The sequence below is a fragment of the Poecile atricapillus genome, chromosome 10 (genome assembly GCF_030490865.1).
Source record: "Poecile atricapillus isolate bPoeAtr1 chromosome 10, bPoeAtr1.hap1, whole genome shotgun sequence".
In the NCBI taxonomy this organism is placed as follows: domain Eukaryota; kingdom Metazoa; phylum Chordata; class Aves; order Passeriformes; family Paridae; genus Poecile; species Poecile atricapillus.
Window position 1 is genome coordinate 5,989,879 of NC_081258.1, and position 288,358 is coordinate 6,278,236.

The following is a 288,358-nucleotide window of genomic DNA, read 5'->3' on the forward strand; positions in this document are numbered from 1 at the left end:
GATGTCCCTGGAAAATCTCACTTCAGTAGTTACCAAATCTGCTCTATAATCTCAAAGCTCATAGGAGCAGTGCTGAGTGTGAAGAATAAATTTCTGCCCTCTGTTTTTAAGCTTTAATAAGCAAGTAATGATCAGTGCATCTGTAATCACGGGGTCAGGATGAGGCTGAAAGCAAACAGCCATAGCCTTTTGCAAATTCTCTGTGATTACCACTAAAGCTCTGCCTCTACCACCTTTCCCACTGGGCCATCTGCAGTGCCCTGTCACACACTCCACCACAGAGCAAGATGTGGCAGGTTGCCTTTGTGTAGCATCTACATGAAATGCAAAAATCCACCTTGGATCCTCAGTACCCCTGGTTCTCGCCTCATCCTCCATTTGGTGCTTCCCCTCTCATTTTCTGGGAGCTGATTGGGTTTGTCAGGAAAGATTCTGCTAGTTTGGGCACAATTACCAGCACAGCCCCCTGCTCTGGGAGAACTGTGCAGGAGCTTCTCCCCCTGGCAGCACTGGGGTCCCTTGATGTGAGCCAGTGCTTTGTTCCACTGCAGAAAGAGCCAGGACAATCCTCACACTCTAACTGCTCTGTGCATCAGAGCACCTTTCTCCCAGGAATTTGTGACAGCCAGGCAAACATGCCAGCATTCTCCTGCAAGAGCACAGGTCAGAGCAGGAGTGCTCAGCCCTGCCCTGCTGGCTGACCCTAGCCAGCATTGCTCCTGTGTTTGCCTGGCCTGGCTCTGTCAGCTCCCCATCAGCACTCTGCAGAAGCTGGAAGACTTTGGAAGAACACTGCAGGTGAGGAAGAGCTAGAGGATGAATGTAGGGGGGAAATGAATTGTGTATCTCTGCCCAAAAGCAACAAGAGAGGAGGATTTGAAGCATTTGAAGCATGTTTTCTGTTGATTCATGTGTGGGCTTGTAGAAGGTCCCAACCTTTCTCTGAAGGGGTTCCACAGTCCCTGCAATACTCAATCATCATGGCTGTTCTCTGGTTACACTTCAGGAAAATTATTTTTTTGCCTTCTGAAGAGGATGGGTCACATCCACTTTCATCCCCTGCAGAGAGTGAAAGAGAAACTCAAGGTGGACTTCACACACGTGGATTAACCCTTCACATATGGAAACTTTTCTTCTCAGTTACGGGAACTGCAGGCATTCTGGGCAAGATGACGAAGAAAAGGGAAGGAGCAAGCATTGACAGCCCTCATAGTGATTGTCCTGTCTCTTAAAAAAAACACCTACACCTGCCATCACGTTAAGATCAGCTTTCATTTAGGGAAGAACAGCCTGCACAGTTGGTAAAAGCTTTCAAACTGTCTCAAATGAAGCATAATCTAAAAAATCAAAGGAAGACTCTTTCAGCTTCTGAAGCCTCATGATGTTTAATGCTTGATACAGATATCACCCTTCAAATTGGGCAGCCAGGGATTAAATGGGATTCAATTAAGGGATGCCACTGGCACTTGTTAGTTTGGGACCAGCAGCTCCCAGATACTGAAAAGGGGATGAGGTCTCTGACTGAGGGAGGGCTGCAGGGGTAGGGACTTGTTTCTTTTCCTTCAAAGATTAGCAAGGCTTTGATCTGTCTGAAGAGTTGTTTTTTTTCCTTGCACAGTGACCAGGCTGAGATGTTAAAATTAGCCAAAAAGAAGTGGGAAAAGTACTGAAGGAAAACCTGTTTTACTGTGAATGCTGAGGGGTTGGGGAGTAGGAGGTGAGCATTTCTATGGGGCAGGTTTGCTCTTAGACCCACAGGGGTGAAGCACCTGGGCCTCTCATGCCCACAGCTCCTGCAATCTGCCCCTCCTGCCCAGCCCAGGTGCTCTGCCGGTACTGCTCCATCAGCCTCCAGCTCCCTGCTGGAAGCACCTCTGCCTTTGCCTCTGCCAGAGCTGGAAATGTGCTACGTTCTGCCAGACATTGGCTGTGTCTCTGCCAAACATCATCTCCCTGACAAGCTGCAGGTTGCAGTACAAATCCTGTTGTGCCTGCCTGCTGGGTAATCTGTGTAAATGTGTTTCCTCCATGGAGAGCTGGGGCTCACCGTGCCGTGCAACAGGACGTGATGCAGCATCTTCCTGCCCTGGAAGAACACAGTGAGATGGCAGAGATGCTGGATGCATTATCTGTGATAAGGATTTCTCTCCTTGGGCCAGCCAGGTGATAAGCTAATAACCAAACACTTGTAAAGGCTGCTGTGCCAGGTTTGCTGGGCAGTCACTGGTGTGGCTTCTGTTGTGACAGGCATTCTGTGGCCTGGAGCCCTGTTAGATCAGTGATGTTTTCCAGAGGCTTCTAGGAGAAAACATTTCTTTTGTTGCTAACACAGAAGAGAGATGATGATGATAAGTGTTTTTCTAAGTCAATTTGATTTGGCAGATTATTTTTCTCTTTGCTTGGCTGCTGCTTTTTTTCCTCCTAGTGTCTGCATTTTACATTAGAAATATTTTCCCACTGAAAAAAAAAACCAAAAAACAACAAAACAAGTCTCCTGTAACTTGTCATGTTTCTCTTTGCTCTGAATTTCTGAACTGTTTCTGCTGTAGAAAGGAAAATTTTAATTATTTGTCCAATGCCATAATACTGCCTAATAGTGCCATTTGATTAAAGGACTTATGGATCTTTGGAATTTAATTCTCCGTTTACCAAAGGAATCCTAATTAACAGCAGCTGAGCTGAAAGCTTTGCCTGCATGGTTCGCAAGCTGTGTCTCATACCTGCTCCAAAGCAATGGAGATGCACAGAATCATGTTCTGAATGCCCTCTGCAAGGGGCCAGTCAGGAAAGCTCCATAAAAGTATAGGGGTTTGAGAGACAGTAATCTAAATTTCCCTTGCTTTCCCATCAGATAACTCAGAGCACAAACCAACACTGAATGTGGCCATTGAAAGAATTTCCTGCTATTTTCTTGATCGTTCTTTCCATGCTCATCTGAATAATCGCCTCTGGTGGGGTCACCCCAGGGAAAGGGTGACCCCCAAACCCAGCAAGAGCCTGGATTCAGAGGCTGCAGATCCAGCCCTTCTGGCTCACCCTCCCCTCGTGAGAAGAGCCGAGTTTGTTCCATGTGAGGATCAGCTGGGAGATTGTATTGCAGAGAGGGCTGTAAAAGCAAGTGCCATCGTGCAGTCTGATTGCCAAGGGATGCTGAGCCCACAGAGCAGGGGTGGGGTTGTGCAGGGTGGCACTGGAGAGGGCAGTGCCCAGGCTCAGCACAGGCACAGGGCAGGAGATTCACACAGGGAATTGTCTTTAAGGTCTCACTTGGATGATTGATCTGGAACCCCTCAGCCAAACATGCTGATGCCACTGCTTGTCCTGCACCACACTTGCTCTTGCCAGTTCTCACCTCCACACATCAAATATCTCAATTGCAAAACGTTTTTTCTTGCAGCACATTCCCTGAGGTTGTGGTTTAACTTAATAGAGCATACATAATATGATTCATATGAGATCTTTGATCTGTGTTTTGTTCAACATGTCAGTGGTGGATAAAGTCATTACAGCGTTCTGTTCACTAATCAACCAGCAAAACAGGAAAATAAAAGGGTAATTGTTGCAAGCTTTCTTCCTTATTTTCATTAGGTTGGCAAGCTCATCTCAAACTGGAATCTCACAGGTCTCGTCCCACTGGCTTTGACACGGACAGCATCAAGCTGATTAATCCTCTAAATCAATCCTGTCATAGCTACAGCATTAAAAATTCAGCAAGTAATATTTATGTCCCTGTTGTAGCTTATTTAGTGGGGAAAACCCTACAGGATTCTTTTCTAAATCCTTGCTCAAGTCTCCATGTTAAAATACACATTGCTAAACACCATTATCTTTCTTGAGAATGCAGTATTGGTTTATACTGGGGTTTTTTGAGCCACTGGTGCAAGTAAATGATCTAAAATGGAAAATCCTTGCCATCAGAGGACCTGAGCTGTGGGTTCGTGCTGTGGGATGGATCAACTGAGGATGTAACTTGTCCCTTTGGTATATATTTATTCCATACAGGGCCCATAATCCTATTTTAGGAAACACTATTGACAAAAACAGGACAAACTTGCCCAAATTCCTCAGTAAATTGCTACAACATTGAAACCCCAGCTGTACAGACATGATTGACCTGATGGGTGTCTGTCTGCAGCTGCTCTTCCAAGAGTAGAGGCATCTAAACAATGTATAATCAGCCTGATGCTTTATTGAGTAACACTGGCATGAGGCTGTACAGCAAAGGGGATCTACCCTGAGCATTGAACAGGCAGAGAAGAGCCTGCTCTTTTCTCTTTTAGCTTGTTGGACAAGCAATATAAAATCAAAGCTGTTCGGATCATTCCTAGGGCACTGAAGACATCTGCTGGAAATGGGAATAAACTGCAGTAAGAATGTGCATGACTGAGTAAGAACATATCTTGAGTTTATATTTACACAGCGCCTAAATTGCTCAGCAAATGCTGCAATATTTTCCATTTGAACATATTTGAATAAATAGCCTATTCATTCCTGCTGTTCTTGTTGCCACTGAGGAAGAACATTCCAGTTTCTAAAACCTGCAATGCTGAATGCAGTCTCTGAATTCCCTTCATCCCTGATGTGTGAGGTCATGCCACAGACATACATGGACAATATGTGGCATCATGTGCTGGCACTGAGGTCCAGGTCAGGTTTCCAGCTTTAAATGGATGTAAATTGTTTGTAGCTGGGTACACAAATCTCTTTTCATTTTTACATACAAATCTTGATTACAAACTAATTTTGTACAAATCCTGTTGTATCCTCTTGAAAGAGCTTCCCAGAAAACTGTACAGTCTATCAGGGAGTGTGGCCCTGCCTCTTGCACATCCCCAGCTGGTCCATCCCACAGCATCAAGCCACAGCTCAGGGCCCCTGCCCCTGGCTGGAGGGGCTGTGGCACAGGGAGGGGACACTGGGAACACCTGGGAGCTGGACAGGGATTCTGGAGTGGGAGGTGAGGGTCACACACAGCCCAAGCACACACAGAGTGTACGTGTCTTTGGCATCCCCCAGCTCTACCAGAGGAGCCTCATTTTTCAGGAAGAAGGCAAGAAGTAGGGACTTGTATCTCGCTTTTCATGACCAACAGGCACTTTCAGGTAACGTTACAGCATGAATTTCTTCAGTTCTGAAGGATGCTATGTCCAGACCCATAATCCCTGCTTATGAAATCTCCCTAGAATGCAGATGTGTGCACTCTCCCAGGTATAACTGCAGCCACCTTCTTGCTGGTTCCTTCAGCTTTTCATTTAAACCCTCCAGGGTTCCCCCAAACGTGTAGGGCAGTGTTTAGAACATCCTGGAATTTCTGGAATGGACTAATCCTACTCATTCAATACTGCCAGGACCTCAGCCAGGGTCTGCCTGCACCTTAGACTGTACAGTGACTGCATTTTATACAGACATTAACAAGCTGGCTTTGTGCTGAATAGCTTGAGCGCTATCAGCAAACAAGCTACAGAACACAGCACAAAAGACACATAAATACCTGTTTTGCTCATTTGCTCATCTGCACTGGTGGCCTCACTCTTCTGGCTTCAGCACCCACCTCTGCTGGGTTCCAGGTCCCTAAGGACAGCAGATCACAGGGCAGGAGGCTGCTGTGCTGACTTGTCATGCTTCTTCCTGCCCACACTAGATTTCTGCAGGAAAAGGCAACTGAGACTTTAAAAAGTCCTTACAGGTTTCTGTGTTGTGTTCAGTAAAATGTTAGGAGCAGCTTTTGAAAAGGTATCCAAGAGTCACAGCATATCTGTGTGTGCTGGAGAGCTGGATGGGAGGGGAAGTTACACCCGGGACCTTTCCCAGGGGTCATCCCTGCCAGAGACAATGCTATTTCTGCCTGGACACACTGGGCCATTAGGGAAAACACCTATACATGCCAGTTTTTCTTTTCCACTCTCAGCATCCTTGTGTGAGCATCATCCAGTTGTGTGGTTTTCACTTCCATCCCAGCACATGGGCAGGGACAAGCACAGAGAAGGAAGGTAGGGCTTGGTGCAGGCATTGTCCTCCTTCCCCAGCCTCCAGCAAGCCAGGGCTAATTCTCACTGCTTCAGTTTGCCTGTAGAGACAAGCAGACATCTCCCAAGCAGTTACATTTAGGTATTCTTTTTCTTTCCTGACTAGGCAGTTAAAAACTCTGTTTACATTTTAAAGAATGGTGGTTTATTTGGGCCACATCCCAAGTTTTCCAAGCCTGAGGCCTGGCACAGGAGCTGATTATGCCTGTGCATGGGGACAGTGCTGCTCCTAAAACTCGGTGAAGCAGGGTCAGCTGCTTGCAGATCCTGTGACTCAACTTTTGGTTTGGCAAGGCAGAAAGCCTCAGCCCTCCAAGTCCTTGGTGAAGTGCAACCACCAACAGCAGACATGAGCACACTCCTGACAAGTCTGAATTTCCATCCTGATGAGGAAAATCCGACAAACATCTACACACCCCAAAATATAATCCCTGCTCTGCTCAGCCCTCCTGGCAGTGCAGAGCTCCACTGTTGGAAACCTGCTGTGAACCTGTGGATGTGCAGCTCAGGCTGTCTGGAGAGATTCACAGTGCCTAAACCAAGGCTTTGTCCAAATCAGTTTGTCTGGCACACATAAGGATGAGCAGAACCTGCTGAGGTCATGTTAATGTGAGGCTGGAAAACCTCACATTAGGATGGCTATGACGATCAAACCCGAAATATTTAAAGGGACAAATTAAGTGTTCAGGATGTCTTCAGGTCATTTCCAGGAAGGTAAAAAGGCAGCACACATTAAAGGAGAAAAAATAGCACAACAGGTAATTTGTGTTTACAAAAGAGAAAGAGATATATTCTCACACACACATCCCAAGGGCTGAAAGAGCTGAGCTGCTGCCAAGAATTTCCAACGTGGAAACTTTGCCAAGTCCACAGGAGTAGCATTTAAAAGACCCCATTCAACTCCTCTATTTGCACCTGGAAGGCAAAGAAACTGATTTAAATTTTCCCCTAGACTCCCTTATCTTTAGAGATGCCAGAATCAGCTGATGTGTAAAAGGTCCCTTTCTTGAGAGGGATTGTGGTTTGCTCTCTGTGCACATTTCACATAACCAGCAAAACATTTATCTATAAATAAGCACCTATTTCTTTGGGGTCCCTCCTGATAAAAAAAAAAAAAAAAAAAAAAAAAAAGAGGCAATGACAGGCAGGAAAACACTGTGCACCTTCTTATCTTTGCAGCTAAAGGCCTGAAGTAAAAACGATTTGGCACCTCTGTCATTCCTTTGAGATACCAGGACACCATAAGAAAGGAGCTGTGTCAGTGCAGAGTGCATAGGACAGGAAACCAAAAGAGCTCAGTGGCTGTTCTTAACTTGCTTTGTGTCGATTTGGTGAATCTCTTCTGTATTCTGTATTCTCCCTGGCTTGGATCAGCTGTGTTTTCTCTGCTTTACAACCTATAATCCATATTCAGTGCCATTGCAAGAGAATGACAGGAATAAGGGGGAGATTATTTGGTCACACAGACAAGATGAAGCTATTTGTTTTAAACATGTGTGATAGATGTAAGACAAGCTTTCTGTTGCATTTTTCAAATCATTTCCCCTCCTCTCTGCTTGCTGAGACCCAGCTGTGAGATGCTTTGTGACAAAGACCCCAAAATAAGAGATACAAAAAGCACTTGAAGCTTGAAATACTGCCCTGATTCATCTTTTCAGTTTACACAATTATATCTCAGGGTTTTTTTTTAAGCTGATATTTACAACATGGGAATTGAAAAGCAATGGATCTGTAGATAATAACAGCTCTGTTTGGACCTGGAAAATACCACATTGAAGCAGATTTATTGATCAATCAGTAACAGTCCACAGTGCCAAGGTGAGGTGTGTGCTTGGGAGAGAGGAATCACATCTCTAAAGAAGACATGAATGTCCTCATTTCAAAACCCACTGACACTCAGTGCAGATCACTGGTGGGCAGGCTGGTTCTGCAATAAACCTGCAACCACCTTTAATTTCATCAGACAGAGCAGATCACTTGTACCCAGCAAATTTCCTTTCAAAACTCCAAATTAGCATGACAGGAAAAAACTTCAACCGATGGCAAAACCCCAAAGTATCATTAATAAGTTTCACAAAACCTCACATACCATAAGGCTAGCCCTTCTCTTTTCTAAACACAGTTTGTTTGTACTAATTTCCCCAAAATAACTTTGGTCTTGGGATGTCAGCCATGATCCTGCCTCATGCCTCTAGGACTGAGATCAAATCCTTAAGAAAGACTTTACAAGACTTTTCAAGGCCAAAGAAACCAGGCATACAGTAATTTTCCAAGCACAACATAATCCTTGACTAGGAGAGTTTGCAAAATTTACTGCATAAATAAAATAAAATACATTGAAACAAATAAAAATCAACCAGTGGGTCCCATTTACTCAAGACAGTCATAAAAACTGATGTATAGAAGGTGATAACTCTTTTACTAACCTTTCTGTTAAACCTTTTACTAACCTTTCTGTTATCTCCTTTTATTGATCATCCTGGCTCTTCAGATTGCCTCACTTGCATTTCCTTAGCCTGGCAACAGCTCTGATCAGTTTTCATTTTCTCTTTATCTTCTCAGTAGGAATTACTCACCTACTTCACTCAAATGAATGGCTTCATTTTCCTAAAGCTGAGCTGAATTTTCTAGAACTGAAATGCTGCAAGAAGAATAGAGTTTGCTCTGATTCCAGGAGCAGATACTGCTCATCCATTTCCCATTTGGTAAAACATCCCACAGCACAGTTAGCTCTGAAGCACAAGGGGACTGTAGGTCTCAGTAAAACACAGACAATCTACTGGCAATTCACTTCCCAACAGACTGAAGCACTGAATCTTTTTAAAGCTTTTTTTTACAAGTGCTGTTGTACATCTGCAGCCAGACCCATTTCAGGAGCTCAGCATCCAGTCCTCAGCTCACACTGGCTTCTCACACTCTGTGCCCCATTGCATGTTCTTTCCATAAACCCAGGGATGGCTGAGAATGGAGAGGAAAAAACAGCTGTATGAAGACTTCTCCTGAGCCAGTCTACAGGAGCACATAAAGGTAGAACTGTCTCTGAAGGAAACAGAGTTTTTACCTTGAAGAGTCTCTGTGGAGAAACTGAAAAAAGCCTTTTACCAGAGGATGTTTATGCTCTGAATGGTGTGGTTGTCTGAAAGCAAATGGAATGAGGTGGGGAGATGGGAGCCAAAACCCCAGGTGCCACTGCAGCACAGCAACTCTGGCTTTTGCAAGATGTTTCATATCAGACAGAGCACTTCAAGAGTGCCTTGAAGCGAGCTAAGCACTTCAAGAGAAACCACAATTCTGTCTGAATGCAGAAGTTCTACTGTAGTAGTGTAAATAAATAAAAAACACAATCCCATCCTATTCTGGATGCAGCTCTAAAGCAATGAGAATATTTATATTTATACAGTATACTCTGATAAGGAAAGTGGAATCATTTGTTTCAGGACAAAATTACTTCTATCAGTGTATAATTGTGTTCACTCCCTGGGATATACTATATTACTGTAACTATGCCAGTAAAAAAAAAAATCCACTTCTAAATGACATTTTAACACTTGTTTCAAGCCTATACACAGCCCAGGTACTCACTTCAGGGAGCCTCCTGTGTGGCTCCATTTCCTCACAGTAGCACTGCAAGGTTACATCTTCCCAGCAACATATTTTGACTGTTCTCTGGCTCTCCTGCCCACACACCATACCCAAGAAGCTAAACCTGCTTCCTCAGTTGCTATAAGTTAGTCATAAACGTGGAAACTGTTCTTGAGTACTCCAGAGGAATTCTAGCCCACATATCCTTGTGGTCCATCCCAGCAGCTGCAAGGCCAGCTTTGTGATTCACTTTTTAGGAGTGAAGTCCAGCTGAGTTACTTGCAGACTGGCAAAATTGTCAGAGAAACTACTGAATGAGGGGGATTAAGGTTTCAAAACAGAATTTCAGCTCTGTTCTTGAAAGGATAGTACACGGCATACTTCAAAAAGCAGTTTTTCACTCAGGCTCTTGGCCAAGAACTGTCAAAATACCAAATCCATGTTTTCTTTATCCCTCTGTTTCTAGTGACTTGTGTGCTGCCCCAGCAGAGTATAGATCTTTCTCTGTCATACTCATTTCACAGGAAGAAAAGGAACCTGTGTTAGCAAGCTCACGCTCCTAGGGGCAGGAACAAATCCATTCTGGTACCTTGAACACGCACATTAAAAGGCCTGCTGACCCAGCTACTGCTCCAGCCTCTCCCAAAGCCTGTGGGACAGTTAAGCTCCACATGAAACAGATCCAGGAGTGTGCAGCTGCCTTATCAAGGCAACCTGAAATTAGCAGTTTAATTTGTCAGGTTGAAAGCTGCAATGGTTCAGGATCAGGTTCATGTGCAGTTCCACAATATCTGAGAAGGCACCACGTGAAAAACTAACTGGAGGCAGTTATTGATTCAGCCATCTGCCCTTAATTAACTTATACTGATGCCCCAATACTATTGGAATCAAGTATGTATCAAGCCTGAATTTAGAGCTTGTCCTAAAGGACAGATTAAATCTTGAACTAGACCCTTGCAAAGCTCCTCATTTTCCTCTCTGCCAGCTCACATTTCAGTTGTGGTGTGCTAGCTGGGATGCCAGCCCTTTCCACATTTACCATGGACTGAAATTTGCAGCTGTGTGAGATTTTTTGGGCAGTCCTGGCTGGGTGGGATGCACAACAGCCATCCCTGGTGTGCTGTGCTCCAAAACAGCTCTGAGGACTGAGCAATGTTGACCCAGAAGTTTTCCTACACAATGTATGTTAATACTTCAATATTTTGGACAAGGATCACTGGGACTAAGTTTGATCGTATCAGGATACATTTATGGAAAGTTTATTTAGCTAATGGTTAAGAGATGTTTGCTAGTTACAGAATATGAGAATACAGGGAGTTGTTTAAAGGTGTCCAGGACAGACAGGGCAGGTGTGGTTTGCACTGAAAGTACTGAAGTGCCTTAGTGGGGGTTGGGAAAAGCCAGTAAGTATTCATGCAGTACACCAGCATGTTCCTAAATCCCAGCTTTCTTTTAATAAAACAGTCCTGAAAAAAAACCCAAAAAACGTCAGCAATGTGAGCAGAATGTAATCAAGGCAGAGATGGCAAAGCAATGTCAGGAAGAACCGCTCTGAAGGACATGAACTGCACCAACCAGCACCCAGCAATGGCTTTGGAGTCCACATTTTAATCAAACCCTCTTTTAATGGGGGAAAAAGAAAAGGAAAAAAGAAAAAGTGTGATGGATGGGAATATTTCTGTGACAATTTCATTGGGTCACCAAAATCAGGGAGAGGTTCTACATATAGCAATCCCAATTAAAGGTAGCCCCACAGAAATCCATAAAGCCCAAAGGCAAATGAAAGAGATTCAAATTCAGAAAGTTCTCCAGACTCCAAGGAGACACTGTCCTGCTTCAAGCACCTTGAGTTTTACTTTTCTTCTGACCCTACAGTCAGGATGTGGGAACCTTTGGGAGAGTGTTGCTACCTTTTGCTCCTTTGACTAGACCCTGCTGATTGCTGCTCTCAACCAGAAATGCAGATATATCTATCAGGCATTTATTAACTCTTCATAAACCAGTAAATGCACTCTGTAGTTGCAATGTTTGCATTTGGAGCAGCATCCTGGTTTTGCTTCAGTGGAAGGTGCTGGCCACTGCCATGACTTACCCAGCCTGGGGCAGAGCCATACTGGGCAAGCCTCTGACACTTTGTGGAAATCTTCTGGCTGCCCCTCCTGGAGGCTGGCAGAGCACAAACATCCGTCTGGTTTTCCATAGGTTTTGGCTGCAGTGTTAATACAGGAGATGTGGCGCTTACGGGTGAGGCAACCAGTGCAGCGTTCAGGGCTGGTACAGCTGAGCTCAGAATGGAAACAGCAGCTTCAGATGGGATGTGAGAACAAGGGGGTGTCTTATGCTACAGCCAGCTAAAGCATTAGACACATTTCGTAGGCAAGGAGTCCAGCCAAGCCTGCCACCACACCTTATAAAGCTGACCTCAGGCAGTCCCTGCTGAGATGGGTCTGGGTGACCTCTCTCAGAGCTGCTACAGGGAATCTCTTCAAGCTCCTTCTTAGGGTCTTACAAAAAGACATGGCACAAACTGGACTTATGATTTTTCTACTCATAAGCTTACTACTGCTGGATCAGACTGTCAGCCAGGCTTCCAAATTCAAAGCCAAGAAGCACAGCAAACGCAGAGTGAAAGGTACTGGGTCTGAACTGGGAGGAGGGATAGAAGCTTATAGACTATGCAAATTTACTGTGTACTTTAAATAGCATTGCATGAACCAGAAACTAACATTACACAAATGTTTATTTATAAAGCACACTCGAGTCTATATTATAGCTGCCTTTTAAGTATTTTTATGTGAGTTAGCAGAGCCACAAATAAGGTGCCAGAATGAATTATGGAAATAGAGCTGTATAACGGCTCCAAATACATCGCTCTGTTCTGGCTGTTCACCTCTGTGAACATTATTTAGAATTCACAGGTACAGCTGAGAGAGGACTCTGGCTGATCATTCTTAGTTATGTAGCTATATTGACTAAGATGAGAAAAATGGAAATTCATGTGTATGGAGGAAACAAGCAGAAGTATTCAGGCTCCAAGGATTATTGTTCAGATTTTTGTACCATTTCCAAATTTTACCAGAATGTCTGTCTACTCTTTGTGGAATATTATTCCACTCATATGAAAATTACTGTGAAATGGCAAGTCAAACTAATTAGCAGGTCAACATTAAAGAGTTAGCAGGAGAAGATAAAGCACCAGTTCCCACAGCAAAGCTTACAGAGTGAATACAAAACCACAGAATGTTTAGAAATGTCTGGATATTTAATTTAAAGACTTATTTCTAATAAAAGCAGGTATGATGGTGGCTCACTAATAGCAAATATTTGAACCCCTGTTAATTAAAAAGCTGTGGCTTTGATAAAACCATTGTACAAGAAGACTGAGCTGCTCTGAAGCCACACAGCTGTAGACACATCCTTTGGGATCTCTAGGGTTTTAAGCTTAGGGCTCCTAAACACAGGCTGCTTACACATTTTGTGTGCCAGCATCGAGTAGCACTGACTGGAGAAAAGAGAATTCTGCCTTGGGAAAGCAGGGAGCCCTGAAAGACATTATAATGTTGTTTTGTTTTGTTTTGTTTTTAAAAAAAAAGACACAAAAATGGAGTTATGTGCAAATTACCTTCTTTTCTTGTCCCATCATATTCTTGGTGCTTTTTTAAGCGCTACAAATGCTGATTCAGAGTGATTTGGTGTGACTCGAGTACCCAGGCCCTCTCTGTACTGAGGGACAGAGGAAGGCTGATCCTGGGAAGTAGAGACTGCAGTTCAGCAAGCACATCTGTGACATTCGGATGTCAGGTTGTTGCTCCTCCCTGTGCTAAAAAAAAAGTTCTGTGAAACTTTCATGCTCACAGAAATAATATTTCTTTAAAGAAAAAAAACTTGGGTCTTCCTATTTTTTGTATGTCATGTCCATACACCAGAGTGTACAGGTTCAAAAGAAAAAAAGACATTTTCTGTAAAATAGATACCAGATCACTAAATAATGATCAGCTGCAACAACCCATGATTTTCAAGCAGTTTTTAAAGCAACATCCATGATAAAATATGAGAAGGAAAGGTAAAGATGTGTTCCTTGTGTTTTTATAGGAATTCTAGAGGAATGTTTTCATTAAGGACAAATCTTTGAAAATAATCAAAATGCATCTAAGCAATGCAGCAACCCATGATATTTTGAAACAGCTTTTAACATGTGATTTTTAATTGTTCTACTGTGTGCATATCTGTTAATTTCTGTATATTCTTTTTGTGTAAGAAAAAGATGACCTGAAGACCCAGATTGACAAACTGTGGCGAGAAGTAAATGCTCTGAAGGAAATACAAGCACTCCAGACAGGTAAAGCAGCTTGTGCTGGTCAGTGGTTTCCAAAAGTTCTCACTGCCTCTCTTCTCCACTCCCATCCCTCTCTTTAATGGGATTTTATGACTGAGGATCACAGCTCCATAAAACCATGGTGTTCCACAGCTTCTTGAGACAAACAAGTGTTGAAGGAAGCATTCAAGTAAAATCAGATCTCAGCTAACGGGGAATGAGAGATTCTTCACTGAGAGCAACTACTTTTGTCTTTGCTCTGCACAATTTCAAGTTCTGAGCTTTGTATCATCAAAGGCAGCACAATAAGAGTTCTTGGGTCTGAGAGTTTAGGTGGCCAGAGATTTAAGTGCCCAGCTTTGATATGAACATATATTCAAATGTGTACGTTGCCATAAAACTTCAAAGTTATATCCACTGTGAGTTCAGAAATATTCTGGACCAATGTGCAGAGTCCTGTAAGTACTGAAATAACCAGATGGAAATTTCCAAACAAAATAACAGGGGTAAATACACATGTCCCTACTAGACAGTTGTGCTTTTTCACAGCTGTTGACACAAAACCTGGCATTTAAACATGTACGAGAGCACATTACAGAGGAAATGACATCATTCTCATGAAACAGAACATATTTTCCTTAGGAATGGTAATATCTGGTTATTCAGTTTTGTGTCTTAGGTTACATACAGCTTTTTGGGCTTTACTAAGTATTTTTATTTCAAATGTCTTATAAGAAGGCTTTAGAAGTTTCTTAAAAGAGGGAGCCTGTGCTAGACAAGTAACTCTTGTTTAAAAGTAATTCTTGTGTTGCTTCCAGAAGGAGCTTGAGAGGAAGCATGCAGTGGCTTAGAAATTAAACCAGAACTGGGAGACTTTCTCTCCTCAAAACTTATTTTGAGCTTTATTCTAAATTTATAAACCACACTGTGTAACTGGAATCCATATTTGGCAAAAAGACACCTATCACCCCCTAGCTCTGACTTGTCTTTGTTAATGTCCTGTAACAACTGAAAAAAGGAGCTCCATTTTTAGCTTATGGACATTTCCAGGACACACCTTAAAAATCTGATTTCTTCTTCTGCTTGAACTTCCTGAGCCTCCTTTCTACATAGAGTGAAATGTAAAATGCTGCCACACACCATTTTGCAGCACATACTTTCTCCCTAAAGACATCTGGTCCTTATCATTGCTGCAGCATTGCTGAAGTAAAGTCTCTCTGATCTTTATCATAAATATAAGTTTGTTAAAGTGTTCCACAATTAATAAATAGGTTCATTACTTTGGCCATTGGAAGGGTTAAAATTTGAAGATTAATAGGAAATCATGACTCTGAAAATGTAGCTAAGGAATGCAGTGAATACTACAACTGCAAATACTAAAAACTTGAGACATAGGATGTGGTCCAAAGTGACTTCCATATCCTGTTAACCAGAGAGATAATTATTTTTTTACAAGAACAGATGACAGGAATTAAAACCAGATTATAGAAAATATCAGGACAGAAGATGTACAGAAGTACAAGATGAACTTAACCAATAAATGAAATAATATGCAAGTAATAATATGCAGGATTCTAGAAATAATTGTCACAGGAGTCTATTCCAGGCCTTTGGTACCTTCCTCAGCTCAGAGGAAACACTCCACCAAGAAGGGTTCATCTTGCCATCATTATTTTTCTTGGAAGAATCAGTTTTTCACAAATCTGCATTAGGAGAGCTGGAAGGCAAAGTTTAAGGATTCCCTCCTGTATTCCTGCCCCCACAGACCTCGGGCTGGAACAAACCCAGCAGCAGCTCTACAAGGCAATTCCAGTGACAGAGAAGCTGCCAAGTTAACCCTCTGGTCCATTTGGACTCTACATCAAGACTTCCCTAGCAGAAGTAAAAGTAAACATATTTAAAAATTCAAATGTTTAGAAGATTGGGTCCAGTCCTGTAAGCTCAGTAATAAATGTACACCTTTTTAAAGAATTTATAGATTGAAGTCACTTTACCTCATCTGGATTTAGAGTTTGAAAGAGGAGACTTTGCTGGAAAGAAAACAAATTAATGCTAAGGGAGGTGAATATGTGATCTTCTGCGAGTAGAATTACACTTATATTAATCACTCAGACATCTGTATTACGAATTCCAAATCAATATTTTCCTGGTCAGTAGGACCCATTTAATACAGCATGTTTCTGTCCTGCCTTTGCTTGCTGGAAACTGAGCTTAGGTAAGATGTAAAAATTTACTTTACTTAAATATCACCAATATTAAAAGACATTTAGATCTGTGTCCACTATAAAGCCAAATACAGATTTCCTGATAACCAACTTATACCTGGCAATAAAACAAACATCCACACCTCATCCATTCCATCAGTTTCAAGACTGTTGAAATAAGGTAGAAAAGCATGAAAGCAGGACTATTTGCTAAAAGGGGCACTGAGAACAGGCCTGGGTTATATTTTAGCAGTCTGTTCCCAAAGGCACGCTGATGTGCCGGCTGCACACAGGGTCTGACATGAACTGGAGCACCAGCAGGTAAGTCTGACCTTACTCCAAATTTCAGACCCAGTCTGTGGAGTCAAGAGCCTTTCACTTGCTGAAGGATTTGTCTACTCAAGTTTCAACGTGCTTTTGGAAAATTATCGTTTGGACAACCATTACTGAAAGCTGAGGCCCACACTTGTACTGAACGTGCAAACTCCTGTCTGTTCACAGTGTGTCTTCGTGGGACCAAGGCCCACAAGAAGTGCTATCTCATGTCAGAAGGCACCAAACATTTCCATGAAGCCAATGAAGACTGCATAGCCAAGGGGGGGACATTGGCTATCCCGAGGAATAACGAGGAGACAAACATCCTTCGGGATTATGGCAAGAAAAGTGTGCCCGGAGTGTCTGAGTTCTGGCTGGGTGTCACTGACATGGTCAATGAAGGCAGGTTTGTTGATGTCAATGGCATGGCTCTGCAGTACTTCAACTGGGACCGTGCCCAGCCCAACGGGGGGAAACGTGAAAACTGTGTCTTTTTGTCTCAGTCATCCCAGGGCAAGTGGGTGGATGAAGTCTGCCGCACTGCCAAGAGATACGTTTGTGAATTCCTGATCCCATAATGACATACACAAAAGATCATGGCCAGGTTTCGCGTTATCAACACACACTTTTGCTTAAAAACCCCTCCCACTTAGAGAGTGGGGAGTTAAAACTATCCCTCTCCTGCCTTGAACTCACTCTTTCCTGAAACACAAGTTTTCTCTTTTAATTTATTTTCTATTCATATGCTAAAAATGTTTAGTGAGTGCTCTCATTATGTACAGGGATACATATTATGTTTTGGCCTACATTGTATCATATTTTGGCATATTACTTCAGCCTACCCTTTGGGTTGCTGGATTCCACCTCCTATTTCTGTACTTTAATTAGAAAATTAATGCATGGTAACCTTTTCCAATATGAGCAGTAAGGATCCTCTCAGTTCTAAAGCTTAAGAGAGACTTTGGGATTATGTGAGCACCTGTGAAAAACAACCATCATCCTTTACAGAGTCTAATTGGATTAATCTGTGACCAAGAGTTTTACCTATGGGTTAAGAATGCTGAATGAAAGAGAAAAATCTGATGGTAATTATTTAACTACATGCAGTTCACAGTGACACACTGCTAGCAAAAAGGGGGAGTAGCTGTTTCAAAACATCAGTTAGTCTAGACATGTTTGCCTGTAAATGTCTCAATTACGGTTAAATATTAGATGTCATTTGGAACATTCCCATGGAAGAAGCCAGTCTGGGACTGGATCACACTGCTGGGTGAAGCTGTGCTAAACCATGTCTCCTGCAGGCTCAGACAGCTCTGCCATTCACAGAGAGCTCCTGAAAGCTCCAGGAGGGAGACAGGAGCTCCTTCCCGGCACAGCATTCCCACTCACCCACATCTCCCATGGGAAGGGCAGCACACCCCAGGGGCACTCTCCTGAGTGGGACCAGACCACATGCAAATGTTCCAATTTAACACCTGACATTTGAAAGTGAAGTAAAATGTGCTGGCTGATTTTGGCTGTTCTGAACTTCACAATAGAGATTTGTCTTCGTGTCATAAACAGCAGTTTCTCTCACTTTGTTTAAATATTTAAATATATTGCAGCTTGGAGGATAATTCCTATTCCTTATCTATTAAATGTGCAAGGTTTTCTTAAATTATGCAATAAATTTGCAATTACCAGTATTTAATTGTTGTAGTATTTTTGACAGCTTATGTATGTGAAGGCCATTCCTTCCTAGGAGTTTTCTTGAGGATTCAAAAGGGTACTTTTTTCCTACTATTGTACTTACAGGCCACAGGGTAATATCTGGATCCCTGCTGAATAATACAGCCCAAAAGCTGTATAAAATCTAACTACTCAAGGCATCTGCAATGTGTTTTATTTCAATTAATTTTCCAACGCTTAATGTATTTGTAAAATAGCCTGATTCTGAATTCTTTTTTACTCCTGAGTTGAAATAGAACAGCAAAAAGGGCCCGGATATATAAAATTTTCTTTCAAAATCTACCAGCATTTGCTAAGGTTGGGGTAAAAGTTTTTGTTACCTATTTTTGTACATGATTTAAAGTCTGTACAGCTTCTTAACCCCTGAAATAAGCCAGTATATCGCAGCATATCCCTACGGCTACAGTCAAACTGAAAATTCACCTTGTTTAACTGGCACAGGACTACATTGTCATTGGCTGTTTTTCTGGGGTACCCATTGTAAAGAACATGAGCCACTTCATGGAGTTTCCCTACGAGGTGTAAAATTATCACATAAAAATCTCATTTTTAAATAATACTTTCTGGGTGATCCCGTAAGAAAACATTTATCATCTTGAGACTGCTTATAAAAACTCTGTGACAGTGGATGGTTCTTGTGGAGAATCCAGCTGAGTTCTTGGGAACAGCCCAGATTACACTGCAGAATCCTGGAATACCCATGGAGCTCTTGAGATCAGAGATAGGTAACAAAGAAAACATCTTCAGCTTTCGTTTCTATCCTCTGCTGTAGAAGCACTGTGATAAACGAAAGACAATGGGCTCATAGAAATTTTATAAGCATATAAACCTTCCCAGAATTTTGCCTGCACAGTACTATAATTTTATTAAAAAAATATTAAATGTATTTGCCAATATATGGTAATTAAGTAGCATCGACTGGATCTTGCTAACATACCAGGGGCGTTAGGAGACTTGATGTAGTCCTTGCCCACCAGGGACAAGCTTTGCTGCCTTTTTTCAGAATTTTAAATCCAGATTTTTCAGTCTTCATTAGATGCCCTATGAAACTTAAAATTCTACTACTGTTAAAATAAAATCAGATGGTTTCTTCATAAATACAAACTGTACCTGCTCACATGTGTGTATATGCAGCTATTCCGCAATGTTAATAACTACAACCTAAGTGCATGAGGGCACTTCTAGGAAGAGTTAATGAAGAAGTTGCTAATAACACCTACCTGAGTAGTGCATACCATAAACCACTATACCTTGACCTGAACTCTGATGATTTGCCAGACACCACCAACTAGGCTGCAAAATGGTCTGTCCCCTTTCAAAAAATCAATCCTATGCACATGACCAAACAATCAAGGCAAAATAAAAAGAGATATGATACGTGTGAATAATAAAAATATATTAAACTCATATGAAACACATTATGGCAATGAGGTACAAAATAGTCCATTTCCACAAGACTAGGCAATCAGCATTTTGCTCAGGATAGTAGGTGGCCCTTGGTTTTCAGAAAGGTTGAGAAGTATCCTAAGCCCAAGAGAAAAGCTTTTTCTAGCTATAAACAATTTACTGGTTGGCTGGTCCATGTAAGAACTGTCTGGTAAGGAATACATTAAGCACTCTGTAACCTTTAACAAATTATTTATAAGTGTTAATTAATGAAAACCATCCTTTTGTTAGCATGCTGTCAGCATGATTAATCTGTTCTTAGTGTCATGAAAGACAAATGCCCCCAATAGTCTCATTTGGCTTTCTTGGCAAGTGGGAATAAGTAGGAGTGAATAAACAAGGTTACATAGGAAACACTGATTAGAAGGAAATGATTACCATATGAATTGGGTAATTCTGCTGAAATATTGAGGGAAGGTGATCAGAATAGAATGTTCTGGAGACTCCGCCAGTTTTCTTTCCCAGGCACTGAGTTTGTAGTGTTGCATTGAAAGAAGAGAAAAAGGCCTTTGGTGAATAGGCAGGGAAATGACAACCTTTACTCGAGGTACAGATGTTCTCCATTATGCAGGGTACAAAACCGCAGAGAAAGAAGCTCATTAGTAGAGCTGGGTGAAGAATGGGTTATCTGGTTTTGTGGTCAAACCAAAAAGAAAAAAGGAAAGAAAACTGATCACAAGTCTCCCTTAGCTTTCACGTCAACCAGGTAGTATTAAAAGGTGATTTTAATACCTTCTTTTTGTCATGATACAGTAAATTTTACTGCAATTAAGAACCTCTGCTTCTCTTAGCTGTGCTTCTTGCCACTCACCTGCTTGGCAGAGTATTTACACCCCACAGGCATCTCTGCTTCCTTCTTGTGTGAAGAAACAAAGCTGGGTCCTCATTCTTCTGTAAGATCAAGACACAGCTGACTTTTACTGAGGAAAAATTAAATAGTACCTTACCAAGCTCTTCTCCCAAAAGGATGACACTTGATGTTAGGAGCTAATGAATCATGTGAAAAACATTCAGGAATATGATCTTTAGCTGAGAGGGCTGAGATCTGCTTTTTAACACTCTTACATGCTACATTTGTGTATTCCAGCTACTCGCTGAATATTTGTAGCAGAGGATCCCCATTAGAGGATTCTAGCTTAGGGCCACGAAAGTGTGTGTTTGGAGATATTTATTAACATTCTTTGGGAGTTTCTTGTTACCATCAAAGACAGAATAATTGTGAAGACTTTTATGAGTTTGATCAAAGAGTTAAAATGCTGGATTCTTCCCAACTGTGGAACAGGGGGTCCAGCATAGAAATGTTGGTGCCAAGAAAAGCAATTTAAAAATGAGTAATGAGAGCACATTGTTAGCCATTACTCTTAAACGATCTATTTTTCATTTTTAAAGGCTGCACAAGCACAGAGTATTTTTGGAAGTAACTCTCCCTTTGGTCCCTCTTCAAACCCACAGAATATATATATATTCTCATTCAGTAAAGAAAGGTCAACACCTTAAATCAAACACTGTGTGCAGTCAAAGCAAGACCTTCAAGGCAACTCATGACCAAGTTTTAAGGAGTATATTCAGACCCAAGACCCAAGGTTCAACAGTGCTCAACACTCAGTAACTGAGCCCTTTTGAAAGTCCAGCTCCTTGGTGCCAGCATGATATTCTAGCCACTGGAAATTTTTTTGTCTGACACCAAGGCACTGTGTTTTCCAGGTCATTATGTGCCAGCTGAAATGAAATCCATTGCAGCCTTTAATTTGCACTTCGATAAATGCTTTTTTTTTTAATTAGATCATCTTAAAATTAACTTAATAGATTAGGCAACTGTGACTGTTTTTTTGTTACTGAATTACAGTATCAGCAGATACCAGGAATGTAAATGAATGTAATGGTAGTCTCTTACTGAATTCAAACTGATTTTGAGGCAGAACAAGAATTAGCTAGAGGTCCATAAAATAGTCCACTGAATTGTATGAAACATGCATAGGGGAAGAATTCCCACAGTCTTACCAAGGAAACAAAGCTATGGCTGCAAAACAGATGTGATGTGCTTCACTGGCACGACAGATTCAGAGAGAGACGGAAAAAAAGCAAGATCAACAGATAAACAGTGCACAGCAATTGAAAGGGAAATAAGAGGGGCTGTAGAATGACCTATGGTACTTCTTTATGCAAATGCATTACTTAAATTATTTGAAAATACAAGGTGGATTCAAATCTCTCACAAGTAAAATGTCACTATGTTAATTGTTAATAGCAAAATCAGAACCAGGTCAAGATTTTTCAGAGTAATTAAAAATAAGTTTACTGCAGTCCATACTGCACTAACTTCTCTGACTTTAATAAGTCTTGTTTTCCTTGACATAATTCAGCAGCCAGCCTGAGGAAAAATAAAAACTCCAATAAAGTATTTTTGTAGAATTTATCAGAAATATTGTTTTCCTTTGTAGTAGTACAGAAAATTCACCAGGATTCTACCAATTCACCAGGATATGGAGCTGTCACACACATCCCATGCTATGTTACCTGATTTTGTCTCAACACTGCTCCAGCCTGAGATTTGATAGGGTTTTGTGTTGTCAGTGGGTAGTAAAGCCAAACCCTGGACACACAGCTGAGGCTGCTGTGACACCACTGCCCAACTGCCAGCTGCAGTCTTGAAAGCAGATGGCAAGCAGAAAATCATCTCAGATAAACCCTGACAGCTCTTCTAAATGGTACACGAAAACCTGTAGTAGTCTTAAGGCTGGTTGTGTTAATTGGTAACCATAAGTGCATTAGGGTTTTTGAGAGGAGGGGAAAAATTCTGATAACATGAAACAAATATTATGCCATTTCTCTGTTGTAATTTCTTTATCATTTGGTGAATTTGTAAAAGAAGTTGTATGCTTTTTTCCAGAGTATTTTCATATGTAGTGTAAATTATTATCTTCAAAGAGAAATGTGTCATAAAGCAAAGCATTCTGCACTGTAGGCTGGGCATCTGCTGAAGAGATTTTGAAAATCAAAATGAATGAAAATGGTTTGTTAAACAATTGAAATACAAAGGGTACAGACAGGCTGCTGTCAGATTGCTTCTAGTCCTCAGGATCCACACTCTCAAACCAATTTTGCCATGTATGAGATACGTCCTCCAGGAGGATTTCCAAAGTATCCAAAGTGCTAAAAAAAGAGTTACAAACAAGTTGCAAGAGTATTCGAGAGCCCAGGAGCCCAGACTGTACCAATTCAGTGCTTGCTGACAGTGAAAGGTGAACTGAGGTGACACTGGGAAATGTCTGAGACCTTGCCTGGCGCTACAGGAATTCCGCTGCAGAAAACCTCCTGAGCTTCAGCTGCACTAGGAAAAGCAAACCAGCAGCAGGACGGCAAGTCAGGGCAGTGGCTCTGAGAGCTCAACACACTCCAATGAGGATCTAAGGGCACTGAACTGTGGTCAGAAACACCCCATTATCTGCCGAGGCAGAGCAGACAGCAAGGAGGGCACTACCCCTAGGTACTCCAGGAGTGAAAGGCACTAATTCACCCCAGAGCAGGCAAGTTCAGAACCCCCGGGGGCAGCAGCCCAGCTCTCCTCAGGGATGGCTGGGAAGGTGAGCTGCTGGAACACCATCCAGAGAGCACAGTGTGCCCAGCACCTCATGGGATGCACTGGCTGGTGCTCCTGCAGGGACAAGCTTTGCCTCTACTGCATCAGAGCCTGCTTTTAACAGCTTCCAGGAGCATCCCCAAACCAGAAATAACCCGTAGACCTTGTCTGAATCACCGAAATCCAGGAACAAACCCCAAAAACAGATGCACCCCACACGACAGCAACACCCAAACCATGCAACATGCATCTGACACACACAGAAACACTCCCAAACCCTGAAGTTTCCCCCCTAATTGGCAGCAACCACCACACCCAGGCATATCCCCAAAACCTGTTGGCAATCTCCAAACCCGTACACACCCCCAAGCCCAGAGACGTATCTTAAACCCATCAACAGTCCTGCAGGTCCAGGAAAAACCACATCACTGAACCAGGCAGCTTGCCCCAGGCCAGGAAGCACCCCAAAAGCTAGCAGCACTGCCCAGCAGGCTGAGGCTGAGCCGTGTCCTCCACCCAGGTTCCCCGGTCCAGCCAGTTCAGAAACAACACTGTCAGTTCCAGAGAAGAAGGGAATCCACTGCTCTCATGCCCTAGAACTGCCCTCGAGAAAGGCAGAGGAGGATGGCTGACAAATGAGAGTGGGATCACCCAGTGCAGATGAGAGGACTTTACTGTGCTGGGTGAGAGGGGCCCAGCCTTGGGGCTGGCACACGGCTGGTCCTGCGGTGGGTTTTTGGACGGCTGTAGGGCTTCTTCTCCCGCCGCTCCTGCCGCAGGAGGTGCCGGGTCCGGATGGGCCCAAAGCGGGAGCGGCTCTCCCTCTCCAAGGCCATGATGCAAGGTGATGCCCTCCAGGCGAGGTCCTGCTGCACCATCGCCAAATGGGCCAGGGCGGTGGCGAGCGCTTGGAGAGCCTCTGCCGAGCCAGAGGGAGCGGCACGACAGTGCGAGGCTCAGAGCCCCTGCAATGCCCTCCTCCCTCAGCAGCCCTGGGCAAGCGCCTTCCTTGGCAGCCCCCCGTCACCACTGCAGGTCACGCTGCCACCCAGCACCCTGTGAACGCTGCCTTGGCTCACCACGTCACAATGGCTGCTGTGACAGCACCGCTGCCCGTCTGTGTGCACACAATGCCCCCAGTTTGGGACTGAGGCCTTGCGTGTGCTGCCAGGGACCGCGGCTATGTCTAGCACGGCTTAGCGGGGAGCGAAGGGCCAGAGACAGCTGTGGGAGATGTGGAGAGCACTTTGAGGGGGGACCGGGATGTACCAAGCACGGAACTGGGGACCTTGAAAAGGCTGGGGCTTGCTGATGTCAGGAAAATCCACAAACCCCAGAGATTTACGTCCAAAAGCTTCTGCCGGGCCAGGAGCTGCCGGACACGCGGGACCGGGCGACATGCCGCTGTCGCCACAGGGCTGGGGTGGCTGAGGACACGGGGCTGGAGCAGGGGAGGCTCAGGGAGCGCCGGCGACATGCGGACACAGCCAGCACCAGTCCCGGCGAGTGACTGAGGACCCCGCTCCGCCCGCGGCCTGCGCAGGTCCCAGAGCCGCATGGGGAGCCTGGAGCCCCGAACCGGGCCGTACAGCCCCGAGCCGGGCCGGCCCGTACAGCCCCGAGCCGGGCCGGCCCGTACAGCCCCGAGCCCGCGGCCCCGAAGCGGTACTGCGCAGCACGGCAGAAGCGGGCAGCACCAGCAGGCGGCAGCCCCAGCTTTGCTAGCTCTGACACAGGCCGCAGGAGCCTCAGAACACCCAGAGCACCGAAAGTGCTTTCAGTGCACACAGAGCGATCTTTTCTTCTTGCAGTGTCAAGCACTGTATTGGTAAATGTGTATGTACTAAAGGTGTATTTGTATTTTCAAACCCAATGGGTGTAAGAAGCGTTGACTATTCTAAACCCACATACATAATAATGGATGAGGCGCTATTTTGAAATAAATTTTTATATAAATTGAGAAACTTTAGTAGGTTTTTTTTACACCTCCTATGCCCTCCTATGAGCTGTCAGGCAGTTTGGGGCTGCAATCTCCTTTTTTCTTTCACCTGCTCCTCCACCCACTCCTTGAGGGACCCACTGGGAAAGCTTCAAAACACAGAAAAATTAATTCCTTAGTGCAGGATAATCAAAAAGCTCACAGAACACGTTTCAAAATGCAACTACACTTAAGCAAGTCCACAGGAAATCTCTTCCTCATGAAAACCCTGATCAAAAACTGCTTGAGGGCAGAAGAATATTCTTGGACGTACTGCTGGTATTTTTACACTGTTCTTTACACTGGTGCTTTCAGCTGCCAAGTATGTATGGCTAAACCCACTTTTTCCTTCTACTTCACAGAAGAGGCCTTGTTTTCTAAACAGAAACTAGAAGTAACTTACAACTCTTAAATAACCCATCAGAGACTAATCTACCAGCAAAACAAAAAACCAAAACCCCAAACACTGTATTTAGGTATTAAACACATCAAAGAAGAACAAAATAAGCAAAGGAAAACATCTGGTCTGCAGCTGATTTCTTCAAGTAGGTGATTTCTGTTGTCATCAGGATGCAGAGCAAGACCAAAATACAGATTATATCAGCTCTTAAGTGTCCTTACACCAGGTACAGCTTTGCCAGCACCTGTTCTCAGGTGAAGGTTATAATTAAGGACAGTTGCAGTCAGGTTCTAAGGGCACTAACATTTTTAAATAACAATTACATGAACAAGCCACAATTACATCAACTATCAACTCAACAATCAACAACTACTAACTGTTTAATTAACAATAAGCAACAATACAAGTCTTATCAGAGGGGAAAGGAATTTCACTTCCCAATTATTCATCACTTTCTGTATCGCTGTCTTCTGAGGACTCAAACCAGTCCTCAGATCCTGCAGGAGGGTAGCTTCCAGGTTGTGCAGAACCTGGAAGTGATTAATAAAGTGTAACGTTTATAAACCAGGAAAAAATGATCTCCAGAACAAATACATGGCCCTATTAAATAGACCCAACCCAGCAAACCCCAATGCTTTTGACTACAAACTAGACCAAAATACTCAGAACCACCTGTATGTGCCCTTAGTCTGTGCTAAGCTGATAGAAAAGTCTAGTCTCTAGTTTGCTTCAGAGGTCCTCTCAGCTCTTTTCAATGTGAGAATGTGAGCAACCTACTGAAATAAATGAGTATTTCAGACAAAGCCAATGCAAAAAGAGGAATGCTAATCATTTTATGTATTATAAATACAAACTCATTCAATCCTTACCAACTGTAAAAGGCCTTCCATCTTCAGACTCTTCCCAATGTTCAAAATCTAAGGACACGTGAACATTCTGTTGACAAAAACATTGTTTGAAATATTACTCCGATGGACATCAAACATGTTCAGAACATTCAGAAACTCTCAAATTAATTTTCACTTTACCTTGTTCTTCAGTAATTTGCACCACATTCCTTTTTTCTCTTTTACCAGTAAAATCACAGCCTCTGTATCCTTAATCACACATGTGGACTTCTCTGCAATTACTGACTCATACAGCTCCAGGTCAGCCACATAAAGTTTGCCTTCTGAATAAGCACTGCAATATACGGTAAGTTTAAAAAAAACTAAATTCAAACAAAGACACTTTGCTGATTATACTTAAGTTTCTTAAACCTACCTGAAAGCCACCTTCTCTCTAGAGAACTCACATTTACTGTCAGCTGCCCTCAGTATTTGTACCTTCAGTGTCACAGTCACATTATCTTGAAACCACTTGATTTGTGGATGATAGCTGAAAGAAAGTTGATTTAACAGGTATTTTCCAAAGCAGAAAACCACTGGTTTATCCAAGCTGTCTCACACAGAGCCAGAATTTGCCCATGAAGTCACAACTCAGCCAAGGGCCATGCAGACCTGACACCAGCAGCAGTGCCAAAGAAGCACGTGATGGCATACCAGTCAAGCTTCCTACAAAAGCACCACATTCCAAGTCCTTGGAGGAGCAGATCTACAAGTTCCATGGGGAGACATGCTCCACTGACTTTGATATCCACAGGAATCACACCTACTGCCTCACTTCAAGATGCCACCATACTCTGCCCTTGAAGTGCCAAAGGAAAATATAACAGCAAAAACCTCTGACAGACAAAGGGAACTTTTCAGCTGACCACAGAGAAAGAACAATCCTCTTTGGCAGCTCACATAAAAGCAAGATGGGAACAGATCACTATTTTCTTACCCTTTCTGCTGATGCACAGTAGAGTCTTCTGCTTCTTTTGTTTGAACAACATTATCTAAAAGGAAGACATCCAGAAATATCTTTTATACTTTGCTATACTACAGAAACCAGGTATTTCCAGAATTCCCCTATACCATCATAAAATAACTTGCTAGCAATCAAATTACAGTCTTTGTCCTTTATACTGTGTACTCCCTATCCTGGATGATTTTCATAGAGTTCATAATTCAACTAAAATTTTTAATTATCAAGAATACTACAGTTATTTGATGTTAGAAGATTTAAAAAAACCTAACCAAACATGCTGTTTTCCAGGCCAGGTGAAAGTTTTATCCAGTTTCAAAACATTATTTATCTGACACCTGAAACATGTAATTTTGGGAATTAGTGGGGAGTTCCAGGGATGAAATGACTAATACTGGTGTCAACACCACAGCTTGAAACATGGCATTAGTGTGACTATTACCAGGGAAAAACAGCCTTCTACAATAAGCACTCTAGCCTTTTTATCTGCTACAATTTCTTCACCTTCCACTGCTCCAAACTCATGTGTCAGCTGCTAGCAGGTAATCCTGTCCCCCTGCTATGCCTAAGCATTTCTAAGCCTCTACTGAGAAAATATTAAGTGTTTCCTTGAGGTTAGATTAAAAAGAAATGGAGGGGGAAACACGATTTTCTGCCACCCTCAATCTTGGGGAAAAAAATACCCTGTCTGAGAACAACATTATCTCAAGAGATTTCAACTCCCTTAAATGCTGTGGCCTAGGACAGCAGAGCTCTTGTCCTCTCTACAGCACAGACTTCTTGCCTACATGTTCCACTCAGAGCCAAAGAGTTCCAAGTGTCTGTAGGACAGATCATTACCCTAACAGCCACACAGTTATAGTAGCAAGAGTCACTCTCACAGCATCTCCTGACTGCTCACTGCAAGGCAGCTCTGGCTGACTGCCAACATCCACATGGTGCTGCTCTGTACACCCAGCGCAGTCTGCAGCTGCCAGGATGACTGTTAGGTTGCTATTAAACACCTAACTTGACTTCAAGTCTGAAAACTTCTGGAAATGATGGAAAGCTTACTGCTTGGAGGAGTCACAGAACTGTTAGTGCTTTCAGCAGGATTTTCCTGTATCGATGTCTCCTGTGGACTAGATGCCTCCTCTAGACCAGCTGTGTCCTCTTTTGTGCTTCTGAACACAGGACAAAGCAGTTTTAAAAGAAAACCCACAATTAACAGTCAGCTTCCCCTTTGCCTCCCCTTACTTTAACCTGTACCTTACTAACAAAGCCTGTACTGAAGTTCCAAATTTTTCAACAGCAGTCTCAGGCTTGGTGCGTCTGTGAAACAAAAAGATCCAGGTAGCTGAACACAGCATCACAATGAAGTTGTCCGGTCCCCAGCATTACATGCTTTGGCAATGACACAGAGGTTCCCAACCCTCCTTTCCCAGGACAAAGGAATAAATGCAAACAGGTTTTGCCTGAGATACCAGATGCTTAATGACTAGTAAGCATCCAAACCAGCTACTGAGAAGCATAAATGGTTACAGAATCTGAACTCAGACTCTGTACTTTTATTACTAACTTGCCTGTCTACATCAAATTCTAGGTTAACATTTTCTAGACTTACAATTTGCTTCTCCTTGTGGTTACAGGGCTAAATAATAGTTAATGGGAAGTAGACACATTACAGACAACTGTTTCTGCATTTAAATTAAAATCACTGTCAGTAGTATTTATCACAGTCTGCTAAATAGGATTTTTCTCTTAATAAAGTACATGATGAAAAAAAAACCTGTGAACACTTACAAATATTCCAAGCTCTCTGCATGATCCAAAACTGGTATCTGTCTGCACAATTTCTGAATTTCTTCTATATGTTCAGGATTGTCGGTTCCCAAACCCGTCGACAAAATCTCAGATCGAATGTTGTACTCATTTATCCACATCTTCATTGTAGGAAGATTGGTAACCCCAACCTTGAATTACACAACATAACAAAGGGAAAATACAGCTCTTCAATGATCCCTCTCCAACTTAAAGCTGCTTTTTTAGTCAAACTTCAAACATAGCCCTACTGACCTATGCCCACAGGCAATTTGGTTTTCCTGATTTTCAGACTGGAACCTCCCCTGTGTTTAATTACTTTCCAAGTATTACCACCATTTGTATTGTGATAATGGCTCAAGTACTGTTTGCCCTAAGAGAACAAGGATGGCAACTAAGTGAACAGTTCCAGCCCTGATGATGTAAGTGACAACAATAATATACCTCATGCAATAAAGAACTGTGAGTCCCCAACAACCTGACAAGAGCTGAGTGGGTGGGGGGCACAATAAAAAACCCCAAGGTCTAGAAAATGGTTAAAGGTTGAGCTACACCATATGGGAACAGAAGTTACTGAAAAGAATGACTTCTAGATCATTTTCTCTTGCCAATACATTTTTCACTTGACTCACTCCACAAAATCAAGAAGTCTGCTGGATGCTAATGGATGTTAAACAGTAGAACAAGAAAAACCCAAGAACAAGGGCACCCATTTTTTCCTGTTCTTGATCAAGTGAATGAAGGAGAAAAGCTTCAATGTTTTTTAATTTCCAGAAAAAATCAGACTAAAACTGACTGCAAATTAGTGTAAGAGCAGACTTAGAATTATGAACAGAATAAATTAAGTCTACTTCAAGAGCTGTTGGACATCACCAAACCATCTTGGAGGATCCAAGTTTCATTCTTCCAGAGGAATGTGACCAACTGTAGAACCAACTTCACAAGACAAATTACTGAACACTGGTACCTCCCAAATACACTTTTACTACTAACTTTGTCAAATAGTCTTGGACCATGTGCAGATATACTGATTTCCTGGTGCTGCCATTCTATACCTACCATTGGGTCAACCCAAACTGTCTTTCCCAAGGTATGCATCACTTTCGCATGATGAAGTTTTCCTTTTATTTTGTGATTAATGTGATCAGTCACCTAGGAAAAACAAATTGTCACTGCACTTGAGATGTATGGGTACCAACACAGCTTTACAGTCACTTTAACTACAATGAAACAACAAGTTCAGAGCTTAACAGTGAAAAGGGTATTCAACAAATAAATACAGTTTTGAGTAAACCAGTGGAACACTAACTTTAAACAGTATTAGCCTTCAAGGAAGAAGCTTCCTTAATGAAAGATCACTCAAACACAGATCAATTTAGAGAGGTTACACTTTCCCCGTTTCTCCCCCAGAATCCAAAGCATAAGAACATATTCTTAAAGAAAGACACTGAAATCAGATTAAGAAAAAAAAAATCCCATGAACTTCACTGGATTATTTAATAGAAAAACCAAGAAAGAAAACTGACATTCTTAGAATCTGCCCCAATACTAGCAAGCAATGCAGTTTGGTACCCAAGTCAACAGTTTGTAACCGTTCTCTTGCAGAAAACAGAGATAGAAGGTAAAGAGTGTAAAGGAAATACCATGCAAAACCTGCTTATTACCTTTGGATTCCATTCAACTTCATTATCTATGGGTTTTACTCTACAAACTACAATTTCCACAGCCTGAGGTGGCAGATTCTGAAACTTTGCAGGTAAGTGAAGCAGCTGATCACTATTCACTTGACTTGTCCTGCCTTCATCTATATATTTAATTGTGACCTTACAGACATTTTCTTCATCTTTTGCTGGAATCTCTACCACCTGAACCCTTCATATATAGTAGGAAAAGAAACATAGAATTATTATTCATGTAACCAGTTGTGCAGAGTATTTTTTTAAACCTGCTCTCATTTTAAAACAGGTATTTTCACAGCCCACTCTGTAACCAAATGCATGTGTGGGGGGGAATTGCCTTGTTTGCCATTCATGAACTCAGTAGGCAAAAGCTTTTAAAAGCATTATTGGCATAGCAGTGATTTCTTGCTGCTTTTGAGGATGGGTTTTTTCTTTATGCAACAGTCAAGTTTTTTTAAAAAAGCTTTGTATAAATACATGCACATAAATAAAGTAAAAAGCCAACAAAATTTTACCTGTGGCAAATGGCTCCCTCACATAACCCATAAAACACTGACTTCTCCACAGAGCTAGCAGAAATCCTATGTCGTGGTAGCTTGAAGTAATCATTTATTTCTTTAGCAAGAACTGTATATTGGTCCTTTTGTTTCTTGACTATTCGACCAAAGTAGTTTGTAGCATGTACAATGAAGAGAGGCAGGATCTTAAAGAATCAAATACATTTTTTTATGTGATTCCAAAGGAGAAGTGAATGATTTCTCAAACCAATGAAACAAGTCTTTATATATAGATCACATACCTCTTCCCAGCCCCAAAAGGTGATAGATGTTGCTGTACACACATATTTCAGAAAACTGAGTTGTTGTTATCCTCAATCCTACCTGCTCATAGTTCAGTGAATGTATGGAGCAAGAACTGTTGGGTGTCAGGTGATGGTATTCCACCCCAGCGAACATCAGTGAGTTCTGCCAGTTATCTGCCAGGCTACTCACCACTCACACATTCTGCACCACTCCAGCTCTACTCTGAACACTCTCCAGCCCTACAGGGAGTTTCACAGGAACTGACTTTTTTGGTGCTTTTCTTGCACCAAAATGACTCAAATAGAAGACTAGAAACACACAGCTGTGCACAATGATGCATAAAATGCTGCTGTGAGTGCACCTCAGATAAAATCCAAGTCTCAAAGGGAGCTGGAGACACAAACACACTGGGATGTGAAGAAGCACCACAGTAAAGTCAGCATTACAGCCATGAAGGTTTCATGGATAGAACTACTAAAAAAGAAGTCTAACTAAAACAGCACTCTGTAGCAAAAGAGTCTTCCAAAGCACTGGTATTTCTGAAGGAAATAAATCTTCTGCTTACAAGGAGCTCCCAATTTCTTGGGCATATTATGAATGAAAACAAAATCAAGGCCAGAAAATGCTAAGTTTTCAGCAAGTTTGCATGAACATGTCAGCTAAGAAAAAATTCCTTCAACTTGTCCTCACTCCCACAGATTACTTTGTGTTTTGTCTACAAGTTTCTATAAACCTCCATCTTTGTTGATTTTGATATATGGTCTCAAATTATAAAGGGAATGAATATACAGAACACAAGTCCTCTTCCCATAAAATGTGGATCTTCAAAGCAGAAAAAAGAACTGAGGTAAACTCAGAATTACCTGCAAAGGAGTTCCAGTTCAAGCTAAAGACACAAGAACATCTTGCACACTGATTTATGCAAGGGAGAGGGGCAAAAAGAATAAGGAATAGCCATGTCAAATGATATCTGTATCGCAAGTAGGATTAATGAAATACAAAAAAAATGAAGTAACATGCTGAGTAACTGTTTAATACCTGTCCTCTTGGCACCCAAGCCCAAGGAAAACTGTAACTTACTGTCACACGTTCAGGTGTTTCTATCATTTCATCTGCAATATTTTGGGCCATGTCTATTGATAAATTAATTTGATGACGATCTGGACACTCTGTTCTGTTCCTACATTAAAAAATGACACAACAGGTTTAGAAAAAAGCTCTTTTGCTTTCAATTGTAAACTACTGTTAAGTGACTTGCAACAGGCAACAGAAAAAAAAAGTCATTAGCAAAACCTGTTTTAGATAAAAGCATCCAACAGGAAAGTTCATCAAGGAATCAGCAGCAATCATCATTCAGGGCACAAAAACCTGACATTTCCTTACCTGCAGATCCCAAATGTTTTAAGAGAGGCACACAGGGGCCTTGAAAATTTCTCATTTTCCTCAGATTCCAGCACCCTGGCAGTCAAGTCATAGAGTTCTTCTGGAATTTCAGCTTCTGCATGCTTTAAATAGCGGAGAATCCCAGGTGCATGACAGGAACTATTCTCTGTCAGCAGAATGACTGACTTGGCTTTCATATGTTCCTGATCTACAGCAGAATCCTAGAAGTAATAACAAGTATTTTGGAAAACATTTCTGTATCCACCAGTAATAATCCAGTGTAGCATTACCCAGTCAAGGTTCACCCAAACCTTTATCCCAGAGCAGAAGTTGTCACTCATGCTTCGCAGGCGCTGCCCAAAAACTCCTGGAGATGGGAAACTGAAATGGATCACACAAGTTGCATCTGTGATTCCCAAGGACTGCAGGCAGCCATCTGTTAAAACTAAGCACATGTTTCACACAGATATCTACCTGTAACAGTTCCAACGTGGGAAGTATCACATCACATGCACCATAGTTTATTTCCTTCTCCCCACCCACTGAGTGGAAGATGAAGATGGATTTTTCCCCAATACATTCCTCTAAGGCTTTTTATTTCTCCAGGCAGTAAATCCCATCAGCATATGGCAGACACAGAATTTCATGCCAATCTCACAGAATTCTCTATTTCCTGCCAGCATCACAGAATACAGAGACTTGAGCACTGCCCAGTAATTCACAGGAGTAAGACAGGAGACAGCTGAAATAGTGCAGGAATTCTCATTGCTTTGTATGAGCCTAAAAAGTAAAGGGAAGTCCACCTACTTGTTTTTGTACAACATGAAAAACAATCTGAGTTTGAAAATGGATGAAGGCCTTTGTTATTGAAAAAAAAAAAAAAAAAATTGAAAAAAGTACCTAATGGAACTTACCAAAATTTATTACAATAAATCTTCAAAGTTTGGAAATTATTTCAGACTTAGTATCTCCTCTGTAGCAGAGGCAATTGTGAAATGATGGAAAATCTTTGAAAATAATGGTAGCTCTTTTAACTAAGCAGGGAAAATAGTAACAGGGGAAAAGAAAAGAGTAACAACCCCAAAGGGCTGTAGCATTAAGAAGTAAACAGAACCAGAATGAGTTCATAGGGATCTGTCCCTGTGGAAGTAGTGAGATAACCCAGTGTAAGTGCTTGGTGTAGATCTTAGCCCTGCATTAAGATACAATCCCAACCAGACACAGAATCCTCACCTAACACAGCCTGAGTGCCAGAACTGTGCATTTTTCTCCACCTCTCCAAGACACACGCAGCATTACACTTGCTGTCTTTATGCTTTTTCAAGGAAACTACTGAGTTGCTCTTCAGTACCTGCAAGGCAGAGTGAAAAGTTACACATCCCTGAAATGCTCCAATCAACTCTAATAAGCAACATCTCCTACTAGGATTTAGCACATCTTACGGCAGAGACACAAAAGCTAATGAAATTTAGGTTGCTTATATGGAAAAAAAAAGTATTAATGGAGACAAGGTTCATTAATTTCCTGTATAAAAAGAAAACTACAAGCTCATGCTCCCATGTATTAATACATTAGATAGACATTTAAGAAAGCAAAAATGTCAAGCTTTTTTCGTCATTAATGTGTCATTTCTAATCTGATTCCATGATCTAACAACACACAGATTCACCTTTCAGTCTCTCAGAACAAGCACTCTTCATTATGTGAACTCTTGAAATATTTTCATAGGCCAGGTAAAATATTTGAAGTTGGTGTACACAATTAATTACTACGAACAGATTCAATCCTACTTCAACATCAACAAGCACTTTTAAAAGTGATTTTGATATTCTTGAACCCTCAAATATTCAAGGGAAAACATGTTAGAAAGCCACAATCCTGAACCAGATTTGCTTCCATTAACAATCATTGAAGAATAAACATTCCAGATACACTAGTACTTAGGTCAGAAAAGAAACCTGTATCACATGATCTGTCAGCTATTTAGTGGTAGACTCTTTGGGGTTATTTTTAGCAGGAATGATTGACTTCCAAATTCACATTGCTCCTACATTCTCAGAAGCCAAGGTATTTTAGTTTGTTATGACTTTAAAATTTTAAAAAAACCCTGCTTATCTATCCAAGTTTAAGCACTTTCTTACCTTATGAATCATCTCTACTTCAGCTACTGAGTCACTGAATACCAGCACTTTTTGAAGATTCCTCTGGGTAAAATCCAGGATTTTGAGTAACTCAGCAGTTCTGTTGCTGTTCATGCAGGGTTGCACCACCTAAAAGCAAACACAAAACAGAGGGCTGGCAATTAATATAACCAGCACATATTTTACTATACTATAATTCCTAATCCATCCATACATTGACACTTTCAGTTCTGCTCAATCATTAAGGCTTCTCACAAAAACTCATGGGCTTTCAGTTTCCTGACATGCTCAGAGTGTCTACATTTGGAGATCTCCCACCATTTAAAATCCACTAACTACTCCACTCTGAGACACAAGAGGAATTCAAATCAAACTTAAACCATTTTGTGTTATTCTTAAGGGCTATACCACACTGACTGGAAACTAAGTGAAAAGATACCTAAGAATTTGTAACAGGCCTTCTAGAAATTTGAGGCCAAAAGTTTGGTATTGTGTGAAAAGAGCGAACCAATTGCTTTATTAGATTTCCCTCGACACTGCTTACCTTACAGCTCTGCCAGTCACAGATAACAACTGCCAAACCACTCTGGTAATATCCTGGACAAAACCTGTACTGTTTGCAAATACATCTCATCAAATTCAGACTCATTTGCACTAACCATGAAATATTCAAGGGCCTGTCTTCATCTCAGTCCTATAGAAGAAAGTAAGAGCACTCCAGTTCGTTCAGTGACTGACTTGCACATGATTTCTAACAGCCACTTCAGGCAGCACTGCAGCACCACCTGCATCCAATAAACCATCAGCAGCCACATATCCAAGCAGTGACATGGTTTCCAAATTTTTACCTGTTGCACATTTCCAAAGATGGCAGCTTCTTCTATAACTGTTATCACAATGTGAGGATCATGCATGAACTCCTTTATCAAGAGTGTGATGTGCTTATTCCACTGAGTTCCCACAGCAATGATCTGATGTGGTAGATTCCCTTGTGCCTGAGCAGTGGCTTTCTTGTAACAATCCAGTATAGTAAACACCTAGGAAGGAAAGAGGTTTTTTTCTCTCCTCTTCTCATATTCCAGCAAGCACATGACAGCCCAGAAAAATACACTGCTTGAGGACACTTCTTTTTCCAGTCACAAAGTCGCTACCACAGCAAACTACAGGTTTCACACCTCAAAAGAACAGCTTGGTATGTACACTTTCATCCTATTCTTTGAATGACAAGAGAAGCAAGAGAAAACAACAGGACATGTAGTGATAGCATATGCATGTGCACATAACTGTAATGTAGGATTCTGTCCAGAGAAGATGGAACTCTCAGGGAAAGGATCTGTTAAAACCTGCAATATAAAAAGCCTACACAAAGCAGATCTGAGAGGGAAGAAGCATTAAGCAAAAACTAGGTGGTAACTAGAAGACAACCCTGCCAACATAGTAATTTGCAAATACAAAAATAAAAAGAAAAAAAGAGGGAGTTCACCATAAACCCACTTCCAGTGTTTTTTTTCTTCAGTGTGGGCCATGCACAACTGGAACAGCATTTTGTCATGTGACTGTGCAAGCCATTTACCTGTTCAGTAGTGTCAGAGACCAGCACCTCAATCTCATCAAGAACAAGATGGCAAAGCCTACACAATAACCCAGTGTTATGTTCCAGCAGTCTCAGGAGGTTGTACGGTGTAGTCACTACTACTTCACCTACAAGTTGGAAGGAAAGACTTACCATTAATTTTCAGCTTGGAAGAGTTTTACTATTTTACTATTTACTATGACAACAAAGGGCATGGTAGCTTTATTAAAAAGGGTTACATTTGTATTTCAGATTCATCATCTCGAAGCTGGGTAGTTTGTATTTTTCTACTCCTACAAGTTTCCCAAGACATGAGTGGGTGAGGCTCTGATACTATGAAATCTAGTGAAATGTCTGAAGGTTAACAAATTTACAAAGCAGAATGTCATCTCATTTTCCAGTAAGGTACTGGAAGCAGAGTTAAGAACTTCAGAACCAAATAGCCAGAAGAGAAGTATTTATAAATATATGCAAGAGGAATTTCAGAAATTCCTGTTTCAACAGTGGAATAAAGCACACATTGTAGCTTAGGAATTTACATACACCTGTGTGTACATGTATCTATCTACATATAGAAATAAAACCACACCAATCTTCCAATTGTCTCCCGAACTGGTGCAAACAGCACAGCTGTTGTTACAGCAACAGCTCTGCTGCTAAAAGGTCTGAATTCATCCACCAGGCTCAAACTTGAATGATGGATGAATGATGCTGAAATGGAGTCTTACAGAATTTTTCATCGTTTTATCCATAGTTCTTAGTCCCTTGGCATAACAAAAGCTACTTTTGAAAATTCAAGTATCAACCAAAGCTTAACAAAGGGATCAAAGCAGAAAACACCTTATGTTTTAAGTACATACATCTAAGGAGGGCAAGTCTCCCAACAGCTTTTTTATTTTTTATTACTTTTATGCTGCTTCTCTGTGGAGCATCCTCTGCATGGTACTGAGTTAGATGCACAAAGTACTGAACATCTATTGCAATAGCGAGTTGTAAACCACCATTTAAAAAACAAAACCCCAAACTTCACTTTATGAACTAAAAATTTGAGAAGGTGAAATTACTCTTCCACAAGCTTCTGCAATGACAGCAGCCCATACTGCCTAACTTCAAGCATAACTGACAGAAAATACTCTTACAGCCTCGGATTTCCACTTGTCTGGCTGCATCCTTGTTCTGCCCAAGGATTATCAGCATTGGATGAAGGCATCTGCAGCCTTTCCCGTATGTTTTCAGCAGGTCAAAAACAAGTTGTGCCTTCTTCCATCCAGGACATAAAATCAATGCTAGTGGCTACACACACAGGTACAAAAATAGACAACACAGTATTATACAGGAGTACAGAACCTTAATCTTGTCTTGGGTTGTATGGGGCCATTTTCAGAGGTCCCTTACAACCTCAGTAATTCTGTTTCTGTGCTCTAGTACAAGCTAGAAAATACATTATAGTATTTAAAACAGCTAATACCCATTTTAGTGTAATGAGTACACACTACTCATGCAGAAACAAAGCTCCATCGTATATGTAAGTGCCAGGGCATTAACCACTTGTTAGGAATTCCTTTAAAAGTAAGTTTGAACTCCCCCCATTCACATATTCCATGCAAGTCCCCCAAGTAGAGGCCTTACAGAAACTGGCAGGCACCATGAACATGCACTGAGATGTCATTAATATATACATTCCAAACATTCAGAGTAGTAACAAGTTCTCTGGTCTAACATATACATACTCCACTCATGTTTGGCAAGGCTTGGTAGTCACTTTCCAACTGCAGAAGTGTAAGAACTGGTGGAATATATAATAAGGGATCATGTCCCTGATGGGAGATGACAACAACATCAAATCCCCAAGCTAATGGTGGCCAACAGTAGGACTCAGTGAAGGTACAGGTTGAAAGCTTGTTTGAAGCAAGTTCCTACAGAAAGAGAAATTAAGAGTTAACCATTAAATCTATGTACTTAAACACCAACAAAACAAGACAAAGTGTAACAACAAAATGATTTAAAGGCTTTTGACCCACATGTAATAAATGTCCGTAACAGGTAATACAAAAAATCATCTTCTGGGCTGAGCTGTTAAATTACTGTATTAAAATTCGAATCCACTTGTATCAGTGACTAATGTACCAGAAAAAAAAAAAAGTGTACAATTCTTACAACATTTCTCAAAGCTTAATTTATTCAACCACATGAACAACCTTGTACACATTCCTCAACCAAACTGACACATTACCATGTAGATTTGAGGTCTGGAACTTGTCTTAAAAGGATAATCAATGTAGTATCATCACCTCTACCTTTTTCAGACCATCAAAAAGTGGTGCTGTTTCCAAAACTGATGATGGCTCAATTTTCTTGCTCAAGAACACAAAGTTTTTTTCTTTCCCAACGTTTTGAAAACTCTGAAACCATGAGACAAATAGATGACAATGATAGATGACAGGGGTTTAGCTAACACAAAACTCAGAAGCACTCACTGTATTTTAAAAAAATGGCATTTTGATATAAATGAATCAAATTCTAAGTTCACTTTACATATGATTCATATATACTGCCAAGTTACATATACCAGGGGTGAGACAAAAACTCGTTACTGACATTCTTGAAGAAAGACTTTCAAAGATGCTCCTAACACAACTGATTTAAACCTCAAGAGATGCAGTGGATGCTCTTTGTACAGCTGGCACTCAGTCTCACAATGAGCAGCATGAGGCAGGGACTGCAGTCACAACGAAGATGCCAATTTCCCTCCATCACTCCTCTCTTCTCTGCTCCAGTGCAGGTCCTCTGCAGACTGCAGCCCCTTCAGAAACATCTGCATGGAGCTCCTTCTGCTCCTCCGACCCTGGCATTGCCTGCTTCTCACTTTTTTTTGTTCCCTTCCCCATGTTTCTGCCCTTTCTTAAATTCACAGAGGCATCCCCAACTTGGCTGGCTGGCTCAGCTTTAGCCTGCAGAGGCCAATGCAGGCGCAGTCAGCCCCTGACCACCTTCCACAAAGACCCAATGCTACCAAAATGTCTGCACAAGAGAAATTAATGAAAGTTAATGCCTGAAATACCTGCTGGTCATCTTCAACTGTGTGTGTCTGGAGGGAATTGGAATTTAAGAACTGTGGAAGCCTGAGAAACAGATATTAAATGCAACATAAATGCAAAAGAAAAACATAATTTACAAATACCACCAGTATTTCCCAAGAGTCATGAAGTAATTCACTCCAAGTATTTCTGACATACCTGTGCCAATGAGAAAAACCCTCAATACAGAAGCAGAAATCAAAACCCAGCCTTTGGACAGCAAAATTTAGTGGAAACAATCCTTCAGAATATCTTTCAAAGTTAATTGGTAAGTTCCCTGACATTAGAAGAAAAATAGACCAGATTGTAGGAAAAAAAAGGTTTCTTAACGTTCCAAAACATACAACTCATCTTTGCACCAGCTAGAAACTGAAGAAATACTCCTGAGGTTTGTTACATATGCATCAACTGACCTGCAGCACAGTGAAAGCATTGCACAAATTGACCCAGTCTTATTTCATTAATTCTGAAAACTTCATAAATCACACTAAGAATAAAATAAAGCAAGTTAACACATTTAGTGTGCAGAAAAATACCTCCCCACCACACCCCTGTTGTCAAACTACTGTTTAGAAAGAACTGGTATTTTTCTAGTCTGGGTAACTACCAGCAGCTTCAAAGTCCCTCCTTCCCCAAAAGCATGTGTATGTACCTGCCCTTTCCCTCTGCCCTAGAGAGGCCTAAGAACAGTAATTGCAAACATACTGCAGTACCCAACTGTCTGATTACAGACTCATTCAGAACACTTAACATGCTGCACCACACCTCTCTGTTTGAACTGCTTTATCTTCTTTGGAAGGTACATCTGGAACCATGCTGACCACCTAGAAAGAAAACACATTTTATATACTAAAATACTGTTCAAAAGCAATATTTAAAACACAAAGTTGAAAGTGGTTTTCTTACTCAACTGTGGGATTCCCCAAATATTTTGCAGCACTCCTTTACAAATTTGAAGTTTCTTTGACTAAGGCAACAATTTTGATCAAAGAGAAAGCTGTCTAAGAAGAACAAGATGGATGACTACAGCACTCCTAATCTGGCCAATGTGTGTTTACTTTCGTTTGTATTTCACTATTTAATACAAAACATCATACTTACAGGGACAGTATTGTCATTTAGAACCGTGTGTGACCTTTGGGATGTCTTTTCAAGAACAGAATTACAACTAGCAAGACCTAGAAAGATAAACAAAATAGAGATACCCATTTCTTATTATCTGAATACATAAAAAGCCAGAGATGCATAACATGTTTCTTAGTCACTGGGATCCAAACAAGACAGGAGGTTCCTGTTCTACACATCCAACTAAACACACAAAGTGCTCCATGTAGGACACTCTCCCACACTTGTGGGTCCCACCTGGCTCAAGATGTGGTGACATCGTGTCCCCAAAGGGCAGTTTCGGCCTGGCAAGAAATGTTGGACCAACAAACTCCACTGGAACACACTCAGCATTTAACGACACTTCATTGTCAGAATCATCCGTAGAACTCTCTGCAGTCCCTTCACCTTCCTTGTAATGAGCAAAGTGCTTTGCAACCAGATCATCATTAATACATATCTATAAAAAACCCAAACAAGACCATTACTGAGCAATGTCAACAAACAATAAGCTACACCAGCACATACTTGTTTGGAGTTCAGGTGAAGCTTTAAACAAAAGCAGTGCTTTTATGAACAATAAAAAACCCTGAACAAAATCCAACCACACAAAACCCCAGACATAAGAAGTACCAGTGAATGCTTTCTGTCAAATATTTATCCTAAAAAATAAAGTCTTATCTTCCTGTACATTCTTTCAACAGGTGTTAATTATTAAGTTTTATGTTTCTGGCAAAAATTCTGTACTAAATTAACTGTTTCTATGAGCCCTACACATGTAAAAGAACATCTCTAATTCAGAATTCAGTCAAGCCTGTTTATTTTTTTTGGATTCAGCATACATCAAAATCTGTCAGGAAAAAAAAAAAAAGTAGTATTAGGCCTAAAACTTGTATCTACCATACAGCTGCTTAAATCTGGCAGCAGCTACAGCAGAGATTTGACACAAATTACACATTTTGGCAAGTGTTACTAGACTGGGTGTTTTTTGCAGCTTTCTTTTTAGTGTTTTTTCCGTCAGCTGTACAGAAGAGTGTGAACTTTTAGTTATTTTTACAGTATTATGCAGCTGCCTAAGTGAAACATCCTCAAATATGATACCACAAGAAGTACACCAAGTAATGCATATAGTTATCAACTTAAATACCAGTTGGACTTCACTTGTTTGTCAATAATGGAAAAAAAAGTTCGTATAGAGAAAAATAGAAGTTCTGCCTCTTGGAATTTCTCCAGAGGATTACAAAGAACAGCAATGTCATAAAAACCTCTAATAAGTTAATGACTTAGCTTCTATTCCATTTGATTGAAACTACAGAACTCGCAAGTTATGCTTTCCAGTCTTAAATAATAGCAAAGTGCATCAATAGGGTTGGAAATACAGAAGGATCTTACCTTTTCATCTCCTATAGTCACAAAAAGAAATACCTCTAACACTTCATCTTCTACCGCCTGTATTGTGGCTTTAACCTCGGTAGCCTCTAAATGTAGTAATAAACACCAGAAACAAGATTAAACCCTTATCAGACTTTGAGACAGACAAAAGCAGAAATCACAATTCAAAACGTGTAACACTTTTTATTTCACCTAAGTGAAACAAGGAATTTAACAATAAAAACTTAAAAAGCTCCAAAAAAGGATTTTGTCCTTAGTATTTGATTATAGATATTAGGATTGAGAGCTGAAACAGATTAACGACCTCTTGAGACAAACCACTCCTAGTTCTACACTGGGAGTCTTGGTTTTCTCTTGAATTCCGACAGTCTGGGGCACCAGCACGTGCTTTCCTAGTGTGACATTTCCTCTTCTTGAAAGAAGTTGTATTTGCACATCTGGCCAGCTTTGTTATACTTTTCATTTGGGCAAACACAGCCAATAAGAGTCTGTTCCCAAATCCTGAAGCAGCTCTGCACATGCCAATGCACGACAGCTGTGATACTGGTTCAGAGTCTTGTGTTGAATACACAGAACACTTCCAATGTTCAAAACAAACGAGACATGAATGCTCCCTCAGTAAGCCTAATCTAGCCTAAACACACTCTTACCTTAACTACCAAAATTTATGCAGCACAGAAACCCAGAGTACTCACAGTACAGCTCCACAAATTTGTGCCTTAGTCAATCCATATTTGGGCAGCTCCTGTCTCCTTGTTTTTAACAAACAGCATTTGTAAATATAATCAAGTATACACAAGTATAATAAACTTGTACACAAGTACTACATTTCTCTAACAACTGTTTTTTTCCCATAACTGAAGTGCTATTTACCATCAAGAAGTTTTCGAAAATGCTGGATAGCAGCAGTATCCCATTTTTTGGCTGGTCTGGGAAAATAAACACAACCAGGTTTTCCATATTATCAAACATGAAATTAGTAATTAAAAAAAAAAAAATTCTACACAAGCACAGAGCTCTAGTTCATGCAAATTCTTACAAAGTGCACAAGTAGACAAATCAGCAGAATCTGATTACTTAGCACATTATTTTAGTCTTGGTAATATTGTTCCAGCTCAGCAATATAATGAACTGATCAAAATTAGAAGGAAGATACTGCTTTGTCAAGGTATCATGGCTTGCACTCAATATAAAATATGAAGAAATAATAGAATAATTTAGGTTGGAAAAAAACCCAAGATCATTGAATTCCCCCACTAATTTAGCACTGTCAAGGCCACCACTCAACCACATCCCTTAGTGCCACATCTATACATCTTTTAAATCCCTCCAGGGATGGTGACTCCATCACTTTCCTAGGGAGCTTTGTTCTCTCAGCTAGGAGAGAGTTATTTTTCCTCTTAGTAGCTGGTACACTTCTGAGTTTACTATGAGAATACTGAAGGTTTCTTCTTGAAATATAATCCTTCCTAAAAAATTCTGCACTAAACCCTCACATTTTAGAAAAGCAGGAATCGAATGTATTTACTAAACTCTTCTTACCCTATTTTGGCAGTGTTTTCACAGTAGTCAATATGCAGTGTCAGTGGCTTTGTGCAGTGCAACCGACACTTCTTTGCTCTATGTGGGATCTTTGCAAGTGCTTCTACTAAAACTCGAACACTGCAAAACAAAGTGGAAGTTACCTCATTTTACAGGGCAGAATTTCTTCTCCAGAAGTCACTGGTCTCACAAACCACCTCCTGTTACCCTGAACTTAATAACACAGCTCTACCAGGAGTTTGGCTCTTGCAGGCTCCCACCTTGAAACCACTGTCTTACTCTTAAAGAGGTGCCATCAGGACCAACTGGTGAACAGAACTGCTTTTCTATTCATTCATTATCAATACACATCCTAGTTACTTGGAATCTTTATAATCCTTTTCCACTGCAGTTTCAAGTCTTCTTGCTATTCATCTTCGAAGTATCTTCATGGTATTTAACACATTGTCAAATTGTTTTCCAACAGAGCAATGGTCAAATTAAAAACATTATTTATTTTAAAATACTTTAAATAAGTGCTAATTTTATGGAATACCACCAAAACCAATTTGGTGAAGTTTCTTATGATCCAAGTTGCCTATTTTATAGAGAAACAAACTTTTAAGAGCTGGACTAGGTTGCTCCAAAACATAAGAATGTATTTTTCAAGATTTTAGAAACTCAAAGTTTTACACTCATTTCCTCAAAAACTCAGAACCTGTGAAAACTCACCTTGTTTTGGCACCAAGATAAACTTTTTGTAAACAAGTTGATCAACTGCAGTGGGAAAACCCACACACATTTCTGTTTAGTCCTCAAAAGCTGTTGCAGCAAGAGAAACCCTGCTTCTAGATGTTTTTTGTGCCTCAACTTCACTGGCCAGAACTTTTAATTCTTCTAGTATATACCAAATTATTAAAGAAGAATATAAAGATAAGTTTTAACTGGCAGTCACACACTTCAATCAGAACAGACTGATTATCTCTATTCTGAATCTTTAAAAAAAACAACACTAACATAGAAAGCATCGTTAAAGCATCATAAAACAAGAACTGGTTTGCACTTAGGCTCTTTCAAGGGTATCATCTGCTTAGCAGCTTCTTGTGGACACAACCTATGCTTCAATTAAACCAAAGCATTGACTAAATAAATATTAATAGCATCTGTACCTATTAACAAATATATCACAGTGACAAAAGCTCTTAACACATACTTCTCTGATGCAACGGAACAGTACTTGGCATAATCCACAAGGAAACATCCGAGCTGGTAACCATCCGCCTGGCACCACACTGACTCAACCAGTGCCCTACACCAGCACTTGAGTTCCTCACTGAAAACCACATAAACCTGAGGAAGAGACGAAGAACAAGACAGCAGGTGCTTTCAAATGGCCCCAATTACACTCAAAGGTTTTTCAAAGGCGAGGACACAGTATTTATTACATAGCCTTCCATGTGCTTTGCAAAATGCAAGCCCCGCAGCTTACACAGTTAAAGGCTTATAGATGAGAAAACACAAACACAATAGCAGAGATGCTATTATCTGTTTTTCTGTGTAAAAATAAAATAAATAAAAAACCCCATATATTTGATACTTCTCCCTAACGCAGTCCATATAATAAATTATTTCTCGGTAAAGCAATGATCTTACCTGGCCTTTTTCTATCTCCACTTGTTTTATTGCATCTGCATCTCTGTAACTGTTATAAAACTGTTTCATTTCAGCATTCAGGTTTTCATACACAGTTTCACTGACTACGCCTGGCACATCGTCTTTCACAGCGATCCAAAAGCAACTTGGATCTTCAACCTTGGGCAAGAAGAACAAATACTACTTACTTTTAACAGTTCTGAACAGGAGATCTAAAAATAGAAGTTGATTTTTATGGGGCACCTTCAACATCATAGTGACTGATAGTGAGATACAGAATGTTAACAAGTGAAACATCTTTCATCTTCACAGCATTAGTTCATGAAATGGCTTTTCAGGTTCCAAGTTTCTTTAGCACTGTAACAAGCACCATGTGGGATCTACAAGGGAGCAGCATTATCTATAAAGTTGGTTAAACCAAACAGTGGGCAAAGTGCAAAGACAAAGCTTTTCACTTCCATATGAAGTCCTCAGGAAGTACATTAAAAACCCCCAAAAACACAATAAACCTCACCAAGGGGCTTTTCTTTGTGCTTGAGAGTGTCTGCATGACAGCCAACTTCTTTAGAACAGGGTGACAGCTTTCTGCTAAGCCTTTGTAAACTGTCACATTCCAGTGTGCCAGCTGACCTGGGCCCCCAGCTGTTGTGGCTTAATCCCAGTAGGAAACTAAACCTCACACAGCTGCTCTGCCACTCACATCCTGCAGCAGGATGACCAGACAATAGGAAGGATAAAAGTCCCAAAACTCACAGGCTAACATTACAACAGCTAACAGCCAAAGCAAGAGCTGCACCTGCAATCAAAGCAACACAAGGAGTGTATCCACTGCTTCCCCTTGGCAATTGCTCAGCCATTTCAGAACACAGAGCTTCATCACACAAAATGCTGCTGACTTGGGCAGGCAAATCTGATGACCGCAGATGTACCTGCAGGTTTTATCGCTCAGCATGACATCATATAGTAGGAAATATCCCCTCAGACAGCTGTCCAGGCTGTATTCTGCATTTTCCACACTCTCCTGTGAAATTCTGTATAATCTAGCACTATAGTATACATTATTTAACATCGTGTTGCACGTTCTCCATTTTAGATTTTAGCTGCATCCCTACTGCTGGGAGAAATGGATTGCAAGTGTAAAAATGGTGAGGGAAGTGGTACAATAGCTGAAGTGACCTTGTAGCTGGGAATGCTGAGGCCTGGAGAGTATCAGAGTGGGAAAACCCATCTATTATGCCTACTGCTGTTGACCCGCTGTTTTGAGAAGTAGAATTTCTGCGTCAAGGTAACACAGGTGTTTGGAGAGGCTTAGAAGTACTCTCATGGACATGCTGAACTCTGTGCTGGGAGAAAGATCAAAGCTCAGAGATCATAAAAAGCACAGGGGAGCTCACATGGGTCTTGATGAATCCTGCTGGGATGGGCTGAGACTGCCACATCTCCCTGGGTGTGCCCCAGATCCTCCAGTTGGCCAGGCAACTAAGTAAAATTACTCCCTGTATTTCAGCTGTGGCTTTGTGGTTGTTCTGGTTGCCTGCCTGCATTAATTCACGCAGGTACTCACCTATTTTAGAACAAAACTAAGAAAATAAAAACTAAAACAAATTACAAAATATAGATAACCCAAATACGACTGCACAAGTGCAAAGAAGTGTTGGTGAATGGAAATACACAGGCAACATCTTGTTTGTAAATGTGACCATCAGAAAGTCACATGGAAATAGACATCAGTCCTTCAGATTTAAAAAAAAGCAGCAGCATACCCTTAATACCACGACTTCCATGTTTATCTCCTGTGTCTCTCCTATCAGTACTGTAAGAGAAAAACATTTGATGAACCATTTTTATCAAAGCCTAATTTAAGAGCATACACATAAAGTATATGATTTTTACCACTCATGTCAGGAGTACCAGTCTGGGCAACTGATTCACCGGTTTCAAAGGGTTCAAACCAGCTTTCTTAATGAGGGACTCTGTTAAAGCCTAATTAGGATTTGCCATCCATGCTGCATCTTCTCCACTCAAAGGCCAGCAAAAATAAACTGATCATAGACAAGGGCTGCTACAACCTACCTACACGACCAAATGGATGGAAACACCAGAGGAGACTATTCACAATTTTTAAAAAAATCCCACAGCCTAATGCAAAAGAGAAATCTCAAACTTAGCAAGCAAGTTCAATGTCACAGATTTTTATTATTATTTTACATACAGCTGTCTGCACCGGTACATACTAGACCTAGGAGCTACAATAGAGTAATGAAACTTCCAGAAATTAACTGGCATTTCATTTTGGCACAAACCAAAATGAAATCACATCCTGGTGTCATCACCGCAGTGTCTAACTTACAACTTAGAAGAATTAACATTGAAACCAGGTGCTTAATGAACTGTTTCAGGAAAGGAAAATGAAGACATTGTCCTTCCGCTTCCAAAGCTACTGCTGAACAAGCCAGACTTGAGGAGCAACACAGCTACCCTGCGGTGACAGACAGCGACAAGGCAAGCACCGATCATTCCCGGTTTAACAGGACAATGGAACAGCTGAAACGGTTGCAGCAGCTTTACCCAGAATCATTTAACACAAGTAAAGCTTCCGAGTTACGCACTCGTTTCTAACACTGCACTGTAACACAGTGTAACGAGACACACGGGGCTGCCTCAAACACTTAAAGCAGACTTTTCTTTCTTCAGTAACACGTCAAGGGCATAGATAACTTCCGCTGAACTCTCAGGTTAACGAACGCAAACCCACTAAATGGCCCATCAATGTGGCAGGGGTGCAGCACACCCACAGAGAAGGCCAGCGTTCCCAATCCGCTCCAAATAACATTCCCGGTTTGTTAAGAACGGAGTAGGAAAAACACCGCTTGCTCAAATGCCCCATCTATAACTACATAGCATTTTAACCTGTAAAAAAGAAGTAAGTCACAAGAACCCTCGCCCCGACGTGCTGCATTAACGCAGACCCAGAGCAGGTAGAAGGAGCCTCGGCAGCCCCGCCGGAGTGTGCCAGCACCCCCAGCGAGCACAGCCCGCTCCCTCTGCCCAGCCGTGCTCCAGCTAAAACCCTGGAGCCGCAGAGCGAGGGGAGAGCACAACGGCAGCAGGGGCTTTATAAACCACCTTCTTCGCTTTACTCTCCATTTCCCCTTGTCCTGCCATAGAACCACGCTGTTCCCCGTAGAAACAACACCTCATTCATCCGGCGCTCCCAGGCTCCACACACGGCACTGCCCGCAGTCCCGCCTGCTACCCACGGAACCTTCCAGAAGGCGCTTCCCGCTCCTTCCAGAAAGCTCCAGCGCTCCCGCCTCCAGAACCACCCCCGGGGCGGGCTCCGGGCCCGGCACGGCCCATCCCCGGCTCCTCAGGGGCGGCTTGTGGCCAATGGCACAGCCGGCTGTTCCCCGGGGTAAGATACAGCTGAAACGCGGCAGGAAATCTGAGGAAACACAGGGAACTCCATCGTCTTGCTTTTTGTATAAAATGGAAACCGAACTCACTGTGAAAGAATAAAACCCTTTGTTACTGCAAACAACTTGAAATCAAGAATATTCTACTAGGACTTGAGGGAAATTGTTACAATAAATCTTTGGGGTTTGGGATTGATTTCAGGCTAAAAGTCGCTGTAGCAGAGGCACTGGTGAAATAGTGCTAGTTCTCTGGGAATACTGGTAGTTCTTAACTAATACAGCGACAAAACAGCAGCTGTAGCACCAAGAAATAAATGGACAAGTGGAATGGGTTCATAGGTATCTGCCCCTGTGGAAGTGGTGAAATAAGTTAGTCTAAGTCCTTAGTGTAGTTCTTAGCTCTGCAGGAAGACATAAGCCCAACCAGACAGAGAGAACCCTCACCTAACACAAGTGCCAGAACTCTGCATTTTCCACACACTTGGCATCACCCCTGCACTCCTCCCCTGCCCACATACCCATATCCACAGTCCTGCTGTGCCCTGGGTGCTAAATATCAAAAATACTTTCTCATAACACACACTTTCTACCATAAAAGTAAACTGTTAGAATAACCATAAAGGGCAGAACAATAAAAAAAAAAAAAATTCTATTAAAAAAAATAGTATTTTAATTCATGATCTTGAGGGATATGGTCCAGATGAATAAAGGTTCTAGGAGAGCACATTATCACTTGTTTAAGGAACTATTGGATGAGAACTCCTGGAAACTGCCCTCAGGGATAAAGGAGCAGGAGAGAAGAGCTGGCAGCTCTTTAAGCATTTTTTCCTTGAAGCACAAAAGCTCTTGATTCTCACAAGAAATCAGACCAGGCAGGCAGGAGACCAGTGAAGCTGAGTAGGACCCTTCTGGTCTGACTCAAGCACAAGAAAGAAATGCACGGGCACTGGAAATGGGAATATGGATCCATAGGGGAGAATATAGGGATGGTGCTTGGGGGTATAGGAATGGGATCAGGAGAACTGAGGCACAGCTGGAGCTGAATGTAGCAAGGAATCTGAAAAAAAAAAATAAGAGCTCCCAGAGGTATATTGATTAGAAAAGGAGAACTTAAACAAATGTACACCCCCAATACTTCAGTGATAATCCACATGGAGAGGGCTGACAGTTTTTTTTGACATTTGACTTGTGGCTCAGTTTTTGCTGCAGTCATGCTTCCCACATTTCCCACGTCCCTAAACTACAAGGTGAGGATATAAAGTACTTTCCTTTGTAAGAGTTCAAGACCATCTGAGAAGCCTGAGCATAGAGAAGTCCTTGGGACTCGATGAGATGCATCTGAGGGAATTGGCAAGTGTGGGTCCTAGGGTGCTCTCCAATGCATTGGAGAAGTCAGGGCAGGCAGGTGAAGTCTCCAGTGGCTGGAGAAAAGGGAATGTCACTCCCAGCCAGAGTATTCCAAAGGTGTTCTGCTTCACATGGTCATTGCTCAGCACAGGCTTACAAACCTCAACAGGGTCTGCAAAACCAGCAACAGCCTGGGTATGTTGTGAGAGAGAAGACACACCTTTTTTCAGTATGTTTTTTTTAATCTAAATAAATGCTACAAATTCAGTGTAATTGTTGCAAAAGGCTTTTATTGAAACACAGAACAAAAGCTGGAACAAAGCTTTCTGAACAACTTTACTGACTAACCTGAAGTCATCATTCATTCTCCTTCCACATAAAGAATTTATAAAACTGCTCTATTGACTCCACTTATTGCATAAAGCACAAATCCAACAAAACAAAAATCCAAACCAAAAATCAAGCAGCAATTTCTCCTCTGAAGTTCTTAAATCTCAGTTATATTAGTAAAATCATGAAGAAGCAAAAAGTGGGATGTTAGAATATGAAAGTGAGTAGCTCAAGGAGGAATATTATTTCCTTAAATTGTTGGTATTTTTTGGAGCTAAAAAATTATACTTTTTAATTTTTTTAAATTGCTTACAACTTGAAGATAAAAAAATATATTGATAAAAAGAATGCATTCAATTTCATAGATGACTTCATTTAAATTAGGTCTACCTTTCAGAATTGTAGTTTTGAATGAACATTACCATTAGTAGAAAGAATTTAAGTATATAAAATATAACTTTATAATATTCTTTTTAAAAGTTCATTTTAGTTAACTTATATCTATCTATATCTATCTATCTATATATATATCTATATACATTGCTTTTCCCCAGAATGAAAGAGAGAATAGAGTGGGAATTGTCAACAAATATGGAATGGGAGATTTCATTCATTTCTAGACACACACTGCAGTTATCTAGTGGGTAACTTTGGGAAACACAGTAAAAGAATTCTTCAGCTCTTCTCTGCTTGTTCTGAGCATAATACATATTTAAATTTTCAATGAGAAGAGGACCTTTGTGACCCAACAGTGGCCTAACTGCTGTTTTTAAAGACTCAAGAGATCAGATACACATAAATGTGACATCACACACACATATATAATGCTTTGGCAGGACAGAGGAACATTTTTGTGACTATTTGGCAACAGTTAAAAAGCACCAAAACCACAGTGAGCATATATGCAATTAAAAATATTCTTGATTTAAACCAAAGACATATTATAATCTGCTATTATAATCTGAATTGTCACACTTCATCATCAGTGGATTTATATGCTTATATTTTGCTTGAATATTAACATAGACAGCAAGATTGTTGATGTTTTTTATTACTATCCTGTGAAATGTGCCACCTTCTTTCATGAGATCTTCAACCTTCTTATCTGTTGACAAAGTAATTTTCTTTTCTCCAGTATAATCTGGATCTTCTGGATATAACTCATCTCCTGGGGATAGAAAAACAGATTTAGTTATAGATTGCAAACTTTATTTTTCAGCCTTTTCATTGAGTGACACTGGAAAATTTTTTAGGATTAATCAGGACATGTAAATCAGTGGAAATGTATTTCACAATGTGAAAGTAAATTGAATCTAAACATCTAAACACCTTCATATTTAAAGATAGAGCCATAAATTTTTTAAGTATGTCAGCGACACTGCAGTGCACTCTGGATGTTCCAGAGATCCTGATAATATGCTATTAATATGCTGTAATGACAGCCTGGGTAGATAGGAGTGTATGAAATAGGCGGAGAACAGGACAAGCACTTCTTCATGTGTATAAAGATAGGATTAAGAACAGAAATTTATTTAATTCTATTTTGTTGAAGGAAATAAATGTTTTGCCATATCAAGGCATTATAGTCTTGTGGCAAAAAAAATAAAAGCATAATGAAAAACAAACTAAGAAAAGAAGAAAATAATAAATAGTATATGCAGCTTTTCTTAACACTGCATGTACATGATTATGAAATGAGACTTAAGCAGGAGAAAGGGCAGAAGGAAGATGACTGAGTGAATGGTTTTAGTCCAGTACCTTATCCCTGCAGCTGGGGGATGTGATACTGCAGCTGTGCTTGATTCCCTTCTCTTTACAAAGGGATAACTGAAGTTAAGAATTCCCACTGAAAAGGACTAAACAGAAGGAGTTCTAATACATCCTTCAGGTTACACAAAGCTGAAATGCCGGAATTTCTTCACAAACACACATATGATGACAATGGTAAGACAATGAGATTATGAGTAACTAAGAAATAACTGTGCTGTCTGATCCCCTGGCTTGTCTCTGACTGCAGCAAGCAAGGTAGAAACAGCATGCAGTAACTTGACTTAGAAAAGTATTTTCCCTACACTTAAGGAGGGTTTATATCATCTGGCTTCAGCACACAGCATTCAGGAGAGGCTGTATATTTAGGAGAGCCCTCCAGTGTGTCCTTACCCGGCAGCAGCTGGATGAATCCATCTGCAGCACTCAGCATCACCGGCATCCAGCGCTCACAGCCCTCGAGAGCACGCGCAGAGCTGAACTTCTGTAGCTCCCCGAGGGAAGAGAAGTTGCAGAGCCTGCAGAATTCATAAAACTGAGGTGGAGGAAACCAGATCTCTTGAGACTTAAAGCGTTCGATGGCTTCTGGAGGTGATGACCACTGGAAAATGAAAACAAGTCCTGAAATAATAGTTTCAGCAGCAGATAGAAAGTCTGAATAAATTGAGGAGTCATTTAGCAAGGAAGTCTGTACAGCAAAGGAGCTTGCAACAGACCTTTTCTTCTGAACACAATAAAAGCCATGTATAAACTATACCAAACTAGTAACATTCTTAGAATTGAAAAACATAAGCAATCTATGAAAGTTACTCATTTTCCCAACAAAAGTAAGTTTTTATTTTATACACAGACATTCCAGGATTAAAAACTGACGTTTGTTTCAGGGGCATGACTAAAAGTTTACTGAAACTAACAGAAAACATTAAACTCACTACTACCAGAGGTTGCCAATTAAATTAAAAGTATCTCTAAACATCTGCTTCTTAGAAGCATTGTTTTTAGAGTGTGAACACCCAGCTATTCATGCTAATTCTGCATGTTTAAAGTATTGGTAATCTTCATTTCATCTCAAATGGTGAATTTAATAATACGTGCATAATCATCTGCAGCAGATTTATGCTGTTATTAACAAGATTACAAAATGTACTCTTGAAAGTAAGGTTTCAGGTACTTTTGAATTTCTGTAGCAAAATTTGTTAAACAAATGCATATAGCAGTATCAGTAATACCAAAATTGTTAGGTAGGCTTTTACAGAACTGTCTGGTTTCTCATCTACTTCTAACTTGTAATCAAACTTTTCAGAATCCTAGAAAAACTTAAAGACCCTAATGTACCTGACTTTGAGCTCTCCTAGAGCTTCATGAAATTTGTTACTTTTACACACTCAATTTAAAACACCAAAAAAAAGTAAAAAAAAAAATAAAAATAAAAATCTAAACTTCAAAATTTTTACCAGACTATTTCAACAAGTTTGCATATTACTTAAAATATTCCAACTCCAAAAGACAAAAATTACTAGCATCTCATACAGTCCTGGAATATACCTGGATATACCTACTGTATGGATCTCTCCCAGCATGCTGAGGAGATATGACAAGCCTGGACTATACTGCAGGAATGAATGTAAAAAAAATGGTATTTGTCAATGGCCTTTGAAAGAGTCACTAATTCACGGTGAAAGGGATCTGATGTGACACGGATCATGTACAATGACCTCACAAAAACCCCCTCCCGACAGCTGCTGCAGCTGCACCTCTGGTGATGGTGGCAGCTCCAGGTGTCCAGGGGAGAGGGGTAAAAACTCCCTTCCCTCTCCTCACGTCTCAAGGAGCTTTATCAGGAGGGTTTTGATTGATCTGGAGAAGAGTCAGTTCTGTGGAGACCTCACAGCACCTTCCAGTATCTGAAGGGACTGCAGGGAAGCTGGAAAGTGACTCTGTCAGGTACTGCAGTGACAGGACAAGGAGTACAATGGGTACAAATCGAAACAGGGGACTTTTAGATTAGGAATTAGAAGGCAGTTTTTTACTGTTAGGGTGGTGGGACCCTGGCACTGGTTGCCCAGAGAAGCTGTGGATGCCCCTGGATCCCTGTGTGCAAGGCCAGGCTGGACGGGGCTTGGAGCAACTTGGTCTGGCGGAAGGTGTCCTGCCCATGGCGGGGGTAGGACACAATGATCTTCAAGGTCCATTCCAACCCCTACCATTCTATGATTCTACGCCTGTTCGAAGTGTAAGGGCACAGTCTCGGCAGAGCTAAGGGCCGTGGGAGAAGGTCTCGGGCAGGAGCGGCCGCCCCTATCCCAACACCCGCCCGGCCGGGCTGTGCTGCATCCCGGGCGCCCCCAGCCCCTCTTACCAGGACGGCTGTCACCTCCTGGTCGTCCTGCGAGACGTGGGGCGGCCGCTCCTCCAGGCAGCACAGGTAGAAAGCCGTGTCATAGCGGCGGCCGCCGCGGCCGGCCCTGCCCACGGGTGTCAGCCAGTTGCTCCACTCGTGCAGCGCCCAGATGTTGGGCGCACAGCCCAGGTGCCGGCACAGCCGCAGGAAGCAGGACGCGTCCTGCTGCACCCGGCGCCGCCACTCCCCGAGCTCGGCGGCGGGCGGCAGGCGCTCGGCGGGCAGCGGCGGGGCCGGCCCGCGCCCCGGCACCAGCAGCAGGATCCCCGCCTCCTCGAAGGTCTCCCTGAGAGCGCAGATGCGGAAGGCGACTTCCCCCGGCAGCTGCGAGCCCAGGCTCTCCCGGTCGGTGGCGAAGATCGGGGCGCGGCTGCCGCCGGGCGGCGGTGGCTTCACGGCGCCCAGCCCGCAGAGCGGCGAGGCGGGCAGCAGCCCCAGCCACTCGGCGGAGAAATCGGCCGGTTCCGCCAGCCCGCCCGGGAACACGTGGGCGCCGGGCATGAAACCGCTGCGGGAGCTCCGGCGCAGCAGCAGCAGCTCGTAGTCGAAGGGGCCGAGCGGCGAGCGCGGCGGCCGGCCCGGCGTGCCCGCCGCCAGCAGCAGCGTGGCCGCCTCCCGCCAGTGCCGCAGCCGCGGGTTCATCTCGGCGGGGCTGAGGGCGCTGGGGCAGCCGCGCTCAGCGGCGAGGCCGGGCGGCACCGCCGCCTGCGTCCCCGGAGGAGCCACTGCAGGAGCGGGGCGGGACGGCGGCGGGGCGGGCCGCAGGAGGCGGGACAGCGCCGCGATGCCTCTGTCCCCCTCAGCCCTAAGCCGGTAAGTAGCGGGTGTCCTCGGGGCGAAAGCTTAAGGAGATACGGAGGGTATAAGGCAGCGATGGCCGGGAGAAATGAGGCGATGGCTTTAAGTGGCTTGCGGTAGCTGGCGCTTGCTGAGGGCGCGCAGCGCGGGGTGTATTTATTTACAGCACCACGAGGTGTACATGTCGAGGAGCATCCTCGGAGCCCAGAACCTGAGCACAGCTGAAGGGACTGTAGTTACAGCCCCGGGAGTCAGCACGGGGTCAGGAGCCAAGAACTCGGATTTGTGTTCGTAATACCGCTGCTGACCCGCCAGCTGGCCTCACAGAAATCTCCTTATCTCAATTCCACCAAGCCATGCAGACAGCAAAAGTCATTCTAGGGCTGTAGTTAAACGTGACAGTTGCCAAGTTGTTTGAATTTGTTCTAGTACATTCCAAATGGGAAGAGGATGCAGAGTTTTAGTTAATTATTACAGAGCTCTTCTGTTTTGAGGTTTATAAGTACCTTGTTACCAGAAAAAAAATATTCGGCAAGGTAACAAAACCTTGAAAGGTTCTTTGAACCTTTAGGAAATGTTTTATTTTGTTAATTGATTTTGATACGTCAATTTTCTTTAATTTGTAAGAAATTTAAGCAGAAAAAAGCTGATGACACCGGTTGAGAAGTTTTGCAAGAATGGTATTTGCATGTGACATAGAAAACCCTTCTCTTATCCATAATCCTTCTCTTGCCAGATTGCATTTGGCAAATACCCACATACCTGTACATGCTTCTGACAAACCTCTCAATCTGATTTTATATTTGAGCTTGCACTTGATGCATGTGAGATGTGTGTCACTGGAACTGAAATGAAGTTTAGAAGCAACTGAAGCAGTGGGATGCTGGATCAAGTCAATTGACAAACCCAAAAATGACCTTGAGGTGTGCCCAGACACAGCTGAGCCATAAGCTCACCCTGGTGCTAGGCTGCAGTGGGCAAAGCAGATCAGCCAAGGCAGCTGATGCTGCTAAAATGAATGGCCAAACAGACAGGACTGCCTCCCTCTCCTTCCCTTATCACCAAATACACAAGCAAAACCAATGATATCTTGTAACCTGAGCACCCCCTTTTCTCACTAATTTAATCTCTTTTGCTCATCAGTAATTACCACCTTAGGCAGTTGAAGCACAAAGCTCATTAATTTGTTATTTAGCCTTTGAATCTCAAATCATGACATTCATCTTGATATTTGTTTGCCTTTTGCACTTCTTTGTGCCGTTAACTATTTCGCTATGTTAAGCTTGTTAGGAATGTGCTTTGTCTAAAAGCTGATTTACTGGTGAAATATTAATAAACTGCTGAGGTTTTTCAAGATTTAACATCCAGTGAGCTTGATGGTTGATCAAAAAGATTTAGGGCCCATTATGTCAGATCGTTTCAGCATAAAGGCATCTTAAGTAGAAAGTACTCATGTACCAATAATGAATGGTGTCACTTTCAAATCAGATATAATACCAACACATACACAAAACTGTCTTACTATGGCAAAAATGTGATGTCTGGTAGCCCTGGAACATAGTTCCAGAACATATCTAAGGAAACCTGATACCAGACAATAGCAAGGATTATAGTGTTATCTTAAGTTTCTAACTGGAATATTTGTTTGGGTCTTTTTTATCTTGGACAGTCTAAAGGCTCACAAGTGCTAGTATGGAAAGCAGGGATACCCTGGCAAACAAAGAATAGGATCATAGAATGGTCTGGGTTGGAAAAGACCTTTAAGATCACTTGGTTTCCCCTTCTGTTGTGGGCAGGGACACCTTCCACTATCCCAGGTTGTGCCAAGCCCCAATGTCCAACCTGGCCTTAGACACTTCCAGGGGCAGCCACAGCTTCTCTGGACAACCTGTTCAGTGCCTCATCACTCTCACAGGGAACAATTTCTTCCCAATATCCTGTTTAAACCTACTCTCTGTCAGTGTGAAGCCATTCCCCCTTGTCACTCCCAGCCCTTGTAAATTGTTTTTCATCTTTCTTGCAGGCTCCCTTCAGGCACTGGAAGGGCACAATTAAGTCACCCTGAAGTTTCTCATCTCCAGGTTGAACAATCCCATTTCTCTCAGCCTTTCCTCATAGCAGACATGCTTTATTCTCCTGATCAACTTGGTGGCCTCCTCTGGTTTCATTGGCATCCGCCTCGTGGGTCTGGTTCTGTAGGCGTTCTTGCAGGGGAGTGGAATTGGGATGTGTGGCTGGCACAGTGCTGTGGCTGACACCCAGAGCGTGCCAGGGCTGGGGTTACAGCTCTGTTCAGGACTGAGCTCAGCATCTGGAGCAGTTCTTTGGGCCAAAGACAGCCAAGTGCAGCTAAGCTGAACTTTCTTCCCTACTCCATTTGCTGCATTTTTCCACACAGTTCTGGAGTATTTAAGTCATCTGTTAAGCAGGTGCCATTCCTTACCTGAAGGTCAGCAGATTCACCCTATTGCTGGCCGTTTGACTTCCTTTCAGAATTGTCTTAGCAAGAGTAGTTCAGTATTCATTCACAAAGCTGAAATCATCTCATGTGAAATTGCAGGACGTGTGAGTCTTTAAGTGACAGTTATCAGGACTGGAGGTTGCAGGAGGATCTGAGAATGAACACTCAGAAACTTTGTGGGCAAAGATAAAGGATGCAAAGGGATGTTTTGTCCCCTTCCAGTTTGCTGCTAAAAAAGGCAAAAGATTGGCTCTTTGAGTGTGTGTATCTGCCCCCTCAAAGCTATAGCTGACCTGCTGGAGGTAGCTCACATGAATATAGAACTATTGTTAAAGGCAAATTAGATGGAAGGTTATCTATAGAGCACGTTTCATCTCCAACCTAGATGATTTTTTCTTCAATATATTCTGCTATAATGCAGATCTTATCTCACTTGTACTTAAATATTCTATATCTTTATGAGTGATTTCAGAAAAAAAGAGAAAATCTGAGAAAATCTATCTCTAATCCTAAACCAAGCACACCAGTTTATTGCATTACTGTGTGGAAGGATTCCAGCACAAGGACATTATGGTTCAAGGGCCAGTTGTAGAATGGGAATACAGAGCACTTTAGTGTGGAGAGAAGTCTCCTCATAGCAAGAATTAGCTAGATACCTGCCTGACACTCAGCCAAATGTAACAGAAGGCTGAAGAGTCAGAGGTCCCCTCCAAATTAAATTATTAAAAACAGAAGAGGTGTTTTTACTAAAAAAATTAAGAATTCTATCTTTTAGATAGAATCTTATCTTTAAAGTTATCTTTCATGCTTTTTGTATGCCAGAACATACAATTGTTTACTTAATGGACCCCAAATACTTCTGTATTTCAGGTTGTTTTCAAAACCAGGTTGTGTTGTATTGAAAAATAAATCCTTCTGAGTGATGCAAAAGTTACATCAAATGAAATACCGTAAGATTATTGCGCTGATAGCAATTCTTTGTGGCATTATTTCAGCAACGTAGAAGTTACTTCAATATTTTTCTCTACAGTTCAATTGCTGCTTACAAGAAAAAGCATAAGTTGTTTAAAAAAAAAATTAGATCACTAGATTCATATAAATGATTGTCAAGTTAATTTTCTGGATTTTTTGTATGTGGTTAGACTACTTAGCAATAGAATGACTTAATTCCTTCTGTTACATCATTGCTTGAATTATTTTGCCCAGACAGGTCAGATCTTACCAGTGTACTAATTCATTTCAGATAAAAAACAAGGTCCACCAATATTTCTTCATTTAGCTTAGTTTACATGCTATCCTGTGAGTTGTGAGTTGGAGATGGTTACACTAAGTCAGTTTTTGGTTTAATTTAGATGCATCTTTGTCCCCATGCAGATGTAGTGTCTACAATAATGAGTTGTGACAACCTCAAGTATCAGAAAATGCAGAGATTTCATTATGTTTGTCTACTGCTTCTTAAACTGGCTTATTTTACAGTATTGTAGAATCACAGAATCATTTAGGTTGTAAAAAAACCCCAAGATCATTGAGTCCAACCACGAACCCAGCACTGCCAAGTCAACAATCATGTCCCCAAGTGCCCCATTTCCATATCTTTTAATTGCCTCAAGCTATTTCAAATGGTATTTCAAATACCTTCATGCCACTTCAAGATGACATGCTAAAGCTTTTAGATTGCTTAGCTCATATAATATCAACAAATAGACAGACTTAATTATTAAGATAAAAAGTAAATAGATTATTCACTGTATAGGTTTTCAAGCATTGTTTCCAATTTGTGAATAAATGTCATATCTAGGTTTATGATTATAACACCATTATATACATTGACTAAAAAGAAAAATAAAAAAACCCAGCTAACTTCATACAAAATGATATTCCAACAAATTAGGCAGATGAGAAAACTAGGTTACAGATAGTATTAACACCTGTAACTGGTCTACTTCCAACAGATGCATAATGTATTACACATCTTATGGAAATGGAAATTATGGTTCTAATTCTGCAGCTTTTAGTTATGTGAATAGTTTTCACACATGTAATTTCTTGCCAGACTGCCTACTGGTGACTTGTTTGAGGAAACATTTGGAGCACAACTTCCAGGACCCAGAATTCAAATATGTATATCTTAAGTTACACCTGCAATTAGCATATTAGATTAAGTTGCTAAGGGAGTATCATGTTTGATGTCCCTGGCAGTCCTCAGTCATTTTATATGGTATAAATAGTTAACTATTTTTTTTTTCTTATTTCTCCTTTCTTGTTGTTTTTTGTTTGTTTGTTTTTTGTTTTGTTTTGTTGGGTTTTTTTTCCCCAAGGTTTATGCTATTTTTGTATAGATTTTTCTGGATCACAGAAAAGAATTGCATTTGAAATGTTTTCCCCAAGACAATTATAGATGATTGTAAGATAGAAGGTTTACTATTCTTTCAAAAGCCCCATGATTTTTAAAGTCAGTTTTTTGGCTGTGTGGTTCCCTAGTGCTGTGGCACATCAGAGAGTTCAACTGTGTGTGTTATTTGAACATTTGTGTGTGACAGAAAGACCAGACTGATCAGAGACTCCAGTGATAATTTCATGCACAGTGGAAATTATCAAAATAACACATCACATTTATACCACAACTGTGACTTCCAATTCTGTGCAGCTGCAAAGCAACCCAGCTTTGAGAGGATTTGTGAGTTTGTTTAATTTGATGGAGATTTAAGTATATGATAAATAATGTCATGCAATGCAGTGTAAATAAAACATATAATTCAAGGAAAGAGAACAAAACAAAAAACCCACCTGACCCTGTGGAGGGTTGAGAAGTCAGTTTCTGTCACTCTGGTAAATCACAGTAGATATTCTCACAAATGACTGGAACGGAGCAATAGACATTTGTGTTTGGTAAGTGGCCTCTGTGGGTGACACTTTCAGAGAGGTTGTGATTGGATTTGTTTGCCTACGTGGCCTGCAGTCACATTGCTTCCAGCATGAAACGCTCGTGCTGGGCTGGCTGAGAGGATCCAGCAGAGCCCTGATGCTGGTTAAACGCCATGTGACTTTCCACCTTTCCACAGGTTCAGCCGTGGCAGCTGCTACAGCTTCATCCCAACTGCAGCCAGTACCTCAGTACAGTGAGCTGTAAGCATGGGTGGTGGAACCCAGCCATGTGGGACTGCCTTCTTCCAGGAGAAAGTCATTTGTAATGTGAAACCGAGGGAGATAAGGATTGGCTTTTGTAAAATGGATAGCAACATGTAGCAAATCAAAATATTTTTACTCTTACTCTGTACGAGCTAATAAGAGATAGTCAGTTCCACTCAGGGATATTTATATCCTCTGTCCCATTGGGCATAAGGTTTTCCTTTTTTATAGGAAAGCTGTAGTTTAACATTGGGATGCTGTTGTATATAACAAAAAGCAAACTTTGATATTTACTACATACATACACCTCCTTTCCTTTTTTTGTTCTTCCCTAAACACATGTGGATAATTTTATATGAAAGACATTCTTTTCTAATCCCACTTTTATTGTACACTTACTGTAGCAAATGCTACTCACGTGTGAACTATTTTGTCCAGATCTCTTCCTGCATTAAAAGACTTACATAATCGTATTGAGAGAAAGCACTTAGAGATCTGTAATCCACTGGTCTTACTGAATGACTTTTTACATAATGAAAATCTGTGAAGGGTAAATATGTTGACTAGGAGTTCCATTAGCACTTAAATAGAAGGTATTTCTGGAAAGCAAATATAAACAACACAAACCTTCCAGAGATGGAAAAGCAAGCCTGTAACCAATCCTCTCTACAAACAATAAGCATGTGTTTAATTTTTAATCTGAAAGCTATTTACATCAGTCATTTAGTCCAGTCTTAAATAATTGCATTACTGTAAAAAATATTTTCATACTTACATGAAGAATTTTGAAACTAATTTTATTTTATATTCATAGTGCTGAACTTTGATGTAACATTGTTTGCAACATCAGGAAAATAACTTTAATTATGGTCCCGTGTTCCTTTTGTTACTAAACTAGAAAACAGCGTAATGGGTTTTTATGGTGATAGTCTGGAAATCCTGGAATGAAATTACAAATTGCTGTGTTTAAGACTCAGTTCTGATGGTTTGATACAACTGTTGATCCTTATTGCTACCAACAGCACAGGACCAAGTTTCACACTCCTTAGGTTATGTTTATCTTTTGCTAAAGTAAATGCCAGCTTTGCTGACTGAGAGACAGAGTTTGGATCCTAACACAAGGAGAATCCAATTGTTAGTCCAGTCTAGTCTGGTTTTCAGGTTGTCCAAGCCAATGGTTCTGTACTTAATGCTGGACAACCAGTGCTGAAGGCAGAATCATCTGTTTGTCTAAATGTTATTGTAGCTGTTTCCTAAGGCAGTGTAAGGTTAAGCTACATCACTATTCAACTTTGGGAGCTGGAGAAGGCTGTTTTTAATGTTAACAAAACTAATGAGAGGGCTTAGCATGTTTTTATTACTGTGCTTGAAACAGGAATTTTGATTTAGAAGAGTCTACTACAGATAAGCTGTATTAATAGTCCAGCTTTTCACAGTGATAGAATGATTTGAATTGGAGGAGACCTTAAAGATCCCCTGGTTTCAACCAGGGGCAGGGACACCTTCCACCAGACCAGTTTGTGCCAAGCCCTGTCCAGCCTGACCTTGAACATTGCCATGGATGGGGCAGCCACAGCTTCTCTAGACAGCCTGTGTCAGGGTCTTTCCACCCTCACAGGGAACAATTCCTTCCCAGTATCTCACCTGAATCTGCTCTGTCAGTGTGAAGCCATTCACAATTCCCCTTGTGACTCCATCCCTTGTAAATAGGCTCTCTCCATCTTTCTTGCAGGCTCCCTTCAGGCACTGGAAGGACACAATTAAGTCACCCCAAAGTTTGTCTTCTCCATGCTGAACAATCCCAATTCTCCCAGCCTTTTCTCACAGCAGAGGTGCTTTATCCCTCCAACTTTGTGGCCTCCTCTGGACTTGCTCTGACAGATTTTGTTTGGTTTGAATTACTGCTGCAAGCAAACCAGTAAGTTATAAGGAAGTACTTTATTTTAAGTTAAATAAATAGTGACAGGAACAGGTTTGCATTATTCAAAGTGTAGAAAATACCAACCATGCACAGGCAAAACCAGTGTAATTCAAGTTGGGAGTAAGATTTTAGTATACAGCAAATTTAATGTGTGTATTCTGTAAATAAAGACAAAAGAACTGAAGCAGATCAACATTGATATTAATTAAGCAACGACCGTCTGCTTTTGTACTATAATTACATTCTCACCAATCAACATGAGAGCATGTGCTTTTTCATCATGCTCTTTCATTATAGAGTATTTTGAAGTATTAATTCCCATTTTTCACTTACAAAGTAGCATTTCCAGTCTCCTTCCAGTTGCATTCCAGTAGGGGGAAAAAATGAAGACTGCAAATCTGTCTCTATTGCTTAATTTAAAGGAAGCCTCTGTACTTTTGGGCAGTGGTGGTTTCATTTAGTTTTGGTTTTGTGCAGTGTCGTGCCAAACTCTGTCACATGGAACAAACACGTGTAGGACACGAATGGCAGCACTTTATCCACACAGACAGTGCCAATCCTCTGTTAGAATTCTACTTACTCTATTAATTTCAGATAGCCTAAATATAAGATGATGCAGATTTTTAGGAACACACTAATGATGAATTAAATTGCAGCCAGCTGTGTCTTAAGATTTGAAAATTCTTTTCCCAAGGCAAATCCTTTAAATAGTAATTCTGTGCATATTCATAATAAAAAAAGACTTATTTAGAGACTATTTATATTAATTTTTTAAGTCCTATCTTGAAAAATCCAAATTAAAAAAAAAAAAACTAAAACAAACTGCAATGGATTGCAAACTTCAAGTTTAACAATCCACTGAAGCTTGCTTTTGAAGATGACCTGTTAAAAATTCTTCTACACAACTAAGCATGGATAAACTGTTTATCTATGGTTAGGTGTGTGGAAGATACCAAGATAAAAGATAATGAATGTTGTCAGTGTTACCATTTACTTATTCACCAGAAAACAGACTTGCATTCACAACTTGAGGTTTGAGAACATGTGGTTAAATGGTCTGATTTCACAGGGTTTATGGAGTTTTCAGGAAGCACAAAATAGAGCCCAAATGCCTTCTCTACCTTCTTGTGAACTAAGAGTGCAAAAAGTGAAAACATCCACAGGTCCTTAATGACAAGTGCTGGCAATCCAAATAGGTACATTCTGCTGCAGCTTTTACTGTGTTTTCCTTCAATATGTTTACTTATTGTGATTGTGAAGGAGGTAAGCCAGTTTAAATGAACACTCAGCAATTACACCTCATCTAGGCAGGCTGGAACTGTAGCACCGATAAATACCGACCTGGCTTTGTTAGAAAGCTGTCAGGGATCTACAGACATAGATTAACTACATATAAAACATACTCTATGGAATGAGTGAAATACAACAGAAAGGAATGTGGAGTTGTAACACTGAATTCCCAAGAGAATGGAGTTAGACTGGACCAATGTTCAGAGCTCATATTATCCTTCAACATAAATATAGCCTATATCTTTGAATTCAGGCCTCTGAATTTTTTTCCTCACCTACAAGTGACCAGATTCTAATACATTTTTTTTCCTCCCCATAAATCCAGTTCTTTTAAATTTTAAAGAATAAACTGTTTGCTGAAGTTTTTTTAAGTATGTTTAGTTCTTAATTCAAAAATATTAAAAATATTAGGTGTTTATGTGTGTTGTCAGTTTTATTTAACAAGCATGAAGACTGTTCATAAAACATGTCTGATTATTACTTTTTGATAATGTGCCTGTAATAATCAATGAAGAAAAATGACTTCTTAAACTCCCAGTATTTTTGGGGTCTTTATATTTGGCTGTGGAGTGCCCCATACACCTATGGCACTGTAGCACATGTACCAAGGATTCCTGAACAGACAGTACGTGTTCAGAGCACTAGAAGGTATCTCCAGAAGTAAAGAATAAATACTGTAACACATAAATCCTTCTAACAAAATATTGTAAAGCTTTTCTGCTAAGTCAGTGTCTTACATGGTTTTACATTTAAATGTTGACAGTTCCACAAGGAAGCACTGGAAAGTTTTATGCTGTTGCATTTCCCTTCCAGAATTGTAGTGTTATCAAATGGGACCAATCCTACAGGATTCCTGTTTGCCAGATGATTAATCAGACATGACTGAGATGTGAAACAGACACATTTTTAGCTTTGTCTGTATTTCTGCAATTTGGGAGCTTGCAGAAATGTCCCTGTATGTATATGAGCATCAGTCCCTGCCTGTCAACAGGAGAGGGGATCCCATTGGGAAGGTCTTAACATCATTTCCATTTGCTAAAATCTATTTTGCCATGTTACTGCATCTGCTGTGGGTAGATTCATTGCTCCTGTTTTCATAGTTAATCGTGGAGTGCAAATTGCTCCTTCAGAAAGAAAAATCAGAACCAGTAGCAAGAATCAGTCTTTCTGCCGGGAAAGATAAAATCGTGGTAAATGTGAATGAAAACAGTGAGGCTTGCTACTATTTTTCTGAATATGCAGAAAATGCATACTCTCCCTTTTTTCTGTCTGGATTTGGAAAGCGATTAGTCATTCACATATGCTGTGCCAATTCATGCAACTGGGTTCCATACGATCGAGTCTAAATCAACAAACAGTACTTGGTATCAAACATCGTTCCGTTTTCTCCCCCCTCCCCAACCATTAACTTATTTAAAATAGAGGTTGGTTACATTCTTTTACTGGGGTTTTCATCCTTACCCCTTTCCTCCACTCAATAAATACTTTCTGTATTTCATGGAAAAAAAGAAGTACTCTATTCACTTGGTCAGACAAAACACCCATCAAATTTATGTTACTCTCTAATACTGTAAACAGTGACCAGCAGCAAACACCAGAGCCTAGTGAAGAACAAAAACCACAGGCTTCTGAGAATAGTGACCTATTAATAGCCAGCAAATCCCTGTTACAGCCAGTAGTGATAATACCCTGATACTTGGCTTAACTGTTACAAGTCCAGTAAACGAACACATTCTATTCTGCAGGCTGATTTGCATCCCTTTCCTTCAAAAAGCGTGAAGAAATCAATAGTGCATTTTAGGATATCCAGAGGCAAAAGTTCTGCTTTGTTCTTTCAAGTGCTCGCTTAAAACTCTCAGCTCATCCAAGTCACACACTTCAGAAGTAAAGGTGAGGCATGAAATACTCCAGAGACAGGCTGGAGAGGGATCGCTCGTGTCAGAGCTTGCACCACCCTAAGACAGTTTTACCACACACACTGCCAGGACAATAGCGATAAGGAGGACAGCAGTGAAAATAATCCCAGCTAGAACCTTGCTGATATCGCAGAAGGATTTATTTTCCTCCACAGAGATCATGCCAATAGAGGAAGCACCCACGCTGATGGTGGATTTCAGTTCAGCCCCTGGGTCTTGCTTAGCCTCTACTGTCCACTGGGGGACATTGACCTTCATCTCCATCTCGTACATCATCTCTCCCACCTGGTTGATCTCGTTCTCGAGGTCTTTCAAATCCACCACGTCTATGTTGTGCTCAGCCTCGTATTTCATGTTCTGGACGCTCATGGCGCGGGCGGCCACGCCGGAGGTTCCCCCGCTCATGCCCGTCTGGATCAGGTGTTTTTTGGGGACGTTCAGAGGGAACTCGTGGCCCAGCTCCAGGGCTCTCCTCATGTCGATCTCCAGGATCTCTAGGCACGTGGAGAAAATCACCCATAGCCTCTCGAACTCGGCTTTATCTTCCTTACTCACGGTTTTGTCCTTCAGGACCGTGGTGAGCTTGTTCCTGTTGGCCACCGCCAGCTCCTGAGCTTTCTGACGGGTTTTCTTGAGCTCCTCCCGCAGGTTCTGGGAGTCCGAGGTGCCGCCGATGGTCAGCACCATGTGCCGGTAGCAGGCGGTGACCTTGTTGAGCGCGTCCAGCAGCGCCTTGCACTCCTCCTTCACCATGGTGGCGGCGGGGGCCGTGCCCGGTGCCGCCCTGCCCGCTGCCGCCCCGACTTACCCGGTGCCGGGCCCCGGGCGCTGCCACAGCCGGGCGCTACCAGCACACATGGCAAGCGCTGCCTCCGGGTCGAGCATCCAGCACCCCCTTCCCCGCTGGTCAGGCGGCGCCGGCGGCTCCGGGAGCCCGGGCGGGCGGCGGGGAGCCCCGGCGGGCAGGCAGCATCGCTCCCCGCGCCACCGCCGCCTGCAGCGCCGCCGGGGCGGCTCGGTCCGCGCCGCGCTCAACGGGGCGCTGCTGTTTGAAAAGTGCCAAACGCCGAGGGTGCAGGAGAAAAAAATATGAAATCAAAAAAGCCAAGGCTAAAGCTCTGGGGAGCGGCAGCCGGGCACCCGGCGGTCCCCGCCGCCGCCACTTAACTCGCCCCAGCTGGGCGCCCGCGCGGTCACATGGCGGGGAGCGCCCGGCCCGGCCCTATAAGCCCTCGCAGGCTCCGCCTCCGCAGGCAGCGATCCGGCGGTACTCCCAGCTCTTCGCCCGCTCCCGCCCGCCTCTGCCCAGCCATTGGCTTCGTGCGGCCGCTCCGGGCCCGCCCTGGACCCTGGTAGGGCTCGGCCGGGGCGCGGAGCGGCGGGGGAGGCGGGCGGCGGCAGCGGCTCTGCGGCCGGGGAGCAGGGAGGCGATGGTGTCGGTGTGAGTAGCGCTCCCGCCCCGGGCAGCCTGCAGCTCCCGCTGGGACCGTCCCGCCGGGGTGGGAGCGGGGAACGCTCCCGGCCCGCCGCGCCGTGTCCCGGGAGCCGCTCGGCCGCGGCCTGGCCGGCGGCGGGGCTGTGCCGGCTCGGCCTTTGCCCGGACCGGAGCGCGGCGGGGTCGGGCCGTGCGGACACGTGGCCCTGGTCAGTGCCCACCGCGGCAGGCTCGGTCCTCGCCGTGTTGAGCCCCGCTGTGCATGGCAGCTCGGTCTTGCCCGGCCCCCCGCGTGTCCCGTGTGTCGCAGACGCGCCGGGACCCGGCTGGGGAAGGAGCTCGCTGCTGTTGTCATCCATAGGAAGGGCCGGCGTGCTATCCGGGGCACCTGCGGTTAGCTCGAGTTGAGCAGTGGCATATCAGGAGGAGCAGGAAACACGCCAGTTCTCACTGCCAAGAGCGATGCTCCACCAGCTGCCCTTGGCAGCGTGCTGGGCGCAGCGCGGTGCCCGCCGGTGGGCATAGGCCGTGCTGTGTGCGCATCCCGCGGGGTGGAGGTGATGTGCAGTGCCACTCGGGCAGCTGAGCGGCCTTGTGCCTGCTGAAGTGGGCTTCTGGAGAGCTCGCCTGTCACAATATATGCTACCACATATGCCTCATCATTTGTGGGGAGCTGAGTGGTTTTGTGATGCTACAGTAGCCTGGAAGAGTTGTGAAGCCATGAGAGTCCCACAAGAAAGGGAGTGTGACCCCTTGCCTTATCTTTTATCACTACCCTTGCAGGGTAAATGTGTGTTATGAGCAAGATAATTTGCTAAGAGGAACAGAGTCCAAGGTGGACTGGCTTTCTGCTGCTGAGCCCAGCCTGAAGAGTCTTGTCTAGGCTATGTTCCTCTTCCTGGATTTTGTAGCTTGGACTCCATTTATGGCAGTTTTTTGTTTATGTTTAATCTTGCTTGAATTTTGGCCCTAATTCCAAAACCTATGTAGCTTCTGCTGCAGGTTACTACCTGTAAGAAGTGGTCTCTTAACTTTGTGTAGATTTTCAAATTACTAGCAATTAAACTGAGTAGCACAGTCAATTGTGTGTTGATTGCCTAGAAGAAGCAAATCAGTCATGCCTGTTTCTTTGCAGGAATAAATAAACACAGGATGATTTTGAGCTGATTGTAAGTGAAGTCTTGTAATTGCCTAATCATTGTCAGGTGGAAAGAGGATTAGCTCTGAGTTTGAATCTGGAGTCCTATGTGACTCCATAAGTGTTATGCTTATTGCTGACTAAATTATGCATATTTGTGTGTCTGTTTCAGCTGTGTTTAAAGTCTGCCACAGAGCACTGAAGTTATGTGAGAATCTGGAAGCCACTTCTATGAATGTGACTGGGAAGGGGAGGGAAGGAGTATTGGTTCAGAAACATGTGACTATTTAAACGTGAAGGTAGCAGCAGTCCTAATCTGTATCAGGTAATGCCTTAAGTACATCTTTAGGTGTGTCATGTGGGAAGATCCTGTTATTTAGATTAGTTCTAATTTAAGTTCAGCTGCATGCAGTTATACAATTTGCTTAGACTGTGGGAACTCTTAAAATTCAGTTGTTTTTCAGTCAGGCATGATGTTTTGAAAATCCAAATGTGGATACTACTTTCAAACAAGATGCTGACTAGCCAAAATACTGTCCTGGGGAAACTATTAGGATGGAGGTAAAAATCTTTAGAACAGACTTAGGAAGCAGGATAATGAGTAGTAGAAAAAAATGTATTTCCTGGTTCTGTGGCAAGGCTTTCTTGCAATGACAATATTCTTCCTGTGCAGTACTCTTAAAACTGTTGGCAAATTATTCTGTGGTGCATCTTGAGCATCACTAATTAAATGTCATAGCCTCATTTTAATACTTTTAAGTAGAATTTTAGGCAAATGCAGGTTTGTTTTGCTTAAATGGTTGATAAGTCTTGTCTGAGAGACTTGCTTTTAGAGTAAGCTCATATACTAAGTTTGGTCTGTAGACTGCTATGGCTTGTGAGAGTTTGAAGCCACTATGAGATGAAGAAGGAAAATAAAGATGAAATACAGTGAAAATGAAATGTGACATCAGCCCCTTCCCTCTCCCTGATCACTGATAGATTGTGTGCTTCTTTGAATTCTGTTTTGCTTTCTGCTAAGCTTTTTGCTTGTAGTGGTAAGAGGATTCAATCAATAGGAAGAATCTTAATTTATATTGTGGGGGAATGTTAGACTTATACTTCTGTATCATGATGTTTACTTTCAGGATGCTCTTAATTAGCTTAGGCTGTTACATGTTGCATTATGTAGTATTTATAACACCAGTAGTGGTTAAAATAATTTATTGTGCTAGTTAGAGCTTATATGCCGAATTCTTTTCCAGCCTTCTTACCCTTGCACTAGTGCCTAAATAAATGAAAATATTTGGCTTAAGTAAGCCTCTGTGTATTTCAACTCCATGAGAATTTATCCTCCCCTTCCCCCCACAAAGAACGGGAGTGAAGTACCAAAGTGCTGGAACCTCTGAGAACCTGTGGAGGAGGTAACCTTAAATACAGCTCACTGGTATTTGAAGAAATCATCCATGTTTGAAGCTGTGGTGGAAACTTTGTATATGCTTTGTTAATGTTCTCCCTCTAAATGTTCCTTGTAACTGTTGGTGGTTCACTGGCTAGCACTTGCACTTTGGTCTAGAGTCCATCTGAGAATGTAAAGCAGCTTCTGTAGTGGCAAGCCAAAAAATGAAACTTCTTTGCAGCCACTCTGGTGGATTTTTAAATCTCTGTTGTGAATAGAGAATGCAGCTTGTTCCTGATACTTGGCTAATGACAAGGAAGATGTTTTTGAATATGTTGAAGTAACTGGATGGAAGTGGGAAGCTTGGCTGTTGAAGCATCCACACATATTGAAATGTGCTTCCTCTGGAAGAAAGCAACAAGTGATGGGGAGACCCAAGCCCTCAAGTCTGGGGCAAGTCAGAATGTGCCCAAGTCAAACAATAGTGCAAATGCACTGTTAAAGTGTAAAGGGTGAACCTTGTCACCACTTCTCAGCAGTGAGCTCTGCTCTGGAGTTTGAGGAGGTGCTCGTGAGAAGCTGCTCGAGGATCTGGTACAGCCGCAGGTGCTGCAGGGTCTGGGGGAGGCCTGGCCAAGGAGCTGGAGCAGTGGTAGCAGGGCCAGAGCTGCCAGGCTTGGAAAAGGCTTGGGGCGTGTTGGGTAGAGGCAAAACCCAAGCCATGAGGTCCTGTGCCAGCTCTTAACCTTCAATGGAAGAAATGTGTGCCTTGAAGGGAGATGCTGAGAGAAATTAGTATCTTGCTGGAATGCTCACGACCCCTCCTTTCCAGACTGTTCCATTGGTGTCAGGCTCATGTTCAGGGGTGATAAAACTTAGTCTTTCACTGGTTGCTAGTAAGCCTTGAGCTGACTGATGTGAATTCACCACTCTATAATCTGATAATTCAAAGGTGCTACTCTTGCATACTTCTGTTTTACAGAAATCAGTACAAGCTGAACCTGAATTTAAAAAGGGTAGGAGTAGATTTATTTATTTATGCCCTTGTGGTGAGCAAGGTGTTCTGGAATGTGTCAGGTGTTTTTCACAGGATGCTCAATGCTCATCCTTTAGAATTTTTAAATGCTCAGAAAAAGAAATGATCTTCTGTTTTTATTTTGAGGTCAATGTTGATCACCTCAAAATAGGGCTCAAGTTCAGATTGTCACTTTTGCCCAAAAGCAGAGTAACTGGGGACTAATAGTACTTGTAAAACAGGAACCGGAGTGGTAACTTGAGTTTTTGGACTGAGTCTATTTAAATTCCACTGTTAGATTCCTGTTTGCTTGTAAAGAGCTCTAAGATATGCCTACCTTTGGCTGTTCCTTCTAAGAAGTGGTGCTCTTGTGGTGTGTGGGGGATGCACTTCTGTTAAAAAAAAGCCTTAACTTAGAACTGGGGAACAATTACTTCCTTTTAATTTATTTTTTTTGTGGAGCTGTGCAGTTTGCTAGAACAATATGTTTCTGATAAAGTTTTTATGTTTATTTATCTGAGATAAAAATCTTTTAGTTGAGTAATGAGTTGCTCCTTGTTTACTCATTATTTTGAGCACTTCAGTGAATATTAAGTTACTGGGTTACGAAGCCGTAGTTGTTCCTGTTGTAAGGTAAGGTGAAGTTGGTGTTGCCACATGAAACTTGACAATATTGGTAAAATAAAACTGAGTGAATTTATGCTTCTTGCTGTGCTAATGGATCTGGTGTTGAAGGTTTTGGAGAAACATGGCATTCTGCTCCCTTGAAGCTGGATGTGTGCGGAGAGGACACTGAGGTACTTGATGTTAGTATCCCAGTGTAACATCTGAACTTCCTGTCCTGGAGACAATTGACTGAACTTGGCTAATAATTTTTACTAACTTTAGTAACTGTTATTAATTTGTTCTGCTGAATTATTATTAAAATACCATGGTGAAAACACAGAATATTATGCTGCTCAGCATTGACTATGTAGTGTTTGTATACATCATCCCTCATGTTGTTATGAAAGACATTTTCTCTGCAGAATGTTTTGTTAAGTTTTTAGTAAGGATGTAGCAGGATGTTCAGAAGATGATGAGCTTAAGGTTTGAGTAAATAGTTGCACAAAAGTTGAATGTGGACAGGAGGTAACTGCTAAGTAACAATGCAAATACAATGGCATCATCCACTTTTATGGCCGTTCGTTTAATTTTCAAAGCACTTCTTAAAAGGAACTGAAACCTGCAAGCTCTGGTAAAGGTTCCTCGCTTGTCCATCTCTGAAGGAAAACACCATCAATGGGAAACTGAACTGTCAGAATTTATTCCTATTCACTGTTTTCAGTACCAAAGGTAATTAGGTTTCATTTCCAGCGTTTTAGAGAAAACAGTGGCATACTTAGATTCCATGTTTTTCACTTGAGCTGTCCTTTGTACCATGGTTATATTGATAGAATTATCACTCTGCTTTTGATCTAGAAAGGATTAGTCTGTTGTAAGATTATGATTATAGTTTTTTTTAAACTGCAACATAATGCTTATTAGATTGTCTGATCCAGCTAGCTTCTGTTCTCCCAGCAATTTGAGCTATTTCTGTGTTTATAGGCATGAAGCCATACACTGAAGTGATTCCATTTAAACCTTTTATATAACATTAGTGCTTGAGTATTGCTTTACTGCTCAGCATGATAGAATTCACTAAACTTCATAGTGAATATAGCTGATGATAGTTTTTAATGAGTGTTCTGTTAAGCATTAATCAGTTCTAGTAATGTATCTAAGGCTTTGTGCATTTTCTGTTTTCACTGTAAAGCTAAAGCTGTGCAAGGTGCAACTAGAAGAGTAAGTCTGTCATCCCCAAGTGAAATTATGTTGAAGCTGGATGTTGTGTTCTGCCAGAAAACTCTTAATGGAGAATTCTAATGTGTTCCTAGAATTACAGCAATGCATTAGCCAGTATTTTCAGATGCATTTAACTTTTGGGGTGGAAAGAAATTGACTTAATCTCAAAAATGCCTGAGCTTTGGGGAAGCTTTAATGTACTCTCTTGAATCTGTAGACTTAATTCCTTTGGTTTGGTTTTTTCTCTTTTTTTTTTTAGGACTTAAATTGTTTCTACATCCACACTTCTGTCTCTCTGGAGAATGCTGTGGAAAGGTGATGAAGGGCCAAGTGAATCAAGTAACTCAACTGTTTTAAGTAATAAGTATTCCACCTGTTGTTTTTCATACCCACATTTTAATCAGGTATGATAGCTAACCCCTAATGAGAGACTGAACAGCTGCAGGGGTTAAGGGAGAGAGAAAAGGGAAGGAAATTGAGAGTTGTGATTCTCAAAACAGTACTAATGTGGCTAGTTGGGGTTGTTTCCTGCTGTGTAGGAGCATGCATGTGGAGCATGCAGTTCCCATCTGCTCTGCTCCAGGAGGGTGACAAACACCTGTGTGTACTGCAAATTTTACCTTCCCTCCTGGGGTGGAACACATCAATGGCACCTTAGGTGCATTACAGTAACTGAAATGCCAGAATTCAATATTTGTATGCAGTTTCTTTTCACTCCTTTCTGGAGCTCTGAGTGTGATTCAACCCTCTCAGTAGTTTTGTAGTAAAAGAATCTGTGGCTGCAACTAAGTGTTTAGAACTAGTTATTTGTGGTGTGTAACTCATGAACTGGGACTTGAAGATTGTAATTTTGAGCTCTTCCTATGATGGTTCATCAGTAATGATTCTTAAAGTACTCTACAGTTGTGCTTTTTTTTTTTTTTCAGGTGCAGGCAGTGTTTTAGGAGGTCAGACAGGCAGCAAGCTTCATGAGGTCAGGCTTTCTGTGGGAGCTTCTACTCCTCGCATGAATTTCTTACAGTGTTTTTGCTTGGGAATTGTTACTTTAAATTTCTTTCTGGACAAAGCTTATCACTTGGGTTGTTTCTTTTTTTTTTTGATGGTGAGGTGGAGGATTAATGGTATATGTTCTCTTCCTCTTCTGTTATGGGAAAAAATCTTTGGACTTAAAGATTTGTTAGGCTGAAAGACCAGCAATGAATCTGAGACATTTGTGCACTGCAGTCTCATGCTTGGTTGCCTCCTTGTGTCAGTATGCTTTTCCCTCTGACACAGTATGTGGTGTATTAACAGCTTCTCCATCGCTGTCTTGGGGAGGATCACAGCAGTCCCATCTTCTGCTGCTTGGACAGATAGATGAATTCACCAAACTAAAGGCAGATGAATCTACCTCAGTGGGATGACTGCATTAATGAAAGCTTGATTCGGAAAGTGTCTCAAAAGACCATGTAATCCACCCTCCCAGCTTTGCTATGTCCACTATCACCTCTAATAGAGGTTTGTCTGACATGTTCCTGGAGATTTACAACATAAGAAACTTGATAGCTTTGCCAAGCAATCTAAACTATGTGCTTATCTTCCCTTTTGGAAGGTTTCTGATCTGTAACCTGAGCCTGTTTTTTTAAGGCCTACTTCTTAGATGTGGGAAAAATGTCCTTCACTGAAAGCTTGATCCACCTGTGGGGAAAAAAATCCTGACCTGCTTCATACAGTTTTAATTATAAACATCACTGCCTTCCATGGATTGGATTCTGCTTACAGGGCTCCTTTGCCTTTCTTACTTCAAGCTTTGCTCCAGTCAGTTTATCTCCTGTGATGAGGATGGGAACGTCCAAAACCATCCAAAAAAAAGCATGTGGGACTCTCAAGTGTTCCTGTGGCAAACTGTTTTGCAGGTTGCACATGTGTGGATGCACAGCCCTGCTTGGTGCTTGACTTGTACTAAATTGTATTTAGTTATATGTATTAATTTGTTACGAGTCACGTTTGGACTGCAGGCTGCAGTCATTAAGACTTGGAATTATGGCCTAGCCAGATGTTCAGCAGGCAGGGTTTTTTTGTAGCTAACTAGTCCTGCCTGTGAAGGTGTGTCTCAGCAATGAGATATCTGTGCTCCTGCAGTGGACCTGCCACACGGTTTGTGCTGCCTTTTCTCCTGCCCTCAGCACTGGCTGAGGAAGAAGCCCACAGCTTGGACTCAGATTGCAGCTACCTGCCAAGAAATCTTTATAGTAATGATGTGTTGGAATTACGTGTGGTGATCATCCTGTTTACACAGACACTGGTAGGACAGATCATGGATTATAGAATTGGTTGGTCTGGATTGGACGGGACCTTAAAGCGCATCTTGTTCAGCTGCTGGCTGTGGGCAAGGACACCTTCTACCTGAGCAGAGCTGTCCAGCTTGGCCTTGGACACTTCCAGGGATGGGGCAGCCACAGCTTCTGTGCTGGGGCCTCAGCACCCTCACAGGGAAGAATTTCTTCTGTATGTTTAATACAAATCCGCTGCCTTTTAGTGGGAAGCTCTTTCCCTTGTCTTGTCACTTCAGGCCCTTGTCCCAGGTCTCTCTCCAGCCTGTTTAGGTACTGGAGGGTGCAATAAGGTCACTTGGAACCTTTCCCTGGCTGAACTCCTCCAGCTGTTCCAGAGCCTGTCTCCAGAGCAGAGGGGTTTCAGCCCTTGGAGCATCTTTGTCCCCTTCCTCTGGACTTGCTGCAGCAGCTCCACGTCCTTGTGCTGGGACCCCAGGCCTGGAGGCAGCTCTGCAGGAGGGGTCTCACCTGGGCTGGGAAGAGGGACAGATTCCCCTCCCCTGAGCTGCTGCCCATGCAGGGGGATGAGCCCAGGACATGGTTGGTTTGGGGGGCTTCAAATGCAGATTGTTGGGGCTCGTTGGGCCAATGTTAAGCTGGACTTTTTCTAGAGACTTTTTCTAAAGACTTTTCAGTCTTTAATTACTCAACTTAATTGGTATTCTGAAGGTGTCAATGAGCAAACATTTTCTTCCCCATGGTGTTAGCAAACTGCATAGCTGTGCTGATACGGGAGCCCTGGATAAGTACTCTTTCCTAGAAGCTTTTGTTGTTATATGCTTTGAAGGTGGATGGACCATTTTGTCTGGAATTGTGTGGGGAAACTGCTTGAGGCACTTACCTGCCACTGCCAGACTTCAGTGGTTCAGGCAGGGGTTGTCCAAGCTGTAAGTAACTGGTGATACCTTTATAGTGGAAATGACTTGTAGATTTAAGTGGTTGTGTCTGTGTTTAGCTCTCCAAGGGAACTCCACTGGTGCCTGACCAGGAGGGAGCAGAGTCCAGCTCAGTTGAGGGGCTGTAGATCAGCTCTGATAGCATGGCTGAAACTCAAAGGCTATCTGGAATCAATGGGAATTGGGTGTATGTTTTTTCCACTCCCTTAAACTGACATACAGTGAGCTCACACTGGGTGAATAACATGTTAGGAATAATTCTGCATTGAGGAAACAGGGGGATACTGGTTGTGTAAGGGTGGTGTGCTCAAATTAAAGTCTCTAGCTGTGCTCACCCTTTTGTACTATATACAGCTGAAATTGCATGAGGAAATCGTGCAACTTCTGTGGATTCCTAAGGGAACCTGCATGAGGGGAAAGATAGAGCAAGCTTGTTATTTAAGCATTTGTATACCTATTAATCTCAATTATTTAAAAAAAAAAATAAAAATCCTGAAGTTATTCCAGGGGGGACCTGTTAGGGTTTTTCCTGCCCTTATGTATGATGTGTTACAGTGAATTGGAAGTGAGGAAGTGAAGAGGTAAAGGTCTGATTCCTTAGGGATCATCTTCTCCAGGGCACTGTGACACCTAGTGACAGCATTTCCAATGTTTACAGGTTAGATTTTTGTTCTCTGGTTGCTCTTTTGCTCTCGGTTTAGCCAAATATTACCCACCAGCCTATCTTCAAATCACTGAGACTCTTTTCATGAGAGTAGAGATGACCACAAATTATGATAAATTTCATGGTGGCTTTTTAATTATGGCATGGATATTCATATCTCCTTGGTGTACCTCTCTAACTTTCCCTGGAAAGTTGAGGATTGTCTTACACGAGGGTTTCTGTTACACTGTCTGGGTGTCTCATTGGTGTGTGTGTGAGTAATCCTTATACAGGTGAGTTTTAAGACTTACATGAGCATAGTTCAAAAGCATCAATGTCCTGTGGTGCAGTAGAATCTGCTGTGAAAAAGCTGTTTATTTGTCTCTTGCTTTAGATCTCACCAGGAGAAGTTAGTTTGTATATCAAAGTGGTCATAATTTTGATCTTATCTTCTCCTCTCTGATACTCAGAGTTGGGCTCCAACACCTGGAAGGCCTAAGGAGACATTGAGGATAATTGTGTGATTGGAAATGTATAATCGAAAAATACTCTGTCTGAATAACTTCTAAGCAACTGCAGTTAGTAGTTAAGCAGTGCCATTGGCTGCTTACATCAAAACCTGAAACTGCTTTTTCCTTTTGGATAAGGATAACCAAACTGCTCCTATGTATTCCCAAATATTATGCTTTAACAGATACCATGTATGACCCATCAACCATTCTCCATATGTATTTTAGAACATCTCCTTGGAATAGCTGAAGTCCATATGGCTATGTATGATGAAGATATCTTGAAAAATCCCTTTTATTTGGCCATTCAGAAGCGACGTCCTGATCTATGCAGCAAAGTTGCAGAACTCCATGGTATTGTAAGTATGGAAAAGTATATTTAAAAGCTGCTTAGTAAATAGTGGCTATTTGAATTTAAATCATGCCTGCTATGAAACATGTGAAGATTAGTTAAAGCCTACAAAACTTGGAAATGAAGCAGAACAATTTTTAGTTTAAGTTGCATGTTATTTACTTAATATGAATCCCTTGATATACTGCAAGGCAGTAAAAAGCTAAGGTTGGTGCTGTTTGTAAACTCTACAGGAAACTTATTTTCTTTTCTATGAAGTGAAGTTACACATTCTCTCACAAGTTTATAACTAAATGGGATTGACCCCTTGAAATGCCTTGTGGACAAGTAGTTACTCATTTGACAGCATTTTACACAGAAAAATAAAGCTATTAAACTGACCTGGAATAAAAACTCCAGTCCTTAATATTTACTAATCTGAGTATTTTGCAATTAATTTTCATTCACAATTAAGTGTGTAGAGACTCCAGTAAACATGGAGGTTATTGTTACCTGATGATTGTCTCTTTCTAATTAAGAATTTGTCCCAAATTTCCAATCTCTTGATCTGAACCCAGGATGCTTATCTTATTTTTTTGATGGATTTTCATTTAAGTTTGAAAATATACTTCACTTTTTTATTAGATGCTTAATTTTAAGTAATTTGTTGTCATTTTAAGTTATTTGTGAATGGTGCTAAGTAAATAAATATTTAATTTACTTTCCTTAGTATTGTTTGCTTCAGTTGCATCTGTCAGCCTTTTTCAGATAAGTTACTAAGTGAAATTTCTGGTTAATTATCAGACTGTGTGTCCAGTGATACCCTTTTCTTTTTAAGTAAAAGTACCTATAGTTCCTATATGTGTACTGTAAATATTTATAAGCCTGATTTAATTCCTTGCCTTTTAAGGACAAAAGGTATCAATATATAGCTGGCAGTACACAGCATCTCTCTCTTAAGCATGATTTAACATTTTTTAGGTGCTAGTTCCATGCAAAGGAAGCCTTTCAAGCAACAGTCTTTCTACCTGCCAGTTTGAATCTTATGTTCTGAAGCCGCTGGAAGAAAATTTTCAAACCTTAAATGGAAAGGTATTTCTGTTTGATATCTGCATGTAGCTTGGGGACACTCCAGTAAGTGATTCACTGCTGCTACTGACTGGTTGTGTGAACTAATGGTTACAGAGGAGGCAAGCAGGGCTGACACTGCACAGCACCCCAGGTTTCTCATTTGTAATTTTGCAGTACAGACTGAGAACTTGGACATACAGCTTGCAGTAGAGATAGTTTGCAGGCTGCCATCTGGATCTTCCTATTCCAAATGTCCTCACTGGAGCTGCTGGGAAAAGATAGCTAAGTGTGAGAAATACAGACAAAGGTGTGTGGTGTTTTTCTGAGGCTGGGCTTAAGTCCTGATGTAAAGGTGTTGGGTTTTTTTATTCCTTTCTACTAAAAGTGCTCTAAAATCTGCAGACAAGACCTTGGTGATTGTTTGAAACCTCTAGCATTAGACTTGTAAAAGAAGTGGCTGTAAGCAAGGTTCAGCCAGCCATTGCACAATGAAGGACCCTTTGTTTCAGTGTCAACACAACATGAAAATGTGAAATTTCTCCAGTTTGGAGCTTTTTCACCTTGCAAGTTTCTCTTCTCCACCTTGGAAATTAAACTATACAAGGCAGAAGCCAAAGAGTAACTTTTCTTCTGGCAGAGTTTCACACTTGATCTACTCTTTTTTTTGCTTCAGGAGATCTTCATACAAGGAAACCTCATCGTTCTAGGAACTGGTTTTAATTATACTCTCTCAGTACCTGTTCTCTTTGAGGAAACCTTTTACAATGAAAAAGAAGAAAGCTTTAGTATATTGTGCATAGCTCATCCATTGGAAAAAACAGAAAGCTCAGGTATGTGTTGGTGTCAGTTTGGTGGCTGCCTTTGCACAGTGAGCAAATTACTGTTTGATTTATAAATGCTTTCATTCTGGAAAGTGTTGGCTTGGTTAAAAGCCCCTGGCATTTATGAGCTTGCTGGGCCAGATGTTGGTGTGCTACTGCAAAGAAATATCAAATTGCTCCCAGCAAAAACTAGTGCTAAGACTGGGGCTTAAATTCTGTTGAATTAAGAATCATCTGTGGAATACTTAATCCAGCATGATTTTTCTTAGCCATGCTCATTTTAGTGCTGACTGCTTAAAAAATGGATTTAATCCTATATGTGACCATATGTGTCTTGTGATGCAAGGTGGATACACAAAAAACTGGAGAGGTAAATTCTTCCATGATCACTTTGTAGGGGGATAGAGGATTTGTGTAGGGGGATAGGGATTTGTGTAGCAGAGTTAGATAGAAGCCTCCTGGTGATGGCCCAATTTGATGTTGAATGTCTCAGTTTTTGTCCTGCACTGAAAGTGCTCCTTAAGGCTGTAAGACAATTTTCAAGACTAGTGTCAATACTGTGAATGTTAACAGCATGATCTTGTGAACTTGTATAATAGTCTGTGTTTACTAATTAAGAAAAACAGAAGTCCCTTAACAAGCTTAGAAACTTCAGCTTTTTCTGAAATGAAAACATCAGTCTTCCTAAATAAATAAGAATATTTGAAACAAGTGAATGCAAAGAGTAGTACTAGGGTAGTGTGAAAGTACTACTGTGAGGAAAGTATGGAAGGCTTTCTGAAAAAAAAACAAAACCAAAACAACCCAGCTGCCATTCATATAGCCTTAAATTCTCTAAGTGTTAATGTATACCTCAAATTATTCTTGTGATATTCTTTATAGCCATTACTTCATACAGTTATATCAGTCTTTCAGAAGTGATGGCATTTCTAATTTCAAAAGTAATTTGAAAATAATGATTTAAGCCTCTTATTAGCTGTCTGCCTTTGACTGTAGATGAAAGATTTGCCTAGAAAAACTTTTTGGAAAAACAGCATGAATTTTAAGTGGGGGATTCAGTTGTCTTATTCAGACAAAAAGTGGATTTGCTTTAATGTTGCTTCATGGAACTTTGCTCTCCTGTTCAGAGAAAGCATGTCTAAATAAAGAATAGCTTATGTAAAAGCCCAAGATGGGATTTTGCAGCTCACCTAAAGTACTCTGGCTTCCTGCATGGGCACTCTGTCAACACTGTAAAGTGCTTTTCTTCTACTTTCGAGCTTGACTTACACAACTCATAAGCCGAGTGTGTCTGGTAATAAATTATCCCAGTGTAAAAACCAAGTGAAACCTATTTTAGCTATTCCAAATAAATATTTGACATAAAAATCAGGGGAGCCTTCTCAAATGAGATACATTAAATTCTTTTAATTAAAGGCAATACCTCTAGTTAGGTAGTTAAGGTGCATTGAGCTGACTTCATGTTTCAGTGCACACAAGCTGGCTGTATATGTAGGGATAAAGTGTATTTTACCATGCATACATATTATAGCTATGTGTTAATTCTTGGCTTTTATTTTAGGTGAATCTACAGCTTCATCAAACTCCTATTCTCTTAAAAACATTGAAGATGCTAGAGAGTTCTTGGGAAGGCACTGTGAGAGATTTGATAAATACATAGGATCTTTCTATAGAACATTTAAAGAGCACGAAAGGAAAAGCCTCCGTCACTACATAGTCAGTACCTTCCTTCCTGATGCCTAATTTGCTAAATATAATTCACTTCACTGCTGCTGTTATCTTTGCCTTATTGAGCTTTTCTGTGTCAGAGTAGCCTAGAGTTGTGAAAGGGGGGAGGAGGGAAAAGTGGTAATTCCCATTTAAGAATTCACATTAAGAATTTCACTATCTGAACATTTAGTAAATGCAGTTATTATTGCTAGAATTCTTACCATACTGTGTGCTTTTGAGACAGGGAAGACTTACTTTACTTATTTAGGCTTTGTTCCTTTGAGTCCCATTAACCTGAATCTGATGGCTTTTATCTTTTCTCTCTCCTAGGATTCTGTCAATGCACTTTACACCAAATGTCTGCAGCATCTTTTGAGAGATTCGCACTTGGTAAAGGCTTACTCCCCTAAATACATAGTACAGTGTTACTTAAGCAATAAATTGTCTGACTTTCTCATACTGTTTATGGCTTTGCTTTTCTAGAAGATGCTTGCAAAGCAAGAAGAGCAGATGAATCTGATCAAACAAGCAGTTGAAGTAAGCATCTGAAATGAAGGAAAATAATTAGCAAGCTGTTTTTAATTCTCCCTTTCATGCCTAAAATACTGGGTTTTTTTCTACAGATGTATATCCATCATGCTATTTATGATCTAGTCTTCAAATATGTGGGGACCATTGAGGCAAGTGAGGTAAGTTTCTTTGATTGCTGCATACTAGAGATATCCATTTAAGACAATTAAAAAAACCTGTTGCCTTTCTATTGATTAGGATGCTGATTTTAATAAAATCACGAGGAGCCTTCAGGACCTGCAGCAAAAAGACATTGGAGTGAAGCCTGAGTTCAGGTGAGAGAGACAACTCTGGATTCTTTGAAGAGTCACTGAGATCCTGTCTTAAATATGATTGTGCCAGCCAAAAACTGTCTTCCTTCAGACACTAGGAAGTGTCCTTCAGACACAAGCAAAGCTTTGATAATACATCTCAAAGTATAAAAAAACTTTTGCAAGTGTCATATGAGGACAATCTTTGTATAGATGGTTGTCTCCTTTTATGTTTTTAAGCCATCTACAGGATACAGAAATGCAGGTGCAATTGGAGTAGAAAGGGAGTGTTTTGGAACCATTCTTCAGTTCAGCTCTGAATAAGTTAAAACTTGGGCTTTGGATATCCTGCAGAGGAGCTAATGCTAATCATTCCTTTCTAATTATTTTGTAGTTTTAATATACCACGTGCAAAGCGAGAACTGGGTCAGTTGAACAAATGCACTTCCCCTCAACAGAAGCTACTTTGTCTACGTAAAGTTGTACAAGTTATTATGCAGTCTCCAAGCCAAAGAGGTCAGTAATTAGTCAATTCATAATTTTAAACTTGACCAGCACACAGAAAGCACTTCAGTACATAAGCAGCTGTTTGGATAGCACTTGGGGATCAAACACAATTGAGCTGGAGTCATTAAAGTCTCTGAACGGAGCAAAAGGGAAGGGAAGTGAGGTAGATGTGTCAGCACTGGTTCCTGTGGGCTGAGCTGGGTTAGCTTGTGTATGTTTCAGCTTGGACATTGTAGGAAGCTCACATCTGCCAGGACACTGAGGGTGACCCATTTTAAACACTGGAGATTGCTGCTAGATCATTCTTGTGTGTTTGTCCATGCTTCCCGTGACATCTTGAAACTGATATTCTTGAGATGCATCTTCTGCAAAATGCACTGTTGGGTGGGGCCAAACAAATGTGCTGCTGTGGATTACAGGAATGGTTCTGTGATACAAAAGCACAATCCTCTTAACCTGGCATTTACTTTATCTAGCTTGAAAAGAGAAGATACCTCTACAAAGCAAATAGAGTAGCACAGTGAACTTATACTTTCCCTACTTCAGCTCTTCTTTTCTCTAGGAAGACTGCTGGGCTATGGAAAAATGTGTCAACCTTCAGCATAGTCTTTGCCCTCAAGAATTTCAGAAATCTTGAGCTAATGCTCTGGCTCTTGCTATGTGGGAAGGGAGGGATGCTAGTCAAATACTGCAATGTGTACTGCAGAAACTGTATCTGTGTTGGCTCCTGGCAGACTATTTCAGTGAGAGACTGAGAATATTTGGAGGCCTGCCCTGGGCTTTCCATGCATTCTCTACTTGTAGAGCTGGCCCTTAGTTTTAAGAGGCAGAACTTTAGAGTTATTGCTCTTGATTTGAACCATGACATGACTAATACAAAATGTGAATTCTTTTTTTTAGTTAACATGGAAACCATGTGTGCAGATGATCTTCTCTCTGTTTTGCTCTACTTGCTTGTAAAAACAGAAATCCCAAACTGGTATGTAACTGTTTTGGCTATATAGAATTCCTTCCTACCATCTTGTGTAGTGCTGCTGTAGGGACAAATGTTTCTGAACATACAATAATAACTTACTGGAAGTGTAAGAGGTCCTTACATGTAACTAAATTAAGGAGCTATCAGGAATGTGCCTTTGTTTTGATTCTTAGCCTAGAAAAAAGTTGTAGTAGGAGGCCACCTCTTGACCAAATCTGTGTGTCAATGCAGCCTTCACAGAGTGGTTCTCTCCCCTCTGTTGGGAGCTGTGACATCTTTATGCATATCAAGATTTGATGCATTTCTTAGAGAAACTAGATGTGAATGTTTAATTACTTCCTGTTAACCTGTGCCATTGGGTCTCCTCATTTTCAATAAAAGTCTATCTAAACCTTCCAGCTGTACCTGAACTGATTCTCAGTGCTGTTATGTCCTGGATCTCTGAGATCAGCATTTGGCCTTTAACTTGTAGCTGTCACTGTGGTGCTTATGGTGCTTGAAACATTGCTTCACTCACTTAAAAGATGTTAATCTCCCACTATTGTCCTTATCTCATCCTTCATATTCCTTCTATCCAGTTCATAAGTTTTCATTGAATATTTAAGAGATAAGTAGAGTTCTGCTCCCTCTACAAGCTCAGACCAGTCATACTGCTGGCCTAACAAGCTTTTTAGAAGCTTTTTCCCAGCTCACACTATTTGTCTGCCTGGATTGCCTAAGATGAGCTGCAATATGCCATGCTAGCATCTTAGTTTTAGTGGTTCATAGCTTTAACTTTATTTTTTTTTCAGGATGGCCAACTTGAGTTACATAAAGAACTTCAGGCTTTGCAGCTCAGTGAAGGATGAGTTGGGATACTGCCTCACCTCGATTGAGGCTGCAATAGAATACATACGACAAGGCAACCTCTCTGACAGATCAACAGTAAGCTTCTCTTAAAATCTGTCAAATGCCTGTTTGATAGCTTGTAGTTCTGTGGGTGTAAATCCAGCCACAGAATACAAATAACTAACATAAGAATTTCCTTTTTTTGTTTAAAAAAATGAGTAGAGGTGACTACCTGAAGCAAATGCTAAATTTACCTAAATTATTATAATGAAGTCCTAAGTACCAATATTTGTTCATTGTATACTTCTTGAGGAAGTAGATAAATGTCAAGTCTGCCACTTCATATGGTTAGAGGAAAAATGACAGCACTGTTTTCTACAGATGAGTCTCCAGTATGTTTATCTACTGTTTGTACTCTACCATGATTATGAAAGCAGTGCAGTACTTGGGAACAAGCACAGCTTAATTTTTTGTGTAATTTAAAAAAGCCTAGCTGTGCTAGCAGAATGGAGATAGCAGTGTAATTTAGAATTATTCAGTAAACCTTCATACTGGAAGAATTTTGTGTATTTGCAGTGCGGGTTAAAATGCTGCACTGAGTTGATGACTTAGGGGGGTGCAAGGCTGGGATAAGGTGCTGTCTGAAGGTCAAATTTGGCTCTTGGGATATTTAACCTGGCAGGTGCAGGAAAATTGTGGATGCATGAGATATTTCCTACTGTGCAACAAGACTTGCTGTGTCAATCTGGTCACATCCCTGCAGGCCAGTCAAGGGTGATGCTGATGTGATTTTAGAAACTTCTGTAATTTAAGAACTTTGTAAATTATTTAGTCAAGGAATCCAGTCTTACCACTCCTGTAAAATTTTCTGCTGTTGTAAAACTAGGTTTTCCTGAGCTGATGTGGAATTCAAAAGGAGTGAACTTGGAACCAGAGTGAATTCAGTGTGTCTCAGCCTGCCCAACTGCAAAGCACTGGAATGTTACTGCAGGGGCCGGAATAATGGTTCATTGTGCAGGGCTTGGGATGGGACAACCTGGGGCACAGTCTTAAGAGCACTTAATGTAACATTTTGGCCTCTTGCTTTTTTTTGGTTTTGTTCTTTTCTGTGATTTTTCCATGAACTTGTTGTGCAAGTTTGTTTTGTACACTCAAACCCCAAACAAAACACCAACACTCTTTAATGTTGTGTAAAGAGAGTGGCATTTCTTGTCTGCAATTGAATTATATTCAAAAAAATAAAAATGTTAGTTTAAAAGAAACAACCTGCTACATGCTTTTGCTTCCTACAGTCACTTGGCTGTCATTCACAATCAATACATGAAGAGCAAAGCTGATGCTCTGAAAGACAACTGAAACTGAAGTAGAATTGTCTTCTACAGCAATGCCAGCAAGCTAAGATAGAATAAGTGCTCTTAAATTTCTGGAATAATGACTGTTTCCTATTAAATGCCTGATCCTATCCCTCTTGGTGTAGCCAAGTGCCACTTCCATTCAGGTACTATATTTCTTTGGGAGGCACCTGTCCTGAAAGATAAACTATGTATTTGAGAAGTCTAAATGAGGACTTCAGTGTTTGCACCACCAGAAGAACAAGCTGTAAGTGTTTCTGCCCATGCTTCAGCTGGATCAGCTCCAGACCTAGAGAACTTCATCACTTTAGAGTGAATGTGCAGCACGAAGTCCTCCTGCCTTTCCTTGGCATCAGCCTGGCTGGAAGGCAGCAGAACCTTGAGGATGAAGTGAGGGACAACTTGCCCTTAACACAGCTGGAAAGGAAAAGAGCCAGACCACCCTTTTCTCCAGGGCAGGAGAAATGTCACAAAATAAGAACAGAGACTATGAGGCAGAAATGGAAAAAGAATAGTGAGGAGGTGGAGGAGCAGTGCTCTCTCCTCATAAAGTTACCAGTTGAGATTTTTCTTTTAATCTCTGGTAAAGGAGATGAACCTTGGAGCAGCAGCAGCTGTCATCTTGCTGCCCTGTGATTTCCTTCTCCAGATTGTGCTGGAAGAGGGTTGGGACTGAAGTGAGCAGGAGCTTTGCTGTGCCCTGGGGCTTCATTACAGCCCCTTATGTGGTTATGCTTAATTTTATAGCTGACTTCAGATGGAGCTGCTGGCAGCTGAGTAATGCTGCTGTCCAATCCCTAATGAAGCTTTCTCCAGAAAGAAACTCAGCAGGGAACTAATGTACCCTGTGGGATAATGGGCACGTTCTCACCCTCGGGTCAGTAAGTGAATTGCACTCAGGACCTTCTCTCCAAATCCCTTCACCAAGGTCATGCAAGTCTTTGTGAGACACATTGGTTGTGGGGAAGAGAGGAGCCTGAAAAGCATGGGAGAGTCAGTTTTATTTTCTGAATTGTCAACATTATTCAATTAGAATTCCTGTTAATAAGTGTTGGATACCAGCTCATTCCTATGCACAGCTCATGTGTAGTAAGATGCTGTAGCTCAGAGAGGGTTTGAGTGAGGTATAAAAAAATAGGGAGTCAAAGCCAGCCATGAATAGGGAATAGGCAGCATTTTGTTTAATGTATGGGAAGAGGTTGAGATGGGGAAATAATCCCTACTTCCCCTCCCCACCAAACACTTTATTCGGCTTAGTTTGTGTTCAGGAGTTCTTCTTCTGGCTTCTGCTCACCTGTATTTCCTCCAAGGCATCAGTTTTAATCTGCAATAATGGCTTAGGCTAGATCATTACACAGGTACACTCTTATAGTACAGATACTTCATTTTTCTGCCTGTTGTAGTATTAGATAAAAAAGGTCATGTATGTATTTTCTAGACAACGTACACTTAAAATACCTGAAAGTCCCCCTTAAAGCAATCTTTTCAGAAGAAATACAAATTCTTGGGCTGTAAGTAAAACTGGTGCAAGTGAGTTCTGACTTCGAAGGCTGAAACTTGCTTAATCCTTCAGTGAACATCTGATTCTCTTGTCATTCTGTATTTCACTATTGAAAATATGTGATTTCACTTGGGCTGTTTTTATTCTGATTTATGTAATAAATATATAATACTGCTACCTTAGGGTTGCTGACTCAGGTGACTCTCATAAAATAATGGTTCCACTTGGGGAACACTTTTCTTGAAAACACACACTGTGGAAGGAACAGTACTAAAACTCCAGAAGTTCTTGCTCATGGTTACTTAGATTCTCCACAGTAACAGTACAAAGCTGTGAGCATCCACACTAGAAATTCTGATTAGACATTAGGAGCTTGTACCAGCACTTCCATTTTTGATCAAATATTTCTTAGGGAAGTTATTCCTGTTCATAGTGAAGAATCTTTCCAGGGAGACTAGTGTTATATGCCTTGTAATTCTGAGAAGATGTGCTTGGGTATCCTTAGCTAAAGTACCGGGATTTGAAAAGATTGGTGAACATTTGTCACTTTCATGTATCTAAATACAAACAGGTTCGTGTGAAGTACAGAGAAAAACTTCCATCTCTAGACCTCACAAACATGTTTTTAATGATGTTATTTGCTGAACTCTTATGGGTTTTTTTTTTGGGCAGCTTTATGAGAAGCATCTGTGATGATTTTGAAACACGAAGAGTCTAATTTCTAGAAAGTCTGATCTTGTTTATTTGCAGTTTATGAGGCTCAAATTTCATGCTGACTTACTAATGTGAAAGTGAAGTCAGACTGGTTTTACACATTTACATCTGATCTTGACAGACTTTAATTGCAAAAGCCATAGCCCAGATCCTAAACCATTGAAGTTTGCCTGATAGATGGGTGTGTGTCTTAAATGCAGTGGTTTTCTCTTTTATGGAGGCTGAAGTCTTTCAATTTCTAGAGAGCCATTATCCTGCAGCAGCACTGCTGCCAGCCATAAGCAGCTGTGGATCAGAACCAACCATGTGCAAACGTTTACATCTGCATTCTTAGAAAGTGTTTTTCTTAGGTTGTTGTTTTATTTCATGGGAAGGTCAGTGCTGCCACCTCAAAATCTTAACTCCACTTAATAATTTTCTCCTGGTTTTGGAGGCATTTGTATTCTTTAGTGCATCCTGAAGTGCTATCTTGAGCTGTCTCAGAGAATAAGTACTGATGCAGGGGTTGCAGCTGTATCTGCTTAGCTCAAACCAAATAGGAAATACTACACAGATGGATCTGCTGCAGAGCAATGATTTGCCTGGTGCAATCTCTTATTTTTCAGCCAGCAGCAGAGAGTTCAGAATTCTTTAAGTCAGACTTGTATCTGGGTTATCTTTTTCAGTAGCCATCAGCAGACATATTTTATGTGAATTAGTCTTAATTTCTTCTCTTGAGAAAGCTGTATTTTACCTCTTACAGTTCATGCTGTCTTTGACACATATTTTTTAGTCTTGCTGTGTCCTTTTTTAGATGCAGAACCATAATTTCAGTAATGTTAATTCACTGTGAATTTCAGTAGAGGAATATTCTGGTGAACACCCACTTATTGTTTCTATGGATGCCCAGTCTTTTATGTCTCGAAATCTTAAAAGTGAAACTGATTCGTATTTCACATCTGTCTGATAACGCATACATAGTAAATAAGAGTTGATATTTTTAAAAGTTAATTCCACTTTTAAAGTTTTGCCCTTTTGCCTGTAAATAACTGTATAGATAATCAATCCATCTATTTTATTTTCAGGAGTCTGAGAGTCTGTGTGACAAGCTGCTTTTAAGACAAAGGATGAACTTGTTGTCCCAGATGTCTGCTGCACCAATAGACTGCTTGTTTAAGGTTAATAACTTTTATGGCAGAATACGTATGTATTTGCATGTTTCATGTTTATATCCCCCCCTTTCTGCAATTTTCTGGAGTGTAATGAAGGGTTAATTACATTAGTACTGGGAAATATGTTTTAGCAGATGCTAAAATTTTCTTTTGAATCAAGTACATTTCTGTGCCAAAGCCTTACTAACATAATCTTACAGATTTCAGCACATGTTGTATGAAATGTAGAAGCAAATGAGGATGAAATGCTACTGCTGTTGGTATTGTGTGGTCCATTTAATGCACAGATGTGATACTGCTTGTGTCTCACAGCTTTTAGTGCTTGAAATTGGAAGAGTTTTCTGAAATAATTTGAATGTAGTCACCTGACAGCTACTTCATATTATCTGTTAATCTCATATTGCCATTCTGAAAGAATTTTGCCTATAGAAGGACACAAAGCAGAGCTTCTAATTATATATGTTCACAGCTTATGATTGAGGACTTAGTAATTTTATAGACATGTTTTTGCACAGAAGGAGCTCAATTTCATGTTTGAGTCTAAAGAGGACAATAGGAATTGTTTTAATTTTTTTTATAGAAAGTGAAGTAAGCCAAGAACAGTTTCTGTTTAATACTGAATTAAGGGGTTTTGTGCTGTGACATTGTTCATTTCTGCTTTCTAATGCTTGAATACGTCTTTCATAATCGGTTCCTTTCATTCTGTGCTCTTGTGTAAATTACTCTTGGCTTTCTTTTCTTAAATGGAGGCCTTTTCAATTGGTTTCTCATTCTCTCTTCTCTTTTATTTTTTTTGTAGCATATTGCTTCAGGTGATCAGGAGGAAGTGGAGCGGCTGCTAAGTCAAGGTGACAGTGATAAGGACACTGTACAGAAAATGTGTCACCCGCTGTGTTACTGTGACAAGTGCGAGAAGCTGGTTTCTGGGTGAGCACTCTACACCCCTTAAATGCATAAAAAGCTGTTTAGAAACCTTTATCTAAGATTTCCTTCAGAATGTATGCTGCTTTTGGTTGTAGAGGAATTCGGTAGCACTTTGGGATGTAGTAGAGAGCGTGTGTGTGTGGCTTGAAAAAACAGAAGAAATACTGGGAGCATACAGAATCCTTTGGAACCCACCTGCTCTGTGATGGAGCCTGTATGTCCTTTGGTGTTTCTTCTCTTGAAACAAACTTACAGAACTGGGACTAATCTACTTAATAAAATGTAAAGTTCTGGGTGGGATGATGGGTCAGTGTAAAAGGATAAAAAGTTCCAAAATCAGTTTTTGTCATCCTTGGCAGTTTTCCCTTTCTCTCCTCCTTCCTACCACCACCTGGGTAATTAAGCTGCTTTCAAACCATTGTGTTTTAAAGGAAACTGAATGACCCTTCCATTGTCACCCCATTTTCCCGAGATGACCGGGGATACACTCCACTTCATATAGCTGCTATTTGTGGTGAGTGAGCTTGCTGTTCTTCACTAGTGTTTCCTGCTCCTTTTGCTTTTGTATCTTTATGTCAGCCTGTTTTCCACCTTTGTATTAAAGTTGGAATTCTGCATGAAGTTTTTTTTTTTTTATTCTTTGCTATTGAATCTTTGCTGTTTCTATCTGACCACAGACTGAAGTTGTTCTATATTCTTTTAAATTCAGTTTCTTATGGCTGAGTTATTTGTTTGCTGACTGTTTACTTTTGCCATAGTGATTACCACAGTGGTGCTTTCTTCAGCTTTGAAAAAAGTAAAAATGTGTCCTCAGAAACCAGTCTTGTTTTAGAGGACTAGCAGATAGAGAAACAACCTTCTGCAGCTGGCTATGCATTGTAGATCTTTAACACCTGTATTGTAATGTTCATTATGTAATTGATCTTTTTATTAGAAGCTGTATTGTTTTCTTAATGGGTAGTTTCTTATTTATCATTTCCTTTTTTGTCATTACATTGAATCAAAATATTTTCTTTTGTTACTCATAGGATACAAATATAGCTTGTTTTTAGCTGGAGGTTCCTTTATGGGGCTTTGACCTTGAATAATCTGCCACAAAAAATATGTTATATATGTAAACATGGTATGCAGAAATGCAGGGTATCTTGGTTTACAGTCACTGTTTGAATTTGAAAAGTAGCAGTGTTCTTGTGCAAAGTTTACCCCTTTCTTTGAATGCTTCTTTTCCAAGGTCAAACTTCATTAGTGGATTTACTGGTAGCCAAAGGAGCCATTGTCAATGCTACAGATTACCACGGCTCAACTCCCCTTCACCTCGCCTGCCAGAAGGGATATCAAAACGTTACAGTAAGCACAACACCTAACCTAAATAATAAATACATGACTCTATCTAAGCTCTTCTACTGTTACTGTCATTTAGGTCTTCTGGGGAGATTTTACCAGAACTGTGTAAACTGTTGGAATGGAGGATCTTTCATCATTGTAGTTTGAAAGATATTTTTTCTTCTACTGCAGGATTTTCAGCCATTGATAATAACCAGCTGGCAGCTCTGCATACCTGATAATTCATCCACTTTATTAACACAAATGTCCAGTGCATAATACAAATGGAGGGCATTTCTGCTCTTGCTTGAGCCAGAACAACCATTGCAGTCATTGGGCTGAGTTCAACACTTCACAGTGTGTTTAGGATAGACTGTGTAACTGCAGTAATTATTGTCTACTTATAGATGTGATATTCTCCAATTAGCATTGTTGAAATTAAGCTGTGTCTTCACTTGCATAGGCTCTTGAGGTGCGAGGTAGATGGTGTAGTGAGTATATTGCAGTGTTTGCTGCAGTAGAGAATTCATTTTTTTCAATTAAAACTCTGAATATATAAGAAGAGACTTTTTGATTCTCGGGGTAGGGCACAGACAGTGCTGCAGTGCCAAGAGGGTGGTGTCTGAAACAGGAGGCAGAGCTAGTGTCTCATGAAGTGCTTCATCATGCCAGAACCCTAAAGGAATCTGCAAAGCAATAATTGTTTGTACATTAATTTTTTAGTTACTTAAATGTCTACTTTTGTTTTTCTTTTAAGCTGCTCTTATTGCACTACAAGGCAAGTACTGATGTTCAGGACAATAATGGAAATACTCCACTTCATTTAGCCTGCACTTACGGTCATGAGGATGTAAGTAATTGTTTTGTAACAAACCAAATGGGCATTCTAATGGAAAGGAATTAAACTGATGCAAATTAGCACTAAACTTACATATTTTAAAAAGTAAATAAAAATATTTCAAGGCTAAATTGTTTAATGCTCTAAATGAGGACTTTATTTGGTAGTTCGTAGCAATTTTTAATGTGAGTTCACATTAAAGATAGCATTGCTTTGCAAATGTAGTTATTAACTCTTTATTTAATGACACTGAACCACTAAAGCCTGCTCTTTAGGTAATGGGGTTACATGAGCAGCAATAAAAACAAAGCTTTTAGGATTGTGCCTGTTGTCTGAACTGAGACACAGCTCTATAATTTATTGATAGCTTTCCTTTCCTTCCCAGTGTGTCAAGGCTTTGGTGTACTATGATGTGCACTCCTGCAGGCTGGATATTGGCAATGAGAAGGGAGACACTCCTCTCCACATCGCTGCTCGCTGGGGCTATCAAGGGATCATAGAAGTGCTCTTGCAAAATGGGGCAAACCCAGAAATTCAGAACAGGATGAAAGAGACTTCCCTACAGTGTGCACTAAATTCCAAGGTATTCCTCTTTATCTTCCAGCCTGATTTCTTTCTGATGCAGCACCACAGAGGTGTAGGTGTTCACTGCTAATAGGGTTTCACTATTAAAGAGAAAATGTGTGTTCCTCTCTGAGGAGAAAAGGTCCCACTTTAACTCCAGCAGCAGGAATACACTCTGTGGGATAGAACATGAATTTGTAAATGGGTACTTTTAATCTGCTCAGTCATAATCTGTTACTAATTATTAGGTTGTCAGCTAATTTGTGTTTCAGTCAGTAGATTCCTCTATAAGTGGAGTTACACTGGTTCTCTTTAATGTGTTCATGCAGATTTTGTCACTGATGGAATTGAGCTACCTAACGTTTGAAAGAGGACAGAGTGCTTCTGAGGTAACAGCCCATTGCTAAACTGTTTCTTGCCTATGCTTAGTCTCCTTAATTTGATATTTAACTTTTTCTGGTTGGTTGTTTATTTAATTGATTTTTATATGTTTTTTTCCAACTGTAAGTCACCGCTTAGGTCGCCTCAGCACTCAGCAGAAACTTTCAGCAGAGGATCATCTGTCTCAAGCCTGTCATCAGCATCAACTGATATAAGGCAAGAAGAAGCAAAAAACAGTTATAAAGAGGTAAGACTGAGGTATAGGTTTTGGCAGTAAGCAAGTGAAGGAAGTTAGAAGAGTAATAATTTGCTACAGTGTTTTAAACTGCTTCTTCAGGAATAGCCTTCTGTCTGGTTTGGAAAATAATAAGTGCTGTCCTCAGGGGCTTGTCATCTCAGTACCTGAGCACTCATTTTTGCGTGGTTTCAGCTGCTCTGTTGGTTATTTCTGGGGAAAAATTGACACCATCTCTGAAGTAGTTGTTCATATTTATTGAGAATTTGTTGAGGTTTACCAAAGTGCAGTGGCAGTCGGTGCCCCAAGGACCTGGCTGTCCCATCCAGGAATTAAGTGCCACTGTTAGTTTACAGAATCTGTCAGGGAAGAGACTAGTACAGGCATACTGCAAACAACAAACTGGAATGTTAAGACATGCTTTCAAAATAGGCATGGGAATCAATTTTGACTGTCATGCCACCACTCATTCTGATGTTTTTTTTAATTTTTCCTAGTCTGCCTGTTCATTTTTTTTTTCCAAATTGACTTCCTAAGTATGTTTGTTTCTCTCAATATCACCACTACATTCAAATTCTTCCTTTGCCTGCTATTAAAAGGTTCTTCTCTTGCCAGAAGTTTCAGTTTTCTAAAAATATTGAAACACAAAGATGTAAATCTTGAATGGACAATATGATTTCACACTTGAGTTGCTCTATGAGAGGCCCAGTGAAGGACTGTACCTCCCTGTTTGTAGAGTCAAGCACTCTAAAGAAGTTCTCCTCATAAATTGAGGGTTTATTTTTTCTTTGAAGGAACAAATTTATCACACCCAAGTGCTAAGACTGTAGTTCAAACCAGGGAAAAAGATTACAAACTGCTTATACCTGAGGTCCTTGGGGTTAATGACCTTCTCTGTAATCCAGCTTTAGTTCATTTCTGTTTGCCAAGTTTCACCTGGGCTTCCTGCTCAAAGAAGCAAGAGCCTGATGCTCTGATATACCACTGGAAGTAATGGGAAACTGATATGCTCAGTTTTTCCAGTTTTCCTTTGCACCTTGGATTAAGGGCATACAGTCAGACCTTTATTAATCAATACTAAATTATACTCTTAAATGAACTAGTCATAATGTTTATCATGACTTAGAAAAGAGAGAGTGAAAGAGCCAGGATTGTAAATTTGGGACTTGCTCTGTTGGAACTAAAATTTCCATGCACAGTTTCTGTTCAGCAGCTGAAGAACTGGCCATGCAGGTGAATTGAAGTAGATTTCTTTCTTCTAGTTTTACATTTAAAGGAAGGTTCTGTTCCATGGAAGAGTGAGAAAACAAACTGGAAAGATGGGGAAATGCATGTAGCAGACATTTTGCCCTAAGTACTCTTAATAAATTATCTATAAGATGCATAACAAATGTTGTACCACTGCTGGGGCCTGAGACAGCTTTTAGTACTTTAAGAAGGTTGTTATTTTTGGAAAGAAATTATCAGAGCTTGTGGGTCACTGCTATTACTGTTAGGCATCTTGTATGGCATAAGATGACTCCGGAAAAATCCTCTGCATTCTCCAGTGACATTATTCTGTATGATTAGGGGAAGTTTAGGGGAGGCACAGACCTCAGTAGTGTGTATATGTGTAATATAATGTATATATACATTTTAGCTATATATGTGGAGAGATTGGGATTCAGCTCACCCAACTTCTGGAAGACAGCTGTCTTCACTTGAGACATCTATTGCCCCTCCTTAGTGCAGGGAAATTAACTCCAGAGAGGAGTTAACCTCAGACATGCTTAGTTTGACCTGAATTGCACTCAGGTGTTATTTGTTGACTGCATTCTCTTCTGTGGTTACCAGAGAGGGAGTTTAAATCTTGGCTGAGATTTAGACAGCTGACTTTTAGACATTCAAAGTTAGGAAAGAAAAATCAAAGAACCATAGATTCTGCCCTGAGTGACCAGTGCATGACTTCAAGACCTTCATCCTGTATTGGGAAGGTATAATAAAACCAAACTTAACAGTGTTCCTAAGCAGAGATAAAAATGGAGAGATTTCATCTGGCCTCTGATCTTTCAGCTGTTTGTGTCCTGTTCTTCATCTAAAACCCTGAAGAAAGAGATCAGAGCAACGAAACACAAACTCCAGTCTTGTTCTTCCTTGTTTGCCATGCCCAACACCACTGTCCCCCTCAGCAAGGTGGTAATTTCCATGTGAAGATGGAAATGGGACTGAAGCTGTCACTCCATGACATCTTCAGCTTGCAAGGTGTTCCTCACTGTTGAAACAAGTACGCTTACACAGCAGCATCGTCGGTGATTCTAGCATAGTGCTGGAATAATTTGCTATAATGCTGAAACAGATTTTCACAAAGCTTATTAAATGATTCTTGACACTCTGCAGAGCCAGGTGAATTGTGAGAGGACTGATGGACTCTCCCTGCCCTTTTGCTGGCACCTTTCCCTTTCCTATCAGGTTGGATCTCTACTCCTTCATGTGAGAGTAGAGAATTAGAGAAGTGAAGAGACAAGTTAATCTCCTTCTCCTGCTTTCACAAGCTACCTGAGGGCTCAGGGGAGTGGCAGCAGTGTTCTGCAGAGCACCTTCCACCTCTTCTTCCCTCACATGTCTCTTTTCCCCTGCAGAGCTCATGAGCAGGCAAGCACCTTCACCCAGCAGCAGAGCCCTGGCTTCACCTTACACTTAAATGGGCTGATGCTGGTGCTTGTTCTAATGCCCTTTATACCCTAATACCCTTTGATATTTATAGCTTTCCAGATTTTAAATAAGAAATTTCATACTTACAGTCAAGTTAGATTTGTGTTTTAGCACAGGATTAAACCAGTTATCTGCAGATGTAAAGGTTACAATTGGAAAGCATCTTTTTAATCTTAAAGTGTTGTTTCTCAAATAGCACAATGAAACCTGCCATCCTTTGTGTTCCTGGTAGCACAGAGTAGCTCAGCAAGAGTCCAAACAGTATTAGTGTATATTAGGGTAGGAATTTGCCTTGAGCAGGGATTTTTAATGTTAGGCTCACACAGAAATGCACAGGGCAGCTGCTGCTGCAGCAGCATAATAATATATATCAGCTTACACGGCTTTGTTTATGGGTAGGCCACATATCCTCAATTTAGATAAGTACTGTTTAACTAAGCAAGGCAGAGATCATCAAATGGCCACAGGCCTTGTACAGATTTTCTGTCTCATAAAGGAAGAAGGTTTTTCCTTTTAAACTTTATCAATAAATATGAAATGGGCCAGCAGTAATCCTACTGCATGAGCTTAGGAGGTTAGCAAGGGACACAGGATTTTCTGTGTTCTGCTTAATGCCAATACTAACAAAATAAATCGAATAAATAATTTTCTTCATACATAGGTGGAAAAACTCTTGAGAGCAGTTGCTGATGGAGATCTGGAAATGGTGAGTGTTAATGTGGCTGTTGAATATTAGTGAATTCCATTCTATCTCATTCAAATTGAGGAAGTTACTTGTAAATAGTATCAAGTGGAGAATGCTTTGGGTAACAATCTCATGAAAAGAGGAAATTTAGGTGACACTAGTCAGCACAAAGATGCTATTTGTGGGGTACACAACAACATGTAGTTTGGATTTCACTTCAAATAGACAGCTGATGACTGTAATAATACCGGTTTCAGAGGTGCTGTTCTGTAATTTGTGGTACCACCTGTCTTGACTATTTTTTTATTTATTACTGCCTTTATTCCTCAAAAATGAGATGCTTCCAATGTCATTCTACTGAAAAACTGAAGATGATGCAGGAATCTTCAGGAGTTTTGCTTTTGGAAATGTGTATAAGGCTGCAGATTTCTTGATTTTCTTGTAGTTCACAGAGCAAAACTACAAAGCTGTGTGAGAATGCAGCTTTGCTCTGTTGGGTGCATGTTTTGAAAAACCTGTTTATACCAGGTTTGGTTTATACCAGGAGTTACAAGTGCCAATGAAACCTCACAGAGTCATCAGAAAATAGAAAACCCATATTACAAAATATGTTCCATGTTAATACTGTTTATCTTATGTTTTATTCCACAAGGATGACAGAAATAATTTATCAGCTGATAGAGCAAAGAACTGTTCAGTTTTTGAGTACATACCATTATCCTAGTTTACAATGTGACTTAATATTAGTAATTATTTCCAAGCCAGCCCTTAAGTCATTTCAAGAGGCACTAACATGTACAATGGGGATATTTGCCATCTTCCTGGCCAGTGGTATATGTGCATGTATTACAGTTAACTTTTCATTCACTTTGTAAAAATCTGAATTTCATAAAGAAAAATAAGTACAATGCCATAACTTGCTGGAAAATTAGTATCTAGCCCTGCTCAATAGATATTAGCAATGAAAAGCATATGGAAATCCAGTCTGTGCATTCAGATGACAGAATCACCTTATCTTTTGTGGCTTCACTTTCCTCAGTACTGAAGTTCATGTGAAGCTGTTCATAAAAGGAGAATCATCTAACTGGATGAGAAAGGTTACAGATTGCATATCTCTTAAAAAAACACGAGTATTTAAAAACTCTGACCTTGTTCTGACGGCCTGAGGTCTGTGTCCATAGGAACAGCCACAGCAACCAGGTCATTAGGGCTCCTGTAGATTTTTGCTGTGGCAGCCAACTGAGCTTTGCAAGAGGCTTTAAAAAAGTGCTCTGAAACTGGAAGATTTAAAAAAAAAATAAACATTATGATGCTATTGGCACTGTCTCAGCATAGCTACTGGATTTGGTACTCTGCTTGTACCCAGCCTGTCCAGTGGAAAGGATATGTGCAAATCTACCACAGCAAAAAAGCAAATCTCTTGTCTGAAATAAGTGTGGAGCAGTTGAAAGGTTGGATTGAGGGTACTCAGACCCGGAGTGCTTGGCTGAGTATTCCAAAGTACCCCAGCAGTGTAAAGAACTTCTCAGGTGACAAATTACCTGGACATGAAGCTGGACAATCTCCTGAGGTGTCTGTCTAGTGTGTGTCTACTTGAAAGTACTGTTAATATTTTGACAAAAACTACCTTTAAACCAAGAAGAATGGCTGCTGCACTGTAATTACAAAGAGATGGGCAGAGGAGTAGTGTGTTCAGGCTTTTGGGAGACACTGGTGTCACTATGTTGGGAGCTGTGCACTGGATAATGAGAGCAGCAGTACTGGGCTGTCACAGGAGGGGGAGGGAATAGATTGTGAGAGTCTTGGTGAGTCTGCAGGGAAAGGGGGAAGTGAAGTGACAGTTCTGCTTATTTTAGGCATGTACAAATGTAGGAAGTAGTAAAGCTTTGCTGAGCTGGCATTCCATAAACAGGCAGGCTGGAGAGAAGAGTTCCTTTACTGCAGGGAGCAACATAGAATTTGCAGGGAAAGCAGTATTCTGTGAAAAACATCCCTTTTCAGGCTCAAATATATTACCATTCAGAATCAGGTATAGGCCCCTTCCTGGCTGTCCTAGGATTTGTTGTAGCTGCATGTGTTTAAGTGGGTAGGACATGGATGTGTTGTTTTCCCAGAGCTCAGTGGTGAGGAGCAGAACCTGTGACAAGTGTGAGATTAAACAGAGTGGGAGGAATGTCTCAGAAATCCCACTGTCCCCATTCCCTTGGACTAGCAGCTGTAGAGCTCTTGGCCTGGTCCATAATAAATAATAAAAAGCAGAGACTTAATACAGTCACTGCTAATTCTAAGATGTCTTTAGTGAAATGTAGATTAATAAGTTTCAAGAGAAAAATGTACTGCTTAAACAGCTTTTTTTTTTCTTTTGTTGAATGCAATGTGATGTAAAATTTACATGCCCTAAGCATCACTGTTTGCAGGTTGCACATGAATGCCCTGAGCCCTAAGACTTCACTGAGGGGCATCTCTCAAATATTGTTAATTGAGGAAAAATTGAAATTGTCCAACTGCTGTGAAGTGACAGACCTAGGGAAAGTCAGTGCTCCTGCAAAGTTTTGGGTACCAGTTAAATGTTGTCATCCTTGTCATTCCTTCTTTGCTTCTTTAAAGCAAAAGATGAAACGAAATTCATATTGATATGAGCTGGCACAAATAATCTGAGCTAAAAGGATTTGGAGTGTTTGAGAGTGGGTGCACACTGAAGTTGTGATTAAGCAGCAGGAAGTAATTTATAATTCACTGCTGTACTTGGAGAACTTCCTAGCTGCTTTGTCAACAATAGCACTTGATTTTTTAATTTGGCCTGTGGGCAGCTGATGTGCTCTCCCTGAGACACTCAGAAGTGTATGTTCGTCAAATTTGACTTGTCTCCGTTTGCAGATCTGTTAGGACATGCAACTTTTGGACTATAAAGAAGGATTTGCTTTTTATGCCAGGTCCGTTATCTCTTGGAATGGATGGAAGAAGATTTGGAAGATGAGGATGACACAGCCAGTATATCAAAACCAGAATTCTGCCATCCCTTATGCCAGTGCTCAAAATGTGGGCCAGCACAAAAGGTTGGAATATTCATTCTGTAAAAAGAATAATTTATATTCTTGTAATGTAAGTTTTAGCTCGAGAGAAATAGCATTCATATTGCCCAGCACCTCTGTCTCTCTGTCTAAAAAGAAATTAACTATATACAGATTTTCACACTTCATCTGATGGAATGAAATTACTCTTTTTTTAATTGAACTGTTGTAAATTTTGGATACAGGAACAGTGTTCATGGACTTGCTCAAAGTCTAATGGATTGAGAAAGCTTCACAGTTTGCTTTTAGCATATGTGGAGTGCTGTCAGGAAGGTTTGGGCAATTTTGAATAAACATTCTTTTCTAAGCCTCTGGTTCTCTTTAGTTTACACTGCTACTGGCACAGTATATCTACTTACCTGTTAGTAATCAGTTCAGCAAGGAACACCTGCTAATCCCAAATCCATGTAATGCTGATAAAGTATTTTTTTTAATTGGATGGCATCTTTTCTACGAGCCATATCTAAAGCCTCTTCAGAGATTAGATATAATTACAAAGACTTCCTTTTCAGCTGCAAAGATTTCCTTCCCCCTAACTTGCCACGCTCTGTAGAATAGAATGAGGCTTTGCAATACACTCTTTTTATGGTTTTTTTTGGTTTGTTGTTTCTTGGTTTGGTTTTTTTCTGTGTATGTGTTTTTGGTTTTGTTTTTTGTTGTTGTTTTAAATAAGGAACAATCCCAGCTTTTTGGAAATATAAATTCCATAACTTGCCTTCCTGGAGGTATCTGAAGGTGTACATGACTGCATAGGTCATTGCAAAATAAACCTAAGTACAAATTTTCAGTTTATTGGCTACTTTGAGGTTAACAGCACTGTGAGATGGCTTAACTTATAAATTCCCCACTGCCACCACACATTTAATTTGTGCAGGCTTAGAGTGTGCTGTTGTCCTTAAATTCACATTCACACCTGCTTTGTTCTCTGGTAAGGGGTGTCTCTGTGCCTCAGGACAGAGATCATGTGCTAAAGATGCCAGAGCTGGAGTCCATAAAGCTCTTTTTATTGCTGATAGGAAAGGGAATGGCATCTGCTGTGGAATTTACTTGTCTGCTGAATGAGAAGAAGGAACTTGTTAATTAATCCAAAACCCTGTGTTAGGCACACGATGAAAGCACAGAATGAAAGGTTGTGCACCACTGTAAATGTCAGGCAGCCACAGTTTGCAAGAGGAGTGAAAGAGGATGTTCTGTTCAGCTGGGTAAACTGTCCTCCAGGTGGTTTCCTTATCTTGACTCCCCAGGGGAGTCTGTTCTCTGGCCCATTCTTGCTTCCAGATGAATTAAATTAATTTCAGGTTGTATCCTTATTACCCCAAGCTTCATGTAGTATTAAGAAGTGTTTATTGTCTGTCTCAAAGAGCACAAATATTTGTATAAATGAAAGTAACTCTTTAATGCTGCCTCATATCCAGTATGAGCATCCTAACAGCTGCCTAAAAACTTTGTTTTGCTTATGTCTCAACCTGTGCTGCTTTAGTCTCTTTTTGATATCATGAATACTTTGCCTTGAGTTGCTCTCCATGAAGTTATCACATTGGAAGAAAAGAGATAGCAATAAAAGTAATTTTCTGTTGAAAAATACTACCAAGCTGCTCTGCTTTACTAACTTTTTCTGAAGGCCTCAAATTAGGCTCTAGCAGAATTTCTTGTAATGCCCATCTGCCCGTTTTATATAAACTTAGCAGGTATTTGGCTATTTCATTAATTAAAACAAAGCACGATTATTTTTACAGTTTTGTTGTGTGTTTTCCTCAACAGAAGTTTTCCAGGATCTGTGCCAACGGGCTGGGGGTGAATGTTTCAAACCAGGATGGTTTCACCCCGCTGCACATGGCTGCTCTGCACGGCCACGGCGAGCTGGCATCGCTGCTGCTGCGCCACGGCGCCAGTGCCAGCGCCAAGAACGCCCAGCTGGCAGCTCCCCTGCACCTGGCCTGCCAGAAGGGACACTCCCAGGTAACCCTGCCTCCCCACAAAGCTCACTGACACCTGGCCACCCCTGGAAAGCTCGGGTGAAAATTTCCTCAGGTTTCCCAGCTAGGGAAGTTGGCAACCAAGCTAAGCCAGGAGCAGAGAAAATGAGTTTGGCGGTTCTGGTTTTTGTTTTCAGTGTCTAAAATCTCCGGATGGAAAGGGAAACTGTGAGCTGAAATCGTTTCAGTGGACACCTTTTCTTTATAAAGGTTTATTAACCATCATATGGTTTAATGCAAGCGATGCAAAAACCTTCTGTTGTACTTCAAACATCCTTTGTGCAGCTGAATCTTACGTGTGCATTCCTCTGGACCTTCTTCTCTAGGTTATGTTTGTGTTTTGGTACCTTCAATAACCACAGTATTAATTAGTTACTGTATTTGCAAATCCTTTAATTAGATCATGAGACAAGTGGAACTTTGAGGCAGCAGATAACTTGTCCTTCACTTCAAGTCAGGGAAGCAAAAGCAGTGAAAGGAGAAGTGTGAGCCCATGGGGGGAGGGTGTCAATACAGGAGGGAGAGTAAATGAGATGAGAAAATAACAACGTGATAAGTGGGGAAAGGTGCAGCAAAGTGGAAAATTATTATTTTAAAAATAAGGAGCTGAAGACTGCAGGAGGGGAAAAAAGAGAAATTTGAAAATGATGGGAAGACAAAGCACTAGGGAAGCCAGAAAAACCAATACAACTCACAGTTGTAGGTTAATTCATGGGATAGTTGTAGATTAGCTCATGGGGTACTTACAGTGTAAAGAACTCCTTCCAAGTGTTGTGATGAGTTTGGAAAATGTGCTGCTGCTGTGGTGGTGGGGTTTGATGTTTTGTTAAGTTACTGGTTATATTTGTTTTTCATGCACCTCAAGTTTTATTTTCTGGCCTTTTTTGTAGTTGCTTAAATTTTTCTTTTTTAAAAGTGGGTGTTAAAATATGAAAATTAGTCTCATACTCAGTAACTCAGTACTCTTACTCAGAGTAAAGTTTTTACTTCTTTCAATAGGTGGTAAAGTGTCTGATGGATTACAATGCTAAACAAAATAAAAAGGATATCTATGGAAATACTCCCTTGATTTATGCATGCTCAAATGGTCATTATGAGACTACTGCCTTGTTGTTGCAGGTAAGATCACTGAAGACAGTGTTCTGCTGGTATTTCTCATTGATACCTGTGCTTACCCAGTGCTCAGAATCAGTATTTTTAGTTATGCATTTCTCTGTCAAAAATACTTGGGGAAAGAAATAACAGTTTTTTTAACTTACTCTTTTCAATCCCATCCTTTCACAAATTTTAATTAGATAAATATTACCTTGCTATTGTACAGGTAGCTGTTTTTATGGAACTTGTATGTGGCAGGTGTTAGGTTTTCTTGCCTGGGATTCTATCACATAGGGTTGGGAGTTTCTCTTAAGCTTGGAATCTGTAATAGATGTGTGCAAAACCGAAATGAGCTGATCCATGAAGCTGTGGCCCGTGTGAGATGGGGCACTAACGTGGCTCTCGTTGCTGTGGCGTGTGCAGCGCTCTGGTCCTTGCTGCCTTTCTAACTCTGCTTTCCCTTTGCTGTGCAGCACGGAGCCTCCGTGAACCTCTCCAATGCCAAGGGCAACACAGCCCTGCACGAGGCCGTGGTGGGCAGGCACGAGGCGCTGGTGGCGTTGCTGCTGCAGCACGGGGCCCTGCGGCACCTGCGCAACGAGCGGAGCTGCACCGCTGCCGACTGCGCCGAGCCCGTGAGTGCTGCACCCGCCTGGGCAGGGCAGGAGGGCAGAGCAGCACTGCTGCTGTCACTGCAGGGCTGCACACACCGAGCTGCATCCAGCACTTACTGGGATGGAAACACTGAGATGCATGTTTGTTCTACACAAATTATTCCAGTGGCCCGTGAAACTGGTCGTGTCTCAGGAATAAGTTATCCTAGACAAAAGGGATGAGGCTAGAAAGAGTGAAAGCACAGATCTAAATAAAATTAACATTAAAATCTATGTAATGGCAGAGAGAGCAGAAGTCATGTTGGATGTAGGCAAATGAACACCTTGCCCTAATCAGCTGCACTGGCAGCAGCATTCCTTGTCCCACCCACCATCTTCTGCCCTTCAAGCCTTTTTTGATTCCTTTTGTCTTGCAATAGATAACTCTGACCTTCCCCTTTATTAACAGCAATAACATTATATGTAATATTAAATGATACAGAATTATTTCACTCTTTTAAGGATTTGAAACGTGGCCCCTATCTTAATGTGTTTAAATGGCCTCTGAGATGTAGCTTGATGACCACAAAATTCTGTACTGAATCAATTTTAGTATGTATGTTATCATTTAAACTGAAACTGGCTTAACCATAAGTAATACAGCTTAAAATAAGGGGTCAGGACTCCAACATCATACAGTGTAACTTGTGGAACACTGATTTTGTCCCTACTCATAATGATACCATTTCAAGTTTGTTTTTATAATGAGTTGCTTTATGTGTTGTATTGATTCATGGAAGCATTAATTAACACACTCTGCACAGACTATACACTAAACTGTACTGTTGTTTTTCTTCTTTAATAATGGTGAAAATGGAAACTCTTAAAATCAAGAATTCAAACATCATGAAGTTGCTGGAAGCAGCACCAAGCTGTGTCCCCACATCAGCAGAGGGAGAGAAGGAGAGTGAGCAGCATGTCACTGTCAAGATAAGGAAAAAAGGTACCTGTGATATTTGCACTGGTATGAATAAAAAGAGATTTAGGAATTCATGGGTGACTATATCAAATATTTTATGTTATTTCTTTACATATAATAATAGAACAGTGAATTATTTTATATATTTATGATAGGTAACACCTAAACACCTAAAATACTGTAACTAAATGCAGACTTTGTATTGTACTCATGACATTGCTTCAAACTTGGCTTCCACCTGCTTTGGGAGATGTGTGAAATTTACCTACAAAAACATTTAAAGGTAAAACACACCACATTTGAGATGATGCAATTAACCATGTAAGAACTGTGCATTTCAGTGCAAAGCAAAACAGATTGAAATGACTTCTGGGTAACTCTTGCCTCCTTCCCTCAGAGACTGTGAATGTCTGGTTAATAGAAAACCACAATTAATCACAGCATGCTGATACCTATAATTGAGAATAGTTCTTTCAAATATTATGAATAGTTCTAAAAGAGCAATAGGAGATATGACTAAGTAATGAGGAGGTGGTTTAGCATCTGTGTGTTAATTCAGGTTGGTAGAAACTGGAATTCAGGGCCTCAAAGTCCAGAGTTAGAGTCTCTTCAGAAGCTTGGCCAGTTGTACTAATCTGTGGAAGAATGTTTACTTCTGCAACTTAAAATTTTTTAAAATTTACAAAAAAGAAATCACCACTCTAATTCAAGTTAGCACTGTTACAGTTTTATGCTAAATTTAAAATCAGAACTGTAGTTTTTTTAATTCCTAAGTGTGACTCAGTTGTAATTTTAGCTGCCTGTTCTTTTAAACCCCCAGTGCATCCTAAGCCCTGTGAGGAAGCTGATGATCCCATAAGCAGACAACTTCAACTGGTCCAGTCAATTAACAGATTTAACAAGTAAGCAGAGAAGCTTGCTCAGAGTGTGTTTGCTGTTTCCCATAAGCAAAGGAGAAGTGCAGCTGCTAATAAAGCCCCAAAGTGGCTCAGGGGTGGTCACACATGACATGGTGGTGTGACAGTGGATGTTAATCCTTCAGGGCTGGCACATTCACATCCCCAGGCAGATGTTCTGGGCATGACAAGCTCACTGGGGTGCTGAGGGAGGGCGTGAAAATGTATCTAAAACTGGGATTGCACTAATACTTGGTGTGCCATCAGTTAAGAATTTCAGAGCCAGACTGCTTGAAAATAATGCAGTGGTTTTCTCTCATTAGTTGGGTTTTGCTCATTATCTTTTTAAGCCCTAATGTATATTCCATAGTCAAATACAGGGAATAGGAGTAGGCTGCAGTTCTGGGAAGGTGTTATCAGGGAGCTGCCTTTCTCTGGTGAGACAGTTCCACCTTGTGGAGCTTCTGAGAGGATTTTATGAAAGGCTTACGGGAAGACATTTAATTTCTTTGATTTCTTTAAAATTTTCTTCAGAGAAAAACACTTACGGAGAACAATAACAAGAGATAAAAGCGTCCCTAATTTTGACTATCACTTACTGCACCAGGTAAGTGGAAATACTTGCTCAGATTATTCTTATGTTGCAGCAAATACAGTTGTTTGCGCTGCTATTACTCTGGGTACATGTAAGAGAAAGTTTACTAGTGGTGCTCGTTGAATCACAAAAGTTCTGACCTGTTTGCCAAACTGCTCGTTTCATCATTGTTCACATTTCAGTGGTGCTTCTATGACACCTCTTAAACACTTCATTCTTACTCTTAAGCCTCTTACTGCAGGTTTCATCTCGGTCTTGTTTTCTGTGTCCTGTCCAGCAAAACCTAGAAGTGAAAAACTGCAGCTTCTTGGAGCTTGCTTTGGCAAGAGACATTTTACAGTAGATTGAAATTAGGGTTTGCAGACTTAAAGTGTGCTTGTAAGAGGATGACAGCAAACCCAAATGCATGTTGCATTGTCAGCTGTGACACAATTGTATGTAACAGATTCACCTCTGCTTGGGGTGCAGTGATGCCCACACCAACTGCTGGATGCTGCCCTCCCCAGAGCTTCTGCTCCTTTTGCCTCCTTTACACTGGCTTTGACTCTCATTGCATCTTCTGCTGAGCCATTTCAGAACTCTGAATCAAGAGAAAAATGACCTGTCCAAAACAAAATGGTTTTTTCCAGGTTAGTTCAGCAGCTGCCCATTATTAGACTGACACAGCCTTGGAACACTGAAATGAGAACACTAAATTAATTCCATAAAGCTGTAATTTCATTAATTCGTTCTAAATTATAATATTCTACTACTTAACTCGGGATTTAGATTTTATAACTGTGGATCACTGAAGGCAGTATATTATTTCAGTACACAGGTGTGAAATAACTAATATGTGACCCTGATACAGAGCATTCCACCCTGTTCTGTGGTTGTGAGTTCATACAGCTGTGGCTGAACAATGAGTCCATACAGCTCTGAATTGTTAGTGGATTTAAATGGGCATAACCTCTGCCTGTGGCATTTTCAAGATTGTTGCCATCATTTCAGTAAAAAAAGTTACTTTCTCCTTTAGTTCTTGTCTTAGAAGATCTGTCCATTAGCATGCTTGGATTCTCTTTATTTCTCCTGGTTATTTTAACATTTGCAGAGTGACCAGTAATCTAGGACAGCCACCCACACTGTACATGAGAAACAGGAGCAGGTTGGAAATGGAAGATATGAATAGTTGGAAGGACCAAAAAGAGGCACTAAGGGGGTGGGGATGGTGGGTGTCTCTTCCCTGACAGGTGACCTCTGGAAGCAGGGAAAACTGCCTTTGCCATCAGCAGTACCTGGGTTACCCTGTCTGGTACTACTTACACTTAAAAGAAATGGCTGTTAATTTCAAGTGCATTGAGCCTTGCATTACAAAAGGTATTTAGAAGCATTGGGATGATGTTGGGATAGTCAGGTGAAAATAAGTTTTGCAGCGTCTGTTACAATTTCAGGTCTGTTACTGATGTGTGTGTAGTCTGGGACAGGTTGGCCTGTTGTTTTCTTGTATGTAACCCGAATATAATTACTGTTACAAAGTATGCTATTTTAAATCTTGGCTGTGTTCTCAGTGTCATGAAAGTCATGTGATAATAATGTTCAAGAAACAATATATTAATATTCCTTCTTAATGAAGAAAGTAGATAATGCATTTAACATGCCATTTCTCTCTCCTCACAGATGGCCATTAAAAGCTTTGATAAAAGCAAATTAAAATCGATTGGAATGCTGGACCAGAGCACAGTTCAGGAGGCTGACACGGGGTGCAGCGGTGAGTTTGTGGAAGACGAGGACACGTCAGCTCCTCACAGGAGTAAATTAATGCAGCGCAGACACACGGTCAATGTGCCACTGCCAGCAGAGGAGGACAGCGACAGTGGCTCACCCAGCCCTGCAGAGCCAGGGCTTCCACAGGCACGGGACTGCGATGGCTCAGTTTCAGATCACTGACAGGGAAGCACGGATCCAAAGCTGAGGAAGTTGGTGGTGTCAATTTCAATGTGAACTTCACTGTGTGCCAGATGTCGGTGACACTCGCACACCCCAGTTCAGAGCAGGCACAGGCGCTGCAGCACAGCTGGAATGTTCTGGGAACTGACTCCTCTGTTCATGATGGAGGTGACCACACAGCCAGATCATTACTGATCTCACTAACAGGGATTTAACCAGATGAAGACAGCAAAATTACTTTCCTATTCTGTTCAGCACTTCTTAAAAAGCTCTATGTAACAGTAAACCAAATGAAACCGTTTTTTTCAGCCACCCACTTTGTTTTAAAAGTCTTTGAATAATTTTTGCATTTTCAGTTTTTATCACTACATTCAGAATTAAATATATTTATATATATAAAAAGATATATTGGATAACAAGGTATTTATTGCCAAAGGTAACGGAAATATCTTTATTTTTATTGTAATGTTACAAACCATTATAGTATATATTTCTGTATATTCTGGTAGCTGGGCAAACAATAGTCCATAATATCTGCATTATTAATGTGAAGGGACATAATCCTTGCTAATCTCTCAGCAATGCTCCCCTGTACTGGAGCTGCAAGATCAAGTTCTTACAGAGGAGCCAAGATACTGGGGAAAAGTGTAGAGAGCCCTTGACAAAGCTGAACTTTGGACTTGCTGTTCACAGCCCAGTAAAAAAGCAGAAGCAAGCACAAGGTGCAAGGGCACAGGAAAATTTGCTTTTCCCCTTTTCTAAAGCAAGTAATGCAAAAATGCACAAGTATTCATGATTCTGAACCTGGGCAACATCCACAGACAAACTGCTTCAGAGCCTGCTCTGGCCTGCTCTTAAAAAGGTAAAATTCACATTATGAAAGGTCCTTCTCACATCAGTGAGCACTGGCTGGAATAGGCCAAATCCTGCCCCATTCCCAGGGGTGATCACTGAAGAATTGAAGGCTCACAAGGAACTACCAAGTGGCTGCTTAGATTCGAGTTCATTTTCTACTGTTTGGTTACGGGAAGAAAAGGTGTAAATAGCACAAGCCAGGTTTTGCAGTGCAGTATTTTTTTATTCTTGGCTCATCACATCCAGCTTGCATTTTATTTCATGAACTATTTGTATAATTCTCTTTCTTTTAACTGTGGTCTTAGTAAACTACCTGGCAAAATACAAAGCTGGAAGATAGAGTGGTGGGTTTTTCAGATAACTTTTTAATCTAAGAGGTAAAATGTCAAATGACACTTGGATTTGAGGGTAATGTGTTTATTTTTCTAATAATTTATGAGTTCATCTGATTTTCTGATGTGCCTTGGATTTGTGCCAAATGATGGAAAGAAAAAACTAGTAAAAGAACTATTGAAAATGCTGTTTTCTTTAAGTGCTTTTGTCCAGGCATTGAATCTATTACACATTTCCTTGCTTGGTTTTCTAGGCATTTGAAGACTTCACCTTGTGTTTTCTCTTGGACTTTTCTTCCTCCTACATTTACAGATAACTTTATTAGGTTGTATGGTTTTATATTTATGCACAGAGGTGTACAAAATAGAACTGTTAGTGAAACTGAGCATTTTCACATAACCTCCTTTTGTAGCTCTACATTCACGTTAAAAAAGAAAGGATGTTCAGCTCCTACAAGTCAAAAGACACAAAAGGGAAGAGGTAAAACAAGTTTTTCCTTCTTGTGACACTGTAAAGATGACCTGGAATAAGTCCTGGTCCTTACCTGTAGCAAGAATAATCCAGATATTTAAGATCAAGTAGACTATCATAGATCTGATTTCCAAACTACAGAGTGAGAATTTTACTTCTGTTTTAATTGTAGCATGCATTTAACTAAGTTATTCTTCAGACTTCCCAACTATATAGATAAGAAAAAACAGTTCACCACCCTTTGGCTTCAAACTCAATAAGGGTGATTAGTCTGAAGAAATTTGGTACACTCAGGGTATCACTAAAGCTAATGCATCCTAATTACAAAAACAGATGAGCAAAATGCACAGTGTAAACCATATGAAACAAAAATAACAACTGTTTCATATTTTTAACCACATTCAGACAAGATGAAAAACACACCCACTAGTGCTCACTTGAAACAAGTTTATTCTGTTCCAAAAAACACTGCAGTTGAAATTGTACACGATCCTGTTAAATTATGTCAGATAAGGGGGTTGTGGTGGGAGAGTTTATCAGCACATTACAGTATTTATCCTACTGATTTCCATAACCATATTCTTGAATAAAGGTACAGCACAAGTTCAGTTTTACTTTATGCATGCAGGAGTTGCAGAGTTTAGGAAAATGGTTTTTCTTTCCAGGTAAGACACACTCCAGCCATTTGATAAAAGTGGAGGTAGTTGTAAGAATACACGATACCAAGTGTCTGAACAGTGCTGTGTATGACACAGTTAACTTGCTTTGTTTGAGAGAGCCCAGGAACTCACAGGGGAACAGTTCAGCTGTTTGCTGTAACATTTCTTTACACAGACTGCCTGATAGGAATCCCCTGATCTAAACACTATTTGGATACCTTCATTTTTAAATTTCCAGTAAGGACTTGACAGGGACCCTTCAGGGGAAGGGTCCTTCTGGGAATCTGTTAGAAAGATGTCCAGAGCCTGGACAGACTTTAAACTCTGAGTGGCTGTTCCCTGTTTCTCACTTTGCTCCTGTGCCTGGTATCTCCCGTAACAGCAAGTTAAGTGTGTGCAGTGGCTGAAAGCAGAGCTTACAGTGAGGAAGGGGCAACAAAACATTCATGCTAATGAAGCCATGGGGAACCCCACACTGCTCAGGCCTCTTACACTACAAAACTTTAAGTTACAAAATCCCCCTTCTCAGATTTATTTTACAAGTTATTTGTTGGCCTTTTATAATAATAAAAAAAAAGTCAAGAAGCGTAAACATTTTCAGATCTTGCATTCTGCCTGCTAACAGCATTTTTCCAGGCTATTTTTGGCAGCCTTACAGTAGTATTAATAATCATCCTCTTCATCAGAATCCAGTACTTTCCTTCTGTTGAACTAAAATGAAATACATAAAGCAGAAATTGAAATGTCATGGTAAATCCAGGCTGGCACAAGCCTTTACCAGTCCATGCACGTGGCAACGAAGGCACTGCCTGGGCAGAACACCCAGCCCAGGTGGGACAGGACAGAGCCAGGCCAGGCTGACCCACACCACACTGGCCCCAGGAGCTGCAAATGTGCAGGGCTGCTCTGATGGAACCCCAGCACCCTCCAGGGCAGGGGAAGAGCAAATTCATTTTGCAAATACAAAGCTCCACCCTGAACTGCTCCCACACATGCAATTCTGCTGCTCTACTTTATACAACATTGCATCTAGGAAAGAAAACTCACCTTCACTGTTGTTTTCTTTTCTGTTTGCTGACTCACTTTTTCAAGTATTTCTATCAAACCTTGTTCGGATACCTAGCAAAGTCAAACAAAATGTGGATAAACACACTGAGAGATGCTTAGTATCAAACAACTGAATCACAATTTCCCTTCTTACAAAAGGTTTTTCATGGAATTATAGAACAGTCTTTAACAGATATTTACACTAAATTTAACTTGCATCTATTATAAACATATTTTTATTTTAGAGTGAATTTGGTTTAAAAACAAATATATGTGAGAAAGAATTAGGAAATATACTCACCTTTCCAGCTAGCTGTCCAAATCTTGCCATCTGTATAAGATAATTCTCTACTGCTTTTGCTTTGTCTGGTTTCACAAGTGCTAAATTGCTTACTGCAACAAAAACAGGCTCTGTTAATTTGGGTTTAAAACATTCTCCAGTACCTTCACTAGTAACAAAAAAGCGAGAAATGCCCCTAGGAAAAAATCTTCTTCAAGCCAGGCTTGTGAAATAAATTGAAAAAAGGCATTTTCATTTATGCCAGGTACAAGACAGTAATATTTCTTACTTGAAAATATTTGCTCCTGGTTAAAAAACTTTGACTCTCAGTATAATTCCCTCTACTAAACTAAATAAAACCCAAAACATTTACATAATTCAGATACCCATTAGCCTCTCCCTTCTAATCACTGACACTGCCAACTGAAGAGCTGCAAGCTTTATCTTCTAAGCAACAACAGTATTTTTCTAGTCTGGCCTCTGTACAACACACACTTTTGACAAGTCAGATGAGTTTTTTTTATTAGAAAGTTACTTGGATACTCACATCTTGCACGAGCTGCTTGATCAAGAACTTGAGCTAAAATAGTATTTCTGATCTCTGCTTCCCTGTAAGGAAAAGTGAACCACACATAAAAAGTGGGATTTCAAACACCTAAAATAACATGCACAGAACAGCAAACAACAGTAAGACTTTTGATTCATGGAAGTGGCTTCTTGAGGTCACTTCTAACCTTCCATTTACATGATCTCTTTTACAGCATTTCCTGTCCTGGGCACTCTATGTACGCTGAAGTTAAACAGCTGGCAACATCTTCCAAGAAATCAAGGTGGAGTTTCATACTTACACTTTCTTACTGCTCATGATTGCATTTTAAGAGACAAAAGCTGTGCTACCCTTTAGATCCTGCATTTATCCATGTGGAATTCACTCCAAGGCAGTGCAGGGTAGAGCAGGCACAAGGAACTGTGCCAATTCCAAAACCAAACCATAGCTCATTTATGTGTTTAGTACTTTTCACTAAGTTTCCATGCAATTACAATATTTGATATAAGTAACTTCAAAACTGGAGCTTTAGTTTATGAAACTTTAGTTAATATGAACTTGGACTGTGCAAAGTCAACTCTTCAAATTCTTGTTTACAATTTTCCCCTTAGTACAAATACTGAATACTGTTCCCACACTGAGCTTCAACAAAAATCTTTTTGCTTCAGATTTTTAACTGGAATAGATACCCCAGAAAAATCAAATTACCTGGGAAAGACTCTTCCCACTGAAATAACGACCAAATCCAACCCAAACTCACCACTGACAAAAATCACCAATTTGGGAGGAGTTCTGCCAGCCTTCAAGACTTGGATCATAAAGTCTTACCAACCCTGAGGAGCCAAGGACTCTGCCTTCCAGAAGCAGGTGACAGTGGGAGGGATGATGCTTCCCCAGAGCACCCAACTGTATCACTACAGCTCATGAGGTTACTCAACTCAGACAAGTGAAAATGAACTGCTGCTGCTTTCTCATCCATTCCTGGCCTCCCACCCCAGCAGGGTTCAGCCAGTATGGTCATGGCATGGGAGCCACACCTGCATCAGATCTTTGATCCATTTCAATTCCTTTGCTGGTGGTTTTCCCAGCAACAAAACAAATGTGGAGCAGCATTCCAAAGATACTAAATACTAAAAAGGCAACAACAACAAAAAAATAAAACAGTTAAAAATTATTAGATGCAAGACCAAAATTCAGTAGTCTCATTTATACCTCTGTTTTGCTTCCTGTTGCGACGGATCAGCGGAAGGATCCTGAAGAAGGTGATCAGAGCAAATATCACAATCCAGAAACATTCCACACAGGCCATAAAGTTAAAATATTCCAGCAGCATCAATGGAAGATAAACCTGCCTGCTAAACCCACCTGCCCATGGATGAGATCCTGGAAATGGGAATCTGCTGCCCTAGCAAATAAATGTGCTACCCTCTGCTTTCCTCACAACACAGTCATGCCAGCAGTGGTGTGAGTGCTGCTCCTGATCTATCCACTGATTCCTGTGGCTTTGGGCAGGAGGAGGCCTCCCCCTTAGGTCTAGGATAACAGGCTTCCCCAAAGCCCAGAAAACTGACAAAAGCATTATAAATCCATTAGAGTAAGTCAAGGGTAAGTAAAATGAAACATAACACATTCTCAGCAGGGAAGCTGAAATCACAGAATCACGGAATATTCTGAGCTGGGAGCTTGGACCCACAAGGATCATCAAGTCTAACTCCTGAAACCAATGAAGAGTTAATGAGGGGGATTCTAGAAGAGTCAGTTCCTGCATTAAACAGTAACACATATGAAAAACAAAAGGGGGAAAACTTCCAAGTCACTATTACTGGTGACTGTCCAGAAGCAAGTAACATAAAAAGGAAAGAAACTTAAACTTTATATGGAATCAATACCTCAGATTTCACAGGTAACATTTAAAAGTGTGAAAGCAGGATGTAAAACCACACAGACAGGAAAGGGGCTGTCTGGAAATAGGGAAGATCCTTCACAGGAACAACAAGATTGACACTTCATATAAATCCACATATGGATTGTGTCAGAGGATTGTGTCCAACTCTTTTCAGTGGTGCCCAGCACAGGACAAGGAGCAATGGCCACAAACTAAAACACAAGTTTCACCTCAACACGAGGAAGAACTTCTTTCCATGAAGGGTGGCAGAGCACAGGAGCAGCTGTCCAGGGAGGGCGTGGAGTCTCCATCTCTGGAAACATTCCAAACCCACCTGGACACGTTCCTGTGTCACCTGCTCGGGGTGACTCTGCCCTGGTGAGAGCTTGGTCTGGATGATTTCCGGAAAAGGAAACTGTTAGGACTTCCAGCCCTAACAATTCTGTGATTCAGCTCTGCAAACTGAGACGGCTGGAAAGGCTAGGAAGGTAATCCACGGAATAGTGAGTTGTTGGGGGCGGGAACGCTCGTACGCCGGACCTCCCAGGGCAGGAGCGGAGCGAGGTGGCGGCGGGGGCCGGGCTGCACTCGGTGCCGTTTCCAGCCATAGCTTGGAGCACGGCCGGGCCTCTTCCCGCTTTCCCCCGGCCTCGGTCACGCACATGCCTGTCCTCTTCCGTTCCAGCCCCGAGAGGCGCAGAAAGCGCTTTGGGCGGACGATCGGGCGCTGCCTCACCCCGCGCCCGGCCCTCATCCTCCCCTTCCCTAACCCCGCTCCCGGCCCTGATGCCCGCCTTCCCTCACCCCTTGCTCGGCCCTGACTCCCCCTTCCCTCACCCCGTGCTCGGCTCTGATTCCCCCGTTTCCTCACCCCGTGCTCGGCCCTGATCTCGCCCAGTCGCCGCTGCCGCAGCGCCTCCAGCTCCTCGTCCGCCATAGCTAAGGCCGCCCGCGCCAGGCGCTGCCAATCCACCGCCGAGCGCTGCCCCCGCCCCGCCGCGCCCGCGCCAGGCGAGGCCAATCCACCGCCGATGCACGACCACCCCTGACACGGGTAGGGTCAGTGGGGCAGGGGACACAGGGACGCATCCGGGTGGCTTTGGGATTGTCCGGAGAGGGGGACTCCACACCTCCCTGGCAGCCCTGCCACCCGCAGTGTATAGGAGTTCTTCCTCATACTGATGTGGAATGTGTGCTTTAGATTACGGCTTTTGCTTCTCGCCCTGTCGCTGGGCACCACTGGACAGTCTGGTACCATCCTCTGGAGATACTGGTGTGGATTTATGAGATCCCTCTCACTCTTCTCCAGACCCACGTCTCACAGTCCCTCCTCATCACAGAGATTCTCCAGACTCCTCGTCATCTTTGTGGTCTCTGCTGGACCCCTTCCAGCAGCTCCTTGACTTTCCTGAGCTGCTCCTGTTTTGGGAGCTGCCGGCGTGAGGAGCGGGAGCGGGATGGAGCCATCCCGGAGCGCGCTGTGTGTGAGGGCACGGAGCTGGGACAGCCCGGAGCGCGCTGTGTGTGAGGGCACGGGGCAGGGACAGTCCGGAGTGCGCTGTGTGTGAGGGCACTGCCCATCCCGGAGTGCGCTGTGTGTGAGGGCACGGAGCTGGGACAGCCCGGAGTGCGCTGTGTGTGAGGGCACTGCCCATCCCGGAGTGCGCTGTGTGTGAGGGCACGGGGCCGGGACAGCCCGGAGTGCGCTGTGTGTGAGGGCACGGAGCTGGGACAGCCCGGAGTGCGCTGTGTGTGAGGGCACGGAGCTGGGACAGCCCGGAGCGCGCTGTGTGTGAGGGCACTGCCCAGCCCGGAGTGCGCTGTGTGTGAGGGCACGGGGCCGGGACAGCCCGGAGTGCGCTATGTGTGAGGGCACGGCCCAGCCCGGAGTGCGCTGTGTGTGAGGGCACGGGGCCGGGACAGCCCGGAGTGCGCTGTGTGTGAGGGCACGGGGCCGGGACAGCCCGGAGTGCGCTGTGTGTGAGGGCACGGGGCCGGGACAGCCCGGAGTGCGCTGTGTGTGAGGGCACTGCCCAGCCCGGAGTGCGCTATGTGTGAGGGCACGGCCCAGCCCGGAGTGCGCTGTGTGTGAGGGCACGGGGCCGGGACAGCCCGGAGTGCGCTGTGTGTGAGGGCACGGCCCAGCCCGGAGTGCGCTGTGTGTGAGGGCACGGGGCCGGGACAGTCCGGAGTGCGCTATGTGTGAGGGCACGGCCCAGCCCGGAGTGCGCTGTGTGTGAGGGCACGGGGCCGGGACAGCCCGGAGTGCGCTGTGTGTGAGGGCACGGAGCTGGGACAGCCCGGAGTGCGCTGTGTGTGAGGGCACGGGGTCGGCACAGAGTGCGTTGTGTGTGAGGGCACGGCCCAGCCCGGAGTGCGCTGTGTGTGAGGGCACGGCGAGCTGATGGAACTCCGAGGCTTTACCGCGTCCCTTTGTGCCAGTGACTGCTACAAATGTCTCCATGGACTGGTGGCCTGGATTTGGTGTCTGCCACGGCCCTCCGATTTCCTCTAAAAAGCAGCCGTGGTGACACGATTCTGTGGATCATCCCACGGGAGCAGCAGGGAGTGGCGCTGCCCCGAGCTCTGCTTGGCTGGGGCTCCCCAAAAGTGCTTCCCTGTGCTGAGCCCCGCTGCTCCCAGAGTCCGCAGTGGGACTAAAAGACATCCTGACCTTCAGCCACGGCCCAGTCTCTGGAATAAAAAAAAAAACAACAAAAAACCCAAACTCCCCCAAAAGGTTGACAAAGGTAGCCTTCATCAGGCTGGATACAGACACTCTGATAGCGTCAAAATAGCAATGCAGGTATTATTGGCATACTCATTTAATAGCTTCCATCACGTTAAAAAAGTAACTTTTCACACCTCAAATTTCAGCTTTTATTGTCAGTCACACTTACTAAAGACTGTAGGTTTTCCACTCGTACTTTAAAATTTGATGTAACCGAAGAGACAACCACAAAAACTGCTCTACCAGGATGAATAAGCCACAATTCCCTTAAAGCAGGCCTAATAAAGATGTATCACAAGTATTTCTGGTCTAGTTTTAAAAAGTAACAGAATGTGTCATATGCTTGTTCCTTTAACAACTCCGGCAGCAAATGCAGACAAAATTAGCCGAGTGGAGTTAATTTTCTTTGGATCTTTGCCATCTGTCCTGCCTGAAAACCTCGCATCCGTTCTGAGAAGCACGTTCAGACCGATTGAAAATCAGGGTTATTTCGGGATCACGTTTTTAGAGGCTCAGAAGGCAGGATTTGGTTTTTGGTTTGTCCTTCCCCATGGGCAGCAGAGGGAGCCCTCGTTCTACACAAGAGTATTCGGTGCTCATCGTTAAACCAGAAAACAAAACAAAAAAAATTTTTTTTTTTTCTGCCGCGCAGTATGCTCTCCCAGATGAAGCTTTAATCTATATCGTACATCTCTGCTGCTGTAAATTCATGCTCCATTATACCACCATATGCTTGGCTTCGCTCAGAGAAAGCTGCAATAATCCTAATACTTCATCTCGCTTTATAGATATTTGTGTTGTGGGTTTCACTGCATATTGTTTGCTCACACACTTAAAGGTTATGTTTTAATAAGTTGTTCTGGATGAGTTTATTAACAGGGAGCTGGCAGTTGATGAGTTTCTGTGTTTTGGGGAGGTGTTGTAGTTATTGTCAATTACGATACAAGCTCAGGAAGAAAAAAGGGAGAGTTTGGTTCTTAACGAAATCCGGAGGCAACAGTGCTCTTTAGGTTATATATAATTTTTGGCTCGTCAGCTGCCTGGTTTCTTTTTCAGCTGCTTCCAGGTACAGATAATTTCCTCTGCTAACTCTTAAGCTGTTAACAAAAGGATGGACCAAGGTTTTTCCAAGTCAGTTGTTTATAGTTTCAGAACCTTTAGTTGTTATGCAGAAATAGTGGATTCCTGAAAGTTCTAGACACTTTTGATATATCCACAGAATTCTGTGTATCATTTATGTTGATGAAGGATGGTAAAGAGAAAAGAAATGCTTTAAAAATATTTTTCCCCCCTATTTTTAAAATTTATATTCTTTAGGAATGTCAGCTGTCAAAAATACTCAGTATGAGTTGGTTTGCAAATAATAATGCACTATGTGTACATTAGGAATTCAGCAGTGTTATCAGGACTACTTGAGATATGTAAAAATCTCCAGGAGATCACTTTCAATATCCTTCACAAGCCCTTTGAGACTCAATTTCAAACACTAGAGGGCTCAAGAAAAGCTGCTGATTTTTTTCCCCAAGGTTTTAATCATTATAAATGGTGTCTTTCTTTAAGTAATGCTCACATTGACTTCCTAGTCATCCTCGGAATGACACCGTATTAGAGTCATAACAGAATGCATGAAAAACTCATGAACAAAGTATCTCATTCCTCAAGCAATTGTAAATAAAGCAAAACACTGATGGTTGTGGCAACACTGCAAACTCTGTGTTTAGCACTTCTGCTTTGAAGATACACTGGAAATCCCTGCTTGATGAAATCCTTGCTTAGTGATCTCTGGCCTAAATTAAAATTTTAATAAAAACTAATCACAGAAACATTGCTATAAAAAATTGGCAAATATTGCACGCCTTCAAAATAAGCATTGCAAGATTTTTCCACCTTACAGAAGCTGAAGATACTTTAAGAAAAGTGATATTTAAAAAAAAAAAAAAGGAAAACTGAACTATGTTTGATGAGAAAGAAAAATTTACAGCGAGTGGAAATGACAATCTTCAATAATTAACAGTGAATTCTATGCATCTAATTAGTAATTATACAATAACATTGTGCCTGTTCCAAAGCTTACTGAAGCCATAGAAGATTTCCCCTTCAATTTTTGTTGTCTCATAAAAAAACACACCAATGCAGACAAGGATTATTTGCAGTGCAACACTCTGAATGGTGCCTCAGCAGTGGGCACTAATAAATAAATATATATTTCATGAGAAACATTGTGCCCAGGCTGGATCATGGCTTTACAAAGATTTGTATGCAATAATAGCAAAATACAGTAGAATAGATTTGGAAATGGAATGATGTCCGTGTGTGATGAGATCTCAGATTGTAAAAGACAGGAGTGAGAAAAGAAAAATGTTACTCTTTGCAATTTTGTTGAGAGACTTTTTAATTACATTCAATTTCAAAGACTAAATAGCAAATGTTTTGTACGAACATAATCCATACAGTGCCATCAGATGTGAGGAGCACATTCAGCTGTTTCCTTATGCTATATATATATATATATATATATTTATATATTTAAAGTGGGATACAGAGGCTGTGATGGTATCTTACAGATGTCAGTAGGAACTGAATGGGGGTTTAAGTCCAACCTGTAATCTGCTTGAGTTCATGTATAATTTTCAGTCCACTGAAATGACTATACATATATATATATGTGTGTGTATATATATATATATATATGTATGTATATATATATATGTGTGTATATATATATATATATATATATATATATATGTATATTTCCTATTTTAGGATTGCCATCACTCTTGGATTTGCTCTGCTACACAGGTGTCCACAGTTATTTTAATCTGGCTGAAGCCATTAATGGGATTTTTATTACTATATATGTGCTCTTACGCCTTCATTTTTTAAAACATCTGTGTTAATTTCTTTTTATTTTTTTATTTTTTCCATTCTCAAGAAGTAGAGCATAAAAGCCTTTGAGTTTTTTGGCTTAAATCTTATGCTTCAGGTTGTTCATTCTTCTTCTGGGTATTGTACTTGTGCTCATGGGAAGCAGCTGTGTGTAATGATCTGGAGCACAGCAAAGCAAATAAAACAGGAACTCTGCATTATCAGCACATAAATGAAGTGAGGGTGGACTGTGGCTTAATTTGATTCCTGTTTTTCTTTTGGAATTGTGATATTTTCCTCTGATAATATTTACTATATTGTCGAATTTCAACAAGATTGAGCACTTAGTCACATATTTGTTGGTTTGGTTAATGAGGAATGTTGACTGTATTGTTTTACTGCCCCTTCTTAAAGACTTTTTTCCCATATTTCAGGTTCAGAGTAGGAATTAACTTGAGTGGGACAACTGTATTGACAGTTTAGAACCATTGCTGAGCAGGATAAGCACTGCCTGTAAGATCAGGATTGTCCTTCTTCCTTAGCTCTCCTTGCAGCTGAACATTGTTCTGAAACACGTTCCCCAGTTCCCAAAAAAATATCTGAACTATGAGTTACAAGGAGTAGGCAATTCAGAAATATCCCTCTAAGTTAAAGGGAAAGCTGTTGCAGTTACCAGTATTGTTTGTTTTGTTTAATAAAATTAGATACTCTCACTTTTATAGAAGTGTCCATTTAGGGGTTTTATAACTGTTGCTACATATGATGTGGAAGTTTACCTTTGTCCACCAGAATTACTTTTGCTTAAAAAAAAATCAACCTGAAATAAACCCTTTCATGTTCTTTGAACTTCCTAAATTTGAAGCATGACTCTATTAAAAGATACTGCTGTGTGAAAAAGAGATGCATTAAGCCCACAGTTCTCTCCTGGTAGTGAGTATATACTTGCTTTAGTAATAGACATGAACTAGTGTTGGTTTTTTATTTATTTTTGGAAATTACACAGGTATGAGATGCACTAGTTGTTTGGTTTTGGGTTTTTTTCATTGTTAAGTATTTATTGCATTGCAACTATTAAATTTTGCTGTAGCCTATGCAAAAATGTCTACTTTAAATGGTCTGGAACACTATTGGTTCTAATTATTTATTTAAGAGCCCATGAAATAAAAGATGCACATTAAAAATATTGAAGTTACCCATTTTACCTCACTGTTTGTTTCCCTTTTTGGCTGCTCTTTCACTGAGATGAAAAGAGAGACAGAGGAATAAACGGAGGGCAGATTTCACAGAAAGATAGAGATGGTGATTGAAAGACTGGAGCTGGGAGAGGAAAAATGAGACTGGGGTGAAAAGTAGTGCTTGCTCATGTTTTATTTCTGTCATTTGCCTTGGCCTGGGTCAAGGTGTGCTGAGAAGGCCTGAGCTGACTCCACAGAGCTTTGGCTGTTCCACACCCCTGTGAGCTGTTCTAGAAGAGGGGAGTGGAGCAGGACAAAAGTGAATATCCTAACTGTATTATGAGGAAAGCAGGGGATCTGCTGCCTGAGCAGGGCTTTACCTGCAGCTGTTTCCAACAGAATTAAACAAGAGGTAGACTGACTGCCTTCAGCTTGTCTCACCACACTTTCATATCACATGAAAGATTAATCTTCACAGAGGCACCGTTCCTCACTGATTCCTTGGCTGTACAAACAATATTTTCTCTGTGTCCCCTGTACAGCAGCCATAAGCTTTGGTTTTCAAATTTCCAGCATTAATATGCTTGAGTATTTTTATCATGTAAGAGCACAAAATGTAAGGTAGATAAATCAGAATACTAGTTTAGGGTTTATATCACTGTCAATCTTTAATTTTCAAAGATGAAGATGAGATAATTACTTTAAAGGTGGCTTCTGCCCTTGTTGGTAGCATATTATTTTTCATCACTGAGTAAACCAGAATATTTCTTATAATAATTGTTGTGATTGACACCCTTGCTAATTGTGATGTATAGTATAAGATACCTCAAATGAACCAGACACCAGTGCATGGTACTGTCACACTGTCTGGAGTTATTTAAACAAATGTTATTTTAAAACAATTGTTTATAGAAATCTCTTGTAAGTACCTTTCTGTTAAATGTGCTGATGTGTGATACTTCAAAATTTGCTTCCTTCTACCTGGGATCAAACCCCTCTCCAGCCCAGGAAGTCTCTATGGGGGAGTGTTGCACTGGACAATGGATCTAGGTCAGTCCATCTGTGGCTTTCAGAGCTGCTGCCCTTGGCAGATGAGGGCTCCCTGATTTTGTAGCAGTTGTCAGCTCCAGACCCTGGAAGCCTTCACATCCCAAGCCACAGGGCTGCAGTCCAGTGATGTCCTTCCCAGAACTGGGGAATCTGGAAGACCAGGTTTCTACGCAGCCTTTTAGGCCAGATGCTGGGCAGCTCACCAGAAGCCTGCCTGGCTTCTGCTGGAAGCTGGGCAGAATGGATTCACATACATTTTCTCTGCCAAATCTGCACATTCTGACAATGTAATTTGTTCTTCTGATCCATTCTGCTGAGGTAAAAATAGTCTGGGTTTCACACACAGAGAAACATGATGACCAAAACAAAAGATACTGAAGTTATGGAGAATTATGCTTGTGAATAGGAAAGACAAGCAAGAATGAATGGGTTCTTTATGTTTATTACATGTATACAAATAATGGGAAAAAAATTGCAACAGGGTTTACTAAGATTTAGTGTTGGGCATATGTATTCATTGTATTTTATGTATTGAATGTGAAAACAGCAGTCTGCTTCTCACAGACATTTTATTTAGACAGTATAGGATGGGAGATAGTTTTGAGAAAAATGAGTGTTTAGAGAGTAGGATAAAGTCATGCAAAAATCATTATTTAAAAACAATGTTAAATTACCTTTTTTGTGTCAGTCACAAGTCAAAAAAACTTCCTCATGTGAATACTTAGTGGCTTAAGAAAATCTTTTCTATAAAGGTTTTCAAACTGCTTAGTGACATTATTAATAATGTATTTCTATTGGTAAGCAGTCAGGCACCAGCCAGGGAAAACAGAGTATACCTTTAGAGTGTGATTCAGTGACAATTGATTGTGATGGAGTTGTCTGATTTCAACACAACTCGGGTTTCCCTTTTTGATATGGCTGTGTAGCTGATTCAATTTGATTATAAGTCATGTAGGAGATGTTTCTGGCTGCATAGGTGTGTCCATTTAGGTACATTATTGTAATTAAAACATTTGCTCCAACCTTCTTGGACTTGTATATAGCACACCATGCTTAACAGCAGAAAGGGTCTTCCAGCTGGTTGAAATAAACTGGAAAGTAATTGTTATAAAATACTGAAAGATACTGAAAATGTCACTAGCTTTTGCCTTTTGGAGGAAGAGTTCTGATTTTAGCATGACAGAAGGTGTTTCTTGCACTCATTTCAGTGCTAGATTCCAGGAAAAAAATTGTGACTTATAGAGAGAAAGCTGCATAAAGAACTAGCGAGGATTAGACAACAGCAGCTGTACTTCTGAATAATTTAGGTTTAATTTGCAAAATTATACAGGAAAGGATTATCACTTGTACTTGCATTTGAGAAAATGGAGCTACAAGTGTTGTTATAAAAAGTGACAATGTACAAACCATCTCAAATTGCACGGGGGCTGTTGTGTCACTCTGGGCTGGCTCCTGCAGAGCTGCTTGCCAAGACACTTGGGGAATCCTGAGTAGGGAGTAAATAGTGTAGGAAGAGCTTCCTTTGTCTGGATATGCAGCAGAGCAGAGCCCTTCCTGAAGGTTTAAACCTGTGCTTGAGAGGAATGTCTGTCAGGCGCACCTGGTGACATACACAACATCCTGCTCCAGAGGGGTCAATTAATTCTGTTATGATTATATATTTACAGTTATTTATAGTAAAAGGTCTTAGGGGACTCCCAGCCCCTTTCTTCTCCTGGAAAGCCAGCTATTGGGTATGTGGCAGTCAAGAGCACTCACTGCTTCAGGCATATTTGCCTTTTGATCAAAAGCAATGTTGATTGTCCCACTTTTCCCTAAGCCATCCTGCTCTTCAGCTACAAGGTATATGTAAACCAGGAAGAATGTCTTGTTCTTCTCTCCTGCCTCCATATTGGCACTGCAGTCCCATAAGGTTAAGGCAAGATTTTCCTCAGAATGTTTCCTGCTCACATTTCAGAGGAATTCTAATTTGTAAACTGCAAATTCAGCATCAAATGCTGGTCATGATGGTAGTGTAAAAAAATTATGTCCATATGTAAATCACTAAGTTACAGACTGTTACATTCATCAATTTCCAAACATGAATTCATAACATTGGCAGATATTATGATTTTGTCTAGGCCTTGCCATCACCTGGTCACGTAGGTGAACCTCAGTAACCAGCAGGCTGGTTTAGCCTGATGCTGCCTGTGACCAGGAGATATCTGTGCTCATGTGACATCTCTTGAAATGATGCTCACTTGAGCTCTAGGCTTGCAAGAATCGGTGCAGCCTATGAGCCTGGGCAGGAGGTTTCAGGTATGTAGGTGTATCCTGACAGCTGTAAATCCTGGATTTTGCAGAGAGAAAAGAGGGAAACTGAAGATACTGTAATAAAAGATGCACACATGTAATTCAAGGCAGGACCAAAAAAAAAAAAAATTCTTGCTCTAATGCAAGAACTGGTGCATCTTGAGAAATCCAAATTTAGAGGTAACAGAAATAAAAGCTTTTGTAAATGGGAGAATGGTCTGGAACATTCAGAGAACCCTGATGGGACCTCAGAGAGTGCTATTCAACAGTCAGGAAAAGGAAGCAAATTATATGTAAAGTTTATTATATTCCAGATCTCAACAAATTTGTGAAGTAGAAGACCTGAGGAGCTTGTACTGTAAAGCCACTGTGGTCAGGTTTTCTGGAGATGGATTGAAGTCAGAAGGATTCTGACTATCTAGAATTCTTAATATCCAGGACACCAATTCCCACTGATTTGAAGAGTTGGTAATAGAATTAGAGAGTCTCAACTATTTCTCTATTATTACCAGAGGGCAGTGAATCATAAAACAACATCCTTTTATTTTTTTTAATAAACAATGGTATAAGGTCTCTAATTTTTTCTAAAAAACCTTGTGCAATCTCTCAGTTTCCTGTCTACATACTGATTAGAATAACATAGGTTGAGTTCTGCATTTGAAATAATGGATGAGGCCCATCTTTATTCTGTTAAAACAACATGTGTGTTTAAATTACTCATCCGTTGAACTTCAGATGCAGAAGTGAAAGACCTTGCAAAATATAGTACTGTTCCTGGTTTGTTTTTACAGAGGGAAATCCTAGTGGATGTAGGAAACAGAACTCACTGAAATGCTCTCACAAAATGGTTTGATCAAAATTTGATCAAATGCTAATTGTATGATTCCTTACCACAAGTATCCTAACCTAGAGGTTAGTAAACTCTGGGAAAAAATCTTTTTACCTTGAAGCCATGTAAATCTTTGTATGGATTCTTCCCATCCCATTCCATTATTTATTGCCCTTTGCTCTAAACACATCCACAGACCTCATGAATATTCTATTTTAAGGCCAAAAAAGAGCTCCCCACAAAAGCACTGAAGATAACATCGCATATATGAGGGTGCTTTTATAGAGACATTTCAATGTGAGGTGCAAATGGAGAGAATATATTAATGTGTAAAGCTGATGATTCGCATTTCCTTAATTGCTGAATAAAATGGATGAAACGGAGGTCACTCCCCATTGGTGAGCACTTGGATTTTTTATTTTGAGTCTCCCATAGGCTTCCTTCTTGATCCTAGACTTCCAATTCCCCAAAAAGGCAACCAGTTTCTCGAAAAGGCTTACAGAAATTTTGTATCTATGAACTTTTTCACAGTTTTGCGTGGCACACATAAGGGAATGCACTGTTTTATAGGAAATGTAAACATTATTCAGTCTCATGAAATTTGAGTAATGTGACCAATATGGAGTATCCTTTATTATTTTGCTGTTCTTTAATTTCAGAATGATTCTTAATCTTAAATGATTCATGTACTACATAAACACAGCCAATTCCCATTATATATTGCGTTGGACTTTATTCTTGAAAGCACTGATCTGTTTTGAAGAGGAATTACATAATCTAGTAACTTTTTCTACAACATCGCTGATTTATGTAGTCATAATATGGCGAAATTTAATTTTATTGGGTTTTTAGTTTTACTCCAAAAATCGAGACAGGCAAATAAATGTTGGATTATATTTCTCTCTGGTTATCACCAGAAATATTCTTTAGTCAAGCTACATTTCATCAAGAACTTTTTTACCGTCAAATCGGGGGGTATAAGGCAGTCGATTAATTGTGATCAAAGATGTGACTTTAGGTCAGTGGCAGCGCTCAAGTACAAGCCGAGATCAAAACTGGTGTTTTAGACTAGGTAGCTGTCTAGAAATCAACAATTAAATGTTTTTGGGGCACACCGGAGTGCAGGGAGAGCCTGTTTGACGTGACAGACTGCAGAACATCACCTGTGCACTGATGCCCGCGGCGCGGGGAGGAAGAACTCGGCTGCTGGGGAAGGCGGCGGGCTGGAGGGGGTAAAGCGAGCGCTAGATGGTTACATCAGCGGGATCATTTGGGCAGCTCGCCCAGCGGGCACATCCTAAAGCAGGCGCACGGGACGGTTCGCTCGGCGCACACTGGGAGCGGGGGAAGGCAGGGCGGGGGCGGGAGCGGCCCGGCGTGTCCCGGCCCCTCCCCGCCCGCCCACCGCGGGGAGCGCCGGGCAGGGCCGGGCCGGCCAGAGCCGCGCACCCGCCGCCGTTCGCAGCCGGCATGGGTCCCCGCGGAGCGCGGCGTGCCGCCGGCTGCCTGCTGCTCTGCTGGGCTCTGGCCGCCGCCCGCGCCGCCCCGCGCAGGACACCCTCGTTCGACGGGCACGTCGAGGAGAACCGGCCGGCGGGCACGCGGGTGCGCGGGCTCAGCATCCCCCTGACGCGGCTGGGGCCCGAGCCCTGGTGCGCCAAGGTGCAGGGGCGCCGCTGGCACCTGCAGCTGCTGGGCGAGGGACACTCGCACTTCCAGGTGTCGCTGGACGCGCGCACGGCCCGCGTGTGGCTGCGCACCCGCCGCCCGCTGGACCGCGAGGCGCGGGCGCTCTACTCGCTCCGCCTGGGGCTGTGCTGCAAGCGCTGCGCGCCCCAGGGCGCCGCGCCCGCCGAGCTGGCCGCGCTCACCGTGCGCGTCCTGGACGACAACGACAACGCGCCGCGCTTCGTGGGCCCCGGCTCCGCGCAGCTCCGCGTGGAGGAGACGCTGGCGCTCAAGTCCGAGGTGTGGCAGGCGCGGGCCGAGGACGCGGACGCGGGCGCTAACGCGGAGCTGCGCTACTTCGCCCTCCCGCGCAGCGCGCACTTCTTCGTGGTGCCGCGCAGCGGGCGCGTGGTGCTGGTGAGCTCCCTGCTCCACCTGCGCGCTCCCATCCCGCTGCGCCTCTACGCGCGGGACCGCGGCCGGCCCGCGCTGCTCAGCGAGCCCCTGGAGCTGGAGGTGCTGCCGCAGCCCAAGCGCCTCCCGCCGCCGCCGCTCCGCCGCCGCCGCCGGGCCGCGCTGCCGCCCGCCGCGCCCCTGGCGCTGGCCCTGCCCGAGGACGCCCGCCCGGGCACCCGCCTGGCCGCCCTGGCCCCCGCCCGCTTCGCCTCCGCCTGGTTCGAGCTGCTGTCGCCGCCCGTCCAGGAGTCGCCGGTGAGCGTGGGGAGAGAGAGCGGAGAGGTGACGCTGAGCGCGGCCCTGGACAGGGAGGCGGTGGCCGCATGGGAGCTCGTCGTCCGCGTCCAGGAGCGCCGAGGTGAGTGTTGGGCAAAGTCTTAGACGAAGTAGAGGTCTTGTCCCATCAGGGAGTGGGAGGACAGTTTGTCTCCAGGTGACGGCAAGCTCCTGACGGTGGTTTAGCATCAGGTATCATACGCAGTGTTGTGGAATGTACTTTTAGGCTTTTAAATCTGTGAATTATTACTATTAAAAACGCTAGAAGTGAGAAGAGGCGCTGTGTAGCTTAGGAAAAGTGTACTGTACAGCTGTGTAAAAATGCTTGGAGCAGTAAGGTGTTTAGCAGAATTTGAGTGTTTCACCAGTGAGAATTCTTAGTTGTTAGTGAGTGGTTGAGATACAGCACACAGGTGTTTGTTGTTAAAATATTCTCTATAGCTCTCATACTGTGAGTGCCTAACTTAAAGTATACGGCTGAAGCCATTCAGTTTTGAGTCATTATTAAAGTTGAGTGTGTTTGACTCATAAGCATGATGTGGAGTTTTGCAGGACTGGAGCCTTTGCGTTTAGGTAGGTGTTTTTTTAAAAAGTAACTTAGGAGTTCAATGTACATCATTAAAATGGCACCTCTGCAACTTAAATTGTCATTTTTCACAAGCTCTTACTCAAGTTAAATGGAATAGCTAATTTAATTTACTGATTAAACATACTGCTTTTTAAAATTCTCTTTTCCTTTTTAATTGTCATCTCGGTTAATATTTTTCACCTAGGAAAACACAGATTAGTTTAAGCATATTTTATTGAGTATTCTGGAGAAAATCCTATCAGAAGAAACAAGTTGGTTGTCCCGATTGAATTTTGGCAAGGTTCGGGAAGGGTTTGGCAGGATGGGACTCGCAGTGGTTGTGCAGAAGATGCTGAGCAGTGCCGCTGCTCAGGGTGATTTCCCTGAGCCACAGAGCCGTGCAGAGATGAAAAGCTTCCCACGCCATTCCTCTCCTTTATCTCGCCCGCTTCCTGGCTGGGGGCAGCCCATAGGAGTGAGGCAGTTTATTCCTCGGTGCCTGTGGAATCCCTGAGGATGCCTGCAGGGCTGTAATTAGCGCTGGCGGTTTCGGTGGCACGGATGTTTCCCCCTGTGAAGCGGGGCAGCAGCAGCAGCAGCAGCAGCAGCTCTCAGATCTCCTCTCGTTGTCTCCGGGGCTTTGCCGTGCCTGTCGCGTGTTGGTGTCAGTGACTTGCACTGGCTTTGTGCTGTGTTCCAGCCTGAGCTTTGGCTGCACACCAAGAGCTTGATAGACCGATTTCCAAACCATGGCACTGTGCGTGTCCTCCCCCGCTACTCAGTCTTGAGCGAGGCTACCTGCCGAGGGGAATGTCATTGCTCCGGGGCAGGGACAGAATCCATCGGGTCAATCCGAGCGTGCTGCTGCGATTTCACCCTCTCTGTCATGTAGCTCAGCTTCCAGCCCTTTGCTGGTGTCACAGTTCCCTCTGTCAGGATCAAGGAGATATTGTTAGAGAAGTGCTAGATAACCTTGCCCCCGGTTACTGCCTGGTCTCACCTTTGTAATCGTTTTTTCCCTTACCTAGTCTGAATATAGAAGTCTGAAATTGCCTGGAACAAAGCTTGTCATTCTGTCATGCCCGAGATTTCACTTCCAAGGCAATGATTGGTAATACAGTTTAAAAAAATCTGAAACAAGTTTTAACTTAATTTCAGGGATTTTTTTTGCCATCCTGTAGTTTCACTAAGTACTTTGGAGCACTTTCCACTAGCCTAATTACTGCTGGTAGTATGTCACAGTAAGAGAATAAATCTCTAAAAAGTAAGTAGGACTAAGTTCTGACTCTGAGATTAGGTAGATAGCAATTAATTGTGGACAGTCCAAATGCCATACTTTACATAGCAGTGATTTTAAGTTTCTTGGTTTAAAGGAGACTAAATTCGAAAGACATCTTCATAATACTGTTGTTTTCATCAGTTAAAGGTTAATAATGACTTGATACTTTCAAAACTCTTTCAAGGTGCTGAATGCTTTTATACTCCTTTTATAGGAGTTAAAATGCATTAAACATAGTACTTTGAAACAAATTTAGAAAGTTCTGTCTCTCCTTACTCACAATCCAAACTGCAGTCATCTGAGAAAAGAAAACCAAAAGGAAGGGGTAGGAAAAAGATGCCTAGCATAACTGTGTGTTTTACTTTGTCTGAAATAGACACAGAATATTGCAAAAGTTACAGGAGAAAACACAGTGTTTACTGAAGTGAACTTTCAGGATGAATTAAAGTGTGGAGATGGCTACACTGAATTTTGTTGTGACTAAAAGTGCAGGTTCAGGTTCTCAATTTACTTCACTTTTAATATTTGTGGTCACTTATTTTACATTACACATAACCATATACATTTCAGTAGCTGTGTGTTTCTAGTATTAGAGCTTATGAGATTAGATATCTATTTATTTTTGAGTGGTATAAAGTTGTATTAATTTCTTCAATTTTTTTTGTTCACTTTCCACTATTTTTGCGTCCTGGTAACTGAGAACTGAAAATGAACCAATAATTAATTCTGTCATTACACTTTTTTTCAACCCAGGCAATGATGTCAAGGATAAGACAAGATACTTAACTACCTTGGCATGAAAAGTCTACCCTCTTTTCCTTTATCTTTTCAATGTAGTTTCTTGTGATTCATTTGTAATGTGCACTTCATTACCTACAGCAGTAAAAAGTGCTTAAAAGCATGGTGCCACAAGTGGTCCCAATGGATCTCTGGGCACAATAACTGGTTTTGGTTTATTTTGACTGATGGAGCATTCTCAAAATAGTAGCAAGAAGATGGGTGTATGGTAATAAAGGAATGTTGAACAGTTTCTTCCTAGTTTGTGACAGCTCCCACTCTTTAGTTCATGAATGGGACTGTGTAGGAGATGTCCTTTGCCTGAATTAACTTTTCTTCAAGTGGCATGTAACAGCCTGTATGTTTATTTTTTCCCCCTTCACCTAAAATATAATTTTAATATTTTTCTGTTTACTTCCTCTCAATTCTCTCCTGGATAATCAGCACAGCAGTGTGTGCAGGGCTGGAGTTCCAGATGCAGCCAGACCTTTAGCATCTCAGTATCCAGGTATCTTCCACACGTTCATGACAAGGAAGGGTTTTCTTTCTCCGAGTTGCATTTTGTTGAAGGTATGAGTTAAGTGAGCTCTCTCCACTTGGCCTGGCAAGTACCTACCAATGTAACACATTCACCACAGCCTGGAGGATTTCTTAGTAGACCACAGGCTTTGTTTTCCCATGTCAGGGGTAGATTGGAGGGGCTTTTCCAGTATGAAGAACTTCTCAGCATTCAGGGTAGAGGTTTTTTGGCAAATCTGCAGTTGAGTTCTAAGATCTTTGGTAGTGATTTGTACAAGTCACTACTATAATTATTCTCATTACCGATGCATTGCATGCTGGAGTTGCTTTGTGACTGGACGTATTTTGGTTGTCAATGTCATGGTTTTATTTTAATGTAGATGCCAAAACAAATCCTTTTTTTATCCTCTGAAATAACAATTTGGTCTATTTTACTGCTACAGTAAAATTAATTGCAAGCTGTAGAGGAAATAGTATACTAGTTACTAGTTCTGTTTATTCATTGTGTATCTTTCGGGTTTTATATACTTTGTAGACTTAATTTTATCATACTTTTTGTTTCCTGGAGGCAGTACTTAGTCACTAGAAAATACCAACAGAAAAATCTGGACCTGTAGTGCTCAGTGTTTTTTTTTATGGAATGGGTTCTCCTGAGCCTGTGGAGGAATTTCAGGGCCTGGAGAAGTGAGGACATAGTGTCTTGGATGGTATTTCAGCTTCAGGTGAGCTCTTATCCCACTTGGAATTGAACATTGCCAGGCTGGGATCATCCACAACCTCCCTGAGACACCTGTTCCAGTCTCACCACCCTCACAGTGGAAGATGCCTTCTTAACATCCTATCCTAAATTTCCCCTCTTTCAGTTTGTTCCCCTTACTCCTTTTTGAGTCACTGCAGTTCCTGACAAAGGGTGTTCCTCTGGCTTCCCTGCAGGCTCCTACAGACACTGGGAGGTGCTGTGAGGTTCTGCCTTGACCCTGGACAGAAAAATCAACCTTGAGAGCTGAAAACACTCCAAACTGAAGTGTGGCCTGGCAATCTTTACATTGTTCATAATTAGCAAATATTTCATCCAAAAGAAAAGAAACCAAAGCACAAAAAATACAACCCCAAACCAAAAAGAAACACCAGGAAAACCTTATGCATTCATTTGTGCCATGAAATGCAAAGAAGAATGCTAGAATTTCAGGGCTTAACATGATTTTTGGCACATGGTCCTTGAGGAGGAGTTTCCTCTAGTGCCCCCACTGATCACTCAGCCCTGGATTATAGCCTTTAGTTAACCTTGCCTAGAAGGACTGATGGTTATGCTCACATTTTTTTGGTGGCATTTCAGGATTTCATGCCATTCAATTTATTGGGACAAAATTTATTCTTCACAACAGCATAATGCTATTTTAAGTTTGTACCCAGTGAGCAGAAGGTGAAATTTCTTAGACTGTCATACACATTAATATTGCAACATGGGGTAGCATTTAATTTGAGAAGGAGCCATTATTATTCCATTAGTGCTTGGGGGAAGTGCATTAAAGATCCTGCCTCTCTAATCCTGCTGTCTCAAGCTCCCTTGACCTTACTTGATCCACGGGCATTAGCTTTGTAATCTCCTGTCATTCATTTTTTCTTATCAGGGGATCCACTGAGGGTGATGTTTGAAGTGCCTTCCAACTTGTGCAAAACTTACATTTTAAATTTATTTTAAATATATTTATCCTTTTTAAACCAATATAGAGAGTGGAGATACCAATTTTAGTAATCTTTTCACCTCAAAGGTTTTCATGCTTGGAAATCAAAGATCATCTGTTTTAATTTTATCTGAGGCCTTAGTCCCTTACTGGCTTTATTGATTCTGGGGGGATCATCCCTAAGAATTAAGTAGCTCCTGGGTGATGTTTTGCCTTTTACATTTCTTGTTACCTCTTTCATGAATTACAGCTGTCAACAGTTACACTTCAAGCTGAGTTTAAGTGAAATCATCATCCAGCAGATGGATTTCATTAAACTTCAGAGGTTTTCATGCAATTAAGTAAAAAACAATGTGTGTTCTGTGTGCATTCAGGACAGCTATGGGTGTTTACAGGCTCGGAGTGTTACTGATGTGTGGTAGAAAGGAATGTCTGAGGAAGCTGTGGAGCACCATCTTGATGTTTGATCAGTCTGAATATTTTGAAATTTTCTGCTTTCTGTTCCAAGCGCTCAGATTAAAAATATCTGAGACTGCTATGACTTGAACACCAAAGCTGTTTAGATCTTCTGGCTGTTTATCATTGCAGACATTCAGTTTCTGCAAAAGAAATGAACTTCTTTTTTTCTCAAGATCTAACTAAATTTCAGCACAAATTTGACAATTTGATAGAACTAATAAATTATAGAACATACAGGCCAGGTTGGATGGGTTCTGGAGCAGCCTGATCTGGTGGGAGGTGTCCCTGCCCATGGTAGGAGGTTGGAATGAGATGAGCTCTAAGGTTCTTTCCAACCCAATTCTATGATTCCATAATGATCCATGGAACTACAGCAGTCTCTGTTGGTGAGACTATTGATTGTGGTGGCATTTTTACCTTTTTTTTCTTTTTTTTTCCTCCTTGCATATGAAAGACTACAGAGAAACAAGCTGGATTTCCCCCAGGAAATTCTAAGGAAAATTTCAAGAGAACTTCCCATTTTACTGTGGCACAGTAGCTGCTCCTGCTTTAGCCAAGTTCTCTACTTATGATAATGCATTTTGGCAATCAATAGTAATTCATTAAGACACATGTTTTGTTATTTAAGGATGTCTGTTGTGGTTATTAATTTGCAGTCATTATTTCACATCTGGGCATGCTTGGTTTCCCTGACTGCCACCCTCACAAGATTGATGCCACCCTAGGAAGCCCCTGCTAACATGGTCATCACCTTAATGTCTTTTAATTGGTTATTTATGCTAATATCCTTTCTGCCATGATCACTGAGCTCCTCTGATGCTTTATTTATTTTTGTTTTCTGGTTTGCTTTAACTTCAGTTTTAAAAGCCGTATGATGGTGAGGAGCAGAGACATGCCAGGCTGTCATTATTCTGTCTGCAAAAAAGATGAGGCATATTAGGAGAGAACGTGGGCTGTCCCCAGCTTGAGCCCATCAAAGTTATCTCTTTAGAAGGTTTATGTTTTATGAATGAGCAAACTACTGTACTTAAAAGTAGCCCATCATATACCTCAGGAATTTTCAGAAATGACAGTAGAGAAATGTTTGTGCATAATTGTCCTATTTTTTGAAGGATATACAGCAGGACTGGGTACAATAACCAGTAGCTTTTATCTCATGTTATGATATGAAAATGGGAAAAGAGATTTCTCCTGATTGCAGCTAGAGGCTTAGGGCATTAAGATTCTTTTTTCTGAAAATGTATCTTCCCAAACTTTATGTCAGTAGGTATTTTACATGAAGACATATAAGAGAGTGAGGTTTTAAAATAGCACAGTATGATACTTGCAGAGTCTTCAAAACTTCAATATCCTCTCAACCAACTCCAAACATTTAATTTGGAGTAACCCAAACTAAAACCCCCTGAGTTTTCAAAAACAATTTGTCTATTTAAGATAAGAAGTGGGAGCAACTTAAAAAAAGCCACAAGCCATAAAGAAAAATACCAGCTTGAATACTTAATTTGCTGATGGATGTAGGGCAGTATGTAATAGCAACAGTAACCTCAAGGCTTGCAAGACTTTTAACACTCTCATAATCTCCTTTTAAACCTAAATTGTAATGACCTGAAAATGCCAGGAGCAACCTAGCTTCTCACCCATTGTTCTTTAATCATGATAATATAATACCTCTTCCCTCAGTACATTTAAGGAATGTATAATGTTTGTCCACAATTGCAGAGACATGTTCAGCCAACTACATATTCTCTATTGTCAGATTTTTAAAATCAGAATGTCTGGCATTGTCAGTTTTATCAATTACACTGATGCAGAGAAGCCTACATTTTTAATGAAATAAGGATTTTATTTTCAAGTCTCGTCTTACAGAATTATCCATTGGATTTTTGAGAGAAAAGGCAGTCATATAATCCTAATGCAATCAGAAGTCTGAGAATATGTTGGATTTCACAGATTGACAGCATCTTTTAAAATTTGACATAGTGATAAGAGATGGGTTTAGAGGCAGCTCTGACCTACAGTATTTGAAAGTGCAGTCAGACTGTTCCAGCAAGCGAGATTTTCAAGGCTTGGTTTAACCAGAACCTTCAAAAGTTGCTGTTAACTGATTAAATATTAAATCCTTTGCCTTCTTCCTGCTGCCTTTGGTGTAACTTTATTGGTAGGTGGGGGAATATTTTTTTCTAGTTTTTGTATGAAATGCCAGGATTTATCAGATTGCAGTATCTCTCTGCAGTCCAATGAACCTTTATAACCAGCTGCAACAGCAGGTTGAAGGAACTGGTTTGTGTTACTTTATGTTAAAATCTCTTCCCAGAAAATTAATGGTGAATATCACAGAAGAGATTTTTCAGATAAACCTGGATTCAGTAAAGCTGTAAAGAACCTAAAGACCATTATCCCATCAGGATACCTGTTTTGCTTTTTGTAGTTTCCAGGATGTTCTTCAATTTTGACAAGTCTTTCACTTGAACTGTCCCAAGAAGTTCATGATTTTGAGAGGGCTTTCCCTTCCTAAGTTTTTCTATATATCTTAAATTTGATGTGAGAAGTGTAACCCATAGTGTAGAAGTGTAACTTCATAGTATATGGGTATTAAGGCTTTTTCCTGTTTTGTTTGGTTGTTTTTATTATTCCTGTTTAAATATTTTAGAGACTTTATTTTGTTACTGACTCATTTCCATTTATTTCCATTTTTACTCTGATTAAACTTCACAACAAGTTACTTAATTTTCTTGTTTGTTTTTTTTTTAGATTTTTTTTTCCAAGGGATGAAAATGATGAGTGATGACATGTCATATATTTCCTGTGAGCAGAAACGTGGCCAGCTGGTGTATTACCTTACCTAATGTGACTGGATTTCAGAGCAAGGCAGTATAATAAATCCTTCTGTTTGTCAGTTTTTCACCACAGATAGGCATGAAAAATAAGCAATTATAGATAGATACCTATGATGAGGTTTCAACAGTGGATTATGAAGATCGATTTTGGTGATAGGGAATGAATTTCAGTGCTGCAGCTTTTGTCAGTAATACTAAGTTAAAAGGAAGTAATTCCAGCTGGAGGGAATATCAGAGAGAAAAAAAGCAGACTTCAGGATGAGCTGCCCTAAGAAGGATTTTTGATGATACACGAATTGACTCTAATAGGGAATTAAGCAGCTAAAGTAGGAAAAACCTCTGGACTAGAGTTTATAATTTTAGTTTTAGTTTTCTGTATAAATTGAAAAGAGAGCTGTAGAGAGGGCTTAGATTTGATACTGCGAAGGGCAAATAAGTGGTGGGAAAAGCAATCTGCTTACAGAACCTGTTTTCATTAGTTTCCATACTGAAGAAAAATAAGAGGAAAGATACTTCCTGATTGAATAAAAAGATGATTTTACTCTTTTGAATATGAAGTATTATTTTCTCTATGACTTAAAAAAATACTCATTTTTGACATAAGATATTCCAGTGTTATGTTACTGTCATGTTCATGATCAGCAAAGGCCATTTTGTGTTTTATCTCCTCTTGCTCAGTATCTGTGAGAAAGCAATTTAAATTTTTCTGTTGTCTGAAGCTAGGGAAGAAAATCTGTCAAATGCAAAATCCATGTGTGTGCCAACAATCTAATCAGCAGAACCATTCTTTGGGTAGGATTTCTTTTGAATGGATGGCATTGTGTAAGATATCCATGGTGTGCCTGGCTTCAAAGTCAAACATCTAGCATTTAATATTGAGACAGTTGTAATTGGTCTTGTGTTACACAACAGTGTAAAAATTCTTTTTGGGAAAATGAAGCCTGGATCAGATTCCTGACTCAGGATCTCAGTTGTGGTTGACTTGCACTGCTGGGTGCAGTGGCAGGTATCTCCACTGCTTGTCAGGGCCTGGGATTTGGAACAGATAATTTCAGTAGAACCTCTCTGTGTGTTTGTAGGACTTAACCCAAATCCACAGAGGATTATCAGTTTTAAGCTGTTTCTGCTAAGATTTGAGTGGAATTGTAACATATTATTTTCTTCTGTAGCACAGCAATTTTACTGCACATATACTACTAATAAACTACTATTAATCATTACATATGAACGCAGATTCGTGACCATGCAGTGTTACTTTTAATATACTGATGTACATGTATAATTAATCTGTCTGTAAGGTACCTGGGGGGGATGTTTTGATGGGCAGAGGCATTGAGACACCTGAACTATAGAGACGTACATATTTCTGAAATTTCTATCCATCCACTGTCTTAAAACACAAAAAAATTTCATCATTAAGGGAGAAAATTAATTTCATCTACCTTATTCAAAATGAGTAGAAAATCTGGTTTAAGGTCTGTTCTGCAGGCAAGCAGCAGTGTCAGTTCCAAAACACAAGAGGCTGCCTTTTGTGTGCGTTGGGTTAATTACAATAAAGCAAAAACTTGGAAATACTTGCTGTGCTAATTAGAATGTGGAGTTACACTTAAAGAAATCATGTTCAGGAGCATGTACTTTGAAATCCTTGATGCATTTTCCTGCTAGACATCTACATATTACACAGTCATTATTGTTGCTGTCAGTCTCTTTATCACGTTCCTTGTTCTCTGGCAAGTCCTTGTCCAGGCATGCTTCGCTGGACACCCTGATGTTGTTTGCACAAGTTGTCAGGTCACATTTGTAGGTCTCTGCAGAGAAGTCCAGTCCTGTTTGGTGTTTTAGTGTAGTTTTTCCTTTGATGTATGGTATGCAGTCAAGGGAAAACTCACTTGCAGTCGTTTTCCTTCAGACTGCCTTTATATGGGAAATCATGATGATTTATTCAGCATTTTTTCTTACGGATCAGATTGTCTGGGGTTGATGGAAGAAGATAATACACCAGTAAGATCTGTAGAGTCAGTGGAATTGGATGCTGGTCAAGAGAGGCACTTAAATCCTGTCTCTTCTGTTACTTGTACTGCACTTCCTGCTGACTGTCCTAGCAAAATTCTTACAATTATTCACACATTTCAGAAGTAACCAACATAGTGCTGAAAGCTTTGGTCTTGCCAAGATGTCAGAATGACACCAAGGTCTCTTAAATTCTAAAATACAAGTACCTGGAGGAGCATGCCCAAGTGCTTTGAGTTTTTGAGTAATAACATTTGCTAGAGCATGTGAGGATTAAGCTTGGTCCTTACACACTTTTGCAGAGTTTTCTTACAACTGTTTCTCAGTTACAAGTATGTTCTAAGTATCAGTGTATTAATTTGCAGTGAATTGGCATTGGTTAAGTGACTAAAGTGGGATTTGTAACCAGATTTATTACTACTACTTCAGTAAAAATGACATATTCTTAAATTGTGTCTTCCTTTTTGACAGAGGAATACACACTACACATGTTAGGAACTCTAGCAGGGCTTGAACCAGAGTGAGTTCAGGGGTTGATGAGGAGAGTGATTTCCAGACTCCAGAGAGACAGACATCAGTAACCTTTCTACTCCTAGCAGGGTTACCAAGGTAGCATTCAAATCCTCAATAGGTCTTGCTATTATAGGGGCAGATTTTCAAAGGTTCTTAACCCAGCTTTAATTTAGTGCTGCTACTTTAAGCCCACAGCATGCCCAGGCAAACTAGGCTAATACAAACTTGGGCAGCTTCCACCAGAGCTCTTCTTTTGAGAAGAGACAGACAACTTTGACATTAACGTCTCCCTTTTGCAACTACTCTGTTTGGACACCTTTTAATTAAAATATTAGGAGTGTTCAGGCAGTCACTGATTGCATTTGGCTTCTCATTCAGAACTTGTGCTGCTGTGGGGTTTTTTAACCTTGGATCAATGTCCAACATGTTCCCTCCTCTGCATTTTCTTCAGGTGTCTTGGACTGGCTGACCTGGGACTTTTGGGACACACATTCTGACATGAGAACACATCTGTGTAAAACACATCTGGTACTATTTAGAACAGTAGTGAAAACTAGTACACATGCTGCTGCTTTTGATGTATTTGGGTTTTTTTAGAGTTTTTTTCAGCTTCTTGTGGGTTTTTTTTTTTGATTTTTGTTTTTTGTTTTTTTCTTTGTACTACCCAGAGGAGAAAGCAAAGCAGCTGCTTTCAGAGTCTGAATGCTGAAGGGGATTATACCTGGGTGACTACAAGGGAAGTGCAACAGCAGAGTGGGCAACTGCTCTCACCTCAGTGTCAGCTGTGTTTTGTGGTGAGGCAGTTTGAGTTTGTCTTTGGAAATTTTGGCTTCACAGGCACTGTTTTATAGAACATCTGTCTGCAGAAGCTGAATTGAGCATCCTTGCACTGGGCCTCCCAACACTTCTGTCTGCAGAGGTGCAGTAGTACATAACACACAGGGGTCTCACAGTCAGGAAGGCTCTTTAAGACTTGGATGTACAAGGTAACTGGGAATTTTGCCATGAAAATGTCAGAGCACATGATGCATGTATCAGTGTTCCACAGTGGTGCAAGGCATGTTTAATGGGAAAACCCAATACAGGTTCTTTTTCAGGAAACTGATAATTTCTGTAATTTACTGTTTGATAACTTAGATATTTTCCTGTAGGCACTGTTTTTTCATATGTGCTACTATAAGCTGATACGATATTCTCTGGAATGTTAGATTCTGGGTACTGGGTATAATTACAAGGAAATTAATTTGGATTTAACAAGTTACTGTCAATACACTTTTTGTTGCTCTTAGAAACAAAAAAGGCCATGTACTCACAGGTTTAAAATACAGATGAATTAATACAATTTTATGAGGTGAACTCAAGAGAGCCTCAGTGATTATCCTGGGTGACTGCTGATTTTTTTTCTGCTAAGAGAATTTTCTGGGTAAAAATAGAATGTACTCAAAGGTCGCGATGGATTAAGTCTCAGGAATCTAGACTAAGAAACTTATATTTGACTTTGCCAGTCACAACACCGAGGAGTTTTCTTTACAGCAGTCCACCAGCTGGTTGTTCACAGATGGCAGGTTCTGATGTGCTGTGCTAAACTTGCCAGGTGCCAGCAGACAGGAACTTCTGAGTGCAGAAAGCTGAAGCTGCAAGAGGTGATGCTGCTGTGGGAGTGGAGGGATAACGCCTGTAAATGCACACCTCACACAAAGGAACAGGTTTTAGTTGGATGGTTTTTGTTGAGGGATGTCACGCTGCAGTAGAGAGGGAGAATGAATACAGCAGTTCAGCCTAAGTAAACTTCCTGGGAGAATAGGCTTAGCCACATAACACTGTCTACGAGATTAGATATTTTGGCAGCACTTTCTACTTCAGTATATACTTAAATACTAAAGTCTTTGTATTATTAATTAGGTTTAAATTAAAACTGGTAGTTTTAGATGTTCCTTTTTGCACATTGTTTCAATTCTTGTAGATGTTTTGGAAATAAATGCTTGTCTGTTTGTTTTCATGTATGTATAAATAATAGATCAACACTGAAATCAAGTATTAACACCATCAACTTTAAGAATTCTGACTTCACATCCATTATTAAGCTTGTGGATAGGTCATGTTGTAAGTGTAGATGGCTGTTTTTACCTGGCCCCCATTCCAGGCTGGAGCACAGTGCAGTGCCAGCACAGTTGTGCTGCCTTTGGAGGCACACAGGGCTCACTTTTCTGCAGCCACAGACATTAAATATGGCCTGCAGGAGCACTCAGCTTGGCTTCTGTAGCAGAAATATTTACAAGGTCAGTGCCAGTCTGCTGGAAGCCAAACTGGCCCACAGGCCCAAGTTTTATTCACACTGAGCTCCTTGATATTACTGATAATTATCAGCTAAAAAAAACCCTTCACTCCATCACTGTCTCAAGTCTCCTTTCTGCCACCTTTTCAGCAATACCTGGCTGTTACTTATTACTTGTTAGGAGCTGTGCTATTTCATGGGTTAATTTAATAATGGTAAAAGTATAAATATTTTTTCCCTCAATTTTTAAGGATCATATGCTGTTGACTTTTGGAAATTTTGATAGTTCTATTTTGTGGTCGTTTGTTCTTCTGGATTTTTACTGTATGTATTTAATAATATTTAAACTTAAATAGGACTGAAAACTTTATTAGGATTTCAGTGAACTTTATAGAAGGGCAAATCTACTGGTTAGGGTAGATCAGAATTTTTTTTGGCAACAAGTATTTAATTTTTGAAATTCAGATTGCCATGAAGTACTGTCCAATGATTTCTTCCTTTTCCTGTGACTTTTAGGGAAGGATTGGTACTTGGTGCACGTGTCACTGACTGTGACAGATGTGAATGACAACGTCCCTGAATGGGCCATGGAGCCCTTTCCCTTCCTGGCTGTGGTTTCCCCCGAGGCTGCAGCAGGGACTCAGGTGTACAAGCTGCTTGCTGTGGATGCAGATGAAGGGATCCATGGAACTGTAGAATATTTTCTCTTGGAAGGTAAATTTTAACCCTCCCGTTCCACCAGTCCTGCCTCACTACTGTGACTTTTTTATCCTCAGCTTTGTTTTTCCTTCCTCCAGCAAAAGGTTCATAAACCTTCATCATGTGTGTGAGAAAAATCAACTTCTATTGTTCTATTGATGTATGGACAGATTTCTTTGCAAAGTTGAGTTCCTGCCCATATATATCCCTGGGGATGATGGGGACTGGAGCAGTCAGTGATCCCAAGGCTTTGGCAAGGGGGTGGCAGTGGGGACTGTATTTATGAGATATTTACTCCTGTATTTACTCCTCCTGTGGAGGAGTGGTTTGTTGGGTGGAGAGGAGGCTTAATGTTCCCATCCCTTGTGGGAGTCACGCTTCTGATTCATTTGTAACAAACTTCTAAAGGTCTGAGGTGTGCAAAGCTTGTATAAACTCAGTGATAATATTTTGTGTGTCTCCTTTTAAGAAACTTTAATAATAGTTCAAAAGTGTCTGAGCAGATGGGGAGCAGAATTACCTCTCCAGTGGAGTTTTTTCTGGTAAGGGATACTTGGGGTCAAGTAACAGCAAAGTTTTGGAGGATAAAAGAAAGATGGAGAGAGACTGTTCAGAAGAGCCTGGAGTGACAGGACAAGGGGCAATGACTTTAAACTGGCAGAGAGTGGGTTTAGGTGGGATATTGGGAGGAAATTCCTCCCTGTGAGGGTGGGGAGACCCTGGCACAGGGTGCCCAGAGAAGCTGTGGCTGTCTCTGGATCCCTGGAAGTGCCCAAGGCCAGGTTGGACAGGGCTTGGAGCACCCTGGTCTCGTAGGAGCTGTCCCTGCCCATGGCAGCAGGTGGAATGGGATGAACTTTAAGGTCCCTTCCAATCCAAACCATTTTATAATTCAGTGATAAAGAAGAGTGATAATTGTCCCAAGAATGAAATGGAATTTTGAAATGAAATCATGAATGATGAATGTAATGACTGATTCCTAAGTTCTAAACAAACTTTTGAACCTCAGAGTGTGCATGTTGATCCTAAGCCAAAGCTGACCTGGGAATTGCCACTGTATTCTCCTAATTTTAATCAAGTAAAAATGTTCCTGCTAATGACAGTTTGTGGACACATTCCTTTTAGGTGGTGAAGACAGATTTGAAGTGGAGAAGGACACTGGCTGGATTAAAACAACAGGTTTGCCATTGGTGAGGGACAAGGAGTATTTGCTGACTGTGCTGGCAGCAGATAAACTTGGAAGCAGAGGGTCCCCAGCCTCTGTGTCTGTAATTGCTGGAGTTCGACCCCCACAGTTCACCAACATGTCCTACTTTGTGTATGTTCCTGAGAGCACCCCACAAGGAGAGCCGTAAGTAACAGCTCCAGATAATGCCCTGGGGTTGTGGTCCTGGTTTTCACTTCTGTTTGTTCTCCCCAGAGCCTTGGTATTGTTTGTGAATATCATAAATAAACACTGTGAGAAGCAATTTTGGTCTCTTAATAGAGGTGATCCAGACACAGTTTGGTGATTAATTGTTTTAGTCACTGTTTTACAGGGAAAAGTGATATTGAATGGTTGTGCATTTTTATTTTTGAAATTATGCAGAAAGGATTAGATGTTTGTTGGTTCTTAATTTTCAAACAAAATGTGGAATACAAATGAATACTGTTACATCATAAAGAACGATATCCTGTGTGAAAAAATACATCAATTTTACGTGTCAAATTTGGAGAAGTGCCTTCTCCAGCAAGTGAAAATTGGAAAAATCAAGATTCTTTTTCCTGTCTTCATCACAGTGACAAACTGAGCTAAAACAAAGATGCCACGGAACTTGTCATTTTATTTCTGCATCCTTTGTATAACCCTGTCAGTGGAAATATCACAGAAAATGTTAGTAACATAAGTCCACCATAAATACTTAGTCCCTTCTTTTCCAAACTGTTTTGTTCTTTCAACAGATATTTTCTCTTCTACTTGAATTGAGAATACTTTTGTCCAGTCAATGTGTTTCTTTTGTGGCAGTTCAACTATTATTCGTATTTTATTATCTGTGATGTTAATGTTCACTCTGCAACATTCAGTTTTACAGTGTCTAAATAACTAAGGGCTGTTAAGATTTTTTAAAAAAATATTAGTAGATAACAAGGTTTTTCTTTAAAACTGCAATAAAATTAAATTGCACAGGCATAAAAGAAATGGAATAACTGCGAAGTACTATAATATCAAACAGGTACCTGCTGTCTTTGGTTCAATAATGTTTAGAATTAAAAATAAAACTATTCATAACTTTTTAATCACTATTAGAAATAGTTTTGCACACCTTAGATGACAGTAGATTAGTCAGTTGATCAAATAACTTGGTAATATCCAAAAGGAATGAAGTATTTTGTGTGGTTGTTACATCTGAAAAGGTTTGAATATACACAATGAATGTGTGAAAGATGTTTCTGTAATGCATGGGCCAGAAATGGCCATGAAAATCCATTTAGAATCCTGAAGTTCTCATATTTCAATTGGACCAGTTACCCAGGTGTGGAGGTGTAGTGGCTTTGGTTTGCCAAACCACAACAGAGTTGCTGTCATGTGGATTTCTGGGTTTAGGATTTCCTAACCAGAGCCTGATTTAAGGCTGCTGCTGAGCAGGGGGAGCATTTCCACATCTTTCCCTTCCTTTGGGCTGCCTGGAACTCCAGTGAGCTACAGCTGCATGGGCAGGCTGAGCCCAGGAGTTACAAAGACAAAAAAGGCAAAAAGAGTTTTCAGTTGGGTTATTAAATGTGCTCCCAGCATGGCCTTGAGATTTTCAGTGCTGGCAGGAGAGGAGAGGTGGCTTGAACTTGCAGCCAGGGCAGGGAGCAAAATAATTCCTGCTGGCAGAAATGCAGCCCTACCCTGGCTGAAACTGCCTGAGACCTCAGCACAGGAAAATACAGGAGAAAACTGTATTTTCAGTGAGATAGTGACCTACAGCAGTGTTGTCCATTGGTTCAGTAGGGCACCCAAGGGAAGTGGGACACAGCAGCAAGGGAATGCAGGAGTGGGGAAAAAAGAGTTTGCACAAAATGAGTTTGTGCTTTTTTGACTGTAATTGCCACAGGATCATGTTGGTGTGTTCTTCTAGGAGATGGATTTTTTTCCTAAGAAATTTGCATGTTAAAGCAAGAGAACTTGAGGAATTAGTTTTCTGGTTTAAATCCTTTAAAAATATTTAGTTTTAAATTTCTTAATTTACTTCTTACAGTGGGTGTTTCCACTTGAAGGCTTTAAACACATTGGACTTCAGTGGAAAAAAGATGGTGCCAGATGAGCTAAAAATATATGTTAAGTGTAAGCTGTAATACACACTGCTGTTAGGGCCTGGCTTTTATCCTTTTGCAGTTATCTCTTGGAACTTTAGGATGGTGTGACTGCAGCAAACTTACTGGGCTGTTATTAGAACAAATCTTTTTCATCTTGCTTTATCTTTTAGTTTCCTGCCTGAAAACCATCACTACCATAGAAGGAAGCTGAAGTAGGCAAATTCAGTTGCAGCAAAAATTAAATCCTCTGTTCCTGCATTTTTAATCCTTACTGTGTTCTGCTTCCAAGAATCCTGTCTTTATCTGTTTAACCCCAAGGTGATAGAACCACTGTGTAACAAAATGCTTGAATTTGGTGTTTAGATACAGCTGTCACTGACTGCATTGAGGATACCTCTGAGCAGACCTGCAGGGCTGCACCATCATTTCTGATATGCATTGCTTTTGTCATATTGTTCAGAATGTCGTATTATGTCCTTGAGTCCTCTCTTTTTATTTTTGTTTTAAATGCAGCTTTCTTGCAGTCACTGCTGTGTCATATCAGAAGAAATCCCTGAGCTACAGTTTGCTCACTAATCCTGGGGGTCTGTTCAGTATTGATCAGGCAACAGGAGAGATCAGTCTGACTCGGAGTGTGGATTATGAAAGTGACCCCCACCAGCACCTCCTTTTGGTCAGAGCAGAGGAGGATGAGGAGCAGTTCAGCAGTGCTGCTGAGGTAGGTGTTCCCCTCCAGCAGCCTGGGTGCATTTCCATTTTCCTTCATCCTTTTGAATTCTGTGCCGATTCTCCAGGAGCTCCTGTTTCCCCATGCTGGCCATTCTGCTGTCCATCTTAAGAGTTTCTGTCTATGGGGAGATGTTGAGAAGTGGTTTGGGTACTCTCAGATTTTACTCTTGCAGATGCTCTAAAGGCTGTTTCTGAGGGTTCAATAAGCCATCCCATTGTAGATCCCATGCCTTATCTGGTAACACATCGAAATGGATGTGGCCAAGCCAGACATGAGGTTTTGTCTTACTCTACTTTCATCAAGTATGAGGTGCATTTGATATTATTCCACTCTAAAACAAAGGCAGGACAAAGCATTATTTGTTTTGTATCAAGAACACAAAGTGAACTCATAAAACAAGAAAGTAATAAAAATTCACTGATACTAAAAGCTGATGGTTTGTGGTATTTTAGAAAGCTGTTTGACAGCAAAAATATTTCTTATTATAGTTATTACAGTTATTTGAATTCTGAGATTCACTGAGCTAGGAAAAGCATGCTATATGAGTTTGTTCCTGCTGCAGGAAATAAGGGAACTGGAGACAGAATTATTGGGATCAAGTGTGAGGACACAGACAGGAAGCAATATGCCAGTGTAACAAACTCTGGCTGTAGCACACCAGAGCCCAATAGTTTCTGTTGACCCTCGTGTACTACAAGATGAAGAATGGTAAAATATGAATCAGAAGAGGATTATGAGATGATTTTACAAACATATTTAGCCTAGAGGTAGTTTAACCTGTGTGTGCTTTGCACTGATACAACCTCAATAGCTGAGAGAGCAGTTCATGCTCTCTCATGGAATTCACCTCTGCCTGGTGCTCTGTAATGCAGAATGCCTCCATAACTGCATGAGGTGCAGCAGGATGAGCCACCAGAAAAGCTCCTTGACACACTCCTTTCTGGAGGGTAAACTGTACAGCTGTGGGGCTCACACTTGACACGGGAATAAGGAAGCATTTGTAAAGATGTTAGAGGCAAAATGGTACCTCTTACTTGGTTTACCAGAATACCAGAATATTCTGAGTTGGAAGGGACCCACAAGGATGGAGTCCAACTCCTGGCCCTGCACAGACACCCCAGCAATCCCACCCTGTGCTCAGAGCATTGTCCAAGCACCCCTTGAACTCCGTCAGGTTTGTGGCCGTGACCACTTCCCTGGAGATCAGTTCCACTTATATCTGATTTGTGCTGCTGTAATTGAATTCAGAACTTGGTCCTGGAGATTTATACTGCTAAAATGTAATATGCTTGGCAGTAGAGTTTTCAATGTTACAAATCACGGAAGTGTTGCAAGATAAGATAATGGAAAAAGGGCACTTGGCAAGCAGGTGGTCCATTTTCCTTTAAATTAGTAATAAGGAATAATCAATGGAGATGAAGGGTGAGTGGAAAACATTGCTGCAGGGTCAGGGACTTGGCAATTGCTAGTATCTTGGAATGTAATATTTCAGTGGCACTCAGCAGAAAAAGAGCAACCTAAGAAAAATGTCTTATCCTATAGCTGCGGAAGGCTTCAAGGATGTTTTTGGAAATTCTCCCATGTGATGTTTCCAGAGCAGTGAGGTCATTCCCTTGATTCACTCTGCTGTTTAACATTCCCCTCTTCTCCATTAAGGTTTTGGTTGTAATCACAGATGTGAATGATTGTGCCCCCGAATTTCATCAGTCGATTTACAGCAAAGTCGGTGTTCCTGAAACAGTTCCTATGACAACTGCACTTCTCCAAGGTTAGTGCTCCTGAAGCCATTTATTACATTCACTGTATTTTTCTCCCTTGCACTACTTAGGATTCAGTTCAGAAAGCAAAATTACCCATCCCAGCATGGGTAGCTGCAGCTCTCTGAAGGCAGATGACACCTTGTAGATTCATGTCAGAGTTATTTCCTACTGCTACAGCCCAAACAATTTTGGGGAACAGGAAGGCAAACAAAACAGATTCTCTTTGTGGAATTTTGAAGTAACAGAACAACCACTTTTTTTTTGGTTGGTATTACAGCAGCAGGCTCCTAGTAGCAGTCTTGCTACATTTCTTGAAGGAAGAGAGTGATCCTGGGTCAGGAGTTGTGGACACCCAGCTCACCTCTGCCTGTTTCTGAGAGCCGTGTGTGGGCTTGCTGTAGGAATTCTGTTCTCTTGCATTAAAAGCCTCCTGTACAGTTTAACTGCTCAATGTGATGTTTTGTTTGGATGCTTGACAAGAAGACTTTGCTTCTTCCCAGTGAGACCAAGAACTTGAGCTTCAAGTGGTTGTGCTCTGTAAAGTATAGAAATAAAACAGATTTGTGTCAATTAAGCAGCTGTGTAAGGGCCTTGTATTAGTCTTTAAACCTTACATAAACTTTCTCTAAATCTTCAGGGGGAAAAGGAAATTCAACTGCAGGAAAATTGCTTTTCCCTAGTAAATAGGATTTTATAACCTCCTACTGTTCTATTTAGTGATTTATCCTGTACTAATGGTAGTTTGTCAGTTACTGGTCTGGTAACTGTGCTTTTAGCATAGATTTTTGTAGGTTATGAATGGGATCTGACAAACACATAATGGGCATCAGTTGAATAATATATGTGAATATTCCATCTTTAATTGCACAGTGTGTGATCTGAGTGATTTTAAGTCAGCAGTGTAGGTCAGGTGGACATGAGAGTATACTTCTCTATGTGGGAATATATTCTTGATGGTACAGGACTCTTTAACAGAGTCAAGATCTAGCATCTAAATTCTCCCAGGGAATTCACTTTGTTTTTTTTCTAAATGGCTTATTTCTGAGCAAGGATCAGTTCATTAAAAAGCACAAGGGACAGCAGAGTTTTCTGACTGATTTCAAGCACCACGTGCCAAGGCAAATCCTGCTATAGCAGTAGTAAATGTAGTTACCATTCCAGTTCTTAACCTTGATCTACACCATGTCTTTCTCTTCTCTTCTGACAGTGACAGCCACTGACTGTGATTCAAAGGAGAATGCCCAGCTGCTGTATTACACTCTGAGCCAAGACTTCAGCATTACTCCTCATGGCACTATTTTTCCAGCAGCACGCTTGGACTATGAGCGCCCTAACCACCTCTATGAGTTCATCATTATGGCTGTGGACCAAGGGGAAGAGCCCAGGACTGGGACAGCAACTGTTAGGATCCATGTCTCCAATGTGAATGATGAAGCACCTGAGTTTTCTCAGGCAATGTAAATACATATTCTTCAGACTCTGTTACCTTTTACTGCTGGTTTTTGTATTTAGGTTGAAAGGCTGATGACAGAATGGCAAATGGATTTGGTTCAATCAAAGCTGAGAGCTGGACTGACAAATGTGGATTGGTATTTTGACTCTGATGCTCTCAGTAAAAAAACATTAAAAAAAATTAATAGATAAACAATCTTTTTTGACAGATCTTGCACTTTCATTTTTTCTAGTGTCTACTGAAAGATATGATGCAGTAATTTCAGATTATACAGTTCAGGAGCATCTCTCCACCACCAAAGGAAATCAGTCAGCAAAAGCAGGCAGTTGTTGCCATCAGCCCTCATCCAGAGACATGGGGGAATTTTGCCTTTTAATTAGGCAGTTTAAACTTAGAGTCAGCAGTCTGCATCCCTGGTTTATAGCTGTCAAAGAAAAATGCTTAGATGACACAATCCTAAGTGACAACTGAATTACAAAACTCACAAGATAAATGACATTAAGTGGAGTTCACTTAATTTCACTTAGTCCCATGCCCTACAAACTGAATGTATATATTTTTTTTTCTTCTCAATACTTTTCTTCCATAGCTGGGACCCAGAAGCATCTGAGGCAGTGCCAGAAGTGCTGTAAACTTGCACTGATGTTAAAGACTTTGTAATGGAATTTCCAGTCAGCTTCTGCATCATCCTTCTACTCTTTAAAGTAGAAGTTCCTCAGAACAAAACTGAGGCGAAGATTTCAGTGGTGCTAAGCTTGGGGTTTAGCTGAACAAAACATCAAAGCTTTCTGACAGTCCTTGTTTTATGTGCAGATAACCTCTGGCTTCAAAATCTTGTGCCTTCCTTTCTTTTCTAAACATTGCTGAGGAGATATGGCTTGGGTAAATTTGATCTTTTGGAATTTGTTGTTGGATCTCTCTATATTTTCAAATACTAAACCAGGTTATGTTTCTCACTCTTTTGCTGATGCCTGTTTTTCATTCATTTATTTATTTCTTTTACTATTCAGCGATAAAGAATATTTATATGCATCTGTTCCTAATATTTTAATCAGAAGCAAGTGATACTATTTAAGATGTTGTAAACATCTCTAACAATGGGAAACAAAATATAGTTTAAAAAAAAAAATCCCTGCCGGCTCTTGTACTTTGTTTACTGAAGAATATGATTAAAATTAATATTATTTTAAATTACCAAACCTTCACAAGTAACTTTTCCGTTCTCTGTGCAGTAGCAGGGAAACTACTGTTGTGTGTATGTGTAGATGGGCATTGGAATTGAATTCCTCTCCTGGAATACAAATTATCTTCAGTTTTTGGTTACCTGGGCTTTGATTTTGCTTTATTTTTCCTGTTATGAAAAATATTTTGAACCCAGAGGTAAATTTCAGACAGAACTTAATTGAAATTTTCCATGAAACAGAACCATTGTGAACACGTGTAAATTGGGGCTTGTTGAGAGACTGTCTGCAGTTAATGCTGTGCTCTGTGGCAGTCTAACACAAATCTAGGTGATGATGATGATGTCCTTCCAGCCCTTTGTTCAAACAGATTTACAGCCCAGTATAAACTCATCATTCCTTGCCACGAGCTCTCTTTCATCACAGTTATTCTTTATCTCAGTTATGAAATCCTTAAGGCTACCACTCTGTTTCATGTTGTCAGTTTTTACATTCTGTCTTTTAAGAGATCTCTTCTGAACTCCTCTCTCCCTGTATTTCATGTAAAAAATTATCAGAATTACTGTTCATTTGCTTTTGAGATGCAGAGTTAAGATGATGTCTTGAGGGTTGTGACTGAGCTAAAGTAGAATGATTTGCTTCTCTTACTTCATTGCATATAAAACTGGGGGAAGAAGTGAAGCTGTTTCTATGGAGGTTTCATAAAAAACACACATAACAACAAAAGTGAAGGAATAGGTTTTCTGTGCATCCATTTTCTTTTCCTTTGAATTTGTTTGCAGTTCTCAGCATCTGTCCAGTGTGTCCATAAGCACTCTAACCCAGTGGTGAATCTGTATTATGCTGGTACAGCCAGCTGCAGTTCACTCTCAGAGCTGAGCTTTGGGATATCGACTGTGGACAGGCCTGGTGGATGCTTAGTCTGACACATGCTCAATCCAGTCAGATAAAATAATAAATATTTGGGACTTGGCTAAAGCAGGGGGCTTTTCTACTCCAGAGAGCATTAAGCTTAGGCTGATAATGCCTCTTAAGAGCTTACAATGTCAGTGATGTGTCTGGACTTGAGCAGAGATTTTTGTAAAACTGACATTATGCACATATCCTCCACATCTCACTCTCATCTGAGTCCTGCTGGGACAAGGACTGTGCTGGAAGTCTTTTGAGGGCTTGTGTCAGAAAGTGCTGTAACAAGAACTGCTTTAACTTAGCAAATGTTTGCTTGGAGTCTGTGAATCAGGAAGCTCATTTTTTTAAAATTAAAAAACCCTAAGGGAGTTCTGCATTTAGCACAAACCTTGTTGCACAGCTCATCTTCAAGGCTGTGGTACTGCTGGAAGTTTGGAGTGGAAATGTGGGGGTAAAAACAGAAGGGTGTGTGCATGGTTGGACAGATCATCAATGCTATCATTTCACTGCTTAACAAAAAGCATCATATCAGTGTAAATGTGTTAGAAAACTACAAATTCCCGCAGTGCCCTTTGAACAGGTAGTTAGCAGGTGTTGTAAAGCTTAGTTCTCTGTATATTATACCCTGGTTAAATTCATGAATGTGCTGTTGTCTGGGTTTTTTAACAGCTACAGGAGCTTTGTTTCTGAAGATGCAGGCCCAAACACGCTGATTGCCACAGTTAATGCTGTTGATCCTGATGGAGATGGTGTCACATACGATATTCTGTCTGGGAATCAGAAAGGAAACTTTGTTATCGACCCTAAAAAAGGTAATTATATGTTAGCTCTTTGCTGCTGTGCTCATAATGGTGATTCTGTTGTGATGCACCTTGAATTTGGTCTTATTATCAAACTGAATAGCATACATTATCTTTGAAGCTTAATTAAAAAAAGTACAGGGAAAGACTGCATCTGCTCTCTTACAATATTAAAAAAAACGGTACCATTTCCTAAAATCTGTGTATAATTGAACTCTTTTAGCTGCTCAGTGTTTGCTTTCAGTCAGTAACTTAATAGAGGGCATTATTATAGATAACAGGTAGCTTAAGAGACAGTTATTTAATAGAGAGTGTTATTGATATCAGGGTGACATTCCAAAATGTCAGACAAGTATCTGAATAGAGTTAATATAAGAAACTGGACATCTGGGATTTTAGATGAGGCTTTTCCCACCCCATGCCTGTGTCAGTGCCCTGATCATGCTGGTGAGAGCAAACATTTCTTGGCTAAGCTTATCTGTATTGTACTGACACAAAATTATGTGTTTGTAGGTGGAATGAGACTACCACTGTTGTATTTCAGTGAAGGTAAAAGTATATAAAATCTGAACTAACAAAGTATATTTTCTATATAAGGCTAAAATCATTCACATGACCTGTGTTGTTTAGCCAAGAATACTGCATGCATGAGGGAAAAAAAGAGGTGTGGAGAATACTTTGCAGTTTAAGGCATTTGTTCTGAAATGCCAATTTTTACATCTTTTTAAGTTCTTTTCAAGAGTCACATATTTTCAAAACATGAAAAGAGGAAAGGTTCCCACCACATTGGTGTCCTTATTAGAAAAAAAATAAGTGCACAAACACCAACATCTGAGTAGGTTGGCATATCCCTTTAAATTAATAGGATTTATTTGCTGTTGATTGCTTGAAAAAACAGAAGAGGATGTTTTGAGATTGAAACAGGCAAACAAATTGAAATCCCATTGAAGGATTGAAGTAACTTAATTAACTTCAGTTAAACTACTTTGTATTTTGAACTGCAATCAAAATCTGAATTTAGATTTTCCAAAGCAGAAGCACTGAATACATGGGAAGGAGTAAGCTGCCCTTAGTTATTCCTTCACTTTATTTCATAGAGTTCACTTAACATGAAATTTTAATTTTAATGCAATCATGGTTTTGCAATATTAATGTTAGATTCAGAAATGTTCCCAAAAATATGGTCTGCAGGTAACTTGCAAGCATTGGATCATGACCCTGAGTTTACTGTGAGCTCCTTTACTCCTTTCTGACTTCATAAAAATAGAGTTGCAGATTCCAAGAGTTAAATTTCTACAGATGCTTTAGCACCTGAAGAGGAGCAAAGGTTTTGAAAGTGTCCAGATGCTACAGCATTAATATACCTGACACTTCTGAAAATCTTTTTTGTAGGAAACAGATTTTCTTGGTCAGAGCATCTTAACATTTGATTGATAGCATCTCTTGGGATTGGCCCCACATTTTTAATAATGAAAATCATGTATAGTTACATTTGTACCTTTTTACCAATTAATTTTACAGTATTTGAAACTTAACTTTAGGAACATTAGCATTTTTTTCCAAAACACTTTTAGGCTTTTGTTGCTGAATAAACCAGTAAAAGTTTTTACAGTGGCTTACAGCAGTTTCTTTTCAGGAATGATGTCGGGGGAATAGCCTGTACCCTCTTGTAGTAGAAATGTGAAGGTAAAAGTGTCAAAGATTAGTGCTGCAGCTAAACCAATACATTTTCAAGCAAATTGAGTGACATTGATGCTGTTGTGATGACAATTGTGATTATTCCTGATGAATAAGAGATGTGATGGATGGTGGAGCAAAAGAATGACAGCTGCTTTCTGCAGGATCTCAGGCAGCTGTGGTGCTTCAGCATTTATAGAACCTCTCTTTCTGCCAGTGCCTCTGTGTCCCAGCCAGCAGGGTGTGTCCCCTGGGAGTTCAGAGAGGGGCAGAAGAGAGGTTTCTCAGCCTGTGCCTCTGAAGCTCAGTGCTGCTGTGACTGAGCTGCAGGAAGGTAAACTTGACGTAGCTTCAGCTGAGCTGTCCATGGCAGCTGCAGATTGATGAGATCCAATATGTGCAGGTCACCTGAAGTTGTGGCTGTTGGCTCTGTTTGCTCTGTGGACAAACCTGTTTGTGGTGTCTTAATTTTGTTTTAATGTGGGACTGCAGTAAAAACACCATAGTTAAATTAAACAGCACAGCCTTATGGTTTATTGGTGATCAGGTAACCAGCATGCTTTATGGTCATGCATACTAGTGAGGAGAATAATGGGAATGGGTTAATGCAGCAAAACCCCACAACCTGTTGTTTTTACAGGGCTAGTTAGACTTCGTGCAAGCCCATTTCCTAAGCTGCAGGGGACAGAATATGTTCTGAATGTCACAGCCACTGATGATAATGCCTCTGGAGGGCCCCATCCTCTCACAAGTACTGCCCAGGTTGTTGTGAAAATTGATGATGTCAACAATAACAAACCTGTCTTTCAGAAGGTAAATATATGAGCCTCTGTCATTTGTACTGGACTGTGTAAAAGTGTTTTAACACTGTTGGCACTGCAGGTGTGCAGCAGATGAGCTTCCCTCTGAGTCCTGTCTTCTTCTTCTTTTCCATCCCTCCCTAAGGCTTTCAGGGTTTGTTTTGGCAGAACAGCTCTTGTGAGCTCCTGTCTGTTCCCTGAACATCTCTGGCATTTCACAGGGTGAGGCCAAGTGAAACACTTTGGGAGATCCCATGTGACACATGTGAGCAGGAATCCATAGGGGTGCCTGTCTAGGCAGTGCACTTCTTCCAAAATACTCCAGAATACTTCTGTAAATTGCATAGGCTTCCTTTGATGATTGTGTGTCTGGAACTAATGAAAGAGAGAAGAATGAGTGTTTTAACTTAAATAGTGAAGGACTGTAAAAAATAAATGCTTGCATTTGGTTTTAGGATGTTAAGTCATATTAAAGATCTGCTGTCTAAATATTTGATGTGTGGTACTGATGGCTCAGATGTTGATGAGCAGTGTTCCATATTTTGAAAAGTCAGCAACTATTCATGTCCATCTTAGAAATTCTCAGTAACCTCTCCTTGACAAAGTTACTTTGTGTAGAAATCCCTTTTTTATCAAAACAGTTCTGTGGTTTGGGCAAGTGCACACCCTCTTTTTATTATTCTTTGCTAATATATATTTGCATTTGGAAGTAACTTTAACTTTTTCTCCAAATATTTGCATCAGCTGGAGATGCTCAGTGGCCTCATGTTGTGTGTTGTTTGTATAACCACAAAATAGCAAGGGAAATTTAAATTAATCATGGTACAGATAAAGCTTTAACAGCAGAGCATGGCAATGCAAGTGTAGCTAAATAATTATTTTTTTCCCCTGCTAGTATATCTTTAAATCAAATGGCAAGGGAAGTTCTTAATTTTTCTCTTTTTAATATTTTTCTTCCTTTCTTTCTTTTTGTCCCCTCTCTTAGTGCCAGTATTATCGGGAACATGCTTCTGTCCTGGAAAATCAGCCTTCAGGGACTGTTGTTCTGCAGGTTGAAGCCACTGATGCTGATGAAGGGGCCAATGGTGTAGTGAAATATGGCTTGATGCACAGAGATGGTGTCCTGCCAGCATTTAGCATTCATCCTGACACAGGTAAAGCAAGTGTGAGAACTGATAATGGCATAAAGAACCACCAGAGAACCACCTTGTAACACTCTTGGAAAAAAGGATTAGATAAAATCAGGCCTCATGCTTTTTCATTTAGAGTCTTGACAGCAGACCAAGTATAAAACCAAGTATTAACTGCATGAACAAGTGTTGCATGCAACTAAGTTTCATACATGTCCAGTACCGAACTGAAACTGTTTTCCTCGAAAGGTGGAAGTTCTGCTTTGTGAAGTAACTTGTGTGCTTTTGTAACTGGATTTTAAAAACCCAGACAAACCTATTTTAAGTGCACGTTATCATGCAACATTGCTAATGGCATATAAGTGATTTATCCAAATGACAGCAGTCTTACAAGCAGCAAAGGAGCTAAATCTGAGAAGGCCAGAACTAAGTTCAGGCTGAATTTCTGGAGGATTAAAGATACAAAGCATTCCTTTCCTTTACCTTACAGCTCTTCGAAAGAAATATTTTTCTGAGAAACTTATTTGCTTCATTTGTACTTAACTCCATTTACTAAACTTAAATTACACTTCCATTCTAATTCAAATTCCTATTGTGTAGATGTAAGTGTAATTAAAGTTTGAGTCTGCCTGAGCAGTACAGTGCCAGCTGTTTCAATTGTTAAATCTCGGGGTTGGGTCCTTGAACCTGAAGTTAATGTTACAGGTGTCCTTAACCTACTGCATTGTGTCCCAATGAACTGACAGAAAATAAACATCTGCATGTAGACTATTGCCAGATGCACAGAATTTTAACTCTTTGATGTTTAATTTGTTTTCAGGAGTTCTGACAACTGTCCAGGTATTTGATCGAGAAAAACAGAGGGAATATCCCATCACTGTGACAGCAACAGATCAGGCAGCGGAGCCACTCATTGGAATATGTCAGATAAATATTGTCATCCTGGACCAAAATGACAATGACCCCAGATTTGAAAACACCCACTATGAATGTAATTGAGAGTCATTGGATAGAGTTTCAGTGCCCTGAGTGTGAGCGTACCCCATGTCTCAGATTTTTGGGTTTTTGCCTATCCTGGCAGTAGAATATGTGACAAATTCTGATGCATCCAGAGATGCACTTTGCTTATTAATTGTAGAGCTGTTGTTCTGTGTAATGTGTGATGTAACATGTACAGCCTTGGCTCATAGGCCTGCCTTCTGGGAAAGTTCCTTGAAACAATGGCCATGTCATTCATCCAGAGCAATTATTCTCGGAGTTAAAATACAGTTAAAAGAAGTATCTTATAAGAAATAAGAATTCCAGGTTATGAATGGGGTGATATAAAGTTCAGATATGATCTGCAGCTCTGGAGTAGTAGCAGCCCTTTAAAATACTCAGTGTGTGTGGCCATTGTTCCAAGGAAGAGAAAATTGTACTAAAGTAATAGTGTATGGCAGTTATTTCTTTATGACTTGCTAAAATGTCCATGGTAGTTTAGCAAATTAATGATCAATTTGCAATATCCTTTCTTTCATTAGATTTCCTCAGAGAGGACACAAAGGTTGGGACCAGCCTCCTTCGTGTTGCAGCCCGTGATGATGACTACAGCTCAAATGCTGCCATTACATATTCCATAGCAAGTGATGAACCAAATTATTTACAGATTAATCCTACCACAGGCTGGGTGTTTGTGAACCAGCCCATATCTCAGGTATGCTGCTTGCTTTCCTTTTGAAGCTGACTATTTCAATATATCGTAGGAGGGACTGAGGTCAGGTTAAAGGATCAATACATCTATTTAAATTAAACATGAGTCTAAGGCTTTTAGCTGCTGGGTTCATGCACTGTGGATTGCATATGAACATGCCCTGCTTTCAGCTGGGAAGCAGCAGCCACAGCACTGCCTCTGGGACTTGCTCTTCCCATTTCCCTGCCTTTGGCATGCTGATCCCAAGGGCTGGAGGGCTGAGGTCGTAAGCAGGGGAGCAAGAACCAAAGTGTTGGACTTCATTGTGTTAATAGGCAGTGAGTCAAGACACAAACCTGAATGGGAACAAGTGAAATTTTGGTCCTGATACAGATTCCCAACTTGATACATGTCAGTTGTGGTGCATTAAGCATGGCTGTCCCTCAGGAAGGTAAAAGCATAATTCATGTAGTTATCTAAAATTGATCCTTTTCAGCTATTTCTAAATACCTACACAAGCACTTTGATATTTTCAGATTTTAAAGTAATTTGTTTTGAAATGGAACTATTGTTCTAGATGTCAGTCCTTAAATAGATATTTTTAATACTGACATTTAACTTCTGAGTTTGGTGAAGGGTGTACCCTTTTAATATATTTAATGAATCCAAGAACCCTACAGGCCTAATAACAAGAACTGTTAATAGGTAATAACAGAAACTGTTAATAGGGCCTCCACAAAGTGGTTTTTTTCATTATGTTTGGTTTTAAATTTTGTGTGACATTTGCTTAGGTTTACAGAGACAAGCAGCAACATTTGCCAACCATCTTCAATAAAGTAAACAATTTTCATCAAATATACACCTAGTTCATATTTTGAGTTCAGCTTCAGATATTTTCCTTCCGTGGAGGTTATTTTTAAGTGTACCTTTAATTTTATGTTTTAATTTATTTTGGAGGCCCACTCAAAACCTTCTGTAATGAAACCTTTTTTACTGTTCAGAAGTCATCTATAATTCGAGAGATTACTGCTACAGATGGAGGCAACAGAAGCAGTAAAGTTGAACTTGCTGTAACTGTAACCAGTGCAAGAAACCAGCCTCCACAGTGGGAAAGAGACAGCTATGAAGTTGTTATTCCAGAGAATACGACACGGGATGCCTCAATTTTGGTAAGGTTGTTTGTCTGTAGCTCTCAGGCCACAGAATAACTGAACATTGTTTATTTGCTTAAATGTAGTGAGCTTTTATAAGAGGTTTGTGTTTTGTAGCTGAATATCTGGGAGAATCAAAACAGAAAAGCTTTTAGAAATGTTGCTGTACTTCCAGAAGGGTTGATTACTTTTTGAACTGTGCAGACAATCAAAGCAACTTCTCCCCTTGGAGATCCCCGTGTCACTTACAACCTGGAAGAGGGGCTTGTCCCAGAGACCAACATGCCAGTTCGTTTCTACCTGACTCCAAACAGACATGATGGTTCTGCTTCAATCCTGGTAGCTGAGCCTCTGGATTATGAAACAACAAAGAGCTTTTTGCTGCGGGTGCGAGCGCAGAACGTGGCTGCAGTTCCTCTGGCAGCATTCACCACGGTCTATGTTAATGTCACAGGTGTGTGAGCTGTTCAGTGATGTCACTGTATAATCCTGCACTGATCTCCTTTCAAGTTTTATAGTTTTCTCTCTGTGTGCTCTTTTTGATGTTCTAGATGTCAACGACAATGTCCCGTTCTTCACCTCATCCATATATGAGGCCTCAGTAACAGAGGGAGCTGATGTGGGGACATTTGTCACTCAGGTGTCTGCCACCGACCTCGACCTTGGTCAGCATGGGCAGGTAAGAAAGTGGGGACCTTCATCTTCCCTGATGAAAGCTGTGGAATAACTTCTGCATGAGCAATGGCTAAAATAGTCTGGAAATCTTCAACCTAGAAAAGAGATGACTAATGAAATAAAGTAGTTAATTATATACATCTCTGTGTTGCCATGTGAAAAATGCAACTAAAACTAGTAGGTGTGAGACAGAAAACAAAGAGGAAATATTTACACAGCCTGTAGCTTAGTTGAAATACTTGCTGTAGAATTCCCTTGTTTGGAAAGTTCTACATAGACCTAAAATGAGATTGGATAAATGAATGGAGGGAAAGTTGTGTTAAGAGCTTCTGTGAGTTGGAAAACCTTGGCAGTAGTGCAAACTGAATCCTTACAAAATATGGCAAGTTAACACCCAAAGAGAATGTATTCCTTGCTGATTAAAGAAATCAAAAATAGCTACATCCTTAGAACAAGAGTCCAAGCTGAAGTCAGGTCACAAACCCATGCATATAATAGAGGGTAGAACATGGTCTGTGATCCTGAGCAGGTTCAAGTGCAGCTCTGGCTGTTATAGAAGTACTTGGGATCTTTAGCTGGGTTTGAGTACTGCAGCACAAGCACTGTACAAACGTGTGCCAGTGAAATCAGGAGCTGATTAGATAAATTGTTTTCCTTTACAGATCAGCAGTCAAGGAAGTTAATTGGCTTTAGACCAGATTGCTGAAGCTGAAGTTTTACCCAGCTTCCTTGGCCTGATCAAGTACTTGGACATGGGACAGTTCTTCCTCTCTTTAAGTACTGTTCTAGTTGTGAAATACTCAACAAAAGGAAAGTATATATTAACAACTTCTTTTTAATCCTGTAGATAACTTACTCCCTGTTACATGACAGTGGCAGAGACTACACCTGTTTTCGCTTGGACCCCCAGACAGGCTCCATTTACACCACCTCTGTGTTTGACAGAGAGGAGAAGGGCTCCTACCTGCTGGAAGTCAAGTCAGTGGATGGGTCTGAATCAGCTCGACCTGGGAAGCATGGAAAGCCAAACTCTGGTAAAAGACAGATGGCTGTGGTGTGATATTACTTGGATTGTGTGTGAAGACAGAAGCTCTGATATACAAGAGTAAATGGTCATTTCTTTTTTTTTTTTTTTCCCACATCTTGTGAAAGAGTGTTGTTCTGGTGGCTTTTTTACCATTTGTCTATGCAACAGTTCTGTGAGAGCTGGAAGATAAACTTTACATGATGATCAAGCAAGTTTTTGTTCTGAAATAAAAAAAAACTATAGGCCTTCATATTTAGAGTTTAGAGAGTGTTTTCTAGCTTGCAAAGATGTGCTTGTTATCTGTAGGATGCAAATCTTTGGGCAGTGCAATTGTTTATCAAAGCATATGGTACAGTATTCAGTCAAAAGTAATTGTGAAGCAGGAATATGCAAGATAGAAAATAATTTTCTCAATTGATCACCTTGCTTAAATAAAACCTTAAAATTTTGAGGCTTCAGGATGAAAAGTTATGACTAAACACTGTACAACTACCATATTAGGCAACAACTGTTCAATTATTCATGTAGTATGTGTTTAAACAAATTGGAAGTGACATTTATTTGATACCCAAGATCTTTTGAGTAATGTTGGTATATATCCGGTCCACAGCCCTAAGGGTTTGTTTGTGTATTGTCTGCATATTTGTCTTCATTGACTGTGCAGGCAGGCAGGTTAAGGGATTGTAGCTGACAGAAGTGGCACAGCTGGGGATTTGAATCTCTGGCTCCTGTCTCTGCAGACACAGCCTACGTGCGCGTGTCCGTCAGCGACGTCAACGACAACCAGCCCGTCTTTGCGCAGAGCGTCTACGAGGTGAGCGTGGATGAGGACCAGGATGTGGGATCCACCATCCTCACAGTCAGTGCCAGCGATGAGGATGAAGGTAATCGTCCACAGCTCTGTCCAAAATACTCATCAGTTGATCTCAGGACACCGAGACATATTTGGTGGTGTGAGAAAAGGAAATGTCTTTCTGCCTCTAGATTGTAAAACTTCTTTAAGTGTGCACTGATGAGGCAGGAACATTAGTTCATAACAGAGCTGCGAGGCACAATCTCTTATTTCAGGAGACATGCACTAATGTGGGATGATAGGAGATAATTTCTGTGCCTGCAGATACAGATTTTTTATAGATCAGATCATTTTCTTACAAATGGGTGCCAATAAAAATGTCCTGGTTAACTAGAATAAGTCAGACTTGATTTCAGTGAGATTCTTCTGCTTTCTCTATGATGGACAGTATAGTTTGTGTTTGGTTTGTTTGTTTGTTTTATTTGAATCTAGACTTCCTAAATACATGTGATGAATTTTAGCTACACTGTTTTATCCTCACATCAGCCAGAAAATCATCCTCTAATCACCTAAAAGTACATAACCAGTGCTCATAAAGGAGAGAGGGATGAGTACATGCTTCCATCTTCTGACCATGGAGCACTGCTAATTCAGCTTCACTGTATGGTGAAACACTGATTTTTTTGTTGTTGCACAAGTCCCAAGGACTGTTCTCTGTGTGTTTGTGAAATGCAAGGAAATCCTGACTGGGCTGGAATCTACCCACTCTGTAGGAGGCTGAGGGAAATGGGGTGAAGATGTACTGCAGAAGGATTTACCTACTCAAGGAACTTTTAGTTTGGTGCTTAGGCTGCCTGTAAACCTGCTCTGTAGTGTTGGACAGGGGGCCTGATGTGATGGATATATGGCACTTCATTTCTGCCCTCTAAATAAAGTAAAAAAAGAATTATTACTTCATTACATAGACACATTTTGTAGAGACAAACTGCAGCTGGACACACCAGAATTGAAAATGCTGCTAAGTAATCTGAGATAGCTGTATGCTTTAAAAGACCACAAAAATGATAAAAATAATACCACTAATCAGTTATTGTGTGATTTGTACTTCACCTCACCATCAATCTGTTTGAAGAAATATGTGTTTTCTGACACTGTTGGTAATTGACAGGAACAAATGCTAAACTACGGTATCAGATCACAGCTGGGAACACAGGAGGAGTGCTGGATGTAGATCCAGATACAGGAGCCATTTTCATTGCCCAACCACTGGACTATGAAGAAAAAAAAATGTATGAGATCCACTTGTTGGCCTCTGATGGAAAATGGGAGGACTATGCAGTTATCATCATCAACATCATGAATAAAAACGATGAGGCTCCAGTTTTTTCTATCAATGAATACTATGGAAGTATAATTGAGGAACTGGATGCCTTACCAATCTTTGTACTTCAGGTAGTGTATGCAGTTCCATAGATTATAATATTTTAATGAAAGAGCGCACATTATTGTACTGTGGTACAATTAAATTAAAAATAACTCAGCACACATATATTAATGAAGTTTAGTTTGACAAAGATTTTTTGTCACTCGAGAAGAAATGAACTTCTGTGGAAAAAAATTACAGGGATAGTAAGCAGGATAAACAGGATGGATCATTTTTTAAATAATAGGTAATTTAAAGTAGCTATCAGAACATCATACTTAAATTACCTGTATGAATATGAAAAATACAGTATTATTTTAGTACTAAAATTGTTAAATCGTTAACATTGTTAAAAATGCATATTTTCCTGCTTGGAATTGTCCCTGGAATTGTTATTTCCTAGCATGCACATGTTAATACCATGTCATATGATTTTGCTTGGACTCCTTTAGACTGGAGCAGCATATGGGATGTGATGCAGTCACTGCATATTTCATACTTTCTATGTTTTGTTTTTTTCCCAAACTTTTATAGGTTATGGCCACTGATCCTGACAGTGGTGTTGATGGAGGAGATTTGAGATATTCCCTGCATGGGTATGGTGCAGCTGATATTTTCACAATAGATGAGAAAACAGGCAGCATTTACTCACACAAGAGGCTGGACCGGGAAGAGAGAGCGCTCTGGAGATTCATTGTGTTGGCTACTGATGAAGGTGGAGGAGGACTTACAGGGTTTGCTGATGTGATCATCAACGTGTGGGATATCAATGACAATGCTCCCACGTTCACCTGCATGCCTGATGAGTGCAATGGGAATGTCTTGGAGAACTCTCCTGCGGACACCTTAGTCATGGAAATGGCTGCAGTCGATCGCGATGATCCAAATGTTGGTCTGAACGCTGTCCTGACGTACAGGATAACAGAGAATGTGAGGAGTGAGTTTGGTACTGACATGTTTAATATCAACCCCAATACTGGGACCATCCACGTGGCAGGGGGACTGCTGGACAGGGAGAGGACTGAAAGTTATTTTCTTACTGTTGAAGCAAGAGATGGGGGAGGGCTCACAGGAACTGCCACTGCCACTGTCTGGGTTGCAGACATCAATGATAACGTTCCAAAATTCACAAAGGGGCTGTGGCAGGCAGCAATTCCTGAGAACACTGCCATCGACTCAGAAGTCCTGCAGGTGTGTGCTACGGATGCAGATGTTGGGGACAATGCAGACTTGATGTTCAGTATCATCGGGGGAGACCCAGATGAGAAGTTTTATATTGAGAATGACAAAGAATGGCAGTGTGGCACTGTTCGACTGAAAAAGAAGTTGGATTTTGAGAATGCCCGTGAAAGACAGTTTAATCTTACTATTACTGTGGAAGATCTGGATTTTTCTAGTGTTGCAGTGTGCCTGATTGAAGTTGAAGACTCAAATGACCACAGCCCAGCTTTCCTCTCCCAGTTTATTCAGACAAACCCTGTATTTGAAGATGTGCCTGTAGGTACTACAGTAACCACAGTGAGGGCTACAGACAAGGACTCTGATTTGAATGGGAGGATTATGTATTCTATAAAGTCAGATTCAGATCCTATGAGACAGTTTGTGGTTGACCAGTTTGGTCACGTGGTTGTGGCAAATGCACTTGATCGTGAAGCCATTCAAAAATACACTTTAATTGTACAAGCTTCAGATCAGGGGACACCCGCCCGCACTGGAAGTGTTACAGTTCTAATTAATTTGCTTGATATTAATGACAATGGACCAAGGTTTGAGGCACCATACATGCCTGTAGTTTGGGAAAATACATTGAAGCCTGAAATAGTGCATATGAACCATACATCAAAGCTGCTTCATGCGTTTGATCCGGACTCTGAGGAAAATGGGCCACCCTTTACCTTTTCATTGCCACCTGATTATCAGAATTCCTTGGATTTTTCTCTTACTGACAACAGAAATAACACAGCAACTATAACAGCTTTGAGGTCCTTTGACAGAGAAAAGCAGAAGGTGTTTCACCTGCCAATAATTATAACAGACAGTGGGATTCCAGCCATGAGCTCCACGAGCACCCTGACTATAACGGTTGGGGATGAGAACGACAACTGCCACGAGTCTGGCCACAAGGAGGTCCATGTGTACAGCCACAAAGGTAAATGCTAGCTGGATGTTAGCTCACATTCTGGATATGATATCAGATTCATGAAATAGTAGAGTTTTACACTTAATTTCTTTCTTGCAGTCTGTTAATGAATTTCTTTAATGGTTTACATACTTCAAAACTGCAGCTCCTGTTCTGCAAACTACTAAGTAAAGTAGAATAATTGAAATATATTTGTAAAACTCAGACTTTAGTGTGTCAAAGATTATCTACAAAAACCTGTTAGCTGCAAACAGGTATATACTGAACTTGCAGAAAAAGTAGTATTTTTATAAACCCATAAAATTTATTTTCCATTAATGAGTGTTCATCTACAGAAAGTATTTTGAAGTTACATCTTCTGAGTTTGGTATGCCTAAATTAGAAAAAGATGTGACCAGATTCTACTGTAGGAATGAGAGAATGAAGTGTCTAGGTTGGCTTGACTCCAGATTTGAACCTTAAGAATCTCCCATATTACTGAACCTGGACTGTGGATTTCAAAAGTCTCCTTCCCTTGATTTGTTCCTCTTGCTGTTTTAGAAAAATTGATTGGATGTTCCACTTCTGTGCCAGCCCCCAAGGGCCTGAAAAATCACCAAGAACTGGCCCAACTTGGTGTTTTCTTGCCCTTTTCCTTTCCCCACTCTTGTCCTTCTCTCCCAGCTGTACCCTGTGAGATGCTTTCCCTCTTTTGCTGGGTTCCACTTGTGTGCTCTTCAAAACAATAGAGTGGCAAGGAAACATTTAGAATTAACTCCTGATATAGTGATTTTTAATTTTTCTTTTGTCTGAGAGTTTTTTAGAGAGTTGCGTTTATGTTTGATTCTGGTGTTGTTTTGTGCTGTTTCCAGCTTTTCTTCTTTCATGTGACATCTCCAATGTGCTCACATTGCCAGAACTGGCAGAAATCATATGACAGGCTATGCATTGGTTTAAGAATCTGGGTTCATAATCATCACTAAATTGAGCAGAAGTCGGAAAATAATAAATGCAGTAATGAATGTGACAGAATATAAAGTGCACTGAAAAGCAAAAATTAAATGCAGATTTATTATAATTTATCTCAACAGGAAAATGGTCAACAACAGTGCTTGGGGAAGTGTTTGCACCAGATCAGGACGACTGGGACAATAAAACATTTCTCTCTGAAGGAAAACTGCTCAAGTGAGAATTCTATTTCTGTCAAAATGAGTAATATTTATGCTTCTATAATTGTTTTGCTCACCATGTATTTCTCTGTGTTCAGGATGTGCATAAAGCCAGGGTTATTGAGTGTATTAAGGGACGTACCTTTTGAATGCTTTTTCCTTTTTCACTTGGGTTACTAGGTATTAAGAAATTATTGCATGAAATATTTTTTCCAAGACAATGCAGGATCACACTATGATGTTGATTTTTAGTCAGATGTCATAGTTAATTTACGTAAAAATGTGCATTCTTGTAATGCTTCAGTTTAAAAATAGGCAGAGTTTCTAACGCTTGCTCTCAGATGTTAGGGTTGATGGAATACAAATCCTGAATTTAAAAGCAAAGAATAGAGTAATTTCATCAAAAGTGGAAGGGAATTTGGTGCTCTCCTTTGATGGCTAAATATACAATTGCATGTGAAAACCATGACTCAGATTAGTGAGGTTTTTTTCCTGTTAATTGAAATGTTGAATTGGACCCTTAATTCCTACTTAGATATTATTTATGGCATAACTATATGCTGTCTAAAAGGGAAGAAATGGACATGAAAGTGAACGTGAATTTTAGTTGGGCTGTGACTGAAGGTTTAAAAGCTTTAGGGAGAATTAAAGACTTTCTGACCATCAGCAGCCCCTGGGCCTGTTTCCATGCTAAGAGGTCACTGTTCCATGATAATGGTCGTGGACTGTTTCCATAATTGCTGATTACTGGCATTTGAGGTGGCAGATGAAGATGCTGTGAGAGATTTTTATACAGACTTACCCTGTTCCAGATAGAGATGTGAGAATCTGGAATGATCAGTGTGTGTTTGTCACTCCCAATTGCTGACCTCAGAGGCTTGTCCCTGATGACTGTGCTGAAGCACCTGGTTCAACAGGACATTGCTTTTGTTCAAATCTGGGAAAGGCTGAGTGGCAGGAACATCTCTATAAGATCTGCAGATTGTCATTTCTCAGTTAAGGTGCCTGAGGTGCCTTTCTGAGGTTGCTGGATAATTCCCATGAGTTTTGGCCCTGTAACCTTCACACTAACATTTAAGGCCTTTGGAATGGTATTAATGAAAAAAAAGAGTCCTCAACTTCTAATTTGTTAAGATTTCCTAATTGAAGTTTTCTGTCTAGATCTTTCAGATTAAATCAGAGGACTGGGTCTTTGCTGATGGTGGATAACACTCCTCAGGGAACATACAACTTAAGAGTTAGAGTTTCTGATGGAGTTTGTCCTGATGTTATATCTACAGTACAAATCCATGTCAGAGACCTGGAAAATGAAGCCATACAAAACTCAGCCACTGTGCGTTTCTCAGGTTGGTTTTATTTGCTGGTGAGAGTTTAGATGAGCTGCTTCTCTAACTGAATGTTTATGTAGTGTAGGTATTACTACATCAGTACTTGATTTGTTTATTACTGTAGGGCACTTTCTGGTATGTTTCTATATTGTTAAATAAGAAATGAATTGAGAAATTAACCCATGAGCTCCCAGGTTCTCACGTTTATCTATTTTTGAATCCCCTGACCAGATGTCACAGCAGAGGAGTTCATAAGGAGAGATGAACATGGCAAAACGAGACTTGGCCAGTTCAAGGATTTCCTTGCAGAACTGTTATCTGCAAAGCTGAATGATGTGATTGTCTTCAGTGTGATGAGCAGGGATGGAAAACAGACAGATGTGAGATTTGCAGTCCGTGCTGGCTCAGCCTATTACAGACCTGAGAAACTGCATGCGGAGATGGCAGCGTTTAAATCTGAGGTTTGTTCTCATCTGTGGAACTCAGCCAAACACTGAGTTTGCAGGGTGTATATCCCAAACCTCAGTGGAAAACTATACTGCAAAGGGTTTTATTGCTTCGTTCAGGGCAGACACACCTGTCAAACAAGTGTTTAATTCAAGCTTCTTCCCTTCATTTGAGTGGCAGACATACTGGCATTGTATGTTTGCACCAGCTTCAGGTTCAGTGTATAGTCACTGGAGAGCTGCAGAAAAATGGGTCTGCATTGCTGTCATGGGATCCCTGTGCTTTCTCCAGTCACCATTTCATTGTGTAATCCCCAAATCCCCACATCAGCTTGTGTTTAGACAGAGTGGAGGCTTGATGCCACCCTAACCAGAAGTTCTTCAGTACTGAGAGGTGACACTTAGAGGAAAAGTGCTGCTGGAAGAAGGACTTTGTGGTTTAGGGAAGAGTTGCAACAGGGAAGTTGAGGTGGAGACAACCAGTCCTGTGGTGGTTGCATTTATCTCACCAAAGGATAGCTTCAAATACAAAGTCACATCTTCTCTCAACTTTTTTTACTGTTGTCAGGGGAAAATATTTTTTGGATGGAAGATGTTTTCCTCCTCTCCTTGGTGTTCCCTAACTGTCCTGCTGTCTGAATTACACGCAGTCTGTCTTGGCCACACCTGGATTTTTCTGCAGCCCAGCACAAAGGCAAAGTGACACTGCTCAGCTTTTCACTTGCCCTGGCTTTATTTGGGTTTAATATGTGGTACATCATATGGATGTTTTTTCCAAAGAGAAATTGGCACTTTCCATTTGTGTGAATATGGTGGAGTCTGCCTGAGTCTGGGAACCAAACAGAGCTGTCTTAACTTACTACCTGCCTTCTTCTTGGTGTATCTTGAATGGCTCTGTGGATTATGAGAGTCCTCAGAGTGACCAAATAGGGAATGCCAGAGGCAGAGAGTGTTCATGAGGAGTAATGACTGCTTCTTTTGCATATTTATTGAATTACTGCAACAATAATATAGAAAATCCTATAGATTTCAAATATTCTCTGCCATAATACATGACACCTGAATTCATCAAAGTGGTAACAAGGGGATTGCTTCACGTATTTTAATGAAAAAATATGTTTTTATTAATTATATATCACCTTTCAATATTTAATGAATAGCTCTAGTGAGTGATCACCAATAGTTTATAGAAAACCAATCATAGCTGGAGAATTCCTCCAGTAGTTTTTCTATGTGTATAACTATAAATATAGAAAATAAGTAATTAGCACTGGAATTATTTATTGAATTGTTACATAAAGAATATGTTTATATTACCTCCTGGGGATATAGTTTTACAACAGCAATTTTTATTTAAGCAGAAAAATAGTCCATTCTAATACTTTAAAGGAGCCAAGGTTGTTTATATACAGTTTTTCAATAACAGTATTACACAGATGTCTAAATGTGCATTACAGACTCTCCACTGATGGTGATAAACGTGGGCAGCAGACACAGCCCTGCATTGACAGGATGCATCATGTCATTATAAAATACACTCTGTGCCTCTGGGGGCATGGGCATCAATATATATTATGATATTTGAGAATATAGAGACAAAGGATTATAAAGATCAAAGTTCTTACAGTGGTGAACTGAGATGACTACAGAAATGAGAAAAAAATAGAAGCACTTTAGTATTTATGTATTTGTTTTGATCTTTTCAAAGCTTATTTTTAAGTTATTTGCCATATGTTTTACCGTTTGGAAAAAAAAAAAACCAAACCCATATTAAATACATAAGGCTCTCTAGTGTTAGTTTTACATTTGTATACCTTGTTCATTTGTGTACCACTGTGAGAGTAGTGAGGTCTTTTGTCTCACTCACCCAAACTCAGGTTTGGGTACTAAATACACATTTCAGTGTATTTGAATCACTAAATACAGATTAAGTTCTGAAGCTTTATAGCAGACACTTGTGCAAAATTCCCAAATAAGTGGAAAGAACAAACTGTGATAATTTAGGTGTACAGGCTGAAGGACAAAAAGCCAGGACTAACGGCAGCTGTGTTCTTGCCTTACACTGTGAGCAGCTCCCTTCCCCCTCTCTCTGCCAGTGCTTCCTTGCTCCATTTGGAATGGAAATTGTGGTCTCAGAATCACTTTTCCTACATTACCAGACCTGTGGTTACAGTGAGGCTCTTTTTATTTGGTACTTGGGCTTCCAGGTGCAACCCCAATTAACAATAAAAACTGTGAACTAGCAAAGATTAATGTAGCATAAAACACAGTATCCAGTATGCTGAACTGACTGTGTTTTGTTGCAGACAGCTGGACATGAAATGTAAATTTATGATGCACAAATCATTAGACTGAATCCAAGTTGCTACAGAGTTGTCTTGTCAGGTCACTGTCTGTGGCCATGATTATTGAAAGGAGCTCAGTTCTGCATTTTCCTGTGTCTGTATCCTTTTGTGTGAGAGAATGTAAGAAATAATATCTGGGTGTTAACTGCTGAGGAAGGATTTATCCTGGCTTGAGCTGAAACACTCCTGTGGCTGTTGAAGTGCAGAGAGGTGTGATGCAGATGCTGCAGCTCAGAAGGTGGAGTGTCACTGCTCTCAGAGCTTTGGTCCTTGGAAATAATGTTGTTAGACCAGTACACATTCAATATGTTTACACTCAGTCATGTCAATGATTAAGTTTTTAGGAAATGCTGCTGCTGTAATTTTTTAATGAAATGTTTCCTGAATTTTTCAAATAATTTTTCTTGCCTGAATAATTTGGGATGTTACTAAGCAATGCTCAAGAAACTAAATGCTGCATTAAGTCTCTGATGGCTTCGATTTTTCAGAGCTGAGGTAAAAGCTTTCCGTGGGATGAGAGTGGTGATGTGTTAAACTGTCTTTTCTCTTAGATGCAGTCAGCTCTGCAGCTGAACATTTCCCAGATCGATGTTGACGAGTGCAGGAGTGCCAACTGCAGCGAGGGCTGTACAAACCAGCTCAGTGTGAGCGACATCCCCACCGTGACAGACACCGGGAGCGTGTCCTTCGTGTCCCTCAGCACCTCCAGCCGCGGCACCTGCGGCTGCTCCGCCCGCGAGCGCCCGCACCAGCCCTGCTCCTCCTACCCTCGCAGCCCCTGCCTCAACGGGGGCCTTTGCATCGACACTCTGAGTGGCTACAGGTGAGGAAACCTGCATTACAAGGTGTTTCTCCTCTCTGGTTTTACAGAGTTGAGTGGTGCTTACAAGGTACAGGTCTGAAATAACCATAAGTGTACTTTTGTCTGGAGGAGAAACAAAAAAGCCCCACAAGTGCACTGGGGTGTAAAGCTGATGGCAGCAGGGGATTTCCTGCTGACCCCAGTGGGGCTGTGGTCCCAAAAAGTGTGTGAATAACAAAGAAAACCCTGGGGAACATGTAATTGGCACTTGCCATTTTTTAGGAGCATCTAATTCAGGATGCTCCTGTGTGCCCTGTTTTTTTTTTAATTCAGGCATGTGTGCCCTATTTTTTTTTTCCTCTTTTCCTGGAGAGTAATAATAAAGGTGAACATCAATGGTAGCAGCAGGGATGTAGGAGTGAAATGTAGTTCAAACAATGGGTGATAAGGAGCCTGAAAAACATTAGATAGTAAACTTGCTTTATTATAGCATCACCTGGCGTGCAGCAGTATTCCCTTAGTGAAATTAATTCCAGCTAGGAATTAACCTCCTGGAGTTTACTCTGGAATAAATTGATGTTTGGTGTTCTGTGTTGTTTAGGAAAAAAAGTTCATTGTTATCAAAAACTTGGCCTCAAAAATACTTCTCTTTTTTTTTTTTTTTTTAAGGAGTTGATATAGGAAATAAAAATACTTTGTACTCTCAGCGCATTTTAATAATTGCCAAATACCACTAAGGTTTTGCTAAAACCTTTGTTTTTCTGTTTTTTTTAATTGTGATTTAAGTTCTGTATTTGCTGCATGTAAAACCAAAAAAAAAAACTGAACATGGGGAAATTTTGACTATTTCTTCTGTTTGTGGTCTTTCAGATGTCTTTGTCCTGCTTCCTTTCATGGACCAGACTGCCAGCAGACTAAGCACAGTTTCCATGGAAATGGTTATGCATGGTTTCGTCCCATCAGACCTTGTTTTGAAAGCTCACTCTCTCTAGAGTTTATTACTGTGGTTCCAGATGGACTTCTACTATATAGTGGCCCTTTATCAAATCCAGAACCTGGGAGTATAGAAAACTTCATTGCAATAGGTACTTCTGCAAAAGGGTGTGAAAAAATTAAATGTTTTTGGGAACAGATTGTTTGTGACCAGTGTAACAAGTAGACTATGAATTCTGTTTTTCCATTTAATGAGGTAACTTATTTTCTGGTGTAAAAATATTTTGAAGCATTTCCTAACTGGTCTTTCTCCTTTGATGTCTATTTTTGCAGCCTGCACCTCTGGCTTTGGGTTCTTCACAGAGTTGTAGAAATGAAGGGGAAAGCAAAACAGACAGATTGATATATATATATAAAAAAATACTCTGCCTAGAAAAACTGTGGTTCTATAAAGGAATTTAGGTGCTTTGAAGATACGTATTACATGAGTAGTGCAGTCTTAGTTGCATGTCATTCTTATCTAGTTTGGTAAGAAAAGAAATCCACTTAAACTCCCTTTGGTCTTGGGGCAATTTTGCACATTTTTTTTGAACAGGCAATGATGTGATGGATGAATCCAGCCCCACGTGCCATCGTAGGAAGATTCATCCACAAGTAGAACTCAGTGCTTTATGTTGACACATATTTAAAAGGTTACTGCTGCTTGTTTTTTGTGAATTAACATACAAATGCACAGTCTGGTTGGCATTTTATATTCCCCTGATTAATTGAAAGGTAATGTGGTTGAGTAGTTAATAATTTACCTCCTTTTTTGCCTTGCTTTGCAGTTACTTGTAAATTTGAGTAGTAGATGGGAAGGAAGAAATCTGCATGTATTAATTGTTTTAGAGCATCATAAAATTGGAGATTGCTTCTCAGGAATTAGTTTCAGTGTGTTGACACAGAAGTGGAATAATCTAAAGTATATAAGTAAATAATGCACTGAATGACTACTTCTGCTTAATAAAAGACATAGGGTATAATTCTGCTTATTTCTGTAGTGAACCCCCTGTATGTGAATAGCAGTAACCATTAAATCAGTACAATCACTAATGGCTGAGATACCCAAAAGTGACATTTTGTAGCTGAATTTAATGTCTTGTTTGTGTTGTATTAGAACTCTCCAGTGGTATTCCTGTGCTGAAGATGAGCCATGGCTCGGGTTCTGTGGTGTTGCAGTTTCCAAGTCACCTGAATGTAGCAGACAAGAAGTGGCATCAACTTGAAGTCAGAACCAATGGTCAGGTCAGTTATAGGATTTTTTTTTTCCCACATCAGGATATTAATATTTCTAAAATATTAATTCCAAAATATTCTAAAATATTTCCCTGTGTAAGACAGGAAGGTAGAAAGAACAGCCTTTCAATAAAGAACAGATAATATGTATTGTCTTAACTGTTCATGTAAGTTTGATGAGTAATAGAAATTTTTGGGACAACCTCATTGTGAATTCCAAATCCACTGATGTTGTGACCCATATGCCGCAGTCTTTAGCTTCTATAAGCTCTGCCACAGCACATGTAGAATGTGCTGGAATCCATTACTTATGCACAAGAAGGAGATGTTTATTTACTTGCAGTTACAGGTCTTGTGTAAGTGGCTAAAATACTCCAAAGTACAAATAAAGTTGAGAAGTGCCTGCTTTTGCTAAATGGTTCCATTTTAGCTCTACTGTTTATTGCAAGATAAGCAGAGCACTGAAAATCCCAGCCCTTGTTGCTTGGCAGTCTGCAAGCAGTAGCAGATGAGGATTTGGTGTTGGGGCAGTGCTATCTCAGCGTGCTGTGTCCTGGCACAGGATGTCCGCTTCACTCTGGATCGGTGCAGCGCGGCCGTGGTGTCGGAGATCGAAGGGGTTGGCCGCTGGCTGTCCACTGAAGATCGCACAAATTGTGAAGTCCTGGGCTCTGTTCCACGGAGAGCGAGGTACATTCCTGGAGATTCCCTGGCAGGCAGTTGATTCTAAGGCCTGTGAACATTTGACCTGTTAGACTGAAGCTGAGTTATTGATGACTAGGAACATCGAATCATTTCCTCTTTTCTCAGGCCTTCTAGGCCAAGCCTGGACCTTACAGCACTAAACAAATTTTAAGGAACCAGCCTTCCTTTGACTAGTGCTGCAGTACTAAGTGACAACCCCAAAACACTGTGGCTATTACTGGAGCTGTTGTGGGTCTTGTGTACCACCCTCCACCCACAGGATTTCTCTCTGTTCATCAAGTCACTGTCAGCCTGATCTTTAAAACCTCACGAATTTAGGCCAGTTGACACGGGAGTCCTGGGTCCAGTTTGTGCCCCACAGTGCAGGGTGGACGGGGAGCAGCTGGTACAGTCCAGAGAAGAGCAGTGACTGATCAGCTCATCCTAAGAGTAAGCACCAAGAACGAAGGAATTGAGGTCAGTTACCAGAAAAAAAGGAAAACTAAGGAGAGATATGATAAGTCTCTGTGTGCATAAAAGAATAGTCCAAAGAGGATTTAGACAATCTCTTCTGTACAGGGCCTAAAGTAACAGTGAGGAATATTCAGGTTATATTTTAGGGAAACCTTTGTACTAACAAAGGTACTTCAGCTGTGGAATAGATAGTCTGAGCAAGAATTCCGATGAGCATTGGGATTAAGCCTTGTCCACAGCTGCATGGAGCTCTCCTGGTCATGAAAGGAGCACAAAAAAAGGGGAAAATATAAGGAAAATGAAAACAAAAGAAATTAATTGATAACTCTGGGAAAAAAAAAGGTTTGAGGACTGAAATATATGGAGTTTTTGGCTTGGGGAGATGACTGGGAGACAGTGCAGGGCTTGGACATGTTTACCATGTCTTTTAGACCACATGGACCCAAATTTTAGATTTCTGACTTTTGTCATACACAGAACAACCTTTGTTGTAATATTCCTACAGCATAGGATGTCTGTACACACAGAGCACTTGAAGGAGAATATGGTATCTAGAATAACTGACTTGACTTGAACACAAACACCCAAATATAATTAAACTTCCAGGAAGTTTCACTGTCATGTTTAAGAAAATACCCTTTATTTTAAAAGGCCTTATTTCAGAGAGAGAAGATAAAGTAGTTGCATTCTACTGTTATGTTATGTTACATTATAAAGCCTGTGTTATTTGAAAATGCAGTGTATTTATTTGTTTTTCTCCCTGTGTTTGAAGGTAGATGCTGTGAGTATTTTTATTATTTATATGATTTTTAAAGGTATTTGAATGTAAACCATGTTCTCCAGCTGGGTGGTGTGAAGGAGTCGTTACCATATTCCTACCCACAGCTGCTACACAAACATTTTTCTGGTTGCTTGCGCAATTTCATCGTGGATACTCAGGTAAGAGCAGAGTAATGTTTGCTTTAGCAGAGAAGAAAACTTCTTTATTCAATTTTTCAGAGATTTGTATTCCACATGAAACTTCTGCTTCCATCAATGTATTCAATGCCCACATGCATCAGTGTAAAATACAAAAAAATTCTGGGTTTTTCTGTGATAATTAGAATAAGTACCTTGAAAAGTTATTTCTCAATAGAAGGAGATGTATTAATGAGGCAGGAACTGTGTGTTTGTTTATCCCCTGCTTCATGCAGCTGTTTTCCAAGCTTCTTTGTGCATTCAGAGAACTTCTGAATGGCGATTGTACGATATATTTATGCCAGCTGTCTACTTTGTTAGGAAGTATTAGGGGATTTCTTGTTTTTATAGTCAGTTGAGTTTATTCAGAGGCAAAATACGCTCTTGATAAAATCAGCTGAAGTCTGAATGTCAAAAAGCAAACTGAGTAACTTAAGCAATGCAGATGTGGCTTAGTAACTTGAGCAATGAGACTGAGACAGTGAAGTGGTGCAGCTATTTCTGTTTAAACATGAAATATGTTTCTCGAATAATATTTTTATGTCATGAATTGTCTCTTGAAGGTATATGACCTTCAGTCTCCTGCAGAGTCCCTGAACAGCTTCCCTGGCTGCACCCTGACGGATGGGAGCTGTGAGACCATGGGATCTTCCTCCTGTGGTATCCACGGGAGGTGCCTTGGGGACTGGGGCTCGTTTGCGTGTCACTGTTTGCCAGGCTACCACGGTTACCGGTGTGATAAAGGTGAACTCTGCTTTTCTCTTTCATTAGGGGTAGGCTGCTAAATTTTACAGCACAGGAAACTTCAAATATTTGCAGGTAATGTTTGTTGAAATGATTTTACATGACCTTATGTAAAGCCATGTTGCAGTGTAGTTGCCTGTGATTGTTAACAATTTCTTTTCTAATTCCCTTTCAGAAATTGCTTTCTCAGTACAGGATCATTTCCTCCTGAGGGTGTTTGTGCAATGACTGTATAATGACATGGCTGCATGACAAAAAAAATGTGAAAAAAGTATTTTATTTTATTACAGTTGTTTGATTTGCATCTGTTTACACTTTTAGAAATATCTAATAACCTAAAAAATATGCATGTGCCAGTACCACTTTCTGTGCAGAATTAGAACCATACAAGTGGAATTAGAAATCACTGCTTTGCTGGTGTCAGGAAGAGACTGCTGGCTTAAGGAGCTATGCTTTGGGAATAGTAGGATCTTTAGCTCTCATGGAGCCAAAGTTTGCAGCAGAAAGACAATTATAAAATAGCAGGTTGTGAAATTTTATTGTGATACTTAAGACTTGGCCTGCAGTCTGCTCTCTTGGTCAGAGGTGCTGCTTCCCTGCTCTCACCCCATCTGAGCATTTTAAGGAGGAGCATTAACAGGATCAAGTTGGGTGGGAGAACACCTCTTTACAGAGGAAAATAAAGCATGAGTGGAGAAGCTGTGGAAATACATACAGGAGCATGTCCCAAAGGACAAGTTGTCTCACGGATCCGTGCTGTGCATCGCAGTTGTTTCCTTTTACTTTAACCCGTTACTATGACATTAAGGGCAATAATCAGGTTTCCCTCTCCTCACGAGGGCTCTTCTCTCCCTTCCAGTGGCCAAGGAGTACAGGTTTGAGGCAGGCAGCCACATCCGCTACCAGCTCCCTGTCAGCGTGTCTGTGCGCAGGACGCTGTTCCAGGCTCTGGTGCGCACGCGGCAGCCCGACAGCGTCATCGCCACCGTGCGCTCCCGCGGCAGGGACGAGCACATCACCCTGCAGGTGAGGACACCCCACACAGACAGTGACACTCGCTTCACAGATGGAAACAGAACAAAAACTTTATGCTGAGCACCAAGGCTCCAGAATTTGTTTCATGGATAGATACATCTGATCCTTTACTTGAGATACTGGCCACTCAGCTGTGGTATCCCATTGGATTTTGATGCCAGTTGCAGAGAAACACAGATTCTACACAGAATAGGATGAATAGGGTGTGTACCTGGTGTCCTTTTGAGCCATGTGGCCAGTTCTGCATAGTTCAAACTCTGCCAAGCAAGGTGCCTGTGGCAGTTCTAATGATGTCAGGCTCCCAAATTGACAACCTTCTCATTTTATACACATCACTGAACAAGTCATCTGTTCAGCCAAGTTGGTTTGAGCTGTCATTGTAGCTGTAATACACCAGACTCTCACCTATTTAAAGAACCCCATAAATTTGTGCAAGAGAGATCAGTGTAAAATTACTCCTAAGGTGACATAGATACTACTGTGAGTATATTGCTACCACATTTAGGTTGCCTAGTTCAGTAGCACCTGAAGTATTTTTATATTACACCTAAATGTGCAGTGTAAACATACCCTAAATTTAGACAAATGCTTTAAGATTGAAGTTACAGATCAGTACAGAATGCCAGACAATGACTTTACTTTTCTTTCTTGCTATTTGTTAATTGTTCACAAGGTTGTTCAGGGACTCTTAGTGGTCTCATACAATCTGGGTGATGGAAACTATTCTTTAAGCCTTCCCTCCTACCACATTGATAATGGTGAATGGCATCACATCACACTGGAGAGAAATGAAAATGAATTTACTCTTCGCCTTTATGAAGGAGGTGGGAAGAGAGAGATTACTAAAGCAGCAGGAATATACAAAGAGATTGTCATTGACCCCAGCAGCTTGGTCCTTGGAAACACCTACCCATTCAATCAAAACAAGAGTTTTCAAGGTAGGAATTTTCAATCTTGGTTCATAATATGGGCCTGTAAAAAGGCATATTGCAGGAAATATTCTTGTTTATGTAGAGTACACAGATTTCATGTATGACCCTTTGCAGCAGGGACAGATAAGCTGTTCTGACCAGGAGAAGGTACAGCAGGGAATGGCCTGCAAATACACTTGGCTACTGGACCTGGAATAATGATGGTCACTTCTTGCCTTGGCTGCAGAGAGTTTGTACCTGGAGATCCAGAAGCTTTTCCCAGATGGACTGTGCGTGGCTCCCTGCCTTGGATAGACAGAAGCTGGTTCAGTGCATGGTTCTGTCCAGTGTGCTTGGCAGCTCTCTTTCCCTCCCAAACACATTTATTCCTATGCTAAAAGCAGTTTTTCCATTTTGTATGTGCATTGCATAGCACCCACCAAACCCTGGTTTATTACCTCGATATTACTGGATTTGACACTCAGTTAAAGCATTAACTAAAATTAGAAATGGTTTATTGAATTAGAGCTAAAAATCTGAATTTTTAGCAACTTGAGTGGATAAGGTCATGATGTCTGTTAAAAGCAAATCAGTTTCCAGCCTGGAAATTGAGTACTTCCACAAAGGAGAAATACAAAGAACAGCAAGTTTGGGATATCCATGGCAGTTCTTTACTCTGAGCTCAGCTGGAAGTTTGCCCTTTGCCTAAGCCCCCACAGTGTCAGTAAAGCAAATCAGCACAGCTTTTATTGCCAAGGAACACACATTACTGCTGGTTAAACCTGCCTGCTGTCTATAGGTTGCCTTTCTCCCATTACCTTTGCCTCTTAGTCCTCTGGGCTCTAGGTCCTAGTAAGTCTACTCAAAGCAAGCAGGTCATCTTTCCACCACGCAAAAGTACTTCAGTGAGTAATACAAAAGTGCCTGGAGAGAAATTAAATAGAGTAATAATTTACAACTTAAGTGTATCACAAATTATTTAGAAAAAGATTGTTTTCTATTGCTTTACTAGAAGTATTCCAATAAATAAAGTTTATGATGTGAATTAGAGAGTATATTTTGAATTTTTTATTTATGGGAGTAATAGTGTTTGTTTTTAAGTAAATAAAGAAGTCAAATGGTTGCATGAAGATCATTTTAATTAGGACTATTAATGTTGCTGCTAAGTAGCTGAAACTTCAAGGACTTCAAAGTCATAAAATGTACTTAATTAATCAAAGCATATGTTTTCATGCTGAGGCATCTCGTGCATACAAAGTTAATGTCACATATCTTCAGTACAAATTTTCTATCCCTGACTGAAGACTCTCTCACAATTATTTGTGGTTTGCTCTTCATTCTATAAAGGTAAGCCATAAGCTACAGTTTAAAATCAGCCAAACACAATTTTTACTGGTACATTGAAGAATAGAACAGGTTTTCCACATGTAAGAGATCCTCCACAATATTTTGACTTTCCTATGGAAATCACAGTGGAGGGGGTACATATTCCACTGACTACCTTAGGCAAATAGAGGCCCTGTCATGGTTTAACCCCATCCAGCCTCCAGCCCCTCAAAGCCTCTCTCTCACTCCCTACCAGCAGGATCAGGGGGAGAACTGGAAGGGTAAAAGCTGGAAAACCCCTGGGTTGAGATAACAACTTTAATAAGGAAAGCAAAAGCCATGCACACAAGCCCAGCAAAACATGGAATGAATTCCCTGCTTGCCAGGGGCAGGCAGGTGTTCAGCACCTCCAGGAGAGCAGGGAACATCCTGTGGAATGGTTACCTGGGACGACAAACACCTTCTCTCCAGACATCTCCCCTTCCTTCTTCCCCTCACTGCATATCCTGAGCATGCTGCCACATGCTCTGGAACGTCCCTGGGGTCAGTGGGGTCACCTGTCCTGGCTGGGTCCCTTCCAAGCCTCCCAGGCAGCCCCAGCCCCTCCCCAGCATGGCCCTACAAAAAGCAGGAAAGGCTTTGGCTCTGTGTGAGCCCTGCTCAGCAATGACATAAACATCTCCTTCTTCTCAACCCTGTGTTCAGCACAGATCCAAAACACAGCCCAACACCAGACCCTGGAAAGAGAATTAAGTCTTGCCCCAGCCAAAACCAGGACAGGCCTGTAGCAGCACTTGATTCTTGTGGAAAACACTGGGAATCTTGATCTAAAACTTTAGTAAATCCAGTCCAAAAGAGAAGGACAAGGCTATGAAATTATAAGTGAATTCAGTCCTGGATTTAAACTTTGATGGCCTGTGTCCTTTGTTAAGCATAAACTGCCAAATCTTACAGCTGCTTCAAATAATTCTTGCTGAATGGTTTTTAAAACTGTCTCTTTGTTCCTTGCTGTAGGATGTATGAAGGATGTCAGATTTAACAACTACAGAATCCCTCTGGACACTCAAGGGAAGGAGCTGGTGTCAGTATTGAGTGCCCAAGGCATCAAAGAAGGCTGTTCTTCGGAGGCCTGTAGGAGTAACCCTTGCAATCAGGAATTTGTTTGTATTGATTTGTGGATGATGCATGAATGCAGGTAATTGGTAGAAATAGAAGCACAAAACTCTTCAGAATGAGGTGGGAAAGGGTGAATGTTGAAGTATGCAGATTGAAGGCTGGCACTGGCAATCTCATCAAATCCCTGGAACCACAGTGGCACACACTGGACACCTGCACAGGGAGCAGGTTACTGTGTCCTTACAGAAACCACCACAGCTGATGTAAATCAGCCTGGCTCCAGGGATTCTGGAGCAAGTTCAGCTGCCTGTCTAAAGGAAAACATGTAAAGAGCAGCAGCAGATCCAGAATGCTTGTAAACCCTGGAACCAGGACAGGAGTGTGTGTGAGCTGGAGTGGCACAGTTCCCTGGCTGTGCTGTGAAACCTGTGCTGTGCAATATTAGTGCTTTCTCTTGTGAGGGTCTGATTTCTTACACTGCCCTGTAAGATGCTGTCACCTCTGTTCCCTCCCAGGCTCCTCCTGCTGCATTAGGAACAACACCACACTATTGAGCTCGGATTCTTGTGGTTGTGGCTGGGGTCAGGACAAGACTAATTCCTGTTGCTTGTGGTGTGCAAATGAACGCTTTACTTACACACACTTTAATGTCTGCACACACTCCTGACTGCCACTGTCCACACAAATGGAGTTCTCTAACTCTGGAGAACATAGCACAGCTTGTCCTGCCTAGCTAGAACTGCAGATGCCAACCCAGCTGGTTCTCACAAGGATAACCTTGCAGAAGGCAGTGGAGCTACCCGAGTTCTGAAAGCCCCAGGCACACGGGTCTGAAGTATGGCTGCCTCAGGAAGGGCTACAACCTGTCATGATTTCAAATAACTTAATCCCCGTAGCTGCTTCGGAACCCATGTAAAAAGCATCACCAAAGTGTGTATTTTAAACTCTTCAGTGCTGCCTGTCTGTGGCTGTTTTCTCCCGGTCTAACAGTCCCGTTCTGCCCTGGTGTGTGCAGCTGCCCTGTGGGACACATGATCCTGGAGAACGCCTCAGGCCGGCAGTGTGTGTACACGGCGTGCGCCGAGCGGCCCTGCAACTACGGCACCTGTGTGTCCCTGTCCCCCACCGCCTTCCAGTGCCACTGCCCCGACGGCTACGCCGGGCGCCACTGCGAGATCACCCTGGCCATCTTCCACAAGGACACGGGGCTGAGCTTCACCTCCCTCTTCGCCATCTGTGTCTGCTTCCTGGCACTCCTAGGTAGCTACGGCAACTACGTCTTGTATTACCTGTGGTGAGCGCATGTGTCCACCTGTCCTGAGCAGCCATCGCCTCCTCTCCTGATGAAAACTCCTGAGGGAGACTCAGCCCTGCCTTCGTTCCTTTGCTGTGGTCCATCACTGATTTCTCATCCCTCTGTGCATCCACCGCTCAGTGAATCAACATTTGTGAGCTGTGGGAGGTCTCTGCAGTTTTGTTTTCTTCACATTTTCACGTCATTGCTGAGGAACTGTTCAGATGCATAATTGGAAGCAAATGCAATTGAACAGCAGGAGTGGAAATTGCTACCGGATAAGCATTGTTTAAAATACTGCTGAGCATGAAACAAATTTTTCAGTCTAGGAGAAACTTCCTGTCTGATAGGAATACATACATACGCTGGTCAGGCAGGAGCAGACTTTGCATCTTGCCAGTTTTGTCCCAGCTCCTAAACAGCTGATTCGGTCTTCCTCAGCCATTTTCAGGCTTAGGCATTGGATGTCGAAGAGGAGAACCAGAAGGCTCTTAGTGAGGAAGGATCACATCTTGGAGTATTTCCTTGTTTATTCAAGTGTCATGGAAGTTTGCCTCAGTAAAGACATAGGATTTTTCTCCTGGCTCTTAGTGTTAATGCAGTTTCATTCAGAAGTTGTAGTAAGAGTATGGAAATACCATAATTTTCCCCAACTCTGCTAGATACTATGTTTGCCATGCAAATATGAGCAGCAAATTAGTGGGAAGCTAAGTGGTATTACAGCTCTTGGAATCCCAGATAGCTGAGGTTGATAATAGATCTGTATGTTAGAGAATTGCAGGGCACAACCTCTGTGTACCCCAGTTTCAGTCCCAAGGTCATTTAGATGCTGCTCCACAGAACTGCTGCCCTGTAGATATTCTGTAAGAGGTTCTAATTTCTTTAGTTCACTGTACTGGTAATTTATGGTATTTGATGATTTGAGGTCTTACTCTGAGGTTTTATTGATTTTTATAGAGTCGGTAGCAGAGTGATGCACAAGTTTCTGTTTATAGAATGTTCAGTATCTGATGTTGAAACTTGTCAGTTGTGTAAATGCACTTAAGCATTTAAGAAAAATGTTTAAATTAATGAATGCAAAGGCAAAATGTGCCTGATTCTTGTTTTTTAGTAAAACATCTAAAAGTAATTTCCTTTTCTGTCTTGTGTCTTCTTGTGTTTCATTTGTGTGTAATTCTGTCTGTTCCTGTCAACATGTTATTACTTCTTTGCCCCGCTCTGTAATGCCTTTCCTATTTCAAAGTTCAGCTCCACACAGGACAGAGACATGTCAGAGACACCACTTGGTCTTTAACCAACTTTGAGTTGGGCTTTAAAGGGTGTTGCAAAATGCTCTTTAAAGGCTTTTCTTCTTCTGTGTTTGATGTTCACCACACTGGAAAGTGCAAACCCCAGACATTTGCTGAGAAGCCCAGAGTGCAGCCATGCTGGCCCTGCTGTGCCCTGGGGTTTACTGGTGCCTGCATCACCTGTGCTCTGCTCCTGTGTCCCCACAGCTCTGCTCAGTGCCAGCTTCCTCTGGGCTCACTGGAAGACGCGCAAGGGTCTGCACGGAGGCGTTTACCACGGATCTGCTCATCCTGAGGATCTGGAGGACATCAGGGAAAACATCCTCAACTACAATGAAGAAGGGGGTGGGGAGCAAGATGAAGTAAGGATCACTGTTATGTTACAATTAAGAGGGGACTGGTGCCTCAGAGTGCTATGGAAAATTCATTTTGTGCTTTGTCCTCAGCCTTCGTTCTGCTGATTCAGCCCTGCAGTTGGCAGATGAATTATTTGGAAGGGTCTGTACATGAGGGTGCATGTTTCCTTAGCAGAGATAAGTGCCTATCCATTTTTAATTTGTCTTAGAGCCAGTGCATGTTGGAAGGAGCCTGCAGGGCGAGTTTAGCAGTAGGGAACTAACAGCTGCTGGGTTCAGTTTTGGGGCTCAGGGGACACTGAGCTTCTCAGGGCTCATTTCTGCTGGAGCTCTAAGGGCTAGGTGTGACTGTTCCTCAGGTGTTCACACCTCCCTTGTTGGGAAGGGGAGTGCTGGATTGGCTCCTCTGAGGCCCTGAGGCATGTGGTGGGTGTGGAAGAACCTTTCTGCATTTTTGTGTTTTGGAGATAAATACACCAGTGAACACAAGCTGTTTATACTTTGGGTAGAGCAGATTATACCCAAAGCAGGTATTATTAACATTCCTGCTGGCTGTTCTAAGGTTTTAATGAGTCAGTGAAAGGCAGAGCTTTGAAGGAAGACGGTGGATATTATAAACAAGTACTCTCAATAGATGATTTACTGACCTATAGATGCTTTCTATGTTTATAAAAGGTAAGAAACTTCATTTCCAGCTGTTAATTTCATGGATTCAAGGGGTGGTGTTACTCTGCAGAGGTAATAATAGTCATGGTGCCAAGTGTGATGGGCCAAAACCAGCCAGTGATTTAAAAATATTCTTACTTGTAGGGTATCCTTATTTTCTTGGTGAATTAGTGGGAACGTAATAAACACAGACATTTCCCATGCGATAACATAGACAGCTATAAATCCTGTTTTCCTTAATCAGATTAACTTCCTCTGCAATATTTTGCAATTTTACACCCAGAAGGTCTCTTTGAGGAAATCTACAGTTACTGTATGACATGTTTAATTACTTTTGGAGAGTTCTTAAAATATACTCCTTATTTTAAGCAGTGGAATCAAATTAGTGACTTGATGATCTCCATCTGAGGCTATTACTCTGCCTGAAGAAACAGTGCTTGGAGTGAAGCCTCTCTGGGTTCTGTGTACTCTTCCTAAATTATTCAGATTTAACAGTTGCTGGGACTGCAACTGAAACTTTTTAAGCAAAAACATAGTTGTTTGTCTAGATTGAAAAAACCCAAACAAATCAGCCCCTAAAATACCTAGAATTACACCACTCTAGTTGTGTTCTAATGTTACCTACCTAACAAAAGGATCATGAGCCTGCTTGGGTAAGAGAGTTTAATTTTTATAATGTTTGTGGATGGTAGGGCTGTGGGGACAAGAGATTGTCATATGAAGGAGTTTCTGCATCTGGAATGAATAACATTTTCCCCCAGAGAAATTAGGAGCTCCTACAAATTGCAGGAGGTCAGTGCATTGTTAAGTATACACTGAACTCAGCTGACCACCAGATGTTAATAGCCAGCTCTGGACCCAGAGTCAGGACTTGGGTTTGTGGATGGCCAGCCAAGAAGGGTTTATTATTATTTATTTATTATTTATTACTATATTTATTATTAGGTATATATAAGGGGGTATATATTACAATTTCTTCTTATTATCAGAAGAAATGTGTCATTTTAATGAACAATTAGTAACAGTGAAGGATGATTTTAATATCACCCATTTCAGTGAAGGGATGATGCACAAATCTGTATTGGAACGAGCTCCCATTTAACTCGTGTACGATGAAAAGTTGCTCCATGTCATGGATTCTCCCAGTATCCATGCTCAGAGTGGGGCTCGACTGGGGCTTGCACTAATTTAGGATGTGCCTAAGGCAGGAATCTGGGCTGCAGGTCTTGGAGCTCATCACCAACACTCCTCAGTCTCTGGGGGAATGGGAGTAAGCAGCTCCTGTCCCAAACCCCCATCCTGCCACTTAGGCAGCTTCTTGATTGCAAGTGGGGGGAAATTTAAATTGTTCTCTGCCTCTAGGGGAAATTCAGCAGAGCTCACTGAGATTACCTTGGTTAATCTCTTACAGCATGGTTATGCACACTGCCATATGCTGGAGAACTAAAGAAATCTTTTGGGAAGTGCTGATTCCACACCTGTATTACTGATGGCTCCTGCTCCCATGAACAGTATTAGCAATACAAGTAATTATTTGTTTGTTCTAATGAACCTGTCAGCATTCTTCTTTGGCCTGTAAGTCAGTCCAGGGACATAACCTTGGGGTTGTAGGGACATGAAGGATGCTGGGGGACAGGATTTCACTTTCCCTTTGCAGGTGGCACAAAGATTCTGATCAGGGAATGCCATTAACTCTTGGCATTGGCAGTTTTGTGCCAGAGGTTGTGGCACAATTCCCAGACAGCATTTACTGTGGTTGTGCTGGGAGAGAATGAGTGCCTTTTTTGGGAGTAGGTTTACTTGGCTTTTACAGTTGTGCCGCTGCCACATAGTTAGGCATTATTCCAGAGACTGGTAAAATTTTATCAGAAATCACAGTAAATTTTTGAACTACTACTGCAGAAAGATTTCTTTAACGAGCTGTTTGTGAATATCCCTTCTCACCTCTTCCGACACACTTGTGGTATCAGTGTCCAATGATCATAAGACACTCAGATCTGAATTTCAGAACAGAGATCGGGGCATTTCTGTCAGCTTTATTTAGCTTTTGGCATGCAATCAGACTTGATTCTGACCCTGACTGCAGCACAGGTGTTCCTCAGGCTTTCTCAGGTGCATTGCAGGCGGCAGAGTTGGAAGGACACCGAAAAAACCCTTCAGGTGCTTACAGCGGACGGACCGACTCGGGATCCTTCTTTTATTCCCACCAGAACGTGAACTTTGGCGACGCACGGAGTATTAATTCCATGTGCCCGATTTCTCCCTGCAGGACGCCTACAACATGGCAGAGCTGCAGGTGTCCATCCAAGCGAGCCCGGCCTATTCGCTGCCCAGGAGGAAGGAGGCCGTGAGGGCGCGGCGCGGGGCGGCGGCGGGCCCGGCGGGGCGGGCGGAGCTGGGCCGGGCGCTGTGGGCGCTGCTGAGGGAGGCGGAGCGCAGCGCCCCGGGCCCGCCGCACGACTCCCTGCGAGTCTTCTGCACCGAGGGCGCCGGCTCCAGCGCCGGCAGCCTCAGCTCCCTCAGCTCCCTCAGCTCCGTCAGCTCCCTCAGCCCCGCGGCGCTGGGCGGCGGCAGCGCCTGCGAGGACATCCGCGAGTGGGGGCCCAAGTTCGAGAAACTGAGGGAGCTGTACTCGCACAGAGAGGCAGGAGACCTGTAGCTCCCCCAGGCTGCTCTTAGTTCTGGAAACAGCGGTGAAGCCCAGTTTTTTATACTCCCGCTCTCTATTACCCCCACCCGGCCTTTTTTCCTCTTTACAACAGGAATTCAAATTCCCACTAAGGAGGCAGCAAGTTGAAAGATGAGTAGGAGCTAATCCTGGGATATGTACTTGGAAGAACAAAGAGAGAATCTGGGCTACGCAGTCATTCACATACTGTGGTTAAGAAGTACAGGTATTTTTTGTCACTAAAGCAATGCAGGACTCTTGAGGGATCCAGTGCACACGGCCGGAGGTGTGCTGGAGCTGAGGAAAGCGTGCTGGGCATGCTGTTTCTGGTCCTTTAACAGTTATTTGAAGAAAAAAACACCATGTATTTTTCTCATGTAAATGAAGTCTGTGGTGTATTATATCCCTCTTGTTTCCTGCAGTGGCCAGCGATCACAGTGCAGGTGCCAGTCCAGGGGTACAGGTAAAGGAAAGAAGCAGAAGGATGAATCGGAACTTCACTTATGCTGTGATTAAATCCCTTTATGCTGCCATACAAGGGCAGAAACTGGATTTAGGTGTAACACATGAACCCAGGTGCTTACAACTACGTAATTTTCCTAAGGAAAAGGCCAGGTGTTCTGGCTACATGCCTCAAAAGGGGCTGGTCAGGAATTTCGGTAGCAAACACCACAGTTCACCACAATCTCTCATTCCTAATGAGCTGCTAAACTGAGCCTAAACCAGCCTGAACTGTGCCATTTGCATCTACAACTCTGTCCCTCATGTTTTGTTAAATCTCATTTGATAGAAGCATTGTAGGACATACCTGGGGACAGAGAAACACAGGGAAAAACTAACAGCAGTAGCAGCGGGTGGAATATTATGGTCTAAATTAATCAGTCCCTTTTTCAAACCATTTAATGTCCAGCTACTATGCTGGATTTTTCTTGAACTTGACAATATTTGGAAGAGAGAAGGTGCCACTAAATTAATTTTTTTTTAAATTGAGATCACTTGTACAGATAAATGGAGTACAGTGCAGCAAGCCCAAAATCTTAAGCTGTGCTGTTTCTTCTATGTATCATATGTAAATTATACTATGGTATGTAAACTATATGTAATATGTACATTATAGATTATGAGCTGATAATATGAATATATCCTAGTTTCTAATAATTTGTTTCATTAAAACAACGCATGAAATAATGTATTGTAACACATTAAAACTGCTTTGCTCACAGTAGCTTGTTTTGGGAGGTCTGGCTTTTATTTTTATACATCTATTAAAATCTGTAAGTAGGTGAGTGCTGTCTGCAGGCCAGCTCAGTTTGCACGCTTCCCAAATGAGAAATATCCACACAGTACCTTGTTCTCATGTGCATTTGTGCCACTCTGGAAATCTTGAGTGCCCCATTAAGCAATGGTTACACATTGCAGGTGGTGAGCATTGTCCTCTGGAAAACCTAAATCCTGTTTTTACTCAGACCCCATGGTTTTGGTTCACAGACAGTACAGTTTGTGATTTCATAATTTTCCTGACACTTTTATTTGCCTGGGAGGAAACCCTGGCTGAAACATCCTTGCAGTGTTCAGCAGGCCAGCGTGCCAGCTCCTGTATTCCATGATCTCACCAGTCACAAACAGGATATGGAAAATGAACTAAATATATATTATGCACAAAAATCTGTTCTTTCCTGAAACAGTAATAATTTTGTCTACATACCTTGTGTTCTTCCCATACCTATGGACATGCTGTTGCTTTGGCTGGTTTTAATGTAATTAAGCCTGTACGCTCCTTGGGGCCAATGCTGTCTTTATTTGCTTGTCAAGTGTCCTGCCTGTCTCAGGCACCAGATGAATAATAAACCAGCCTTCTGTCTCGGGTGTCTCTGCCTTGTTTGTGTTTAAGGATAACTGAAGGGTGGACTCTGTTGAATTATTTCTCAGTTTTGCTCAGATCCTTCCACGGATGTGAGTCATGGGTGCTGTGCTGCCTGAAAAGCTTCTGCTGGTGGGCTCAGGATCCAGTCACCCACCCAGAGAACACTTCTAGACCTTGTCAGAGCTCTTCCTCCACCCCTGAGGAACTGGACTGGTCCCTGGGTGAGACAGACAACAAGCACAAGTAGTGCCCAGGAACCCTGTGGGTGGCAAGCAATGGGTCACACAGAGCAGCCACACAGAACAGAAGGGCAGGAAACATTTCCAAACTGCTCTAGGAGCTTGTGTAGATAAAATCTCAGTAATGGGACACACTCATTTGCAGCTGCCAAGCCCTATTAAAGCCTACTCTTCCTCTTTCCAGAGATTACTAATTAGTTCACTTAATTTATCTGTTTTAATTTGCATGCTGCTCTTTTAATTACTGTGCAATTGCTGAAATCATATCCTCACTTTTTCTGCATTTGCACAGGAACAAATATTTCAGTGCCTCTACAGAAAGGCTTATCCCATCACTGCCATGGCTCCCAGGGAGAACAGCTGGCTTTCCATAGAAAGCTGTGCCATGGGTCAGGGGGGAAGGAAAAACACTGAATAAAATACCCTGTTGGGTCCCTAGGTAGTGGGATTTTCAGTAATCTAGTACTTTTATTAATCTTCTTCTACGTTCTTTACAGACTTTAAACATATAGTAAGAACATTTTATTTAGCATAAAATGTTTGTAAAGGTCTGGAATTTAAATAATCATGTGGATATTAGTATTTAATCTGGCTGCCTGTCAACTACATTAATCTTTGCAGTCTTCCCCTGTTAAAATGACATTCCAAATACATAACACAGAGCCAAGCCATAGGAAAGCTGATTGTCCTTAGGTCTGACCTACTGACCAGCAGGTTTAGGAGGGAAAACAGGACTGTAAAGAAGCAGGATTAGGTGGGAAGAAGAAAGTTGAGCATTTTCTTAATTACAAGAATGCTAAAACCCATGGCCATCTCCTGGGGATTGAAAGGAGGTGATTCCCTGGAGCCCAGAACCTCCTCTATGCAAAAACACCACGTGTTTTACATCCCATCAATTACACTGATCCCTAATTAATGCTGGTGACCAACTCCCCCGAGCCCCCTTTAGACCAGTCCTACATGGGGGCAGTTTTATCTCCAGCTCTGCACATCCTGCAGCTCTTGCCACAAGAGTCACATCAGGACACCCTACTGCACATACAGCCCTTGAAATGTGCTTCTTTGCTCCCCAAGAATGCACCTTTCTGTTCATTAAAAATACTAAACTTGAGCTACAATGTGGAAACAAGCAGGTCAAAGCATTTAATATATGATTATATATATATATTATACACTTAATAAATAAAAAAAAAATAATTTAAATTGATATACTGCCTCAGTCTGCTGGCTTTATTGTAGTTGACATGCACAGGGTGATGACTGGTAAAAATCATAGCTGGTACCTTTAGCTTCTAACAAAGGAAGCCCAATGATCTGTTAAAACACAGAAGTGATGCCAAAAAAGTCAGTGCTACACACAATACAATGAGCTTGAGAAGCCAAAAAATACTGAGTAAAAATATTTTGCTTTCCTCCTATATGGACTGAAACAAAGCTGAATTCCCTAACCAGGTCCTTCTCAACCCATCCCAATGTATAAAAAAGCAAAAAAAGTGACTTTGAAATTACACAATTTATTTAGTATACAATAGTCATTACATCATTTTACAACAACATATTATAAAATAACTATGTTAGATCCCACCAGCAGAACACTGAAACAAGAAATGAAAATACACTTACGGCTTTTCTCAAAGGCTTTTCTCTCTTAAAAAAAGTCCTGACTCCTTGATAGCATTTTGTCTGCAATCTAAAAAAAAAAAAGCCATTTATACCACAATCCCACTGATCACATGCAGCACAAAGTCCTTGTGGCCACCAAGGAGCACAGGAGGAGCCCTGTCCCTGCCCTTCCCACTGCTGGTTACCAGGGAGAGTCGGTGTCTCAGGAATGGGAGGTGCAGCCCTTCTCCCCCAGCCCCTCTCAGGCCTTGTTTCAAACAGGGGCAGGGGGGAGCTGCTCCCTCTGAGCTGGGAACTGCTCGTGCCTCTAAGCACGTGGATTTACTGTTTGAAGCAGGCTGGTGTCTGAATGCTGCACTGCAGTCCCTGGAATATCCCTTAGTGTTAAACTTTTCTGATAATCTCTCACAATACATCTTTCTGTTTAAAAAAAAACCCAAACAAACCAGTTTGCACTTGGCAGTTTCTGTGAAAAGGTTAAATTTCTCCTTTGGCAATATAAGAGACTGCATTTTTTAATTAAGTCTGTGTAAAAATAATTACTATTCCAGTCAGGATTTCTTAGTCTCAGCTGTTACCTGTAAGTAAATTCTGAAGACAACAGGCTACCTGTGGGCTTAGGAATCCCTCCCCTGCAACAAAGGAAAGTTACTCCACCTTTCCAGAAAGATCCAATTGCATTCTAGAACAAGCCATACAGCCCAGACATCTTTTACCTTTTGTGTGCTTGTTTTCAATTACTGAAGGCACTCACTGAGGGATTCACTGACCCAGGCTTGCAGCAAGAACCACCATGCATCATTACAGGCCTAATTAAAGTTTTAATACTGATTAAAATGTTTTATTATTGTATTATGTTAAACTGCAGTGGTCTCCAACCTCATTAAAGGATACAGGCTAGGAATTACTCAGGAGTTTCAGCTGCTCAGTGTAACAACCCAGCTCCTGTCAGCGTGTGATTTAACACAGCCCAGCTACAGCACAGCCTTCTGTGCCAGAGAGAAAGACAGAAGGATGTTGAACATTGTTTAATGAGTATTTACTGAATATAAAACTGTTTGAGCATGTGACATAGCCATCTCCATCTCTTCGGTGATTTACCTCGGTACAACTGAAAGGGAGAACACTTAAATCATTTGGAATTGGAGCCAGCTCAGTTGTGACAGTTAATCGCATTACACATCTTGATTAAATTAAATATGGAGTTTGCTATCTGCAGCACTTTAAGTTTCCCATCATTAGAAATTAATTGCAGTAGGTAATTATTGTAACTGAGTTATTTGCATAGGCCACAAACACTCTTATAGGTGTTCAAATGTTAATTCAACCTGGGCCTAGAGGCACTTGATTATTACAATTCTGTTTTTTGTAAGAAACAAATGAGCCTAGTGGATGTCTAATTCAAGATGGAGAGTACTGTGAGGCTTCCAAATTTGATTTCTGATTTCAATCTAAACCCAAAGCACTGCTAAAAACACAGCAAAAGCCATGTGGTACCTTCATAACATTTAGAAATCCAATACAAATCACAAAGTTCAGGCTGGTAAAAAGACAAAGGGTACAAACATCACAAAATTCTCAGCATTGAGGCCTGACTTCACCTAATCTTTCATGTAATTTTAAAATCCTGGTAGTCTCTGTTTTAGGCTAAAGAACAAGGACACAATGATTTTGTGCTAGAATATAGAGCTCTGTGTCTGAAATTATACAAAACAAAGCTCTATGATCTGAATGTATTTGAAATACTGGTTTCCTGCTGATTTAGAGACGAGTTTTTCTTTTGTCCAATTTTGCTATCCTAGTGGGATTCACACAAGGAGAAAAAGGATCCCCTGTAGTTCAGACAGTATATACAGAAAGTGTTCTGAGAATCCAAACTGAGAAATTCAGATTTTTGTTTGTTCTGAGCATTTTACAAGGATACAAACATGCAACATGTATCAAGCATGCTCCAGCCTTTTTTCTCACTAAAAATATGTAACACTCCATCATTAAACACTATGTTATAAACCAGTTTGTTTCTGATCACTAAAAATGCTGGACCAAAGATTAAAGTTTTTTCAAAATTGTTTGCTTAATCCGCACTCACTGATTCTGCAATCACACTCACAGGACTGGAAACTCATATCCACATACATTCCCAAAGAATTCAAAAAAGAGGCACTGAAAGAGCACAAGGATCTGTCAAAAAGGATCAGACTGTAAGACGAAACTTCATTTTGTGACTATTTTTAGGATTCACAAAGGCAATGCTTACTCAGGGCAGGAGCAGCATGGGCTGCTTTCACTGAATTTCTACCATTTGAGAGGAAAATCTGAACTGCTGAGCAGATTCGCAGGCTGGCACTTGGCAGTGCTCCCACAGGCTGCTGCCTTTGTCTTCCAAACAGTTGAAACTGGAAAACAATTACAACCTAAATATTCTGAGGGTCAGAATTTATAATCAAAATGGTCCCTGCTAGCATTTATTTATGAAAATTTTGGTAACATCAATAATGTTATCAAAATTAAACTGTCTAAAAAAAAGAATCACAGTAATTAAACAGGAAATCATCGGTGTAAAATGTCTTAAAAATATAACCTGTTTGTAAACTTCATCTGCATTTCCTAATGTGGGTCCTAGCAGTGGAATACTGAACTTGAAGTCACGGTTGGAAATGTTATTTATGCTTGGCAAGTTTGTAAACATGGAATGTTTTGTTTTGAAACACCCTAGTGAAGTGCATGGTGTAAGAAGGAAGGTTTTTTTTAATTTCCTCACAGAAGCGAGGATACAACGAAGGTTTCAAATCAGGTTCATTCTCTCCCAAGCCATCCATGATCTGCAATGAAATGGAACAGATGTGTGAGATTTCTTTAGCCAATTCAATTTAGCTATAGGCAATAACAAGTTCCTAACAACCTCCACAATACATTCGCTGGGTCAGGCTGGCCAGGTTTGTTCACAGTATGAAACAAGGGGAAGGAAAAAACAGCTTTAAACCAGTAAGACTTAGAATATTGTCTCTAAATGGATAAAACTGCTTTGTCAGAGGTCCCTGTCTGCTTGGGCTTGTGCAGCCTGCTCTGGCTCCACCTCAGCCCCAGAAATACCTGAGAACTCCCCTGACACAGAGTGGTAACAGAACCACACTGTGCCTGTGGGAACTGAAGCACTGAAGTGATTTATATTGGGGAGGGAACTCTGCTTGTGCACTCCTAACCTGGAGCTTGTCAGGAAGTGCTTACTTATCCTGCCCAGGCTGAAATTCCCCCTTTTTTGTTCTCAAATACCCTTAAAAGCAAGCCGTGTTAATTTGGCCATTTTGAGAATGTCTAAAGGCTGCGGTAGGTTTTCCTTCCCACAGTGCAAATACGCTGAGCTACCTCAGATCTCACTAACTGGGTTTCAGAGCAAAGTCAAGCAAAATGTATTTTATTTTTTGATCTTGTCTGTAACACTCACGTGGCCATTGGCTACATCCAGCAGGTCTCGCAGGCGGCAGCCCCTGCTGTGCCTCCTCTCATAGCAAATGCTGTCCTCCAGGATCACGTAGTCCGTGCCAAAGGAGCGCAGGATTCCGTACACGTCACCAGGAGATCGCTTAGCATAGATCTGGTAAATCTGGAGAACAAGGAAACTGAGCTCCAACACACACCACATCAGCACTCACTATTGCTTTGTTTGCTCTGTCATGACTCCTCTATCTTGAGACAAACAAAGAACTGAGCCTGAGAAACCATGTGAATCAAATATTACAGAAACAATCTATAAATGCTTTATTCAATAGCCACATGGATATGTGTGTTATGGTGAGGATGCTGCTGGCTACACAACACTGGATGGTGCTGTCAGGCTTTGAGAATATCTCAAGCCCAGAGAAGGGTAGGTGGAAACAGTCTCCCCAGCTCCGTGTGCAGTTTCCCAGGGCTCTGTATCAAATGCTGTGTGCTGTTATGGGAACTGAAGGGAGTATCAGGGAATGCTCCGTGTGGGTTTAACAGCCCAAGTGGGCACCAGGATCTACTGATGCCACAGTAGCCAAACCAGTGCCCTTGGGACTAGCTGGGTACCAAGGCACAGAGCTGCTCACTCACCAGCTGCCAGAAGTGAGTCAGGAGATCCCAAAGCACTTAAATCCTGCGCCTGTGCCTGACAATAAGTTACTCCATAAGTAAAGCACATGATGCCTTTTGCAGTGTTTGCTGGAGTAGAGTCAGTGACATGGGCAAGGATTACTTTAAAAAATCAGAAATCTCTTACCTGCTTTGTTCTCTCTCTCAGGTTCTTATCCTCATAGTGGGGATGGTTGGTTAAGGTCCGTCCAGTGCACAGTTTGACTCCTGCCAACAGCTGCATGCTCCCAGCAAACACTGCTGTGTTTGGAGTGTTTGACCTAAACAAATGTTGATAAGTCTGAGGAAGTCTCTGCAGGGGCATTTTTGCAATGCTTGTGACAGATCAGAAGGAAAAAAAAGACTGCAAAAGTATTTTTCTGCTTCTCCTCTATTCAGGGAGAAAACTGTTCAAGCAACTGTGTTTTCTTCAAATGCCAGTGGATAAATTATGATTATACTCAACTGCAAATAAAAAATTTACTAAGCACTATGAGGAAATCTAAGGAAAACATGATCCTGACAATTTCAAACTATTTCTATATTTTATATACTTCTCAGGTTCATAAAGCCTCTGAATATTTATAGGTTTCTATATTCTAATTCTTTTAAAATTTCAAGGAACTTATTGTGACTTAGGTTTGTGTCTGATATATGTAAGGTACTTTATATAAAATGAATTATTTAATCTGAATGGTAAAACTTTCTGCTCCTGTCCTGGCATTCACCATTTACTTGGAATGAAAACTTTGTTCCATGAGACATTCATCTTCCTATTCTGACAACAGTGGGAGAGAAACTATGAAAAGAGACACCCCAGTTGTAAAAAGCTGGGGCAGGGAGATGCAGAAGATGCCAGAATAATGCTGTCACTTATTGTTACTGTAACCTTAGAAATTCCACAAAGCAATCCTGTTACCTCAGGATCACTCAAATACCAATAATGAAAATTTTTTTTTGCTCATCTTCTTCCCAACAAGCTTACAGTCTAAGATATTTGCAAAGACACAACAGAAGAGCAGAGCAAAAAGAAAGAGTAAAAATGCCAGGCAATGAATACCCCCATCATCAGGCTAATTGAAACTGGCTGTATTTTGCTGAAGTGTTTTCTAATGCTTAGTAGGCACATAACCATGGAAGGGTCTGTGAAGACTAAACCAAGAGAAAGCAGCACACATGAAATCAACTAAAATGAAATTCGAATGTGAACAGGTGCCTAACATCCCCTTGCATGCACTAAAGTAAGTACTACAGTAACTGTGACACTTAGGGGTGCACTTTAGGGAGCCTTTGGAAACTGCAGCTATACACTCAGCCATCTTTAAGCTCCATGATCAGCTTTGAAATGTTGAGAGACAAGTATTAACTTTTACTATCGCCTTTCAAGAGATTATGCTTAGCAAATGAATTAATAATTACAAACCTTTCCTAAGAAATCTTGCACTGGTACATTAATCTCATCTAGGAAGGCCAGGGATAGTGTTTTTAATAGGCCAGTTTAACTTTACTGATAGACTAGTCCTTCAGCACTTTATAAAACCAGTTTTCATTTTCAAGTCTGAAAATATTTAATCTCCTAAGAAATTATTTATTACTTAAAATATTCAAAGCCACAAGTGTCCTGAAGTACATGTTCCATTGCAAGAAATTAATTCCTGTTGGAATTTAGGACTATGCAAATGGAATGGCCCTGACAGGCTGTCAGCCAGGACTCATCGCTGGAGCTGTGGGAAAGCACAAGTCTGTAGGACTAAGCTGCAAAGGACATGGGCTGGACTCACAGAGGGGAGAGCTTAGACACCCAAATAAAAATGATGATTCTTAAAGCATCTTCAACATATTTCTGTGTTTATGCCTGGGACAGGCAACTTCTAATGTGACAAGTAGGTTTCTGTGCTTGTTCAAGATTAGTTCAAATTTTAAAACCTGACTGGCCTTACCAAGGCAACCCTGCTCTTCTGATAGCAGATTTGCATTATAATGGGCTCTGTAGCAGACTCCAACTTACTTAAACCCACTCACACAGCCCCTCCCAGCAAGTACCAAAGGCAAAACCACAAGAAAAAAAGCAAAACAAAAAAGCCAAACCAGCCTGCAGGCTCTTTTCTTTAAAAATTAAGCTAAATGAAATGGTGATAGTGTCCTTTATTAATAATCTACTGGTAAAAATGCTTGTCAAAAATGTAGAATCACAGAATACACTGAGTTGGAAGGGGCTCACAGAGCTCATCCAGTCCAGCCTCTGTCCCTGCAGACCCCCCAGCAATCCCCCTGTGCATCCCTGGAGTGCTGTCCAAAGGCTCCTGGAGCTCTGGCAGCCTCCTGCCCATCCCTGGAGAGCCTGGGCAGTGCCAGCACCTCTGGGGGAAGCTGAACCTTCCTGATCTCCAGCCTGAGCCTGCTCCATTCGCAGGGAACAGAGATTGGAGCTGGGCCCCCAGTGAATCTCCCCTCAGGAAATGGATCATGCAGAAGATTCAGGATTCCCTTTCCAAAAGCATTCACTCCTGCCCAGAAGGGGTGAAATACATTTCAAAAAATGAGTTACATTTTTTACCAGACAGAGCTTTGCCAGCACTTCCTGCTCTCCCCATCCCTTGAAGACAATCTAGTGACCCTTGCTTGCTTTTCAAAAAACTGCCTTATGTGCTTTGGTACAGGGTGGAGTCTAAAATCTGGTGTTTCAGGTAAAGGCAGATGTTTCCCCGAGATTTACAGGTTTGAAGTCCTAGAAAATGATACTCCTTCAGACACATCACTATGTCCATAGTTTAGTGGCCAGCTCACATGTTCCCAGACCAGCTACTCTTTCCCTGTGCTGCACTGGCAGTAGGAGCACAAGTGCTGGATTTCAGTGCCCCAAGAGCTGGGAGGTGACACTGGGAGGTGACACTGGGAGGTGACACAGAGCCCCAGTGTCTGCCCTCTCCAGTTCCCTCCCCAGAGCTCCTGCAGGTGCCACTGCTGAGTGCTGGGGACACCTGAGCACAGAGGGGCACTCCCAGGGCCAGGGGTGCTCCTGCCTGTGCCAGGCATCACCCCCCGTGCTGCAAACCCCCAATGACACTTCTCTATCACACAAAAACCGAGCTGTTTTTACATCTGTCTGAGCAAATGATGTATAAAATGAAAGGATAATTTCTTTTTATAGCTCTCTGCCAAGCTCCATGCCACACTGCCCAACCTGCAAACAATTTATTCTCTAGGAAATGTCACTAAATAATGACAAGGACTTACAGGTCAAACTGATTTACATTATATAATTTAAATGTCATTCCAAGAAGACCTGATGGCATTTTGAACAAATAATCTCATTTATTTTTGAAGCTCTAAGCTTTCAACAAGTTAATTACAGCTGAGCTAATGGGTAAACTAAGCACTATATTACAGTGTAGGAACCTTTTCTTTACCTTACACTTAAGGATTTAGAGAATTATATAAATACTAAAGAATAACTCATTAAAAATAAAAGGGTTTTACAGGAAGTACTTGCACGAACTCTGAAAGTAGTAGTAATTCTTTTGAACTGCTAAAGAATTATTACAAGCTGGTTTTAGGAAGCACTAAGGAAGAAATGGCCAGCATTGCAATTACAGGTTACATCATTAGAAATAGCATGGCTATTTCTAGTAAAAGTCCTCCAGAGCTGAACCCTGTAGTTGGCTTTCAAAGCCGTAAAATCTGACAAGTCTCAGATTATTCCTTTACTAGTGCCTGAGTATGGTACGAATCAACAAAGTGAAAGGATTTGAGAAAAGGAGATTCTAAGAATATGCCATGATAGATTTTTTTTTCCTTTAAAAGAAAATCTTTTTATTTGCAGAATGCAATATTAAAATATCACAGATTTAGCTGCAGATGATAGGCAGTAAAGCATATTTGGTTACACTGTCATGGTTCTTTTTTTTCCCTCTGGTTTGGAAAGACCGAAAATTGCAAAAATGGAAAATGACAGCCACAAAGAAAGAACAACAAGATGCGTTTTTGTGAGTCCCAGCTTCAATTTTATGCATGCAGATAATGCTCACATAAATGAGTGCACCTACACATGGTTGGTATAAACCTACTTCTCAGGCACTTGCAAGTTCATGCCTGAAATTTACTCACATGTCTGTCCAACAAAAGCCCAAAAATTTAAGAACAGTAATTTACAAAAAAATAAGTGTAATATTGCCTTTAAAGTCTGGAACATGTGTTGTTTTCAGTGTGATTACATTTGAAAATCAGGAATGTAAGTAATAAACTTTAAAGCTGGCTTGAAATGAAAATATAGCCATTAATATAAATCAGTATAAATTACTAAAGAAAGAACCACCATTGAAACATGGGTGTTTAATTTGCATAACCTTAGGAGCTTTTTGGAAATTTGTGGGGTTTCTACAAATATGCAAATTTGCCTGCTTGTCCCCACACCTGGTTCAGGTACAGTTGGCATCCAACAATGCTCTGCTGAATCTCAGTCTCAGTTAACTTTTCCATTGTTTTGGCTGTTGCCCAAGATTTCTAAGAACTTTTTCTGTGAGTTTTAGCAACTGCTATTGAAATATTCCACAACTGTAGGCAGATTTCCCCTTTAAAGGCAGAAGACATTGCTTCTTTAACACTTACCAGGAGCAAACAGAGTAGGGAAGTTCACGCTATTGATTTGCTCATTCTACTGATATTCTTCCCCATCTCTCAAATGAGCATGTTGTTCCTGTTGTCTTAGGGAGAAAGACCAAAACTAAGAATTTTAATGTACCTCCCAGCTGGGAACAGAGCTGTGAACTATCCCTGGAGTATTGGATTCTTGACTTTTTGTTGAAAAAAAGTTAAGAAAATGAGACGGTGGGTAGGAAAAAAAGCAGAAGACTGGGATATGCAAGATCATTATGCAAAAAAATTGCGCTCTGCAATTGTACAGATACAAACCAGTAGATCTTCCTGAAAATGCTATGGCAATTTTAGTGAGGGGAAGAGTAAGAAATGCATCTGCAGACACTTCACAGGGGACAGACTAATAGTTGGTCATTATTCAGATTGTATATTTGGACAAGTTAATATGCATTTGGAGTTAAGTGGACAGAAGGGTTTTCTTGTTGTGGAGAGACTGCAAGACAGATGAGTTCTTCCTAATTCACTGCTATACATGACAAATTAGAGCTTTTCATACTGAGTTTTAATAATGAATGATTAGTTCCTGACACCAGCCTTGACAGGTCATTAACTACAGCACAACTATCAAGTGTTAGTATAGCAAAAGTGTTCCCTTACACATCAAACTTAAGAAAATCTGTCCCACTTTGAGAAACTTACCATAAATTTTGTTGACTGGTATTTAAAGCATAGATAATTAACTCTTCTTCACATGAATAATATTTCTAAATACAATAAATTCTAAGTAAAAAAATGCCCCTCTGTAATTGTCTGTCATGACTTGGAATGAAGAGATGACAAGCACCAGTTTAGCATTCTCAGCACTAAGAACACATGAAAAATTACTCTCATTGGAGCCAGTCAAATCCAGTTCATGGCTGGGAATAACTCCACATGCATATTTTATGTATAAATCTATATATAACTCTATATATTGCACACAGGAGACCTGAACTATCAGACATTTACCATCTTTTAATAAAACAGTAGTGCTAAATGGAACTGGCTGGTAAACATTAGTCACAAAAACATGTCAATAAGGCTGCAAAGATTCTAAATGATGGAAAAAATCATGGCCTGCTTTCAAAATAAGTCATTGAAGGCTTGTAATATATTTTACTCCTAAATTACTCCTTCTAGTTTATGGATTAAAGAAATACAACATTATGGAGTGTAAATATGTTGCTATGGGGAGAACAGCCTGGGTGACTGGTTTCACTGAAGTTCATTGCATATGAAGGAAATACTCCAAGGAAATACTTCAAACAGTTCAATATTTAATGTGGTATATTCAGATTTACTTTCAGAATGTTTTCCTCTGTAACATGAAACCAATTTTCTTTTTTTAAAATCATTGCTGGAGTTGCAAATGAATACAAGTCCCAGGAATCTCCCTGTTCAGAAACTTAACCTGAAAGTTTTTAGTGGTTACTCTATGTTAATAGAGAATGTACCCCTTCAGTCCACAGCCCTCCAGACAACATCCTACCTGGCCTTTTTTCTCAGCATCTTCTATATGCAGTATTCCAAACTGTTTCCACCTAAAAAATACCTTCCTATGCTCTGTGAGAAAGCAGAAGTGATGAGGTGGGGTTGGGATGATTGACTCACTCCCCTCAAAGACTGCACCTATGCTTAGACAAGTTCAAGTTCAATTAAAAATATTTTGCTTACAGTTTGGAACACATGTTGGGATTAATTCTAAGAAGCAGAAACAACTTAGATTGTTTTAAAGTCCAGCAAACAGACTGCAGAGTATGAATCTTCCAGCACTACATCCAAGCTTTATAACATTATGGAGCTGAGAAGTACATAGGTTGGGCGGGGGAATAAAATGATTTCACTGCAGGGGTCTATTAATGTAGAGAAGTAGCTAAAATATGATGAAAGAAGCCTGACACCTCCAAATTTACCTCTTTTGGCTGGGAAATCTGTGTCCTTATGAGAGCAAAGGGATCAGCTGGTTCCCTGATGCACATGGAACACAGCAGTGATACTGAACACAAGCACAAAGCTGCTCTCCACAGCTGCTCATACCCAACCTCCTGATAACCCACCCACCCTAACCATCCTCACAGGTCACCAGAGTTCACTGCTGAGCTGTGACAAATAAGGAGAACACTATAACTAAGAACATTAGATCTACGCAAATAGCATTTAACTGAAATAGAGAAAAAATCCTCTTACTTAATCCAGTTCATCAGCTCCACTGTGTCTGGGTCATAGAATTCTCTCAGCTCTGATAGTTCATCCATTATTCCTGGCCAGAACTAAAATGGAAACAAAATAGAACAACCTGAAGACAGAATGAACAAAACAAGTTCTGGATGCTGAAATGTATTACTTCCTCTTAGCTGGCAAATAATCTTGTCCAGCTCATGGGTAAATTGCAAGACACAAATATATCTACCTACCCCTCCTAGGAAGGAGAGGTGACTGTCACTGCAGGATGAATGTACAGTTTCAGAGCTTGAGATCTGCAGCTCCTGCCACATGACCAGCAGGACCAGAACTGCCCATTACCAATGATGACAAGAGAAGGAAAGGCCCCAGGAATTAACATTCAGTTTGGAAAGGAAATACAAAATGAAATAAAAAAAGGTAGGAAATCTGTAGCAGAAGTAAAGGTTATTAGAAGTGCTGTGGATTCTATTAATGGTATTTCAGAAGTTTGCATTAGGAGAGAGCCACTGAAGGCAAAAAGAAAACTGTGATTGAATGACAACAACCCATTGACCATCGGGGGAAAGCATTTCAAAAATTACTAAAAACAAAGAATACCTAAATCAAATCTGGAGGAGAGAAAAAAAGGATTGAAACTGATCCTGAAAAGCTAAACCCTCCTGTCCAAAAAGCTAAGGGAACAATGATTTATTAAGGGTTTATTGTTTAAGCCAGTGAATATTCCAGGGCAGGAGGGAACAATTAAGGAAGATAATGACAATGCTAATGACAGATTGCTGTGCATCAGTCTTTACTACAGAGGATGTTACAGTGAAACCTATTCCAAACCTGCTTTCTTTAGATAATAATGACTGCTGGTTTGAAAACTGAAACACTACAGAAAAAGGCTAAGAAAACCTACCTGATAATCTAAAAAGCCATTAATCATCCATTTATATAATGCTCATCCAAGAATTCACAAGCAATTTGAATGTGGTGCTGCTGAGCCCCTTAGCAAACACAGGCATTCCTTCACTGAAACTGTAATTACATGGCAGGACTGGGGGCAGGGGCTGTAACTGGGCCAACAAAGACTCTCACTAGTGTAACTGCTCACTCAAAACACTTGTTCAAGTACTCCTGGCCTCTCCCAGGTGGAGCCATGGCAGCATCACAACCCTGGAGAAGCTTTGGGAAGTACAGCAGTACAACAGATTTATTTCTGCTTTTCAGAATCCCCAGAGATTAGTAAATTCAGCTGTTGTGAAAGGAGATTGTGGAGTCTGATAACGAATAAAAATTTCCTCTCTTCATTACTAAACTGCCCTGGATAGCTACACATTCTGAGAGCTTGGAGTCCTTCAGAGTGGAGACAGGAGGAACAAGCTCTGCTTTGCTTTCCAGGCAGTGAACCCTGCCCTGTAACCTCCTGAGGAAAAGTGACACAGCTCCCTGCTCAGTGCTGGGGTTATTCCATGACATTCACTCTGGAAAGGTTTTTTAAGTCACAGTACTGCAAGTTTGAGTGAGTACAAGCAGTTTCCACTGCAGGAAAATTTTGTCCATGAGGTTTGCTATTACCGAATTGAAAAATTTCCAGGTAGCACTACACTTGATTAGTAGAACCAAGAGAAAACTAAGGTACTTCAGGAGCTCCAAATACAAGAGAATGACAAATAAAAAGTAAAACATATGATAATATGGACCAGTAACACTGACAGAACTTTGTCTTCTAAATCAAGTATATGTCAGATTGAGAAAAAGTCTGGTGACACAGAAGAGGATGAAAGAATAGATGGAGCACATCAGAGATGCAACAAACTGCTCGGAAGAGTGAGGGAAATGTGAAAGAAGTTTCCAACTTGTAACAGTGCTTGTCTCTGGGGTCAGAGTCTTCAGGAAAAGAAACCAGTTGTTTGTCAAGTGGCTTAAATTAGCCCAGAATCAGTAGAGCCAAAGACTGCTCAGACCATGGGAATATGTTGCAATATGGGCTGTAAATGTCCATGTCTGGAGCAAAAGGACTTGGCCATGATGAAGATGAAAATGCAGCTGGAGAAATAACAGGAACAGAGTTTACTATTAGAGAGAAATCAAGATTATTTGGCAGTCCTTGGAATTAGAATGCTCAAACTCAGGAGCTCACCTTAAGTACCAACAATTTACTCAGGAATTATTGACATGCAAACCCAAATTGATGAGCATTATTGTGAAGTTGCAATGAATGCAGATAAAGGTGAAATCTACCTACAAAATGTAGGAAGTGAAACATAAATACTACTTGGTACTGCTTTATATATGTGCAGTGTTACCTGCAGCACAGCAAAAGTAGGCATGGAAATACTTCAGCATTTTCACTTTATCTGAAAGATGTTTGCACTGTAATAATATAAACAGGAGTACAGATGTCTTACAGGTCTCAAAACATCCTGTACCTGAAATCTGAAAGAAACCCAGCATTGTAGCTGCATCTGCATCTCAATAAATTATTGTTCAAGTGATGTATTTGGGGCTGTAGTAACCACATGCTTCAAAAGAGGCTTTCATTAGCTTATTCAGGATTAAGTTAATAATCCCATAAAAATCCTATTTTGAGGAACTGCATTGAAGAATAGTTCTTTTGACAAATGTAACAGATAATGAAACACCAAACTGCCCTCCTACAAATTCAAGAAAACCAGTCCTGATGGCCAATTAACTTTGTGGTGTACAGACAAACTGCCCCTGCAATCTGAGCAGTCAGTGACTGAACAGATAAATTCTTGTCTGGAAAAGAGGAAGGTAAGTAATTCTCTGTTCCAAAAGTCTCCTTCCAGTGTCTGTTTATAAGGTTTTAGAGAGAGAATATAAAACCACACTCTCACAGAAGCAATGGATACTTTCTGGATCTCTCTGTAGGAATTCTTGTCTGACACTGCCAGGGCACCTGAGACAAGAGTCTTGTGGGTCCCTTCCAGCTCAGAATATTCTGTGATTCCCTCAGGCTTCTCATCAACTCTTTCAGCTTTGCAGAAAAGACCCCCACAGAGATCCACTCTTCTGGTAGCTCAACTGCAAGAACTGACTCAGGACAAAAAAAAACACTGCAAGGTGATGAATTTCTCATTCCTACTGAGAAATTTTAAAAATAGTATTTTTAATGTCAATAAAAAATTTTTCCTCTATTTAGAAGAAACACGAAAATGTTGCTTTTCAGGCAGACTGAGCACAACTAATGACTGCTCTAAAGTCCATGGAATCAGTGGTTTCTGTTGACTCCAGAATTGAATCTGACAGGATTTAGGAACTTTACATCTGCTCATGAAGAGTGGGAGGAAAATTATTCCTACTGAACTGTCACATTAGACTATTGGTATGTCATGCTCTTGGTATCCCCCATGTCAAAAGAAACGGCACTGTCATATTCAGAGATGATGAAAATGGTAAATGACTTCCTAACATCCCATCAGTGGACAAAAAAAAGTCCTTTAATAGAACAATAAGACAATTTAAGTGAAAAATAGTATTTTCTTACTTTTTGTTTCAGTTTTAGAGGGGGCAACACAATACTGGAGTCAACTCTATTAGCAGCTTTCTTAACTGCTTCATTACTGCCTTTTGAACTGTAACAATGAAATTAATCTTGTGTTTTTCTGAAGGGAATTATTTAACAGACATATTTTCATCTCAGACTAGTTATTGCAGAAACAAATTCTCCATCAAAGCAGACTGAATTTTTTGTCTTTGTGACTACAGGTTAAAAGAATGGTTTTCCCATTAAATCAGTGTTCTAAATCTCACTGCTATGACAGACTGATAATCTTGTAGATGTTATTGATTTAGGTATGTTTCATGCATTTACATTTAAGTGTTTGACAATAATAATATTCTGTTTCTGGAACAGACAGAAGACAAACCAGGTACTTGACCATTTAGTAATTCTGTACTTTTAAACTTAAAAGGCACAGCAGTAAAGATTACGACTATTTCTGCTCCTAAAAGAAATCATTACACAATGTGATAATCTGCATATTATCCACAATTTAGTTAAAAACAAGAGACAACTCCCATTTCCATAAAATTATCCATTTAAATAACACCTTCTACTTACATGTACAATCAGATAAACATCTGTATCTATGAACAACTCCTCAAGATCAAATAAGCCAAACTGATCCTTCACAGACAATTTCATAGGCACAGCTATCCTACTTCTTAAAATTCAGTTACAATTCTTGTATGTAGTTACTAGTAAGACAACACCCTTCTAGGAGAAAGGAAAAATTTCATGCAACTAAAAAAATGCCAAAACATTGGGAAAAAAAATTCTTACCTTAAATGAAATGTACAGTAATGTAATTATTGGTACAGAATACTTAATCACCTGTGTCTATGAGAAATTGAAAAAAAAAATTGGTTATTTTGATGATACATTTAATATAATTAATTTTTAATGTATTGATATTTGAAATATTTAACATGCAGTGGAATTTAATATATTGGATTTTAATCCCATATTCTGATTTTATTTTCAAGTAAAACCCTAATTACAGACCCATCACAAAAGATGGATTTATATATTTAAATCTGTATTCTACAAGGTAGAAAACACTGTCATTCAATATAATTGACTGCAAAGGTCTTCTCAGACTGCTGATGACTTCTTAATATGGAGACTTTTTCAGTAAAATTGTGGTTATTTTTCATACCCACATCTATATTGCCATCTAGTGTATTCCAATGGAATTGTCCAATATAGAAACCACCAGAAAATCTGCTTTACTTACTGAATTTATACAAAGGTATGGCAGAGATACCTGGTTTGAGAGAACTACAAACAACATTCATCCCTGAGCTTTACCAGGTTTAACCCAATCCAAACCCCAGTGGATGAAATGCTGAGTGCAGTGCTCACCCTCTGGGATGTGTAGAGATGGAGACACTTCAGGACGAGTTTCCAAACCTCCGTACTGCACAGGCCGAAGGATGCAAATACACACATGTGGGATGTCCAGAGGTACTTCATCCTGGAAAAACACAAGCTGTTCATCATCATCTGGAGCTCTGCAAAGCTGCTTGTGAGAGCAGTTAATGTCTAGAGAAATTCTGAAGAGTTTTCTTGGACTTTCAGGCCCCTGAAATAACTGAGTACAGGACTGACACTGCACTTTGCTACACGCTCTTGGGAACGTCTCTGCTCCAAAACTTCCATTCTTTATGGCAGAATTTTGGGAAATGCCTCAGTCTACAAGTAGAAACACACCAGGGAGAGAAAGAAAGTTCATGATCCTATCAGTTTGTGGTCAACATATTTTACACTCTTAAAAAGTATACTCAATCATCTAAACAAGGCCTTAGTAGAATCACAAAAATATACCTCATTGTGCTTAATGCCAGACATCCAAAAAGAACCGTGTGAACTAAGCTGTAGGCAGCATCAGGCTTCAGTGTCACTGTATGTTCTTCCATTTTTGCCTTTAACTGGACTTGATTTGAGCCACTATTTGAAGAATAAAACAGTGTTATATTAAGTTCTGTAACATGTTTCATATAATTATCTGCATTTTAAAAAGCACCAAATCTTTCTGAGGCCAGAAATAACAACCATTGCTGAGCCCACAATATTTGATTTTATCTATGATATAATTTAGCCTAATGCCACCAACTTGATGCAGCATCAGGTATTTCTTTTCATGTGCAGATTTCTGGAAATGCAATGAGTTTAAATGAGCTGGATTAGACTGAGATAAAACTGATTACAGCAAGGCAAGCTTGGTTTCTTTTTTGAAGCAGCTACTTCCATTTTCAGAGGGCTTTTGATGAGAGTGAAGAATTTAACTGTGATTTGTGAGGATGTACTGGTTTATCTGAATGTTACTAAACCTATAGATTGGAAGCAGAGTTAGGGAAAATGAGCCCTGGAAGGAGTGTTTATTTCCTGAGGTGTCTAGTCTTGTGAATGTATGTGGAGGGCCCTCCAAAAAAAGAAGCTGCTTCAGTTTGTGGGGTTTTCCCATTTTTTTCAGGGCAGGGGATGAGATAAATGCACTGAGATTTATGGACATGTTTGGGATTACATCCAGGGTTGCAGAAAATAAGAGCTACAGAATCTTTATTTTTAAAATTGACTGATGGAGAAGTTTTTAAAGAGGCTGGTTAAACAGTATTAAAATTTTTTACAGATGAGTGACATGTGACAATTACTACTATAATATGTAATTGTCATAACATAGTTTTGGAATGTCTTGGATACTCTCCCTTTCTCTTGCTCTCTCTCCTTTTTAATCCAGTCTTCCCTAAAATCTGTGACAGTGACACTAGTCAGGTGACACTCCTTGAATTTTTGATTAATCAAGTTTTAGATGATCCCTTCTATCTTTTGCCCAGGTTGTACATGTAAAACTGAGAGCACTGTAATGAACCACTTTGTTTTGAACAGCAGTTGTATCTGATTTTCTTCTGTGTTCTATAGATACCTCAGAATGCCACAGATCAGCCCTGGGACCTGCCAGCAGAGATGCAGTTACAGCTCCTGCTCCTTCACACAGATCACAAAGCTCAGCACAGACTATTCCTGCTCATTTCTGGGCAGCTTGAGGACAACACGTGGGAAATGTGATTTGGAGTGCTTTGCACGGGGAAAATGGGATGAACTAAAGAAACTAACATAGTTTTAGATAAAGACATCCTTTGTCTGCTTTTCCTCATCCCAAAAAATGCAACCAACATTATACAAACTGCCAAACTTCAACAGCAAAGAACTTGACTAAATCTAGGGAAGGATGTTTCTCTGTTTATATTTTTAGCTTCAACAGGAAGTTCCTTATTCTGTCTAAATTCTCTGTCACACACCCCACTTCTCAGTAGCTTTACAAAGCAATCCTGTATTTGCTGCTGTGTTCACCTCTAAGTTCCTCAGCCAGCTGAAGAAAAGAAAATTGACAAAAATGTAAATTATCTTAAAACTGTATTTACCTGAGGTTTCGAAAGGCAACAATTACAGCTGCTACTGTCAGAAGGAAAAGAACAAATCCATAGACGTAAAAAAGTAATGTACTGGAGAGTCTTGAAAAAGTATTTAAAGGTAGTAACCCAAAGGCTTCTTCACAAAGATACAGGTTAGCATCAAAATCTCTAAAAAAAGAAATAAAGATCTTTGTCCATCATGTATTTCATAACTTGATGTAAAAATGGATCAAAGTTTCCTTTTTTCCCCAAGAAATTATAAAGTTACAGTTGTGCAGATTATTCTTAGGGCAACTATGACATAAACATGAGGTAAAACTCTGAATTACTGCACACATTTGAAATAAGAACAACCCAAAGGCTTCAATTAAACAAGTCAAACAAAAAAGCAAAACTGCAGCTAAATCGTACCTTGTTGCTCCAAATCCAAATTTTGCTTTCAGGAATTTGAATATATGCTCATCTGACTCAAGATTAAGAATTTTCTACAAAGTGGGGAAAGAGAAGAGAAATTATATTTCAAATATCAAAACTGTCACACAGTAAACAGCCTTTTTCATCATTTAAATGTAACTGCAAAGCAACACAGCCTTACTAAAATTGGTGCTTCGCAATCAAAGTATTCAATTTTAACTACATTCATTGAAAAGAAAATTCAGTGAAAAACTTTGCAAATGCTCAACAGTATAGATCTACAACTGATATAAAATTACAGCTGAGCTTCAAGTTAGCACCAATTATTTGGTGTTAATTTATGAAGTTTTCAAATCCATGTATCAAAGATTAGCAAAATGATCTTTAATTTCTAAAATGTATTTTCTGAGATGCAGAGAAATCTCACTGCAGTTTTTATTTAATGCTATTCCTGTAGATGGTTAACAAATAGCTTTTAACATAATACAATGTGCAATTTTTGATATTAAAAATTATTTGCCTACCTTAATGAATTTATTTATTAGAAGAGTCAAACACAAGACCAGTAGAACATGGAGGATAAGTTTCCCAAGTCTACTAAGGAAGCCACCCTTTTTTAGGTTTTTCTACAAAGAAGAAAACATTAATATTTCAGTCCTCTTTTTTTTTTTAAATGTATTTGGAACAAAAGCATCACAGGCTATTTGAAACAACTGATCTGCTACTCCTGTGCAGCACCAAATTTGGAATAGAGTCATGTAAGCAAAAATGGATACAGAACTGAGTAGCCAGAATAAATATATACTTCTTGCACAAGCTGAAGGGACAACTCACAAAAGCTTTGATCTGGCAGAGTTTTGGAAGCAGCCAAACAGCCTTTCCTTGGCAGCAGCCCTATTGTACTTACAGAGGTTACTCTCCACAGTATTGTGTGCCTTTTGAAATGCCTACTCATTACACCTTCCACCTGAACATGGCACAGGTATCTTCTGGCTCTGTCAGTTCACAGGACTTTGAGCAATTTTCCAGTTACAAGCTGCAGATCCAGAAGAGTGCTCAGAGGCAGCTGGGAATAGGTGCACACAATGGGAATGGTGCTGTAAACTCTTTCATTGTGTCACCAATGCCAGAATCAGAAAAAAGAGAACTGTAACTACAGTAAAAAATCCCTAATATTTGAAAGAAGCAATGGATTTCAGAAAGCTGAACTTGACATGAGCCTAGTTGTCCTAGTTGTTACAGATAATTTTGTTGGAGGCAGATCCATAAATTCAAGCCAAGTCCTGCTGAAACAGGTGTAAAGTCCATTTATTCATTTTTTTTTCAGGATCCAAACTGCAGCTGGCACAATCATTAATGTTAATAGCAATCATGGAATTATGATGTCTGATGTGCTTGGTTAAGCTGCAGTTAGTGTAATGGAATTCATTATTTGATCAGGCAATGTTTGGGTTGGTGTATGCTATAGTAATTTCTCTAATTAGTATTAGCAAATTAAAATTATAATGCATCTAAATTACTCATTCACACTCAACAACAGATATATATATAAATAATCTTTATTTAGTACTACAGAAATATTTTGGTACCTACCTGGATTGTTCTTGCTATTAAGACAGAAATATTAAAACTTATAATTAATGATCCAAGAATCATAGAATTGAAGAACTGTAGGACACAGACCAGCAGTAATCCAGAAACCTGAATGATATAGAGCCATGTAACCTGTAACAATAATGAGATTTTTATGTCTACAAAACTTTACAGTCATAGCTGCTTTTCTCTGAATATGCTCCATAATTTATTTCAGCATCAATTATTTTTGCAAAGAACATATCATCTTGCAGTAAATCATTACATGTAAAGCCATTACTGTATCCTTTTTACATTTATGTCCTGAACTACTTAGATTAATATTTTATGCCCATTTTATACTTAAGGAAGCCTGATCCTATAATCAAGCAGACAAATCACTGCAGTTTGAGGAAAATATTAATTACTTAATATTTGGAAGATGTTTTTATTTTCTTTCATCTAAAAAGTGCTTCTGTAGCCTCTGTGATGTCTTTATGACCAAAGAGTTATGGCTCAGTGCAGCTCAGCAATCAAACATCACCTGCTTTCTCAAACTTTTCAGTAATAATCCAGTATAATCCCTTCCAGGTTATGCTAAATCATTATCAGTGTTCAGCTCAACGTAAACACTAAATCCCAGCTGATTTTCTGACACAGTGGTACCAAAATGTACATTTTACCTCACACAAAGACCCCGAGTTCAGTCTTGTATTACAGCAGTGGTGTAAATCAGTATCAAAGAGCCCAACAAACTCCAACAATTCTAAGTAGTGATTTTTTGAAAAAGAATGCAGACACAGTGGTGTGGTGAGTCTGTTTTGGAATAACTCAGGATGAAGTTGGTAGTTTGCTGACTTTTAAGGTAGCTGACCAATCACATTAGATGTTGACTTCAGCTTCCAGTTGCAGATATAATGAAGAGTTCAGGAACTTACAGTAAGCCACATTTATCTTGATACGCATGCACCACACTCATTTTCAGTAAAATTAATACAATCAGTACGGTTCAAATTTAAAATGAATTTACATTAATTGCACTTCATCCTTCTGTAATCTTTCCTAAAGTTTGAACCTTTTTCAAGCAGTGCAAGCTTTCACCATGCCTAAAATGATCCTGGTAGAATTTCACAGCAATGCTAATGTCAAAGACAGTGTTTTCATCTTCTACAGTACATTTCTGTTTTGTAAGATTGACTGTCAATGATCCCTGACCTTCTTAGTAAGACTTGTTTTATTTTCTGGCTTATCCAGCTCAGCAACACAGCAGGGGCAATGCTGCTATTTCATGGTGAGTGGCAATGCAGGCAAGACAGCTCCTTCTCCTCAGCAACCTGGTGTTCTGCATCCTCCTCCTGTGTAAAGAGCTTGGCCCTGACTGACAAACAAGGATGCACAATGCTTGAGGAAAAATTCACACATTGCTTTGACTTCAGCTCACACAGATTTCCTGTGGTACTTTTTTCTTCTGGTAACTTCAAGAGGCCATGCTAAAGCTGTGGTATCAGATCAACTGTTAGGATGGTATTTGGAAATATCAAATAAGTGTCTAAACAAAAGTAGACAAAAATGAAATAGACATAAACTATGTTAAAGTGAACAAAAATCAGAAATAGTGTGGTTTTCATCATTCACTTTTACATTTGCAGGGTGTATGCACTGTGATGACTTCAAAGCACCAGGCACACTGTGTAATTTTATTACTCTGGGCATCCAGGCCACTGGTTAGGAAAACATCTTCACAACTGTTGGCTTTATGAAGACAAGGAAACAAAGGTAGGTTATTTCCAAAGAGAAAGTTACCTTTGCTGTGGGAAGCATGTCCAAGCAGTCCAGTATGAATAGTGCCAATGCTTGTATCAGCATCATAAACTGGTTAAATTGCCAAGTCAGGCTAAAGAGAAACGTTGCTATGAATACAGCCATGAGTGTGAGCCTCTGGAAGGAAGTTAGTTTTATTTTACTTTATGGTTTTCTTCCTTAAAACACAAATAATCAAGCGAAAAAAAAACCCCAACAAACCCAACCTTAATCTGGTGTTATTTTAAAACCACTTTTAAAATGCTGAATTTTCTAACTGCAATAACAACTTGGGAGGATAAGAAGCATTTTATTAGAGTTACAAATTCTTGATTTATGTCTGTGTTTTACCACTGTAATACCATTTTCAACAAAACAGTGAAATCTCAGTTTCAGCCCCCAAGACTAAAATGCAATACCTGTTTTACTGTGGTATAAAATTATAATGTGGTATAGCTGCTACTTGATCAAAATGAGGGGTAGTGACTTAAGAACTGCTGGTCAAAGAAACTGTATCACCCATTTGCTTTAATTCTTGCAGATCAGGGCAGTTTTCTGTTACTAAGTTTATTGTGCCATACTTGTCAGAAATACTCACTTCTTGAGCAGGCTGTAAATGAGATCTGAGTAGGTATGTGATGGCTGCTATCTGAACAGCAAAGAATGGCAGTGCCCAGTTCTCCCTTAAAGGAATGGTGAATTCTACCCTTGTAGTATCTACCCTGTACAAAACAGAGAGTTTCACACATTTAAAATCTAGCAAACACTTGGTGACAGACAGCTTGCAATGACAGACAACTTTGTGCTATTTTAACTCCTTATTTATAAAAATGGAGGCTCTACACTCCAGTTCCTTTAACACACCTGCCTCTGAAAATAAACCACTATGAAGGTTCTGCAAGTTATCCATTGTTTCTGCATCTCAAATGATGTACTTCGGCTTCATTAACATGAATTACATGTTAATGAATAACATGGATTACATCTTACCCATGAAGCACAGCATAGGGTAACTTAGAAATGATAAATACACCCCAAACTAAAAGCACTCCTAAAATCCAGCTTGTGGATTTCCACACCATAGATCATTTACTTAATTTTTTGGTTTGCAAATGCACATATAAGAATATAAACAGAATACAATTTTCACTGTGATCCCAGTGACTTGAGTTTGAACACAGTTTAACTGCTTATGAGCTTTTGGTCATTTTTGAATCTTTTGAACATAAGAAGTACATGATGGAAGAACTCCCCAAAGAACAGTAATTTGCAGAACCTGATTTAAAAGTTAAAAACAAAGAATAATTATCCTTCTTCTGTCCTATCCTGGTGTAGTATCTGCTAAAAAAGGCAAGTAAGCAACATATCTGAGAGATGCTTAGCTGGAGGAAGAATGCATCTAAATAGAGTTACTCAGTAGCCTCAGATGTAATTTATCTGGAGAGAAAGTCTTTATCCAAATCCATTCCATGCACTTATTATATTGCATAAAGGAAACATGCTCTCATTGTTCACCAATTATTAGAAAGATGGACAAATTTGCTCCAAATATTCTGTAAATGGAAGTGATGACCCCATGAAAAAAACATGTGAAATACTGTACATTGCTTGTGGCTTTTAATTACTTTTATATTTGGAGAAGGAAACATCTTGCCTCCATACACCTGTAATTATTCTGTAGTGGATGTGCTTGCAGATAAATTCCTTTAGAGCTGCTCATTAACATATCAAACGTTTCTGGTAGAACCAAGACTGTAGTTTTATTTTCTTTCTGTTTACCAGCCAATGTCACCAGTCTTAACTCCATGCCAGCAGCTTAATTCTGGCATAAAGCCAGTTCTTGGATTTTTATCTCCAAACTGATAATTCTTCAAGTGATAAGGCACTAGAACAGCTCCAATTACCACATTTTTTATCTGAGGCTTAGTGCAGGAGACAGCTACAGGAATAAGGGGAAAGAGAAGCTGAACTTCAGATGAGCTGAGGTTGCGGAAGGAAGCCCTGGAGGCAAGTGTGGGGGAGTGATAAGACATTTGAAGGGCTCTTGTGCAGATGTCTTTAACACCTGAGAGATCCTAGGCTGGAGAAGACAGGGCACATCACCTGGAGCTCCAGACACATCTGAAAGATGTAGTCCATTTTTGGAGACCAATTTAAAACAAATTTTCTACTCAAACTTCCTGAACCTTTAAAAACCCACAACTCATTTCTGATTATTTTCTAATTATTTTTTGTTATTTAAACATTTTTTCCATTTTCTGGCTAATTGGAGAGCGGCCTTATAGTTTCATGTTTTGTCCAATTAATCATGCATTTAAAGCTTTAATGCCTTACCTTTAAAACTAGGCACAATTTTAGAAAGATTGAATGTTTAATCTCACTTACCTGTTTGTAATATACCAGCAAGCTGCCAACAACCCTGAAAGCCATGTTCCACTAAGAAGCCAGCTTGTTACATACAGAGCAATGACATAAACTGCCTGAAGTCCAAACAAAGTGTAGATATAAAAATAAACAGGCTCTAGGTATTGCTGTAAAACACAAGAATACTGATGTTGACATTAAAACACTCATGGAGGGGGGAGTTATACTTAGTATGAATTAGGTTTTGCTTTTACAAATTAAAAAGGTATCAGGAATGTTTCTAATTAGAAAATATCTACAAAGGGGAGCTATGATTCACTGCGCAATCTTCATAATGCACTTACAATCTAAAGCCATAAATAAATGCCTACCTGAATTGGAAGAATCCTATACAGAATGCTGAGAAACACCTCCTGGTAAACATTCATTCTTTCAAGTATGTTAATTGTCCTCACAGATTCAGTTTTATTGTCATATACTAAACCATGTAAACCTTAATGATAAAGAGAAATTGAAATAGGAGATTGTCATTTTCCTCCTCCATCTTCATTTGAACAGTGAATAACTTTTTCAAAGGTATTTTAGGATCTCTCATCAGAAACTGCAAACTTTGAGTCAATGATTCAGAACATATTACCTCTGAATCAACATGACCTTCTGAGGTCTTCAGCTTCCCTGCTTCAAATGTGACTCACAGTGCTAATTCAAGTACTATATATTTAGTAATGTATAAAACATTTATTTTTATACTTCCATCCCCAGCATAGAATCTGTGGTACATTCTGGATCCTGAGAACTGTTCTTGGCACTACTTCAATCACAGGTGAAGTTAATACTGAAAAATGTGTAGTATAAGCAGAATTGCTAGGGAGCAACAGCAAAATATCTAGAAAACATGAGACTGTCTGAGAAAGCCCCATCACTGTATATGATTCCCTTGGAAGCTGCTCCTTGTGTCACTTACTGTCCAGGAATACAGCAAAAAACATTGCCCCTTCCCAGAAATAGCTCATAGCTCAAAATAAACAAGAGAACAATAAAAAAGAGAAGAATAAAAATGAAAGTAATAAACTGAATAAACCAGTAAGCTGAAACCTTAACAGATATGAAAGTTGTCCCTCAAAGTGATTGCCTTCATCAGCATGTGAAGGTGTGGCACAGAAACCAATGCATCACTGTGAAATTTATTATGTCCATAACTTAGTGGCTCCCTGGCACAGGAACAGAATAAATCTGTCTCCAGTACAATTGTTACACTATCTTTCATAGTTACAATATGCCTTGTTCTCAATTATATCGGGGAAAAAACCCAACCAAACCTACAAACAGTCAGCTGCAAAACTTACTTTACAGTTTACAATACCTTGCTGTATGGAAGCAGCCTGAATCATCTGTTTGTAGTAGGAATAATAAAGTCCACACTCGGTTCTGAATGAAATTTCTCTTTCAACCTCCTGCAAGTGAAGTTCAACAGTAAATTCACTTTCCATCTGCTTTTCACCATCATGCAAAGCTGCCTTCAATTCCTGCTGCACCAGGGAAATTGACCTCCAGAGAGTCTCAGTCTTTGGGTTTCACATTCTAAACAACTTAGTGCAACTAAAGGTAAACGCACATCAACAAATTAGGGTGAGAGGCAAATGGCTGGGATGTAAATGACTCTTTTAACTGGGGACATGTGCATGTTTTTTGTGATTCTGATATGCTGCTTGGAAATATTTTGGGTATTTCACTATTTTTTTGTAATATCACAAGCTTACATTGGCACAGTGGCCCACAGGTGGACTGTAAAGCTGCATAGCCGTGCTTTGTGCATTTAACCTTTTCTCCCAGATGTAGTTATTCCACTGTGCTCCACAGCTTTGCCAGCTCAAGGCTCCATTAATTCAGTGTGCTATGTGGGGGCTGCACTGTAATGCCAGGGATATTTCAGCTGGCAGGGGATGCTGCTGCCCACTTGTTCAACACTGCTTCTTGCAGGAAGCCAGCTGTCATCACTCTCATTCTTAAATTACAGGTGAAAGGAAAAGGGACTCTTTACTTGCCTTTAGGGCTGGGTGAGCTTCTTATTTCTAATTAAAAATGTTCAAATTATCTGAACTAGGTACACTTCAAACCAGGTACATCTCAAACTATGCCTTTTTCTTGGCTGATATTGCAGCAGATGGAGTGTGGTAAGATCTGATAGCTGTCTGCTTTGGAATGCATTTCCTTTTGTTACCTCATTAGTTGTGAAGACCTAATGAAATTTAACAAATCCACAGCTTTGGGCAACCACATTAAAACAAAGATGGCATGAACAACTAATCTGATGAGAACTAACAATCATCTTATACAGAAGATGTTCTGTTATTAGTGATCCTTTTAGTAGTTTGTATAATAACATCCCAGCAAATGTATCTCCTAAGCAGTAAGTTAGGAAAGGTCTCTATCCAGTTAGAAAAAGTTTATATTGAGATTTGAAAATCCAGTGAAATCCCTGTATGTGGTATATGCAAGTCACTAAAAAAATTGTGATTGTGATTTTTAAATTGTGATTTTTAAAAATAACCTTATGAATTCATCTTTCTGTACAAAAGAATCTTACTGAAACAAGAGAATATTACTTTTTCAGAGACTTTTATGAATGCCATTCTTGTTAATGCAACCTTGCACAGAACCCCAAGACTTTCAACTTCTTATACAGTCACAACTCTTATGCTGGAGCAGAATCAATTCTATTTCACAGCTAACATAAAGCTCGACAAAAAACCCTGTTCTTTTCTCCTCTACTGCCCAGTACAGGTTCTTATCTCAAAGCATGTATTTTACTGAAGTCAGCAGCTGACAAACCAATATTAGTTCTGGCCTGAGAAAAGCCAATAGATAAAACCACAACTGATTCAATCTAAGTTCACAATTAAACTCTCCAGCTGCCCTGTGACATATAAATCATCATCATACACTACGCAAAATGAAAGGGCTGGATTTTGAACAAGCTCTACTTTCAAATTCATCACTACTGAAAAGTTTTCTAATATCAAAAAGTGGCTGACTCTTAAATGCTCATTAAAAAAAAAAAGAAAAAAAAAAGAAAAAAAAAAGGAATGCAAACATTTGGAATTTATTAAGGGGGAGAGAGGAGTCACAGAAGGGGATCTAATTAGCAAAAATGCATTCAAACATGATTAATTTGTAATCCTGGCACCAGCTGTATTCAACCAAATGCTATACTTTATGACACAAACACTAGTGAGTTTTACATCTGTTTCATGCTAAGATAACATCTGTTTTATTCACTCAAAATACTTTTCCAGTTCTACAGCAATTTATACTTTTCGTAGCATTCCACGTCAATAAAAATCTACAGACTTATGGGTAAACATTGTAAAAGCACATGCCTATCTGTCTGGATATTCACTTTGTGAGGTTGTAACAAAGAAGTTATCACTGTTCCAAGGGAAAAATAAAGAACACTGCCCTCTGGGACACACAGAGAGATGCTTGTTATTTCAATTTATGCAATTGTATCCTAATAATGTTAAGCATTCAGAACCAAACACAAAGGACTTTCTCTCAAGGGCAGTGCAAAATTTTAGAGCTTATGATTCCTCCAACTCCTTAACCAAGTCCTTCAGAATGCTGAGCAAGCAGACAAAGTCTGAGATGAGTTTTTCTATAAATAATGAGCATAAATAAAGCTCCAATTACTTTTCTTTTTTTGAGATAGCTAAAACAAAACTCGTGTAATTGGAACTGTTTATTAGTTTTCCAATTGAAGACCAGGAAGATTTGAAAATTTTCTCAAGTGTACAAGTGGAAACTCAACACACAGCTGCTGTCAATGTTCCCAGTTGAGAACAAGCCTTCAGCAAATATATTTAATCCTTGGACAGTTCTCCTGGCTGGTTAACCTCAAGCCCATCTGTTTGAGTGGCATGTTCAAGATCTGATCTGATCCAGAGTAAAAGTACCCCTAACACCTTCACAGGTAACTTCTGTGGAAAACTACTGCCAAAGTCCTGGATGCCCTCCTTCCCTCTGTGCCCGAACATTCACTTTGTGCAGCTCTCATGATTTGTTTCCCTGCTTTTCTTCATAGAATCATTGAATGTTTGGGGCTGGAAGGGACCTTAAAGCCCATCCAGTACCACTCCATGCACTATCCCAGGTTGCTCCAACCTGGCCTCAGGCACCTTCCAGGGATCCAGGGGCAGCTACAGCTTCTCTGGGCAATAATCGTTGGTTTGTATTCAAAATGAACAAAGGAAAAATACAAGCCCTTCACAGACTAAATCCTGGCATTCTTCTGCTGAAAGACTTACAATCTTGTATTTTCATTCCTGACTTCCTACAAGCAGCAATTTTATTAAAGGAAAAATCAATAATAGTATCTAAATGCTTACTCAGAAGGGGTGAAGAAGAAATGAATGCTCTGAAGTTTATAGGTTTTTTCTACAGTAATAATTTGCTACGTGGCCTTGGCTCATTCCTGTTCGAAGCTTCTTCAGAATCTGCAGTTGAATAAGCAATGCAATGGCTGACAGGAGAGGTGGCCCCCCATTTTGTTATTTGCACAGCAGATTCTGTTCCCAAAAGATGCTACACTGCAGGGGCAGCCACTAAATTGCTACTGAAATCACTGAAAATAGACAAGCCATTTCAGATGTGTTATGCCAGAACATTTACAGAAAACTGAGAATGGTTTTTTGGATAAGAAATCTGTTTTGACTTCCACCATCACAAACAGAAATGTTTGTTGGTTTAACGTATATGAGAAGGGATTCAAAATTTTTTCTCCCAAGTTATTTGATCAAGGTAAGAGATTATAACCTGTGAGACCTGCTGGAAGGGGACATGGACACAGCTTCTGACTAAGCGTCATGATATGATGAATCTTTTCTATTTTGTATTTTTGGTCATTCTTTCAGTAAGTCTTGAAATAAAAAAAGAAATGGAGCAATTATGTACCTCCTTCATCGCATAAACAACTCTTCAAGATGTGCTTTTTCAGTTTTCCTGGTAAGAAAACAATTGTACATCTTTCTCCTGTGACCATGGCTAATTGATAATAGCAGGCACATTTACCAGCAAACAAGAACAAGACTCGCACACAGAGCAGCAGCTGAAATCAATGCACTGTTGAAAGCCATATTCAAAATACAGCAAAACAGTTTAACAACGACCAGACAGTTTTTCTACTTGGGTGAACCATTGCTGGAAGACACCCAAAACTGAACTGGCTTTCGATGAATTACAATTGAAATTACAGAAAGGCAATCACTGCAAGTGTGTGTGCAAGTCCTGACTCCAATTATTTAGGAGTTAGGAGTCATGACTTTGCATAATAATGTCTTTTTACTTCCAATTTTTAGGGTTGAGTACAACTGCATACTTTTTAAATATGCAGTTGTAGCGTTCATGTATCAGTAGGGTCTTCAGAACAAAAATTCCACCTTTTGCACCTAAAAGGTGCAGGTACAATCATCTGCCTGGTGCAAAAGCATCAGAAAAACACTACAGACCTTCTTCAAAGAGAACATATATATTACATCTCTGTATTAATTAAGTTGCTACACAGACCCTTCTGGGCACAAATTCTTATCACCTGACTAATTGTAGCTTACTGGATGAAAGGAATGAAGTTCAGAGAAATAATACACTGCTATATATTTTTGTATCAGATTTCAGCAACCTAAATCCTCAAATTTTCCCCATTTACAGCCAACACAGGGTGACCCAAGTTAACAGTTTAAAATATATGGGAGTAGAAGTCATTTAGAATTTTTCTTTTCTATGTTGCAGAGCAGTGGTGATGCTCTACTGTATTTCACAGGCATGGAGATTAATAAAACACTGGATGTGTGTTTGTAATGCATCCCTTTATTCTATGTTATGTTTAATAAAAATATAATGAAATGAGATCACCTCTGCATTTCACTAAGCAAGGCATGCAATAATTGTGGGGCAAAGATCAGACTACAGTTCTTCCTTCCAAGAATCTGGGCAGAGGTATGAACTAAAATAAAACTTATTATTTTCAAACTTTTGGAAAGTTCAGTTGATACCTGCAAAACTATATGCTTTGGCCAAACTATAAAATGTTAGAGAGAAAAAAAAACAATTTTCCACTTATTTTCCATGTAATTTTTGAGGGTCTTTTCTTTCTTAGTATATAGTAAGTGCTGTAATGAAAAGATTAGCCAATTCAGAAGTGCTGGAAAACATGTACAGACCCCTGCAGAGACCACAATCCTACACACAGGCACAGAGACATCTGTGGATTGTTTTACACATACTGGGAAGAGCCTTCCTGCCTCAGCTTTGCAGGAAATTTCAGACTCTTCATATGCAGTCTTCCCATACTACTCCTAAAGCAGAATGTTATTTAAAATGAGCACTGCAGCCAGATCATATCCCCCTGAAGAAGAAACACTGTGACACCAGAGAGTGTCTGCAGCTCTTTCTCCTTTACCTTGCTGGTAGATGAACTTAATGCTTTTTAGAATCTTTCCATCCAATTGGCTGAAATTGTTCTTGTTGCAGTGTTACCAGCTACCCATCACCTCCATGGGATGAAACAACAACTACAGACACACTAAAACTCAGACTACAAAAACTAGAGGGGTTTATTTCAGCTTTGATATCTAATGGCATTCTAGTGTACTTAAAATGAAAACAGTAATTATCAAATAAAACGACTGCTTCACCCATTGAGGGGACATTTTAATTACAACTACAGCACTGCTTATTTCAGTGAACTCTGTGCTCCCCTGGGTCAGTCTGGCAGAATAAAGAAGATTTATCCATTATGTCCATACACTGCCACAAGCCCATGCCTACTTGTACTTTGAAATGTACAACACCCTGAAATGATTCACTACTTGCTTTTGGAAGGAAAAGGCAAACCCAAGGCGCACCTTCAATATTTTATGTACAATCTCTCCATATAATCAAGGGAAGATAAGGGTGGGTACAACCCAGAATTATATGTATAATACAACAGCAATTGCTGCAGCAAATGCAAATTATTTGTATTATGGGAATATAAATGTTTCTGGGGCACAAAAAGTGTGTAGCATAAAAAAAGACATATTGCAAGGCAAGTATTCCAGTTAAATATATGTACTCTTTGAACAAGACAATACACAGACCTAGCAGAATGGATTTTAGGCATCTGAAAGGAAAATGACTCACCTGATCTTTTCTCTGGTTAAATTTAGCTGTGGGTACAGCTGCATTATTTTCTCTGCAGTGATTCTACGAATAGTCAGTCCTGGGTCTTGGGAATGGTTGGGTTTACATTAGTGAATGGCAGAAATATGTTTTGAGGTTTGCACATTTATGATGACATGATATAAAATTAGTATTGAATACTAAGAGACTGTCCCTAAACTGTATTAACAATACCACAATGTAAATACAATTCAAGAAGTGTGTGCCGAGATTTTGCATATTATTTCTTTACCTATTGGTTTTTATTTTAATTTTAGATTGTGGTGGATAAAAGTAAGATGATTATAGAAAAACATATAGTAAAATGCTGAAATTCTACTGTAGATAAAGATTAATTTTTGGAAGAACCATAGCTACAACTGAGACAGGAGCTCTCTAGCAATATTTTTAGAGAGAAAATTGGGGACAGGTATTTATAGAGCTGATGAAGTATGGTAGGAAGGGAAGCACAGCCTTTTTTAAATTGAATTTTTAAAAATGAAATATTCTGGTGTTGAGCGGGTTACAAGACAAATACACAAAAAAATGAAATTTCAACTAATTCTCATATTAATGCTCCACCAAACTAATGATGAAATTAGGAAAACAATTGTTACCTTGATATTGGAAAACCACAGGTCATTTTCATGCAGTGTAGCCACATAAACAGAAGTAAGAAGTCCAACAGAGATGGCAACAATTCCACCAACAGTTATTGAGAGTATGTTCCACACCTTTCCACCTGGAGGATCTTGGAAGAAAAGTATTTCAGTCTGTACTTGTGAAACATATTATTGAACCTATAGAGATTTTGGAAAGCCATTTATCCACTGCCTATGCCAGTACAGTTCACATTCTGCAAGTAACAGGACACCTGGTTTTAACACATCTTTATGGAGACGTGGTTTTTATTTTCTCATACAGGAAAATCAGAGTATTTTATTTACATACAAAGTGAAATAAAGTGTGCCTTAATTGGTATACTTTAAATATAAGAACACCATGATCCTGTACAAGTTTAGCTCAATGCTATACCTAATTTTTAAATCTGAATTGGAATATCACCCAGAAATTTTTAAATTCAAGCGATACAGGATGACTGATGACAAAGTAAGAAATTCACATCTCCCTCACAGGTCTAAAAATAGCTGCCTTTTTGGGGGGTTTGCTCAGTTTTTGTAAAAAAAACACAGTGAAGGTTCAGAAGCCTCACTAAATACCCACAAAGAGACTGAAGAGCAGCCAAAGCAGCCTTTGATGATGGATGGTGTCATGCCTGGAATTGCAGACAGCTCCTGCTGACACCAGAGCAAGGTCAGGGATGGGATGATGGCAAAGGAAGGAGGTGTCCTGGGTACCTCCAGGCCCCCACTGTGCACTCACATTCCTGGGCCTTGAGTTTGTTGGGGTTTTTGTATTTTCAGTGTTAATGTAAGGTTTAATATGGATTAGTGATCTGGAATTGTATCTTTGAAATGGCTATTTTATACTGTGAGTGACATCCACCTATGGGTTGCAAGTATGCAATTCCATGGAACCGAGGGCTGGGCTACAGGAGAACTATGATCACTTGCCCTTTTTGTATACAGCCTAAGTGTGTTTGTGCAGAAACAACAATGGAACTTTCCTTTCATCTGCCCAAATGCAGAGAAACATTTAGAATTTAGATCAAAATATCCCTTAAAATAAGTTAATCTAAAAATCCCCCCAAAAACAAGGAACTTTGTCAGCTCTAAAGCTATAATTCCATACAAAAATGTTGTCAGAATTTCATTATTTAAACAGATCCTGGAATTAAGACACTTAATGACCCTCTTTTAAATTTACCTAACCAGTGGCCTATAAATTAAAGAGCAAAAGTTTGCAGTTAAATTCAGATTTCATATGCAACCTGCCTATTTTTAAGTACACTTCATCAGTTGTCTTCAAATCCTTTTACATTACCAATGATTTGGACTGGGATTCTTTCAAGAACTTTGGATGGCTACATACAATCTGATAGTGTGTCACCAATAATAAATTGAAAAAGTTCTTCTCACCAATTCAAATTAGGATTTAAAAACAGAGATAAGATTGACATGCAGCAATCTGCATGAGACCCTCTGTCTCATCTAATTAATTTTGGTGATATTCAAGTATGGAAATGCATTTGGCACGTACTCATTGTTCTGAGCTGTGCTTAGGACAGATCAAAACAAAACACTACTAAAAAGCCATAATGTCACTTTGTTTTTCATTACTCACCAGGCGGAATTTTCCCATCAGGCTTCACGTTTGTCTCCTCTGAAGGCTGATCTTCAGCTGCTTCTTCGCCTTTTCCAACCCTTCTCTGTCTTACGGTTGTCATGATGTCAGTCACTTTAATTCATTATTCTTCAGCCTGACTCCTAAATGGACACACACAAGCAATGCATCTTCCTACCCAAACAGTCACTCCATAGTGTATGAAATATGTGAAAATAAAACCACATCTCACTGACATCACAGACTTTGACTTCTAGAACTCCACTGCACATAACATCTATCTTAACAAAATGCAGCATTTTTCTTAAAATCTGTACCACTCACCAAATGAAAGTACAGGAAACATCGTCTTAGAATTACAAAAACTAACGTTCACCATTTTACGTACTCTTGAACAGGTTTTCAGAATTATTCATTATTTTGACTGCCCTCATTTTTTAGCCCTTGACTCAAAACACACACCAGGCTCCCCTTTTAAAAAAAGTCTGAGCTCTTCAAAGAAAAATTAGTCTTTTCAGCGCATTTTAGCTGGGCGTCTAAAATACGAATTTAAATGCTGGCTTTCAGGAAATCCCAAAAAAAGGGGGTCAAGAGATGCAGAAAACGACGCCAGAGAACACTTGTGAGACAGCATTAAAAGAACACTTGGTGTTTGACGCACGGCAGGATTTGAGAGCAGCACAAGAGCCAGAGCTCGGCCGGTCCCTGCCCGCGGTGCCCCGGGCTCGGAGCGGCGCTCCCGGCGGGCAGGGCCGCCTCAGCCGCGGCACCGACCGCGGCACCCCGGCAGCAACAGCTGCTTGTGCTCCGCCGCTGGAGCCGTGCTGCTGCCGGCAGCGCCGCAGGGAGCACGCCTCAACCGCACAACTTTGTTTAGAGCTTTTGCAGCGGATTAGCTTCGCCTCCTCCTCACACACCTGGGAAAACGCACGGGCAACTTCGCCAGCTTACGCTTCGGAAGAGCCGGTCTGCAGCACACCTGATAATGCATTAACAAAGGCAAGATGCTCATCCCCACCCCGCTCGGTGCCAGCGCTCCTGACGCGCCGCTGCCGCAGGTCCCAGCCCGGCCCCGGCGCCGCGGAGAGCCGGGCCCGGGGCAGGGCCGGGCCGGGGCAGGGCCGGGCCCGGGGCTCCCCGCGGCCTGCGCGGCCCCGCCGAGGCTGCCCCCGCCCGCCTCCCCCGGCCCCGGTACCTGCGGGCGCTCCGCGGACCGCGGCCGCTGCTGCCGGAGCCGCCCGGGCCCCGCCGCGGGCAGGGACGGGGGAAGGGAAGGGAAGGGAAAGGGGAAGGGGCGGGCGCGGCGCCGGGTGCTCGGCCCTGCCGGGCGGAGACCGGGAGCCGGGGCGGGCACAGCCGCCCGTCACAGGCCCGGCCCCCCCGCCCCGGCTGCCTCTCCATCGCTGGGTTGAACGCCCCGGGGCGGGCGTGCGGCGGAAATCCGGCCCGGCGAGGCACAGCGGGGGCTCGGAGCCGAACAGCCCTCGGTGGGAAAGCGGCTCTGGCACCCGGGAGCGCGGCCGAGGGTCGCGCTGTCCCGACGGGCTGCAGCCGGCGGGGACGATGCTTTGCTGAAATAATGCCCTTGAATTTGTTTGTAGTGGGTTTTTTTTTAATGTATTTCTCTCCTCCCCCCCCCCCCCCCCCCCCCCCGCCATACCATATATGTGTGATTTTACAGTTGAAATTAGTGTTCTGCTCAACGCCTTATAAGCTCCATTGTATTTCTTGCTTAACTGCACCATAAACGTTTAAAGGGGGAAAAGACCTTTTGTAGCTGGAAGATAACGGTAATATCAGACTTTGTTCTACTTAATGGGTACAACCCACCCCTGCGATAAGTCTTTATTGTAAGTTTTATTTGCACTATCTTTAGTAATTGTAGAAAAAAACCATGCCCCATGAAACCATAACCAACAAACTGACTCCAGGTCCTATCACAGGAGGCTGATTTCCCAATAATCCATACAAATTCTGTGGAATTGTCGGGAAGAGAGTTCTTCAGGACAATATTTAGATTCTCCATCACAATTTTATAGTACAGCAATACTTTTACTTTTTTTATTTTTTTCTCTCATCCCACAACCTTGGTTCATTGAAAAACTTACTGTTTTGAGCAGGAAGAGCCATGAAATTCATAGAAAGCATGCTCAGAGACACCAAGAAAATTAACTAGTAATCATCCTGGTCATTCTGAACTTCTAAGCCATTTACACTAGAAATTAGGAAATTTTTCAGTATCTGCTCTGCATGTTTATTTTGTAAGTATTTTTATAGAATCAACAGAATTCTCTTACTTCCTCTGATCAAGCCCTCCAAATAGTTAAACATTTCTACTGTAAGTCAATTTACAGCCATATTTCTTTTGGTTTTGGGTTTGTTGTTTTTTTTGAGCAATAAGGCAGGTCATACATTTGTGGGGAATGCTTAAAATAAGAAAAAAATAAATATGTGCCTTACCATGGGTATTAAATTTACCTTCCTTTTATCACTGCTGCATCATAGATGTCATGTGTTTGTTGAAATGAACATCACTGTATACATACAAGAAATTTTCCAGTGTAGATAAACACCTTGAGTGTGTGTAGGTTTTTGTGTAAAGCAGATAATGTACTTATATTTCTAAGAAAGTGGATGCTGTGGAAGGTATTTCCTGGAATAAAAGTTCTACTTATCCACTACTTGTAAAGAGGCCAATGCAAAGTAAATTCTACAAGAACAAGCAGTTACAGAAATGGTTTAGAAAACATAATCAGTGAAGAGCTTTAGAAATCCCTGAGAAGAAGGCAGTTGTGTTAATTCTCCTGTGTTTTATGACCCTGTGCATGGATGTAATGCATTTGTATGTGATAAGTCACCATGCTCAGTTAAAGTTTTCCGTTTTGTGAGGAATGATTGCACAGGACCAGCAGTACAAATCTCAGTGACATTCCTGAAATACTAACACAACCTACACCGCAGAATAGTCATTAGAACTAAAAAGTTTCTGTAATATAAAAGTGCTGCACAGCCTTACACAGATAATGTATCTAAATACTCAGCAATCACCTTCCTTCTGAAATACTAACACTTACTGTTCAAGTTTCAAATAGCAAAAGATTAGATAGTAGGGGAAATAGAATATGTATTTTTCCTCAATTCTTTATATTTTAACAAGTCATTTCCTGTTGCAATAAGTGCTTAAATACAGCACTAGGAAAAAGATGGAGTTATTATTTATTCTCACTGAAACAATTTATTATTTAGGCAACATGTCTGTTGATAAAAATTTAATGTTTCAAGTTATGAGAATGCAGAAGAACTAAAGAGCTTCCAGATGGATATTAATATCTGAAAATTGTATTATAAAATGTAAATTAAAAGTCACCAAACTGTAGCTTGCAATCAGTAATACTGATGATTATATCATTACTGTATTGTTAGAATACTGTTGCAATGCTAGCTTCTTACTTGCCAAAATAACAAAAGGATATTTAATGCTATTCTGTTTGCTCATTCTGTTCCAACTAGATCAAAGTAGCAGAGTGTTCATGTTAGTAGCAAGTTGCCCATAATCCAGCAAATGCCAGACATCAACAAACCACTACAAACAGGAAATGGTTGGAAGAAACTTTAAATTCAGTTTATTTGCCTTTTCTCTTGGATTGTCCCATGCAGTACTGTAGAAAGAGCTACCAAGAACTAGAAAAGCAGGACTCAAGTTCTGCCCCAGTAAATTTTAGAGTCTAAACCTGCAATGTTTTGAGTTGCTGTTCAGCAGCCTAGTGGTAGGTGGCAAACATGCCAAATTTATGGGTTCTCACTTTTCTCAACTTCTAAAGCTTTTCAGGGTCCTGAAGTTTTTGCTTTTGGCCAAAAACCCCATTGGTTTTACCGATCATAAATTTCATTACCTAGCTAATCTTAGGCCAGTTCTAATGGTGTCTCCCTTGCTGAGTGGCTCTGTGTGACAGCTCTTCTCCGAGCACACCTCGAAGGGATGCAAAACAAAATCTCACTGTGGTGCGCCAGCTTTCTGCAGCAATTCCAACCCTAAACACTTGCCAAAGATGGAGCACAGAGTGTTTGAATCCCACTGCTGTGTGGCTCTGGCTCCTTTTCTCCAAAATCCCCTCGGTGCTGCTCTATCCCAGCCAGCCCCGTGCCTGCTCCCATTTGTGATCACACAGGACCAGGTTATTTATGGGGGGAAGAAACTTCTGATGAGGCTCTTGTGCTTTATTCAGCTGAAGGAAGGAAGGTGTTGTAGCCCAGTAAACAGGATAATACCTGGATGCCACATCCTAAGAGCCTTTTCCCCAACTTTTGCATTTGAGAAAATGTGAAAAAACTGCATGACACAGCATTCTGTAGTGTTGCATCTAAACTCATTTGTAGTTCCAGCTTTTATTTCAACATATTTGGCCCAGGGCCCTAATAATAACAAGAAAATTGCAAAAGATTGCTTGTTTATGTAATGTAAACCATGCTGATACCAGCAGTGGGTATCCTGGCCATATTCTCTCTCTTTTTTCCCCAGCAACACCAACTGATTTTATCTTGATAAAGATGGGAAGAAAAACTCCAGCAAGGCCAAGAAATGTGCTGTATATTTAAAAATAGGCTCCAAGATATGTTTTAGCTTATGTGATGGAAAAGCAAAAGCCAATCACCTGAAAAAAAGTTAAGGTTTTCACTCTTACTTAAATTAAGGAAAAAATTCCTTCTAGTTTCATGATGAATTTTGAATTTGCAGTTCTTCCCTTCAGCATGGTGCCACCCTAACTGCATGCAGGCTTATAAATATTTTGACTTAACAGTTTCATATTTCTTCAAAAACCTTGTATTAGCAGTATTTAAACTAGTAATAACAACTAATATAAATAATTTCATGCAAGAGCAAGAAATGGCAGTAGAGTATTTCAAATACTTTTGACTCAGATTTCCCTTTCTCTAAACACTGGTTCAGTGTTTGAATTTTCCATATTCATATTTCATAGAGGCAAAATAAAAATGACTAAAGCATTTAACAAAAAAAGTTTATTACCAAAATACAATATTAAAGTCAATACGTGACAAACTCCTGTAAAGCAAAATAAATTATTCTACCATTGTACAGTATTCCAGAAGGTAGTTAAAGTAGTACTACAGACTTTGCTTCATCCTTCCAAAGAGTCGCCTATCAGGAACACAATCCTAGAGAGAGCTTAAGGCATGCAGCTTAATGTGCTGGATAACTTTATAAAACAAAACTCATCCTATTTGATAAGATACAGTATCAGAATTAACTGCAGTCTTTACATGTCAGTTTTCTAAATTTCTTTATACTTTGGCTATAAAAGCAGTGCCATAGTGTTACAATACCTTTTCTTAAAAAAATACATGTACCCATGTCCATGAATATCAAATGCAAATGTAAATTTCTATTAAATATATCTTAACAAATGTTACTTTGAGCACCAACTGTACATTGCTTCAAATGATTAAATAAGTGCTTATGAAAGAGGAAAATACAATAACTCCAACTGAATCCCACTCTATTTTTCCAGGTCAAGCATTAATCGGGAAGATGAAATATGCACCCATTTTTCAGTACAGCCAAGTATGAATGAAGTTTGCTCTTTAGTGGAAGTACAGGCATTGCAAACAAAGCTGCAAGTTACAGTTTGTATCACATAATAAAATCTAATTTAAACAAACAGCATGTGAATAGCTGATTACCTGGTAGTGCTGTGACTGAAGAGACAAAAATAGTTTAAAAGCTTAAAGGGGAAATTTGCAGTGTTAGTGACTTTGAAATGTGCTTAAAACCCCTTACAAAACATGCAACCAAGCCAGCCATACACTTTCAAAAGCAGATAACCTGAGAAACAATTTGCTTTCAGAAAAACTAAGTCTATAATTATTTCACATGCAGGACTTCTGACAAGTCCCTGGGAATTATGAGTAGGTAACTAATTGCAAGCAGCATGGAGACAGCTAAAAAAAGTAAATCTCTGTGCATATGGGAAAGAATTCTTTGTTGGCATTTGTCAGGACTGATAATGGTTTCTAGAGGCAAGTAGCTTTCTGTTTTACAGGAACACATGGTCAAAAAGAAGAAAGCAACAAGATGGCAAAGAACAACTGTGAACAGACACATCCTGCTTAGGAATCCTGTGACACTGATTCCTGGTGCACTGCACAGAACGCTGCAAGTGTGACTTCCACACACACCAGAGCTCTTCATTATAATTCAAGGTTATTGGCTTTTGAAATTTTGGTTCACTGCCATCTCCTTCTTAGCTTATGAATGCAAGTTTTTCCTTCTTTATCTTTCATTAGCTGAGCAACTTTAACATAATTACACAAAAGTAACAGTGTGGTAAATATTATTTCTGTGAATACTGACTGGTAGTTTAGCATTACTAGGGATCTCACTGTCCTTTTATTTTTCCAACAAATAGGATTTCTGAGTGTGAAAGTTGAGATACATTCCAGATGATGTAGTATTTTCACATTAATTCTATACTGAAGGTAAAACAGCAGTGTCAGTAAGACAATATGAATATCCCATTGAAAGTTCATTATCTCCACTGGAATTTGGGATTATGTAAATAAATAGTTTTTCAAATGTAAAATCCATCTGTAGGAATATGAAAAATAACTATTAACTGTAACATACGTATTTAAAGTATCTCAAAAATTCAGCACAAAAATGCTTTGACCTTATCTCCTGACTGATTCTTCAAGTCAAACGTGTACTTTCTGCTATCTAATTTATAAACAAAAAAAACCTATTTAACCCAAAAGAAGAAGTGAAATTGAGGAAATCTCTTGAAAACAAATATCAAACATACTTCAAGTCATAGTGCTTTTACCCTGGCCTCTACATTTTGTGCTGTTTTGCGAAGCTGTGACTTCTGTTACTGTTTTCTTCTCCTGGTTGCCACTTCCAGGCAGTGCTAGCACAATACAGACACTCCATGTGCCAGCCTCTCACATTTACAGCTGCAGCTGATTTCTGCTGCCAGAAGGGTGTAAATAAAGGAACCAGAAACCCCTGTTTTCCTAAGAGTAAGGAACTTTGAAAGTATTGAGCTACTAAAAATCAGGTCACTGCATGTCTGTGTCAGCACTAGGCAAGCTGTTGTTCAGCTGCCTTTCATTAAAAGCAGGAATACATGCCTGAACTAGGAAGTTTAAATCTGGGTGCCAAAGGGCTTCTTTGGAAGTGATACTACACTTAATGAATCTTTCAAGAAATTAAGTGGCCAACTTGATAACCTCAACAAAATTTCCAGGTAATGAGCCAGTATAATAATATTCCACACTGATATTCAGGTATCTTCTACTGCCAACTGCTGTAACTGTAAAAGCAACAAACAGAAAACCCCCCACACTGTAATTTTAGAAGCTGAAGTTTTTAAAAGGATGAGATTTCTATGTGTTTCTTAGACAACAAAGTAATCTCTGATTCCCTTTATCAATCCATATTACAGCCTATAGTAAATTTATTCAGTAAGTGACTGGGTAGAGTTTTGGTTTAAGACAGTTTGCCATTTCTTTTTTTAAATATGATTTTCTACAGGAAGATTATCTTTCAGCTCATTATTTCTACAGTTACAGCTCTGACAGACAAGTGGGAAATTTGGCCAGCCAGTGGCATTTCAAAGATTGCCAAAGAAAGTAGGCGTCTCTGAAAATCCCAATTTGTGCTCACCTACATCTTTTGGAATCTACATAGATTTAATCTACATCACTTTGTGGCAATTACTGTTAATATCTTGTTCTCATCAAAATCATTGCTCATCCATACTGCAAAGTAATCACCACAAATGGAAAGTAACATTATAAGCTTCTCTTTTTTTAAATAATTCACCTGAATGTGTTAAGAAAACCATGAAGAAACAACAGGTTATTGTTATAAAAAATAATCTGTTACATACTGTGAGCTGACAAGATAGAAGTTTTGTAGTTAGGATCCAATCAAACAAATAGTTATTAACAAAATGCTTCTAGGCCTTTCACCTCCTGCTGCTCTAAATCAATGGAAAGGATGGCAGTCTGCTGTAAAATGATTTGGGAGTTTGTAAAGCCTTAAAAATAGACTGAAAAATGGAACTCCTGCGTGTGAATACAACACACACGTGCCCTGGCCCACCTCCCCTCTCCCCACCTTCCAGAAGCCAGGCAGGGGGGTTGACCAGATCATACTGTAACAGTTTTATCTAATCTGTTGCCAGATCATCTTTCAAAAAAGAGGGTAAAAACCTTCTTTGCTGAATTACTTGGAAAACAACAAAGAGGGAGGAAGAAAAAAGCTTTTCAAGTGATTCAAAGCTTTCACACCTTTGGGTTTTAAAGTACTGTGCTAATGCATTATTACTGACTAGTACCTGACAGGAAAAGAAAAAAATCAACAATCCTACATTCTTGGCACCATATAAAGAAGTAACAGGTTAAAATGGATCATTCTATTCTCCACACCTTATATTTATCTCTTAAATGATTCATCGGTCCCTGGTTAAAACACTGTACTCCTACTGAAACAAGAACTCAGGATGGGAAATCAAGTTTTGCTTGCAATTCTTCTCTTTAGCAAGTTTCTCAGGCAAAAAATAACAAAGAAAGAAAATATTCACTCTAGGAAATCCTCTCTTAACTTACTGCTTCACCTAGTTTGTATTCTGAGCCGTGCTGTGGTCCTTGTTTAGAATGATGTTTATGATTTCACCCTCATGTTCTTTCATATGATCCAGCAGATTTTCTTTGTTGGTAGACTCAAAACCACAAATGCAGCAGCAGAAGAGAAGAACACAGTATTCTGTGCCAAGATGGGGTAGAGTGGAGTTCTTTTCTAAACTGCATGAGGTATTCATCAAGGTAGGTTTTTCATTTTCATCAGAACCTGAAATTTCATTTGTAGTCTGGTTAATTGGCTCTGTAAAAGACACCAAGTTGTCTGAACTTCCTAGTATAGGTACTGCACTTTCATCTGTGCCTTCTAGTAAGGTTTTGTCAGCGAGCTGTCCTTGAAACCTGAAATAGTAATAAAAACCAAAACAAATATTAAAATACAGAGCTGTTGCTCTTTGATAAGAACTTTATTTTGAGTCAGGGTGGGGTATTTGAAAGATAATAGGGCTTGACTGTAAATCAGACATACCTACTGCTTTGTGAAATTGCATCATTAATAGCCTTGTTCACTTGCTCATAGTTATAATTTTGGTCACTTGCATGTTTCCACATGTGGGACTTCAGGGATGGAGGATGGCTACATACATATCCACAGAGAGAACATCTGGGGGAAAAATGGAGAAGGAAAAAGAGAAACAATTAAAAGTTAAATTTTATTAATCTAGTAATGATTTAGTCCTTCCAAAAGGATGAATAAGCAAAGAGATCCAGAGTGGACCTTCTTCTTAGTCCCCCTTTTCAGTTTCATAACTGGGTCATATTAGTTTGCAAAGTTTCATCCTGAAATGTAAGACTATTTTTTTAGGGTCTGAGAACTTTTTAATCTATTTTTTTTATTTCCTAAACAATTGAACTGAAATCTTATCTGTCTGGCCTGATAAAACTGTTTAAATATTGCAGAAATGCAGTATTTCTGCTGAGTGCAGAAACATGGCATCTGGCAGGGAGGTAGAGCTCTCTCTGCCATTGCTCTGAACCAAGTAGGAACTGTGTAATTAGCACTAATTATGTCAATTGAACTAATGAAGTCTTTCCTGGTATACCAGGTATTAGTTTATTAAGGAGCACAGAGTTGTTGAAGTTGGAAGGGACCTCTTGAGATCACATTAGTCCCATCTAGCCCCTCAAGCATGATCAGCTGGTTGCTGAGCGTCAGATTCTGAATATATGCACAGATCAAGATTCAGACAGGTGATCATTTTTTCCACAGAAATTTCCACCAGCTCTGGGACCACAAGACAAAATTTTCTATTTCCCTGTAAAACACCATCTTATGCAGTAAAGAACAAAACCCTGAAGAATAAATCCTATTTACAGGGAGATGCAGTGTAGATTTATGGACAGAAATAACTCAAGACTGATCAAATGCTGTATAACCCTTTTCATGCAGGAATATAGATCAGAGGAGGGTTTTTTAATGTGTTTTTTAAAGATGATAAATTAGTCACCTCAACATGAAGGAGATGAGTGGTACTGCATGACATCACTTCAGAGCAGGATGTCTATTTGTCCTTTGGATAAAAAAGCTATTCTGCTCAGCTGCCTTCCACTTTGGAAGCCTTCAGTTCTCCAAATCCCACAGAAAAGATCAGAATCAATTGAAGGTGACCTTGTGCTAATAAATTATAACTAGGAATGCATCTCTGCATTCCCACGTGTTACTGTGATGAGTCTGTTAAAATTACCACAGTGCAAGTCAGTTTTTGTAAATCTTTAAGACCTTTTCAGAAATGTAACTTGGAAACACAGGGATGCCTACATAAAACCATATTATACACTACAATTCAGTAAGGTTTTATGACTTTTCTTAATAACAGGAGGGTATAGTCCAAAAATGCCCTGAAAATAATCATACATAGGAAACTATTTCTGCTCAGCAGAAGATTGCAGAGAGCAGCAAAAATCCCCCAAGTTAGGTGAAAGTACAATGCATGACCTTGCTTATATAGCAAGGTAATTTTTTCCTGCTGGGGAACAACAGGTGTGTCCTTCTAGTTCACTTTACTGATTTGGAATGTAGGGCCCTATTTGTCTCTTTTTCTTCTCATTTGGAGCCTTACAAAGAAAATACGTGCCTTCAAAGATAGGTGAATGTGTTCTTAGATTTGGAATCTTAATATGTCTTACAAGGCTGTCAGAAAACATGTCATTAGATAAAAGGCAGACCTCGTAGTTCATTTATAGATAAAATTAGGCCAAAATAATTTCTTTGTAAAGCACAAAGATCAACCAATAATTTCATTTAATGTGCCCACTAGTCTCACCATCCATATGGTTTTCTCAGCCACTAACACTGCTTGGTCAGTGGTTTGGGAACACAGTCAATGAAGTCACAGCCCAGTGCTTATTTTTAGCCCCTTTTAAATACTCTCATTTTTTGAAGCTCATTAATTTACTCAGGTGATTTACTAATAAAATTTACTTTGCTGAGAACAGTATCTTTTGAGTCAAATACTGTTGACTATTTTGGCATACAGTTCAAATCATACACAGAAACTCCCAATAGCTTTTAGCATGCTGCACTGCACTTAATGATCATATACTTACATTATATGCAACAATTTCTCAGAGAAACAAAATTCTTTACCACTGGGTTTAGTAGCAGAAGTCTTTCAACTCCATAGTATGAACTGCCCTGCTTCTTGATTTGTGCTGAATTATTAAACTTCACTGCTCAGGTATATTCTACATTGATATACTGAAGAAACAATTATCTTGCAGCTTTGGATAGACTAATTCCTTGGGGATCAGGGACCAAAGTGTGGAGTTTTCCAGTAATCTGTGGTAATACCAAGAGCACTCAGTAATACTGTGGGAAGTATGACAGCTGAGCAAATAGAACTTAATTCTTCTAGGAACATTTTGGGGAAAAACGCAGTGGAAGTACTTTTAAGTTATAGAAGCAGCTTTTCTTGAGAAGAAACCTCTATATGAGTGTGCTTTATTTGGATTCTTCATATTGACTTCAAAATCTTCCACTAAGAAATACTCAAAATATTCTCGATTTTCTTTCCTTTCCCATCCTAATTTCTATTTTTTGTTGCAAATTAGTAGTAGATATAATTACACATATTTGTGCCAACTTTCACATACATCTATACGAGAAACAACCCACATCTATGGACAGACTATAAGAGACACTCATCACTTAATGACTATTCATACTGAATCTTAACTAGGTGATGCCAACCTGGATTCCTACTGACATGTACATGCAAAGGCTGTGCCTACACTGGGATATTAAACAAAGCCAGGGAACGTTCCTGGATGCTGGAATTTACCTGTCTATAATGTTAAATGGTAGAAACGCCATGGCATGGTTTTGGCTCATACAATCTTCTAAACAATTCCAGGCATGCTTAGGTAATTAACACAGCCCAGAAACTACTTGCAATAGGCAGTTTGTGTGCAACCACTATATTCCGGAAAGCAAAAACTGAACTCTGTCCCAGAGGGAAGTCATGGACACATTTAATCAGCCAGCAGAAGCATTGCCTGGGAATGCCATGGCAAATCCATCAAAAAAAAACCCCAACCAACCATCTGGAACAAAGAATGACTCTAGGAGGGAAGGTAAGAGAATCTGAACACTGCTTGAAGGTAACGAAACCCCCGGTGCCAGAGCTTTTTGCCACATGAGCCCCGTTACATACTTGTACTGTTCCAAGAGCTGCACTGCCTGATGCTCCTGGGGGTGCCGCCTCATGTGGCACTTCAAGCTATTCATATTTGTGGTGGCGAAGTCACACACGCGACATCTGAAGAGACAACAACAAGTGAACTAATCTGACAATTCACTGCTGACACTGTTCCAAACTCCAACAGCTATGAGAACGCAAAGGTACCTAGAAAGACTACGGCTGAGGACTGACAATATTTCCAGAACTCCAAGTTATGATGTTAACCTGCTGTTGGGCACTGAGAATCTTCTGCAGCCCAAAAAAGCCTCCACCTTTCAGCAGGCATCACTAGGCATACAGATTGTTCCTGAAATCTCTCTCGTGCCCCTCTCCTGATGTGGGTAAGCATCACTAAGTGCAAGGGAAGTGAGGATGCAGGTGGCTGGGTGCAGCCTTTCCAAAGGCACAATGTGACCCCCTAAGAGCAGCAGGGGAGAAAATGTGCTCTGCTTAATGCACCAGCAATGTTCTCGTGACATTGTAAAAGCCAAACCAGTAATAAAACACCAAGTTCCAAACCTTTATTGCTCAAAAATAACTCAGTGACAAGATTAACATATTCAGATTTAAGTGCCCTAAGCATGTCACATCACGTCATTCAAATTTTTATTTTTGTTTACTTCTGTCACAATATTTTTGTATAAAACCAATACATAAAGCAGTCTAAATCCATGGATTTAGATCCCAAAGTATTACACGAACTCCTTGTTATTCATAAGTATCAATATACTACCACACAGCTTTCCTGTATCTACCATATTAAAACAGAAACCATCAAGCTCAGCTAAAGCTCTTACGTATTTTTTTGAACTTTAGGTGTTTCTTTTTTGTTTTTTTAATGGTAAAATATCCAGTTATGAAGTCTGGTTTACAGAGTGTGAAACAGTTTGAGACTGTGGGATACTCAGCCTGAGAATACTCACTATATTTTTGAAAGGATTTAATTGTGCAGTATTAAAACCCAGAACATATCAAATCTACAAAAACATATCATTTAAGGCCCGACAGCTTGGTTTCCAGCCAGTTTTGTCAAACAAATAATAAAATATGTTTACAGCTCTCAAAATGGCAGCAATATAGTAAGTTGCTGTTTGATACTATGGAAGGTTTGAGGAATTCATGTTTCAGAAGAAGAAATACCATAAATACTGGATCATTATGGTTTTCAGGCTTAAGTATCCTGCCAGGTTTTCAGATTTGTCTAAGGGGTTTATGAAAAAATAATAAGAGAAGCAAGGCAGATGGGTCGGTTTGTATTTAGTATGCAGCAGTCTCTATCACCAGTGGAAAATTTCCAAGGGTTCCTAAATCAAAACAGGCTGCTAACACCAATTTGAAAACTACCACGTACAAGACTCTACAGTAGCTGCTGCTCCAACCTCACTAAGTAATAAATAATGGTAATAGTGAAGGTTCTGAGGGGAAAACAATCTATTTGTATTCCACACTTGCTCTCTGAGTAAACATCTTGTGAATTTTTGCCGGTGTTATGGGATATTATAATGCACAAATCAAAATACAACATGTCTTCAGCATTTGTTTATCCAAAAGAGAAAGTCCCTGGCTTAGCTCAGCATTTCAAGGTGTTGAGTTTCCAGAATTTACATTAAAGGTAGAAGTTTACATTAAAGACCAGCTCAAAAAATCTACTGACTCAGATCTATTTTCTAGCCACTAGAGAGGGACAGAGATCCACACTGAATGAGCACAGACTGAATTTGGGGGAATTTATGCAGCAACCAATAGGAAAATGCAGGATTTATTTTTTTGCTGGGGACCTCAGCTGTAGTATTACATGTGATTTTAGATACCCAAGTTCCTGTATAAATCCATATGATACCCTTGTAGAAAACTTATAAAATATGATCCTAAGTGAGTATGTTACTATTGTTAGAAGCCAGTGAAAAAGATGAGGCACTTGGTGACAAGGGCAGAATTTTTCCCCACTCTGTAGCAGCTGATGTATAAAGCAATAATATGACAATGTAGAACATTTTGCAATAAAGCAAATCCAAAATGAAGTTAGGTGTGCAAGGGTTTTGAGAAATATATTATTGCTGTTGGCCAAAGTCCAGTATTATAACATAATTATCTTCCTGTCCACATATGAATGCTTCAAACTGAAAACAAGCAGCAGACTGCCACAGCAAAAGATGCATTCTGGAAGAATTAGCAAATCTTAATTACATAGTTTGAGTCAGCCAGCAAGTGTGGCTCCTTCAGCAATTTGCAGTAAAATAATGTAATTGCAGTTCTTTACCACCACCTTTCCCAAGTGCATGAGCAGTTCAGTGACCCTGCCAGGGTAAGGCAGGCCCAGGCACTCACCTGTATGGCTTATCTGAGTTATGAATCCGGCGATGATTCCGGACACCGACGTAGGTTGTGCTTGTGTAGTCACAGACATCACACCTGAACAGCTTCTGCACTGAAGACTTGTTTCCTATTGAAACAAAATCCATTCTTTTAGAGAGCTGCAATCAGCATTGTAAGGAATTATCAGATTAGAATTTCATCACAACTGAATTATGAAACATAAATTAACATTTTAAAGTAATAGTTTTGAATGTCGATAAATATTTAATACTTTTAAAGTATTAAACAGGCAACAGACAGAGGTAATAAAGGTATGGTTTATTTTACCACACTGTTCTGCATTTGCCCTGCCATTTACAGGAATTATTAAAATTTTAGGAAAACACATTCTTTTTCTCTATGTGGACACTTCCTTTCTCCCTGCAGTTGGGTAAAATCCTGTGTTGCAGCAAAAGGTGATAAAATGTGGGACTGCTGAACCCAGCAGTTTCACTGCTTTGCAGAATGCATCAAATCAAAGGAAAAGACAGGGATTGAGAATGGATGAGTTTCAAACTGGCGAACATAGGAAAGAAAAACAAAAGACATCCCGAAGCTCCTAAATCCTCTTTATCATCCACCATACACTCACACATTCGGAAAGATATGGGAGGAGAAAAAAAATAGATATTGACCAGATGTCTTAATAAATAATCTGGAATTTATCCAAATTACTAAAAAGCAATTGTAACAAAAGTAATTTTTTCCTTCCAGAATTCAAAAGACTCTTGAAAAATTAATGGTTGCAGAGACAAAGGCTAATGACTCCTTAAACACAGGAAAATGTGTGCCCACAAGTGCAAAGTTGGAATATTTTTGAGATAGAAGTGTGTACACTTTAACAGCCCTGTTCCTATTCCCTTACTGAATAATGGGATTGATTTGGGTTAAGATATTAACGTTTGGGAAGAGGAATGGCATTTTTCATGCAGGTAATTTTCCCACTCCAGCCTATCACGCTGTACCTCATGCGCTCTTTTTTTAGGCTGAATTTTCTTATTATCAAAACAATTAAGAGTCATGATGGCAAAACTCTTTTAAGGAGACATTTCTTTTTCCACAGGCAGGCACTGAATTATGACAGAAAGGGTTCTAGATGTATTATTCTGATGGATACAGTCACACAGCTAAGTTCAACAGTAAGGAAAAATTACAACTAATTAAACTTTCACTCCAAAATTTAGCACTTTTGGTTCAAGATGCAAAGTAACGAGGAAAGGCTGATAACCCCAGACGGTTATTGTGAAGAATATATAGTATATCATATAAAATAAAAAAGCAGTCTGAATGCAAAGACAGTGAAATAAAATTGGAATACTGTGTGTACCAAGAAAACCAAAAATACATTCCCTATATTTCATTTAAAACATGACACAGTGCTCACCCTTTAGCATTCTTATAAGAAATAATATGGAAGTATTATACAACAAGCACTCTTTGCAAGTCAACCTTAAAGCAAAATGTATTGGAATTTTTCCTACAATATGCTCATAGAGTATAATTTATTAGTTTTGTTTTTCCTGTAATGTAAAAATTATCAAAACAATCCTAATTATTTATTTGAAGACTTTGGAATTTATATTTCTGCATTACTCTTTTATGTTTATAAAACATTCATGTAGGAGAGCTTAAGTGGATCAAGGACACCCACTGGGCTGCAGATCCATGGGAGAGCAGGGGCTGTGCTCTGCTTCAAGGGGTTCTCCATCTTAAGTTCTGCAGCTTTAGAATAAACTGCTTCCAAATCTATTTTCTGTTATGAATTTGGTATTTCAGTGGGCAGGCAGTTTAAAACCAACAGAATCTAATGAGATTTTTAAAGCATTATGCAAACATACTAGCTACAGAATAGTTTTAAGAGGCTTACACCCAGCAGCACACACTTCAGAGCAATTATTTATACCAATCACTACTTTATATTTATTCCTTCCATAAAATGCACATAAATTATAATACATCATATAATCTCTTGCTGTTGCAAAATAGCACTTGTGTCCCTCACCCCCTCCCACTGGCTTATTTCTTGTGGGTTTGGGGCCTGTTTTGCTTTCTTGATGGAAAATAGAAGGTCTCCTACAAGTGAATATGGAAATGACAGATCTTTGTTGCAGCAGCAGTAACAGGTGCTCCTGTAATGCTACTTATTATGCTATTCCTTCATTATTAGACATTTACAATCTGATCATATCCAGTGTCATAATGCTCCTTTTAATTTATTGTAGAACCATGATGAATAAAGAGACTTTTAGGACTAACTATTTCATAAACAAGAAATGAAACTGTTCCAGCTCAGGCATCTTTCACATAAACAGATGCTATGCCATAAACTTCTTTGTTTTGTGTTGTTTTATAGGGATGACATCTGTTTGACAAGAGATTGCTGTACTGCAGTGATGCTGCAATTTGATTATAAATTGGTTCTGAAATAATTTAAGCATTGCACAGTATGAGTTAATAAAAGTTTAAAAGGAGAACTGTTTTCATTCAAGCCACATTACTAAATTTCATGTGGGGTAAACAATCAATTAAAGTGCATGGCTGGAACAGTTGTATAAGATAATAATGAGAAAAAATATTTATAAAAGCATCTATAAATTAATTGAAAGCAGGCAAGTTTCTTGAACAGGGACTTCCTTTTCATGGACGGGGATATTACAAGATCAGGATGTAAACTGTAAAACAACCTCATTAAACATACTAATTTCAAAAGCAAATAGGACTACTGATTTTCACATTACCAGGATTTGAGCTCAAGCAGTAGTGTTTCTCCAAACCTGACATGTTTCAGGCATTGCAAGGTGGTTATTCCTGTATCACAACATCTTTAGCAACACTGGTTTACAGCAAACAAAACATTGAAGCAATAGTCCAAGCTGTGGTTGTAGATATTTGTTAATTTGCTAAACCAACAATGTTTTATTTCCTATCACTTCCATTAAAACATTTATGCTATCTCTTCTGCAGAAACCCCCACCATGCAATAGGAAACATTCCCACTCCCAGCAGACCCTGCCTGGCTTTGAAGGGCTCTCTCAGGCTTAGGTCCTGGGGATGTACTGAGCACTACAGATCAGTTACCTGAATTTCAATGCCTTCTGCATTGATGAGAGCAAAAAGGAGCTGGGAAGGGTCATTCTACCTGAGGCTGATAATGTAATTAACTTTTAACTTGCATACTGAAAGCCAGAAAAGGAGGCAGTGTGAGCTAAGAGAGCAGAAGCCAAAGTTGGGAACTCATTCTGTTCTGATATGTATCAAGCTATTTTGGGCAAATCATTGCCCATCCACCCTGGCTCATGCTGGTCAGTGCCCTTTTTCACAAGAAATTGCATCCATTTTAACAACTTTTGCACTCACTGAGCAGCTGTAGAGGAAAGAGTAGAACCCAGAAATTTCCACTGCAACCTAAGTACTATTAGAGTGCACATTTTGCTGTCTAAACAAATGAGAGAGCAGTTAGGACAGAAAAGAGCTTTGTGTACAAAATGGAAACACTTCAGCTCACATTTGTTCAGAGACTATCTAATTACTAGTATTTATCCATAATGCTCTAAAATTGTAAAATGCTAATAATTATAGTGTTGCCTTCAAAATAAAAATGCTGTAAATATTTTCAGTAGCTGTAACTCACCAGAAAAGAGGATGCATTCACACTGCAGTGATACACAGTGGCTCTCCAGGACACACATTTTCTCCTAAACCTCAGAATTTGGTTATTTTCCCCCTTATTTGATTACCTTTATGCATGAAGGGTTTGTTTGGTTTGTTTTTGTTTTGTTCTTTTGTTGCTGTTTATGTTTTCCAAACAAACACTATTAAATTAGAAGCAGATACACAGTTAAACAAACACAAGGCTCTAAGCAACCTGGTCTAGTGGGAGCTCTCCCTGCCTATGGCAGGGCTTGGAAAGAGAGGAGCTTTTAAGTCCCTTCCAGCCCAAACCATTCTATGTCTCCATGAAAATGCATACCTACTGTTACCCTGGCAACGTCTACAGATACAGGTTGCATATTTAGAATGCCTTACATTTGCCTCGCTAGGGCTAAAATAAATCACTCATTGTGGACATTACCATAATTAAACAGAAATTTCTAAACTCAGAAGGGATGGCATTGTATGCATATGCTGACAGCAAACTACATTACCATGGTGACTTTCAAAAAAAGGCTTTCTTTTGTTTAGGTCATTTGGAAAACACTGTAGGTGCTGAAGGAAGAGAAAAAAAAAAAGATTTTAATCTTAAAAATCCAGATTAATATTGCATATCAGTTGTTTTTCACAAGAAGAAATGCAGGGTTTAATTACTGGGGCTAAAAACATATCACCTACCAATAAATGCCACCTCAAGACTAACTATGGTAAATTTTGCCCTCTGGAAAGAACATACATTTAAGGTTACGAACAAGCATGAAAACATTTCAGCACAAGAGATCTTAAAACCAGTTACACAAATAAACAAGTAATGTTATGAGTGACTTTTTGTAATTTCAAGTGTAAATATAAACAGTACCTTCTCTTTCATCTTCATTGGAAACGATTAGTTTGTTAGCTGTAGCTGTAGTGAAGAGATCTGGAAGACTGTGTTGTTCTCTTTCATGATTTCGCAGCTGGCTCTGAAAAAACAGTTCCTAAGGTTTAAATATACACTACAAACATGCAGTGATCACTTGGAATATTGCAATCATCTGTGACATTGTTACTCAAGCTTTAATGACAACTGATATGGAAATGTATGTTAACATATATACAGATTATCCCTTAGGTAATTTCACTACAAACAAAACAAGTAAATATCATGAATTAGTAACACTGACTGATGAGAGTGACTCAGAGGATTCTATGATTTGTGTTTATTTAGAAAATAGATTTTCTCTTCCCCCATTCCCACAGACAAGTGGCCACAGTTCTTCCTCCAAAATTATTGTACTCCAAAAGCAGTATTAGATTAGAGGCCTGTGTGAAAATTAACTCAATTTTCTTAGACTTAAGAATACACCAGTCCTGTTTCTACTTGCTTAGGGAAGAGAGAGCCTTTTGCTACCCTACCTGTATATTTCTTCAAACTGGGACTAAATGACAGTAAATATGGGAAGATTTGCATGAGCATTGCCTCCAAGAGGTTCAGCTATACAGCTGGGTACTGATGCAATCTGTTCTATATTCCTGAGTACTGAGCTGAGTACATAGGAAGTCGCTCACTAATGCTTAAAATAGCAATTAGGAAAATGGCAGAAGTGTATTATTCTGCTCTGCTATGTAATCTTTCAAATCTAAGTTCTACAGAACATCCAACACAACAGTGGAAGAAAGAAAAAATATTCTGCTTCTATATGTCTCATGTTACCCCCAACTGCCACACTCACAACAGGAAGGCATGTTTGAGAATTCTTTTAAAATTTCAGCTATTAAGTTCTTTGATGTTTCCATTTCTTCCTGCAGTTGCTATGTGTGGGCAGACAACAACACATTATTATATCTGTAAGATAATTCTCAGGGAAGAAGTTATGCCAGGAAGCAAGGTTATTTCAGTGGGTAAAGCAGAATAATTACAGTTGAACTGTATATTCAGCACGTGCTGCTGGTAATAATCCCTAATGGTAATTACAAGGAAGCCAGGATATCAGACTGAATTAAGTTAGAAAGAGGGATCACCAGTTATTAAAAAAGCAGCAAAATAGGTTATTTAGCAATTCTAGGCAGGCACGGGGAGGAGCTTTACCTTGTAGTGGAAGGACTCCTCGCACTGCTTGCACTGGTACATGCGAGCTTTGCAGTGGTTGATCATGTGGCTCTCCAGGCCCTTGCTGTCGCCGGCGATGTGCTCGCAGATGGGGCACTGGTAGGGCTGGCGCTGGCGGTGCACCCGCAGGTGCTGCTTGATGTAGCCCTTGTTGCCGCTGCTGTAGTGGCACAGGCGGCAGCGGTACGGCCGCTCGGCGCTGGGGATGAACTCCACCAGGTTACTCCCAGCCACGGCGGCGGCGCCCGCAGTTTGGCACTGGGCGTTGTCCTGTAATTCTTTCAGGATGTCATCGTCAGAAGCATTCTGGTCTGTCCTCTCCTTCAGTTTTTCAATGACAGTGAGCAGTGACATACTGATTCCCATTTTAATTGGTGTTTCTGATAACTCCGGTCTTTCTTTCTTTATCTCAACTATTGCACATTCACTTTGGTTTAAGCCACTGAAGTCCTCTGAAGGGTCCTTAAGTGAGGACACCACTTTAGAATGAGCCATGCATGGGCCATCAGCTCCTCCCTGTCCTGCACCTGCATCCACAGCATCTTCTCCAGTTAGGGCCCTGAGGCTGGACGGTGTCAATTCTGCAGCTCTAATTGGCATGGTAACAAGAGCTTCTGCTGCTAAGGAGTGCAGTCGCAAAGACTCTGAATTTGTCCTCCTTCGTGCAGGAGGCACATTTTCATCAGCTGTTACATTTTTATTAGCGCTTAATTCGTTATCTTTCTTCTCGGTGTTATTCCATTCTATTATTACTTCTTGAATTGCATCTGAATGATAAACTTCATCAGGTTCTTCACAGGTAACAGAGGACTCCTCTGAGATCAATTTTTTTTCTGTTTCAATGTCAGTGTTCATTAAGAATGGCTTTTGTAAAACACTTTCTTCAGCACCTGGCAAACGCTCTACTATGACATTAACGTGACCCTTTTTATTTGGACTACAACTGATGATTTTCTGTGCTGATGACAGCAGGCTGTCAGTTATCAAATTGTCTGGTTCTGTATCTGATACAGTCTCCTCTACAACCTCTGTAGTAGGAGAATGCACCACAGACTCACTTAATATCTCTTCCTCTTTCACACTTGACCCTACGGGCGATTTACACGACAGTTGCTCAGAATTGCAAATCTGAAGTTGAAGAGAAGGCTCGCTATGGATATCAAGTTCGCTGTTTTCCAAAGAAAGGACAACAGTATCCACACTATGAGGTGGGTGAGTTACAACTGTCTCTGACAAGCTGGTGGTTTCATTTTCTTCCTCAAAGATGGGGTAGGAGCAATCAACCTCCCCGGCGTGTTTCCAAGCATGTGTTTTCAACATCCTCTGCTGACCACAGGTGTACCTGCAAATTAAACACCTGTACATGCCATACTGCTCGTAGGTGTACCATTTCCTCCTACCCATTTCAGGCACAGGAGCAGACTGAGTTGTATCCTTACATTCCAGATTTCCTGTCTGATCCGTCCCTGATTTGACACTTCCTTCCATGGGCCCTTGCAGAAATGAACTTGTGACATTGACACACTGCTGCACTTTTGTCTGGATGCTGTTTTTACCACCATTTTCGTGGTGATTTTGGAAGTGGGATTCAAGTTCTTCTTGGCTTTTGGAGGCAAAATGACATTCTGAGCACATTAATATCACTTCATTTTTCTGCCCATGTTGTTTTATATGTTCTTGTAGAGTTAAGAGCGAAGGCGATAAAAACTTACAGAGACCACATTGGTAGCACGTCACCTTTTTTTTGCTTTGTGGAAGACATTCAGTCACAAAATAATCTGTTTGTAACTCTTCAGTCTTTTTAGTAGCAATCACCGAGAGCTCGATTGCTTTAGCCGGGATTTCACAAAGCTCGTCCGCATCCAAGGACTGTGCAGATGCATCGGCATGGGAACGTTTCTTCCCTATTAAAAGGCATCTTTGTGACTTCTCACTTTCAACTATTTTGCTCAGCTTCTGGATAACGTGGATCAGGGGGTCAGTTTTACATTTTCTCTGGTCTTCACTGCTCTGCAGTGTTGGGCCAATGACTGTTTCAGAAATCAGCACAGCCTCCTGCTCTCCAATATTTGGCATCAATACTGCAATGCTGCTTCCTTCTTCCATAATATCTAGGAGAAAGGGGTTTATAAAAACCAAAGATTTATACCTGCATAATAATGAAAATACAGCCCAGTACTATTTACACTTCTCTCTCTACCAAACACGGAATCCCAATTCCACTAACCTAATAAAAATTTTCAGAATGGCTATGGAAACAGCCAAAGATACTGGGGACATTTAGTGGATACTGTGGATGCCATTCAATACATCTGGAGAGAATAATTCCATGAGAGCCTCCAAGTTGTACAAGGGCAAGACAAGTATTTTTCAAGTGTAAGCTGAAGAACAGTGTTACAGCTATTCTCCTTTTCTTTACAAGCGCTACACATTCGAATGCTAAACATGAAAATACCAATTAACAGAAACTGGCATATTGATGTTTAAAAGCACGGTATGATATGAAAATATATTCCAAATGTACTTTGATGCATTGATGCTTCTAAAGCAGATGACAATTTCCAACAATGTAATTTACAAAAATAAGCAGCTTTTTTCCCTGAAATGTTAGATGAAAGTAATTCTGGCATTAACTTGCATTAGTCATTTCACTATGACTATTTTAAAGACCATTCAAATGTCAAATCATACTTCTCATTATAAATGTTGTTTTCTAATAAACTTACTGACTGCACCTGTTTCTACAATTTCTTAATTGTAGGGAAAATCAAGGGGTACTAAAGTTAGAAAGAGCAATTATTTTCTGTTTTGAGGGAAAGCTACAGGCAGTCACTATTTCCAATTACCCCTCCTTTAAAAATACGAAACCATAAACCACAGGCAATAATGTGATAGTGCTGGAGGTCAAATTAGAAGCCAGTATACAAAAATTTATACGAAAACATACCTTGTGATGTGAGCAGAGCTGTGGGGTAGGGGTGAAGGAGCTGGACAAAAGGTTTTACAAATAAATTTACTTCTTAAAAAATGTCTAGAAATAACCTATTCAAGTGCCACTACATATACACGCATATATTTTATGCAAAGTTTTTATATACTATACATAAAACTGAGAAACTAAAAGAGATGAAGGATATTTACCAGTCATCCTTGAAATATTAGGCCAAGTTAATTCATGTGGATTTTTAAACTTTTTTTTTGCAAGAAAGATAGAGACTAAAAAAAGAATTTCCAGAACTGGTCCTAAAAACCCACAAAATCCACTCACTTCTACTTATGGATTTAGTGTACAGCATTACAATGCAAAGACACATGAGAGCAGGGTCTGTGGTGCCCCTTTCCCACTAAATTTCTACTCAAATTACCTTCATCTGCCATTCAGCTTACAATTCATGTTATCCCCAGAGCTATCAATATAAGCAATGTTAATTTTTTAGTATCATCTGCACCTCATGTTAAATATTCCAAGTTGAAAACTATTATTTGAAAGCCACCCTACTGTGGTTATATAAAAACACTTTGGTGTTCATTTCATACTGTCTGTAACTTGTTTCTAAACCATGATGGAAAGTGAACAAACCTGCTTTTTCCCCTGCAAGCAGATTTAATGAAACGCTCAAAGGAGTAATGACTACTTGAAATATTTTCAATTTGAAGATGGGGAAAATTGGTGCTACCTTAAATTACCCTTGGTACTTTTAAGACTTTGTAAGTAATACTAAAGAGGCAAATATTTTCCTTACCTGAAAGCAGCATAAAAACTAAGAGGAAAAATCCTTGACAAAAGGTCATAAAGTAAATATGCTGCCACATACTGTTGCTATGTCAAAAGGCAAACAGAGGCATTACCTTCAGCTGTATTGATTTGGGATCCTTGGAGCTGATCCCTGCTACCTGCTACGTAACTATGGTATAGATGAGTTATGTTAGTTACTCTTTGCTTCGAGTTTAATGTTCACTGTTGCAAATTTTGATTTTTAGAGGGATGGTAAGAACTGTACACAAATTATCACAGAATAAGTTGGAAGGCACCCACAAGGACCATCGAGTCCTGCTCCTGTGCCTACACAGGACCATCCCCAAGGGTTACACGTGCTCGAGAGCGCTGTCCGAGCGACCTACACAGTAATTACAGGACAGCGTGTGGGGACGCCAAAGGACGCGAGGAAAACGGCTCCGAGCCGCCCATTCCAGCCGCCACCAACACCGGCCGGAGCAGCGCGGCGAGGCAGGGCGGCACGCCCGCAGGGCAGGGAAAGCAGCCACGCTTGGCACAGCTCGGCTCGCACAGGGCGGTGTGACGGTATCGCGGCTCCCGGGGGCAGGGCAGGGCAGCTCCCGGGCCGGCCACCCTCCCGCGGGATGGCCCGAGCCCCCCGCCCCGCCCCGAGCCCCTGCCCCGCTCCGTTCCGTTCCGAGCCCCCCGCCCCGCCCCGCTCCGCTCCGCGCCCGCAGGTGCCGCCAGCGCGGCCCCGGCAGCGCTCCGGCCGCGGGGCAGCGGCGCCGCTGCAGCCGAGAGCGGCGAGGAGCTGGCCCGCCGGGGTGGCGAGGCGGTGAGGAGGGAAAGGGAGGAGAAGGGAGGGAATGGAGGCAGCCCCGGGCCCGGGAAGGCTCCGCCGGGAGCCGCTGCCGCCCGCGGCTCCGCACATGGGCTGCGGCGCGTCCTCCCGGGGCCGGCCTGCCGCCGCTCCTATAGATCTGCCTGGCACCCGCCCAGCCGCCGCCACCCGCCCGCCGCCGCCGCTGCTGCCCGCTGCCCCCGGGCCGTCCCGCCCGGCTGTGTGGCGGTAATAACGGAGAAAAAGCCCGGTTATCCTCACCTCCGGCCACCGCTTCAAGATGGCGACGATGGAGCCCGTGTCACGTGACACGCGGGCCCGGGTCAGGTGACCGGCGGGGGGCGCTGCCACCGCGTCAGCGCCGCCTCCCGTTGCCATGGAGACCGGGAGGGCCGGGGGCACGGACGGGAGAGAGCGAGTGTGAGTGTTTGAGTGTGAGTGTGAATGTGTGAGTGTGAGTGTGAGTGAGAGTGAGTGTGAGTGTGCCCGTGAGTGTGCCTGTACCCGTGTGTGCCAGTGCCGGGTGACACGGCACAGTGCCAGCGGGGCAATGGCCGCAGCCGCTCTGCTGATGGCTCCCGGCCTTTGTCAGCCCCTCAGGGTTCCCATGGCCGGGGCCCAGCCTGGAGCACCGCGCGCTCCAGAATCGCAGGCTCTCCCGAAAGGAGCTTTTTCCAGCACGCTTTTCGGTTGTGAACACCTGTAGTTAACAACAACCTCCACTTTTTGGGTCTAAAGCTGTGAAGAAGGTTTAGCACTTTTAAGTGGGCAGAAATTCAGTTTCACGTACACACTACATGATGTCAGGGGCTACCTTGGGAGCCACGTACCAGGAGTGTTACATATTTCATATTCTATATTTCATGTAGACTGAGAAGTCAGCGGAATCATGAGCTTCAATAGTAATTTCAAAAGTGGCTGGCTGATGGCAAATAAAATCCAATCTTCATTTCCAGAGCGGAGATTGAAGTGTATTGATGTGAAGATTTGGATTTGGAGGGATCTGGTGAAATTGTAGGAGCTTTTTGCAGGGTCTCTTCCTCCCACAGCTAAGAGATATTTAATGATTGTATGTTGTTTCGTAGATATATGGTCCTTTTGAAGTATATGATCTTTTAAAAATATTTTGAAATCAGGTATCATTCAAGAGATGGATTTGACCATCATTTCAATAGATATCTCTAATTTTATTTTTTCTCTTTGACTCCTTGAATTATGAAGCTCTGTTTAATTATATAAAGTTTTAAGACAATTTAAGTCCTATCCTATAATCTCTGATTTGGTAAGAAAAGCTTGGTAATCCTTTGATAAGGCTTTTTCTAAAAAAAATAAATCGGTGTCAGGAAAATGCAAGGGTACAACCTATCTTCCCCAAACCTATTAAATGCACTTAATTAAAAAAAAAAATAAAAGTACAACTTTAAGCTGTAATGTATTGACAGTGTCAAAGGTAGTAGTAATAATAATGGCAACTTATTTCAGCTTTTTCTGCCATATTAAGTACAGCATTTTCACAGAAAATTATTATTTTTCATGTACCCTGTTCCTTTAAAAGCTTTGTTTCCATGCCTGTATGTCATAGTTTAATTAACCAGTTACCCAAATTGAATCACTCTTGTAGATACAGGATTCTCACCCTCCTTTTTCCAATCAAAATATGCTAGGATCTGATAGATCTGAATAAAAAATACTGGGTTGATAATGAGTAATCACCTCCATACACTCTGTTATTCTATGTTGTAATTAAACCTGGATGAAATCAAAGATTTCATTCTCTGTGCAGGTATGATTGTACAAAAAGACAGATTTAGATTTTACACTTTTACATTAATTTGAAAGGCTTCTTAATTCACAAAATAATTTTCCTGTTTTTCATTTTCATTGCTTTCAAGTTGAAGGAGACATGAAACCAAATGAAATCTGGATAAGGCACCTCTCCCTGAGCAGCAGAGATGAGACTCTTGTATTGAGGATAATATGTTCAGAATGTTGATGTTTTTCTAAAAGTTTATACAAAATTGCTTCCTAAGTACTGTAAATATGTACAGAATGTCGGTGGCATGAGTTTTATGGTAAACATTATAAGCTTAATTTAGAAGAGTAACACATAGTCTAGAAAAAACAGGTGAATTTCGAGCTACATCAGCAAAGATGCAGTCTTGAAGTGAAAACATGGAAAGTGTGCACAGGTTTTTGTGTATACTTTAACAATAACAGAAATCTACATGTAGTAGCTTTCCTTTAAGGTGCCTGTTTATTCTCTGTGTCCTCAGTCTTGAAACTCTTTTCAGTCATCAAATGAACAATTAGGGTGGTTTTCATTAATGACCTGTACCAGCAATCAGTTATATAATTGTCAATGAAAAATCCAATTTAGCCTATAAGTTTTCTACGTTTTTATTCCTTGCAGTTCTCAAACCATTCCAAAAGCTTTATAATTTTCACATTATTATACTGTGTTATACAACTGGAGTCCCTGACTTTATTGAGTGGGCATTAAACAAACTGATTTGTAGCTGTGTGTACAACAGAAATGAACCTTGCATGGAGCTCTGGTTGGAAGGGAGGCTTTGGCCGGTGCATCCCTTCCTGGGTGAACGGTGCCATGAGTGCTGTGTGAACACTTGGAGTGGCATGAGAAGATAGAGAATTCAAATTTAATATTTGACCTAAGTTTCAGTTCTTGGTAGCCTGGAGTTGACCTTTATTGTGAGGTAAATCCACCATAAAAATTGGATTTTGCTATCACATTACAATACCATTGGCAAGTAGGGATTTTTCTGCTATCTTTATAGGCCAACTACAACATAGAAGCCTGGATTTAGGTTTTTTCATTATTTTTGGCTGACAGAATGTTTCATATTGTCTGTATCTGCTCATAGCTGTCTTGTTTCTGGGTAAAAAAAGAAAAAAAGTTTAGAGTGGATAAAATACAGTTCACTATCACATGAAAAATGGAATGTTTGGTTCCTCCAAAAATGGTGGAAGAATTTGAACATTTTCACGCAGGTGTACAAGCATGGTACAAATACTTTGATTTATCAGACTGGCATTGTGGGAACCCTTATTGTGAAATGAGCCCTAGGGGACATTTTGACCCTCTAAATAAAGAAGTTTGCAAATGAGATGCATAATCTGGGAAAATACAGAGAGTGAGAGAAGCGTGGTAAGAACATGGATTAGGAAAAATGACACTGTGCTGTTTGTATATGAAATAGGACTACCTTGTATTCTGAGAGAAAATACTGCAGGTGGATTGAGAAATGTTAGGAGTACTGAGAAATTATACAGGGAAGAATGAAAACTGTCTCTGCATTTAGACAATACAATTGAACATGATGGACATATATGGATAATAAATAGTAAAAAGGAAATAAATTGCATTTTAAATATGCTTTTCCTACCATTAGATTATTTAGTTATTCAGTGAAGTTGAATAATGGTTGCACTTTCAAAACAAGTACAGGAAGTTTTAGATTTATTTTTTTTCTTATATAAGTGTAATCAACCTCTGGAACTCATTGCTACAATATATGGTAGAAAACAAAACTTTTCAAGAATTAAAATGAGTATTTTAAACTGAAGATTTTGTATACAATGAGAGAACACATACAACTGTTCCAGACAGAATCAGAGATGCAAATATTGAAATAACATTTCAATATTATTCAATATATTTCAATTGTTATATTAAATAACATTTTTAGTACTGAGGCCAGCGTTGATGGAGTTAGGAAGAATCTTCCCTTGGGACAGGTGTGTGATGTTTTATGCCATAAGGTTTAGAGTGCAATTTCCTTTGGGATGGTTGTGCTCCTCTGCTGCCAGAACCCAAACCTCACACACAGTCCTTTTGTGTAGTTAGAATTAGTTATCTTTTTGTTACAGCCTCAGAGCTCTTTGTGCTTTGGCAGTGAGGCATTAAAGCTGAGCAGAATTTATATTACTTAGATGGTTTATTTTGCTTTACACAGCCTTTCCTGCTGGAGAATTAGGAAAGTTCTGTATTAAGTGATATTTCAGCTGCAACAATGACATCTAGGGGCTGATTTATATTAATTTAATTTAGATACGTATCTCCTGTTTTTGAGAAGATGGTTACTAATATGTTTACTAAATCTAAATTATTAGTATTTGCTAAAAAGCTGGGAATCTGATATGTCATATATTCAGAGAATAACCATACATTTTTAACTTCTTATCTTTTTGTCTTTTGTTTCCCCTTGATCTGTCTTTTAATTATTTTAGTGCTGCTACCACTGCAAATCAGTGCATCTCTCATTACTTTAGACCTTGTATTTTTCCATGACATGTTATCAAATGATGAAATTTTTTTCACTCTGTACTTTAGGTATACTTTTCCGTGAATTAAAGGGAAAACACTTTGTCTCTGCTTTCCTACATGACTTATTCTGTCTCCTAGAATCACATCTACTTGATTTTGTACAGGAAATGAGACTAAAAATCCCTGTATTCAATCCCCTGCTTCCCCCAGCTTTATGGGAGTGTAGACATAGGCTTGACTCCAGATTTAAACCCTGTGATTCAGGGCCATCTCTAAGCTCTATGTAAATCTAATTTTATGTGTGCAAGTAAGTGTATACGTAAAATACGTAATTGCAATTTAGAGATGATTTAACAGCATCTGTCCTATTATTTGCAAACTCACTCTCATTCCCTTGAATCTTAGTTATTTGACTGTAAGTCACTTATTTGGAATTGCTTTTTACAGAAAAAAAAAATCCATATTTCTTTCTCATCGGCTTCTTAACTTATATTTACAACTTTTTCTCAGGAATAAGAGAATATAATTTTTTTCCCCAAAATTCTCCTCATGCTATTCTGTGGAATATTGTTACTATCTTCAACATACTCACTTCTCATTGGTCTCGAGCAGAAGAGGTGAGCTGAAAAGAGTGAGACATTGTGGAAAGCTTCACATTGGCTCAAGGCAAGGTGCTAAAATGTTCTCTACAGTAAATAAGGTTTTTTTTTTTTTTTGATACTGCTATACCAACAGCAACTTATATAAGTTATGATTTATATAGAAGTTACACTGGCACAGCAGTGCTTTTCACAGTTGCTGTATCTGCTGGTTTCATCCATGAAGGAAATGAAAGCTGCTTTCTGCCAGTGATATTGGCAAAACATAATTAGAACTGCATTCTGTATTAAATCTTACATAAAAGTGTCACCCAAAATCACACCCCTAACTGCTATTAGTGTGTTGGGAGATGATTTTTATGGACTTGGTCAAAGTACTGCTGTGGCACATTTGTCTCTTGTTTGAAGGTCTGGAGTGGGTGGAAAGCAGGATAAACCTGGGCTGCAGCTGAGTGTGAGGGAGGAAGGACCTTACTGCCACCTTTTTCTTTTTTTTGGGGGTGGAAATTATAAACTTGCAGATTCTGAAGCGTGTTTTGCCATTGTCTTCAAGTCTCAGGTCTTCTCACAGCCCTCAGAACAGGCAGTCTCCCTATACCTGGGTGAATATAAAGTGTGGTCTGTGTACATGTACTGAGGACAGATCTGCTTTAAATTAGTAAAATCATACATTTTGAATGGGATTTTACTGCTGAAGTGGCCATGGTGAAACTCCACTTAGAACAGAGACAAAGATTATTTATCTATAGAGAAAATATCAAGGCAGTCCACAGAGCCTTGCCACATGATGTACTATATTGTAATGTCCATTATTTTTTTGGGTCCTTTTTATTACTTTACATAGATACTGATATTTTTGCCAGCTCTTACTCCAAACAGTGCTTTAGGTCTGTAATCCAGCGCAGGGAATGCAGAATTTATTACTGTCAGTTGTAGCAGGGGGAGTCATATGCACAAAAGACTCCAACAAAAACGACAGCAAGGTACCACTCATCTTGTTATAGTCAGTGAAAATACAGAAGTGCTTTTTGCATTCTTAAGAGAAATTATCTGTGTGTGAAATGTTGCATTAGAGCAGGTACATACCGATCCCAGTTGCTACATTTGCCATTCAGAAATGCCCCAGTGACTGTCCTTGGTGTGTATTTACACATCCAGGAGAATTCATTTGTGAATGATAAGCTTCAGGAAGCCTGGAATCAGATCATGCATTACGTAAATTAATATTTCACCTGTAAAAGGAGATTCCCTAAAAAGAATTGGACTCCCTGGAGTTCTAATGTAGCTAATATTCCTATAATTGATTTAATTGGTGATATTTTTTTACAGTTGTAGTTAGAAGGCATTACTTTTCCTTCCTTGTTAAATCACTCAGTGTGGACTGAAATACCCTAATTTCTGGTGCAAGCAAGAACATCTAGAGTATGTACTACATGCTAGGCCCCTAAAAAAGATAAAATAGCACCAAAAATTTAGAAATCCAGTCAGGTGTGAAACTCTGGTATATCTGTGACTTAAATTGAGTATTAATTACCAATGTTGGCCAGACTAAAAGTATTGAAACTTCCTGCTCAGCATGGAAACTGGGTAGCTTAAATCAAGAAATAAGAAGTGCATTTGGGTTCTTCTCATATCATTAAAGGGAATCATGGACCAGTCCTCTGTCCTTCAGTGAGGGGTCCTGGCAACTTTCCTTAAATTCCATAGATTGATCTCCTGCAGACTTTTTTACTTGAATTGCAATCTGGTTTTTACCAAATAGGATTAGATAGAGTTTTTTATTCAAGCACTGAGCTACTTGAGGTGGGTTTTAAGCAGTAGATTGTAATTTTTGGGTGCAACATTTTTCAGGTAACTTCAGGGTAGCAGTCATATTAACCTAACCATGATAAATTTTACAAAATTTAGATAACTGACCACATATTTGTAAATGTAGATGATGACGTGAGACTTTTGCTATGCTTCTGTAGAACTTATAGGAGTACAAACTTAGATTATTTCTGAGCATCCATAGAAACACTCAGCACTGCAGATACTTATAGTGAAGACGTGGTTCTTCATTGAAATATGAATTTGTTCTGCAGAATCTTAAATAAGAAAATTTGCACAAGTTTCCTATTTTGGTTACAAAAACTACTCTGCACTTATCCCCTCAAGATCTATATCAAGATATTAACATAAATATGACAAACCGGAGTTGTTCATCCTATTGTGATTTTTATGTGAAAGCTTAAAAAAAACAACAAACAAACAACAAAAACCATAAACCCTGGAAAGATAAAGGACTGAGATTTCCTATGCAATTTTACTAAGTTCAAATTCTCATTCATGAGTTTGTGTGAAAATTAGGACTGCATGGTTTGGCTCACTTTATGAACAGTCCTTGGCACCCAAAGTTTTTTTCCCTCTCACCCTCAGCACTGGGCTTTTCCACTGGTCTGCAGGTCCTGTGTCTGTCTGTCTGTCTGTGTCTGCACTTCCATGTACACAGAGGCAGAAAATCCATCTTTCTTTGCAAATATGCACATGGAATCTGCACACAGTGAGCATCAAACAAGTTTATGGAAACAAGGGAGCCTGTTCATTCTTAGTTATTCAATCTTCCTACTGTTTATTAGATAGGAATAGACCAAAATGAACCATCACAGTTTTCTGTAGTGACCTTGAGGTGGCAGCAGCATTACATTCAATTCTGCCATGCACCAAGTCCATTAAAGGTGAAAGTAAAATTTGCAATAAATCAAAATAATACTGATTGTTATAATTTTATTACCAGAGCATTAAGTCAATAAAACTTATCTGAAATGTCATTTGCATTGTATACAATTTTTACTAGTTATCAAGTATGTTTTAAAAGCATGTTTAAAGCAACCAAATGAAGAAACTGGTGATAAATTGTTGAAAATCTGGGACTTGTCTAATGATGTAGTAAAACTAAAGTCTGTTTTGATCTCTTGTATTGTAAAAGACTGTTTCTGAAAGCATTTGTTAGTACAATAATGTCTTGTGTTTTGACTAACTGTATTTAATGTCCTAATGTCTGATTAAATATTTTTATGCAACTTGTCAGGTCTTTTTTTCATTCATGATTTTATGTAGGAAGGTCATCTAATTATATGACACCCTTTCAGTGAAGGAGAATGTGTTTGTTTCTTTTAATAATGAGGAATAATGAAACTTATTTATGTTGGAAGTCAGGGAAATTTATTGGAGAATTACAACACGAGAAACATGAAAATTAAAAAACCCTTTTAATAGCATATTCATTACTGAGAAGCGTACAGGTAATGAAGTAGTTGTGTGAAAGCTGGGATGCTGGGTGGTATAACTCTGCTCATGTCAGCTTTCAGGCCATGGTTATTTTGCATTTCTATGCTGTCAATTACTGTTAGGTTACCAAATTATGATTAGGTAATTAGTCAAATAGGAGGCACTGGAGGAAAAGGGATTTACAAACTTGTGAGGCAGCTTTGGGCTGGGAAGGCAGTTGGGGTGTTGGGATGCTCCCGGTGCTCTGACTGTGTGGGACCATTGCTGCTCAGGAGCTGCTGCTCTGCAAGACCAAGCCTGGACTAGAATCCAGATTAGACTTCTGTTATCCAGTGTAATGATGGGGAAGCAGCAAACCTCAAGAATCTTTTCCCTAACAAATGCAGAAAAATAGTGATAGTGGTGTGTTTACAGCAGTTAAAAACTGGTGTGAAGGAATCCCTTTATGTAACAGATGCTAAGGGAGTCCCAATAACTGCTTAAAGATAGCTTAAGTAATAGATAAAAATAATTCAGTGTAATTCAATGAAAAATAAGATTAACTTGTTCATTTAAGTTTGAATTTATTCAGTCTTTAATTTTATGATATGACATTTAGACCCGCTTAACTTTATATTTGCTATTTTTTCCACTTGTTTTGTTTGTTGACAACTTCTTCAACTAAGGAACTAGAAATATTAAATATAAACAAGACTAGAAGTGTGTAAACAAAAATGTAAGTTGAATTATAGTTCCACAATAAGGTGCTAATAAGTTTAAAAAGTGGAGAATCACAAACCACAATCCAACAGAGATTCCAACATACAAATGCTGTTTGTGCTGTGCCAGTGGTTGCTGGAGCCAATACAAATACTGTTACTTCTCTAAGACATAAATCTGGTCTTTTACTTCTGGTCTGTACTGTCATTTTCTCTTTGTCAACTTCACAATTTCTTGAACTAACTGCGGTTATTCCAGTGCCTGAAAAAGATGGAGAGAGACTTTACAAGGGCATGTAGTGCCAGGACAGGGAATGGCTGCCAGTGGCAGAGGGCAGGGCTGGATGGGATCTTGGGCAGGAATTGTTCCCTGGCAGGGTGGGCAGGCCCTGGCACAGGGTGCCCAGAGCAGCTGGGGCTGCCCCTGGATCCCTGGCAGTGCCCAAGGCCAGGCTGGACATTGGGGCTGGGAGCACCTGGGACACTGGGAGCTGTCCCTGCCATGGCTGGGGTGGGAATGGGATGAGCTTTGAGGTCCTCTCCAGCCCAAACCATTCTGGGATTGCTGTTTTTCAAAATTTCCAAAGACATGAATGCAGTGAATGACAAAAAAACAGAATAACTGAGATAACACCAGTACTCCTGTGAGGACTGTAATTCACTGTGAGCCTGTTTCTTCTTTCTTTCTGATTTTAACCTTTTGGCTCTTAATGATTATAATATATTTACCTCAGAAATAAAAGTAAGGCAGAAAATAGGTATGAGCTGAACATAGTTAGCCTGGAAACTGAATGAGTAATTTCTTAGAACCATATAGAAAGGATGTTTAGAGGGTACCCCTTGGTACCCTGACCTGTTGGTCAGGGACTTTGATTATCAGGATCCCAAAAGGGAGATGTGATTTTTAGGGCAACATAAACACCTTTTGCTGGAGAAACCTAGAAATAGCTGTCCCAGTGGGGGCTCTTTGTAAGTATACACAGTCCAAATAAACAGGTTGCTGTCAGCTTCAGTGGAGAACAGTCTACTATAGATGTGGTGGGACATTTCAGAGATTTTGACCTGGAACCAATATTTTAGGTTTTATTCAGGTGTTAGTGTAACATTTGCCTAATGCTCTGCACTAATGTTAAGCAAGACATTGTTGTCCTGAAATCACAACATTATTGTCTTAGTGGTACCATTGTGAAACTAAAGTGGAAGGTACCTGTTGTGATCCATCTCTTTGGTTAAGCTGTGCAGTATCTGATAAAGGGTATTTTATTATTTTGTGGAGTCATTTGTATAGCAAAGAATAAATTGCAAACTGTTCAGCAAGCAATACTACCATTCAGCAAAATCCCATTACCTAGAACATTAAAACAATCATTCTAAAACATGATTTATAATGATTTGAACATGTTTGTAAAAAATAGATGACCACTGTACATTTACAGTTGACACAGAGGTCCCTAATGTCAAGAAAGCACTCTTGACCTTGATGGGTGGTTGCAATTCCATTTAAATCAATTGCCAATACAAGTCAAATGAAGTTCTTATGGCTGTCTAGTGTGCACTTCACTGTTCTTCTGACATTATTGTTCTACTCCGAGTCATTCTTCAATCTTAACAGCTGAGAGGGACCTGCATTCTACAGCTTTATGGGGAAAGAGCACTAAGTTCTACTCTCTGTGTTTTGAAAGCTTCTACTCTTTTTCGCTGTTTCCAGGCTAAGCAAACCACATTGTGTTCTACATAAAACACAGTACTTGCTCTGCTGCTGGCAAAGCCAGGTGTTTGTTACAGTGAATACAGAATGTATTTTCACTGCCCACCATCTTATTGGTCCCTGATTTAATTTAACCCTGAAAACTGGAGGTTTTGTTAATTTAGCTTTATTAGAACCTTTCACTATATTAAACATTTAGGACATGATATGTTCTAAACATTAATGTTAAGAATGATGGTGATTACAGCTTTTGAGGTGCTTTGTGGTGTGGAAGAGAAAGAGGCACAATAAATCAGAAAAAATAAGCTGAACACTTATCCTGTGTTTGTGCCTGTCTGGATACTTATTTTTTCAAAGGATTTTGTTAAAATTGGAGATGGGTATATGAAAACTGCTATGGACTTGTTAGACATTTTGCTCAGGAAAGAAATCCCTTGGCTGTACAGAACTTTCTGAAAATACCTGGGTTAGTGTTATTAACTTACTTGTAATGTATTTGCTCTTCTAAATGAATTTAAGTACCTACCTTTTAACAAGTGGGAGTATTAAAGGCTAACATCATGGCCCAGAGTTTACCTGATTTTAAAAACCAAGTACAGATACTTTCCCTATGACAGATAATATAAACTATAGCTAAACCTCTCCAGCCCCCACCCCAAATCACTCTCATAAGTAGTCCAAACTTTCAAAAGGATCCTATATTAATGAGAATAATGGAAAAACTCAACTGAACTCATATATTGGCATTAGATACATATAACAGCTAATAAGAATTGATAATGAAAAAAGTGATTCTGTTGCCAGTGAAACCTGGCTGGGATAGTATTAAGAGGATGCTGCAATTAATGTAAAACTAATCACCAGTCTGCTATGGGGAAATGCAAATTGCAAGTTGTTAGAAGGCCTGTTTTGTTCCATTGGACTTGTATTGCTGCTAATCCACTTAGCAGCACACATGTTCCTCTGTTGAGGTGTTTTTAGATGAAAGTTTTGAAGTGTTATTCCTATTTTGGAGATTCTACAGATCTATTTCAATTCTATATTTTAACTCTTCTGTTTATACTAAATATGTAAGCATGTTTCCCTGCTCTTTCCTTGCCAGGCCGAGGTCAAAGTAAGTGGCTCTATTTTGTTCATTCTCCTAAGCTCTTGGGAACTGAACTGTACAAAGATATTGAAGTAACCACTTGACATACAGTAAATATGAAATAAATGTGGTACATATTCTGACCCTGTCTGTGCAGTTCAAATTCCAGGATTCTGCTGTACCTGATGTTCTGTCCTTCTGCTGGTGAGCAGGAATAGCTCCACAAACCCTGCTCTTAGTTACCTGTTATTTTCAGGGTTGAAAACAACGTGAAACAAACTTTTGTGCTTTGTGTTTTGTTTAATTCATTAATTTCAAGGTACTCACAGACAACCACTCCTTCTTGCAGTGCCTGTGCATTTTGGCAGTCAGCAGGAGGAAATGTGTCAGCCACAGCTGGGCTGTTCCTCTGCACTGGAGATTGTCCCCAAGCCTGGGTGTTCAAATACTTCAGTTCTGAAGAGCAGCTGTGCTGAATAAAGATGTGCAAATGTCCTTACAACACCGGGAGCATCCTGTGCAGAAAGAGCCTGAATTGCATTTACATCCTTTGAAAGAAAGGACAAGTCCCAGCATTTGTCTTTAATCCACTGGAGAAGCAAATTCAGGTTGAACGTAGAAAGAAAGAACATTGGAACAGTTGTGCTTGCACTTACAAATCCAGTTTTGATGCTAGAGTAAATATCTTTGCTTTCAATTAATTATGAAGGAATAATTTCTTTCAGGAAAGTTAGCACGTGTCATAAGTAAATCTCATGTATAAACAGACAAGGTTGTTAAAATCAAATGTATGGCAAATATTTTGTCCAAAAGTAAACACAGTTTGGTCAGTGTTTTTTTTTTTTCACCAAATGTTGTGATTTGTTGCCACTTTGAAGCTAAAGAGAAAAAGCATAGAAGCTTATGAAACCTCTTGTCTTCTCTATACCATTGAACGTTTGACCTTTTATCATATAATGAAGTCCTTGCAGACACTGAAAGTTTTGATCCAGGTATGCAACCAACAAGAACAACTTCCAGAAGAAGAAATAATTTTGGTTTGTGCAGCCCTTTACTCTGACAAGAAAGCCATTTCTAAAAAAAAAAAAAAAAGCCATCTGCTACTTTATTGTTTGATATCAGCTGCAGAATAATGTCCGATTTTAATATCATACTGTTGGCTATGTACTGCACTAATTTGTTCTGTGACATCAATGAATCAAAGTGGAGTTCCTGATAGAAGAACATCAAAAGGAAATTAATCTCCCTGTGATAGTATTAATAATTTCAGAATGGACGTGTTTTGCTCAATTATGGTAACCATTGAGAGCCGTGTTTTTGTGGACTGTTAGATCAATATCACAACTGCTACACAATCCGAGGGTGTAAGAATGAGACTGGTGCTCCTCAGTAGCCAGGAGTGTCATTATTAATGGACAAAAATCTAACTGAACATTCTTGGTAGAATTTTATGGTTACATAAGGAAAGGAGATGTGAAAGTGTGAACTCAATAGGGAAGGGAGGAAACTAGAAAAAAACCCCATCAACTTTTCCATATGTTGGGCAGGATGGTGGGCCTGGCATTAAAGGTAGTATTTACAGAGTTTGTATCCAGAAATTAGCTGTGTGATTCTGGAAAAAATTTAGTGGAAATGGAGGCTAATTGTGTAGCAGACAGGAAGTGTCATAAGGTTATTCAGCATTTATCTCCTGAAAATGTGGTTTTCAAGTATTTTATTTTTTCCTTTTTTGGTTTTTATATAAACCCTGTCAGATTAATACAACGTTTATTAGAAAGCATGTTTCTTTATTTATATCCATGCAGTTTCACATCTTTCCCTACAAATATGTACAGGATTTGACACAATAAAAGAAATTGAGCATTTTATACAGATCCTTCCAAGTGCTTGCTCAATTCAGGGGTAGAAGAAAGGGTTACTACAGTAAAGCATGCTTGTTGTAGCTGCACAGCATGATACCCACAGACAGACTGGGACTATATTTAGGGTTCTGGTTGTGTGCTGAGAATAGAACTAAATGAGTAGAGAGGCCCAAATGTGTCACTGAAATAAATATTGGCAGTATGGATGTGTGATCAAAATATCCAAATATATCAGAGACTGACTGCAGAAGTTACAGTCAAGAATAGCCCAGGTAGGGATAAGATTTCAGATAAATGCAGTATTCCCTTTCCTTTATGCTTATCACCTTTACCTTTCCCCCCTTTTTTGTTCTGTTCCCCTCTCAGCTGTCAGGGGTGTTGTTCATCAACCTGGGCATGTGCAGGGTTGACCTTGTCCTGCAGCCTTGGGGGTCAAGGCACGGACTGGGAGATCTCTTACCAGAGACTGTCATGGGCAGATCAGACCTGACATGGAGAAAATAAATTTAATTTATTGCCAAACAGATTTAAATGGTGAGAAACAGAGGCAAAATAAAAACAACACCTGCCTCTTCTCCCCTCCTCTTCTTCCTAGGCTCAACTTCACCCCTTCCATCCAAACTCCTCTGCCCACCCCAGCCCCAGCCAGGGACTCTTCCAGGCTCAAGGCTCTCAGGGTTGCTCTTCTGTTTTCACTCCTGCTTTCCCTGGTGCTTTTCCTCAGCCCTTCCCCTCGCTGCCAGGCAGTTTTGCCTTTTCCCTGAGATGCTCCCCCAGCGGTGCTGAGAACTCAGCTGTGCCCTGTGCTGGGGCAGCTCGGAGCTGGCTGGAACCATGGCACTGATCAGCTTTGTACTAATCAGCTCTTAATTTCTTTATTTGTGTAGGACTGCTGCTGGTAGGAATGAGCTTGGGCTTTGTCTAGAAGGATGCAGCGACTCTTTTTTAAGATTCTGTAAGGTTCCTAACAAGACTGACATTCCCTGTTCTAGATCAGCACTGTGTGAGTCAGGACTCTTCCTGCAGTGACTGAGATAACTTCAGATGCTTTCCCAAGCTCTCTTTCCATCTGAACTGCTGCAGTAATATCTTGTATTAAAGACAGCAGATGAATAATTAGACTGTACCACAGAAAAGCTTCCACTGAAGGAACCTTGGGAGGACCAATACAAATCCAGCCATCAGCATCTCCTCTCTGGTCTCCACCCCCTCTTTTGCTTTCCCTTCTGCCCAAGCTGGAGTTTTCAAAGGGAAACCGACTTAAACAGGATTTGATAATGTGGCATTTGAAGGAACTGTTCACAACAGTCAGAGATTCACAGCAGATGTGCTGTTGGGATTGTCCTTGCCTGGTTTTAGTAATGAAGAAAGCAATGACAGAAAAAGAGGTGATCCCCCTGTAGTACTGAACAAGAATTGCTGTCATGGAAATTAAAGGAAAGATTCACCATTTTTCTGGTAGATATTAGGGGATAGAAAAATTTATCTCTCTGATTTTGCACACAAGTCCCAAGAATCTACTTTACCTGTAAAATTCAGATATTTTCCTCTTTCTTCACATGCATGTTCTAAATAGCATAGAACTAAAGAGCAAAGACTGTCAGCAAGTTATCAGAATGAGATGTCCAGTCCTGGGAAGCCATTCACATACCGTGTTCCTTTGTTTCTCTCCTCCAGGCTGATACTTTTGGAGAACAAACTCAGCCACTTCCCCTGGAAATGTAGTTCAGAAAACTTCCCTCTTCTCCAACATCTATATAAATTCAAATCTGGAAAGCAATGAACTCTAAATATGTCTTTAAGTGAAGAAATACTTAGGCAGTATTTGTGAGCATGGAAATAGTATCTGCCATTTGGGCTAGCAGCTTATCTTCTTTATAAGAGCAGGTAAAGATAGCACTACACATAAGCATGTGGAGTTACTGTCCATTCAGGTTCACTAAAAATCTGCACTGTCAACTGAAAAAAATTAGGTTATTAAATACATAATGCATTGTAACTATATGTGCAATGGTTATCTGTTTACCAGCTCTCTGCTTTTCCAAAGTCCTTCTACAAAATATTTTTTATAGAGATACAACACGCCGTGTTTCGATGGAGTCCTGCAGGGAGAGATGCAATTAAGAATGTTATGCAATAATACATTGTTTTTCTTACACATAATGTATTTGTGAGCATTATACATGCAGTCAAAAGTGCTGAGCTCAGTAATTCATGTCTTTACATCTTGGTACCATACTGGCTGCTTCTGCAGTTTTAGCACAAAAGTAGTAGTGCCAAAACCAGTATTAATGATAAGAAATTGAAAATAGTTCAGGAATTTTTTGTGGAATAATATTGAGAACTTTGCTATCTGAAAGTTTGTTGGATATTAGTTACTTTTTCCCTTTTTAATAGAGATGGCTTATTTCTGAAAAAAAAAATCTCTGAAAGAGTGGTGATGGATTGGAACAAGCTTGGTTTTTGACACTGAAATGCAACATCATTGTCAGTTAATGCTTCTTCATAAACTAAAAAATAATGATGATAAAATCCTATCTGGTTAACAGTTGTTTTCCTTTTGTTAAAGTTGGACTTCATATTTTTTTTTGTCATTTGTCCAGGGGTTTTTTGAGCTTCCCAAATTCTGGACTTCCTAAACAATATTTGTTTTCTTTATTTGTACACTTCTGCAGTTGCATAAATTTAAGATGAAGGATATATTTTCAAAATACCTACCCTTGATTTTTGCTTTTCTAATGACAATACAACTTCTATTTTCTTCTTAGTAATATTCATAAAAATTCAATTTAACTTGCTCCAAAACTGGATCAGCTAATTCAACTGAAAAGGTAAAATCCTTGCTTTATAATACTGAATTCAGTAGTTCAGTAGGAAAAAAAATAAAATCCAGTGAATGAGTTTTTAATACTCTGATAAATCACAGCAATACCTTTTATTGCTCAATTAATTTACTACTATGTACTGTAAGTAATAATTAATAGCAGTGCAGTCTCCCTACCTTGTCTGCTGTTACCATCATGACCCTTGGTAATGCTGCAGAAACATTTTAAACCTTTTGAACTCTAAATGTGGGTGGGTGTCTTTTATGGGAAGTAACACAAAGTTTCAGAAGCTTAATTATTGATGCTTTGTTCGTGAAACTTGTACCTGTTAGGTAACAGTGAAAACTTTATAAACAAATGTCTGAGAAAATACATTTTGTTGTGTATGTAATTGTATTTTTAAGAAAAAAATGGGAAGTGCAGAATGTATTTAGTTATAGGAATTCGTGTCTTATTATGCAAAAATGCTCTGCAAACATGTCTAAATTAAAATCTTGTGGAAATGAAATATAGTAATTTCCCCCTTGTATTTACCTTTCAGAATTTCCCAGTGATCAGACTAATTCACAGAGTTCCTGCAAAACGTTTTCCTCTTACAGACAACTTGGATGTCTGTGCTGATGAATTCCTGAGTGCTCACTGACACATTTGTTTGAATTCTGGCTGGTGATTTGTGCTTTAAAGCATGAAAAACCTGCCAGATGATACCTTTGCAGGTAATCCAGAAGTTAAGGATAACCCTGATTTTTTAGATTTCTCTGTTTTGTCAGTACCAGACAGGGCCCCAAATCAGCAGTGGATGGCCAGGGAATATTGTTATGTCAGCTACAGGTGTAGTCACATAATATATGACTGCTGAAACACTTGCCTGCGATTACAAGTTAAATATGTAACTAAAATTAATTTAAGAACACCTGTAATCTCCTTACAGTGTTGAAGAAGTCAGATTTAGTGGGATGATTGATAAATTACTTTTCATGTTTAGCCTTTTAAAGCAGATTTTTGTCACTGTGGTGAGCACACACAGAACTCCAGGAGTATCAGCTCCTTGTAATCTGTATCACATTTGCCTTCTGCTTGTGTTTTTGTGAAATCTGCAATTTGTGAGCCAGGATTTTACTCCTGTGCAGCCATTTCAGTAAGTACAGTGGTATGTTGTTAATTGATGAGATAAATATAGCTGCTGACTCTTGTGTTGAACTTGAATCGTATTTTCAAGCTGTGTGACAGGAACCTGCTCATTTCCTTGGGACACCTGTATGTGAAGAGCACGTGACCATGAGTTATCTGCTTTTCTGAGCGCTGCTTCTTGTCTGCTGTACTCTTGGATATTAATTTGCAATAGATCTAACATTAGTAAGCAAGCTCTTATTCCAGGGTTGCCAGTTCCCTGATGAACAGTGGTGAAATTGCCTCTCAGGAAGAGTGATCAGTAAACTATGTTTGTGAAGACTGCCTCTATTTTTGTGGAAATTCCACTGAGGTGAAGATTGTGACTGGAAAGATGCTAACTAAGATGACAGAAGTAATTCATAAACACCCCACCCCTGATATATTCTAGAATGATTTATCATAAGCTGCTGAAGTGGAGTTTCACCTTAGACAATGATAAGGTCCTGTGTGGAATCAGGGCCTCAAAATTCTGAATAACTTACAATTTTTATCGTGGCTGTTAACATTTAGCTGGTTGGAAGCTACCATAGCTGTAGGAATTAGGCAGGATAATGTGTCTGGGGAGGATCTTCATGAGGAGACAGTGACTCTGTCTTCTGGCTGAAATGAGAAATGGAAGGATTTTTGATTGGGGGAGAAAATACTAAAAGGTGTCTTGGAATTCGCATGCAGAAAATGATATGCAGATGCCAGTAACAAATAAATACTCCATTAGTTCCCGTATCATTAACTTTTCTTTTTGACTGCAACAAGTTTAATATGCTAAAGAATATTGTAAGTACATCTTGAAAAAGACATCTTTATTACATTCAGGTTATATACGACAAGCTGGTTCAAATAATTTTTGAGAGCAACGAAGTTATCTTGAAAACAGTGTAGGAATTTTGTTGATGCTGTGGATTATTGATTGACAACAGATGGCAGTATAGCAGGTGTATTTACCTTGTAATGAACAAATGCCAGTATATGAGACATGGCTGAAATTTATAAAAAGGCAGTTGGGAGCCTAGTTGACTTCTTTTAGATTATTTCATCACTCCAGAAAATACCATCTCTTTGTTAGGAACTGACTTGTGTCAGGAGGGTGTGGGGTAATAAAAGGTGGATTGAATTCTGCAGGTCAGTTCATGTGGTCACTCACCCATCTGAGCTGCTGCAGACAGAGGAAGTCTCCAGCCCACCTGAGGTGATCAGAGCTGTCCTTTCCATTTCCTCCTCGTCTCTGTGCTCAGTCCAGCCTTCTCACAGAGAGAAAATGTCCCAGGTTACTTTGTGATGTTCTAATTTTAATATCTTAGCTGGAAATGCCTATTTCACCATGTGGAGGCATGGGATAGAGAGTTTTCTCCAAATTGTTTCTACTCTGGATTTTTACAGACATTTTAAGGAGACACCTCTTTCAAGCTGTACTTGCCCTTCATGTGCTTGACAATATCAACACTGATGATCTCAAAATCACAAAATATCTGAGGAAACCATGAGAAAACTAAATGAGCAAAGAAAATCTACCTTTAGACTTTCTTTTCTAGATGTGATTTTGCGAGTAATTTTTTATATTGGTTCACATCAATTTTTAAGGGAATTTGGATGTCTGTAAAGCAAAGTAAACCCACCAAACTATATTGTAGCTGTATACCAATTTCAATGGATCCAAAATGTGACAGTAAAGATTATTTACATGCATTCAGCCTTATGTACATATCTAAACAACAATCCTATTTTGAGTATCTTGTAACCTATGAGTACAGTTGGCTAAAGCATTCATGTGCATTATTTTTATCTGATGGAGTGCAGTGCAGTAAGTACACCCAAAAGGACAATACTGCTCACTCCTCTTGTGCTGGGGAGACCAGCAGGGACTGGCCATTGAGGGTTGTGAGTAAACCAGCGCTGTGCTAGGGTGAAAGGAAGCATATGAATCATAAATGTAGCATGCTTCACCTGTTTTGTTGCTAGCTTTATGATTTCATGCTGCTTAAGCATTATGATTTTGTGATTGAACTGTCTGTTTTCCTCCCTTGCAGAGTAATAAGATGACATTGAAGAAAACCCTCCTATTTGGGTTGTAGCGTGTGCAAATATATCAACATTGGATCTGAATCCCTGAATTAGCCCTGATTTGCCCTCTATTCTTTTCAGTCTGTGAGTTTGCACTGTCTTCTAAATTACTGCATGGATACTTCGAAGAGTAACGAGTCAAGAAGTGTTTTTTCAGTTTGAGAGTGTTTGACTCCCATTTTATTGTTTGTACACCACAGTTTATGAGTTAATTGGTTGTTGAAACTGTAACTATTTTATTTTTTTCTTACCATTTTGTTTCTGCTTATTACATCAGCCAAGGAAGAGATCAATCTGAAGTTTTTTAGCAGAAGACATAATTTCACTCCAGAGGATATTTCTGTCCTTTTTGTAAAAAAATAAAAAAAAAAAAAGCAAGTTTTGTTTTGAATTCAGAGGATGCGAGATCAAACTCTCAGTGAGTTCAGACATAAGAAATGAACAAAGGCACTTGACACAATAACATGTCATTTTGGTTGTCCAGGTTACACTTTTATTTGAGAGTATTCTCCTCTTCTTCTGAATAATTTATTTATTTTTATCAATGTCATGTTTTATGCTTTGGATTTTTATAGTAAATTTGCATTTCCGATGCTGCTATTAGAGAGGAGTAATAGAGCTTGATAACAGTAGAGAGGTTGGACAGAGGAATAGAAAAAGAAGGGATGAAAGTTCTATTGGGACTGTAGCTTTAGAGCCATTACTTACAGGAATATTCCAGAACAATGACTACTGTATTTCTGATAAAAAAAAAAAATATTGATTTAAAGCATTCTTTTTAAAACAATACATTTTATGTTCTTTTCGTTTCCCTTAGTATTCTGAAAGTTTGGCTTTGAATTTGCAGTGTGTTCAGTAATTACCGAACGCTAGAAACATAATTTAAAAAGAGAAAAATGACATTTAAAAAATACAGCTGCAAGAGTGGTTAGATGAGAGAAATACCAAGTAACAGGAGACTGGTGAAAAATCATCTGTTGCCAACGCAGTAACAAGTAAGAGAGATATAAATCAAAATAAGCATTCATTGTGTTCTGCTTAGTTTACCATTCACCTTCTTGGAAAATAATGCTATTATGTTTCCATTATGGTGGATTCTTCCATATGCATTGCTAACTGAGCTGAAAGCAGAATACTGGAGAAAATATAGCAGTTCTTAAGTTCTCAAAACTGTTCTGTCTTAATCAGTGGTAGATTTCTCTTTGTTTTGTCTTGAAATGGGATGGTCCTACATATTATTTCTTCTGTAACCTTGATGGAGAATTACTTCTGAAGGATACTCATATAATTAACTGATACCAAACTGGTGAACAGTTGTAATCAGCAGTAAAACAAAGGTCACAGTGAAAGGATCTCTTAAGTTCAGTTCATGTCACACTTTGAGATGTTGGATCTCTGGATCTCTGCACACTTTCCAGCAGCTGCTGTCTGAGAGACAGAAATGCTTAGGGATTTTAGATTTCTCTAATTTCTAATTCCAATTCTAATTTTTAGAGTTTTCTAAGCAGAAATGCTTTTAGATTTCTCTATTCTAAGCAGAAATGCTTCTGAACATGTAATGAGCCCCCTTGGTAAGCAGGTAAAAGTTTGTGTAAGAAGTTGCCAGGAACAAAAAAAGGTTTTGAAAAATAAGCTCAAAGCATTTGAATATACCCCCTCCTCCAAATGTCAGAGGAAGATAAATGAATTCTACAAAGACAGTAAACCATGAGGAAATTGTATTTATTTTAAAATTGTATTTTAAATCATATGAAGGCTCCTGTTAAGTCCTCTCAACTCTGAGCTATATATCCTCATATGATGTGAATTCTGCCTGATGAAGGCTGAAGACAATACTGTTCCAGTGCTCTGCTCAGGAATACCACCCAGATATCCACAGCTCAGGGTCTTGTGTTTGCCATTGACCAGCAACTGTCACCTGTCCCCTGAAGAAGCTTTTATAGCTTGGGCTTGTTTAGAGGAGAGCTGTCTGTGGGGAAACTGAGGAAGCACAGCTTTGAGGGATGTGTTCATCTATGAGAAGTTTGTAGCAGAGTTCAGAATGAACTCCAGAGCTTCTGTTCTTCACCTACAAGACTTTTCTCTTTGGCAAATCCTCTTTTGGTTCTGCTCATCCCTCACATTTTCCATCTAGACATGTTAGTACTTTCTATAAAATTATTAAGTTTTTGAAGATGAAAATAGTGTAGAAAAAATAACTTGCATAGTGAAATCCCCTGTGCAAAATAGATTTCAAAGTAGATGTTTAATTCAAGGGAACACCTTGAAATCTGAATTGAGATAGGACTACATGTAACAGTTTACATGGTATAATAATAGAAAGTAAGGAATAGAAAATGAAAAGATACTGTAAAACAAGGTGTTTCAGGTAGAACTGCCAGACTTGCAGGTGAAATAATTATAATCCTGACTTTTTTTTTTGTCATGGTAAAACATAGAAATCCTTTTATTCCCTTTATATGTGAGCTCCCAATCCAAATGCCCATACCTGCCTGTATGAGAAAGGGAATCTGAATTCTTGAGCACTGCAATAGCTCTGGTTGCTGAAAGGTTCTGTTTGCAAAGAAGCTTTGATGCTAAAAAAGCCAAAAAAGTCAACAACAAAACCCCCACACAATTAGATCAGGCACAGAGGAAATCAATTCTATAGGCTTGAGACTTTCATGAACTGAATTCTATTTGCTATATATGCTATTAGATAATTTCAACCATTCCTTTAGTCCTTCAATTGCTCCTAAAATCAGTTTATAAGGTAATGAGACACAAATGATGCTTTCTGTATATACTATTCTTTGTTGAGATAAAATAATATGTTAATTATATATTTCAATAAAAGTAACCATGTCTGTGTAACTACTGCATAGATGCACATTTGAAATAGAAATGGCAGGGGAGAAAAAGGAAGAATAGAAAAGAAAGGAGAAATAAACAACAAGAACAACAGAAAAATGCAAAATAGCAAAGCAGCTGCTTACAACTACCTGCAAAAAACATTATCTCTTATCCTACTTTCCTCTTGCTGAGGGAAATGTGATGTGATCAGGTCACTGCCTGTAAAATGCTGTAAGAATGTGATCTGCACTTCATCATTATAAAATTCAAACATTCTTGAACCTTTTATTCCACCCTGTTCATATTTATCTTTTTGGTCCTGCCTTCATTGGGTACCACATTTGTATTGATAAATTGTAGGTACTTGGAGATGTATTGATGGGCTGAAGACAGTTCAAAATGTAGAGTGCTGTGGCTTTGCATATCATTACACCTAGCTCGGTCTTTGCCTCTTGAAAGCTGTCGATTTGTGCATTATTGCTATTCAGGCTGATAAATGACAGTAATTGTTCTTAAGTTGAAGAGCTGGCTTAATGTGCTGACTTGCTTGGGAATTCTGAGCACCAGGGTTAAACTAGAGCTCCACTGCTTCTAACAAAATGGTCTTTTCCAGCTCAGAATAGATACTTAATTGAATTACTTTAGCTTTCATGCATTTTGCAGCTTTGCATTTGAAGAAAAAATATTCATAACAAGATCAGGGAATTCAGAGCTGTTCATAGGGAGGTCAGGCTCGGTATGTGCCCCCACTTCAAGGCACCTGCTCCCAGTGGTGCTACCACAATTAAAAAAAAAAAGTTGAGAGGGAGAATATGTTAGTTCTATAATGACACTGAGAAAGACATGAAAAATTAGATGGAGATGTATCACTATTTTTTTTTTCTACTGTCCCAGTAGTGGAACTTAGTAAGACACATTTATAAAGACGAAATACAGCTCATTTTGTATGATTTTTAGAAACAATATTTATTCATGTGTAGTAGCACTGATTTATAAGGTAACTTAGTTTAGGAGAAGCATCTTAAAGCCTCTGTTAATTTTTTTAAGAAGACATTTTTTTTTTTCTTCAGGGATAAATCAAGAAGAATTCCTCATGAAATATAGATATGTTTTCTTAAATACTGCTTACAGAATTCAAACCAGAATTCAAAATTTTCAGAAGTTGAGTGCAAATTGTGTTCAGTTGTTGTATTTGGCACTGTTTATGTGTGATGCAGTACAAATTAAGGTTCACAATCTGAACGATTCAGTCTCAGTGATCCAGTGCTAAGGCAAATTGTCTTTGTTTTAAACAGTTTCTCTACAGTTCTTTTGGGTGACAGCTCTGCATTTCCACATTGACACACAAAAACAATCAAATCAGATTGAGAAAAACTGAGCTGTTAAAAAAGAAAACATAAAGATTCAAGTGAAATTTATTTACTTCATTGTGATTCTCTATGATGACTTCTTTGTTTCACATACAAATATTGAGTGGGATCAGCCACTTTCACATGAGGTATAGAAAGTGTTTCCATCTACCTACAAAGATAATATAGTTATTAAAGGTTTTCTGTAGTTCCAGGTATGGTATTTGGGATTTCCTGGGTCAGACACATAAAGATATATATTGTTCATTCAGGGTGAGTTTTAGTCACAATGCTGTTGCAAGATTCTTGTATTCTTATTTATATCTGCTGGAGCTTCAATGTCTGATGTATATTTTCATACAAAAGTTATGAAAAAACTGGAAAATAATTCATTATTTGTTTAGTCATCTTAGCAAACAGGAGTCCTTTTCTGCAGTCTTAAAAAGGGAGATTATATTCTGACATTATCAGAAAAGCATATCTTTTTCTTTTACAAAGACTCTTGGCTGTTACCTGATGTAATTCAAGGTTATTTTTCATTCAGATACTTTTCTCAGAGCTGTGTTTTTAAATCAGTCACCTACATCTACCAAGTAATCATGGAGCAACTGCCATGAGTTGATGCTTGGGACCACTGAAGACTTTTCTGGGCATGCAGATGAGCTCAGCAAGTACCTTTAGCTGATCCCAGAGTATTCCTAAAGCTGACAACAGAGCAGAGAGGCAGAGGGGGTTATGCTACTCATTTACCAGGTACTCTTTTGGATTACCAACCCTTTGGAGAACATTTATCCTCTTCACATTCATTGAATGTTGGGGTCCGTCTATTGAATGTAAAAGAGATTCTTGGTTATGTAAGCTGTAAAAAATTTCAGGTTGTTCCCTTCCTATTCCTTTGTTGCAATATGAATTTCTTAGCTCTACAGATATTTGTGTGTTTACTGAGCTAGAATTCACTGAAGGTACTACTTAATTGCTATTTTCTCTGTTCCATGCCTGAAATACATTTCCCAGTAAGGACAGACTTGTTATCTGACTGTAATAGTCTGGAAAATGTAGATTCTCCTCACTTATCTGCTTTAAAATTAAACAAATAGTAATTCCTTACTTTTGTGATAGGAAAACCAGCATTAACTGGGCTCACAGGAAGGTGGACTTAGGCCTTGTGTGGATACTGTATTTCTTCTCAGTTTTATTCAACCACTTTTCCTGACTGAGCTCATTTTTTGTTATTCATGAACCCTAAAGCCATTGCAGCATAAACCTTAATGGATGCTATCTTTCACATGCTGATCTTCACATACCCAGTTTTCTTGCAAGGTCTTTGATTGAAGGTTAAAGAATATTTTGACTCAAGCACATATTTTTTTTTTTCTTAATCTACTTTTCTCCAGTTCTTTAAATCTTTGCTATCCAAGTTAGGATAAAGAAGAGAATAAGAAAGTTCAGCTCATAGAAGAACTTTGGAAATACATAATTCAGAAATGTTGTGCTAGTGAGTGCTTTTAATGTTTGTCTACTAATTTTACATAAATGCTAATATGTCCCTGCACCCCCAAGGAATAAATTTTTATTTTAAAGAAAAATTCCTAATAGTTTTCATTCCATGAGAACTTTTAAGACCTAGACCTGCTGTTATGGGTTAGTTTCTGTCAATGTTATTAGTGCACTGTATACATTGGTCTTTTAAAGTGCAGAATGTTTCTCTGCTGAAGACCAACAGATACCATCTTTCAGAACCTATGGACTGAAGTAACATTTGTGAATTGTTTTATTCAGCCAGTTGCTTTCATGACTATTCTAAATTTAGAAATCTGTGAGAGATTATTTTAAGGACTCCTGCTTTAGAGAAAAAGTCAGTGTGTAATCCAGACTCCATTTCTAATTCCAATATAACATGGACAAAAGAGCCTGTTTGTTTTAAGGTTCTGAGCAACTGCAGGTTCCACTGAAGTAAAATCATGAAGAGATGAACAGTTATGAAAATTTGAAGATTTAAATATTTTGGCTCACTGATTCCTTTGCTGGATGTGAATTCCCTACAATTTTGTTTAGAATGAAATTTAATTTCTCTTAATTGAAGAGTTAGAGTAATGTGCTATGGGAAAGGTAATACTGAGGAGAAAAGCGAGTATTTTGAACAAGAAGCCAAATTTGTATTTTTCTCTCCATTCTCTCATCATTTTTTTTACAGGATCATTAAAAGAGTTGCAAGAATGTGGTCTTGCATCTTGCTGAATGCATAATTATCCTTTCCCGCTGGTTTACTGTCAGCTGACCTGATGGAAATTCCCTGTAGTGACTTCATTCCCTTTGTCTGACTTCATTCAGCTCCTCAGGTGGTTGGGCTGGAAGTTTGGACTAGTCATGGTTGGTTCTGTATTTGCCATGAAACCAGGCTGCTCAAGGCTGGGCTTGGTTCTTTTATCCTTCTGGCCATAACTTCTCTCTGCTCACATTAATGGGATCCAGCAGGAGATAACTAATGCAGACATTTCACGGTGGAAAAGCATGCAGGGGGTTTTGCTGCCTGTTTTTCCCTTCCCCATGTTCACGTGTATGCTGTGTATAGATGTGCCAGTATTAACTCTGTGATGTATTCAGGGCTCTCTCCAAATCAGAGCTCCACAACTTTAATTGGCAAGGAAAAGCCATTTCATGTGAAGGTTCCTGCACCAGAAATCTTACTACAATTGACCAGCTCCTTCTTCCAGAAAGGAAAAGGAAGGAAGAGTAATTGTTGTGCAGAATAAAAACCATATTCTTCAGAAAAAAACATTTACCAGAAGCTGGAGTGGAGTAGATCTTGAGGCAAAATTCCTATTTAAAGCTTATTTAAATTTTATGCCCTATGCAATGTACTCTGTGGAGCAATGTTTTCTTCTAAAAGGATGGACTCTTGTGCTGTAGGCATGCAAATATTGTTATGGCAACATATGCATCACCCTTAATTTAAGTTTTCCCAGCCTTTCCAATTAAAAAAATAGTTTTCAGTGTCTTGAAAATTTGTCAAATATCACCTATTTTTATGAGCTAAAACTTGCAAGTTCATGAAATTACTTTTTCAACTAACATGTTTTAGTTTTTAACTAAAGTGTTTTTGAGAACTAGATTACAGGAAATGTGCTATTGGCTAATGTTCAATATTCTTGCAGCTGTTTTTTGGAAGCTTTGCCTTTTGCTTTCTTTGCTATAGATCTATATCAGGAGGGCACATTTGTTTGTTTTACATTTTGGTGACCACATTAAAAAAAACCCCAATCATCACTTGGATCTGTTTACAGGTGTTCATTAGAAAGTTTTAACTGGAGGGTTGAGTTTGCCAGGGTCAGGATTTCTGCTTTGAAAAATGCTACATTAAATTGATATTACATTTTGACAGTGCTCTCCTGCAATTTCAGTATTTGTTCATGAAGCATCATGGCTGATACGCTGGTAGGAACAAGTTCAGTATTGTGAAAGCATTAAGGATTAATTAATAATTTGGAAGTTGTCCCAGCATGTGTGCAGGATTCTGCTGCAGGTCCCTTTTTGGCTGAGTGGCTGCAGGAGCTCTGGGACCCTGCCATGGGCTCTACCTGCAGAGCCACCCTGGCTGCTGGGATCCTCATCAGAGGGCACAGCTGAAGGGCTCCAGGTGGAATTACAGCGCTAACCCAGGTGCTACCTCACACTGTCTTAGTGCTAAGACAAAAGTCTCCCTTCCCCAACACTTCTCCCTTCCCCTTCCATCCCACACCTGCTGCAGAACCTCCTTAGGCTAAGTGGGTGCCGCTGGTGCTGCACCCCACACCACCCAGGGACAGGATTTATTTATTTATACGGGTGTGTCTCAGCTCTGCTGAGTTTCTGTGTGTTTCCAGCTGTCTGTGGAAAGCATTCAGTCCTTCCTAGCAGAAAAGTTATGTGTATGGAGTTCATTAATATGTATGGCTGATATAAAAATCATCCACTTTGTGTGAGAGAATTAGAGAGGAGTGTTTGATACAATAGTATTTGTTTGGTGATGGTGATTCTTCTGATCTTGGGAAATTTCTATGAAAGCCATGGCAGAGTGATCTGCAGTTTTCAGAGTAGGGTACTTCTAAAGCAAAAAGCTGGCAAAAATATCAGCTCTTTAGCTAGAAAGGCCTTGTTAAAACATGTTATATGTTTGGATGAAGCAACCAAAAGAAAATGGAGAGGAATTTGCAGCCCTCTAAAATAGATTGCACAGTTTACGCAGGAGAATTCAGGTAAGTGTAAAAGTCTGCAAACACTTCCCTACTTGGGTGGTATTTTTAAGAAATACAGCAGTGTGTATATCACAAAGGGATGACTTTAAAACTTTTTCTGTTTCATACTTAGAAAACTTGTAAGAATATTTCATGATTTGCAGAAATTAGCTAACAATTTGGAATGTTACAGAAGCATCATCACATCCCCCACCATGCCTTTAGAAATAGGGAAAATAGGAAAATGTTGATCTGGAAGAGTAATTTGCTTAAGATACACAAGAATCTTTGAATTTTAAAACTCTTTTCTTATTTCACATTATTAAAGTTCCACAAATGTTTTAGACTCATTTCTGTGGCTTCTCTGATAATACAAATAAAACAAGTGAATCTCTCACAGTAAAATACCTCTTCATAAATGTTGAAGTCTATGCTAACTGCATGGGTGGTTTTTTTGTGATTTTTTTGGTATTTTTTTTTCTATAGAAGTGCTTGGAAGCTATTTTTGTGGAGTCAAAATTGTTTATAGGTTGGGCTTGGGTTTTTTTTGTTCTGGGTAATTATCATGCAATTGTTTTGTGTGTCTCTTTAAAAGAAAAGTTAATCCAAGGAAGAGTTACCAATACTAACAAAGATATTAGAGTTCTTAAGGCAGTGTTTTGTTTTTTTTAATAATATCTTGCCTTTTAAAATTTATTTTCCAGTTTCTCAGGGGGCAGGAAAGTAGATGTGTATTTCCTTTTGTGTCCTTGCAGAGCTCATGCATTGAATGTGAGCTTTTGTGTTTTTGAATGATGTAGAAAAGCAATATATGGCTTTCTACAGCAATGCACTAGCATTTTGAATGCATGATGGCTATTGTGTAAGAGAACAAAGCTGGGGAAAGTTTTGGTGTGTTCCTATATTTTTTTCCCCCTGGTTTGTGAATGAAATTGGGGAGTAAAAGAAGTACTCAAAATCCATTCCTGAGCACGGCCCTACCTCCTCAAACACCTGGTGTCTTGTTACCTGCAGCATGGGTGTCTCTGGGAGTTAACTCAGGGGACAGATCTTTCTGACTGTGGGCAAATCAAAGAACTAGCAAAGAAAAGGTTCTCCTTCTCTAGAATGCTATGTGGGGAATTATTCCATGAGAGGAAACCTTAACTACTTAGGGCATGAATGGACTTGCATTTGAATCCTGAATTTCTTCATTTGGCAACATACAGTGTTTTCTCCCTTTCATCCTAAGGCAGATATATATTTTGTGCCAATTTCCCATAAATGTGAGAATGAACTATATTGGCTTCATTTGGTCAATTGATTTCTTTTGACAGAAAAGGGAAATATTAAGGATGCAATGAATAGTCACGTTTGAATCTACCAAACAGATGTTTGCTCCTGGCGGCTTTACTGTCTACAAAGCTAGAGGATTAAAGTAACAAACTGATAAGTCTATAAGCATTTTCAGAATGAGAATTTTTCAATTTATCTTCTTGTCTGCAAGATTTCTGCCTACACCAGCTTGTACTCCAGGATCCCAGCTCATTTCCTGTACTTGGGTCTTGGAGTTGTTTCTGCATTCGACTTCATTTCCAGGAAAACACAGCAAATCTGTGATCATTACAGCATGTCATAGTAATTAATAACCTTTGGTTTCTCTTTGTGGAGCAGAGCTGATTGTTTTAAAGGATATTTTAATCTAAAATCAAGTAGTAGTAGAGAGATAAGGGAGCATTAGTTTGTTTTGTTGTAACAGATGTGTTTCTTGCCAAGACTGACCAAGTGGCTGAAATAGCTTCATTATTTTAGATGGATAGCTAATTACTGTCCTTTTTTTATTATTCCTATTTCTGTCCTTCATGTGGTGGTTGTGAATTAGCTTTGTGCCATTTTCTAAAGTATCAGGCATTTTTATACATTTGGTATATTGAATGGCAAATGCTTGATGTAAAGTCTGCAGTTTTACTCCATAACCAGATTGTAAAATATGAACTGAATTAATCATAACTGCAAAGAGTAATGGCACATTTTCTCTTATTTTATCTTTACTGCCTTTCAGATCATGGTTTAAAACCTTCTACATCTGGTGCACAGAATGAGGCAGCAGCTTTGGTAGTGGATAGCAAGAGGCAAAGGTCAAACCAGAGGCTGCACAAATATTGTGCACTGGATTTATTGTTTTAATTAAGAGTGTGGCAGTTCATCATAAACTGTTTATGGTGTTTTTGCACAGTGCAGCATTTTGAAATCAACTGTTTTAATGAAAACATAATGTCATATCTGTCAAAGTTCTAAATATTTTGAAAGTGAAATATGAAAACAAGAACTTTAATTCTGGGTTTACTGGGATTAGCTCTTGGAATTGTTTTAAAATCCCTTATGTGTCATATCACAGGTAGCATAGTTCTGTGTTAGAAAGGAAATGGAAAATACTGTGTAGAGCTTATTTAATTGTGAAAAACCATGCTGAGGGTTAATGTATTGAAAGACAAACCTGCTAGGATTTGCATTGGAATGCCAGAATTAAGACAAAAACAGAAATAAGGCATTTCCTTTTCCATAAGCAGTATGTTAATGCCGTATTCTGATTGTGTGTTAAAAAAGCAACCAAAGAAGACCCAAAAAATAAACATAAGAAAGAAATATGCTTGGGTCATATGATGCTGTGATGTATTATCATCAGGGTCTTTGTAACTAATTGTTTACAAGTCCTAGTGCCTTTCTGTGGAATTTTAAGGCTGAACATTTTGCAGTCTAACAAATTTCTGCTGCTGTTCTGTATTCATGTAGATATGTAAGGCAATTTTTGTTACATTTTTTGTGTAGCCTGATAAAATATTTGTATAATCTGAAAATTATATTTTTGTAGTACTCTCCTTGGAAAATAGAAATTAAGTCTGTCATTAGATGCTAGGCCACAGTAGTTGACTGAGCAGGGTAATGTATGTTACATTTTGTGCTATACTTGGTCAAGTTTCATATATATCGTATTCCACGTTATTTTATTAAATTTAATATCTGCACTTCCTATTACCAGACATGCCTCTCATTCAAAGCACAGAGGCACAGTTCTCTAATCAGAAGTGACAAGCTATATACTTTCTTTCAGCCATTATTCGGTAGCCTAGAGCAAGGAGCTATGTTTCCTTGAAAATGTTTTGAATTGGGTTATTTTTATTGAAGTATTAAAGTAATTCTTCAGATTTTAGGCTATTATTTAAGTACTTTTGGGAGAATGCAATAACCTCTGGATTCTGTAGCCTTTGTTATGTTAACAGCTGTAGCTGCTAAATGCATCTTTTTAATGCTTGTTATGTAAGTGTCTGGAAAAATCATCGGACTGATAGAAACTAACAATATTTAGGAAATAAACAAGATTAGTTGACTAAATTAGTTTACTTTTGAAGTATAATATCAAAGTGACTTGCTATTTAAATATACCAATAGGTTCTGACCACCATACCTTCACCAAGAGATGTTGCAACATGAAGTTCATTTTTGGCAGATTTATTCTGAGAGTATGAAAATTATACTTTCCTATGTGAAGGCAGTATGTTGCTTTTGATGATGTTGGTTAAAGCCCTCTGCAGAAATTCCTAATGTTTAGGTTTGGTGAATATCTTTGTTGAAAGGACTTCTGGAATCCTTGCAGGTTTTGTGTGTCCTTAACAAAGCAGAGTGAAAGTCAGAGCAGGTGGGGTAGATTTGGTACTGCAGGAGGAAGGAGCAGCCTTTGTACCTCTTCTGAAATGGGATGTATCAAAGAGAGAACCAAGGGAAAAGAGCTTTATTGGGGGTAGAGGAGTACAGATGTTTTCTGGAGGGTGATCTTAGTGCATCAAGCAGCGCTCACATGTGGTGGGTGTGTATTCATGGTGGGATGTGTGATGTTCCAGAGGAACTGGGAATATTGATTGGAATTGGGTGAACAATGTGAGGAGATCCACAGTGTTGGTAGTGGATCCACAGTGTTGGTAGTGGATCTCCCTGACATCAAAAGAAAATTCCAGCCTTTGACAAATGCAGACAGTGAGACTTGTGGAACTTTGTGGTGGTGTAGGTGCATGTGTGAGACAAAGATAATGTTGAGAAGGTAACTTGGATCTTGAATGAAGATCTTGATCTTTTTTAGCAAACATTACAGGCACAATTCAAAATATTTTCCCAGAAACAATTTCATAAAAAAAAATTTAAAAAAATCTGCCACTTGTAGGCATTATTCACCTTATTCCTATATATATATACAATGGGCTTATTCCTGCTGTATTGCTTTTGTGGTTTTGGTTTTTCTTAGAGTATGTTTAAAGTTCTAAGAGCTTTCTTTTGTTAATATGCTGAATTGATAGTGCTTGTTGTGGTATTAAACATCAACTTTGTTTATCAGTGTGCTGTACAATTTTGGTCTGTTTAAATTTGTAGTGGGACTTAATTACAATTTTTGACCAGGACTATCCTAGATCTAACCACAGCTTAATGTATATATTATCAATTCAAAGTATTGTGTTATTTCTAATTTGGGTGAATGAAAATGTAGGAGATCCACAGGCAGTGCAGACCATGCTAAGCATGGAAAAAGAGAAACAAAGTACTCATGAACATGTTAAAGGGAAAATAGGAAGCTTGCAGACAATGTGAGGAATAGCTATGCTGAAAACAGGATTAAGCTCCATTATATTACCAGATACGTAGTTTTGATTAAGTAATTACATGCACACTATATTATTTGATTTGCAAATGCAAACTGTATCACAGTCACAAAAGTCAGGGACTTTCTGTAGAAAATATGGCCCTGAATAGACTTTCAGAATAACAGTTCTTACACTTTAGTGGAATTAGAATTAAAAATCAATGATATAATTAATTTTTGAAATGAATTTATCACTAGGTGAAATACAAAAATGAGTAATATTAACGTGGTTAATATTAAAATAAATGAAATAGGTAAGAACTGATGTGAAGCAGTAGAGGAAAAACGCATCAGAGATGACCAAAACATGTCAGAAATTAAAATATTATTTCTAATAATAACCAGCACTGCACACAGAGAATGAAAACATCAACAGAGTAATGACATTACATGCCTTAAATATTTCATAAGATGCTTAGCAATACTTGGAAAAGATACAGAGTGGCAGTAGAGGGCTTCAGTAGAAATGTAGATATACAGGAAATTCTGACCTGGGAGAAGATGAGAGGGAAGAATTTCTTCCTGGCCCTGGTTTTTGTCTTACCTGAGGCTTGGACACAGGATACAAAGTTAAATCACCCTGTGAGTTCAGCTTTACCTGGCCCATCTTTTAGGGCAGGAACTGGGATATGGCCATGGGATATGACTGTACCATCAGCTGGAGAATGCTTCTGGGTGCCCTCCTTTGCTTTGTCTGACTGTGGCTGCACTTTGCTGGGACCTCGTGGAGCCAAGGGCTGTGTTCAGCATTCAGTGGATGATTTAAACTGGTTTTCTTCACTGCTTGGAGTGATTCAGCCAGCTGGATGTGATCTGGGAATTGCTTGGTGAAGTGTTGTGGCACATCTAAGTTGGGATAGGTAGAAGAGGAGACTCCTTTTGGCCATAAAAACCTATGGATCTTCTTCAGATGTGTGGTCTGTAAGGCCACTAATGAATGCCAGAATTCACTTGCTTCTCTGTTAAATGAGTAAACTCTGAATACAGAGTTCACTTAAAGATGTAAAAAAATTCATTAATATATACAACCTGACCATGTTTTTACTTCAGAACCTTTATTTTGACATCACAGGTGTATAAAATTTGGGAATATGTCAGTTACTTGCTAGGGAAACACAGGAATAGTGCAGTATTTCAGTGATATTGTGTGAACATTAGGAACATTTTACATTTCTACTTGTAACTCCCAAATTAAAAAAAAAACAACATCCAAAACACATATTTCTGCAGATAAAATACCTGCTGTCCCTAAAATGCATTGGGGAGAATAAAGAAAAAAAATCATCATATTCCCTTTATAACTCCTAATCCTGCTTTCTGAGATGCACAAGCTTTTATAACCTGCTCATCCCTGATACAGTTTTGCTTGTAGGAAAAAACCTGTTAATGTTAATCTGGATGTAAAGGTAGAAATGACAAGAGGATATGTAAATGGAATCAAATGGAATGGAGTTTTCACAAGAGACGCTTGTTCCCTGGGACAAGTATTTATCCCCAAATGGGACAGGTAAATAGTATTTGGGGATCTTATGTTAAAATGTTACTGGAAAAATATGTGAATGGAAGAAACAGTGAAAAAAATTGCATGGGAAATAGACTCAAACTTTTTCCCTTAATTTATCTTAAATGACTATCTGTTTATTATTGAGTGGTATTGAATAGTGACTATGAATTTTTTTTTAAGTTGTGCTGTCATGTGGCAATTTAAATGCTGCATTTTTACCAGGTGTATAATTAGCACTCTTAATGAAAAGCCATAGCTTGATAGGGCAATTTCTATAGTCTTAAAGGAAAAAAACCCCACATATTTATTGTAATAATCTACAGCAAGATAAAATGAATAGAAATATCTGAAAATATATTAAGATATATATTTTTACATTGGACTTTAGTGCTATATACAAAATATATTGGGAATGTGTTTCACAATATTTCAAACATTGTTGACCTTTCTTATATAATACCAAGCTCAGGCAAATATATTTGCATAGATTTAGTAATATATTGTAAATAACTACATGGGACAGTGCACATTTTTCCTTAAGATGCAGCATTATAAGCAAGACATTAAATTATGCCTATCAGACAAAGCAGCAGAATCTCAACATTTTTTTTTATAGCACATTCTATTGGGAAGACATCTCTGCTTCTAAAAAGCACATGCATTAACTGCCTGATTCATGTGGTGACATGTGGCATATCCAAATGTGTTATGGATCTCCCAGGAATAAAAACAACATAGCAAAATCATCACCTTGGGATGTTCATTGAGTGAATATTTTACAGACATACTCCTTTTATATTTATATAATAATTTAGTGTTATGACAATTTTTTTAGCAGTGTTGGCAGTTTTTCTTTTTTATAATGGTATTATATTTGTGAGCCTATTAAGTGCACATGGGCTAAACTAGAGAAAAAAGTATTTTTCATAATTCCTTAGGGTGCTTGTAGCACAAGAACCATATTGGTATAGAAAAATGTTAATAAAAGGTCAAGCAGAACTTTCCAATGTTTATCATGATAGCAATAGCAATTTGGGGCTTTTTTGAATTGTATATTGAAGAAGCAGATTTATGGAGTGTACAGAGAGGAAGCTGTACCTGCTATACTTGGTACTTGAAGTCCTTATTAAGAGGCACATTTACCTTCTAAAAATTATAAAAGTAAATATTTTCTACCATTTTTCCTTTTAAATACCTGTAAATTGGTGTGAAATTGTACAAAAGGAGCTGTAGCAGTTGTTTTTTGGCTGTTTCTGTGTTACACCTCTGAGCGCTGGAGTTGAGAACGGTGCTCACGTTGTGCAGTCACTTTTGCTGCTCCAGAGCTGGCATCCAAAATGGGAACAATGCTTTTGGCAGAGTGTATCCAAGTACAAGAGATAAGAAACGCTGGCCTCAGTTTAGGAATTTGTTTGTCTGTCCTGGTGCCCCTAAGATTTATATTTGTAATGAAGCAAGGACCTTGCCAGGCTGCTGTCCATCAACTCTTAGGTCTACTGCAGCCATGCAAGAGTCTGAGCTCAAATTCCGATTTAATGATTTTTTTGCAAAATTTCTCCTTGCAGAGATGCAGTGATTTGTTTAGTTATAGAGCAGGTATGACTCTTTAGAGTGTGTAGTTTATATAATACCTGTTCATATTTATCCAACAAAGCTGAAATAGTAAATGGTGCTTGATTTGACTGCCTGTGAAGAGGATGAAAGGTGGCTGATCCAAATTTCATTGGTATTTTGTCTGGTGTTTTTTCAAACTGAAATGGGTCTGCTCTTGCACCCTTGAAGTCTATGGGATTGTGTTTATTTTTTTATTAAGGATATTTAAATACAAGCTGTGATGAGATTAACTCTGGCATGAATGTATACACATGCCCTTACACTCTTGCTGTGAGATTGCAGCCCATTAGTTATTACCAGTGAAAGAGGAGTAAGTAAATTTGTGTACTGCTGCTTCATGCATTAATTTCCTTGAGTGTCTGTGTCCCAAAACAAATAAAGTGATTTCTTTAATTGTTTTCCTGCAGACAAGAGGGGGCTGTAACCTTCTATTGTCACACCTGGTGGTTGGATTAGGATTAACTGCAACAGTTCCAAAATCCTGACCAGCTCAGAAGGTTTGGGTGATCCACAAATCAGTGTGAGCATCTTCAACCCAATATTGTGACAATACTAACTTTCAGATAACTTTCAGTTTCTCCCTCAACAGATAAAACTTTACTATGTGTATGTACAGGTCTATATACAGGGCATAAATGTTATTAAATATTGTGAACTAGATACTTCTCTACCAGTTTCATATAATGCAAAATGTTCCTCAATTTCTTTGTAAATCTTTCTCTGATAGTTTGGGATGCTTTAATTATATGCAAGTTACAACAATGTTAAACTGCAGATTAAAATACTGACTTTAGACAAATATTGCATCTCCTGAAAACAGGAATGTGTTTTCTGTGCAAAAGTATAGATAAAGGCTATTTTCTTGAAATTGATCCAAGCTGGCTCCACAGGAGCAGAAGCATGAGCATCCAAAGTAGCTGTAACAGCAGGAAATTCACTTTTCATTGCCATTTTGCTGTATCCCTTGTGAAAAGGGTTGAAAATAGTGCAGGGAAACTACAGGAAATCTATATCAAATTTTCTTAGAGGTCCATCTTATTGTTTAGCAATTTTCCATTGTATCATATTAGCCTTATATTTAGTATTTCTTTTTGGCAGAGTCAGTGATTTTTTTATGATATCAAAATGATATTAAGAATTAATAAAGTGTTAATGAAGAGCAAATGATGTTGGTAAAATAAGGTATATAAAATAAATAAACAGTATCAGGTTTGCCAGTACAAACTGATCTGTAATATGCTGCTTAATATTTGGTGCCATGTTATTCATGGTTTCCATTTTTATCATATGGTCTAGCAAAAAAGTATGTGTCCATACAGCATTAAAAGAAAAAAAATAAATCTTTCTTTCAAACAATTCCTTTTTTTGTGTATAGCAAGGCTTCCCTGGGAGCTTTTCTGGGCAATTGTGATGCTTTTCACATGTATAGAAATCCTTTTGTAGGTAGCCCTGAAATAGCTGGGGAGTTGGTGAACTAAACTATGTGAAACCCACACAGTGGGAAGATGAAACATCCTGAACATGGGTAGGATAATAAAGCATTTTGATTACTTTGATCTGGGGGAATAGGAACTTCTGTAACTTCAGATGTCTTAGAGGAATGTGGACAGAGATTCTGACTGCCTACAGAATAAATATCTTTGAAATTGTCAGTTCATTGTCTAATTCTGAAATGTTTGAGTTTGACAGTGCAGTTTGGAGTTTCACTGTAAGTGTTGGCTCTCAGCTACCAGAGATGTACCCTGGTGGGATACACCAGGAATGTTGAGGCATGGCCTGAAGCCTAAATTAATAAACTCCTTCAGGATTATTAGGCTGGACCTTGTGCTAACAGTGCCAGTTTGGGCAGCTGGGCCAGGAGGAAGGGAGCAGCAGAGGATGGGAGACAAGGAGACAGCAGCAGGCAGTGGCAGGAGGCAGCGAGGAGGGAAAGAGGTGGGTCATGAGGAGCAGAAGGGAGTGTAGGTGCTGGAGCACATTCCAAAACCAAAACTCGTGACCAAGGAGCAGCTTCATTCAATATAACATGCAACATGAGACCTGTCACGTGTTACTTCTTAGATAAAATAGGTAATTTTTAGGTAGTTTTTCTAAAATTAAGCTCTTGGGATTTTACATCTAGCATTTGTCTCTGCTTTAACCATTGTTGCATGTAAGCCCTGTTAAATTTTTCATTGCTAGCTCTGGAAACAGGGCAGAAATGAACCAGTCCAAAGGAGTCTGTGCACTGTAGCTCAGCTCTTGACCAGGCTCTGAGGATGGTCCAAAATGTCCCATTTCTACACGTTTCTGCAAGGACTGCTGGTAATTGTCTCCCTTCTCTGCAGTCCGTCTCCCAGCACAAATCCAGCCAGCCTGTTTGGAAGGAAGCTGGGAGAAAGGCCAGAGCAGAGTCTTGGCCCCCAGTGGATTGTCTGTGTCAGAACAGATCTCTCAGAGTAGTGTAATGTGATTTTTGTCTCTACTTAGTCCCTTCTTGATGAAGTGAGCCAGAGTTCTGGCAGCTTCTCTGAAGATATTTTCTTTGTTCATTAAACCCAGGAGGAGTAGTAATTTGGACACAGGCAGTCAGTCCTGTAATAGGAACTGAGGTTTTTGTGGCACAACTTACTTAAGGTGTTGTCATTCAGTTTTCATGGAATATCACCCTTAGTTGAAGACCTTTTCCACTTTTCAATATCTGTGTACTCCTTCTACCTGTTTCTGTTTTAATTTTGAGTGTGTAAAATTACTTCTATCTTTTGTTGGTTACCTTGCCAGAAATGTCCAATGTATTCTGCGAGCTTGAGGTTTAAAAAGAAGTAGGCTTGGAAACTTTGAAATACACATGATCTGTTTTTTTTAAGACAGTTTCCAAATTTTGAGCAAGTCCTAGAGATGGTGCCATGAGCTGTCCAAACAGTTAAAAATGTCCAATGCTATATCAGTGGCACTATGTATTTGTGTTCCATTTATGCTTCTGTAACTATCTAGGATGATCTTCCTGTGTTGTTTTGGAGACACAGGGAAGTTGCTCTTGCTGACTTGGGAGCAGTTACTCAAAGCTGGAGTTTGTCATCCATATGAACTAAAAATGAGTACATTGTCTTGATATTCACAAAGAGCTGTAAATGGGTTCTTATTAAGAACATAAATGAGAATTAGAAATCTGTGACCTGTTCAATTACTTGGAGGTACCTCACTGCCATTTTTTCTTTGACCACTTCTAGGATGTATGTTTTGTTTGGACATGAATGACAATTTTAAGGTATTTTATTAAAAAAGAAAATGGAAGGGTGAAACATCTAACCATTCTAGGAGACATGTTCAGATTTCTGAAATTCTGCTCATATTCACCCAACACAGTTTTTAATTTAATACAGCATTTTCCCCTTAACAAACACAGTCGTAATGGGTAACTTTATATAAAATAATCCCGTTCCTGGAGTGTCACAGTAATAACTACATTACTGTAAAATTAATATTATTAGATTTATAACATGAAATTAATTGTCCAAAAGATGATATTGACCTTCATTTGAATAGAGACTTTAGCTCTTTGTTTACCAAATCCTTTTTGATATGGTGTAAAAACGTGGTTTTTTTTTAAAAAAATGCCACTTTTGCTAATATAGGTAACAATACTATTGAGCAATTAGTTATAGGAATAGAAATTTTCACCAGGTGTCTAAAATCTTGCTAAGGTAAACATTGGCAAAATCTTGCTAAAATAAAGTACCAAAGCCTTTTCTATTTATATGGCAGTACTGGACAAGGATTGTATAGAGTTATTCAATACATTTATTTTCATATTACATATTCAATACATTTATTAGTTTTAAGGATGTTACTTTAGAGACGTTCAGATTTGTAGAATAGCACTTGTAGCTGTGGCTGAAGACAACTTCAGGAGAGCAGGTGGTGGTGCCTGTGGCTGGGGAAAGAGCCCTTTCAGAGTGCTCAGGTGCACAGGAGCCCATTTATAGCTCCTTTTCCTGGCCTTGTCCATTGGCATTTCCCATCAGCGTTTCCTGGCGTTGCCCACTGGCACTGCCTGCTGGCGTTTCCCGCTGGGGCCTGCTGGTGTTTACTGGTGGGGCCTGTTGGCGTTTCCCAGCGTTGTCTGTCAGCGTTTCCCAGTGGGGCCTGTTGGCATTTCTCAGCGCTGCCTGTTGGTGTTTCCCAGTGTTGCCCATTGGTATTGTCCATCGGTGTTTTCCAGTGTTGTCCATTGGCATTTCCTGGTGTTGCCACTGGCATTGCCCATCGGCGTTTTCCAGCATTTCCTATTGCTGCCCATTGGTGTTTCCCGGCATTGTGCGTTGATGTTTCCTGGTGTTTCCCGGCATTTCCTGTCGGTGTTTCCTGGCATTGACCATTGGCATTGTCCGTTGGTGTTTCCTGTCAGTATTTCCCGTCCCGTCGGGGTTTGTTTCCCGTCCCGTCAGCGTTTGTTTCCCATTGGGGTTTGTTTCCCGTCCCGTCGGCGTTTGTTTCCCGCCCCGTCGGCGTTTGTTTCCCGTCCCGTCGGGCTTTGTTTCCCGTCCCGTCGGGCTTTGTTTCCCGCCCCGTCGGCGTTTGTTTCCCGTCCCATCGGGCTTTGTTTCCCGTCCCGTCGGCGTTTGTTTCCCGTCCCGTCGGCGTTTGTTTCCCGTCCCGTCGGCGTTTGTTTCCCGTCCCGTCGGCGTTTGTTTCCCGTCCCGTCGGCGTTTCCCATCGCTGCAGTACCGTTCGCGGCCGGGCGGTGGCAGCAGAGCCCCGCGCAGCCCCGCGCGCGTGTCCGGCCGCGGGAGCGCGCGCAGCCGCCGCGCCGCGCTCGCCGCCCGCAGTATCCAGTGGCATGGGAGGGAAATGAAAACAATTGTTCATGTGGGAAATTTATGTGCTTCATCTGGCTGTATGATTTCCACAGTTGTACCAGGGCCACTTAGGGACTTGGTATTGCGTTTTACATCTTTAGGCTACAACAAAGTAGCTTTTCCATCTGCCGTGAAGCCTCTAATAATGCCTGTCTCGCTG

General features: G+C 40.2%; 9 protein-coding genes across 16 annotated transcripts; 3 read left to right on the plus strand and 6 right to left on the minus strand.

Annotated features, from left to right (window-relative positions):
* Positions 1-12,125: 12,125 nt before the first annotated feature.
* Positions 12,126-17,020, plus strand: CLEC3A (C-type lectin domain family 3 member A). Its single transcript, XM_058846195.1, has 3 exons — positions 12,126-12,240; positions 13,867-13,947; positions 16,629-17,020. Exons 1-3 carry the CDS (start codon positions 12,126-12,128, stop codon positions 17,018-17,020), a joined length of 588 nt encoding a protein of 195 aa, XP_058702178.1.
* Positions 17,021-26,006: 8,986 nt separating this feature from the next.
* Positions 26,007-47,332, minus strand: TDRD12 (tudor domain containing 12). The gene is made up of 31 exons (XM_058846230.1): positions 47,312-47,332; positions 45,549-45,707; positions 45,109-45,245; positions 43,917-44,036; positions 43,248-43,303; positions 42,375-42,460; positions 41,241-41,442; positions 40,980-41,056; positions 40,644-40,702; positions 39,863-39,923; positions 39,099-39,203; positions 38,532-38,717; positions 37,941-38,094; positions 36,802-36,929; positions 36,077-36,265; positions 35,229-35,357; positions 34,321-34,438; positions 33,399-33,532; positions 33,088-33,308; positions 32,785-32,884; positions 31,417-31,604; positions 30,887-31,094; positions 30,282-30,374; positions 29,205-29,374; positions 28,671-28,733; positions 28,476-28,585; positions 27,399-27,453; positions 26,838-26,951; positions 26,603-26,756; positions 26,444-26,510; positions 26,007-26,104 (listed from the first exon to the last, which is right to left on the minus strand). The coding sequence occupies exons 1-31, from the start codon at positions 47,330-47,332 to the stop codon at positions 26,016-26,018; spliced, it is 3,753 nt and encodes a 1,250-aa protein (XP_058702213.1). The 3' UTR covers positions 26,007-26,015.
* Positions 47,333-50,579: 3,247 nt separating this feature from the next.
* On the minus strand, positions 50,580-55,564 carry NUDT19 (nudix hydrolase 19). Its single transcript, XM_058845655.1, has 3 exons — positions 54,768-55,564; positions 52,802-53,009; positions 50,580-51,809 (listed from the first exon to the last, which is right to left on the minus strand). Exons 1-3 carry the CDS (start codon positions 55,449-55,451, stop codon positions 51,583-51,585), a joined length of 1,119 nt encoding a protein of 372 aa, XP_058701638.1. The 5' UTR covers positions 55,452-55,564; the 3' UTR covers positions 50,580-51,582.
* Positions 55,496-109,432, plus strand: ANKRD27 (ankyrin repeat domain 27). 5 transcript variants are annotated; one of them, XM_058845650.1, is made up of 30 exons: positions 67,680-67,765; positions 69,070-69,222; positions 77,706-77,836; positions 78,790-78,900; positions 79,553-79,709; positions 81,262-81,416; positions 81,741-81,800; positions 81,894-81,947; positions 82,034-82,099; positions 82,179-82,255; positions 82,626-82,747; positions 83,639-83,717; positions 84,506-84,638; positions 89,174-89,266; positions 90,060-90,187; positions 90,616-90,698; positions 91,416-91,531; positions 92,265-92,357; positions 92,731-92,928; positions 93,239-93,298; positions 93,418-93,537; positions 96,878-96,922; positions 99,835-99,957; positions 101,734-101,931; positions 102,948-103,067; positions 103,517-103,678; positions 104,531-104,639; positions 105,436-105,517; positions 106,046-106,118; positions 107,763-109,432. In XM_058845650.1, exons 3-30 carry the CDS (start codon positions 77,735-77,737, stop codon positions 108,030-108,032), a joined length of 3,189 nt encoding a protein of 1,062 aa, XP_058701633.1. In that variant the 5' UTR covers positions 67,680-67,765; positions 69,070-69,222; positions 77,706-77,734; the 3' UTR covers positions 108,033-109,432. The 5 variants fall into 5 exon arrangements, with proteins under 5 accessions (XP_058701635.1, XP_058701636.1, XP_058701634.1 ...); XM_058845652.1 differs by lacking the exons at positions 67,680-67,765; positions 69,070-69,222 and adding an exon at positions 55,496-55,622; XM_058845653.1 differs by lacking the exons at positions 67,680-67,765; positions 69,070-69,222 and adding an exon at positions 67,657-67,676.
* RGS9BP (regulator of G protein signaling 9 binding protein) lies at positions 61,818-67,515 on the minus strand. The gene has a single exon (XM_058845656.1). It carries the CDS (start codon positions 67,075-67,077, stop codon positions 66,364-66,366), a length of 714 nt encoding a protein of 237 aa, XP_058701639.1. The 5' UTR covers positions 67,078-67,515; the 3' UTR covers positions 61,818-66,363.
* Positions 109,433-110,123: 691 nt separating the features above from the next.
* Positions 110,124-115,077, minus strand: PDCD5 (programmed cell death 5). Its single transcript, XM_058846180.1, has 6 exons — positions 114,981-115,077; positions 113,437-113,477; positions 112,225-112,286; positions 111,699-111,790; positions 111,398-111,469; positions 110,124-111,061 (listed from the first exon to the last, which is right to left on the minus strand). The coding sequence occupies exons 1-6, from the start codon at positions 115,044-115,046 to the stop codon at positions 111,014-111,016; spliced, it is 381 nt and encodes a 126-aa protein (XP_058702163.1). The 5' UTR covers positions 115,047-115,077; the 3' UTR covers positions 110,124-111,013.
* An 11,444-nt stretch (positions 115,078-126,521) lies between these two features.
* On the plus strand, positions 126,522-185,753 carry LOC131582656 (neural-cadherin-like). The gene is made up of 33 exons (XM_058846075.1): positions 126,522-127,533; positions 140,890-141,087; positions 142,198-142,423; positions 144,868-145,072; positions 146,741-146,852; positions 148,052-148,301; positions 151,057-151,199; positions 153,505-153,677; positions 154,650-154,818; positions 155,615-155,785; positions 156,315-156,487; positions 157,465-157,632; positions 157,819-158,068; positions 158,166-158,293; positions 159,137-159,323; positions 160,057-160,200; positions 161,278-161,561; positions 162,067-163,681; positions 164,743-164,836; positions 165,982-166,166; positions 166,380-166,609; positions 169,491-169,762; positions 170,612-170,826; positions 171,831-171,958; positions 172,512-172,639; positions 173,923-174,046; positions 174,628-174,808; positions 175,668-175,834; positions 176,517-176,781; positions 179,095-179,275; positions 180,212-180,456; positions 181,987-182,141; positions 185,071-185,753. Exons 1-33 carry the CDS (start codon positions 126,522-126,524, stop codon positions 185,458-185,460), a joined length of 8,568 nt encoding a protein of 2,855 aa, XP_058702058.1. The 3' UTR covers positions 185,461-185,753.
* Positions 185,754-189,075: 3,322 nt separating this feature from the next.
* Positions 189,076-223,932, minus strand: DPY19L3 (dpy-19 like C-mannosyltransferase 3). 2 transcript variants are annotated; one of them, XM_058846112.1, is made up of 20 exons: positions 223,817-223,890; positions 223,539-223,600; positions 222,622-222,764; positions 220,995-221,128; positions 214,547-214,637; positions 213,555-213,676; positions 213,205-213,350; positions 211,418-211,541; positions 210,823-210,957; positions 209,041-209,172; positions 207,972-208,073; positions 207,445-207,518; positions 207,043-207,201; positions 205,445-205,567; positions 204,983-205,094; positions 204,401-204,457; positions 200,113-200,195; positions 193,439-193,571; positions 192,641-192,799; positions 189,076-192,017 (listed from the first exon to the last, which is right to left on the minus strand). In XM_058846112.1, exons 3-20 carry the CDS (start codon positions 222,722-222,724, stop codon positions 191,856-191,858), a joined length of 2,151 nt encoding a protein of 716 aa, XP_058702095.1. In that variant the 5' UTR covers positions 222,725-222,764; positions 223,539-223,600; positions 223,817-223,890; the 3' UTR covers positions 189,076-191,855. The 2 variants fall into 2 exon arrangements, with proteins under 2 accessions (XP_058702095.1, XP_058702096.1); XM_058846113.1 differs by lacking the exon at positions 223,539-223,600 and having other exon boundaries at positions 223,817-223,932.
* A 3,680-nt stretch (positions 223,933-227,612) lies between these two features.
* On the minus strand, positions 227,613-247,934 carry ZNF507 (zinc finger protein 507). 3 transcript variants are annotated; one of them, XM_058845955.1, is made up of 7 exons: positions 247,875-247,934; positions 243,034-245,165; positions 241,825-241,927; positions 237,288-237,402; positions 234,933-235,037; positions 231,749-231,883; positions 227,613-231,621 (listed from the first exon to the last, which is right to left on the minus strand). In XM_058845955.1, exons 2-7 carry the CDS (start codon positions 245,158-245,160, stop codon positions 231,258-231,260), a joined length of 2,949 nt encoding a protein of 982 aa, XP_058701938.1. In that variant the 5' UTR covers positions 245,161-245,165; positions 247,875-247,934; the 3' UTR covers positions 227,613-231,257. The 3 variants fall into 3 exon arrangements, with proteins under 3 accessions (XP_058701938.1, XP_058701939.1, XP_058701940.1); XM_058845956.1 differs by lacking the exon at positions 247,875-247,934 and adding an exon at positions 246,002-246,027; XM_058845957.1 differs by lacking the exon at positions 234,933-235,037 and having other exon boundaries at positions 227,614-231,621.
* Between the last annotated feature and the right edge of the window lie 40,424 nt (positions 247,935-288,358).

Coding starts and splice junctions, on each gene's coding strand:
- LOC131582656 (XM_058846075.1), top strand. CDS start 126,522: ATGGGTCCCCGCGGAGCGCGGCGTGCCGCCGGCTGCCTGCTGCTCTGC. Junction 151,200..153,504: donor TGTTATCGACCCTAAAAAAG/GTAATTATATGT, acceptor TTGTTTTTACAG/GGCTAGTTAGACTTCGTGCA. Junction 153,678..154,649: donor ACAAACCTGTCTTTCAGAAG/GTAAATATATGA, acceptor CCCCTCTCTTAG/TGCCAGTATTATCGGGAACA.
- NUDT19 (XM_058845655.1), bottom strand. CDS start 55,451: ATGAACCCGCGGCTGCGGCACTGGCGGGAGGCGGCCACGCTGCTGCTG. Junction 53,010..54,767: donor AGGAGGTGACAGCCGTCCTG/GTAAGAGGGGCT, acceptor TTCATTTTCCAG/TGGTCATCACCTCCAGAAGC. Junction 51,810..52,801: donor ATTCATCCAGCTGCTGCCGG/GTAAGGACACAC, acceptor TTCTATCCCCAG/GAGATGAGTTATATCCAGAA.
- PDCD5 (XM_058846180.1), bottom strand. CDS start 115,046: ATGGCGGACGAGGAGCTGGAGGCGCTGCGGCAGCGGCGACTGGGCGAG. Junction 112,287..113,436: donor CAACAGGAAGCAAAACAGAG/GTATAAATGAGA, acceptor TTTTCCTTACAG/GGAAGCAGAGATCAGAAATA. Junction 111,062..111,397: donor AAAAGAAAACAACAGTGAAG/GTGAGTTTTCTT, acceptor ATTTCATTTTAG/TTCAACAGAAGGAAAGTACT.
- DPY19L3 (XM_058846113.1), bottom strand. CDS start 222,724: ATGACAACCGTAAGACAGAGAAGGGTTGGAAAAGGCGAAGAAGCAGCT. Junction 207,519..207,971: donor TAATAAATAAATTCATTAAG/GTAGGCAAATAA, acceptor CCCACTTTGTAG/AAAATTCTTAATCTTGAGTC. Junction 193,572..200,112: donor GAGCTGATGAACTGGATTAA/GTAAGAGGATTT, acceptor ACATTTGTTTAG/GTCAAACACTCCAAACACAG.
- TDRD12 (XM_058846230.1), bottom strand. CDS start 47,332: ATGGAAGTCGTGGTATTAAGG. Junction 36,266..36,801: donor TCTCTGACACTACTGAACAG/GTAAATGGCTTG, acceptor TTTCCTTCCTAG/GTGTTTACTATACTGGATTG. Junction 26,757..26,837: donor AGAGAGAAGGTGGCTTTCAG/GTAGGTTTAAGA, acceptor CGTATATTGCAG/TGCTTATTCAGAAGGCAAAC.
- CLEC3A (XM_058846195.1), top strand. CDS start 12,126: ATGGCACAAACTGGACTTATGATTTTTCTACTCATAAGCTTACTACTG. Junction 12,241..13,866: donor CAGCAAACGCAGAGTGAAAG/GTACTGGGTCTG, acceptor TTTTTGTGTAAG/AAAAAGATGACCTGAAGACC. Junction 13,948..16,628: donor AATACAAGCACTCCAGACAG/GTAAAGCAGCTT, acceptor GTCTGTTCACAG/TGTGTCTTCGTGGGACCAAG.
- ANKRD27 (XM_058845652.1), top strand. CDS start 77,735: ATGGCTATGTATGATGAAGATATCTTGAAAAATCCCTTTTATTTGGCC. Junction 101,932..102,947: donor GCCAGAAGGGACACTCCCAG/GTAACCCTGCCT, acceptor TTCTTTCAATAG/GTGGTAAAGTGTCTGATGGA. Junction 104,640..105,435: donor TGTCAAGATAAGGAAAAAAG/GTACCTGTGATA, acceptor TTAAACCCCCAG/TGCATCCTAAGCCCTGTGAG.
- ZNF507 (XM_058845955.1), bottom strand. CDS start 245,160: ATGGAAGAAGGAAGCAGCATTGCAGTATTGATGCCAAATATTGGAGAG. Junction 237,403..241,824: donor CAATGAAGATGAAAGAGAAG/GTACTGTTTATA, acceptor TTGTTTCAATAG/GAAACAAGTCTTCAGTGCAG. Junction 235,038..237,287: donor AACTCAGATAAGCCATACAG/GTGAGTGCCTGG, acceptor TTGTCTCTTCAG/ATGTCGCGTGTGTGACTTCG.
- RGS9BP (XM_058845656.1), bottom strand. CDS start 67,077: ATGGTGAAGGAGGAGTGCAAGGCGCTGCTGGACGCGCTCAACAAGGTC.